Source organism: Ovis canadensis, chromosome 8, assembly GCF_042477335.2.
Source record: "Ovis canadensis isolate MfBH-ARS-UI-01 breed Bighorn chromosome 8, ARS-UI_OviCan_v2, whole genome shotgun sequence".
In the NCBI taxonomy this organism is placed as follows: domain Eukaryota; kingdom Metazoa; phylum Chordata; class Mammalia; order Artiodactyla; family Bovidae; genus Ovis; species Ovis canadensis.
In genome coordinates, this window is record NC_091252.1 from 94,569,033 (window position 1) to 94,820,000 (window position 250,968).

The 250,968-nt window shown below is 45.7% G+C and overlaps 3 protein-coding genes and 1 pseudogene across 3 annotated transcripts in view; 1 reads left to right on the plus strand and 3 right to left on the minus strand.

The window, feature by feature from the left end:
- Positions 1 to 30,380: 30,380 nt before the first annotated feature.
- Positions 30,381 to 44,381, minus strand: RSPH3 (radial spoke head 3). The gene is made up of 8 exons (XM_069598842.1): positions 43,370 to 44,381; positions 40,703 to 40,790; positions 37,882 to 38,023; positions 35,588 to 35,733; positions 34,329 to 34,532; positions 32,180 to 32,342; positions 31,398 to 31,484; positions 30,381 to 30,875 (listed from the first exon to the last, which is right to left on the minus strand). Exons 1-8 carry the CDS (start codon positions 43,864 to 43,866, stop codon positions 30,562 to 30,564), a joined length of 1,641 nt encoding a protein of 546 aa, XP_069454943.1. The 5' UTR covers positions 43,867 to 44,381; the 3' UTR covers positions 30,381 to 30,561.
- Positions 44,382 to 58,766: 14,385 nt separating this feature from the next.
- Positions 58,767 to 63,705, minus strand: LOC138445043 (sperm-associated antigen 7 pseudogene; annotated as a pseudogene).
- Positions 63,706 to 70,959: 7,254 nt separating this feature from the next.
- TAGAP (T cell activation RhoGTPase activating protein) lies at positions 70,960 to 157,471 on the minus strand. The gene is made up of 14 exons (XM_069598843.1): positions 157,355 to 157,471; positions 143,730 to 143,812; positions 134,898 to 135,056; positions 107,924 to 108,094; positions 80,352 to 80,393; positions 79,682 to 79,766; positions 79,540 to 79,593; positions 79,184 to 79,250; positions 77,750 to 77,913; positions 76,933 to 77,094; positions 76,366 to 76,475; positions 74,768 to 74,963; positions 73,920 to 74,034; positions 70,960 to 73,017 (listed from the first exon to the last, which is right to left on the minus strand). Exons 1-14 carry the CDS (start codon positions 157,424 to 157,426, stop codon positions 71,753 to 71,755), a joined length of 2,745 nt encoding a protein of 914 aa, XP_069454944.1. The 5' UTR covers positions 157,427 to 157,471; the 3' UTR covers positions 70,960 to 71,752.
- Positions 157,472 to 185,346: 27,875 nt separating this feature from the next.
- FNDC1 (fibronectin type III domain containing 1) overlaps positions 185,347 to 250,968 on the plus strand; it is a 114,802-nt gene continuing 49,180 nt past the window's right edge. Inside the window, exons 1-9 of the mRNA XM_069598844.1 lie at positions 185,347 to 185,560; positions 213,715 to 213,909; positions 216,119 to 216,205; positions 216,635 to 216,703; positions 234,870 to 235,076; positions 243,131 to 243,229; positions 244,700 to 244,817; positions 248,673 to 248,860; positions 249,575 to 249,682. Of these exons, the coding sequence (XP_069454945.1) occupies positions 185,449 to 185,560; positions 213,715 to 213,909; positions 216,119 to 216,205; positions 216,635 to 216,703; positions 234,870 to 235,076; positions 243,131 to 243,229; positions 244,700 to 244,817; positions 248,673 to 248,860; positions 249,575 to 249,682 (1,183 nt within the window). The 5' untranslated portion in view covers positions 185,347 to 185,448. The remainder of the gene's footprint in view (positions 185,561 to 213,714; positions 213,910 to 216,118; positions 216,206 to 216,634; positions 216,704 to 234,869; positions 235,077 to 243,130; positions 243,230 to 244,699; positions 244,818 to 248,672; positions 248,861 to 249,574; positions 249,683 to 250,968) is intronic.

Below are 250,968 nucleotides of genomic sequence, written 5' to 3' on the forward strand. Positions count from 1 at the left end.
GTATTTCCAATGAATATTCAGGGTGGATTTCCTTTAGGATTGACTGGTTTGACCTCTTTGCAGTCCAAATGACTCTCAAGAGTCTTCTCTAGCATCATAAGATGAATGGATTAAGAAAATGTGATTCACACATATGCATATACACCATGGAATATTATCAATATTTAGCCATAAAAAACTTTGCCATTTGAAACAACATGGATGGACCTAAGAATAATGCTAAGTGAAATAACTCAGGCAAAGTCAAATACCTTATGAGTTATATGTGGAGTCTAAAAACAAAACAAAAATAAAAACCAAGCTCATACATAGACAAAAGTTTAGTGGTTTCTACGTGCAGGTGGGAGGGAGGTGTTGGACAAAATGGATGAAGGGCATCAAACGTTACAAACTTCCAGTTATGAAATAATTAATGGGGATGTAATAAACAATCTGGCCACTATAGTGAACAATATTATATTGTATAATTGAAGGTTGCAGAGTGTCCTGTGTGCTTAGTCGTGTCCAGCTCTTTGCAACCTCATGGACTGCGGCCCGCCAGGTTCCTCTGTCCATGGAATTCTCCAGGCAAGAATATTGGAGTGGGTTGCCATTTCCTCCTCCAGGGGGCCTTCCCGACCCAGGGAACAAACCCACATTTCTTGCATCTCCTGCATTGGCAGGCAGATTCTTTACCACTCCACCACCTGAGAAGCCTGGCTGCCAAGACCTTCAAAGTTATCAATACAAGAAAAAAATTCTATAAGTATGTTCGGTAAGACATTGACTAGACTTACTGTGATGATCATTCCTCAATATATATAATTATCAAATCATGTTGTGCAGGTGAAACTAATATAATGTCATGTGTCAATTATACCTCAATAAAAAAAGAAATTTAACACTGATACAGTTTTGTCTAAAGTACAAAAATCTATATTCCAATTTTCCTATTGATGTCCTTTGCTTGAATCTTTTCTATTTTTCCCTTATCTCAGATCCATCCAAGGTCACATTTTGCATTTCATTGTTACATCTCTTTCAGTTTTCATTATTTTGAAATGTTGCCTCCACTTTCGTTTTCATAACATTGACAAATTTTGACTAGTATGAGTCACTTGTACAGGTTTCTCAATTTGAGTTTGACTGATTAGAATAAGGTTACGTTTATTTGGCAGAAATACTGGAGAACTAACTGATGTCATGTCCTTCTCAGGGCATCGCTAAGGAGGCACAAAATTTCAAAGTCACACTTTCAGTGATGTTTCTTTTGGTCCTGTGGTTCGAGCAGAGCTGGCCAGATTTTTCCTGTGCTCTGTGAATGAGCGCCAGACATTATGCATAAAAGTTTGGGTGAAAACTGGAGATGCTGTTCTGATGTTATTTTCAGAGAAGATTTGCTTTTGCTTTCGGCCAACAGCTGGGCTGGGGGTACATCACTGGATTCTTGTTAGAGTTTGAGAAGGCTTCCCACTTTTTTCACATCTTAGCTCTAAAGGAACCCACTGCCTTGGGAGAGCTCCAATGACTTCAAACCTACTTTTATGTTTTGTTCAGGTTTTCTAATTGTCCTTGGTAGGAGTGCTGGTCCAAAAACAATCCAGTTTTGTTAAAAACAATTATCGATCTCACCTAAATTACATTGGCTGCCTGGGAAATCCAAGGTAAGTTCACCTTATGTAAAGAATGCACTTAAAAAAAGTAATGGTGCATCAGACACAATGAAAAACCAGAGGACATATGAAAACTGAGCTTCTGAAACTTAAAATTTAAGTGAAATATTCTTCAGGGGATGCAAATTCATTTTATTTGACCTTTTATACACCTTTATTAATTTATTTGACTGCTACTACCTAATTAATAAAGATACATAAATCAAGGATTTTGTCTGCACACTGGAATTGCATTACATAAGTGTGGACTGTTGTTTTACTTTTCTCATGAAGCAGAAAACCCACAATTACTTTTTTTGTTAATCCGATGAGAGTATTTCTTGTTCTAAGCTTTAGCAGCATTAAATTAACTGTGAGTCAGGAGAGAGAGAAAAAAATAGCCCTCGTTTTTTCGTGTGTCCTGTTAAAAGCTCAGTGCCTCTATAGTATAAAATTCATAAAAGTTTAGATTTCCCTGTATAGTAAAACCATTGGATTTTCCAGGAAAATCCCCTTTAAAAATACTATGTCATATTGTCTGACCACCCAGTGGAGAATGCGATCATGGAAGGTACGTAATCTTTTTTTTTTTCCTCCATGTATTATAGCTGATTATAGTCAATAGCATTTTGCATTAACAATTCAGAAGGACAAAATGTGATTTTCCATTAGTATTCAGAGTCCTCCACTGACATCATTGCCCAAGAATGTGCTCTGCCACTAATGACAGGAGAAGGACAGGCAATTGGAAGTGTTCAAACCTCAAGTCTAAAGAATGGACTGAAAACCTCATTTATATTTCTGCACTTCACTTTTGGTTTCAGTTACGAATACAAAAGCAGCAACCTTCTTTACCAAAAGTCTATTGACTATTTTTATTCCTTACCAGAAACAGCAAGAACTCAAACTTTTTTCTTTAATGGTACATTTATAAAATTCCTGTAAAACAAAGTCAAGGATTAGATTGTCTTATTGGTAGGTCCATAAAATTGATTCTATTATTTTTTAAATCTGGAGAGGCTCAAGTATTTATCAGAGCTTTATTACATCATTTCAGAACCCTTGGTCTCAAGGATTCGATGCTGGCAGCAGTAAGGCTCAGTTATCTGCGTTCCTTAAGCTGCCACGCCCTGGGACCCTTTGTCTAACATCCTAGGTCCTCTGACTAGGATCTCTGTGAAGCGGGTAACTTATACTAGTTCTTTTGTTAACCTTGCTCTGTACACGAAATTGAATTCAACTGAATAATCCATCTGAGGCTTCCTTCTCAGAATCTCGGAGGCTCTGCTAATGGGTTCAGGGCTGAACAGTTTATGGCGTCAGCCTAGCTGCTCTGCTTCCGGACACTGTTGGGTCCACCGGAGGCAGTCTCTTGGGTCTGAAAGAGCTAATGTGTCGATCTTAGCACCCTGTTCCCAGGGAGTGTTTGCTGCAGTCTTAAGTGACTTTCAGAACATTTTAGCAGGCAGTTTATAGCATCTCTTAACACTGGTTTTTGAGTCAGTGAACCCACTGAAACTGATGAACATGGGTGAAATACGATGTCTCCTCTCACTAAACTCCAGGGAGTATCGGGTTGTGGTTAATGCCATCAACATCCACAATATTTCTAAACACCATAAAGAATGCTTTCCTACATCTGCTTATCTCCTAAACAGCACAGTGCCTCAAAGAACCAACCTCCTCTCCCTTTCTAAGTGCCATTCAGTTCAGTTCCGATCAGTTAGTTTCAGCTATTTAAACAGTGTAGTTTCAATTTTATACTCTTTCCATTTGTTTGACCCCAGATGGACAATACTGCCAAATTAAAACTCTCTCCATTGTTACTTCATTTCTCCAGGCCAGACATTGGCTAAATCCCTGTCTGGACCCTGTTTCTGGTGTTGCTGGGCACACTGGCATACTCGCTTCTGCAGGAAAACAAAACTGAAGCAGTCTAAGCTCAGGAACGGAAGGGAGGGACCGTCTGTCTTGTTCATCCTTGTACCTCACAAACCCAGGAGGGTGATAAATGTCTGCTGATGGAATGAATGAATGAATGAGGAAGAGGTATTGGTGTTCTCTGACAAATCCTAACAGATTCTAGAGGTTTTTATTGACTCATATTCTCCCTTTTGCTCACCCAGGCAGCAACTTAAAATGTAAACTCAGTTTTGCGTCATTTGGAAGCTCTTGGAGTGTAGGGACTCTATTTTTATTTAAAAATTTTCCCCCGTTCTTTGGTTGCATGAAGCATGTGGAATTCTAGTTCCTCAACCAGAGACCAAGCCCTTGCCCCTTGCGGTAGAAACATGATGTCCCAACCACGAGACTGCCAGGGAAGTCCCAAGATTCTATTTTTAAAAGTACTGTATGGGCTTCCCTCATTGCTCAGTTGGTAAAGAATCTGCTTGCAATGGAGGAGACCCTGGTTCGATCCCTGGGTCTGGAAGATCGGCTGGAGAAGGGATAGGATACCCACTCCAGTATTCTTGGGCTTCCCTTGTGGCTTACCTGGTAAAGAATCTGCCTGCAGTGTGGGAGACCTGGATTTGATCCCTGGGTTTGGAAGATCCCCTGGAGAAGGGAAGGGTACCCACTCCAGTACTCTGGCCTGGAGAATTCCATGGACCAGATAGTCCATGGGGTCCCAAAGAGCTGGACACGACTCTGTGACTTTCATTTCACTTCACATGCTGCGTGGAGTATGTCCTGGGGCTTATGGATCAGCTTTAAGAGAACATGATAAGAAGTTTTCAGTCAGTAAGTTACACGTCAGGATTTTGAGACCACACTACGCTTACTGTGAAGCTTTCCCACCCTTCGAGGTTTATCACAGTTTACGGTATATCATCAACCTAAACCATAAGCCACCGTTAATTAAATTATATTGTCAACCAAAGATAGTTACAGGACATGAAAGCAATGTAAGAATTATATGTATATGTGTGTGTGTGTGTGTAATCACACCAAGTAACTGATCAATTAAAACAGATAACCCTGATTTAAACTTGAAATGTTACTACTTCATTGATTTTTATTATGTAATGCTATTTTAATATTGTAGTATTCACTCTGGCCAGTAGTCCCTGAACATAAATCCCTATGTTCTTTAAACCTAGATACCAGATGCCTAGATACTGCCTAAATTTCTGAGTAAAAGGCAATAGATGGTTTTTACATAATTTTATAAGTTGCTTTTGCCACTCACCAAAGTAAGCAGGATACAATTTGGTCATGCTCATTTAATTATAAGACAGACAGATTTTTGGCATTTGCCCCCAGCGGGCCTGGACTCTCACCCACGCTTCTAACCGAACTATATACCAGGTGGCTCAGGAGGGCGGCTGGGGTCAGTGATAGCTGTATCCCGGCAGCACTGTGATTATGGCCCACACCCCTCGCCCCCCCTCATGTGCTGTTCCTGGGGGCTGACAGGCTGGCCGGCATGGTGGGGGTCTAGTCATGCCATAATTCACTGGCTCCAACTCTACTTTTTCTGGAACATTGGGAAGTATATTCTGGGTCAAATGAGACTAAAGAAACCACCGCTGAGGCAAGAACCCAGGGAAGAAACAATGGGGAGAGGTTTTCAACTTTTCAGCAGGGCATGTGGCTATACATCTCACTAACTTTGGGGAGCTTTAAAAAAAAATGATACCCAGGCCCCACCCAGACAAGCTGAATCACAATGTACATTCACTGAAGAAAGTGCTGTTTGAAAACGTGCTTTGAGGTGTATCTCAGAATGATCATAGTGGGGCTGGTGGCGTTGCTGATAGAGGCGGGGGTTGGCGGGGCGTGGACAGATTTTTCCAGGAGATTCAAGAGTTGGGGTAGCCACTTTCTGTGATTGCTCACCATTGTGTTCCTCATCACAAAGAAAGAGCCTGATACACAGTAGGGACTGGATAAATATTTGCTGAATAAATAAATGACACAGTAGAAAGATTAACTCTGTTTTCTCCCCGTGGTACAGCTGTGCACGCTCAATTCTTCCTTCAAATGTGCAGCTGAATCTTCTCTGATCATTCTACAAATAGGCTGTCATCTGTCTGACAGGCCATACTTATGCCTTTTCTTATTGAATCCTATCTTTTTATGTTGGCTTTTTGTTTACAGGGGAAAGGAGTAGACAGTGGTTTCTGTTTTTTTTTCTGACTCACTAGAGAAAACAACAGTGTTAAGAAAAGGGTTTTATGAATAATTTATATTGAAAAGATGAACCAACCACAAAATAGAAATGCTCATATTTTCATTTATCCCTTCTTCCTCCATCCAAAAAATGAAAACAGATGATTCAAAATGTTGTGGCCAAAATCTTGATGCAAAGGATGAAGAGTGATCTTGGATAAAGATCTGTGAAATTACATACACATATTACATACAAATACATAAAAATCACACTTAATATAAGATAGTTCTCTCATTGAAAAAACCCAGAACCCTCGTCCAACAATATGATTTTCCATGGGACCCATTTTTTTCAGGAGAAGGAAGCATGACCCAAATGACAGAGTCCAGAGGAGACTGTTAGCTGACACGGCCCCCGACAGAAAGCAATGCATGATGCTTTAAGAATTTACATGAACGTTATTAAAGGAAAGACCAACACTTTATACATGAATAACGCTGAAGCATCTATAACACTGTAATCTCTAGATCTACTGAAATTATCTTATAATTTATGTAGCTATACCACCTAAACATATTTCACTTACTTTGACTTTGTTAGGAATCATTTTAGCATGCACACAACACAAGAAAGAAAAAGTATTAGAAAAGAACAAACGTGTGTATTTATAAGTCCTCTGTGTAGTCTGTTCTTAAGGTGCCTTAGACAGCTTTTGTTTGCCATTAAACTTTTTACAATTTTCCTAAATAGAAGAAGTAAGATTTTTGAAAAACTGACTAGAAGTAAGATGAGTCATTTCATTTCAGGGATATTTTGTTGTCCGTAGTAACTGAAGAAGGGGAGCCTGAACCTTAAAAAAAAATGAAACAATAACTTTTCATTAGAATTGGGGGCATGTTTGTTCACAAATATCTCTAGGGAAAAAAACCCCATGCATAGCAACTTACCGGACGCTCCAAAAAGGAAAAGAAAAGCAGCAGCACACACAGTAACTGTTCCCTCCTGACTTCTCGGAAGACTACGCTATTTCAGTGGCATGTAAACTGTTACTCCATTGTCTTCGTTTACGTGGAACTAGCTCTGTCATTAAGTAAATCCTGTGTGCAATGTGAAGACAGTCACTTTTTTAAAGTGATGCAAACTTTTTGAGCTTCTATATGGTCTAAATATGGCCAGAAAAGTAGCACTGGATTAATCTGAAGATGCAGCTGCTAATGTACCTTTTTTTTCAAAAAGCAACATCAGGTCTCTCTGGAAAGTCAGCGCGTAAACTGAGGTTCTAGAGGTAGCCTCCTATTTGCTAATTCACTTACACGGTTAACTGTGGAGCTGGAACTGCCCAGCCTAGTGGAGGCAGTGTGGGGGAGGGGGCCTTTGGAGCCAGCTGGCTGGGTGTGAGTCCCGGCCAAATTCCTCAGCATCAGTGGTCTTCCCCCTGGATCAAGGGAACAATGACAGGGCTCACTGGGTCTGGGGCAGCGGGGGGTTGCAGCTCCATGCTCAGTGCGGGGAGCTCAGCGTGGCTCTGAGTCTTACCCACCAGCTCTTAGTCTCCGTGCTGACAAAGCCTCACATGCTCTTGGCTGTCTTTTTCTCGAAGCACTTGGCGCCCTTAAATGTCTGTTACAAATGTCTATGACTGCCGCAGCCAGAAGTCGACTGTGAAGAAAGCTGAGGCCGAAGAATTGATGCTTTTGAACCGTGGTGTTGGAGAAGACTCTTGAGAGTCCCTTGGACTGCAGGGAGATCCAACCAGTCCATCCTAAAGGAGATCAGCCCTGAATATTCATTGAAAGGACTGATGCTGAAGCTGAAACTCCAATACTTGGCCACCTCATGCAAAGAGCTGACTCACTGGAAAAGACTCTGATGCTGGGAGGGATTGGGGGCAGGAGGTGAAGGGGATGACAGAGGATGAGATGGTTGGATGGCATCTCTGACTCGATGGACATGAGTTTGGGTGAACTCCGGGAGTTGGTGATGGACAGGGAGGCCTGGCGTGCTGTGATTCATGGGGTCGCAGAGTCGGACATGACTGAGCGACTGAACTGAACTGAACTGATGCTGTGGCTGGAGCCCTGCTGCACAGCTCGTCCAATCCTTCCAGAAAAGGCTCCTTGGAGAATGTTCAGGAGGCTCCACGGAGATGACATTTGTACTGACTTTAAATGTGGGTGCTGGCGGGAGGATCATGATGAAAGTGGTGGAGGATTTTTGAGATAGTTCTTTTCCACCCACCACTGCCTATGAGGAGTAAATGAGATGTGACGTAAGTAAGTGAGTGTGATGCTGGCATTTCACAGTCATCAGCAATTCAGAAGAGGCTTTGATAGATCGTCCAGCCAAAGCCCCTGGTAGACAGATGAAGAGAGTGAGATGAGAGACCTGAAGGGCTTTCCCCTTTCACGGCCACCAAGCAGGGGCCCGGACAAGAGCCAGTGCTCCTGATGGGGCCTCGTACTGCTCGTTTATTCAACGGATACCTACTGAGCACCCACTCACTGCCTGCAAGGCTGTCTGGACGACTTGGGATGGCCCAGGGAGCAACCACTGACCTGGTGCTTGCTGGCATCCAGCATTTTCTACATTATAATGGGTCAAGTTCTTCCATAGTGATTGAATGTGGCAAAAGAAAAGGCATCCTATGAATCTGACAAAATGCGAAAAATAAAAAAAGTGTCATAAGTGCACAAAATTCTCCTGGAGAGGACTTGATGGTGGCCAGCATTATGCCATCACTGACAGCAGGACAGCAGGCATGTCGATTACCAGTGCACTCCGGAGCACAGGTCTGTCTTGGCTTTTAGACAGTTTACTCAAGCCACCTCTGCAGTGTGAGGAATTCTGAAAATTTGCTCATCTGACTGCTCTTCCACTAACGACATTTATTGAGTGTATTTGCTTCCTATTGCTGCCGTAACAGATGACCACGTAGCAACTCCAGAACAGCACACGTTATCTCAGTTCTGAGGCATCGGCAGGGCTGGTTCCTACTGGAGGCTCCACAGAAGCAATTTTTTTGTCCCAGCTTTTAGAGGCTGTCCACATTCCTTGGCTTGTGGCCACTCATCACTACTTCCATTGCCACATCACTTCTCTGACTCTGCTCAATACTGCTAATTACTAGAGAAATGCAAATTGAAACTACAGTGAGGCACCCCCTCGCACCACTCAGGATGGCCGTCACTAAAAAGTCTACAAACAATAAATGCTGGGGAGATTGTGGAGAAAAGGGAACCCTCCTATCCTATTGGTGGGAATGTCAATCGGTAGATAACAGTATGAAGTTGTTTCAAAAAACTAAAAATAGAATTGCCATATGATTTAGCAATCCCACTCCTGGGCATATATTCGGAAAAAACTATAATTCGAAAAGATATGTGCACCTCTATTTTGCACTAATTATGAAAGCCAAGACATGGAGACAACCTAGATGTCCATCGACAGATGAGTGGATAGAGAAGTGGAACATATACACAACGGAACATTCAGCTCAGTTCAGTTCAGTCGCTCAGTCGTGTCCGACTCTCTGAAACCCCATGAATCGGAGCATGCTGGGCCTCCCTGTCCATCACCAACTCCTGGAGTTCACTCGACTCACATCCATCGAGCCCATGATGCCATCCAGCCATCTCATCCTCAGTCGTCCCCTTCTCCTCCTGCCCCCAATCCCTCCCAGCATCAGAGTCTTTTCCAATGAGTCAACTCTTCGCATGAGGTGGCCAAAGTATTGGAGTTTCAGCTTTGGCATCATTCCCTCCAAAGAAATCCCAGGGCTAATCTCCTTCAGAATGGACTGGTTGGATCTCCTCGTAGTCCAAGGGACTCTCAAGAATCTTCTCCAGCACCACAGTTCAAAAGCATCAATTCTTCGGTGCTCAGTCTTCTTCATAGTCCAACTCTCACATCCATACATGACCACTGGGAAAACCATAGCCTTGACTAGATGGAACTTAGTCGGCAAAGTAATGTCTCTGCTTTTGAATATGCTATCTAGGTTGCTCATAACTTTTCTTCCAAGGAGTAAGCGTCTTTTAATTTCATGGCTGCAGTCACCATCTGCAGTGATTTTGGAGCCCCCCAAAATAAAGTCTCTCACTGTTTCCACTGTTTCCCCATCTATTTGCCATGAAGTGATGGGACTGGATGCTATGATCTTCGTTTTCTGAATTTTCATCAAGAGGCTTTTTAGTTCCTCTTCACTTTCTGCCATAAGGGTGGTGTCATCTGCATATCTGAGGTGATTGATATTTCTCCTGGCAATCTTGATTCCAGCTTCTGTTTCTTCCAGTCCAGTGTTTCTCATGATGTACTCTGCATATAAGTTAAATAAGCAGGGTGACAATATACAACTTTGACGTACTCCTTTTCCGATGTGGAACCAGTCTGCTGTTCCATGTCCAGTTCTAACTGTTGCTTTCTGACCTGCATACTCAGCCACAAAAACAATGAAAGAATGCCATTTGTGGCTACATGGATAGACCTAGAAATTATCATATAAGTGCAGTAAGTCAGAGAGAAACACAAGTCTCATCTGATATGACTCCTATGGAAATCTAAAATGTGTCACAAATGAACCTGTCTATGAAGCGGAAGCAGACTCATAGAACAAACTTGTGGTCGCCAAAGGAGATGGGCAAAGATAAATCAGGAGTTTGGGATTAAAATATACACACTACTATATATAAAACAGATAACCAACAAGGACCTACTGTACAGAACAGGGAACTACACTCAATATCTTGCAATTAGCTATAATGGAGGAGAACGTAATAAAAGAACATATGTATATATGCATAACTTAATCATTTTGTTGACACCTGAAACACAACATAGTAAATCAAGTATATTTCAAAAAAATTTTTTTAAACTCCATTTAAATTTTCTGATAGACTTAAAAAAAACCACAGGTAACTGGATATATCTCTTTGAAGATAAATATCAAGAGCTTTTTTGAGCTCTCAAAACAGTTGATTCAGTTCAGCATTGTGCAACATGGTATGGATTCTGTCATTACAAAAAAACTTTTAAAAGAACTCTTCCTAAAGGAATCAGAATAAAAGATGTGAAGTCACTACCTGATACCTTCTACTGATTAGTGGCTTCCCTTACAATTCAGGCACCTGCCGAAACCCTGCAGGCAGGGTAAACCCTTGGTAAACGACCCAATTTACCAAGGCAAGATGGCAACCTGGTTTACGTCTGCTTAGAAACGCGATCGGCTATAAACGTGTGTGTTTGCATTCCCTTTGTATTACGTTTAGAGAAAGATAAATGATTGTGAAATAGAACAAAAGAATCTATACAGGGTGGCAGTGTCTGAGAAGTTGACCTTCATAGCAGGTAATGAATACCTTCTACTCCTACACAGTGTAAGCGGATTATTGAGCAAGCTGGTCTCGAGGCGGGGCAGGCAGAACACAAGCTCATTCTCCTTCCACTGGCTGGTTAAGCCCACGCTGTGGACTCTTGTGTGAAAAGCTTCTTGGATGAAATCTTAGGCACATTTTAGACCTTTTCTGGTCACTCTTAATATACTTAAACCTCCAGAATAATTAACAATTGGGACTTCCCAAGGGCTTCCCTGATAGCTCAGTTCTGGTTTGATTCCTGGGTTAAGGAAGCTCCCCTGGAGAAGAGATAGGCTACCCACTCCAGGATTCCCTTATGGCTCAGCTGGTGAAGAATCCACCTGCACTGTGGAGCCCTGGGTTTGATCCCTGGGTTGGGAAGATCCCGTGGAGAAGGGAAAGAGTACCCACTCTAGCATTCTGGCCTGGAGAATTCCATGGACTCTACAGGCCATGGGGTGGCAGAGAGTCCAACATGACTGAGTGACTTTCACTTTGGTGGTACAGAGGTGAAGATTCCAAGCTCCCAATGCAGGGGGCCTGGGTTCAAACCCTGGTCAGGGAACTAAGATCCTACATGTCACAACTAAGTCCTGGTGCAGCAAAAAAAAAAAAAAAAAATCTAAGAAATAAAAGTTTAAGAAAGTTTAATAATTGAGTCTTGCTGTTGTTCAACGCTAAGTTGTGTCCAACTCTCATCTGGGAGGAAGCTCTTTCCCTTCTGAGACTCAGCCAGCTTTAGGTTTGGTATTCTGCGGTGGGGTGGCAGAGGGCTGGGGCTGGTGTGCCAGCCTCTTCCTCTCTTTTCCCAATTTCCCCAACTTGCCGTGAATGCCTGTTTCTGACCCCTCAGAGCTGGGTCAGGGCAAGGGCGGCCCTGCCAAGGCAGGCAGCTGCCATAAGGGGGCCCCTGGACCATGAGTGTAAGACCATGGCTCTTTCTTTCAAAAAGAGCTTTTGGGAGTTCCTCAAAGACCCCAAGAGGGAGGTGGCTGTGGTTCCTGTGACCTACACACTGATGAAAAATTGTGTGCGCTGACCTCAGCCACCAGGGATGGTAGGGAAGTGCCACCTGAGGTGCCGGCTGGCACTTTCACCCACTGGATGCTCAAGTCACTGGGCTGTTGATAAGTAGGGCGGATGGGCACAAGGGGCAGGTAGGTCCTGCCCTGAAATGTCCTGAAGGGACTCTGAACGCACCTGTCATTTCTGACAGGCTGTGTAAATCCATTCTTTATTATTTGGTGACACTTCTTTAAAGTCTGCTACAAACTCTTCAGCTCAGTTCAGTCGCTCAGTCATGTCCAACTCTTTGCAACCCCATGGAGGGGTAGCACACCAGGCTTCCCTGTCCATCACCAACTCCTGAAGCTTGCTGAAACTCATGCCCATCCAGTCGGTGATGCCATCCAACCATCTCATCCGCTGTCATCCCCTTCTCCTCCCACCTTCAGTCTTTCCCAGCATCAGGGACTTTTCCAGTGAGTCAGTTCTTCCCATCAGGTGGCCAGAGTATTGGAGCTTCAGCTTCAGCGTCAGTCCTTCCAATGAATTATATTCAGGGTTGATTTCCTTTAGGATGGACTGGTTGGATCTCCTTGCAGTCCAAGGGACTCTCAAGAGTCTTCTGCAACACCACAGTTCAAAAGCACCACAGTTCATAAACGCTTCAGAGGCAATTAACTCCAGCTCTGGGGATCACACTCCTACGTGGTTCCCTGGGAGTGTCTTTACTGCCTAGACACCGCACAGTGCACCAGTCGCCCCCACAGGAGCCTCCCTCTGAGGTACTTGGCTCCCTGCAACCTTGAAGGGCGGTGGCAGCCCCTCTGAGCCCTGCACTGGGCGCCTCCTGCCTCGTCCTCAGTGGCCTCAGCTGAACCGCTGAGAAAGGACCCTGTTCTCCATCCTGCGGGGTGACTGTATTACAGAGAACACAGACACCCAACCATGTGGATGCTTCAGTTTACCTTTAAAGCACTGAACTCCTTAGTTTTATCCAACAAGGTAACTGACAAAAATGAGGTGCTTAATTAACTTAACCACCAAACTTACTTCTGAAATGAGTTTTTGAGGTGATGTTAGTAACAGCAACTGAAATAGTACATTTTAATGATTCATCTTATTTAAAAAAGGGATCAGATATTAGAAATTTAGGGGAAAAAAACCAAAGTCATGGGAGGCATGAAAACTAGGTTGATAACAAAAATATCACTAGCTACATGGAAAAGCAAACAAGGCACGGGTTATTCGGGCAAGCACTGTTTGTACACTGCAAGCATGATGGCTGCGTGGAGGTGAACTATAAGAGTAGCTACTGGCAAACCAGGGGGTCAGAAAACCACAGAAAACAATGAAATGAACTGAGCTTGATGTAATAGCTTTGTTTAAGTTTAAGCCAGACGAATGCTGGCTTGGCTTTGTTCACACGGTGGACACTGGTTAATGCCAAGGTGGACAATGAAAATTCAAACACAAAGCACATCTCGGTCCTCCGGCAGCTCAGTCTGGTGGTAGAAACTGGCTGATGAACAGGGGTAATGCTGTGTAACTGGGGCTAGGTCTGAGGTAGGACTACCACCAGCAACGGACCTTATTTCCTGGGGCTGAGCAGGCCAGGCTCCATCTGCCAGGAAGACAGTGGTGCCACGGAGGGTACTGGAGAGCAATGCTGCCGACCGTGGTGTCTGTCCTCACGGCATCGCTGTGATCGCTGCTGGGGAAAGCGGCCCCTGACCGACTGACCCCCGGGACCACACGTGGCATCGTCCAGACTGTCATTCTTCAGCTCCAGGGTGAGTGAGCTATCTTCCTGGGATGCCGGAATAGGCTGGAGGGAGCTCGGAGACACAATTTCTCAAGTGGCTTCATTCTTGGCTGGGGGTAACTGAACCGACAATGATACCGGTCTGTCAGCTGTGTTTGGTGAAAGAGCCAGTGAGATTTCCCAAGGCACAGAGATTCAGCAGACTGGCCTGCCTCCTTGGCCAGGGGGGATCTAGATAAGAGGACCATGCCTGACTTTCTGCTGGCTCGCCAGTACATCGTGTTGTATGTGGTTCAACACGGATGGTGAGTTAGAAGAGTCAGTCTCTCATATGCACGGATGAGAAGGATGGTTGTTTACAATGATAGGCCTGGCAACATCAATTTGTGGGCTTGCGCAAAATAAAACTGTGAGGTCCTTGTTCAAAAATTATTAAAAATTTCAAGATGGTGACTATAGGACATTAAATCAAGCTTGAGCCACATAAAAGCTGTAGGACACAGGGCCACACCCATGATGCTGGCTCTGATCCTGTGACCTCTTTTCCCTGGATCGGATCTGACGGCCGCTAGTCTGTTCTGCAATGCCTCTTCAGAGCCCGTCAAGGACTGGCCTCTTGGTCCTTATGGGTGAAAAGTGAAAGTGAAGGTTGCTCAGTCGTGTCTGACTCTTTGAGACCCCATGGACTATACAGTTCGAGGAATTTTCCAGGCCAGAATACTGGAGTGGGTAGCCTTTCCCTTCTCCAGGGGGATCTTCCTGACTCAGGGATTGAACCCAGGTCTCCCACATTGCATGCAGATTCTCTACCAGCTGAGCCACAAGGGAAGCCCAAGAATACTGGAGTGGGTAGCCTATCCCTTTTCCAGCGGATCTTCCTGACCCGGGGATCAAACAGGGGTCTCCTGCATTGCAGACAGATTCTTTACCAACTGAGCTACGAGGGAAGCCCCCATCGGAGAAAGGGTATGAGATGGAACAGGGCTTCCCAGGTAGCTTAGCAGTAAAGAATCTTCTGCCAATGCGGGAGATGTGGGTCCGATCCCTGGGTTGGGAGGATCCCCTGGAGCAGGAAATGACAACCCACTCCAGCATTCTTGCCTGGAAAAATCCCATGGACAGAGGAGCCTGGCAGGCTACAGTCCATGGAGTTGCAAAGAACCAGACACGACTGAGCACGCACGCACTGCTCACTTACTGCCTACTGACGGAACAAGGAGCGGGACAGCCTTTGGATGAAGGAAGGTGGACCGTGAAGTAGGGGTCAACATGCCTAGGGCACCTCGGCAGCACTGGCCTTTCAGAGCTGGAGCTGCCTTTCCATGGAACGGGACCACTGGGGCCTTCCATCTGCTGTAAGGAAATGGATCATCGCCGAGTGCTTAAGGCTGTGTAGTCAGGCCTGATGGAATGCTGAGTGGCAGATCAGAGCTGGAAATCACAGGTCCCCTACGTTACTCAGCTGCCATTACCAAGCCTGCTTCCTAGACCCTGACCATGCTAGAGGAGGGCCTGGGACTCACCCTGTTGTGCAGCTGATCATTGGCACATCATGACACAGGGCTGAGGCTTCTCTCCTGGAGTCAAATACTCTGCTCAGCCCCAGTCAGCGACCCCCGCCCAACCCCACTGTGATGGGGAATGGGGAAGTGGCTCGTCCCTGCTCCTAAGGTTTCCTCCCATGAGTACTATTCAGGCCTGGTACGTGCGCTACCACTGGCATCCCAAGGAAGGCCAAGTGGGAACATTTTAGCTGAGAATTGAAGGATGAGAAGTTTGCTGAACACAAATGGTGTGTCTGTGTATGTGTGGTGCAGTGGTTGGAGGAGGTTCATAGGCAAGACGAACAACAGGTGCAAAAGCAGAGAAGCCAACCAGAGGAAATAAAAATCAGGAAACCGTTAGTAATTCGGTTTGGTGAGAACAAAGGGTACGTGTACGAGAGTCACAGGAAACGTGCCTGGACAGTCAGGGGCAGATCACAGAGAGCCTTCACCTCTGTTAAGGAGTCTGGACTTCACACTTTGTACACAGTGGTAAGAAAATGAAGGATTTTCAGGAGGAAAGTGATACAATCTGATCTAAAGTTCTGATGGACTGCCAGAGAAAAGTGAGAGGACGGTAAGACTGGAGGCAGGAGGTTGCAATGGTCTAGAAGATGACAGAACAGGAAACCTTGCTGAATCGAAGGACTTCATGTATGATTAAGCCAAGGAGACCCTGAACCCACAGGATCACGGGGCCGCAAGACAGGAACAGCCTGGATATATATTTTTTTTTGCTAGGGAGCTTCTCAGGAGAGTCACCATCCCAGGAACATCTGAACTGGGTTTTACATGAGCGTAACATAAAGTTTTGTTGTGCTTAAGCCATCGAGATTTTTGCATTTCTTTTACAAGTATTTTTTTCAGCTTTAAGCCCATATTGACGCATGGAAGTCAGGAAATCAATGGTGGGTAGCACTATTAATTCAATATAGTGAAGACAGAAAGGAAACAGTTCAGAAAATGATGATGGATTTGTTTAACGATGTCTCGAATTTGAGACGCCAGTGTGATAGCAAAATGAAACGTGAAACAACTCTCCAAGGGTTTCTGCCCATCTTGACAGCAAGGCATGAACTGCCCTTTGTCTCATACTTTCTTTTCAGGGATGTTTGTATAGCAAACAGTCTTTGACGAAAACCTGAATAATCTCTGAAGAAAAAGACAGTGTCTCCCTCTGGAGCCAAGAGCAGGCATGCTTGCTGCCCACTACGAAAGACTGGAGCTCTCTGAGCTCAGGGTTCCTCTCCCCTACGGCCACTCACAGCATGGGCAAGTTCTGTCTGGTCTTCACTTTGCCTTGACGCAACAAGGGCTCCAGAACCAGCACAAAAATGCTGATATTCTGGGTACTGCTACCGCGGTGAGTTACACATAACCCCATGTCTCTGACTCAGGAGTCTTACGTCAAAATTTACCGGCACTCATGAATCTCTGGAGGCTAACTTAACTTGGAAGTAGATAAAATCTGAGGCTCTTCATAGTTCTGGACAGAGCGGTCCAGAGATGATTAGAGATAACAGATTTAGAGCCCAGGGCTGAGTCTCACCAGAGTGTGGGGGCGTTGAGTAGTGGGCAATGATGAGATGACCACGGGGTGGGGGGTGCGGTTTCCGAGCACTAAGTGAGAGACGAGAAAGATGAGGAAGAAGAGGACCTGACTACTAAGGGAGAACGCTGACTACCAGCAGAGAAAGTAAGGAAGAAGAGCACACGGGACAGACCAAGACACAGACAGCTTTGGAGAGACGGCTTCGGCTTCACCCAGGAGGGCTGAGGAATGTTAATTACTACGAAAGTCAGTGAGATAAGCAGGTCTGGATCTGAAACTTGAGAAGTCACTGGAGACTTTTGAATGACCAGTTTCAGGGGAGTGATGAAGACAAAATCCAGACTACCAAGCAAGGGTTTGAAAACAGTAGGAGGTTTAAGAATGGAAGGGCAATGCAGTCCATGTGTCAAGAAGTAGGTGTGAAGGGGACTTCTCTGGTGACTCAGGGTTGTAAAGAATCTGACTGCTGATGCAGGGACATGGGTTCGATCCCTGATCTGGGAAGATCCCATATGCTGAGGAGTGACTTTAAGTCTGTGCGCCACAACTACTGAGCCTGTGCTCTGGAGCCTGGGGGCTGAAACCACCGAAGCCCATGTGCCCTAGAGCCTGCGTTCCCCAAGAAAAGCTGCAGCGATGAGAAGCCTGAGCACCACAACTAGAGTAGCCCCCACTCACCGCAACTAGACAAAAGCCTCTGCGGCAATGAAGACCCACCACGGCCAAAAACAAATACATAAAATTATTTTTACAAAGTCATGCCCACCACCCTAGATAGCCACATCCCATTAAAGAAAAAGGAGAGAAGTGTGAAGGAGAGAGGATTATACTAGGGAGGTGTCTAAGGTTTTAAAAAATGTCTCTGATATGATTTTATACGTACATATAATACACACACACACGACTATACCTTAATCCTGCTAAAGCTAAGCTTTTCCATCCTTTTAAAGTGTACAAATCAGTGCAACGATGACCACTACTTAAATTTTAGAACATTTTCATTACTTAATACCCATTAGCAGGTATTTCAGTTACACCCTCTTCAGCCTCTGGCACCTGGACATTTCATGTAAATAAACTGACGTAATGTGATTTATGACTGGGTTCTTTCCATAGTATAATTTATTTTCAAGGTTCATCCATGTCATAGCACATAAATAGCACTTCATTCTTTTTATTGCCAAATTATATTGCATTGTTAGGATAGACTAGTTTTTATTTATTCTTTGATGGGTATTTAGATTCTTCCTATTTTTTGGCTTTTGTGAATAATGTTGCTATGAACATTCATGCACGCATTTCTGTATGGATGTGTTTTTATTTCTCTTGGGTGGAGACATGGAATACCTAGGAGTGGAACTGTGGGATAAACATGTAATTAATTGTATTCTTGCTGGGACAATCCCATGGACAGAGGAGCCTGGTGTGCTAGTCCATAGGGTCTCACAGAGTTGGAAATAACTGAAGTGACTTATGTAACTGTATGTTTAACATTTTAAGAAACTGCTGAACTGTTTTCCAAAGTGGCTGTACCATCTTACAATCCCGTCAGTAGTGGATGAGATTTCTCTTTCCAACTTCTCTTTATCCTCATCATCTTTTGCTACTGTCTGACTTTGATGTCAACCATCTTAGTAGTGGGTATGAAGCAGTGTAATAATGTTGACTTTGATTTGTATTTCCTTGTTGACTAATAATGTGGAACACATTTCATGTGCTCATTGGCCATTTGTTTAAAAAAATGTCTATTCAAATCCTTTGCTGATTTTAAAATTGGGTTGTTGTTTTATTGTTGTTTGGGAAAAACCTGAATAAACTTTCTGGCCAACTCACTATTTACGCCTTTATTTCATCAGTTTTGTTGCTGTCATCATGTAGGTTCTGTACCTCTCTGATCGTTAGTACTTAAGTATTTTATCCAGCCAGTCCATCCTAAAGGAGATCAGTCCTGGGTGTTCACTGGAAGGACTGATGTTGAAGCTGAAACTCCAATACTTTGGCCACCTGATTCGAAGAGCTGACTGATTTGAAAAGACTCTGATGCTGGGAAAGATTGAGGGCAGAAGGCGACAACAGAAGATGAGATAGTTGGATGGCATCACCGACTCAATGGACATGGGTTTGGGCGGACTCTGGGAGCTGGTGATGGACCGGGAGGCCTGGCGTGCTGCGGTTCATGGAGTTGCAAAGAGTCAGACATGACTGAGCAACTGAACTGAACTAAGTATTTTATCCCTTTTGGTGCTATTATAAATAAAATTACTTTAATTCCCTTTCAGACTGTTAACGGTTAATATGTATAAATATAATTGACTTTTGCATACTATTGATTTTATAGGCTGAAAACTTGTTGAACTCTGTTAATTCTAGTATTCTTTTTGTCAATTTTAAAGTTTCTAGGTGGCACCATGGTGAAGAATCAACCTGCCAAGACACGTAGGAGATTCAGGTTTGATCCCTGGGTTGGGAAGATCCCCTGGAGGAGGAAATGCCAATCCACTCTGATAGTCATGCCTGGGAAATCCCATGGACAGAGGAGCCTGGAAGGCTACAGTCTGCGGGGTCTCAAAGAGTCAGACACGACTGAGGACGCATGAATGAATACACAAGACACTGTCTTCTGCAGTTGAGAGTTTTACTTTTCCTTTCCAATCCGGATGTTAGACGCATTTATTTTTCCTGCCAAATCGCCATTGCCAGAACTTCCAGTACAATGTTGAATAGAAGTGGCAACAATAGATATTTTTGTTTTGTTTCTGATCTTAGGGGGAAAAAGCATTTTTCACATTAGGCTATGATGTTAGCTGTGGGGTTTTCCTAAATGCCTTTTATAGGGCTGAGGGAGGTCTCTGCTGTTCCCAGTGTGGTTGGCTTGCTGCTGCTGTTTAGTCGCTCAGTCATATCCGACTCTTTGAGACCCCATGAACTACAGCACGCCAGGCCTCCCTGTCCATTACCACCTTCCAGAGCTCGCTCAAACTCATGTCCATCAAGTTGGTGATGCCAACCATCTCATCCTCTGTTGTCCCTTTCTCCTCCTGCCTTCTATCTTTCCCAGCATCAGGGTCTTTTCCAATGAGTCGGCTCTTCACATCAGGTGGCCAAAGTATCAGAGTTTCAGCCTCAGCATCAGTCCTTCCAATGAACACCCAGGACTGATTTCCTTTAGGATCGACTGGTTTGATCTCCTTGCTGTCAAGGGACTCTGAAGAGTCTTGTCCAGCACCACTGTTCAAAAGCATCAGTTCTTTGGTGCTCAGCCTTCTTTATGGTCCAATCCTTGCAAAATACCCACTTTGTTTTGACCCTTCAATATTGTGTTGGCTCTTCTGGGTCTTTTGCCTCTCCACATCATCAGTTTGTTGACATCTGTAAGCTCATTAGCTGGGATTTTGATTGGGATTGCATTGAATCTATAGATCAAGTTGGGAAGAACTGACATTTTGACAATCTTGAGTCCCCCTATTCATCAACATGAAATGTTTCTCCACTGTTTGATTTCTTTAATCAGTTTTGTAGTTTTCCTCATATAAATCTTACACACATTTTGTTAGACTTATAACTAAGTTATTTCATTTTGGGGAGGTTCTAATGTTAGTGATTTTCATTTTAAATTCCTCTGTCAATTGCTGGTATATATAGGAAGTGGTAGATTTTTATATTAATCTTCCATTCTGCCACCTTACTATTAGCTTCAGGAATCTTTTTGGTGATTCTTTGGGATTTTCTACAGCGACAAGCACATCATCTGCAAACAAATAGTTTTATTTCTTCATTGTCATTCTATATACTTGTTATTTCCTTGTTTTATTGCATTACCTGGGACTCAGTATATTGAAAAGGAATGGTCAGAGAGGACATCCTTGCTTTATAACTGATCCTAGTGGGAAAGCTTCTAGTTTGTCACCATGGTGTTAGCCCTAACATGTCTTTTTTTTTTTTTTGGTAGCTATTCCTTATAAAATTACCCTCATTTCTACTTACTAAGGGATTTTTCTTTTTCCAAATCATGAATGGGTGTTGAATTTTGTCAAATGCTATTCCTGCATCTATTGATATGATCATGTGGTATTTCTTTTTAAGCCTGTTTCTGTGATGGATTACATTAATTGAATTTGAAATGTTAAACCAATCTGGCATTCCTGGGATAAATCTACTAAGTCATGGTATATACTTTCTATTATACATCGTTGAATTCAATATCCTAGTATTTTGCTGTAGATTTTTCCAACTAGGTCCACGAGAGATACTGGTCTATAATTTTCTTGCAACGTCTAATTTTGATATTTAATGTTGGTCTTATAGAGTAGGTTAGGAAGTATTCCTTCTATTTTTATCATGTGAAGGAAACTGTAGAGAACGGGTATAATTTGTTAAATGGTGTTCGGTAGAATTCACCAGAGAACTCATGTGGACCTGGTGTTTTCTGTTTTGTAAGGTTATTAATTCAATATATTTAATAAAGGCTACAGATGGTGATTGCAGCCATGAAATTAAAAGATGCTTACTCCTTGGAAGGAAAGTTATGACCAACCTAGACAGCATATTGAAAAGCAGAGATATTACTTTGCCAACAAAGGTCTGTCTAGTCAAGGCTATGGTTTTTCCAGTGGTCATGTATGGATGTGAGAGTTGGACTGTGAAGAAAGCTGAGTGCCGAAGAATTGATGCTTTTGAACTGTGGTGTTGGAGAAGACTCTTGAGAGTCCCTTGGACTGCAAGGAGATCCAACCAGTCCATCCTAAAGGAGATCAGTCCTGGGTGTTCATTGGAAGGACTGATGCTGAGGCTGAAACTCTGATACTTTGGCCACCTCATAGGAAGAGTTGGCTCACTGGAAAAGACCCTGATGCTGGGAGGGATTGGGGGCAGGAGGAGAAGGGGACGACAGAGGATGAGATGGCTGGATGGCATCACCGACTCGATGGACATGAGTTTGAGAGAACTCTGGGAGTTGGTGATGGACAGGGAGGCCTGGCGTGCTGTGATTCATGGGGTTGCAAAGAGTTGGACACGACTGAGTGACTGAACTGAACTGAACTGAACAGATATAGGCTTATTCAGATTGCCTACTTCCTCCTGCATTTTTAAGAACAGTTTTGTTGGATATAAAATTCCTGAATAGCATCTTTTTCTTTTAGCACTTTTGAGTATATCATTTCATTGCCTTCTGACCTCTATGGTGTCTGAATAAAAATAAGTTGCTAATATTGAGGGGTCTTTGTATATGATGAGCTATTTTTGTCTTACTGCTGTCGAGGCCCAAGGCATGCTGCACCCAAATATGCCTTACTGGCATACTGATGATTTTGAATTAAGGTTACTTGAGAAACAGTCAGTTGAAAAAAAAACCCACTGTGCCCCCAACTCCTTACTTCTTAAGAGTGGGAAATAAATCTCCCATATGAAGAAGGTACCCTACACTAGGAGGGTAGAAAGCATCCTTAACAACACAGTTAGGGATTCAAAGCTAAGCTGTGCGAAGAAATACTGTTACTTCATTTCTTTGCTGCTCTAAGCACAAGCCCCTTTGTTTTGTTAACATTTACAAATAATTATTTGTAATAATTGTCTAAAAATGATATTCAAACAATTTGTTTTGGTGACTTTGGGGGTCCTATTTCTATGAGACCTCTGTGCATACAAATTCAATTGATTTTTTTTTCCTCCTGTTAATCTGTCCTGTGGCAATTTAATGATTAGACCAGCCAGAAGAACTCAAGATGGGTGGGGCAGAATATCCCCCTCCCCAACACTATCTCAGAACTGTCATTGTCCCTTAGGAGTTGTGGATCTCTTTGAGTTTATTATACATGAAATTCACTGAACTTCTTGGGTGTAAATATTAACTTTTTTTTTTTTTTGCATCCCATTGACGTTTTCAGCCATGGTTTCTTCAGATGTTCTTTTTGTTCTTTTTTTCCCCTCCTTCTGGGATTTGTACTGTGTGCCTATTGGTATTCTTATAGTGTCTCACCGGTCTCTGAGGCTCTTTTCATTTTTCTTCATTTCAGAGTGGATAATCTCAGTTTGATTTAACTTCATGGCTTCTTTCTTCTAACAGTTCACACCTGAGACCCTCTGGTTAATTGTTCATTTCAGTTATATTTTTCAACACCAGAATTTCTATCTGGTTCCTTTTTATGATTTCTATCTCTTGATGTTTACTTTTTGGTGAGAATCATTCTCATACTTTATTTATACATGGTTTCCTTTAGTTCTTTGTACATATTTACAATTGCTAATTAATGTCTGTCAAGTAGGTTCAAAATTTGAACTTTCTCAGGGACAGTTTCTATTAACTGTTTTTTTTTTCTTCTGCACAGGCCATATTTTATTTTTTGCATGTCTTGTATTTTTTTGGCTGAAACCCAGACATTTCAGAGAGTCAAAATGTGGTGACTCTGGATATCAAATCCTTGCTCTACCTCTTCAGCTTGGGTTTTTTGTTGGTGTCTGTCTGTTTGATGGCCTTCATGAACAAATTCTGTAAAGCCTGTATTCTTTGCGCTGCCACTGAAGTCTGCTCAGCTAGCTCAGCGGGTAGCTAATGATTAAAGAGCTTTCTTAAATGTCCTGAATCAGTAAGTCTTACACTTTGCCCTGAGGGGTTCTCTGTGTGTTAAGCCATGGCTCCAATATTTTAGCAGTTTACAACTCTGACTTTGCTCTCAGCTCCTGCTTGTGCAGATCCTCGATGTCAGCCTGAGATGAGAGGTGAGGGTCTTCCCAGGTCTTTTCTGGGCTGTAAACAGAGTACCCTACAGAGTACCCTCTACTTACAGATTCCCGGGAATATGTTGAAACTTTTCAAAACCCCCTACGGACCTCTCATGCCTCAGATTTCCTTTTCAAGTATTCTGGTCAGCCTCCTGTTTGCTTCAACTCGCATTTCCACCCCGGGTAGACTATTGCTGCTGATTGCTGATTTTCTATTTTTAAACAAATGCCCTGCTGCTGGGACTTTCCTCACCGAGCAAGCTCTGAGTCAGGTCAAATAAAGATAAGCCCTTAAAAGAACTTATCCAGGGAGCTGCCAGACAGGTCACATACTGACAGTTTTCTGGGGATGTGGCTTTTCTGGGGAGCTCTAGGCATGTTTTAGTCCCTCCAGTGGCTGACAGGCTGCTGGTTTTCTCAGTTACCATGGTTTTGAGTCTGTTGGTTTTCAAGGTTATTGTGGAGCTGGGAAGAATGGGGTGGGAATAGGGCAAATTAAAATGCCACAAAGCTGACTCTTTGGAGATTCAGCCACTTTTCTTGAATAAATGCTCTTCACTGTTCCAAGTCTTTGGTTAATTTCCCGAATTTTAAAAATGTTATTTTTTGACAGGTTTTTTTTTGGCCTGTGTTCTTGTTGCTTTTATGGAGGAGCTGATTTTCAGAGGTCCCTACTCTACCAATTCCAGAGTCCGTCTTCCATAAACACTAATTTCTGTCCTGTGTTGTAAAGTAATCATGTACTCAAGACCTGCTGAGGGATATTCAACTTTGGTCTCAGACTGCTATGCCTTTTGAGCTATCTATTTTCCCCTGCTTTTCCATGTACCTTTTTTCCCTAATAAGTTTTAGCCTACAGTCTTCCCATAGTGGTCCCCATCTCCTTGTTAATATTCTCCTTCTAATACACTGTGGGGCTACAAAACAGCCAAATTGGGTAGTGATGTTGGAATAGCCTTGGATGGTCCATGGCAAAATGGCAACTCAGAAGTCACTTTGGCCTTCTCTCTCTTACGCTCTAAAAATGAGGTTTCTAGACACCTGAATTTAGAGGAAGTGAGTTGGTAATATCCAAATCAGGGGAGACAACGTTTCACAATACTCCTTGCTAAGTTTGATTGTATCTATAGTAGTATATCTAATTCTGGGAAACATGTTTTAAGATGACTTTGACCAAACAGAAATTTCAAGGTAATAGTAACCAGGATGGAGAGTGGGAAAGTTCTGAAACTATTCTCTATGAGGAATAATTGGGATGAGTGGTGGTACTTCATTGGGAGAAAGAAAAATCTGGGGAAAAAAACCCCCAAAAAACTACTGGAGTATAGGATAGGGCTGGTATGTAAATGAAATCATTCTGTCTCTCTCCACCATAATCATGCCAGTTGGTTATAGGTTATAAACCAAAAGGCATAGGTTATAATGGAACAGGGGCTTCCCAGGTGGCACTTTTCCAGGTGGCAGGAGGTAAAGAACCCTCCTGCCAATGCAGGGGACATAAGAGATGTGGGTTTGATCCCTGGGCTGGGAAGATCCCCTGGAGGAGGAAGGGTATGGCGATCCACTCTAGTATTCTTGCCCGGAGGATCCTATGGACAGAGGAGGCTGGTGGGCTACAGTCCGTAAGGTTGCAAACAGTCGGATATGATTGAGGGGATTTACCATGCATAACGGGACAGATTTTGACTCAGTGTAAAAGAAATTTCTAATAATGAGAATTGTGCAACAATGTACTTGAGTTAAGTATTTACCATGTCTTGAGCCTGGGGAGACAAAACTATGTGAGAATTGCTGTTCTAGGGCAGCTTATAAAGGGAAAGCCCCATCCTCAGTGACTAAACAAAGACCAAGTGACCACCTGTTAAGGATACTGTACTGGACAGGAGGCTGGACTATATGATAGCTAAAGTCTATGCTGACACTACCATTTTAAGGGTCTGCGATACAGGGTGCAGTCCACTGCCACCCCTATAGAGCTGGCAGATAACTTGGGGGCAAGATAAAATACTCAGTGTGAGCCTAGCTTCTCCAAGAAGTACAATATAGTTTTGAATTCTTTTCTCTACCAAGGTCTCTTTATGGTCATTAAATTATGTTTGAAGTTGGAAGCAGGTTAATTTTGCTTCAGGGATTTACTGACACCTAGTGGTAAAAAATAGGTATCAATATAATCTAAAACGTTAGAAGACCATCATATATAATCATTATCAAAAATAATATATAATATATAACTTATGTTATCAATGCATATTATAATAAAAATGTATTAGTATTTCAAATTTTATTTTCAAAAAGAATTTAAAATTCTTTAAATGTTATATTTTTATACTGAAATTTCAACATCTTGACTGACTTTGTTTATAAGCAAAACTATAACCATGACTGTATCTTTTGTGTGTGCCTGTGCACGCAGCCGTATCTGACTCTTTGCAGCCTCACAGACTGTAGCCTGGCAGGCTCTTCTCTCCATGGAATTTTCTAGGCAAGAAAATTGGAGCAGGTGGCCATTTCCTCCTCCAGGGGATCTTCCAGACCCAGGGATTGAATCCACATCTCTGTCTCCTGATTGGCAGGTGGATTCTTTACCATTAGCTGCCACCTGGGAAGCCAGTAATACCATATCTTTTAAGTCACATATTTCATTAATTATATTTTTAAGATTTAAGAAAACAAAAAGTATCATCTAAACTATCAGTTTATTAAATTTTAATTTGTAAGTTGAAAGCACTGAAACAAAAAGGTAAATATGGGCCAATTCAAAGGGAGAATTATAGACATCAATCCAATAGCATTAACAGCAGTTGTTCATGATAGTGACATCTGATCTGTAACATTTTTTTTGGGTTTCTGACTGTAAACAAACTTGGAAAAGGTTGGTTCTGGTTAGATCTTGGAGCTATGGCAAAAAAACAACAGGTACTAATTGGTCTATGGGGCAATTAAATGCATATTTGGGCTTTTTCAGAATGCCTTTATTTAAAAAAAATTTTTTTTTTTGGCCACACTGTGTGCCATATGGGATCTTAGTTCTCCAACCAGGGATGCAACCTATGGCCCTGCACTGGGAGCTTGGACCCTTAACCACTGGACTGCAAGGCAAGGCCCCAGAATGCTTCTATACTAAATAAACTGAGATAAATGGCTATGGCTATTGAGCTCTAGAATACATTAAAAATTATAAAAATTTATAGCAATTTATAAAAATTGCTGATTCAAAAAAAAAATTGCTGTGATTCACCTACAAGCAAAAGGGAAAAGCAGAATGTATCAGATTTTGCATAGTAAATAAAGCATATGAAAGCTATATCTAAAAGTTGTAGATTAAAAATTTAGCTGATATGATTGCTACGTTTTAACAACATTGACAAGTAAATGAAAGTTTTAAGGTGAGAAGAAACGAGCACGATTAACCTTCTGACGATTATGATACCATGGCATTTTACTACGCTATGCCACTCCTCCCACACCGGTTACGAGTTTTAGAGGAATTATCATCTCCAAATACGACTTCTTTCTGCAAGACCTCCGCTCTCTCATCTGCTTTCAAAATAAACCAGTTCTTTTCCCTAACTAAAGGGGCAACCTCCTTGCATGTGGTGAACTCAAGACCAGCCGGTCTGGCTCTGGTGTCTGCTGTTGACCACACTGCACTGCTGAGTGACTTCCAGGTCACGCCAGCGTTCCTCAGCTCAGCCTAAGTCAGAATGGCTTACACACCACTAGGCCTGCACTGGAGGAAATGACTCTACCTGTCTTGTCTAGTTCAGTGATCTGGGAACTGATGTTGGGGGAGGACAATCTCTAGAAATTTATCACATATTATCCATTTTATTACTATTCGGCTTCTCTTAGCCTAGTGTTAGCTGAAAACAGAAAAGACCAGAACTCCTAAGAAGAGCATGAGCAAATGTGAGCACAGATAATTCAGTTTCCACTCAATATTTTTCTTTTTCTACAGATAATGTATCACCAGCTTCTCCACGTTTTTTCACAGGGACAGTGTCCTAACCTCTTGATTATTTGTTTCTCTCTAGGATGGAATAGGCAGTTAAGCTTAACCAGCTTCAGTATGGGGTCTACAGACTTAGGTTTCTTTAATAAACTGAATCAGCTTATGGAATTATGGCACTCAGAATGAGAAGTTTAGTGAAGTATCTGCAAAGTGTTACTGTGAAGGAGGATTAGAATTGTAGAAGATAATCAACCTTCACTCCATTTTGAAAGCATTCTTAAAATTAAAAAAAAAAAATTCCTGGTCTTATCACCAAAATTAGTATCTTGTAAATTTCAGGATGATCATTGAGGCTTCCCTGGTAGCTTAGCGGTAAAGAATCCACCTGCCAATGCAGGAGATGCGGATTGGATCCCTGGACTGGGAAGATCCCCTGGAGGAGGGCATGGCAACTCACTCCAGTATTCTTGCCTGGGAAATCCCATGGACAGAGGAGCCTGGCGGGCTCCAGTCCAAAGAGTTGGACACGACTGAGCAACTGAACAACAGCAGCAACAAATTCTAGGATAATCACAGACTGTTTAAGAAGACGGAACTAACTCAGCAATCAAAGGGGACAGACTTCATTTTTTTAAATGCTGTTGATTCAATAACTTATTCATTCTTCGTACCTCCCCAAAAGTGCAAGGCTGTTGAGAAGAAAAGGATAGCAGATTGGAAGGAAGGGGATCTGGGCTCCAGCTTTCATCCCATTACTTGCTAGGCTAGTCACTTCACCGAAAATCCCTTAGAATCCCTGAGCTGTGGTTTCTTCTCTCACCACTGCTTCGTTCAGCTCCACTGGGAGGCTGTAACTGCAGCCTCCTCGTGGTGCTCAACACACAGCAGGCACTCAGTTAACACTCGCTGACTGAACAGACCAATGACTGATTGAGAATGAAAATAAAAACGTCGTCACATCTACCCCAGAAGGGCTGCTCTGACGTTAAAATGATGTACGGATATAAAATGTGCGAAATTAGTTTGAGAGTCGTGAAAAGTGCTACCGAGACATACAGCGCAGTTCTTTTTACAAATGGAGAAAGATGTTCTTATGTATTTTTAACGCCATGTTTAAAAAGAAACTAAGGTAAATGTGTTAATAACTGCAAGCTATTTCAAACCACTGACAGCTTATATATTTATAAATATTCTGAGAAAAATAGACTATATCTATCTGAAGCCTCAGAAGACATCACTGATTAGAGATTAATATAACTTTGTTTAGTTCAGTTGCTCAGTCGTGTCTGACTCTTTGTGACCCCATGGACTGCAGCATGCCAGGCCTCCCTGTCCATCACCACCTCCCAGAACTTGCTCAAACACATGTCCATTGAGTTGGTGATGCCATCCAACCATCTCATCCTCTGTCGTTGCCCCCCCTTCTCCTCCTGCCTTCAATCTTTCCCAGCATCAGGGTCTTTTCCAATGAGGCAGTTCTTTGCATCAGGTGGCCAAAGTATCGGAGCTTCAGCTTCAGCATCAGTCCTTTCAATGAATATTCAGGACTGATTTCCTTTAGGATTGACTAGTTGGATCTCCTTGCAGTCCAAGGGATGCTCAAGAGTCTTCTCCACCAACACAGTTCAAAAGCATCAATTCTTCAGCACTCAGCTTTCTTTACCGTCCAACTCTCACATCCTTATGTGACTAATGGAAAAACCAGAGCTTTGACTAGACAGACCTTTGTTGGCAAAGTAATGTCTCTGCTTTTTAATACACCATCTAGGTTGGTCATAGCTTGTCTTCCAAGGAGCAAGTGTCTGTTAATTTCCTGGCTGCAGTCACCATCTGCAGTGATTTTGGAGCCCAAGAAAATAAAGTCTGTCACTGTTTCCATTGTTTCCCCATCTATTTGCCATGAAGTGATGGGATCGGATGCCATGATCTTAGTTTTTTGAATGTTGAGTTTTAAGCCAGAGTTTTATATCTCTAATATAACTTTAGAGGTAAAAAATATCTATGATTTTCAATTCACCAAACAAGTTCAGATTAAAAAGTCAAATGGCAATTACCTATAATACAGTTGTATCTGACCACATTAAAAAAAAAATTTATATGTACTGATGTTGAAAAGTCTAAGATAAACTGTTAGGTGAAAATGCAAGTACTATAACCCATATTTTGCCAGATGTTCAAATGTTTATCTACAGAAATATATCAGAAAAGGCCTGGCTGGTACATAGAATGGACAGATACATGACACAGGCTATCTGAGGAGGGACCTTTAGCTTCATTGGTATTGCCTGAAATTTTTTAATAGCAAGAATGTGAACAAATAGATGAGAACTCTACTTGAAGATGAAACGGGTAACTGCTTAACTTTATACAGACAAGGGTGTATTTCTTGGTATTTGGAAGGAGAGAGCCCTGTGGCTTTCAGGAACCCAAACTTGAGGGATTCCTGCTTGGGGTAAATTAAACAGTTTTTCTACAGAGAAGAAAAGCTAACAGAACTGGTATCTAACATTAAATATCATACTTACTAAAAAAAGAGAGAGAAACTACAAAACTAAAGAAAAATGCATTAGCGATATGTAGTGGTCATGGGACAAATAAGGAAAAATATATTGGTTATATGGCGGTGATGGAAGGAGTAAGGAAACAAATATTAGTTATATATACTGGTAATAGGAAGCTTGAAATTAGACATAGTTCTCATTCAAGTTATAGTATAGCTCCTAAAGAGTCTACTATTAAATAAATAAGGTTTCATTTAAAAAATTAGTTTTATTGTTTCAACATATTTGATTTGCCCAGTCCATGAGACAAAAAGACACGCTGACTAAACACGACATAATTTCCATGAGTTGAGGGGACTCACCCACCGTGGCCTGACTGGTGGCAGTGCTGACTGGCTGCTGACTGGCTCCACGGCGCTGAGGCTCCCCCTACTGCAACAGCTCTTCCCTCTTGGAGGACTTCCTCATTTCTGTCAGTTCATCATCTTCTTCAGCGAGCCTCCTTTCCCGGGACGACACTCTCTCCAGGTACCTTGGGTCGTATGGCGTTCTCTGTAGGGAGTCTCTGTCTGGAAGGGGTCTCTGGGCCTGGGATGCACCCTGATCCCAGGATTCAAAACCCACCAGGGGCTCTCTCGTTCCTCCGGGGCCGCCGAGTCCATCCTCAGGCCTCACAGGGGCGTGCCTGCCCTCCTTCTGCTCATAGAGGTTCAGTCTTCTCTCAACCACCTCACGGATCAACACTGAAAATTGCATGTACAGAAATCACTACGACTTTTCACATTTTAGTAGTTATAACGCTCACTTATAGATGAGTATAAAACATTCACTAGGCCTTGTGCCTTCCCTGTATCATGACCAAAGCAATACATACCTTTTGTGCCACTTAATGTGAATTCTATTCAATGCCTGTTTTAACAGAATATGATTTATAAAGTAATGACAGAAGATGTTAATTCTGATCAAATTATACAAGAACCAAAAATAATACTGAAGGTAAAAATAGGTACCTTTGTTAAATGGCAACCCACTCCAGTACCCTTGCCTGGAAAATCCCACCCACCAGGATGGAGGAGCCTGGTATGCTACAGTCCATGGGGTCGCAAAGAGTCGGACACGACTGAGCGACTTCAGTTCACTTTGTGAATAGAACTGATATACTGAAAATTTAAGAACCAAAACTGTAAAATTAACATCCTTTTTCTCTATGTTCTTTTTACCGAAAAATTTCAGAGATGACTTTTCAATAACATCAAAGAACTTACTGTCAAGCACTGTTCTTCCCACCATGCTGTACTCCATGGTTTTGTCAACTTCATTCATTAGCCATGGGAGGAATCCTATCTCAATATCTGTAATTTAAAAAGTTAATTTCATTAAGTGATTTTTATGAATCATTACAAACTGGAAGAACCTGTGCTTTTTCCCCTAATGTTACAGATATATCAGCCTTGTTTTCTTATTATAAAATGTCCAACAGACTCGTATAGTCTCACTTTTGCTGTATAGTACTCTCTCTATGTGGTCTGCTCCATTACCTTCCTATTGAAGTATAAATGGTATTTGCAAAATTATGAGGCCTTCCCTGGAGTCAAAGCCTTCAGAACTGACTTTATAGGCACTATGTGAGATGAAACAAGGAGCTGGGGTTATGGGGGACATCCAGTCCATATTTCTTTCTACTCTCCAATGTTGTTTCTCAGTAAACATTCTAAAATCTTTGTAACACACCTCTTATTAGTGACGGTACTTTCTTAAAACAACTATAACTGATTTTAAAATTTGGCCCAGAGATAGAAAGATTCCCTGATAGCTCAACTGGGAAAGAATCTGCCCGCGAAGCAGGAGATCCTAGTTTGATTGCTGGCTCGGGAAGTTCTGCTGGGAGAAGGGATAGGCTACCCACTCCAGTATTCTTGGGCTTCCTGTTTGGCTCAGCTGGTAAAGATAGATTCCAATTCAAAACAAAAATGGGCACAACATGAACTCAAACCATTAGCAGGATGCTTATTGTAACAGTTATTCTAACAAAAGACCTCCAACAAACCTCTTTCAATGGGATCATAAAAGTAGCCACCATCCCGAAGGCTGTCAAAAACTGACGGGAGGAGGTCGGCCAGGTAACGCTGTGCAAACGCTCGAGCCGCGATCTTCTGCGAAGTCTCGTTATGCTTGTGAACCACCTGCCATTGCTGCTGCTTCCGACGTTCCTGCCCAGAGGAAAACACCATCACAGGTGGCTATTCTGCTATCATGTCTTCCCCCGAAACCGACTCTCATGAGTGTGAGAATTTGTACTTATATTTGTGTCCAAAAAAGGACAGCAAGGTGTCTATGATCAGTTCGTATTTTTCACTACGATTTTAATGAATTTCAACAGCTAAGTAGGTACTGAATTCAGAGGAGATGATGCTTAAGGTAAAATTCATTTCCTGATCCATTTTCAAGTAAAGTAATTTCAGGATATACATGTCTGACTGAAATCAAAGAATAATAATAGTTACCTATATTTTTAATTAGTATTATAAAGTATTGCTGATATGAAAATTATAGTTGCTTAGACATCTTTGATTAAAAAACTCGGGCCAATAAATTGTCTCGTTTATAATGACTCTTTGAATTTGTAAAGTTCTGAAAATTATAAAACCTTTTTGTTGCTGTTGCTATTTATAGATCATATGAAATCTGTGAAGCTTATGAACTACCTTCTCTATTCCCATGCAGAAATGGGAACATTAATATATTTTCTAATTAGTCTATTTTCAAAGTTGAAGTAAATATAAATCTATATGACTTGTATTCTTTGTTTTTTCATATTTCCTAATAGTAAATAATATATATTATAAAAAATGAAGAATACAAGTCAACCAGATTTATATTTGCTTAAAATTCGAAAACATTTCCTAATAGTAAATAAGGGCGTCCCAGGTGGCTCAATGGTAAAGAATCTAACTGCTCGGCAGGAGACGTGGGTTCATTTCCTGGGTCAGGAAGGTCCCCTGGAGGAGGAAATGGCAACCCACTCCAGTACTCTTGCCTGAGATATTCCATGGACAAAGAACCCTGACAGGCTGCAGTCCAAGTCAGACACGGCTGAGCATGCACACACCACCAAACAGTAAACAAACAAATTTAACTCTTCTTTGATAAAAGCTTCACCAATTATTTCAACAAAGCTGACTGTTAGGATTCATCTTATACTTGTGAACATATAATCGTGCATTTGCGCAATCCTTATCAACAGACCTGTGCTCTTTACAAAGTTACTCATTCTGGAGGAAAACTGAAAGTCCATCTGACTAGGTTTGGAGTAGAATGTTCCAACAACTGAGCTATTCCTGTGGGAAGCTAGACTCTGAGCCCTTTCAGGTGTTTGGAAACTCTTTATCATTTATCCATCCAGTGTTTAACTCACCTTAAACTGTACTGAGCCTAGTGCTTCCTAACTAGAGGTCTGTGGCGTATTTAATGATCGGATTCTACAACTTTTCTTATTAAAGGGTCTAAAAACCTTATAATCTGAAGAAATATTCTGTAAAGACTCGGATAGTAGGTGTATCTGTAAGGGTGTGAAGCAGAGGTAGTCACTGAGAAAAAGACCCAGAATTCTTTCCAGATCCTCTTTCTTACTCCGCATCTACCCAAATACACTCCACTTTTTCCTGCCACCTTTTCTGCCATTGATTTTTGGCAAACTGATGTTATTTCTTCTCTAGGACTCTTGATATTTAAGAGTGCCTTTCACTGGGACATATGTAATTTAAATTGTGACCTGCAGGAATTTTGGGGAACTCTATTTAGGTTGTTGGTGTTATTTAGTCCGACTCTTTGCAACCCCATAGACTGTAGCCTGCCAGGCCTCCTCTCTCCATGGGATTTCCCAGGGAAGAATATTGGAGTGGGCTGCCATTTCCTTCTCCAGGAATAGAACCTGGGTTGCCTATACTGGCAGGCAGATTCTTTACTGTTGAGCCACCTGGGAAGTCCATCTCTATTTAGGTACATCTATGTAAACTGGAATTTTAAAAATGTAATTGTTCATGAAAGATCGGTGATCTGTAGGAGAGACCTGAACAACAAATACTACAGGTCTTTTCTAACATGTTTGCCAAGACCTGTTAGCTCTACATGGGATTTTGAACATAATCGGTTAAGTAACCGAAATCTGTCTGAGAGAGAAAACGAAAATTCTCTACTTTTTCCTCCCGGTGTCGCCTCTCCTGCTCTTCAAGTCGCTGGACTTCAGCAAGCTCGACATTGCGAAGCTCTTCATACGCGTACTGACTGGCCCGCAGGTTCGCCAACTCTTCCTCTTCCATCACTTCCAGAAGAGACTGCTCGATGGTCTTTCCCACCAAAACTTCTAACATTGGTTTAACTTCAAGATCAAAGTCAAACAGCTTAAACACACAAAACAAATTTAAAATTTTAATCATGGACCAAAGGCTCAGTGAAAAAAAATCCATGAAAGCAGCAATAAATAACAGGATCCTACTTATTGAGGGTCTTCTGTGTGCCAGACACTGAGCTGGTAATTTACTGTTTCTAATCTTCAAAACAGCCCAAAAGGCACAAGGGGCTCTTTATAGGCAAAAACTGGTAAGAGTCAAAGTTACAAAAAGATCTATTCAATCATCAGAATAAACCTTCATTCTCAATAATTTTCCAATAAAACTCTAAAACCCAAGGGAAATGTCTTTGTCTGTCTTGTTCTCCATCTTTTCTGCTTGATTTTTATTGGTCGTTTTGATAACAGTTTGAAGAACAAAGGAACAAGAATAATGGATACTTTGGTGATTCATCTCTAGGATTTAGAGGCAAGTATAGTCTTCTGTATACATTATGAAGACTTATTTTATTTCCTAATTCAATGACAATATTTTCAAATTCCTTCGAGTTTTAAATCTCACTAAAGTCATTATGTGCACTGCCTTCTCTTCTTCAGTTTCAGAAACTGGCCTGTATTTGTATATTCCACACTGATATAAAAATTAATTATTTTAGGACTTTTTTCCTAGTACAGAGAATTATCTTCATAAAACTTATATAATCAACCAGCAACTAGCAGTGGAACCTTTCATACCAGAGATATTATTTTTCCTCATTTGGTACAAATCTACCTTATATTCATCCATTAAGCAAGTATGCAAACACACAAAAATTAAATATGTAAATATTCTAAACACATTTCTAAAATTTTTTATTTCTGATCAGCAGAGGGGGAAAATCAGATCATGGCATTTAAATTTTTTTTTTAAAGACTAAAAAGTAAAAGATCATGATATTTAAAAACATTTCTGGGTAGCTCAGGATAAAACCATACACCATTTGGAAGGAAATGCAGTAAGTATTTAGAACCTTCCTGACTGTGAGGTGGTTTGCACTTATGTTGAGGTTTTAATTAAATCTAACTCTTTATAAAGAAGACAGAGGGAAGTCTAATAATGTACTATACCTCTCCTTCTAGAATTTCGGTGGCCACATCTTTGCCAGTTTTGGCAGGAATAAAAAGTGGTGTTGGTGGTTTGTCCAAAAACGCATCTGTCTGGCACTCCATATCAACTTCTATTATGCGGTCAGCAATTTCTTCAAGGTATAATTCTAAGAGAACACCATATACATTGAGTTTGAAATTCTGGTCTTTTTCAAGAATTTGAAACTACAGCCCCTTCAAAACAGAAATGAATGGATCAGAATATAAATCTTGAAATAAAGGTGCTCAAATGTGGGGTTCAATCCACATAGTGTACTAAGCATTTTTATATATTTGGAAGACCACAGAGTCAGTCAGGCTAGAATATTTACTAAATGTTGAGAGATCACTGAGCTTTATATTTAAAATGGGCTTCCCTTGTGGCTCAGCTGGTGAAGAATCTGCCTGCAATGCGGGAGACCTGGGTTCGATCCCTGGGTTGGAAAGATCCCCTGGAGAAGGGAAAGGCTACCCACTCCAGTATTCTGGCCTGGAAAATTCCATGGACAGCCCATGGGGTCGCAAAGAGTCAGACATGACTGAGCGACTTTAACTCTGTATTTGAAAACAGAACTAAAGAACATGAACCTATAGATGTATATAAGACACAAAATATAACACGGGATGGAAAGTTAATGATCCACCCATGTAACAAAGTCTTAAGACAGTCGATGTCCAAAGGTTTGAAAATTCCTGGACATGTAAAAAAAACTATGCATCACATCATTGTGTTATGGACGTTCTCTCTAGCCTACACATCATAAACAGATAGATGAAAACAAATTTCACCTTAGGAATAATTTACATGAGGCCAGGGCAGTATGGCATCATGTAAACGACATGAGAACCGGAGTCAGGTGTTGAACAGAGGACCTGGCAATTACATCCTCTTTGGGTCTTAGTTTCTTTACCTGCAGGAGGGATTATGGCTATCAGCCCCCTGCAGTCTTCATAATGATAAAGGAGACACAGGTAAAGGACCTGGTACCGTCTCTGAGACACAGGAAGTACTCAACAAGAAGTGGCTGCTATTCTATCACTTCATATTCTGATGGGATAAGTAAAGACTAAAATTTATCTCTTATAGAATTACAACTATATTGGCTAATCACAGACATATACTTATTCTAGACTTGGTCTCACGGTAGGAAACAGCTTGGAATGGTCCTCAACCTTTTGTCCTTACTATCCAGAAATATCTCTGGTGAATCCACTCACCATCTCGGCAGGGTGAATCTTAGGTAGTTACATTTTATGTCCAAGGAAAACATCAAGTATTGCTTGACTACCAAGATTCTGTCAACAACACGGCTGGACCCCATGGGTCCAGGTAAACCCCCACAGCTGACAACAGTCAGATAAGTAGGAAAAGCCTGGCACTAGCCTAGGAGAGCCTGTGTGGCCCCGGGGAGGATGCAAGGGAATGGAGAGCAAAAGGAGCTAGAAGAGGCCACGGTGAGAGAGGTGGGGGACTCAGATCTAAACAGGCTTGTGCTGTGCTGGGCTTAGTCGCTCAGTCGTGTCCGACTCTTTGTGACCGTGGACTGTAGCCCTCCAGGCTCCTCTGTCCATGGGGATTCTCCAGGCAGGAATGCTGGAGTGGGTTGCCATGCCCTCCTCCAGGGGATCTTCCCAACCCAGGTATCAAACACAGGTCTCCCATGTTGCAGGTGGATTTCTTTACCACCTGACCCACCAGCAAAGCCCAAGAATACTGGAGTGGGTAGCCTATTCCCTCTCCAGGGGAACTTCCAGATCCAGGAATCGAACTGGAGTCTCCTGCTTTGCAGGCGGATTCTTTACCAGCTGAGCTACCCAGGAAGCCCCGGGATTAGTAAAGCCTGGACTAATAACTCACATTTTCAGATATGCAGTTTTCAGATATTCAGTAAATGGGTTTACTTCTCTCAAAAGACAAAATACCAAAATAAAACTATACTGATCTCCACCTTCCACGAGTCCAAGAGTGATTCATCCTGGGCTACAAAAAGCAGGAAATACTCCCAGTTGGAGAACAGCATACGCGAAAAGGGCTGAGAGAATTATTTTGGTCCTTATATTCTTTTTCAAAAAAATCTCCATGTCACATTTTCAGCCATATTCAATATAATAACAATATTCAGTCTATGAGTTTGTTTACTGAACGGACTTCTTCTACCACGTGACAGGGAAATACTAGATGGCATGACAGATACGTTAATATGAAAGTCAAACAAAATGAACTGACTCAGAAAACCATACACTCTCAGGAGCCACCAAGCCGTGGGCCCACATACCAGTCTGCACATCCACGTGTTTTCTGCCTTCCACGGGTTCAGGTGTACGAGGTCTGAGCTGTTCTTGGGCTCGTTTTCTGGCAAAAGCCCTCCTCCTAACCTGCTGCTGTCTCTGAATCTCTACAGGATCGGGCTGCCCAGGCTGAATGACAGAAAAGGCTTATAAAATTTGGAAAATATCTCTCAAAGTGTATAGGAGTGCTGCTCCAAAGCAATTCCTGGGTGGCATAAAAGCATCTGTCATAGAATACCTCCTGCTTATCAGTGAGTTGGTGATTAAAAATTTATCTGAAATTTGTCAGGCAATTACAAAGGTATCTGTTAAAACACAAAAAAGTTACTTCAAAGTATGACTGTTAACCAGAATAAAATGGGTACAGAATCCCAAATAATAAACTGTTTTTCCTCATTCAAGGATTTTTTACCATGAACTCCTCTGATGCCTAGTAAACTGAGGAAACCATTCAGCCTCAATAGATTTTAATGTGTAGTTAAGAAATTGAAAACCACTTGAACTTTTTTTTAGCCTAATTTCATGACAGAATTTCCATAAAAAATACATTAGCTCACAAAGAAAACAACTTCAGTCGAAACAAAGCCTGTTCAAGTACACAAACAATAGATGACTAAGGGATTAAGGAGGCAAAAGGCAAAGGAGAAAAGGAAAGATATAGCCACTGGAATGCAGAGTTCCAAAGAACAGCAAGGAGAGATAAGAAAGCCTTCCTCGGTGATCAATGCAAAGAAACAGAGGAAAACAACAGAATGGGAAAGGCAGAGATCTCTTCAAGAAATTGGAGATACCAACAGAACATTTCATGCAAAGATGGGCACAATAAAGGGCAGAAAAGGTATGGACCTAAATAGAAGCAGAATATATTAAGAAGAGGGGGCAAGAATACACAGAACTACTATACAAAAAAGATTTTCATGACCCAGATAACCACGATGGTGTGATCACTCACCTAGAGCCAGACATGTTGGAATGCAAAGTCAAGTGGACCTCAGGAAGCATCACTACAATCAAAGCTAGTGGAGGCGATGGAATTCCAGTTGAGCTAATTCAAATCCTAAAAGATGATGCTGTGAAAGTGCTGCACTCAATATGCCAGCAAATTTGGAAAACTCAGCAGCAGCCACAGGACTGGAAAAGGTCAGTTTTCATTGCAATTCCAAAGAAAGGCAATGCCAAAGAACGTTCAAACTACTGCACAATTACACTTATCTCACGCTAGCAAATGCTCAAAATTCTCCAAGCCAGGCTTCAAAAGTACATGAACCATGAAATTCCAGATGTTCAAGTTGGATTTAGAAAAGGCAGAGGAATCAGAGATCAAATTGCCAACATCCACTGGATCATCAAAAAAGCAAGAGAGTTCCAGAAAAACATCTACTTCTGCTTTACTGACTATGCCAAAGCCTTTGACTGTGTGGATCACAATAAACTACGGAAAATTCTTAAAGAGGTGAGAATACCAGACCACCTTACCTGACTCCTGAGAAATCTGTATGCAGGTCAAGAAGCAACATTTAGAACTGGACATGGAAAAATAGACTGGTTCCAAATTGGGAAAGGAGTACGTCAAAGTTGTATATTGTCACCCTGCTAATTTAACTTATATGCAAAGTACATCATGAGAAATACCAGGCTGGATGAAACACAAGCTGGAATCAAGGCTTCCGGGAGAAATATCAATAACCTCAGATATGCAGATGATACTACCCTTATGGCAGAAAGTGAAGATGAACTAAAGAGCCTTTTGATGAAAGTGAAAGAGGAGAGTGAAAAAGTTTGCTTAAAACTCAACATTCAGAAAACTAAGATCATGGCATCCAGTCCCATCACTTCATGGCAAATAGATGGGGAACAATGGAAACAATGATAGATTTTATTTTCCTGGGCTCTAAAATCACTGCAGATGGTGACTGCAGCCATGAAATTAAGACACTTGCTCCTTGGAAGAAAAGCTATGACCAACCTAGACAGTATATTAAAAAGCAGAGACATTACTTTGCCAAAAAAGGTCCATCTAGTCAAAGCTATGGTTTTTCCAGTAGTCATGTGTATGGATGTGAAAGTTGGACTATAAAGAAAGCTGAGCAAAAAGAATTGATACTTTTGAACTGTGGTGCTGGAGAAGACTCTTGAGAGTCCCAAGGAGATCCAACCAACCTTTAGGATTGACTAATCCTAAAGGAAATCAGTCCTGAATATTCACTGGAAGGGCTGATGCTGGAGCTGAAGCTCCAATACTTTGGCCACCTAATGCAAAGAACTGACTTATTGGAAAAGACCCTGATGATGGGAAAGACTGAAGGCGGGAGGAGAAGGGGACGACAGAGGATGAGATGGTTGGATGGCATCACCAACTCTGTGGACACGAGTTTGAGTAAGCTCCGGGATTTGGTGATGGATAGGTAAGCCCGGCGTGGTGCAGTCCATGCGATTGCAATGAGTTGGATATGACTGAGTGACTGAATCGAACCAAACAATTTTTCAGTGCACAGCTCAGGGGCATTAAGTACATTCACAATGTGCAACCACTACCACTGTTCATCTCTACAACTTTTTTCACTCTGTGAAACTGAAACTCCGTACTCATTAAATAACACTTCTCTATTCCCCCATTCCCTGCCAACCACTATCTGGCTTATATTTTGCATACATTTTTTTTCCCTTTCATTTTTCTAGCAATCCATCCTTATTTCATAAATGTTTTAGTCTGTAACAGATTAGAAATTTAAAGACAGAAACAAAAGTTGGTCCTTCACCACAGGTAGTTTGGAGTACTCTGTGTCAGACAATTCAAACTGTACTTACCAGTGGTACTGACTGTAGAGCGTAAGTGTTGCCTCGGATCACCCTTCTGTCATACATTATGTTTCCGTAATGCACAGGTTCTTCAGGTCTATAAAAAAGTAGATTCTCAATTATGAGTGTAATAGAGCATTGGTATCTAAAATATGTCAATTTTTCATTTTCAAAAATTAAAGTATATTTGATTTACAACATTGAGTTGGTTTCAGGTATACAGCAAAGTATATCAATTATACATATATATATTTTTCAGTATAAGTCATTATAAGATACTAAAAGTATCTGTGCTATATACTAGGTCCTTGCTATCTATCTATTTTATATATAGTAGTGTCAATGGCAACCCACTCCAGTACTCTTGCCTGGAAAATCCCATGGATGGAGCCTGGTAGGGTGCAGTCCATGGGGTCGCTAGGAGTCAGACACGACTGAGCAACTTCACTTTCACTTTTCACTTTCATGCATTGGAGAAGGAAATGGCAACCCACTCCAGTGTTCTTGCCTGAAGAATCCCAGGGACGGGGGAGCTTAGTGGGCTGCCGTCTCTGGGGTCGCACAGAGTCGGACACGACTGAAGTGACTTAGCAGCAGCAGTGTGTATCTGTTAACCTCAAATTTTCACTTTATTCCTCATCCCCTTTCTTCTTTGGTAACCATAAGTTACTATGTCTGTGAATCTATTTCCATTTTGTAAATAAATTCAATTCTATCACTTTTGTAGATTCCACATGTAAGTGATATCATATGATATTTGTCTTTGAGGTCAACTCATTTTTAATAGGATTTAGAGTAAGGTGAAAATATTTTAAGAAAATAATTTTTTTTATAGCACTGTTGATTAAGGAAGTTCCAGAATTAGGTGAGAGAAGGAAGATGTTGAGAATGATGTATGCTACATTGTTATCAAGTACACAAAGGCCATATAGATGTGTATCTGTATGTATATATTTGTATTCATACATGTGCACATAAACATGAGTGTCTGGAGAAAAGTACCAAAGTATTCATTCAAAGTCATTAATGTGGTTTGGAGGCAGGAGAGGGACAGCAGGTTTGCAAGAGAAGGGGCTAGAGAATAAGGCTGTACTAAGAATGCCCACAGGCATGAACGAGTACATATATTAAAAAAGTAAATCTGTGTGTGCATGTATACAGAAAGAAATTTGGGGAAAAAAAGGAATTAGAGTTTATAAAAACGTGGAGGAGAAAAAAAGTAGAGGGAGCCAAGTGCAGATTAATATGTGTAGAATGATTCCATTTTGGAAATAAAACCTTCCATATACACGTACATATGCTCCTCTTTGTGTGCACAAGCAAGGTGTGGAAGAGTAAGACTGTTTAAGTTTGCTTACAACAGGGAAGTGGGAGTAGAGATGGGTGAGAGAGAATTAACTTTGCCTTTATTACTCCTTATTTGTAATTTCCATTTGCTTCACAAGAATGTATTACTTTTATAAATCTGTAAACTGAAAAATCAAAAAGACACATCTAAAAGAACTTCTCTCAAAGGCTTGATTCAGATTGCTTCAATATACCCATCAACTAATTCTATAAAAAGAGAAATTGTTTCTAAGGAACCACCAATGATTCTTATTTCATCTCTTGGTGTGATTTAATAGGAAGGATTTGTAAGCAACCACTTCAAGGCACTAGGAAATATTTCTCCAAGGAGTCCCTTTTAAAACTGAATCTTTTTATAATTTAAATGTTCTTATTTTGGTTTTCTTAAAGTGATAGACATTTCTTATTAACAAATGTCTTTATTGTCAGAATAAGATAATGATGATTTTAGACTCTGCTTGAAATAAGCATCAAGAACTCATGTTCAGTCTTTAATTCAACAATCTGTGTTGAGTGCTAACTATCTCAGGCAGATCTTTAGTGAACAGAAGTCATAAAGGGTCTTGCTTCCATGGAGCCTGCATTCTTGGAAAGTTCTGCTGATTCCAAAAATTGAAGCATACAGAAAGAACTTAAAGAGAACCATAATATTTAACGCCTTTCCAAATATGGATACCTGAATATTTGCAATACCGATGAAGTAAAAGTACAATTTGCAGTCCAACATGGAAGGAGAACCTGATTCCTGTGAAAAGAGATTTATGTGGCCCCCATTATGGACACGCTATTGTGAGGTACACCTTTGTATCCCAGTTTGTTTATATGCATAATACATAATATAAAACCAACTTCACAGCACTGAAGACTAGGTAAGAAAATGTATGTTGGTGCTCCTAGAAGGTGCCTGCTTGGCACACAGTCGGCCAATAAACATCTGTTGACTCAATAAGTCGTTTCCCTGCACATGTTATCAATCATGCCAGCATCATGATCACTAAAAAGTTAACTAACTCCCTTTATTGCTTCAGTCCTCCACAACACAGGAGAGCTTTTTGCTGCTGCTGCTAAGTCGTTTCAGTTGTGTCCGACTCTGTGCGACCCCCCTAGACGGCAGCCCACCAGGCTCCTCTGTCCCTGGGATCCTCCAGGCAAGAATACTGGAGTGGGCTGCCATTTCCTTCTCCAGTAGAATTCCTTAGGGAGGGAATTTATTTCTCAGAGAGCAGGGAAGGGAAAGCAGCATAGGCAGGTTCTGCCAGGGCGAAAGGGCCAAGATCCCGCGGCCCCAGGATGGGGAGACACCCCACAGGGGCCGGTTTGCTCACTCACTGCTGCATCAGGTCTTCCCGGTAACGGCGGCGCTGGCAGGGCAGGGCCCGGGGCCGGCTGGTGTAGGTGTAGGTGGCCATGGCTGGAGAGGCGCGCTCAGCCAACGTGGTGGTCGCGCCCGGGGTCGGCCCGCTTCCCTTTCGATGAAGCTTGGCTTCGAAGCAAGTGGGCACTAGAGTGTCGTGGGAGCCGGAGAGGTGCACGTAGTGCCAAGGGCAGGGATTCCGTGATGCGAGGAGGGGCGGCAAGAAGGGAAGCGGGCGGGCCGGGAGGTTGCCAGGGCACGAAGTAGGAGCTACACAGGGACAGCTCTGGGCACCACCGAACCCTCCCGAGGCGCCCGCGCCGGTTGCCCAGCAACCCAGCGTTCCGTCGAGGGGCGGGGCCTCAGGGCTGTTCCGGCTGGCGGGCTTCCGGGGAAGGTTGCCGGTGCGCCCGGGCACTTCCGGTTCTTGACTCGGCCCACCCGCGTCTTCCTGGTCAACGAGCCTGCGCATGAAGGAGGCGGGCCCGGCGGCCCCAGCAGAGGCCTGAGGACGGCGGCGACGGTCCGCGGCCCCACTCTCGAGGGGCGCTCGGCGGCGCCTGGGTTGGCGCCGTTCACTCAGAGCCCGCTCCTTGGGGACCGCCCTTGGCCGTTTCTCCCGCGCCTGCCGCCGCGCCTCTGATCCGGGCCATCCACCTACGACCGCACACGCATGGCGCCCAGCCTCCTATCTCTTGTTACGTGCCAGTGCCGGGCCGGGGGGCTTCCCCGTTGTCTCCGAGCACTGCCACCTCTCCCGCCCCAGAGTCCGCCTGCGTAGCTGGTCTGCCCTTTTCTGCTTTCCTTCCCTGCTTACCGCTCTGTTGCTAGTCCTTCAGGGGGCGGTCTTTGGGCGTGGAGGGCCGCCCCACAGACATCTCATTTTTGGGAAAGGGTGCGCGTCTTCTTGAGTCTTTTAGGCCCTCCTCTTGCCCTAAAAATGAAGCGTCAAGGGACGGGTCTGTCCTTAGAAACAGCAAATGCACTGGTTTTAGTGTTGGCGATGTGAAAGGATTGGGTTTGTGTAAGTGAAGGTTATGCTTCCCTGCGTGAACTGTGGTATTGCAGAAGACTCTTGAGAGTCCCTTGGATTGTAAGGAGATCCAACCATTCCATCCTAAAGGAAATCAGTCCTGAATATTAAATGGAAGGACTGATGCTGAAGCTGAAACTCCAATACTTTGGCCACCTGATGCAAAGAACTGACTTAGAAAAGACCCTGATGCTGGGAAAGATTGAAGGCCGGAAGAGAAGGGGAATGACAGAGGATGGGATGGTTGGATGGCATCACCGATGCAATGGGCATGAGTTTGAGTTAACTCCGGGAGTTGGTGATGGACAGGGAGGCCTGGCATGCTGCAGTCCATGGGGTTGCAAAGAGTCGGACACGATTGAGTAACTGAACTGAGTGATAACAGTTGTTTGCCTTTGCGTTTGCATTCAGTTAAGTGCTGTGTGGATTTAAATCCGGGTTCTGCACTGTACTAGCCCCATAGCTTCCGGCGAAGTAATGTTTTTGTGTTTCGTATTGCAGATCTGCAAAATGGGGGTAACAGTCATTTAATGTCATTTACTGAGATGCAGCCGACTGGGTAGAAGTTCTTGTGGGCATTTTTCATTCTGAAATGCTTGGAGTATCAAATGGACACGTGTCACACGTGTGTCTGGAGTTGGGTGGAAAGGTTGGAGCTAGAGATAAGAATTTGGTACTGGTGAGAGTTCAGAGGGCTTTAGAGACATTAAAAGTAAAAAAGGAAAGAGTGTGGTCTTGGTGAAACCAAAAGTTTCAGAAGAGGTGGAGTCAGCCTGGTTATTATGTAAGAAGTTACGTAAGATGAGAACTGAGAAGTAACCATTGGGTTTGCCAGCATGGAAGTTGTCTGTGAACTTCACAAAAATAGCAGTTTCTGTGAAGTGGTGGGAACTGAGCCCAAGTGGAACAAAGGGAGGACAGTTTTAGTTGTGAGATGCAGAGTCTGTAACCACAGATTATTCTTTCCAGATGTTTTGCTATTGTTTTAACTACTTAGTGAAGTGCATGAGGCCTTTGGATGGTAGAATTAATAAGTTTTTGCCACAAGGTGTCACTAATTCATTAGCTTCTTCTGGCAGATAGAATAGTTGGAACACAAGCATACCTGTATTAAGGAAATACTATTTTTTTTAAAAATCACATTTTAAAAATAGACCTACTAGAAGGTAATTGTTTACATTGTAGAAAGTTTTCTGTTTAAGTTCTCTCTAGAATATTTGAATAACTGACTCATTGGAAAAGACCCTGATGCTGGGAAAGATTGAAGGCAGGAAGAGAAGGGGACAACAGAATGAGATGGCTGGATGGCATCACAGACTGGATGAACATGAGTTTGAGCAGGCGAGCTTCAGGAGTTGGTGATGGACAGGGAAGCCTGGTGTGCTGCAGTCCTGGGGTCGCAAAGAGTTGGACACAACTGAGCAACTAACTGAACCAAGAATATTTGACATCTGTGCACAGGCCTAAAAGGACATATTGAACGCAGGGCTGGGAATCAGTAGGCTAGGGTTCTGGATTTAGAGCTCTGGATTGGGCGTTAGAAGACTGGGGTTCAACTCCAGTTTTACAGTCACTAGCTGTGTGACCTCAGGCAAAATTTAAGTGATTCTTCATCTTACTGATTTTTAAAAATCTTTCATTATTATTTTAAAGTAACAGTAAATGCCGCTTTACTCATCTCACTCAATTATTTTTACATGTCAAAACAGATGTGTATAACAGAGATGTTTAGAAAATGGTGAAGTGTGATATAAATACAGGATTTAAAACAACTTTATAAAAATCACTTATGCCCAAGTTTGTAGCAGTATAGATATAATATTAAGCAGCTGTATTAGTGAAGATTATCATTTGCAATTGTAAGAATCCTGTTTCTTGCTTGGCTAGAGGGCATGTTTTGAAGTTTATAAGGGGAGTTCAGGTGACTTCAGGAATGGCAGTGCTACAGGATAGAAGGGCTGTGATTCAGATTTGATTCAGATCCCTCAGGGATTTGAATGACAGCAAAGTGGGCACCCCTACTTCCCTCTGTTGTTCCATCTGATGTCTTTATCTCTTTGGTTCCAACTTGCTTTCTCCACCTAATAGGGAACACTGTGATATTATGAAGGTTGTAGGACATCCACAATACAGCATCCTGTAGCTTGAGAAGGTGAGAAGGTGGAGCTGAAGAAGAAGATGCTATGATTACCTTGATTTTGGTGAGGAGAATATGAATTTCAAATTGATGAAAGCCATTGTCAACTAATACTGACTTTCAAATTAAAGAAAAAATAAAAAGCAAATGTTCTGGAGCAGTCTAATATTTGGCTCTGCATGTCTTTATTAAAAAAAATTAGTCTTGCATTATTATTTTATCCTCAATAAGTTCACATTTTAAAGAGTTAAGATAGTGGGATCAATGTACCTAATTTAAAGAAATTGAAAAAAAATTTTTTTTAATTACCAAAAAAAGAGATGGGTATAATTTTTAAAAAGAAATCTTCATTTTAAACATTTCAGAATGGTATTCTTTTAAAAAGCCATTCTGATCTGGAATGAAATTAAAAGACGCTTTACTCCTTGCAAGGAAAGTTATGACCAACCTAGACAGCATATTAAAAAGCAGAGACATTACTTTGCCGACAAAGGTCCGTCTAGTCAAGGCTATGGTTTTTCCAGTGGTCATGTGTGGATGTGAGAGTTGGACTATAAAGAAAGCAGAGCACCGAAGAATTGATGCTTTTGAATTGTGTTGTTGGAGAAGACTCTTGAGAGTCCCTTGGACTGCAAGGAGATCCAAGGAGATCAGTCCTGGGTGTGCATTGGAGGGTCTGATGTTGAAGCTGAAACCCCAATACTTTGGCCACCTGATGGGAAGAGTTGACTCATTTGAAAAGACCCTGATGCTGGGAAAGATTGAGGGCAGTTGGAGGAGGGGGTGACAGAGGATGAGATGGTTGGATGGCATCACTGACTCAATGGACATGAGTTTGGGTGGGCTCCGGGAGTTGATGTTGGACAGGGAGGCCTGGTGTGCTGCAGTTCATGGGGTAGCAAAGAGTTGGACATGACTGAGTGACTGAACTGAACTGATCTGGAATATGTATTAATTAAAACCTAGTTTTACTTAACTCTTCAGGAACATGTGTATCAATATTATTAGGTGCATTTGCTAGTCATATAATATTTAATTTCTTTTAACCCCCCCAAAATAAGTGAACTGGTTTTAAACCAAAAAATCTTGAATCATTAATGAAGTTTTCCTTGCACATGTATTCATTATCAGAAGTCTCTTTAATTATCTGTGAGACTTGATCTGAAAAAAATTATCCTGACCTGAATTCTCTTAGAACCAGAAGCAAGTTTTATAAACTTTCCTATATAAAATGGATGGAATTTTATATATAATCTTTATATATAGTCTGTTTAGAAGAGCACAGTAGATGTCAGTGAGGGGAGTGGGGCGAAAGTTGTGCAAAACAGTCTCTTTCAGCTTGAGAAGGGGATTTAAAATGCACCCAGGAGTGAGGCTGGGGGCAGTTATGACGTCGTTGGTCAGCAGACACCCAGTCTTAATTCTCTTATTTGAAGAGGAGCAGGAGGAGGAAAAGGAGAAAGCTAAAGCCTCTGGAAAAAGTGCTGTCAAACAAGGGAAAGAAATTATGCCTTCATTTTTCCCTTTTTAAAATGTTTCTTTTTTATTTTTTAAATTATGAAAGTATGATAACGAATTTACAGGAGTCTTGGAAAATATGGAACAAAGTTACATATAGTTCTGTATATTGCAATTATTTTTAAAGTAGATAAATTATAATTTTTAGTTGGAGTTTCAATATCAAACTCTCAAAAATTAATAGGATGACCATATGGAGAAGTATAAGGATATCTCACATAGTTCCAATGTGATCTGGAAAAACCCAAGTCTTTCCACAGTTATTATAGGAACTGGATTGCTCCCAAGTTAACAATTTATGCCTTATAGATCATGAAATTTTTGCACCTTATGACCCTGGATATGTTCCAGCATCTCCCAGTTTACAGTCTATAGGAACTTGAACAGAATTTGTATCCTACTATTGTGTGAAAACTGTATAAATCTTAATTATGTTGAATTGGTTCATAGTGCTTCAACATAATTAAGATTTATACAGTTTTCATACAATAGTAGGATTCAAATTCTATTCAAGTTCCTATAGACTGTAAACTGGGAGATGCTGGAACATATCCAGGGTCATAAGGTGCAAAAATTTCATGATCTATAAGGCATAAATTGTTAACTTGGGAGCAATCCAGTTCCTATAATAACTGTGGAAAGACTTGGGTTTTTCCACATCGCATTGGAACTATGTGAGAACTCACAGTGGGTGAGAAAATGTGTATCTGAGGTTTGAGGAGGCCATCAGTATACATGTAGCTCGCAACAAACAGGAGAACTTGGAGAGGGAACCCGTAACCTGGTATTTAATGTCAGAATGACTGTAGTACCACCTTGTACCTTCTGGGCACAAGAACAAGTTCATCCTGGAGGATCTCTGTAAATTTCATGACTCGACAAACCTTTTCTGGTCTGATTGTATCCCTCATGAGATAAATCACACTAAAGAGAAAAATCTATGAAATAAAGACCATGGGGAAGCCAGTAACAGGTTGGCAAGCTATAGCCAGCTGTCTTGCAGAAGGCAATGGCAACCCACTCCAGTACTCTTGCCTGGAAAATCCCATGGACAGAGGAGCCTGGTAGGCTGCAGTCCATGGGGTCTCAAAGAGTTGGACACAACTGAGTGACTTCACTTTCACTTTTCACTTTCATGCATTGGAGAAGGCAATGGCAACCCACTCCTGTGTTCTTACCTGGAGAATCCCAGGGACGGGGGAGCCTGGTGGCCTACAATCTATGGGGTTGCACAGAGTTGGACACGACTGAAGCGACTCAGCAGCAGCAGCCACAAAGGTATTGAAATCACAGAGTCTGTTCTCTTATCACTGTGGAATTATGTTAGAAATCAATATCAAAAAATATTTGAAAATAACACATATTTTCAAGTGCAATGTGACATTTACTAGGATCTTTGACTTAACCATTGAAAGCCTCAATAAAGTTAGGAGACTGAAAAAACCCCTAGGGCGATTGCAGAGAAGAAAGCATTTAAGTGGAAAGTAATACCAAAATAAGAAAATGAAAGATACTTTTAAACATCCCATGTATTTGGAAATTAAATGCCCATTTTAAAATGATGGGTATATCTAAGGAGCCATAACAGGGAAGATTAGAAAATGTAATAGAATAAAAATGGAAAGAGAATTTACCAGAATTTGTTGCTTGCAGCTGAAGCTGCTCAATGGAATTAAATACAATTTGGAGTCTTGAATAAGACATGAAATCAAATAATGGACACGAGCGTAAAATTTTGTGAAATTTGAACAAAATCTGTATTACATTAATTTCCTGGTTTTTTTTTTTTGAAGTATAGTATTTATGTTATTATATGCCTTTGAACTATGCCTTTGTATAGTCAGAGGAAGCTGAATCTCTAGAAGTGAGACTGTTTGGCATCCCTAAAAACACTGGCACCACCTATGAATAAGACAGAAAACCACAAGAAAAAGAATACTTGAAAGACAGCTAGATGCGATTGAAAGGGAGTGATGTAATAGGCAAAAATGCCTTCTGAGTGCCAGTGATTGTGCTGGGGTGCTGAGAAAAAGACGATGAATAGGACTGTCCTCACGGGTCTAGTGGGGTAACCATATTGTGTGAGATGTGTGATAACAGGGTGGGACAGAGTGCTGTAGGAGCACAGGGACACGTCATCCACGCTGGGGGTCATGGCAAGCTTCCTGCGTGAAAGGACACTGGAGATCAGGTCATATGAATTTGCAGGAGTTTGCTGGACGAAATGAGGGGGGAAAGAATACAATGGGTGAAGCCCAAGAGGTGAGAGAATGCCTAGAACTTTGAGGCTCTGAGAGCTTGCTGTGTCTGAATCAACATGAAGTAGGGGTTATTAAGAAATACCCCCTACTTCGTGAGTCCTCATGACAGTCAAAGATTGATGATGCAATAACAATTCAAATCCACATTATGGAGAAGGTTGTTGAGTATCACTTCAGTGATTTAGAGAACCATCCTGAGAAATCCCAGAACTAGAGGAAAGGATTAAAAATATTGACCCTATTGGGGGCGTCCCAGATGGCTCAGACAGTAAAGAATCAATCTGCAATGCAGGAGACCTGGGTTTGATCCTGGGTCTTGAGGATCCCCTGGAGAAGGGAGTGGCTAGCCACTCCAGTATTCTTACCTGGGGTAATCCCATGGACAGAGAAGCCTGGTGGGCTATGGTCTGTGGAATCACAACTGAGTGACTACCACACACACATTGAGACAGATGGTTGGTATATAGCAGAGCAGATAATTCAACCTAAGACTGCTATTCCTATGGTGCAATAGAAGGAACAACAAGACTTAATTTAACAACTATTTCCTGAGCTAAGTATTAGTACTTGAATACACAGATCAAGAGGGTTCTCCACAATCCAAGAAAAACAAATGGCAATGTTTTTACATTACAGGGATATAGAGGACAGATCTTATGAAAATTCAGGCAAAAAGAAGCAAATCCCCTTGCGAGAATGAAAATCCCACTGACCTTAGGCTTTTCTGCAACACTCAAGAAGACAATTAAACAACATCTATTAGAGTTTTCAGGGAAAATGTTGGGAACAACCTCACACTCAAAAAGTCCATTATTTTTCAAGGCAATGGCATTTACTTTCAGATCTGCAGCCTTGCACCAGACATTCCTGAAAGACGTGAAAGTGAAAGTTGCTCAGTCGTGCCTGACTCTTTGCCACCCCATGGACTATACAGTCCATGGAATTCTCTAGGCCAGAATACTGGAGTGGGTAACCTTTCCCTTCTCCAGGGGATCTTCCCAACCCAGGGATCAAACCCAGGTCTCCCGTACTGCAGGTGGATTCTTTACCAACTGAGCTATCAGGTAAGCCCATTGACCATCCTGTCCCTCATTAAAAAAAACAAAAACAAAAAAAACCTCACAAAAACAGTAACAAAAGAGAAGTCAAAATGAGAGCTCAGTAATGAGGGAACCATGATTCAGAAGGACTCATGAGACCAGCCTTGCTTTGGACCACAATGTAGCTACTTGGTTGACCTCCGTGTGGTCTGGTCAGTTCTGGGGGCTGAGAGTGAAACTTGGCCTGCAAAGCTTCCCTGAACTGTTCCTCCTGAGTTAACTGCCATTTCCCAGGAAATGTATTTCTCTTCCCACATGCTTTACCCGTTGTTTCAGAAGGAATATCAAGTTCGATGACTGCTGAAAACTGATTTGGTTTCCAACATCTGGTAATATTGTCTTAGCTACTTACCTGGTTAAGATACAGTGTTGAGAGGAACTGAACACTCCTTTTCTCAGAACAGATCTGAACGCAGCGTACTGATCAGTTTCATGTCCAAGAGCCTCTCGTGCTTTCTGCATCTTTCAAACTTGGATGCTTGCCTGGCTTGTGGTACTCTGAATTGGGCAAGACGAGCAAACCGTGTATTAGCAGCCATCGCAGCCTGAAGCTTTGCTTGATCTCATCTGGGACTTGTGAATGTCCCCTTGTTACCTGTGGTTGGAACCAGCACATTCATTGTATACATATGATGCTGATGTTTAGAAATGTAGCTTATCTCTTTTTCTATTTCTTAAAGAAAATCTCAGAAGCAGATACACAATTTATCATTTCCTTTTCATCAAGGAAGTTAGTGACTCAGTTCAGCAGGAGCGATATTCATAAAGGAACAGGAAAAAGGCTGAGATCATAACATTTCTAGTTACTATTGCTGTGTAACCAGTTCCCCCAGAAACAAGTGGCTTCAGTAATAATCATTTTCTCAGGCTCCACATCCTTTGGGCTAGGAATTGGAACAGGGTGCCGTGGGGGTGGTTTGTGTTTATCCTGTGAAGCCTGGAGCCTCAGTTGGTAAGACTCATATTGGGGATGATTTGATAGTTAGAGGCTGGAAACTTCTGGAAGTTCTTCCACTCTCCTGTCTGGTGCCTGAGTTGTGATGACTTGAGAATTAGGGCCACTGCTCAAAGCAGTTGCTAACTTGCCCAGACTCAAGGAAAGGGGCCATAGATCCCACTTTCAGTAGGAGAAATGTCAAAAAAATTTGTGGTTGTATTTTAGAAACTGCTAAACTGCTTCCCTTGGAGAAGGCGATGGCACCCTACTCCAGTACTCTCACCTGGAAAATCCCATGGATGGAGGAGCCTGGTAGGCTGCAGCCCATGGGGTCGTGAAGAGTCAGATACGATTGAGCGACTTCCTTTTCAATTTCACTTTCATCCATTGGAGAAGGAAATGGCAACCCACTCCAGTGTTCTTGCCTGGAGAATTCCAGGGACAGGGGAGCCTGGTGGGCTACCATCTATGGGTCGCACAGAGTCGGACACGACTGAAGCGACGCAGCAGCAGCAGCAGCAAACTGCTTCCCTGGTGGCTCAGACATCTGCCTGCAGTGCGGGAGACCCAGGTTCGTTCCCTGGGTCAGGAAGATCCTCTAGAGAAGGCAATGGCAACCCACTCCAGTACTCTTGCCTGGAAAATCCCATGGATGGAGGAGCCTGGTAGGCTATAGTCCATGGGGTCACAAAAAGTCAGACATGATTGAGAGACTTCACTTCAAACTGTAACATTGATTTTCTTTGGCTCATGGAATGATGTTATGGATTGAATTTTCTCCCCCCGCCCCCAAATTCATGTTAAAGTCCTAACCTTCAGAACCTTGGAGATAAGGTCTTTGCAGGTAGAGTTAGTTGAATTAGAACTATGTCGTATTGGAATATAGTGGACTCCTAGTCCAGTATGATTGGTGTCATTTTAAGAAGGGGAATTTGGGCACAGACCCCCACAGGTAGGAAGCCCCATGAAGATAAAGACAGTGGTGTGGTGTTTCTGCAAGCCAGGGGAGCTACCAGAAGCTAGGGGAGAAGCCAGGAGAGACTTCCTTACTGCCTCAGAAGGACCCAGCCTGAGGTCACACCGTGATCTTGTACTTCTAGATCCCATAGCTAGGAGACCATCAATTCCTGGTGTGTAAGCCACCCGCTTCGTTATAGCAGTCCTAGAAAACTAATATAGATGTGCTTTAGTTTGTTTATAATTTTTAATATTTTTCATATTTTTGACAAGGAATATATGTTTCTTTAAAAATGGGGGAAATACATTTATTTAATATAAAAATTTCAATTTCTAGGTTCCATAAAACATGGAAATATACCAAAATCTTAACTATGGTTGTATCTGTGTAATACAAGTATTGTTGTTGTTCAGTCGCTCAGTCGTGTCCAACTCTTTGCAACCACGTGGACTGCAGCCCACCAGCCTTCCCTGTCTGTCACTGTCTCCCAGAGTTGCTCAAACTCATGTCCATTAAGTCAGTGATGCTATCCAACCATCTCATCCTCTGCCGCCCTCTGCTTTTGCCTTCAATCTTTCCCGGCATCAGGGTCTTTTCCAATGAGCTGCGTCTTCGCATCATGTAGCCAAAGTACTGGAGCTTCAGCTTCAGCATCAGTCCTTCCAATGAATATTCATGGTTGATTTCCTTTAGGATTGATGGATTCGATCTCTCTGAAGTCCAAGGAACTCTCAAGAGTCTTCTCTAGCAACACAGTTCAAAAGCATCAGTTCTTCAGGACTCAGCCTTCTTTATGGCCCAGCTCTCACATCCATATGTGACTACTGGAAAAATCATAGCTTGGACTGCGTGGACCTTTGTCAGCAAAATGATGTCTCTGCTTTTTAATACACTGACTAGGTTTGTCATAGCTTTTCTTCCAAGGAGCAAGCGTCTTTTAATTTCATTGCTTCAGTCACTGTAATTACAGTATAGGTATTTACAATTATAAACCATTACAAGTATAGGTAATTTAAAAAATTCCTTCTATTTCTCTGTGCTGAAAATGTTTTCTGTTTTAAGTGTGTGTCATTTTGTTATGGGAGGGAAAAGAGACCTCAGGAAGCAGCCATTATGGTAGAAAGAGTAAGGGCTTCAGGGAGCTGGCCCTGGGTCCTGCTCTGCTACTTAGTAATTCTGAGCCTGCTTCCTTATCTGAACATGGGAGGAATATTTCTGTGTTGCTGTGATGTGTCAATGAATGAACATACCTGAAGCCCCTAACGTGGTGCCTTATGAGCTCAGCCTTCACTCTCTATAACTTAACTGATAACTTCTGTGACTGTGATTATGGGCTGGGTGCAAGACGGAAGTAATTTAAGAGCCATGAATGATTTTCCTCAGTCTTTTCTTAGCGAAAAGCTAGGACACAGAGGGGTGGCCCTTACTGAAAACAAAGGACGTTTGAGCTAAGAGCCTCTACTTACCCAGGTTCCCCCTAAGGTTTCAGGAAGGGTCAGGGGCAAAAATGTATCAATGGTCATGTGGCTTTGAAAAAATTTGCAAAAGATATTTTATTTTATTTTAAAATGTAAATTTATTTAATTGGAGGTTAATTACTTTACAATATTGTATTGGTTTTGCCATACATCAACATGAATCCACCACAGGTATACACGTGTTCCCCATCCTGAACCCCCCTCCCTCCTCCCTCCCCGTACCATCCCTTTGCACCAGTGCACCAGCCCCAAGCATCCAGTATCATGCACTGAACCTGGGTTGGTGACTCATTTTATGTATGATATTATACATGTTTCCATGCCATTCTCCCAAATCAACCCACCCTCTCCCTCTCCCACAGAGTCCAAAAGACTGTTCTATACATCTGTGTCTCGCAAAAGACATTTAAAAATGTAATCAGTTAAGACTGCTGTCTCCTTCCACTCTGACCCCCACAACCACCCTGCCCTTGGATGGCTGTGGAGTGGCCATGGGGCTTTGGGGGTTGGGATATGGGAAAGTTGACTTATGGATGCATTTACTTCGGGTTCAGTGAGATGTATTTATACAAGGTGCTGTCACCTTTTTGAATAGATAAGCCATTGATAGCTGATCTGGGGTACTAGGGCCTTGCAGAGAAATTCCCACTGACCACTATGCCTTCTCGCCCAGCTTGAGATGAATAAGAATACATATAAGAACAGTTTAAAAAATTGTTTGTTTGAGTTTTGGCTATGCTGGGTCTTCGTCCTTTTGCGCGGGCTTTCTCTAGTTATGGCGCGGAGGGCTACTCTTGGTTGCGGCGCTCGGCCTTCCCACTGCGGTGGCTTGTGTTGCTGCGGAACACAGGCTCTAGGCACTCGGGTTCAGTAGTGGGGGCTCGCAGGCTGTAGAGCGTGGGCTCACTGGTTGTGGTGAACAGGCTTAGTTGCTCTGTGGCTTCTGGAATCTTCCTGGACCAGGCATTGAACCCGTGTCCCCTGCATTGGCAGGCAGAGTCTTATCCACTGAGCGATCAGGGAAGTCCCTGTAAGAACGCTTTTTACAGGGCCTTGTGGTGACAGTATGTGGGTCCCTGAGGAGAAAAAAGGTTTGAAATATATGGAGCCAGAAAGGGTCTATGGAAAGATTTTCCAGATTTTCCAGCTTCTATATGAAAGAAATAATGGAAATCTCTCTAAATTTGACAAAAATCTTAAAAATGTACTCGACATGACTGATAATGAGTTGAGAAGCTGAAAGAAAGTATTCTAAACTATTAATGTTGATGAGAACACCATTTTAATTAAGCTAAAAAAAACCAGATATAACTTTTATTCTTTCTGCAGAAGGTTTATTTATTTTATATAAATGTTTATTTATTTTACAAAATCTTTATAGGAAGAAGCAATTTAAAAGGGTGTGTAGACAAAATCTTATTAAAAAGTGATTTAAAAGGGTATGCAGAAAAAGGAACATTAATGAAATGTGTCTAGAGGTTATTAATCAAAATATTATGCAATTTTGAGAGGGGGATTTTGTTTGTTGTCAAACAAACCACTGCTTCATTCAATTGATAACTTATCTAATGTGAACATTGAATTTATAATTCGTGATTTGTTTCTCTACATAGTTTTGTTTGCTTTTAAGTTTGTGTTTGTGAGCTTGCATCCTTGTTCTCCAAAATGACGGAAGGCCCCTCAATACCTGGGTCTGATTTAAGAGAGCCCAGCTTTCAGATTAATCCTTGTTCTTCTCAGAAGTTGTTGTTGAATCTGATGCTAATACTGAGTATTGTAGCTTCTGCTTTTCCATCTCCTACAGAAGAACTGAAAATTGGAGCAGCTATTTACCGATCATTTCCTTTTGATCTGGAAGGTTTCAGTGGGTCTGTCTAGTAAGACCTTGAGGATGCTGTTCACCTAGTCAGAGTAAAACCATGACTCAGAGTGTGAGAAAATGGCTCTCAGTTTCCTAGGAAGTTTTAAATATAAAAACATGCTGTGCTTTTGAATAAAAAGTACAATTTAAAGCCAGTGGATGGAAATTTCCTATAAAAAGATATCAAAACCCCCCTCACTCTTCCTATTCTTAAAAATAAAAGTTGTTTTTGTCAGAGGATCTGAGACCCAAATACATTTTTTGAAATGAATTTGGCAGACTATGATAAGGCCCATGAGTCCAAATTTCTTGCCTTGGGGCAGCCCCTCCACCACGCTCCTGTACCCACTGTGCTTGGGTGTCTTACAGTTTCAAAACACAGGGAAAAAATAGACTTGCATGACAAAATTGCTTTTACATATATGTGATTTTAATTTGAATCCAGGAATTACTCTGTGGTTCTAAAAGTATTTCAAGTCTGTGAAGCTCTACTACAGATTATTTATAGCAGGTTTATTACAGAAAGAACCAATGAGTCAGTATCTAACTTAGAGTTTTTACTCCTCACCGCCTCACCACCCCCACCGTCCACCCCATGCTGGTATGAAGAAAAAGAGCATGTCTTCAGAATATCTGTGTTCAAATGCCAACTTCATTCTTCGGCAAATTACTTAACTATCTTATCTATAAAATATAGATGCTGATATTCACCATGAACTTTCCCAATGGCTCAGCAGGTAATGAACCCAACCCCAGTGCAGGAGATGCACGAGGTGTAGGTTCAATCCCTGGGTCAGGAAGATCCCCTGGAGGAGGGCATGGCAACCCACTCCAGTATTCTCGCCTGGAGAATCCCCATGGACAGAGGAGCCTGGCGGGCTACAGTCCATGGGGTCTTAAAGAGTATTGCATAAGACTTAAGGACTAAGCAATTTGAAAATTTAGCTCTCCAGGGCCAGTATCATGCTTTGCTCCACCCTAAATGCCTTCTGGGTGTATCTTTGGGGGTGGCTCCAGTGGCTGCTGGCTTAGTGGCCGCAATATCCTTTTTTGAATGATATGGCAAGCAACGTTTTTTCATCCACAGAGGCAAGGGTATTAAATAAGATGACATTTTTAAAGCCTGGGCATTTGATAATATGAGCAGGGGCCAGCAGATGGTAGTTTAAATTTTGCCTATTTTCTGACTCTTTAATCTCTGGGAATGGCCAGAAATTTTGAAAAATTACTATCTCGCCTATGGGGTTGCATAGTCAGACATAAACGTTCATAAATTACACCAACATTCACAAATTAGATTCGAAACAGGACTCAAACAATTTGTTTAAATGCCAATGTAACAAGAGGAATTGTATGCATGCAAATGAACACCTGTGAAAATTCTTAGGCAAGAGCTGTTAAGTTTAGCAACATTGGTTTAGCAATTTGAGAGCGGGAATTTCTTTTGAGGCCAGATGTCCAATTTTGAAAGCTGCACTGTGTTGGGCACTAGGGAAACAAAGAATCCTCCTGACTGCTTCTCCTATGAGGACAAGAACCCAAAGCAGCGAGCAGTGGCCTAAAGCAGGTCAGGGTCCCTTTGCCTGTGGCTTGTGTGTTTGTGCATGGTCAGTTGTGTCTGACTCTTTTCCACCCCATGGACTGTAGCCCATCAGGCTCCTTTGTCCTTGGGATTTTCTAGGCAAGATTATTGGAGTGGGTTGCCATTTTCTCCTCCAGGGCATCTTCCCAACGCAGGGATCGAACCTGTATCTCCTGCATTGGCAGGTGGATTCTTTACCACTGAGTCACCTGGCAAGACCAGTTTTACAGATTGCTTTATTGCTTGGCTCTGATGGAATGTTTGTTGAACAGACAAACAATTCCTATCTTTAAAGGAGTTATTGAACTTTATAATTAAAAATCCCAGAAGGAATACATTAAGGTCGTGTGCATCTCAGTGTGCTTTGAGGACTGTGGATGTTCGCTGTAACTTTCAGGATTTAGACATTTAAATCTTGCCATAGAAAATGTTTCTGAGCAATTAAATGCATGCTATCCAAGTGTCGTATCACCTACAATTCTGCCAGAAACCAAGCTACGCTTTTTCTCTTTTTTTTTTTTTTTTGGGTCAAATGATATTTATTGAATGTAAAGTAATCCCAGCCCCATGGGGAAGAAACTTCCAGGACGAACAGAATAATACAGATTAAATACCCACCTGAGCATTCACACTTTCACATACTAACACACACACACACACACACACACACCACATAAATATCCGAGCTCGAACAGTGACAAACACTGTGCCTGAGTGACAGCTGTTAGAAGGTGGGGCTCCAGGATGGGTTCTAATAGCAGCAGCCTCGTCCCTCCCTGCCCCCTGCCCTGCCCCAGGAGCTGGGGTGCCTAGGAGGTAGATGGCAACTCTTCCCCGCTCTGCCGCAGACGCTTCTTGGCCCGGATCTCATTCATGGCCTCTTCAATGGAGCGTGTGTCCCTCTTGTTGGCCACGGGCACACAGCCGTAGGTCTTGTTGGCCTGTAGCATGTGAGCTGCATCCTTGGCTGCCCCCTTGCCAATAAGGTGGCTGTATTTGTCTTTGTAATCGCTGGCTGGGCTCACCACCACAGGTCCCTGCTGGGCCGCTTCCTCCTCCTGTTGCTGGACCAGCTCCTTCAGCCTCCGTTTCTCCTCAGCCTTCTGGGGGTCCCACTCCTCGCCACGCCGGTAGGAGTCCAGCTCTTCATCTGAGGGTGCAAACTCCTTTTTGAAGATCATGACGTAGCGACACTCATCATCTTCCCCGAAAGAGAAGGATGTCAGGCCAGCCACTTCCACCACATCATGTAGTATGCTCCTCTCTATCTTATTCATCGGCTGAAACTTTTTCTTGATCTGCCCACTGTCTTGGATGAAATCTGACACCTCTTTCTCCATCCTTTTACGAAATTCTACTTTCTGTTGTTTCTCTTGCTCCTGTAGTTTCTTCAGGCGGGCTGCCTGCTCTCGGGCCTTGCGCCGAGTCTCCTGATCACCGAGGCTGGGTGGCTTCTCCATGGAGCTCAGGATGGAGCCCAGTAGGTCCGCCATCTTGGGAGTGACTCTACGCTTTTTCTCATTTCCAATTACAATGAAAACTGTCACTTTTTGCGAAAATAAAAGGGAATACCTATATCCGCTAGGTGAGGACCTCCAGTTGTTTCTGGTTCCTTAAGACATTAATATATTTTTCATAATGTTTGTTTGGGCTGCATTGCCTTTTTACAGGCTGCTCAATTTTTACGTGTGTAAATGCCTCCTTATACTTTAAATATGGAACATGCCGAAAGAGCATATCTTATTCCTTCAATAAGCCTACTGGGGAGTGTGGGGGGAGGTTGTCAGGGACATCAGCCTGAGAGTTCTTTATTAGGTGTTGCACACACATTGGAGAAGACACATGCCCAGTGGTATGGCGGAGTGGGCACTGAATAGACCAACCCCCCCCACCCCCGCCCCAGCACATTGCAACTATAAACTCCAGACAATCCACAAAGATCAACAAAGGGATATGGAGAGTGAACAAAGGGATATGCAGGCAGAGGGGCGTTGAACGTCAGAGGAAGGTGTATATTTCCTGGCATCAGCTCTGACCGGAGGATGGGACATGGTCAAAAAGGGTGGGTGACTGGCTGAAACTCCAATGGAAGATCTATCATGTTCTGGCCCAAGGAAGAAGAGGGTGGAGCCTGGGGCAGTCAGAGCAATGAGAAAGTGAGGGATTGCCCAGAAGAGAGGTGACCTGAATTCTGTGTTTGAACACTGCACAAGGCAGGGTTTGGAGTACAGCTGGTTATCTGCGGGTTATACCCCGAGAACAGGAGGCTCAACTAAGAGTTGTGAGCATCCAGGGGTCTTGATGGAGGAGCTGGGGATTCCAGAGTCAATCCCCCAAAGATCCTCAGGGACAGCATAACTGAGATCTGCATTGCCACCCACCCCAGGTGAGACAGAGCTTGCCATTTCAATTGAATCAAGTCAGCTGCCTGTTAAGACAAAGTATCAACAATGTTGGGATGAATGCAGCAGAACTCAGTCTTGACTACAAAGCATTCACAATGCCTGGGTCACGATCCCAAACTGGCCAAGACAAGAAGAGCCAGGAGAAAGTGGCCTGCCACCAAGAGAGAAGACGAGGAAGTGGGGGAGAAGGAAGGAAGAGAGGAGAAGGAAGGGGAGATGGAGAAAGAATAAAAACATTCCAGAGAGCCCTCAGGGATGTGTAGGACAACATCAAAAAGACTAACATATAGATAGTTGAAGTTCCAGAAGAAGAGGATAAAGAGAACGAGATGGAAAATATCTGAAGGAATAACAACAGAAAAGTTAATGGAATCTCAAGTTTAATGGAATATTGAAGTTATGGATTCAGTAGGCTTATGGGAAATCATATGAGAATTTGGAGAGAATTTCCTGGTTGTTCAGTGGTTAGGACTCTGCGCTTCCACTGCAGGGGGGCATGAGTTTGATCCCTGGTTGGGGAAACTTGATACACTGTGGGGCTCCTGGGCACGGAGCCTTTTTGTCCCCCCCATTTCTTTGATTATAGGAAACAGCCTTCATTCAGACTCCATGACCTTCCCTCAGTTCCAGTGAGCAGATTCAGTGAAAGTGTTAGTCAGTTGGCCATGTCTGACTCTTTGTGATCCCATGGACTGTAGCCCACCAGGCTCCTCTGTCCATGGGGATTCTGCAGGCAAGGATACCTGCCATTTTCTCCTCCAGGGGATCTTCCCAACCCAGGGATAAGGCAGATACATGCAGTTGTAAATTAAGGAAGGGAGGGGACGTGAGACCTGGGGGAAACTGTCAAGAGCAGGCTTGGGGCAAGGTCCTGTTTCTCCATCAGCAGATGCAACAGTATCTTTGAGCTGTTTTGCAAATACTGAAACCCCCTCCAGGTGGGAGAAGTTAATGATGATAGGCTACCCACAAGCATGTAGACCCCAGACCAGTTGGATCTGAAGGTTAATGATGCTGACTCCTATCTACCTCACCACCAACCCATCAGAAGAATGTCCACAAGCTGATCATGCCCTCTTTGAAAAGTTACTATAAAACTTCTCTCTATCTTCCCCAAGTTGGGACACATGATTTGAGGGCATGAACCTGGTTTGCCCACTTTGCCTGGCAAAGCAATAAAGCTATCCTTTTCTGCTTCACCCAGAACTCTGTCTCTGAGATTCGATTCCGCACCTGTGGACAAGAGAAGCTGAGCTTTCCACAACAAACCAAGGTCCTGATGCCAGTGTTGTTGTTGTTGTCCAGTGGCTAAGTCTTTGTCTGACTCTTTGCGACCCCATGGACTGCAGCACACCAGCCTTCCCTGTCCTTCACTATCTCCCAGAATTTGCTCAAACTCATGTCCATTGAGTCAATGATGCCATCCAACCATCTCATCCTCCATTACTCCCTTCTCCTCTTGCTCCCAATCTTTCTCTGCATCAGAGTCTTTACAGTAAGTTGGCTTTTCAAATGGTGGCCAAAGTATTGGAGCTTCAGCTTCAGCATCAGTCCTTCCAATGAATATTCAGGACTGATCTCCTTGCTGTCCAAGGGACTCTAAAGAGTCTTCTCCAACACCACAGCTTGAAAGCATCAATTGTTTGGTGCTCAGCCTTCTTTATGGTCCAACTCTCACATCCATGTGGTGTGGTTCCCCCTACCCCACCCAACTCGCCACCCCCCCAAACTAGTTTATTATTAGTCATCAAAAGTTTTTTAAAAAGTAGTCTTTCCATATGGAAAAAAATTACATTGATTTTTTTTCCTCACATAATACACAGAGATTAACTTATAATGGATCATAGAATTAAATGCATTAATAAAATCTATATTTTTACATTTAGATCTATAAATGTAGACTCTTAAAAAGGTATAAAACTTCTAGCAGATAACAGAATAAAAGATCTTTGTGACTTGGAGAGGAAAAAATTTATTAAACAGAACATTGAAAGCACAAAGAAGTATTCAAATGGACTGTCAATAAAATATATAAAGTATGCTGAAAACTTAGTACTTAAACACTCAATTAAAAAAAATAGACATAGACTGAGTACTTCACAAATGGCCAATAAACATATGAAGAGATGTTCAACACTGGTAGTCGATGGAAAATACAAATTAAAGCCACAGTGAGATACTACCACATACCCAATAGAATTGGTAAAACAAAATGAACAAATATGACAATACCAGTATTACCAATTCATTTCATATTTTGATGGTGGTGGTTTCATGAGTATACATATCAGGCAAAATTGATCAAACTGAACATTTTTGAGTGAATGCAGTTTACAATATGTGAATTAAACCTCAATGCAGCTGATTTTTAAAGAGGCCTCTGGAAGAATAAAATTGTTTATTATCCTGATGAAGAACCAAAGATACAAAGATGCTCAGGCACTTGCTCAAGATGGTATTCATGTAGTAAGTGTAGCTAGGATCAGACTTTCATCCAGATTATTTTCTCTTCCATTTAGATCATGCTGCTGTGCATCGAATTTAGGAACGAAGAAGAGGGAAAAACAAGAAGAGAAACAAGTGTCCTGAGAATCGATCTGTTGTAACTCAGACCCTTAGTCTTGTCCCAACTGGTGACGTCAAAACACTTCCCTACTGCAGTTAAGTCACGTCTTGTTTTCACCTGTGAAAAGTTTCAAACTTTCAAAATAGCTTCCTTGTCTTCCTTTCTCTTCCCTAATTGTAACAGGCTCGATTTGAATCATATGCATTGAAATAGAAAGTTCAAGTGACCTACACCGTATACCGTTGGGACACGTGAACGAGGAACTCTGGGGCATGCTTTTGATTAGTTTCTGAGATCACCAGTAAACATCCTTTGGAAACTGCTTAAGTTATGTAGATGCATCAAAAATGTGTAAAGGGGGCTTCCCAGGTGGCTTAGTGGTAAGGAATCCGCCTATAGGAGACATGGGTTCCACCCCTGATCTGACAAGATCCCGCATGCCTTGGAGTGGCTAAGCTCGTGCGCCACATCTATTGAGTCTGTGCGCTAGATCCCAGGGAGCTCCAAACACTGAGCCCATGGGCTGCAGCTATGGAAGCCCGCGCTCTAGAGCCTGAGCCCCACAGCAAGAGAAGGCGCCACAACGAGACGCCCCGGCAACTCAACTAGAGAAAACCTAGCACAGCCCAAAATAAAAATAGGTAAATAGTTTTAAAAAAAAGTGTGTAAAGAATTTAGGAAGAATCAGAAAGTGCAGAGAATGTGTTGAGTTAATGCTGTTTAGAATTAGTATGTCAAGTTTGTTATTATTTTTTGCTTATTATTAAATTAATATATTACAATATATTTAATTTTATTAAATGTAATATCTTACTTTTCTTCTACATTTTTCTTGGGCTTAAGAAGAAGTTCACTGTGTGGTATTGTGATTTATGAGAAATATATTTGGACACTCAGATGACCAACATAATACTTTTCTACCTATTTGGTTTTCATCTACAGTTTCTGGCTCATAGCTCTTAAAACCCTCAGAATTTCCTAAGTGTTGAAGTGATAAGTGTGTCTTTTGTTATGCTAATGAGGTGAATTTTGGATCCCACCTAAGGACAGTGGTTTGTTGGGAGGAGAACATGCCAGGTGATTGGAAGGAGGATGTGAAAAATAGAAAGTGTTAGTTGCTCAGTCGTGTCCGACTGTTTGCGACCCCATACACTGTAGCCCACCAGGCTCTTCTGTCCATGGAATTCTCCAGGCAAGAATACTGGAGTGGATAGCCCTTCCTTTCTCCTGGGGATTTTCTTGACCCAGGGATTGAACCCGGGTTTCCGGCATTGCAGGCAGATTCTATACCATTTGAGCAACCAGATTAGAGAGAGGGCTGGAGGTCAAATCAGTTGTCAATGGCTAATGATTTATTGATAATTAATCATGGCTGTGTAATGAACCCTCATGAAAACCCAAAGGGAGAGGCTTCAGAGAGCCTCTAGGTGGGCAACCACATGGAGATGCTGGAAGGGTGGCCTTTGAAGAGGACATGGGACGGTGGGGTCTTGTAGAACTGAACCCTTAAAATATGGAATCTAGGTTATCTCCAGGTAAATAGTGTCAGAATTGAGTTGAGTCATAGGACACTCAGCTGGTGTTCTAAGACTTGCTAGTTGGTGTGGGGAAGCCTCTACCATACACAGGTTGGAATTGGGCCTAGGAACCCTTTTAACTGAAATTTGATAGTGTTCCCCAAAAGGGCAGTTTTGTCATCTTGAACTTGCTGATGTCCTAAATGATTGTTGCACTAAGTTTGACATTAATGTTAAAATTTCACGATAAGAGAAATGAAGCTGCTGATTCAAAGGAAGAAGAAAGTATTGGTTGCTCAGTCATGTCTTTTGTGACCCTCTGGACTGTAGCCTACCGGGCTCCTCGGTCCATGGGATTTTTCAGGCAAGAATACTGGAGTGGGTTGCCATTCCCTTCTCCAAGGGATCTTCCCGATCCAGGGATTGAACCCAGGTCTCTTGCATTGCAGGCGGATTCTTTACCATCTAAGCCACAGTTCAAAGGAAGAGCCCTTACTTATGCTTGAGTTCACAGGTGTTGATTTTCTAAGCAAAGTTAAATGATCACCTTTCATGATTTCTGATACTTAACTATGTACACGAAAGGCTGAACTGCATAGTTCAAACTACATTTCTAAAAAGCGTTTGTTATCCAAACAGCAAAATAACCACATTGTTTCAGAAGTCTAAAAAATTTCCCTGTGAATCTGAAGTTATATAGGGTTCTTTATCTGAGTTTATGGGAAACAACATAACAAATGAGTTTATGGGAAATATTGGACAGAGGAGCCTGGTGGGCTACAGCCCATGGGGTCACAGAGTTGGACACGACTAAGAGACTGACGCACACACAATCTACCTTTTCTGTTCCCAGAGAAAACTAGCTGAGCACCAGATGAGCTTCCTAGTTGGTGCTGGTGGTAAAGAACCTGCCTGCCAATGCGGGACTTAAGAGGTTCAGGTTTGATTCCTGGGTTGGGAAGATCCCCTGGAGATGGGAATGGTGACCCACTCCAGTATTCTTGCCTGGAGAATCTCATGAACAGAGGAGCCTGGTGGGCTACAGTCCTTGGGGTCACAAAGAGTCAGACACAACTGAGCAACTTAGCAGCAGCAGCAGCAGCATTATTTTCTATTTAATATTTGAATAAGTAATGGAGTTATATCATTCAAACACCAAAGATTTGGAAATATATTATCGAAATGTCTTCTGCTTATTTCTGGCTCCATCATCTCAGTTCCCATTCCCCACCCCAATGTGTAAGCTACTATTATTAATTCCTTCTTTTAAAGATAAATTATAGCATAGCGTACACATCAGCCTGCTACATGTTGTTTTTTTCTACTGGATATATCTTGGAGATGGTTTTGTATCAGTAGGTGGAAGAAATTTTTATAGCTGTATGGATGTGCCATAAATTAATTATTCATAACTTATTCTCTAACCAAACATTTATATCATTATAAACAATGCTAAAAATATTCACATATAATTTTGCATGCCTAAGAACTTATTTATGAAGTGTATCCCTAGAAGCAGAACCGATCAGAAAAATGATTTATGCACTTTTAATTTTAATACTTACTGCCAAACTGTGCTCCGTAGGGGTCATATCAGTTTTCACTTCCAACAAGAATGCATGAATCACCAGTTCCCCTACAACCTCACTAACACACTATGTCATTAAACTTTTAGAGTTTTGCCTACCCGATGGGAGAAACAGTGTCTTAGTGTAACTTTTTAAAAGAGAGTGAGATTGAGCATCTTTTCAAATGTTTAAAGGCCATTTGTTATTCTTTTTCTATGATCATATCACTTTCACATTTAAAAACTGAATTTCAAATGTGTGCCATTTGCAGATGTGGATGGACCTGGAGACTGTCAAACAGGGTGAAGGAAGTTAGAAAGAGAAAAACAAGTATATATTAACACATACATGTGGAATCTAGAACAATGGTATAGATGAACTTATTTGCAAGTTAGAAATAGAGACAGAGCTATAGAGAACAAACACATGGCCACCAAGGGGGAAGGGAGTGTGGGATGAATTTCGAGATGGGGACTGGCACGTGTACAGTACTCTGTATAAAGTAGAGAACTAATGAAAACCTGCTACACAGCACAAGGAGCTCTACTCAGAGCTCTTCCTTCAATGGGAAGGAAATCCAAGGAAAAGGGGTGTGTATTTACATACATACACGTGTGGCTGATTGACTTAGCTGTACAGTAGAAACTGACCCAACACTGTACGGCAGCTATACTCCAATAAAAGAGAATTCGATTTTGTTTCTTTTTCTTATCAAACTATAGGAACTGTATCTATTATGGAAATTAGTTCTTTTTCCCTTATATAAGATGCAACTATTTTTCCAAGTTTCTCCTTTTCTTTTGATTTTGTTTATGGTGTTTTAGTCACATAGACAGTTTTTATCTTGACCGTGTTGACTTGTCACGTTCTTTTACACCTTCTGGATGCTAAGCTGTGTTATACAGAGCGCTCCTGCGTTGTGATGTGGGTTTGCTGTGAGGTGCACTCCGAGACTGCTGCAGTGCTACGACTATCTTCATTTTACAGGTGGAGAAACCGACGCTCAGATAGTTTGGAAACTGATCCATGGTGGCCCATTTGGGCTGTGGACTCAGGCCCTGTGAATCTGGCTCACATATTCTTGTGCCAACACAATTGTCTTTCTTTTCCTAGAGATACGATCATTTTGTGTTTCCTTTTTCTGGTGAGCTGTTGGATTCTTCAGGTTTGCTAGTCTCACCTGGGCTCTCTTTGAAGCCTGTAATAGGAAGAGGGTAACTCTTCATCCCATTGGTGGTTCCTCATTCACATTTCATTTGTCCGGAGGACATGATGCAGACATTTAAAATACCATGCCAAAAAGTGATTTACTTTTGCCTCTAGCAAAGTGTTTATACTCTGATTCCTCCGTAATTCTCCCTTTGTAAATAAAGCGTTACGATCTTACATAAGTCAATTAAAAAAGAAACTCAAAACATGTGAGATCTCATCTGATGTGGCTTTCCATCACTTCTAGCACTTGACCCTTCGGAGGAAAGCATGTACTGGCGGTCCTTCCTGTGAGATCACAATCAGGAAACTTCAGCTAGAATGTATTCTTTTAATAGTGCATTAGGGTAAACAGTGCTGACCACCCTTTCGATGTTTTCATGCTCAGCCATGGGCAGCACTGTGGTCAATAACTGTTGTCAGCTTTATTAGCATACAAGCCACTTCACCGCTCTAAGACCCCGGGTGACACGTTATTTTTGCTGAATTTGAGCTGGCAGGTGATTGTGTGTTTGCTCAGTTCCAGGGCCAGCCCCCAGCTTGGTTAACAATCACAGGTTCTGGACCAAGTCCTGGGTGGCGCTGGGCACAGGGCATGATGGCAGGTAATTGGTGTACCATGCATTCGGAAATTCAATCAGATGCATTCAGAAGCCCACCTGTCCCCTTCTTTCTAGGAGGAGAGAAAATCTCCTACCTTCCCCAAGAGGAAGAAATTCTGTCTTTTCAGCCAGATTCCAAGGCATATAATGCCAGTGTCTACCAATAGGCACATGAAATATACGCGCTTCCCCACTTCTTCCTTTGGTAAGAGGGTCAGGATCCCTCCCAAGCTGACCCACGCAGGGTTACCCTGGGTGATGGAGAGGTCCAGTGGCTCAGAAGTGGGTGTCAGACCTGGATTTAGGTTGAAAGCCCCTACGTAGGCCATGGCTTCCAACCTGCTTTTACCATTCACCTTGCATTAGAGTGTCAAACCCATGTATGACTGTGTGGCTCTTACAGGGTCCATGGAGGACAGCACTGTGCTGTTCTGGGGTCCTTGTCTATTGTATCATTTTTTAATATCACCCAAATCTCAATGCAAGCACAAGCCCTCTGTTGACACCTTGATTTCAGGTCTAGGCTCTAGAACTGTGAGACTGTACACTTCTGTTGTGTCAGCTACTCATTTGTGATACTTGGTTATGTCAGCCCTAACCTACGACCATGCCTGGAGACCAGGTTGGGCTCTCCTATTCTAAAAAGTAAGTGGACTTCATGGTTAGAATTGAGAATACCACACGGTGCATTGGGTGGCTCGGTAAAGAATCTGCCTGCAGTGCGGGAGACCCAGGTTTGATCCCTGGGTTGGGAAGATCTTCTGGAGGAGGAGGTGACAACCCACTCCAGTATTCTTGCCTGGAGAATTCCATGGACAGAGGAGCCTGGCGGGATATAGTCCATGGGATCACAAAGAGTCAGACACGACTGAGTGACTAACACACATCATACCTTCTTCTCCATTATGCAAATACAGTAGCTTTTTGACTACAAGAAGCTCATCAGTGTTTGTCAATAAACTAGACTGCTTGCATGCAATAGAAGACTTTCAGTCTTACTCCTGCTTTGGTAAAATAAGGAAACTGGGGTAGAGTTTTCGTGATCTGAGTTGGGTCATGTGGAGGTCAGGTCAATGGTAACACAGAATAGATAGATAGGAGCTAACCTAGCTTATCATGTTAGTCATCTATTGATGAAAACTCTCTGATTCTCAATGAGAAGTTGCTAAAAACACAATGGAGGATTTTTCTTTCAATCCTGAAATATTTAGCACTGAACTGAAAGGTGCTGAAAACTGCCTTTACTGTCTGAGCCACCAGGCAAGTCCCAACTACCACTGTGGAGTGTCCAATTATGGGAAAGGGATTGCTCTTCTTAAGTCAGCAGTTAAAGGGGGAATGTCTACCGGTTGAAATTTATGCATGATCGGTGGTGCTTAATAAGGTATTTAAATGACATTAATAAATCTGAACATGATTAACAGATCTGAGCAGTCTGGATAAGAACATTGTAAACTGTCTATCACGTTACTAATAAATCACTTCTCAAAAGACTAGGTCTTTACCACCTGGTAGCTAGCCAACACAAAATCCCTTCTTTAACATATCAAAAACATGCAGTGTTTTATGAAAAACTGATGAAGTAAGGAATATCAAAGTCCAGTATCAAAGATACCAGATAAATATCTTAATCATTGAGCATGAATGTCCTAATGTATGATGTTTTACCACTGGGTTTGCTAACAATCAAGCAAACTGAGCATCATAAAAATATGATTTTTGAAAGTACTGAAAACTTGAAGTCACTAAAACCAGGAAATACTGATATTTGTACACCAAATCTTCTAGCCTCTGAGTGACCGTTTGCCCAAAAATGGCTTAAAGAAGGTACATTTTTATGGTTTTGCAAATTTGTAGAGAGAACAGGGCTTGTCTCTTTTTCTTAAACATGAGATCCACGTCTTGCTCTGCCTAGAATAATGGCATTGTTGTTCAGTTGCCCAGTCATGTCTGACCTTGCAACCCCAGGGACTGTAGCACACCAGGTCTCTCTGCCCCTCACCATCTCCCAAAGTTTGCCCAATTTCATGTCCATTGAGTCGGTGATGCCATCCAACCATCTCATCTTCTGTCTCTGCCTTCTCCTCCTGCCTTCAATCTTTCCCAGCATCAGGGTCTTCTCCTATGAGTCAGCTCTTTACATCAAGTGGCCAAAGTATTGGAGCTTCAGCTTCAGCATCAGTCCTTCCCATCAATGTTCAGTGTTGATTTCCTTTAGCATTGACTGGTTTGGTCTCCTTGTCTCATTATTCAAGGAGAATAATGTAGTCAATAAATGCTTGTTTCTTTACAGTTTATTTATACTCATGGTTACGCACGTGGGCCTTCTCTGCTTTCGGAGAGTGGGGACCATCTCCAGCTGCTGTGTGTGGGCTCCTCACCGCGGTGGCTTCTCTTGGTGCAGAGCACGGGCTCCAGAGCGCAGGCTCAGTAGTTGTGGTGCATGGGCTTAGTTGCTCCAAAACACGTGGGATCTTCCCAGACCAGGGATCGAACTTGTGTCCCCTGCATTGGCAGGTGGACTCTTATCCGCTGTACCACCAGGGTGGAAGTGAAAGTGAAGTCGTTCAGTCGTGTCTGACTCTCTGCGACCCTGTGGACTATAGTCTACCAGGCTCCTCCGTCGACAGGATTTTCCAGGCAAGAGTACTGGAGTGGGTTGCCATTTCCTTCTCCAGGGGATCTTTCCAACCCTGGGGTCGAACCCAGGTCTCCTGCATTTTGGGCAGACGTAATAAATGCTGGTTGAGTGAACCAATGTGTGAATGATTTTTCTGGTGGGTTTCTATGAACTGAGGGAGAGGAGGCAACATATCAGTAAAGAATGAACATGTTTACTTTGAAATAAGGAAGGCAATTTATTGTAGTGAGATAATATTGAAGTTTTACATACGACCGCCCCAAAGCGTATGAAGTAATTTCCTCCATACTATCGGAGAAGATACCATTGAACTACAAAGAAACTCAAAGTGCTTGACATCAGTTAATGATGCATAATATAATGCATTTTCACTAACTTACCCAAATTTCAAATTAGACAGTTAAGGGACACATAGAAGTATTTTTCATGCATTGTTAACAACAACCTTTTTTTTTTTTTTTTAACTGGAGTTTATAATGCCCTTTGATAACTCCAAACACTGAACTCTATTCCTTGCAGTCTGTTCCTTCCATCCTACTGAGGTGATTAGTTATCACAAAGCGGCTTATTAGAGGAAACTCCTAACAGAGACAGACGTTTTCTCCTAAATGGAGTTTGTGGAAAATAAGAAACTTGTCGTGCTGTTTGAGGCAATGCCAAAAACAGAAAACATTATTTTTAGACACTAACCACTTAAAAAAAAAACAAAACCCTCCAGGAGGCCAAGAACAGCAATGCAGTTTGGCGCAAGCTCACAAACAAATATATACACATGCATCTGCGTACGTGTACCCAATGCCTTGTCTAGAATGCGTTTTTTACATGTGCTACACGTTGTACAAATCAGGCGCACAGAGTGCTGGTGTGCAGTTGTGTGGCTGTCCTCCCGGAGGAGGTCTCAAACACAACTTGCCAGAGGAGCTTATTCACGACTTTCGAAAACAAGAGTCTAAAGGCAGTTCCCATTGTGTACAGAGGGGCCGCGCTAGATGTAGGATTCCTTAGCGAACCGGAGCTGCTCGGCGTCAAACACGGGCTGGCTACACCGCCGGGCCAGGACGGCCTGCCTGCCCTTCTGCTGCGACTCGGACGCGGTTCTCAGCCGCTGCAGCTCGGATGTCCTGGGGACCGTCACCTGTCCTGCCGCGTCCCTAGGAGCGCAGTCGGGCAGGCTCTGCCTCCAGGTCTCGGTCCCTGGCCCCCGTCGGAGCCCGTCCAGGGGCTCCGGCCCGCGGATGTTTCTCGAGTCCCCGTGGGGGTGGGCAGGGAGGGGAGGCAGCAGCCCCGCGTCCAGGCTCAGCACGCGGGCCCTCAGGCTGCCCACCGTCTGGCCCCCGCGGGAGGCGAGCTCCAGCGCCTGGAGCCGCACGGCCTCCTCGTAAGAGGGGGGGCGGCCGGGGTGCCTCTGATCCACCAGCCGGAACACATCCTCCACCGAGAGGGTGTAGGCTCCCGAGTTAAAGCCCAGCGCGGCTTGGCCGAGGGCGTCCGATAGGCTTTCCTGGACGATCCGGCCGGCGAGCTGGCTTTCTTTCCTGGAACCTTGCTTCTCCTGGTCTTGGGGGCAGCCCTTGGACTTCGCGGCTCCAAAGCTGCGCGTTTTGGTCAGCACTCTTTGGTGAGAGGCGAAGGAGAATGACATGGAGTGTTTTTTAATTTCTCTGTTGGGCTTGCTTTTCTCAGCCTTGGTGAAAGACTGGTGTCTGGTGAAGAAGTTTCTTTGGGGGCTGGAAGGAGAGGCCAGGGGCGAGCTGTCGGAGAAAGCGTCCAGGGAGCCACTGGAGGCGGCTTTGGGGACCCGTGCGCACGGTGACACTGAGCCCTGAGTCGGGCTCTGCTCCCCCAGGTCCCGGGGCCTCTGGGCCCGGCCTTCGGCTGCAGGAAACACCTCCTCGGGAAACGGGTCCTCGGCTTCCTCGCCGGCAAAGCGGGAGGCTGCCTGGGCCACGGCGGTGAAGTCGTCCTGGCTTCGCGTGAGTTTCGGGTTTGCTCTTCTGCCCTCGAGGCACTCCGGGGAGGATGCAGCGCTGGGGTCCGAGTACCTCCGCTCAGGTTGCCCGAGGAAGCCCTTCAGCCTGGCCGTGGTGCTGACCACGGGCTCCCAAGGGCGCAGCGGGGCTTTGGGTTCCACGCCGCCAGCAGCCACTTCTGGGGGCCCTGGGGGCTGCGCGATCGGGGAGCCCGCAGGCTCCACGTCGTGGTCAGGGTCGTTGCTGTCGTAGGCTGAGTCGTTCTGCAGGGTCGACATGTCTGGGGGAAGGTAAGGGACAGCTGAGGTTTTGTTCAGTTCCTTCTAGAAATTCACTTTAGCACCGTCCACCCTACTAACATCAAGTATGGCACTAGGGAATTCGGTGAAGCTAAGCTGATTTGGGGCTTGTTATGAAAGACAACTGGCCACATTCAAGTCTTGTTTCTTTCCATGTCTACTATTTTGAGGTGGAGAAGATAAGTAGGAAAATGAAGAGAGAGAGGTTGAGAGAGAGAGCAAAAAAATGAGAAAAGAGAGAAAACAGCGCTCCTCTGAAAATTTATTGATCTTAGATTTAAAAGCTGATCCTCTGGATGGCTCTTTTCATTGGATCCATCCCCATTTTGGTGGTTCAGACTGTAAAGAACCTGTCTGCAAGGCAGGAGAACTGGGTTCGATTCCTGGGTTGGGAAGATCCCCTGGAGAAGGGAATGGTTACCCACTCCAGTATTCTTGCCTGGAGAATTCCATGAACAGAGGAGCCTGGCAGGCTACAGTCAATGGGGTTGCAAAGAGTTGGACAGGACTGAGCAATTAACACTTTCACTTTCATCTCTATTTAAACAGACCCACATTAGACCCATATTCCATTGTGTGGAAACAAAAGTTTCTTACCCCAATCCTCTAGCCAAAGATTCCTCTGTAAAAGGAGCAGTTCTTCATGATTTAGACTAAGAAGGGGAAGGCGCCAGGCTGCAGCCTGAGGAAATAGTGCAGGAAAATTCAAGAGAAAAGTTTCCCTGCTTGATGACTTCCCTACAGACCTGTGTCTACTCTGATCTGGTGATGTGTGTTGCTAACTTCTTCAGATACCAGGGGTGCTGTACGTTACTGGGCTGGATTTGTAGCCAGGCATGAACTTGACCCCACAGTCAGAGTCAACTGAGAACACATTCCATACCTGAACTGTCCGTGTGTTCCAGGGAGTCATCAGAAGCAATTCTGGAATGTGCTGGAAAGTCTTCCCCAAATATTTCAAAGCAGTTATCGATGAGGAATTCCACCAGTGTCTTAACCTGTGAGGAGAAGTTAATTGCTTGTCAGCTTAATGACATCTTTATTTATTTTTAATGGAAGAAGTTTACCAAGGGGGACACAGGGAGGGTCAGCAGTTAGGGAGGTGCCAAAATGGGCTTCCCTGGTGGCTCAGGTGGTAAGGAATCTGCCTGCAATGCAGGAGACCTGGGTTCGATCCCTGGGTTGGGAACATCCCCTGGAGAAGAGAATGGCTACCCACTCCAGTGTTCTTGCCTGGAGAATTCCATGGACAGAGGAGCCTGGTGGGCTAGTCCATGGGGTCAAAAAGAGGCAGACACGACTGAGCAACCAACATTTTCACTTTCAAAATCAACATACCAGATGTTTACTGGGTCTGAAAGGAGCATTCAGAAAATTGGTAACAATCACCTTTGTGAAAATCATTTTTAAGATTATGCCTTTTAACTTTGTCAATTTAAAAAATGTATTACTTTAAAGTAACCAAAATGTTCATTAAAGGAGTTGCCCTGATTGGTAGCTGAACTGATAGAGTGTGATGCACAAAAAGAGCAAAGTGAAAGGGCCTTTCCGTTCTGGAAACCGCGGTGGAGACGGGCATCACTGTCCCCTGTCTCGTAGGATGATGACCTGGCTTTACTGGGTCTCATCCAGTGGATGCACCTGAGAGGGTGGACCTGGGGCCACAGCAGACCTCACTGCTTGGCTCTGACAAGCAGATGTCGAGTTTCTCAGAAATAGCCGGGCACAAACCTTATCGTTCAGGTCTCTCCGGGCTTCCAGCGATAGACTGTGCTCGTTTTCCGGGCTCAGCACGTTGGGCCCAATGCAGATGGCGAGATTGCTGGCGTCCATCCGGTTGACCTCGGAGTTCTTGCTGATCACGTGCAGCACGGAGACCAGGTGCTTGAGCAGCAGGTGGTTGGGCCGCGGGAGCTTATCTGCAACCCTGGGATGGAGGTGGGGAAAGCTGGTTTTAGGGGAGGTTCATGGCCTATCTGGCTTGAGGGGAGCAAGTTGAAAGTTGCTGCCTGACCCAGGCTTCCTTTAAAATGAGGAAGGTCTGTTTTCACAAGAAATATTGTGAAACGCTCATTCAGTTACTTGCAGTGGCAACTGACAAGGAATGAATCAGTGAATCACAAGAGCTTGAAGCCCTATAAAACTGGCCTCTATGATCCTGACACCAGTAACACAGCCATTTACTCTACACAGATCTTAGATGATGAATCATTAACTCCTGCAGTAAACTTTAATACATTTTGAAAATCATTTTGTTGAGAAACCATTTAGCCATATAGAACGTCTTCCTGCTTCTAATACCACAAGACTGGTTTTTCTAAAGAATACAATCATTTGCCTTTTTTTGAACTGTGTTCATCAAATGAAGAAGACACATTTTTTATACCATTCTGAGAAAGCTTTATGAAGAATAAATCAGTTTAGAAGAGCGTGTTCATAAAAATAATGAGGACAGCACTAAAAGGGCAACATTGGTACAATGACTAATAAATTAGAATTGTAAAGCCTCATATTTTCAAAAAAAGAAATGGTGGTTCTAACATAAGGATCATTTGTTTCTCATAAGATACTGTTAAGAAAGACCTTTGTGTCTATAAGCAGAAGTTTATTGTGGTAATCTCAGGATTCTTATTTTGGGACAGACACACTAATGCCTTCAGTTCAATAAATATGTCATTGATAATACTTAGCCATGTGAGACAATTATCATATATAGACACACTTTCATAGGATTTGGCAAAAGCGCTGATATTGTGAAGTTAGGTGTGTAACATTTTCTAGGCACTAACAGGTCACACTTTCATTTCTATATGGTATTGTTTCTGCTGCTGTTGGAATTTATTTTTATAGAGTTTTCATTTTGGTTGATTATAAGAATATGAAATAAATACACTATGGAATTTTGTCAACAAACAAGCCCTTGCAGACTGTTTACTAAGGGATGTTTTATGGGAGAATTGTTGCTTTGCATGAAATCAGTGTGGACAGGTGAAGAAGATCCCAAGTTCCTACATGTGGCTGGTTAGCCTGCTCCGAGGCTTTCATCTGTGAGTTTATTTCATACCTTCTTGAACTACTTGTATTTTTAGACTCCCCACCTGTTGGGATTTGTGAGTACTGAAGTTCACTTTCTACCTTTTGACAGAGGTGCCTCCTTTCATTTGGCTAAAAAAACAACTACTTTTTAAACATTTCCAGGATACCTTTAGATTTGTATTCTAGGAGTAGGTGAGTGATTCCACTCGAATTCCTTCAATGTTGCAACATACATGAAACACTCTGACAGTTGGATGAGGAACCCCTGGGCGGAGACTGCATGGGTGACTTACTGTTTCAGGGCCTCTATCCGGTCCTCCTCGCTCTGCTTGGCCAGGGCTCCCATCCACTCTTCAAACAGGTCACAGGACAGGAGCTTCAGCGGAATACTTCTGAGGAAGTCCTGGAGGGAGGAAGGGGACCGTTCATGTTACATAACACACTGCCATCCTAACTTCCGTCTCATTGGTCCCCTCTCAGGAGTCTGTGCCCTTCCTGCCTGCATCCAATGAGCCTGAAGTCTCCCCCCAGCTTGTCTCTCAGCAACTTTCCTAACAACGGGCATGGTTAAGGCCACCAGCCAAGGGGCCACCAGACTCAGGGGAACAGACTTGGCTGTGGGACAGTCCAAGTGCCTGTTCTCAGATAAATTTGGGAAGAAGTACAACACTTCTTGGTTGGAATCTGGGATCACAGAAACAGAGATGCTGATACAAATAAATGAAGGCTTCACTAAAACAGTTCAACTCCATGATCAGTTGCCTTTGCTGTGTGGGGCGAAGAGCCCGTTTCTCATTCCCTGAGAGTCAGTGTGTCAGAGCCCATCAGCTTGTTGTTTGGCACAGGTGCTGGGGACCCACCTTGAGGACCACCGCCAGGAGGTGCACAGGGAGGCTTCTCAGGTCTACCACGTTTCCGGAGCTGAGCTCCTCCTTCAGCTCTTTGCGGGCTTTCTCATTGGCTGCTTTCCTGAATATTCCTTCAGTGGAAGGGCCTTTCAGGCATAGAATAGTGAGAATATCCTAAAGGGAAGGGGTATAGAAATAGGAAATTGTTACCCGTGGTTTGAAGACACACGTTGCTGCTACCAATAGAGGAAAAATCTGTATTTCGGTAGGAGAAAGAATTTAAATAGTGGACATGAACAGTAGCTAACTTTACCTGCTATACAATACCCTCTCCATAAAAGTTAGTTCTCCAGGATACTAAGACAGTCTTAACAAGAGTTTCCTTTCAGTCTAGTTGCTTTCAACCATCTCTTGACCCTGCTGTTTTTCTAAGAGCAGGTACATTGGGAGAGCTGGAATTTGCACAGCCTAAAATGATTTTGGGCCTTCCTCCTCTCAAGTCATTCCATGTAAACACTGGATGTCTGATCACAAACTCCATGAATCTGTTGGTTTTTCAGAAGCTACACATTTTCAGCCTTCTTCACTCCATTAAGTCAGAAGGATGGAGGGACCATTGACCTGAGCTCATTGGCAAATACAACTAATTTCTATAATGTAAGCCATCATGTGTCCTCCTGACTGCATTCTTAGGTGGGAACACCATTTCCAAACGTGGAGAAAAAACTGAAAACCCCACCCCAACAAGTTTAGCATGAGAAAGCCACTCAGGTTTCCCGAGGACTTTTCACAGAAAACTGAAGTAGGTTCTGGGTGAACGTGTGCCTACCTGAATGGGTCCCGGGAGCGTGTTGTCACTGCAGATGGCTGACAAGGGCTGATCGAAAAGGGATGTCTTCAATTCTGGCTCTGAAGCTGCAGAAACATCTGATGAAGAAGAAAGCCTTCTCATGAGAAAGAGCCAGTTAGACACCTTCTTTCTCTTCTTGATTTCTATGGCCAAGCAAACAAGGCAAGGAGAAATTAGATTAACATACTGATAAGCAAGGAAGGATCCACCTAAGACAACAGATACTGTCATTTATGGTTTGCCATGTGGGAGAAACAGTTTCGAAAAACTCAGGAAGCAAAGGGTGTGAACCTTAATCTAGAAAAATCAACCCAGAAAACAACCACATTGTTACCAGGGCAACCAGCCCCTCAACAGCAACACCAAGGTTCCTCAAAGTCTCCACCTTTCCTGTTTTTACTCTTTACCAGCTGTTTGCTATAGAAAATGAGCAAAGCTTAACTAGGCAGGTCATAAACAACCATCTTAACATATTGACCTTAATAACCACGGTGGCTAGTTGGTGGCTATTTCTGATGTGAAAGAGATTATTTTAATTCCTTCCCTGACTAGTGAAGAAAACGAAACTTACAGGAAGTGACTTGCTCAAAACCATTTTGAAGGCTCTAGGCTGGGCGGGCTGTTAAACCTCAGCGGTCGCGCTAGCACCCACCACTAGAGGGAGCTAGTCCGCCTGCAGTCAGCTGCAGGGTTTTCCCTGTGGACGTGTTAGGCAAGAGCAGGGAGGTTAGAACCTAGACCTGGCAATTGGAAATGCTCAGGAAAAAATTTCCAGGATAATCTGTCCTTGCAAAATCCTGAAGATGTCTGCACAATGGGTATAACCACTCATGAGTTTACTTCTTTCTCTGTTTTCCTCTCTCTCCTTTTTTTTCCTAATTAAAAAAAAAAAAGCTATACTTTCTAAATGCATTAGCACATGGTTCTATACTTTTCATACAGGCCAGTGAAGAGGATGGATAGAGAATTGGCTTGTCCTTACAGTTCAAGAGAACTGGGTCAGGGTTACATTACTACCCAATGAATTGTAGGAAAAATTGACTGAACGGCGGATTCTTTGGGATTTAAGACAGCAACAGTTGCTTTGTGTGCTCTTAGAAATCATTCTCCATTAGAGGAGGGTGAGAGTGGAAACGTATGCACACTTTAATTGTCAGAACAGAGTGGCCAGGAGATCTGTAACCCCACGAAGACCCCTCTGGATGGGGAGACGTTGACTTGGGGAGGATCTTTTCCTCAGAGCACTTGCTGTCTAGTGAGCTGGAGCCTTCCTGCCATGCAAGGGTTAATGTTCTGTGGTCTTTAAGAGAATACTTAGAAAAAAAAATTCCTAGTAAAGCACTGTGGTTTGGCAAACCAAGAACACTGGTTGTTAGCATTTACATAAAAGATCAGTGTGTTTTCAAAACTCACCAATTAGCTGGCAGATATTATCTTCACTCTCACATGATGCCAACAGAGGATGTTCCTTGATATTACCCTAAAAATATATTTAATTAAAATTAATGATTGAAGAAATCTGCCTAGTCTTTCCCCACAAAATATATTCACCAATTTATTCATATCAACAGTAGTCCATTAATTTTTTTCAGAGTCAATATTACTATCTTGCTTATCATGACGCAAGATCTCAATTAATATTAGTGTTTACTACAACTTATCATGTTGATTTTCTATTCTGATAACTAAACAACATGCATGATATTCAATTAAAACAAAGTTTTCTATCTCACAGTGCAGATAAAAAGTTTGAAAAACAGCTTTCTTACCTCTGATTGACATTCAATTAATGTCTCCATATCACAGGCATTTAGTGTTTTTGACTACAAGAGAAAAGAAGTCGAATTAGGTAAACATCTTTGACCCTCGCCGTGAGAAAGTCCGAGGCAGCAGTGTAAGAGGGGCACATACGGCATGACAGCTGCTTGTCAGCTTCATTGGAGTTCGGGCTGACGGTCCGGTGATGAATTTTGCTCCTGGGTGGCCTTGGCTTTGTCTACGAAAAATCATTCGGGAAAGAGTGAGGAGGAAATACGGAACGCAATGGCCAGTTTCAGCCCCACTCTGCCAAAACACAAAGTCTGAAACTACTAGTTAGAAAAGTGTTCATTTAAAGTCAGTTATGTGTTACCAGATGTCTTAAAACATGCTGTGCTATTAAACACAGCATCTGAACACACTACTTTCTAAAAGCTTTAAGCCTGACATCTTCATCACGCCAAACTTTGCTTCTCATTTATTAAGTTCCCATCAGGAGATAATCTGAGTAACAGCTAGCATGACATTTTGGGAGGAGAGTTCACTATGTGCCAGGGCACTGTGTTAAGGGCTCTGCACAGATTGTCTCATGTAACCTGAAAAGGGAAAACAATGGATCCCCAGGACGCTGCTTATGGCAGACATAAAACAAAGATAATGTACAGAATTCCTAGAGCCCCCGAAGTGCTGGCTTCCCATGAAAGCAAAGCTGTCTGAGTTTACTCTTCATAACACTATGTGAAACCCATTTTTGTTGGATACGATCTCAAAGCCCAGTGACCCCGCCAGGCAGCTGCGTGTCAGGCCGATTTATGGTACTTACCCTCGGAGGGCCTCCAGCCAGACTTCTTTTACCTCCCGTGAACTGTGGAAAATTGGAAAAATAACATGACACTCTGCTCCTACTAATCCAGTGTGAGCGAGGAGACTGAATGGCTCTAACTTCACGTGTTCTGCATTATAAGGGAGAAGGGGCGGGCAGGTGGAAATGTTACTGAGACCGGAAAGAGCATCATGGGCTGTGGCCTGGGCCAGACACTGCAGAGCTCTCACTTCCTCATTTCTTTTAGGGCAGCTCTGGTTCTTTTTTTTTCTTCTTCAACTTCAAAGTCCAACATCTGTAAACCACTGAGAGTGGAAAAGATGACATACGGCCATAGGTGAAGGCTCTGATTCATCTCACAGGTGGGATGTGTGAATAAGAAATTGTGTTATTCTGTACGTAAACATCGTCATATTTTCTAAAGTGATCATTTCAGGTGCCCTTTATTTTGGTATCCTGTTTGGGTGTGGTCTCCCCACCCATCCATGGTCTCCTCTGTACATTGATAAGCACCCTCTAGCTGTGGGATGTGGTCCCTCCAAGAAAGTCAAGACATGCTGCCTCTTTTGAAACGCAGTCATCATCCAAAGTCAGGTCAGTTTCCTTTAGGATTATGACGAGTCCACCAGAGCAGGCTGTCTACATGTTAACCTCTTCCTTAACTCAGTACTTAAGTCATAGTCAGATCAGCTCTAATCCTGATGTGGGAGGAAAATGATCTCCTTTGATTGGACATTTGAAAGTAGAAAGGAGATGGTGAATTTCATTTGTGGATCCGACCTTCTGGATGAAAGAGAATCTCTGGTCTTTCCTGTGGCTTAGGCTATATATGAAGTGACTCAAATACCCTGGCAACAGAATGGATACATACAGTGTGACGCATTTTCACACAGTGGAGTCCTACAGAGTCCTGAGAATGAATAGTCGACAACTACGCTCAATGACATGACTGGGTTTCAGAAAATAATGTTGAGTGAAAGAGGCCAGACGCAAAAGAGTGTGCCTTGCACGCAGAGCCCCAGAATAGCAAAAGTAATCTGTGTCATTAGAAGCCAGCATGGCATTTCTGTAGGGCTGGGTAGTGACTCTGAGCGGGTCAGAGAGGGTCCATCTCTTGACTCCAAGGAGGGTTCCACCCCTTGATCTGGTTGTTGTGGTTGTTCAGTTGCTAAGCCATGTCTGACTCTTTGCAACGCTATGGACTGTAGCCCACCAGGCTCCTCTGACCTGGAAATTCTGGCAATAAGAGTGGAATGGGTTGCCATGCCCTCCTCTAAGAGATCTTCCTGATTGAGGGATTGAACCCGTGTCTCTTACGTCTCCTGCATTGTCAGGAAGGTTCTTTACCACTAGCACCACCTGCTGCTGCTGCTAAATCGATTCAGTCGTGTCCGACTCTTAGGGATCCCATGGACTGTAGCCCCCCAGGCTCCTCTGTTCATGGAATTTCCCAGGCAAGAATACTGGAGTGGGTTGCCATTTCCTTCTCCAGGGGTTCTTCCCAACTTAAGGATCAAACCTGCGTCTCTTATGTCTCCTGCATTGGCAGGGGGGTCCTTTACCACTAGTGACCCCTGGGGCACACCCGGGAAGCCCCGATCTCCAGGAGTTTGCTCAAATTCTATTAAGTCAGTGATGCTATCTAACCATCTCATCCTCTGTTGCCCCCTTCTCCTCCTGCCCTCAATCTTCCCCAGCATCAGGGTCTTATTTCCAATGAGCTGGCTCTTCGCATCAGGTGGCCGAGGTATTAGAGTGTCAGCTTCAGCATCAGTCCTTCCAATTCAAGACTGATTTCTTTTAGGATTGACTGGTTTGGTCTCTCTGCAGTCCAAGGGACTCTCAAGAGTCTTCTCCAACACCACAGCTCAAAAGAATAAATTCTCTGGTGCTCATTCTTCTTTACGGGCCAACTCTCACATGTACATGTCTACTGGGAAAATTGTACCTTTGACTATACAGACAAAGTGATGTCTCTGCTTTTAAAGATGCTGTCTAGGTTGGTCATAGCTTTCCTTCCAAGGAGCAAGCATCTTTTAATTTCATGGCTGCAGTCAGGATCCGCAGTGATTTTGGAGCCAAGAAAATAAAATCTGTCACTGCATCCACTTTCCCCCCTTCTATTTGCCATGAACGGGATGCCATGATCTTAGTTTTTTGAATACTGAGTTTTTAGCCAGCTTTTCACTCTCTTTCACCCTCATCAAGAGACTCTTCAGTTCCTCTTCATTTTCTGCCATTAGACTGGTATCACCTGCATTGTCTGAGGTTCTTGATATTTTTCGTGGCAATCTTGATTCCAGCCAGTGATTCATTCAGCCTGGCATTTTGCATTATGTACTTTGAGTATAAGTTAAGAAGGGTGAAAATATACAGCCTTGATGTAATCCTTTCCCAATTTTGAACCAGGCAGTCACTTGTTTCAAGTCTGGATCTAACTGTTGCTTCTTGACCTGCATACAGGTTTCTCAGCAGACAGGTAAGGTGGTCTGGTATTCCCAGCTCTTTAAGAATTTTCCACAATTTGTTGTGATCTATACAGTCAAAGCTTTAGGCTAGTCAATGAAGCAGAAACAGATGTTTTTCGACAACTTCTCATTTCTCCATGATCCAATGAAAGTTGGGAATTTGATCTCTGGTTCCTCTGCCTTTTCGAAACCCAGCTTGTGCATCTCGAAGTTCTTGGTTCACATACTACTGAAGCCTAACTTGAAGGATTTTGAGCATAACCTTGCTAACATGTGAAATAAGCACAATTGTATGGTATTTGTAACATTCTTTGGCATTGCCCTTCTTTGGGATTAGAATGAAAACTGATGTTCTCCAGTCCTGTGGCCACTGCTGAGTTTTCCAAATTTGCTGGCATGTTGAGCGCCGCACTTTAACAGCATCATCTTTTAGGACTGAAGCTGGTGCTGCTAGTCTTAAGTGTACATTTCTGTATGTTTGTTACTCTTCAACAAAAAGTTGACAAATACCTAAACTTAATTCATTATTAGCACCTGAAATTCTCAGCCTTTTTCATATGGATAGTACTATTGTCTTTATACTGAAAGGAGGTCATGACGAGGCACACTTTGAGAAGCTGAAGCACAGAGCTGTTAAAATTTGCCCCCTAACTCGGTGTCTCGGGGGGTGACCTCAGGATGGAGTTGGTGTCTAGGTTTCCAGCTGGAGGCACCCTCTCTTAAAACTGCCAGGGTTCGCGCAGCACTCCTACCATGACTGCAGATGCTACTGTTCTCTCAGCCTCCCTTTCCCCTTAGAAAACTCTGGAATGAACTCACTGATTTCAATTTACTGCTACGAAAAAGGGCATTATGGTGGCTCCGTGGTAAAGAATCTGCCTGCCAAAAAGAAAAAAAAAGAATCTGCCTGCCAATGCAGGAGATACAACAGTCATGGGTCTGAACCCTGGGTCGGGAAGATCTCCTGGAGGAGGAGGAAATGACAATCCACTCCGGTATTCTTGCCTGGAAAATTCCATGGACAGAGGAGCCTGGTGGGGGGGCTACGGTCCATGGGGTCACAAGGAGTCCGACACAATGAAGCACAGCACAGGATGCTATCCTATCCTCGAGTCAGGAAGTGGCAGGTACTCAATTAATAATTTCTGTATAAATACATTTACTTTTGAAGTAGTCACATAGAGTATTACTACTATATATATGTGTGTGTTTTATGAATTTTTCATTGGATACTTTTTAAAGTTATTCTAAGAAACTTCATGTTGGCACTGCTCTTACAACCAAACCATCCAGCCTCAACTGACATATTTCCTTTTTTTAAAAAAAAATGAAGACCATATTTTTTTCCTCATCTTTACAGCTGTTATGTTATGCCCTATGCCCCACATTCTACCAGTGATTTAAAACCTTTTTTTTTCCTCTTGCCATGGGATTATATATATATATATATTTTTGGCTGCACTGCACAGCACGTGGGATTTTAGTTCCTTGACCAGGGATCAAATGCAGGTCCTCAGCAGTGGAAGCGCAGATTCTTAACCATTAGACCACCAGGGAAGTCCTCATATTCAAAAGCAGATGAATCTAGAATCCAGATATATAAAATTTAAAAAAAAAGCATTTTTAAAGTTGGTTGCTCTAGTGAGAGATGGGTGAGGGAATCGTGGACCCACATTTTGCCTTTTCTGACAAGCCCAAGCTGGGGCTCAAAAACTTATGTTATTAGAGGTTCTCAAAGTGTGTTCAGGGACCCCTGGAGCCCTTTCAGCAGAGTCCACAAAGTCAAACTATTTTGTAACAGTGATATGGGATGTTTTGATAGCTATGGGAATGCCGGCTTGCATTTTCCTGTGTTTTAAATTTTTCTCAGTTTTCATTTCTCCTAAGATACGTATGGGTAGATATAACTTACATAAATCAGAGAGCTTTAGAGTTGTCAATAATTTTGTAAAGTTTTCCTGAGACCAACAGAGTTTGAGAACAGCCAATATCCATCATATCTTTCCATGTGAGAAAATTCCACATACGTGTCTTGTTTCCCTGTTATCCTCACTCTGCTGCTGCTAAGTCGCTTCAGTCGTGTCCGACTCTGTGTGACCCCATAGCCGGCAGCCCACCAGGCTCCCCCATCTCTGGGATTCTCCAGGCAAGAACACTGGAGTGGGCTGCCATTTCCTTCTCCAATGCATGAAAGTGAAAAGTGAAAGTGAAGTCGCTTAGTCGTGTCACCAGGCTCCTCCTCCATGGGATTTTCCAGGCAAGAGTGCTGCAGTGGGGTGCCATTGCCTTCTCCATAGCCATTTTCAAACGCAAATCCTTGCCAAGGTGCGCTGTCCGATGGTCCATCGCTCCTCATTGCGTGTTTTCTGTTAGCGGCTCGACAAGTCTTGGAGGGAGGACGGGATTCTCTCCTGCTCGCTTTCATCCGCAGCACTGTGATTCCCCACGTTTCCCACGATGCCTCTGTGTTGGCAGCTGCTCCAGGGTGGTCCTCACCCCTTCCCTCCACTTCCGAGTCTTGTGTCCCTTATGGTGGTCACTTCACTACACTTACTCGCAGTTCTCCTAATGACACAAATGTCCTATAGATAAACTCTAAACTCAGCCATCGACATATGAAAAATGAGGAAGCTGGATGTAAGAGAAGTGCTGTTTCTCTTTGGATGTGTCATTTAAAACTTTGTGAATTTTTAAATGAAATTTGATTGTTGCTGGGGGGTTATATGTATGTTTTCATGTAGAGGATCATGTCTTTAAATTTATTATGAATTAGCGAATCTATTAGTATAAGAAACACATATGAGCATGTCCATTACGTGTTTCAGTAACAACTCTTTTGAAAAAACAGAATGTGTTTGTTAATTATGTTGTGATAACTTTGGGCCTTTTTAAAAGGAAGAAAATGCTTAAAATGCAAATACTATAAATTATATTCAATTCTGTTTTCTCCTTCTTCTCCAGTTTTTTCCTCTTCTTTTGGAGACTGAATTATGGGACTAGACACGGATATTTACTGACCCTGAATCAGAGTTTTAAGTGAGCAATGAATTTAACGTTCTGCTCATATCCCGATGTTTTTATGTTTGTAGAACCCCCTCCAAATTGCCTCTTTGACACTGTTCTTGAGGTCTTCTCTTTCTGAGGGCATTCCTACTCCTGAGGAAGCCATTCCCTGATTCAGCAGAAGGCTCCTGGCTATGTCAGAGTGAAACCTGTCCCCTCTCCTGTAAACCTTCCCTGTTTTAAATCCCATTCTCTCCTGGGATATAGGGGCTTCCAGCTTCTTCTATTCAACCCTTGCTGCCCCCACGCCTCCCACCCCCAAAACAGACCAAGACCCTTCTCAGTAGGCAACGTTCTTGCATGACATCCATCATCAGCTCTGCATTCTAACAGTTCAAGGCTAAAGGGAGGGCTGGTGAGATGCTTACTGAACACCTACTACGTTCACTGTATTGTCCCAGGCATTTTCAGACACTTCATCTGACATCATCTTTAGAACAACACCGAGCAGTCACCCCCCCCATCTTACAGCTGAGTCACTTGGGGCTCCTTGTGTCAGTTCATTTACCCAAGTTCACTCTGTTGAACCTGGGTCTCTGGATACTAAGGCCAGTAGTCTTTCCATGATTTCCCTTAAGGACAATCCTTCAAGGGCTTCATTTATCAGTGGAAACGAGATGCCTAGACCCAGTATACCGATATAGACCAGACGCATCCAGGTGCATCCCTATGGGGAGCTCTTACCTAGCAGACAGAGTCAGATTTAGGATGTTGTCCTGAAACTTCAAAATCTCCTTCCGTCAGTTTCATTAGTAATAATCAATTGAATACAACTTGAGGGGCTTCCCTCATAGCTCAGTTGGTAAATAACCTGCCTTCAATGCAGGAGACCTAGGTTTGATTCCTGGATTGGGAAGACCCCTTGGAGAAGGAAATGACAACCCACTCCAGTATTCTTGCCTGGAAAATCCCATGGACAGAGGAGCCTGGCAGGCTACAGTCCATGGGATCGAAAGAGTCGGACACAACTTAGCGGCTAAACCACCAGAATACAGCTTACATCATCTTAAAAAAAATGCATAGCACCAAAGGCTCAGTGACCTACAGAGACAGTTCCATAGACAGATTAGCATTTTTCATTTGTCTATAATTCTTCCATCAGCCAACAACATCCTATTTTAGTGAAGTTAGTAGTAAGTATGTCAAAAGAAGGGGCTTCCCAAGTGGCGCAGTGGTAAGGAATCCATCTGCCAATTCAGGAGATGCAAGAGATGCAGGTTTGATTCCTGAATCAGGAAAATTCCCTGGAGTAGGAAATGGCAATCTGCTCCCGTATTCTTGTCTGGAGAATCCCATGGACAGAGGAGCCTGGTGGACTACAGTCCATGGGGTTGCAAAGAGTCGGACACCACTGAGCACACACACTCCCACATGTCAAAAGAAGAGAGAGTTAGAGCCCTGGCAATTGCAAGTAGTAATATCTTTTGGCTCTTCTTATGGACTGGACGGTTGATGGAGAGCCAAGTGGGAAGGGCCATTTTCCATGCCCTTGGAAGAGTCTGACGGTCATCATCCAAACAACAGGTAAGTTTTGTAACTGATGGAAAGCTGCATCAGCAGGTGGTCCTGGTGGTGACGGAGGAGATGACCACCTCACCCACTGTGAGTGCTGCCCCTCTCGACACGTGGCTCCCACTGTGGAAACCAAGTAGGAAGGGCCAGGTCCTACACCACTGATTCTGAAAATCTCAGAGTACGTTTGACTGCGGCTTCTCTGGACAAGAGTTGAAACATCTGTGAATACACTGTGAAATTTGGAAGGGCTTCCCTTGTGGCTCAGCTGGTAAAGAATCCACCTGCAATGTGGGAGACCTGAGTTTGATCCCTGGGTTGGGAAGATCCCCTGTAGGAGGAAAAGGCTACCCACGCTCGTATTCTGGCCTGGAGAATACCATGGACTGTATAGTCCATGGAGTAGCAAAGAGTTGGACACCACTGAGCGACTTTCACTTCACTGTCAAAAAACAACCAAAAGAGAAAAGATCATTTTCACTCTCTCCATAGTCTTATAATTTCTTTCAGAAAGCGTGTTCTTACCCTGCATGGCAAGAGTTGGAAAGGAACTTAACACGGAACATGTTAAGTCAGAACATGGAAGGAACTTAAACGGCTTTTGCTAGCAAGCAGAAATAGACAGGGAGGCCTGGCGTGCTGCAGTCCATGGGGTCGCAGAGTCAGATATGACTGAGTGACTGAACAACAACGAGAAATAGGCAAGACAGGCAGGCAGGTTGAAGAAACACATAAAGATGATCCTCTTATTAGGATGTTTATTGCTTAGCTCATGGTCACAAACGATTTTTTTCTCCCAAGAACTTGTTCTGTTTTTACTGGGCCAAGTGTCTAAAGGCAATACACTTCGTGATGGAGTCAAGCTGAGTGCGTATTTTTGGGTGTTACCGAGAGCACTCAGGTTTCTTCCTGCTGCTCCAGGCTGACTCTTGATACCCTTTCATAAAGGCTGTTACTACTCCCGTCCTGACAGCTGTGACCAAGACTTACGAGTCATTCACCCCATATTTTCCAGAGGGGCTGGGCAGTGTTACCCATCTTGCCATGGAAACGACCACTTGAGAACCAGTCTTTCCATTCTAAGCTCCCCAACCTGTCATGTTTTAGCCACAGAATCTTGTTATTCCCTAGAAAGTACACTACACTTTTAGTCCCTTGGACAGCAAGGAGATCAACTCTGAATGTTCATTGGAAGGACTGATGTGGAAGCTGAAGCTCCAATACTTTGGCCACTTACGACTTATTGGAAAAGATCCTGATGCTGGAAAAGACCGAAGGCAAAAGGAGAAGGGGGCGGCAGAGGATGAGATGGTTGGATGGCATCACCGACTCAACGGGCATGAGTTTGAGCAAACTCCAGGAGACAGTGAAGCACAGGGAAGCCTGGCGTGCTGCAGTCCGTGGGGTCGCAGAGTCGGACACGACTGAACGGCTGAACAGCAGCAACGGTGCGGTCCTCCTGCCCCTCTGAGGTGAAGCTTTCCCCTCCCTGGAAGGCTGCTCACCACAGCCTAGTGGAAGCCTCTCGTTCCCTTCCTCTGAGTCCAGCTCAAGCCCCGTCTCCCTAAGATGCATCCCACAGACCCTTGCAGAAGGGATCAAGCTTCCTTCCCTGGTTCTGCAGGTGATCACCCTGCATCTCCAGAAACCAGGGGCCAACCTCAGCCTTCTGTCAAGTGCCCTGAACAGTGCATGGTACAGAGCAGGCGTTTATACACTTCTATTACCTCCCACAACAAAATTCTGTTACTACATGAAAGCAATTAAATCTTGCTCTATGTTTATTGGGGTTGAAAGGTGTTACTCGGCCTCTTTCTCCTCTGTTGTGAAGCGACAGTGACAGGGCAGTGCTTAATGCTTAAGACCTTAAGGATGTCTGCTCCTGGCAGGTCTGGCCGTCATGACTGGCAGGCTGACGTTGACACCGGCTCTTTAGAATTAGGCCGGCAGACTTTCTGGTTTTGGCTGAGGTAAGGAGGCCTCACCTGAGACAGGTTTGAGACAGCAGGGCTCAGCGCCTGGGTGAGTTCACTGTGTCGGTGAACTTGGAGGGCACAGTCACGACTGTCTCATCACCTCCCACCCTCCACCGACCGAAGCCTCACTTCTCTGGGGGCAGGAAATCCTGCGATGTTTCCTCTCAGATCCTCTGACTTCCCCTGCCCCGGAGCCATCTAGTCAAGGCTATGGTTTTTCCAGGAGTCATGTATGGATGTGAGAGTTGAACTATAAAGAAAGCTGAGCGCCAAAGAATTGATGCTTTTGAACTGTGGTGTTGGAGAAGACTCTTGAGAGTCCCTTGGACTGCAAGGAGATCCAACCAGTCCATCCTAAAGGAGATCAGTCTTGAATATTCATTGGAAGGACTCATGCTGAAGCTGAAACTCCAATACTTTGACCATCTGATGTGCAGAACTGACCCACTGGAAAAGACCCTGATGCTGGGAAGGATTAAAGGCGGGAGGAGAAGGGGACGACAGAGGATGAGATGGCTGGATGGCATCACTGACTCAATGAACGTGAGTTTGAGTGAACTCCGGGAGTTGGTGATGGACAGGGAGGCCGGGCATGCTGCAGTCCATGGGGTCGCAAAGAGTCGGACACGACTGAGCAACTGAACTGAACTGGCCCTGGGGATCAGGTTCCATTCTGTGCAGCTGAGGAGGACCAGAGCGCGGTGGAGTCAGCCATGGTCCAAGACTTTTCCTCTCTCTGCTGTGAACTCTCCACTGTCCTGAGTCCTCCAGCCAGCCTGGGCTCAGGTCTCACCTTTAAGTGAGGGCATGGGATTCTCTGACCTGCAGAGCACTCGGCTATGCTAAATTCCTTTTTCGTTAGATGACTGTGGTTGTAGTGAACTAACAGTAAAACTCCTTGCCTGCCTCTCCTCTAAGAAACATCCATGGATGTCTGTCAGTGCATGGATGGGGTGGGGAGAGACGTCCCACCCTCTCCCAGCCCAGGGCTCATGGAGGGTGCTCCGGACCGAGGCTAGGTGGGGGTTTAGGCTGGGGCAGAGGAAATCCAGCCCACATCCTTTAGGGTCATTCTTCTTCCTGGTAGGAAAAGGGCTGTCCTCCAGCCAAACTTTAACTTTCCTACGGCTCGACAGTTACCTGAACATCCCCGAGGTTTGCTGGGCCACAGCGTCCCTAACATTGCAGGTGTCATTGTTTCTTGCAGAATGATTTGCTGTGTCCACAAAACGCCTGCATTTTTGTGGTGGAAACATATATATTTTAAATCTGCCTCCCAGATCTTTGTGATAATATATCTTTGTATTGGAATACAAAATTGTCTCAGCATAAAATAACATTTGAGGAACTCAGTGTTTTCAGAAAGCTGGCTTGAAAAATAGAAAGGCTAGGACAAAATGTTCTTTTTAAACTGCCTTCCCCACTTATTGAGGTCACGATAAAGAATTAGAAATAAACTATCTTGAGATTAGGAGATTAGAATCTGTGAATTGCTGATGATATAACCACCTCCATGCCATAGGCAATGCAACACTCCAACTTACTTGCATAGATCAGTTTAAGAACTAAAGAAGCCTCCATGATTGTATTTTGGCCCCCAAAACTGCACAAAGAAAACACGATGTCAAAAAAGGATAAGTCGGGAACTCTGAGCATCTTTTAACTACAGCGTAATTCAGCAGATTTTTTGAAGAAAAACAGAGAAAATTATGACAGTTGAGGTTCTTTGTTAGCAGTCTACAAAATTCATGTGCAGCATTTGTTAAAAAAAAAAAATCCGAACTAAAAAAGTAGTAACTGTGGAAAAATGTTTAGTTAGCCTGTTTCCAAAATACTTTTTAAAGAGATATTTCTTCTAATTTTCTTTGATTTTTTTTTTAAAAAACTCAATGCTTTTTTTCATTTGTCATGTGAAAAAAATTATCCAGGGTTTTTACCTCCTTGCTTAAATTTTTAAAAAGAAAAGTATTTGTCACTTTGAATCTGTGTGGTCCTTTTCTCAGACACTATGCCTTATTTGGTGTCTCCTGAGAAAGTCTCCTGGGAAAGGCCTCTGAAGGTGGTGTCAGCTCCCGGGGCTGGGGGTTCAGGATGCTGTGGCCGTAGGTAGGGCAGTGTGGTCGAAGCTCCCACAAGAGGCAGGGGTTTCTATGTGAGCCCCAACCTAGCCTGAGCAGGGCTGTCAGTGACGAGGGCTCTGTGATTGAAGGATGGCTTGGTCTCCCCGTTTCCAGGTTCAGCCACCGACCACCCGTTAGTGGCCATGACCATGAGTGCCTTTTTTCCCTGGGTGATGGGAGCCTCTCGGATGCTCCTGTCCAGACTGGTTCTGATTTAGCTCTCGGGATGTTGCTCAGATGGAGTAGGAAATGGGAATGCACTCCAGTATTCTTGCCTGGGAAATCCCAAGGACAGAGAAGCCTGGTGGGCTACAGTCTGTGGGGTCACAAAGAGTCGGACACGATTCAGTGACTAAACAGCGAGAGCCTTTGGGCAGAGGGGTCAAGATGAATCCATGATGATTCTGGTAAGCCTGATAACCTTCCTTAGAGGAAGGGGGATAAGAAAATGGATCGAAAGAATAAGAACAAATTTATACTAAGCCATGGGAGAGTGTGTGGTCACCAGTACATACCACTGATATTCTTAATTGCTTAGCTCTCCCCTTCCGGGAGTGGATAAACTGAACCAGGGCCCTGCTGTGTTCTTTGTAGCCCGTGACTCCTGGGTTTTTCCTACAGATAAAAGAATCACAAGGTTTTGCCTCCTGCCTTTGGGCCATAAAACATACAGAATGTTAATAACCACATATTTTTAAAAAACTGTTCTTGTGTCTGTCCTAAATTTTATATATGTTGATGGCAAAACTGAGCCCAAATGCCATTTCTCTGAGATGTATCTTTTGTGAGAAGTTCAGTAAATCTCAAAAAGCAACGTTTTCCGCCCCCCAAAATTTGCCAAATAGTGTTGCTCAAATTTGAGCACTTATCAGCATCACCTGGTGTGTGTTAGTCAGTCATGTCTGACTCTTTGTGATCCCATGGACTGTAGCCTGCCAGGAATTCTCCAGGCAAGAATACTGTAATGGATTGCCATTTCCTTCTCCGTGGGTTGCCACGGCCTGGTCTGGAGGTTCTTCCCAGCCCAGGGATCAAACCCAGGTCTCCCGCATTGCAGGCTGATTCTTTACTGTCTGAGCCACCAGGGAAGCCCAAGAATACTGGAGTGGGTAGCCTATTCCTTCTCCAGGGGATCCTCCTGACCCAGGAATCAAACCAGGGTCTCCTGCATTGCAGGCAGATTCTTTATCAGCTGAGATACCAGGGAAGCCCAGCATCACCTGGAGGACACATTAAAACCCTGACTGTGGGCCTTGAACCTAGCTCCTCTGACTCAGCAGCTCTGGGGAAAGGCCCAGGAACTATACATCCCCCAGCAGTCCCAGACTGGGCTGCAGACCATTCTTGGGAAGCCTCCGAGAGAAGTGTCAGAAAAAGTAGATGTATTTACTCCTGCATCCTGGGCACTGGGGTGGTTTACGTAGCGACATCTTTATAATCACTGGGCTATTCCACAATCCCAGCACTTTGCTGGCTTGCAAGCATTTGTCTTGCCCCTGAAATGAGCCTGCAGGTCCTTACAGGAGAGAAATTCATTCTGATACCCTGAGACAGTCCCCAGGGGGCCCAGTAGGAAGTTCACAAATGTTCATCTGTAAGAATGAGAAAAATGACAGCTTCCCCAGTCAGAAGTGACACTTCTGCTTTATCAGATAGCGAATGCATCTCAGATCCTGGTTGCTATGCTCGATGCTGTTTTTCCAGAATAGACTTTGGGACAGGGGCTACTCCAAAGGAACTGTGCAACCTCTCGTGTCCAGAATAATCCCAAGAACCTTTAATAGACCGCCAGAGAGATAACAACCACTCTTGATTCACTTAGAGGCCTAAAATCAAATGAAACAGAAGCTTTGCTGATTTTACTTTTTTTTTTTTTTTCCACAAAAATGTGGTAATCCACCTGTTGGTGACTCACTTCCAGTGGCCCTGGGTTAAGGAAACCAAATGGACCACAAGTTACATTGGCTCGTTCTGAACCGTGAAGTCGGCTGTTTGCCCACAGGGTGTCTGTTCCTCATTAGGAGGGCTGGGCTATCTACAGACGCCCTTCTGCAAATTCCTAAACACTTGAAGGAGAGCTTCCTTTACTGCTATCTACCAGAACATGCTGTGTGTGCGTGTGTGTGTGTGTGTGTGTGTGTGTGTGTGTAAAACATTGTCCTTTCTCTTACACATCACAAATGACCAGGTAGATAGAATACATAAATGTTGAGTCTTTCTTGCCATACAAGAAAAGCTAGTTTCAAGTTTAAGCAGCAGTCCTTTGTACACTTAGCTGCACACTAGAATCCCTTGGGGGAGCTTTTAAAAATCCCCAATACCAAAGCCATTTCTTATACCAACCAGTGAAACTGTCATTTCTGAAGATGGGATCCAGACATCGGTATTAAAAAAAAAAAAATTCTACAGAGAATTGCAATAGGCCGCCAAACTTGAGGTCCAGAGATCTTAGCAACAGCTTTCGGGGTAAACTGATCTGTTAATTCTACACCTGGATCCTTTTCCGCAATTCCAGCCCTGGACGAGCTTCGAAGCAGCAGGTGTGCTCCTGGGCAGGGTGGGAGGCTGGGTCCGTTTCCCGTCTCAGAAGAACACCAGTCCCGGAGAACCACTGTCCTGACCCACTCTCTTCTGCTCACAGAGGGAGGGAGCTGGGGTGACTTAGGATCTGCTGCAATCTTGCGGTTGATCAAAGGTGGCCACGAATTCTGTACAGCTGCTCCCAGCAAGCGATGGCATCTACTTCCCCACCCCCTGAAGCTGAGCTGCTCTCACGACTTGCTCTGCCCTGTAGGGTGTGACAAAAGGGATGTCATGTGCATTCTGAAGCCTGGGTCTGCAGTTGCCCAGAAGCTCCAGCTTCTGGTCTCCTGTATGCAGCTCTGAGATGGCCGTGTGGGCAGCCACACTCGCTTTCTGGAGGATGAAAGGCTGCGTGGAGGAGCGGCCAGGCGCCCTGCCCAGCCAGCACCCACTCGCAGACCGCAGGGACTCTCCGGCTGAAGGGTGTCATCTGAGTGAGGACACGTGAAACCAGCAGAGGAGCTCCAGCCAATAGTCAGGAAAATCAGAAACTGCTGTTGTGTAAGAGACTGTGTTTTGGGGTGGTTGTTACTCAGGAATAGAAGACTGAGACCAAAAGGGACTCCAGGAACTGTACTCGTGATTTCTGCACAAGGGCCACGAGGCCAGCTCTGCGTTGCACTGCAAGTGCTGATTTTAAAAAGCACTGATTTAACCTCTTTCTCAGTGGGAGTCTTCATTTGAAAGCAGCTTCATGACCTATTGGGACTTATTTGGCAGCTCCTGCAATGCAGGCGATGCAAGGAGACACGGGTTCAATCCCTGGGTCGGGAAGATCCCCTGGAGAAGGAAATGGCAACCCACTCCAATATTCTTGCCTGGAGAATCCCATGGACAGAGGAGCCTGGCAGGCTACAGTCCATGGGGATGCCAAAGAGTCGACATGACTTAGTGACTACATAACAACGATGTACACGAACTATTGATATGGTATTTCTCACACTGAGTGTGATGCATTTTTCATGATGACAACATTTAAAGCAGACTGTAGAGATGTAAAATAAAAATCAACTAGTGAAGGATGCTAAAAAAAAAACAAACCAGTATCCACGGATGCAAATTATATATCAGGAAGCTTTCAGATGCAAAACTGAAAGCTAAAGTAGCCAGAACTTTGAATAATATACTGAAACAAATTCCAGAAAAGAACGATTGTCTCTGAGGGCTCCGGGAATTGAACTACTTCTGTAAATTTACTTCTGATACTATTTACAGTCAGTCAGTGGGCAAAGTGCTTAACTGGGTGTTGAAAAATCTGGGAAAAGGACATGGTTCCCAGGCTCAAGGAGCATGTATTGTGTTCCATTCCCATCACTTTGGTTTTCCAAGTCAGTAGCTGCTGACGGCATTCGTAATCTCGGTTCTGATGGTAGGAACTCAAACCTAGCTCTTGTGGAGACAGTCTGTGGTTCTTCAGTGGAAGGAGGGGAGCCCCAGCTCCACTAGGGTTTTGTGGACAGGCAGGCAGAGCCGGGGCGGGGGTGGGGAATGGGGCTTCTCACGCCACAGTCTCGAAAGGGCCTCTACTGGTCAACATGCTTGTGTGATTCAGCATCTAGGAGTAATTAAACCAGAAGGCTGTGCCTCGCAACTAACCACTCAGATTTTACCTCCTCATATTACACTCATGCGCCTGCGTGTGCATGCACACACACACACACACACACACACACACACACACTGGTTTGCTAGGGCTGCCACGACAAAATACCACAGACTGGGTGGCTTAAACAATTGAAATGTATTTTTCACAGTTCTAGAGGCTGGAACTTGCCTGGTAGCTCAGACGGTAAAGAATCCGCCTGCAATTTGGGAAACCTGGGTTCGATCCCTGGGTCAGGAAGATCCCCTGGAGGAGGAAATGGCAACCCACTCCAGTATTCTTGCCTGCAGAATCCCAAGGACAGAGGAGTGTGGCGGGCTACACGGGGTCGCAAAGAGACACAACTGAGCGGCTAAGCACAGAGCGTAGCAGGCCAAGATGGAGGTGTCTGCGGGTTTGGGTTCTCCTGAGGCCTCGCTCCTTGGCTTGCAGAACGGCCGCCTTCCCGCGGTGCCCCCACAGGGCCTGTCCTCTGTGGTGCACGTCCCTGGGGTCTCTCTGGGTGTCCTAACCTCCTCTTCTCATAACGACACTGGCTCTGACCGCGTCACAGAGCATCCCGCATCCCAACAGCCTCATTTTAGCTGCATCACCTCACACCAGGCCTCTCGAGACACCGTCATGTCCTAAGGCACTTCATTCGAGTTAAGGATTTGGCATATGGGTTTGTGTGTGTGTGTGTGTGTGTAAATCCATAGACATATATTTCACTGACAGGAAGTATGTCTGCATTTGTTTCCCTGTCAAGGGGTTCGCGTCGGCTCTCTGCCTGATGTTAAAGTCTACAGATGACGACAAAGCGGAGAGGAAAGCAAGCGGCTCTGAAGCAGCAGACGCTCAAGCCTGAGGCACTGGAGGAGCCCGGGGCGGGGGCGTAAGCCGCTCTGGCTCTCCAGAGGGGCGTCAGTTAACTGGGGTGAAAACCCCACCTTCTTGAGTGAGGTTGCTCAAGTTCTTATTCAGAAATAATGGCCCAAGAGGAAATTTTGGCGGTTCTTCTCTTCCTTCTCCTTCTCAAACTCTCCTAAATGTGATCAGGCAGATGGGACTTCCTTAAACAAAAGTCACTCAGTTCCCATTTTCTCTAATTGAAAGCATTTCACAGAAAAAGCCAGGCTACCAGATAAATATGTGAGACATTTCTCAACTGAGGGGGGGAATTCTGTGGATAACCAGGGACTCTGAGAGCAGGATAGAGGATGTTTGCCTAAATCCAACAACGGGAATTAATTCACAAATTCAACGGACTGTGCTATGGAATCTATTCAACACTCGAGTCTGCGGGAACGTCTCCCAGATTTGTCTAGCGGATCTTTCCTCATCCTCTACAGCGGAGTGCTTCTGGAGCCAGCCAGAGGGGCCCATGGCCTTCTCCCCGCTCCCGAGAGGGGCTGGCGCCATCGCTGCAGGAGGTGCTACCTTCCTGCTGGCCGTGGAGGGAGGGGCAGACAGGGTTTCAAAACGAAAACATGCAGAGTCCACCCAGGAACAGACAGTGGGACAACGTGACATGGAAATCCTGAAACTGGAACTGTCAGAGAGAATGGCCAAAGATGGAAGACATCGACCCCTGCAGACAAGAGTCCTCCAGGCAGACGTCGGCACGAGCAGCCCGGGTGCAGGCCGCCGGTGTCCTTCCAGTCCTAAGCGGGATACCTCCCTTCCTGTGGGTTTTGATTTTGTGGTTCGTTTGCCTTCCTGCATTACTTTTGCTTGTTTGGTTGGTTTTAGTCACGATGGGTTGAAAGATGTTAAGGAAGGAAGGGAGCTTCTACGGTATCTCAGCAATCATCTCTGGACATGGAGATTACAAATTTTGCTCAAAATTCACTCTATGAGTTAAACATATAAATATTTCCTGTACTGCTTTTTTTTTTTCTCAAGAAAGGGATTTACTTCTTCCCCTGAAAAAGAAGCCAAATCTGGGACCCAGAGTCACACGGGAGCCCAAGTCTCCCCTGAGGAACATGGGGACCCGTGTGGCATGGCTGTGACCGTCAAACCGCCGAGGGTCCCCCACTGTCTTCCTGGGGAGCCTGCCTGGTGTCTCTCAACGGGTCTCCAGGGGTCTGTGGCTCAACAGATGAATGGTGGTCATTTCCCGTTACACAGACTTTAAGTGAATGATAACTTGTTTTAAGTTGTTCCTCCATATTTATTGGGTTTCCCAGGTGGCCCAGTGGTAAAGAGACTGCCTGCCAATGCAGGAGCCACAGGAGGCATGGGTTTGATGCCTGGGTCAGGAAACTCCCCTGGAGGAGGAAATGGCAACCCACTCCAGTGTTCTTGCCTGGGAAATCCTGTGAACAGAGGAGCCTGGTGGGCTGCAGTCTGTGGGGTTGTTGCAAGGAGCTGGACACAACTGAGTGACTGAACACATGTGTAGCCATATTTATTGGGAATCTGTCACCAACACTTGTCTATATTGTTAATCTACTTTTTGACTTGGCACAAAATTATAGTTATTCTCAAGTCAGCATGTTAACACTTCACGGTGATCAAAACCCCTCCTTAGGACTTTTAGGTGACTGCTGCTCAAGCAAGGCTGATAGGGAGGCCCTGGGGGACAGCGTAGGCAGAGCTTTGCTTCTATCTCTGTCAGGGCAGGGGCTGTGTCTCATTACAAAAGCAATACTCTCTCCACACTGCCTGGCATGTAGGGGCATCCAGTTAAGGCTGGTGGAAGAAATGAATTCCTCTAGGGGACATCTGTGAGTATAGAGCACGCGGGACCTTGACTCTGCAGCCGAAGCTGATGGAGGTCCTCAAGTGGTGGCAGAATCACTAGCTGGGTTCATCCAAGTGTTGGCTTGGAGTCAGGAGGGAGGAGGAGGAAGCGGGGTCATGTTCCCGCCTGGGGGCCTTTATAGGAAGGGAGAAGGTACTTCCTACACAATACTGAGTCTGGTTTTCTCTGCGGTCTGCCTTGAAAGTCCCACTAATAGTGTGACCAGTGGAGAGAAGTCTATTTTGGCTGCCCCAGTAGACAGACTCTATGGAAAATATTTACAAGAGCTTAGGCAAAGGCCCTGAACACAGGGAGGAGAGGTGGCCACAGGGCCAGGAAGCCTTTTGGCTGGTCCTCTGGAGCCCCTCTCTCATCCACTGGTGCCCATAAGCCCGGAGAGAAATACCTTGTCTGAAGCTGCTCGGGGGATTCCTCACTGCTAGTTTTAGTGAATGAGCCCGTCTTCCCCCAACCAACAGGAAGTGGGGTGCCATGCCCGTGGTCATTAGTGATGCTATGGGGGAAAAGAAAGGCTTTCATTCCTTCACGTCTTCCTCAGAGCTGCATGTTTCACACAGTGTAACTAGTTTTTTCTTAACAGGAAGAAAACTACTCTGAGTGAGAACTGGTCCTCCCTTCTGGAATCTGCAGACCACTACATCCTTTTTCGAGGTTGCCTGTCAGGGTGGCTGTGTCTTAGAACAGCGCTGCTCAAGGCTGCCTGGACATCAGAGCCACCTAGGGGCCTCGGAATGATCCCAGGGCACCAGCTGGACCCAGGTCCACTTCTCCGGAATCTTTGGACTCAGGTATCCATATCTTTAAAAGCCCCTCAAGGAGTTCCAAGCTGAAGCCAGCGTTGCGAACCACTGCTTAGAGTCTAATAGCAGTCCTCACCGGTAAAAGCTTTGATTGAAGAAAAAGTCCAAAGATTTCTTTTAATTGGAAAAAGTAAAATTTTCATAATCTTATAACTCAAAAGCTACTGAAGGGATTTCCCCTCACCCCTCGAACTTTCCATTAATGAAAAACAAAACAAATTTGTACTGAAAACAATAATGAGAAGATTCAGCCCAAAGTAGAATTTTCCAGAAAGTTATAGGCAGTGAAAAAAACTAAAGACTATCACTGAAAAAAAAAAAAAAAAAAAAGCTTTTACAGGAATTTCCTTTTAAATTTGCTTGCAATGAGTGTCTCCTTTCAAAGGTGAATAAACAGCATTTGCCAAAAAGCCCCACCCCTGGCTGTTGCTAAGAAGCTCAGTGTCAAGGGATGGAAATGCCCCGGGCAGAGTTAACTCAATCTGACTCAATGTGGGGTTTTTTCTTTTTACAAGTCTTTTTTTTTTTTTTTAAATTAAGAAATTAACAAATTTTTAACAGTAAGAGCGCAAGTGGGTTACAAAATGACTAGCAGCTAAATGACTGGTTGAAAAGGATTCTCTTGACAGCCAGGATGGATGGCTCATCTCGCAAACACAACTTTCTAAAGACTATATCAACCCAGTCTTATGCTGGCAAAAGAAATGTGTCTCCAGTTAGTTAGAGAATAACATTCTGGATAGTCCTGAATTACCCTGAAGGGAGCAGAAAAAGAAGTATGCGACCTAACACTCACTGAGCCTGCCCCAGAGCATCAGACAATTGTTAACCCTTTGCTTTGTTTTCAGTTCAGTTCAGTTCAGTTCAGTCGCTCAGTTGTGTCCCACTCTGCGACCCCATGAATCACAGCACACCAGGCCTCCCTGTCCATCACCAGCTCCTGGAGTTCACCCAAACCCATGTCCATTGAGTTGGTGATGCCATCCAGCCATCTCATCCTCTGTCGTCCCCTTCTCCTCCTGCCCCCAATCCCTCCCAGCATCAGGGTCTTTTCCAATGAGTCAACTCTTCCTATGAGGTGGCCAAAGAATTGGAGTTTTAGCTTCAGTATCAGTCCTTTCAATGAACACCCAGGACTGATCTCCTTTAGGATGGACTGGTTGGATCTCCTTGCAGTCCAAGGGACTCTCAAGAATCTTCTCCAACACCACAGTTCAAAAGCATCAGTTCTTCGGTGCTCAGCTTTCTTCACAGTCCAACTCTCACATCCATACATGACCACAGGAAAAACCATAGCCTTGACTAGATGGACCTTTGTTGGCAAAGTAATGTCTCTGCTTTTGATTATGCTATCTAGGTTGGTCATAACCTTCCTTCCAAGGAGTAAGCATCTTTTAATTTCATGGATGCAATCACCATCTGCAGTGATTTTGGAGCCCAAAAAATAAAGTCTCTTACTGTTTCCACTGTTTCCCCATCTATCTGCCATGAAGTGATGGGACTGGATGCCATGATCTTAGTTTTCTGAATGTTGAGCTTTAAGCCAACTTTTTCACTCTCCTCTTTTCACTTTCATCAAGAGGCTTTTTAGTTCCTCTTCACTTTCTGCCATAAGGGTGGTGTCATCTGCATGTCTGAGGTGATTGATATTTCTCCTGGCAATCTTGATTTCAGCTTGTGCTTCTTCCAGCCCAGTGTTTCTCATGATGTACTCTGCATATAAGTTAAATAAACAGGGTGACAATATACAGCCTTGATGTACTCCTTTTCCTATCTGGAACCAGTCTGTTGTTCCATGTCCAGTTCTAACTGTTGCTTCCTGACCTGCATATAGGTTTCTGCATATAGGTCAGGTGGTCTGGTATTCCCATCTCTTTCAGAATTTTTCAGTTTATTGTGATCCACACAGTCAAAGGCTTTGGCACAGTCAATAAAGCAGAAGTAGATCTTTTTCTGGAATTCTCTTGCTTTTTCGATGATCCAGCAGATGTTGGCAATTTGATCTCTGGTTTCTCTGTCTTTTCTAAAACCAGCTTGAACATCTGGAAGTTCATGGTTCACATACTGCTGAAGCCTGGCTTGGAGAATTTTGAGCATTACTTTACTAGCGTGTGAGATGAGTGCAATTGTGTGGTAGTTTCAGCATTCTTTGGCATTGCCTTTCTTTGGGATTGGAATGAAAACTGACCTTTTCCAGTCCTGTGGCCACTGCTGAGTTTTCCAAATTTGCTGGCATATTGAGTGTAGCACTTTCACAGCATCATCTTTCAGGATTTGAAATAGCTCAACTGGAATTCCATCACCTCCACTAGCTTTGTTTGTAGTGATGCTTTCTAAGGCCCACTTGACTTCACATTCCAGGATGTCTGGCTCTAGGTGAATGATCACACCATCGTGATTAGCCAGGTCGTGAAGCTCTTTTTTGTACAGTTCTTCTATGTATTCTTGCCACCTCTTCTTAATATCTTCTGCTTCTGTTAGGTCCATGCCATTTCTGTCCTTTATTGAGCCCATCTTTGCATGAAACATTCCCTTAGTATCTCTTAATTTTCTTGAAAAGATCTCTAGTCTTTCCCATTCTGTTGTTTTAATCTAGCACAAAACATTGACCTCGCTGATGGTTAAGGACTAGCTTTCCCTTGGGCTTCCCCTAAGGCTCACTGGGTGAAGACTCTGCCTAGCAATGCAGGAAACACAGGAGACACATTATTCAATCCCTGGGTCGGGAAGATCCCTTGGAGGAGGAAATGGCAACCTGCTCCAGTATTCTTGCCTAGAAAAACCCCATGGACAGAGGAGCCTGGAGGGCTACAGTCCAAAGGGTTGCCAAGAGTTGGACATGACTAAGCATGTAGGCAGCTTTCCCTTGCTGCTGCTGCTAAATTGCTTCAGTCGTGTCTGACTCTGTGCGACCCCATAGACGGCAGCCCACCAGGCTCCTCTGTCCACAGGATTCTCTAGACAAGAATACTGGAGTGGGCGGCCGTTTCCTTCTCCAGAGCTCCCCCTTAGCTGGAGGATAAAGCAACGATCCCTCAGGCTGACAGCTGAGCCCTTTCATAGTGAGGTCACATGGTGCCTTTCCACCCAATGCGCTCCACTCTGCCTCCTACGGGGCCAGTGTCCCTAAAGCCTTTCTAGTGAACAGACTCAATAGCAAGTGAGAGCCCAAGACAGTCTTTCAGACTCTGCTGGTGGTTGCTTTCCTGCCGCTGCCAGGGTCTTCCTACGGGCTAGATGTTTTGCAGACTAGCCAATAAAAGCCTTGCCACAGTCACCAGGTGGGAATCGTTACCCTCTTTCCCTTAAAATCTCTTGGAGCTTTTGTAGTCTCCTCCTTCAGATACCAAGGTTTATTTTTCTCAATACAAATAACACCTTTTCACTATCGAAGTACCTCGTCAAGTTGGGGTGCCGGGAGATACTTATTCTGTGGGTCACCCAGGTTTCTCTGGATACTCGTGACTGAGCACAAACGTTTGTGGGGGACCTGGAGCAGAGTGGTCCAGGGCCAGGCCAGGCGGGCACTGCCCCGTGGGGACGGGGGAGGGGGCATTCCTCGTTGATACCTCCGCCACGTGGCTGAGCTCAGTGTCGGGTTGCTGCAGTGGCCGTGGCTGTGATGGAGGGAACTTACAAAACAGCACGAAAGACAGCGCAGGACCCAGTTCTCCCCTCCTCTGCTGTGGCTGCTGCTCTGTACAGGACGGTGCTCTGTCCCTGAGTCCTCACTTCTCTTCCCCCTGTTGAAACTGCCTTCCCTCCTCTCGAAGGTCCAATCTGCCTCTCCCTGCAGGGCTCAGGTCAGATGCTACTGGCCCCCCAACCCAAATCCTCCCCGTTTCCACGGAGCTCTGCTCAATGTATGTGACAGCCTGGGTGGGAGGCGAGTTTGCGGGAGAATGGATACCTGTACAGGTGTGGCTGAGTCCCTTTGCTGTTCACCTGAAACTATCACAATGCTGTGTGTTAACTGTCTATATCCCAATAAATAAAAGGTTAAAAAAAAGCAACAGGAAAGCAAATCCTACCCCCCTTCTCTGGACTTGAGGTTAATTGCCTGCAGTGGGTTGAATTGTGGCCCCTCTCCCAGCAGTCTAAGTCCTAACCCCCTGTACCTGTGCAGGTGACCTCGTACGGAAAACAGTCTCTGCAAATGTAACTCAGGTAAGGGTTTTGGAGGTGAGATCACCCCAGAGTAGGGTGGGCCCTAAATCCAGTGAAGGGCGTCCTCATAAGAGAGGCCATGTGAGGACGGAGGCAGAGGCTGAACTCATGCCTGGAGCACCAAGGACTGCCCGCATCCCCAGAGTCAGGAGGGCAGCTGGAGTGGCTCTTCCTAAGTTTGCAGATGCTATCCACCCCGCCGACGCTGCAGCTTTGGACTCTGGCCTCCAGAACAGCGAGAAGATAACTATCTGTTGTTTCAAGCCACCGGGTCTGTGCTGATCTGTAACTGCAGCCTCTGGACACCAAGACGCGCCCACCATCCCACCTGATGCTTTCTTTGTTGTTGTTTAGTCACTAAGTCATGTCCGACTCTTTGCGACTCCATGGACTGCGGCACGCCAGGCTTCCTTGTCCTTCACTATCTCCTGGAATTTGCTCAAACTCATGTCCATTGAATTGGTGATGCCGTCCAACCGTCTCATCCTCTGTCGTCCCCTTCTCCTCTTGCCCTCAATCTTTCCTAGCATCAGGGTCTTTTCCAGTGAGTCAGCTCTTTGCATCAGGTGGCTAAAGTATTGGAGCTGCAGCATTAGTCCTTCCAATGAATATTCAGGACTGATCTCCTTTAGGATGGACTGGCTGGATCTCCTTGCAGTCCAAGGGACCCTCAAGTGTCTTCTCCAATACCACAGTTCAAAACCATCAATTCTTCAGCACTCAGCTTTCTTTATGGCCCAACTCTCACATCCATACATGACTACTGGAAAAACCATAGCTTTGACTAGACGGACCTTTGTTGACCAAGTGATGTTTCTGCTTTTTAATTCGCTGTCTAGGTTTTCTAGGATTCCTTCTTGAGACCCATCAGTTTGCCTCCATGTTTCACATCTCACATCCAGCTTGATTATCCCTGGGTGTCCAGGTGTACCTCCTGCAGAGCTGGGACAGTGCATGTGAGGATGTGAGCACAGAGCAGCACACACTCCTGAAGGGGCCAGCATGGCTTGCAGCAAAGCCTGGCCTCCGTGGCTGCTCGTCTCCCCCAAGGCAAGGGGACAGCCCGATTCTGGCGCAGGCTGAGGATTCTGTTGCTTCAGGACTTTGGGGTGTCCTCACTCTGTCTCTCTGGTCCATGCCAGGCAGGCACTGGGTGAGAAGCTCCTTCCTGGTGCTCCCTGTCATCCTCACTGTCAACTCGACCCACCACTCGGGTGATCTCATCAGGGCCTGACTTCACCAGGCTTACAGCTTTTTGGGGTCAGAGGTCATCCCTTATCTGCCTGTGAATTTCCTTAGCCTGGTGCTGATGACATATATACTCATAGTCGCTGAGTATCTTCTAACGCCCTTAAGGGATTGGCCTCTGGTCATTTTGTCTTATCTGTTTGTTTGGCCTGCCCTGCCCCCCATCAACTCTCCCACTGCAGACCCTCAGCCCTCAGACGGAGCCACCCTGCTAACACCTTGATCTTGACCTTCAAGCCTCCAGAACTGTGCAACAGTAACTCTCTGTTGTTTGAGCCCTGCAGTCTGGGGCACTTTGTTACGCAGCCGGAGCTGACCAGTACCTCCTCGTAGTTCTCCTATCACTCAGCCTCTCCCTTTGCATACGCTGTTTCCTTTGGCTGGAATGTCCCCCTATATTACTGCTGTGAAATTCTTGACTTTCATTGAGCACAGCTATGTGGCAGGCTCTGGGCTAGGAGGCTTCCATGTATTTCCTCATTTAATTTTCATAACAACATGATATCTGGAAACTTCCTTTTCATAAAAAGAAGCATTGCATATGCAGGTCGACCCATAGGGGTATTACATCAATAAATAGAGTTCTTCTGGGCAAACGAAAGAGAGCAGTGTAAGATTCCATAATATCCCGGCGACCACGCTGCAGGAGCTGGTCAAAGGGCACGTCCATCCTCGGGCACCTCGTCCAGCATGACACAGACTGCCTCGTGGTCACCTGATAGAGGATGGCATGGGACTTCCAACGTTAGTAAGAGAAACGGTTTTGTGTATGACTTAGAGGAAGCTATTCTGGAAAAAGAAAATCCGTTTGTGAGGCCCGGTTTGAAAGACTCTTACCTCATCTGAGACTCGGGCTTGGGTGTCAGAAGGGAAGTGGGTGATTTATTGTATGTCAAGTGATTACAACAGAGCTGGGTGAGTAGTGAGTGCTAAGTAACTGCTGGCTGTAAGTATTCTTCGAAGACTCCTCCCAAGGCTGTGTGCCAGAAACATTAACTTTGGCTCCTACCTTATACGTGTGAGCTGCTCCTGTAAAGTTTATAGGACCACAGTTACCTCCTGCAAGGATAAAACCTAGACCACTTTTCTAGAGGACTGTAGCAAGTAAAGGAGGTTGATGTAACACCAGCCATTTCCTGCCCAAGCCCCAAGCCTCTGGCTACAAAGTTGGCAGGATCCAGTTCCCTTACAGAGATGCCCAGTGGACGTCTCTGTCCTTACGTGCCCGTACTTCTTGGGTGTAAACAGGCCCTTCCATGGCTGCAAAGGGAACCCTCTTCTTGACCCTTTTGCAGGTGTGTGCCTGCTCTATATCACACAACCGGACTCCATACTGGGCTACTAAGTGGTTTGCCAGAACAAGCTGAAACAAGTAGAGAGGTTTGTTAGAAAGTTTCTGAAGTCACCCCTGAGTGGCTGAGATCAGATGCTTTGAGGGATGATTCCAATCTTATCAACCATCCTGGTAACGAAGCCCATATTCCCTGACTCAGATTTTCCCCACCGAGAAAAAACAATGAGAGGCTGGTATAGGTATCCACGCGCCTGCCGAGTGTGCAGGCTGTCATCTGAGCGGCCTCATTTCTCAATCCTCCAAACTCCGTGTGTAGCAACCCCTTCCCCTTCCTCACAATTCCGTCCAGCAGCTAAGGTCACCTCCTGTCCAGGTGAGGGAACCAAGGCTGGGGAATGTGGGAGGATCTGCCACAGGAAATAGGCAGGAAAAGACAAGCTCGGGATTCTAACCTAGGTGTCCTTGGCTTTGGATTCCAGCCATTTCCAAGTCCCCACAGAGCTTGGGCTTCCCAGGCGATGCGAGTGGTAAAGTACCTGCCTGCCCATGCAGGAGACGTTAACAGACGCAGGTTTGATCCCTGGGTCGGGAAGATCCCCTGGAGGAGGAAATGGCAACCCGCTCCAGTACTCTTGCCCAGAGAATCCCCATGGACACAGCATCCTGGTGGGCTACCGTCCATGGGGTCGCAGAGTCGGACACCACTGAGCACACGCGCAGGCTTCTCAGGCAGGCGAACCTGAGCCGGAACCTGAGCCGGAACCTGAGTTGGAACCTGAGCTGGAACCTGAGTCAGGCACCGTCCAGAGAAGGAAGGACAAGACTGCTGATGAGCACCGAGGGCCCCACACACAAGCTCCCTCCAGGTGTCCGGAGTTCCTTATTCGAAATCTGGTTTTGGTGAAGGTGTGTATAAAGCCTGAGACTTTACTTACCCCACAGGCCCTGAGCGCCGTTCACCTGGGTCTCTAAGTCAGATGGCTCCTGCCAGCCAACCGAGGGCGCAGCTGAGTTGGGATGGTGAGCGCAGATGAAGATGGTGTAGAGGAATCCCCGGGGAAGAGCAGGACAATCCAATTCACCTCAACACTAGTTTTTTGAGTGCTATCATGTGCCAGGCTCAGGGGCCAAGAGCAAACCGTGGGCTGGGCTTCCGGATTCCATGCTGGGTGGCGATTCAAGGACCCCAGCACTGCGTGTGGATTGTGAGGGTCGACGGGGCAAAGCACGTGGGGGACAGAGTGGACCTTTTCCAGGTTACCTTCTAGGCCCACGGGAAGGAACGAGTCTTGCGCTTCCTGAGGCTTCAGTCTCTTGGACACAGCTGACGTGGACACTCATTCCCAATGCCAAGAAGGAGCAGTGATAATAATGCTTATGCTTGTATCATCACCCTTGCAGCACTTTGATAGATGTGAGAATCCCGTGACGCATAAAGGCATTTGGAGAGGATGGTGTGTAATAAGGAAATTAACACCCTCATCAACCCTGCTGTGAGCAGAAAACTAAGGCTGTTCTGAGTCTTCTCATGAAAGACTGGGACAGCAAACGGCTTTTGTTCCCTCACTGAATCTCCTATGTGATACACTTACTCATGGGGTTCCTGGCTCAAAAACGTGCTTTAAGGAAAAGAAGTACTATTATTTGTGTAATAAATCTTTTCAAGGGAAATAAACCTAACTGGTAGCCTGAGCCCTCGAATCGGTAGTGAATGACCAGCACTCAGCTGTCTCTCTTCCTTTCTCATCTTTGCTCACAACCTGCTTATTTCTTTAAAAGCAACTGATTTGGATGAAATGCAGGAAAGAGCCAAAACAGACTCTGAGGCAGCCCTCTGCTAATAATAATACAGATCCCCCCCAGTTGCTCCTGGAGGGGACAAATTTTTGCGTTCTGATTTGCTGTAACAGCTGTGAGTTGATTAAAGGACCAGGGGCTTCCTGTGGATCTTAGGGTTGAAAACCTGCTGCTGAATTTGGTGGCACTTACGGAAACTCGGTGACACAAGGCTTCGAGGCCATCGTAAAGAAGATGGTGTTTCCTCCCCTGGGGGTGAGGCGGCCAGCCTCATCTTTGTCCAGCTCTTCCTCGCTGTCACAGGAGACCACCCCCAACTCAGAGAGCGGCAGCTTCTGTTCGAATCTGTAGCTCGTGGAAGACCTGGAAAAAAGCAAGTGAGAATCTGATTTGTCTTCTCTGTTTGAGTCAGGAGTGCTACTGTGGACGTACTCCAGGTTAAGCCAGCGGCCTTGTAAGACCTGAGCAGCCCCAGTTCAGAGGCGGGGTCCTCTTGCCTTCTTTGCTATTCATCTCTGTCATTTGGTTAGCTGTCCATCCAGTGTCCAGACAGTACTCAGAAAGAAAGATTGAGCACTAGCAAAACTTTCCGTGGATCATTTCTGAGGAAGCAGCTATCAGTGGGTCTGATTTGACAAGGCACCCACTGGCACAAATGCCTTGAGATTCCCCCAGGTCCCCAGTTCCAAGTGGAGACTAGGTCTGCATTGGAGGTTTGGCACAGAACTAGAGATACAGCATCTTTGGTAGAGTTGAGTGGGTGCCATCCCTATGTCAGTCCCCAACTCATACAAGGAAATTCTCAGTGGCCAAGGGTTTTGATAATAAAAGCCATGATAACAGATGGGGATTTCTGTCTTCATAGCTTTCTGTGGCAAGCGCCAGAAGTCAGCAGGACGTGTCAAAGGACATTTCTTCCTGCCTCATTTTAAGAGATTCCCAGCTTTGTTGTTAGAAAAAATAAAAAGCACCATACGGTAGATCAAAAGAAAAGCTTAAGGCCAGGCAGATAGTAGGCACTTAATAATGAAAAGAAAAAAATCACAAAAAGAATCGGAATTTAGCAGGCACTTTGAAGGCTGAGTAAAGTGCGGCATAGTGTTGAGACATTCCCTCTTGACAAGAACAAGCTTGAAAGTCTCCCTTTCAATCTCAGTGGGCACTCCATGTACCACAATATAATTATTGTAAGGCGTGGGGGAAAACACATTCTGGACATGCAGGACACATTCACCCTAAAAGCAAGATATGTCTGGCCTTCTGGACCCTTATCAAGCTCTGTTTTTCTATGAAGCTCCTAGCTGCAATTCACCAGGAGAACTGGGGGCAGAAAAGAACCATGGCTTTGGCAGGGAGGGGTGAAGTTGAGAGCCAAGGGTAGGCAGTGGTCCTCACCATCCCTGATTTAGGAGAGGAGGACCACTTTATCTGGATGTAGCTCTCAACTGAATAATAAGAATAATAGCCAGTGCAAAACACAGACCCATAAATATCACTTAACCTCAGCATATTTTCAAAACATTTCAAGCATCTCAGAGGCACATGGCATTGCTAACACAGAACAGCAAACTTTGATGATAGCAGGTGCAGGGAGGGCTTCTGGTTGGCGGGGAGGGAGAGGTGGAGGGCAGGAGAGAGGGCAGGGACAAGGTCACAGTAGCAGTTCTCTCATTTGCCCAGCGATTAACATAAGGCCTTGTGCTGGCCACCCGGACAAAGTCCAGTTACTCTGTAGGGCAGGCTGACCTGTCAGTCCTAAATATATATATTTGCAACAACAATTTTCTGCTTGAAATAATAAACAAGAACTATGGCTGCATTCAGTTCCCATCTCTCACATTGCCACCAGGGTACCTCTGGTTATCTGCATGCAGAGATTCAGGGCAGGAGGCTGGCAGCACCCTCAGGTCCCAAGGAAGATGATGCCCTGCATTTTTCTGTGATTTTTTTTTTATCATCGTGTAAATTCATCCTCCATAAAGATGTCACCCTCATTGGGAGATCACAGACTGCTCTTGGAGAGAAAACAGACATTGGCGTCTTCCTCCTAAACCTATTTTTGTGAGAGCCGAAGCACACGAAGGACCAGACTTTGATATAATGGCTGTCTTCAGCATCTTCTCCCCCAGCACGTTTTTGTTGCCAAGGAAGACTGTCTCGGCATGCTCTTTGCAAGAAGCACAGGACTTCCCCGGTGGCACTAGTGGTAAAGAACCTGCCTGCCAGTGCAGGAGATGTAAAAAGATGCGGGTTCGGTCTCTGGGTCTGGAAGATCCCCTGGAGGAGGGCATGGCAACCCACTGCAGTACTCTTGCCTGGAGAATCTCGTGGACAGAGGAGCCTGGTGGGCTACAGTCCACGGGGTCGCAGAGAGTCAGACACAACTGAAGTGACTTAGCACGCACTGCAAGAAGCGCATCTCTGGCCTGTGAACAAGACATACTGAGATGGCACTCATACTCCAGAGACAGCCTGATTCCTCTACGACTTGAAACTTTAAAAGATATGCTCCTGACACCTGCTCTCCCAGCTCCTGCTTTACCCCCTGCCAACACCAGCCCACGTTTCCCCATCTCCTCATGATGGAGGCAGCCTGGCTTTGTGTTTGTTTGCCTCGTCTTGGCTTCCCTGTAGGTGACTATGCAAACTACAAGCCAAATATATGACTTCTCCCTTTTCTACGAACTCAGTTGATGGCGGGGCACAAGGACACTTCAGCCCAGCAAGATGTTACATTTTCTGCTCACACGAAGGAAAATGCGAATCAAGAAATGGTCAATGTTTTTTTCTCCTGGGAGACACAGTAGGGTGTTTAATGCCCACCAAATCAGCCCTTGGATTTTTTGGGGGCTTTGTTTCTATTTTTGCCGAGACAGGAGTTGAAAACATAAATTGTGAAATATGATTACAAAGTAGTGACATGGGTGTCAGAAGTGACCTAGGAGACTACCATCTTGTTTGCAGCTACACTTGCTATGTGGTTGTTAAAGCAACGGAGTCCAATCGGAGGAGCACAAGGGCAGGGCCTTTCCGGGAGGGGCCTGTGCATGCCGGGTGGTGCGGCCAAGCTCTCTGAAGTGCCCGAGGTCTTGTCTCACTCCGAGGGTGATGAGACCGGGTAGAGTGGACTCAATATGTTGAGCTGTGTCTTCAACTGATGGGCAGCTCGGAGCCCTGGAAGAGCTGCTTCCCCCAACTCCTGGAAGGACAGCCCTGGTACTCTGAGGACAAGCTTCTGTATCCTCAGAGTAGGGGACTGTGCCATGAGAGGTCCTCTCTCTGCCAAGACGAGCTGGTAGCCTGGATGGCTACACTGTCTGGTGAGAGGCTGAGAAATTCAGAGAGGTCAAAGCTCCCAGTCCCTCAGGCTAGGGAGATATAATTAAAAATGTGGATCATTAGGTGAGGCTGGTGAAACAACGTGGGGAATGCCTCTGTAGCTGGGGAGAAAAGCAGACCCAAGGGAACTGGATTCACTTTCTCAGTTAATGGACGTGACTGTGCCAGTCCACTGGTTTCTTCAAGCCACGCCGTTTCTGCCTTAGCCAGTACCCATGGGCCAGGAATCTCAAGACTACATCAGATTACACGTCTAGACTCTCTTGCTTCTTCCTCTTGCCCCAAAACTTAAGGTCTTCTAGGAGATTGTGTTATAAGGGAGGAATGTGTCCCGAGGGGACCGGCTGAATTGGCACTTGAGATGGCCGTCTGACCAGAGAGGGTGCCAGGTGCCACAGAGCCGAAAGGAAAAGACTCGTTGAAAATCCGTCTCTAGGTCTCTGCTCCCAGTTCCTGGCACAGCTCCTGACATCTTTGTAATTTCTTAAGTGCTAAGAGCATTTAGGAGACTATTTTAACTTTCAGTCTTTGATCCTGGCTCCCTACACAGTTCCTTGGAATTTCTTGGGTGATAAGAGTGTCTTTTGTTCTCAAGAAGTCACTCTGGGTGGACTCCAGGATAGCTTCTGGGGCTACTGGGCACCAGAAAGACTAAGCCATAATCAGAAACATGGAGATTTCGGGCTCACGCTTTCATCCTCTGAGAAGGGGAGGAAGATGGAGCTTGAGTTAGTGACTGATCATGCCTATGTGATGAAGCCTCCACAGAACCCTCAAAAATATGGTGTCTGGAAAGTTTGCAGGTTGGTGAGCACACCTACAAGCTGGGAGGATGGTGCATCCCAACCCCACAGAGATACAAGCTTCTGTGTTCAGGACTCGTCTGGATCTGCTCCCGTGCCCCTCCTCATCTGTGCATGTGAGTGCGTAGTTGTGTCTGACTCTTTGCAACCCAGGCTCCTCTGTCCATGGGATTCTCCAGGCAAGAATACTGGAGTGGGTCATTTCCTTCTTCAGGGGATCTTCCTGACCAAGGGATCAAACCTGGGTCTTCTGCATTGCAAGCAGAGATTCTTTACTGACTGAGCTTCAGTCTGCCCTAATTCCAGTTATTGTCAGGATTGATGTGAACTGTAGGTACCCAGCTGGTGGAAAAACTCCACACAGCTGATGTCACAAGTATCATGTGGTAGCCCCATTACCCCTGCCAGGCTGGGCTGGGTCAGTCACTGAGAGGCAATTTGTTTGCTCAACACCACAGGGGTGGAGAGGAGCTCTATTTGGAACCCAGAGCATTTGGAGTTGTTCTTTAGTACTTCCATGTCCAGTGGAAAACTATAGCAACTTAAAAAAAAAAAAAAAAAAGAGAGGCAGTGAGAATCCAGACCCCTCTGGAATGAGGGGCTGAGTCACTGCACCAGACAGAGAACTTGAACCAGCTGAAGCCTGAAGGAAGCCTGGCTGAGGCTGAAGGAAGCACAAAATGAGCTGTGGGGGAAGGAAGTTATATGTCTCAACCAGTTAGAGGGAGAGGGGGCTGTTGGAACCATGTCTATTTTTAATGTGCTCCTTCTGTGTGCATGTGTGTGCATATGCTAACATATTTCTTCTTCTCTGTCCTTCTCTTTGAGACTTTGAACAGTGTTATTGGAAACCAACTTTACAATTCAGTCTTTCAGTTCAGTTCAGTTCAGTCGCTCAGTCGCGTCTGACTCTTTGCGACCCCATGAATCGCAGCACGCCAGGCCTCCCTGTCCATCACCATCTGCCGGAGTTCACTCAGACTCGCGTCCATTAGGTTACATGATATTTGGGCAGGACTGAGACTGAATTTGAGGAATAACTACAGCTCCTGTCTGCATCTTATCGCTCTGCTTCTTTTGCTCCCCCTTTCTTGTCTGATACTGAATGGATCAGATTTTCTTTACTTCCTTACTTCCCTGTATAATTGTTTGGAAAGCATACGTTAAAAAATTATTTTAGCCATCATCCACTACCTCTTAAAATTTAAACTTGACCTTATGTTTTTCTAACAAAATCTAGAGATGATTGGTATGTCTATTCTTTTCTTGAACAAGTAAAAAGTGACTTAACATCTGAGCTTCTCTTCCATCTTTTATGATATTATCATCTATTATACGGAGTCCATCTTGACTTTAGTTTCACACCCTCAGTTAGCTATTATAATTATCTGTACAGCCGGTAACTATTTAGACTCGACAGTGCATTTGATGGATTTCTTTGGCCACTAATGTGTTTTGGGAGCTCCATCTTTCCTCTTGGATTCAATATCCCTCTTGCTGAAGTATACCTTTCAGTAATTTGTCAGCAAGACTCTGTGGGGGCTCAACTGTTAGACTTTATACGTCTGAAATTATCTGTATTTAACTTCTAACTTTGAATGGTAGTTTAGCTAGAAATAAGATTCCTGTGACTATAACTGTTTTTCCCTGAGTATTTATTATAAAAGGTATCATTTATGGTCCTGGCATCTATTATTGCTTCTTAGAAATCCACTGTCAGTTTAATTATTCCTTTGTAACTTGTCTGTTTTCTTTTAAAATAACTTTCTGATTTTTCTCTTTGCCTTTGATATTCTGCAGTTTTCCTACCATACACTATCCTAGATTCAGCTGACTCATACAACTTGAAGACTCATATTTTTTCTCTCTTCTGGAAAAATTTCAGACACTTATTGGCTGACTACAGTCTCTAATTTTTTCTTTTATCTTCTTGTTCTAGAACTCTAATTAGGCACGTTAGCCCCTCTCATTCTACCCTTGTACCTTTTATACTTCACATTTTCTTTCTCAACCACATTCTAAGTGATTTCCTTAGTTTTATATTGTAATTCATTAATCTTTCTTTCAACTGTATGTAACTTTCTATTAAGCCTACCTTTTGAGGCTTCATATCCATTATTTTTGTTTTCACTTGTATAAACTTAGATACTTGTATAAACTGAATTTTTAACGTATGTTTTCCCTTTGTACCCTTTCCTTGTATTTTAAATATGTTTAGATTGTTTAATGCCCTCCAGTTTTTGATGTGAAAATATTGTTTATATTTATTAACTGCCCCTTTTGGTAACTTGTTTTCTATTGTGGTTTGTATTCTGAATATAGTTTTAGAAAAGGTTGTTTGCCATGGATGATACTGCTTATGGGAATATCCCTATGGAGCCATTTGGTGTTTTCTAGAAGCTCCTGGTAAAGCATCTCGAGGTGTCTTTAACCAGATGCCTCATCTCATAAAGCAAAATGGAGTCACATGCCTGTAATGTCTATCCTAGGGCCAGTCACTCACAAAAAAGAGAGAAAGGCTTTAGACTGGTCAAGTCCACCCCAGTCAAACTGAGGGTGGTTCAGCTTCCTCTTAGACATGTGGGCTTGGAACTCCCCTGGCAGTCCAGTGGTTAAGACTGTGCTTCCAATACAAGGGGCATGAGTTTGATCCCTGGTCGGCGAACCAAGATCCTGCATGTGGTGTGGTGCAGCCGACAATAAACAAACAGCTAAGTTTTTTTTTTTTTTTTTTAAAGAAACATGGGCTTAGTGGGTGGAGCAGATTCCTGAACAAAATCAAAGTTCTAGTAGGAAGCAGGAAATGAGATATGTACACCTAAAACTGTAATACTACCGAAGATTTCAAATTTGCAAAGACTCAGGAGTTAAGAATCCAGTACAGAAATTCCTCAAGGGTTGTGGAAGGGAAGAGAGAGAAAGGGTAATTAAAAACAAAACCAAACATGGTAAAGGGTGAATTTTGGTGAGACATATTTTGATGGAGCATCATTTATTATCTTCTCCAGAACTGTCTCACATTTTCACAAACGGCAAATTCTGTTTTTGTTGCCAGGTATGAGGCAGCTCTAACATTCCACAAAGTGCTTTTCTGTTGCTTTTTCCTTCTTTTCACAAGAGAAAAAAAAAAAGGAATAAAAGCAATTCAACTAAGAAAATGTAAATAAAATGATGTCTAAATTTAGATGATAAAAATTTAGTGCTAACAGTAATTTTAATTAATCTGTGAGTACATCGTGATCCTTTGAAGGGATCAAAGTCATCTGAAGAAAGGAAAAGCTACATCCACATTATTGATGCAGGGCTGTGCTTGGCCCCTGGTCACACACGTGGTAGTTAAGTGACATGAGAGGACCAGGGTGGCTGTCACCAGCTGCTCAACTTTGGCATCGACTCTGCTGCGATTTCTCATGAAGCTAGGAAAGGAATAGCAGAAGCACCTGACTGGGGCCAAAGTGCCACAGTGTTTTGCTAAAACAAGGAGATCCAACCAGTCCATCCTAAAGGAGATCAGTTCTGAGCATTCATTAGAAGGACTGATGTTGAAGCTGAAACTCCAATACTTTGGCCACCTGATGCGAAGAGCTGACTCACTGGAAAAGACCCTGATTCTGGGAAAGATTGAAGGCAGGAGGAGAAGGGGACGACAGAGGATGAGATGGTTGGATGGCATTACCGACTCAATGGACATGAGTTTGGGTAAATTCCGGGAGTTGGTGATGGGCAGGGAGGCCTGGTGTGCTGCAGTCCATGGGTTGCAAAGAGTCGGACATGACTGAGTGACTGAACTGAACTGAACTGAACTGAACTTCCTCTGTTTAGTCAATTTTTTATAAGTGCCAGCCACATGTCAGGAACGATACCAAGTGTTGATGTGTCAGGGAATAAACAAAACCTCTACCTTCACTGGAGCTCACTGGAGATGAAAACACTGCATCGGACTTTTTTTTTCTTCAATCTATGGGTATTTGAATTCTTCATTATTTATGAAGATATTTGACACTTTGTTAAAAAGTAACAGCAATGCTGATCACAGTCGTAGGTGCTAAACTACCTGAAATTCAGCATCCTAGACCCCAGGATCTCCATCTGCTTACGAAACTTTTTCCTGCCATTTACTCATTCATTTAGTCAAGTGACGTCGGGTAAAGTGGTAGAGGAAACATCTGTGCAAAAGAGACAATTCAGAGAACTGAAGACTTTAGCGGGGGAATGAGGGTATTGTTACGTGAGGGGAGTGACTGGCTGAGGTTAGAAGAATGTCCCAGAGAAAGGGAGAAGCAAATGCAAAGAAACTGAGATGGCAAAGATCTAATTGGGTTGAGGAACCACGGTTCCCTTCCTGCATGAAGCCGTCGGGTACCCCAGCCTCCACATCCCTCACTTCTTCTAGCTCCCCATCCTCTGCTCGGAGAGGCTGGATTTCTCCCTGGCCGCTCTCCCGCCTACTGCCCTTCCCTCGCATCTTTTTGTAGGCTTCCCAGGTGGTGCTAGTGGCAAAGGACCCACTTGCCAATGCAGGAGACATAAGGGATGATCCCTGGGTTGGGGAGATTCCCTGGAGGAGGGCATGGGAACCCACTCCAGTATTCTTGCCTGGAGAATCCCAAAGACAGAGGACCCCAGCGGGCTACAGTCCATGGGGTCACAAAGAGTCAGATGCAACCACGTATGCATCCTTTCTCTTGTCCCTCTGTCTCACATCCTTCCTTTTTTTTTAATCATTTCCACATTTTTCCTATCTTCTTATAATTTCCTCCTTGAATTTTGACTGCCCAGAATTTGGTTGTTTGGGTTGGAATGTTATTGTTCAACCTTGAAATCTACCGAGTCTGTGAACATGCTTGGAAGCATTGCCAGCTTTCCTATAAAACAACTTTTAAACATGGCTCTGTAAAGTTTTAACGACCTCATGTGTAAACCCTATGAAAGGATCAGCCTGTGTTGAAGCTGGGTTTGCAAGGCACACTTTGCACACATTGTCTCATTTAACTCCAGCTCTGATTCACCGAGGAGGTGCTCTCATGAGGAAACCAAGGGTGCAAGGACTTTGCTAAAACCTGACGGCTAATACACAGGAGAGCTGAGACGGAAACCCAGGTCTTCTGATGCCAAATCGATCTTTTGCCTTCTGCACAGACAATACCATCTCCCTGAATAAACACCACAGTTTCAATTTCAACAACTACAGGACACCTTTCAAAGCTTACACTGAATAGGATTCTGAGTCCAGCTGATTTTTGAGTCCTGAACTCTTGTTATTTATTTAGATCAATTGCCCTTCCAGATGGAGTGGACAGAGAGCACCCAGGGACCAGCATAGCATCTGACACAGGGTTAAGTTTAACAAAAGCTTGTTGATAATAAAAAACATTAATCCATTCCCAGCGCCTCCAAGCCCATCCATGAGAATGAGTCATTAATTTATTTGCGATAGCAACTTCTTGCTTCGGGAATCAAATTAACCACTTTATGCCTCCAGCTCAAGTCAAATAAGGTCCTGTCTGGTCCGTGGAACTACCACTGATCTCCATGGGAGCTTCCTTTTGGGCCAGCACTCAAGAGGCAGAGAGGGGTGTGAAGAGCTGATTCCAGAAGAGCCAAGGAAGGGAAACGGACAGGATTCTAACGCTGAAACCTTCAGGGATCACTGCGCACAGAGATGCAGTTTATGGTCTGTGCTTAAAGGAGACATTTCCCAGATCTACGGCGCTTAGGGCACCTTTGGCGTTTTTCAAAGTAGGACCATAGTTCCTTTGAAGATGTGGTTATTACAGGGGAATGAGGCTGCCATGGGGGCTTTTTTTTTTTTCTTTTCTCAAAAGCAATTGGAGGCGAGATTCCTGGACTCAGAAGAGAAGGGAGTGGTGTTGGCGGACACAGAAAATGTCCTGGCCTCTGCTGGGGCCTCATGGCCCCCGTCAGAAGTGCTGGCCTTGTGGGTTCTGCTGCCTGCGAGCGCTGAGGGAAGTGGTCCCTGAGCAATAGCAGCTCGGCCCACTCTGTAGCGAGTGGGAGGACAGGAAAAGCCAAACCGCAGAGTGGGCTTCTCGCCGCGGGCGCCCGGGGCCTCTGTCCTTTCACTCGAGGGGGCCCCGGAGGAGGAAGGGAGGGCGGGTGTTAATCTAAAGCCCTGTCATGGTTTCCGTGGTGAACCATGGGTTTTCCAGGCCTTCAGAATCCAGAGCCCACCGCCCCGTGGCCGCCCACCCCCCGACCCTCCAGACCGGATGCCAGTCTCTCTGTCATTAAGCCTGTTCCCCTAGCGAAGTGGACATCTGGCTCCTTCCCAGGGAAGAGGGGAGGCACATCTCAAGCTGGATTTTGATTTGAGAGAGATTAAGGGGAAATAAAGAAATAAAATGAGAGCCACATGGATCCAGGTGTTTTCCCCACTGTTCTGGCACTGCTGTCTCTTCTAACCTTCCTGCCACTCTGTGCTGTGGTTCTGTTACTCCCCACACTTTGCCAAGGAGCTCCCTGGGCAGAGTTGGGGCTGAACTCGGGTCCTACTTCTGCCCTTGACCATGATGCTGCCCTTGATCATGGCACTGCCCTGTACTGCTATTCTAAAATGTTCTGGCTGAAAAGAGACTTTATGGGATAGGGACTTCCCTGTAGCTCAGAAGGTAAAGAATCTGTCTGCCATGTAGAAGACCTGGGTTTGATTCCTGGGTGGGAAAGATCCTCTGGAGAAGGGAATCGCAACCCACTCCAGTATTCTTGCCTGGGAAATCCCATGGACAGAGGAGCCTGGTGGGCTACAGTCCATGGGGTCGCAAAGAGTTGGACACGACTGAGAGACTGACACTCCCAAATCCTCCTCCTGGGTGGGCACTTCTCCATTTATCTGGGAGGGGGGGGAGCTTCTGCCAAGCTCCTGCTCTGTGGGGCTCCAGGATGACTAAGGCTCACCCCACCCAGCAGGTGCCTGTGGTCCAGCAACAATTATAGGAAGACGAGGAGACTTGTGGTGGAGCAGTCAGCAAGGATAAAGGCCCAGGAATGGGAGTCTCGGGGTGTTTTGGAAACTGAAAGTATCCTGGCACAGTGGGCGGACAGGCAAAGGCCGTCAGACCGGAGAGCAGAGTGCCCTCAAGGCCACACGGAGGTGCTGGGTTTTCGGCAGGAGTGGTGTGATGTGATTGGTGGTTTAATTAGCTCAGATGTCTGACACTGAGGTTTGGAAATGATGGGAGAGAGGTGAGTGGGGAGCTGTGTTGGGATCAGTCTTCAAGGTCTAGAGGATGAGATGGGGCTGGGCAGGCAAGGGAGACCAGGCAGGGGTTGGTTTCATGGTTTGGAGCATTGAATGGATTTGGGGGGAAGGAAGTGAAGAAGGGGGCATTCCAGGAGGCTCAGGGGTAAAGAATCTGCCTGCGATGCAGGAGATGTGGGTTCGATCCCTGGGTGGGGAAAATCCCTTGAAGGAGGAAATGGCAACCCACTCTAGTATTCTTGCCTGGAGAATCCCATGGACAGAGGAGCCTGGTGGGCTACAGTTCGTGGGGCTGCAAGAGTCAGACACAACTGAGTGACTGAGCACACTCACGCACACACACACATTCACAGAGGAAAGCAGGACATTTTGCTCTTGTCTGAGCCCACCGTTCAGCCCCTCCCTAAAGAGGAGCCTCTGTCTTGACTTTGTGTGTATTGCTGCTTAGTCAGTAGGTCGTGGGGGACTCTTCTGCGACCCCGTGGGCTGTAGCCCGCCAGGCTCCTCTATCCACGGGATTCTCTAGGCACGAATACTGGAGTGGGTGGCCATTTCCTTCTCCAGGGGATCTTTCCAACTCAGGGATTGGACTCGAGTCTCCGGCATCGGCAGGTGGATTCTTTACCGCTGAGTCAGTGCACATGCCCTAAATGAATGTCCTGGAGAGGCACGATCTAAGTGGAGGATGAAGAGTTTCAAGTTCCTCTATTATTTCATTTGCTCACTTCTATTATTTGTCAGCCTGGTATAAATTTGCAAGTCAAACTCGCTCCAGTGAGTACTGGTGGAGGAAGCTGAAGTTCTTGCAGAGACAACGGGATTTAACCGGCAAAGATGGCATGGCCCTCGCTTTGCCTTTCCCCTCTTCCTGGCCTTGCTCTGGGTCTTCCCCGGGGTTACAGAGTACAGCATTCTGAGGCTCGTAGTCTGGCAGAAAATAAAAATACTTGGCACTTAGTAAAAATAAACAAAGACCTGCAATGAGTAAATTTTAACCTGGGAGAATTAAAAGATGGATTCTCTTCCAAGACCTTTGAATTGCCAAGAATTCAATGATGCTACTAGAGAACATGTGGGCTCTAGAATGAGAAGGAGGGGAAGGCAAGTTTAGATGACCTCTGTAGCCAGATTCCCCTGGTAAAACTGGGTTATAGCCTCCTGTGACCAAGTGTTCATAGTTTTCCCGTAAATTTTGTTTTGCAATTTTTTTCGCTAGTATATCAAGAAAGCCTAGACTAACTAGTGACAACACACCTGGGCCCAGACCTATGCAGCCCCCACGGAGCCGTTCAAAGCACAGGCTTGGTTGTGAGCAAACCCCGCTTCAAATCTGCACTTCACTGCTTCCCCGAGCTGTCGTTCCAGGCAAGGAAGTCAGCCACCCGAGCATCAGCTACCCCACTTTCAAAGTGAGAATAAACGTACCAGCGGCGGGCTGCTACGTGGATCAAATTACGTAAATAATATAAAAAATGTTAGTCCAGTGCCCGGCAGAGAATCAAAACAGTAGAATGTTAGCTCTTATTGCATCCTTCAATCCACAGTGAGCGAACTCAGGGACAGTGGCATCTGGGCACTGAAGGCACGTGGAAGGTTTTGTGGCCCAGCAGAGATTTCTCTCTGTGGAAGGAGTTTGTGCGTTTTAGTTTTTTTCTGGAGGTGGAGGTGGGCAGCGAGTGTCCCCTGGGTCAAGAGAACAGGGGCTGGACCAGGGTCAATGCAGCACAGGGCTGGACACCTGACAGAGGCTGTTCAGGTCACGCTTTACCGGTACGTACGGGACACACCAAGCCCGCAAGACACTTTAAATAGCCTGTCTCCCTTCCCACCCTGCCCCCACTCCATCTCAACCCAGGGCCCGTCCCACCCTGTGCATCACGGGAGGTGGTCCCTCTGTGACCCTGGGCTACGTAACTGCCCACATCCGCCAGTGGCAAGGTGGCCTGCCCAGGGGACTGGTCACGGGGGAGTCCCCTCTCACCAAGTGCTGCGGTGAACACACACAAAGGAAGAGACCTTCTGATCTTCTCATCTGGCTCAAATGATTAGCTTAATGGTCTACATTGAAAAGGAAGAAACACTCTTAAGGGTCTTGTTTTTTTTCCTTTCCTTTTAAAAAACATAACACTCAGGCCTCATTCCTCTTGCCAATAGTATCACAGAGACTCGAGAAAGAGGGAAGGGGAGTGGGGGGCCCTCAGCACTGACCCCCCGGGGCTGCTCTCCCGGTCCCCACTCTGTGATGGGGGTGTCCACCCTTCAGCTTTCCCTTATCCTTACATTCAGAAGTGAAGGGAAGTAAAAGTCGCTCAGTCTTGTTTGACTCTTTGCAACCCCATGGACTATATAGTCCATGGAATTCTCCAGGCCAGAGTACTGGAGTGGGTAGCCTTTCCCTTCCTCAAGGAATCTTCCCAACCCAGGGATCAAACCCAGGTCTCCTGCATCGGCAGACTCTTTATCCAGCTGAGCCGCCAGGGAAGCCCAAGAATACTGGAGTGGGTAGCCTATCCCTTCTCCAGGGGATCTTCCCGGCCCAGGGATCAAAATGGGGTTTCCTGCGTTGCAGGTGGATTCTTTACCAACTGAACTATGAGGGAAGCCCATATTACATTCGCAAATTCCTGTGAAAAATAGACCTGGGACAAGGGACTCCATGACTTAAGAAAAAACAAACAAACCAAACTTACAAGCTTTCAGAAGTACTCATACTTAATCCTCTGCACACTATTCTACAGATTCATTCCACTTTTTATCATTTTATTTATCTAAGTGTGGCTGTACTGGGCTTTTCGCTAGCTGTGGTACGTGGGTTTCTCATGCTGGTGGCCTCTCCTGTTTGGAGCCTGGGCTCTAGGGCACGAGGGCTCATAGCTGTGGCCCCTGGGCCTCAGAGCACAGACTCAATCGTTGTGGCTCAACAGCTTAGTTGCTCCGCAATACGTGGGATCTTCCCCGACCAGGGATCGAACTCATGTCCCCTGCACTGGCAGTCAGATTCTTTACCACTGAGCCACCAGGGAAGTCCCATTTTTCCAGCAATAGTTAAGGAAGAAAACTAGTATCTGTTGAGCACCAAGGAGGTGACATAGTGGCATCACATCTTTAGTAAGAGTCTACCAGGGAGCTTGATTATGTCATCTTGCAGGTGAGGGAACCCGGGATGACAGAGCCCAGAAATAACCCGAGAGGGACTGAAACTGTCTCCAGAGCCAACACTCGCTTCAGAACTCCACGCCGCCCACCACCAAACTCAGCAGCCTCACCCAAAGGAGGCAAGCCCGCCCTGCTGGCTCAGCACTCATCTCCCAAGAAAAGAGGACAAAGTGAATTATGTTGGATAATGACCTCCAAGCACCAGACTGGAACATGACGGGGCTCCTGCAAAGAATGTCACTGCACAGCGGCAGGAAAAGAAATAGCCTGTTTTATTTTATTTTATTATTATTATTTTTTTTACCGTACTAGCTATACACTTTACAGAAAGGGGTTTGACATTCCACGTAACATTAGAAAACAAAAATTTTTAAGGATGGATTTTTAGTAAAGTGGATTTCAACTGGACTCATTGTTAACTAGCACAGTTGAGGAAAATTTTATTTCTGTGAAAATGAGAAAGCTGGAAACTACTGATAGTAAATTTATACACACGTATCAGCATCGGGCACGATGGTCTGTGACAATGCAAAGCATTGCTAGGTAACTTGCAGAGACGGAAGCTTAGTGCCCAGATGGAGAAGGCACACTCAGCTTGCTGAATCATATCACCACGTGGTCCCCATCAGAGTTGATCCAGGGCCCACATTTCTAAGCATGTGTCCCATCATCCGAAGTGTCCCCAGCTCTGCTCCCACCTCCGCTTTGCTCCTGCAGTAACGGGTGTACTGCAGTAACTTTCTCTTGAGCATTTTTCTTAGATTTACTTCTATATTGAAATGCTTTTGTTTTCTATTGCAAACCAGATATTTTCTTACCTTTATTTTGACATTTAAAAATTTCTATTTATTTCCAACTCAACTTTCTAATCCTTCTACTTATTTAGATGTTTTTAAAATTTGCTTTTCTACATTTTGATTGATGTATTGTGAGCATTATTTTCTAATAATCACATTTAAGACGTAAAGGGGCTTCCCTGGTGGCTCAGACAGTAAAGAATCTGCCTGCAATGCAGGAGACTGGGGTTCGACCCCTGGGTTGGGAAGATCCCCTGGAGAAGGGAATGGCAACCCGATCCAATATTCTTGCCTGGAGAATTCCATGGGCAGAGGAGCCTGGTGGGCTATAGTCCATGGGGTCACAAACAGTCGGACAAGACTGAAGCGACTAAAACACACACACAAGATATAAAATATTATATCACATGAACTAGTTAAAATTTTTTCTATCTAATAATGAAACAAGAAACCTCATTTTTAAATAGCAAATTTATCTTAATAATATGGTTGGAAATTTTACTACAGTTGTATTTAAAGATTTTGAAAACAAAGACAAAATGAGTACATGCAGTGATCTGCAGCTGGGCAGAATTAAGGTAGGTGTTTCACAATGAACGAGAGGCATGCGCACCAACTGTGCAACGGCATCAGTCATGAGTACCCCTGTTTCCATGAAAGCAGCAGTGTTGCATCAGCTCTATACGAAGGAATTACAACTGGATCTATTTTGGGGTTAAAACAGGATCGTCATTTCTCCTTTGATGGTACTTTCTTTGAATCACTGTTTCATAATCTAATGGCCTCTTATGATTTGGTCAGAAATAAGAAGGCAATTGATAAAAGAACACAACTGACTGTATTTCACTGAAACTCTAAGAAATATTGCCCCAAATTGGAACCACTTTGCTATAACAGAAAACCAAAATGTTAAAAAGTTTAGATGGAAAAAACTCCTCTCACCAATCTTTATACTTACCTTGTTCTTGTTATAAGCAGGTATTAAACATTAAAAAATAAGCTACCTTGAATTTATTACTTTCTAACCCAACTTGTTGTTGTCGAGTCACTAAGTCATGTCTCTGACTCTTTGCAACCCCCTTGGACTGTAGCCCCCCAGGCTCCTCTCTCCATGAGATTTCCCAGGCAAGAATACTGGAGTGGGCTGCCATTTCCTACTCCAGGGGAGCTTCCCGACCCAGAGATTGAACCCACATCTTCTGTATGAATCTCCTGCATTGCAGGTGGATTCTTCACTACTGAGCCACCAGGGATAAACACAGTTATTAAACATTAAAAAATAAGCTATATTGAATTTATCATTTTCTGACCCAATACATACAATAGTTGGTTACAACAGTAGAAAATAGCTTTTAAAATAACTGAAATTTATGCCTATCTTAGACATGGCTATAAGATAGATTTTTAGCTTCTGATCAAAATTCTTGAAGTTTAAATTCGCTTTTTGGAAAAGGAAAAAATTTTGGAATTTGATGAACATATATATGTATATACATATATACATATATATATATACATAAAAATAAATTCAAACATATCCAAAGTGCAACAGAAAAACTCCCCATGAACCAATTCTTAAGCACTGGAAGATACTACAGTTATATTTTTAAACTTTTATTTATCTATCAACCTGTTTGTTTATAAAGCGGCGTTTTGTTTTACTCATTACATACCATTTTAAATGAGAGAAAAATTTAAGGAGATACAGCTACTGGAATTATGAAATGATCTGGGGAGTATCTTCCTTATTTGGGGATAAAGTGTGCCAATTTGTGATTCCACCCCCTGGCCTAGAGACACCTCTACAAACAAGCCTGTGGGAAGCGATCTGTACAGGTGGATACAAGACGGGCACAGGCAGGAGTCCTCTTAGGCTGATCCTAGCCTGCTCCTTCCCCTGGACTTTCCCACTCTGTGTCTGACCTTTAATGTGTCCTTCCTGGCCCACAGGAGTGTCTGCCTGGTCCCCTTTGAGCTGTCCTGAATAACTGTGGGCTCTGGGGTTTGTCTGCTTGGATTTAAATGTCAGCGTCTCCACTTAACATTAGCGGGCCACTGGGCAAGCCTTCCGCCCTCTCCTGGCATATCCTCATCCCTAAGATGACTGTAACAATAGCACTCATGCTGGATTTGGTTACTGGTCCCAGTCTTCATGCTGCCACAGTAGTGCTACACATCCACACTCCTGACGTGGCCTCCTGGGGGGAGAGCGTCTTGTCCCTGAGCCTTGACTTTGGCCTTGGCCATTGGACTTGTTGGGACAGGTGGTTAGTGTACAAGAGGCAAGCAAAGGCCTTGAAGCATGCCTGTGAGGTTGGGTGTGCCCTCTTGCATCTCCGCACTACCGTTAGAAGCACAGGCCCTGAGTGTCCCGGAAGCAGAAACACTGCGGAACGCATGAACTTAACCTGTGGTGGGCACCCACTCCCAGCTGAGCCTGGCTGCACCCGTCAGATGCAAGGTGACTTACAGCTGTATGAGCAAGAAGCAAACACTTGTTTCTGTAAGCTACTGCAGATGATCTGTTCTGTGTCATTTCTGTGACATTAGTTGACTAATATAGCTCCAGATGTACAGGGTGACTGTAAAGATAAAATTAGGCACTCCATGTAAAGGCGGGAGAATTCATCTCACAGTAACTTCTCAGCCAGGTTTGGGTTTTTGGTCTATTTCCAACCCTCTGGGTCATGCCCTGCCACCCTAACTGCCTCTTCCCAGTGGGCTGAGTTTTTTTCAGCTTGGGACTGACCCTCTTGTGAAAAGAAACCCAGACACCCTGTACTGGTCATGAACCCTGGTCAGTTCCTCAGACAGAGCCCCCCAGTCAGAGATGGAGACTATCTGGTAGGACCCTTTATGGAAACAATCATGTCAGAGTTTCTGATAGTTAAAATGAGAACGCTACTCATATCAGAAACACTTAGAAAGTTTTTATAAACAATTTTCCTTTCTAACATTTTTTTTTTCCCCCTCACGAGGGGTCACTTAAGCCATGAGGATCATTTCCTCTTCTTATGGATGGAAATCTCTTTTTCAGTGAAGCCGAAGACCCCAAGAAAAAAATGATCTGAGACCAAATAAGTAAAATGAAACTTGATGGCAGCTTTCCTTTTTGGAAACATGCCAGAAATAAGCCAGTGTTTATTTTTCAACAAGGTTAATAAGAGTCACCTTTCACTTGACAAACAGTCCCTGTGAGGTAGTATTTGAGCCCTGTGACCCGAGCAGGTCTGAACGTGCAGGCATGGACCACACACACACACACACACACACAGCTGTGGCAGGTGACTAATCACACCAAGAAGTGCAAAGTGATGGGCAGGTAAATGCCAGAGGCTGGTTAAATTTGACACAGGCTGAGTGGAGATGGGTGCGATAGGGGGACGAGGGTCATCTCTTCCGAAGTAGCCAGCAGGGAAGCTGAGAGCTGGGGCAACCGGGAGAGTCAGGGAACAAGCCTTGCTTAGTCGCTTCAGTCGTGTTTCACTCTTGCGACCCCGAGGACTGTAGCCTGCCAGGCTCCTTTGTTCTGGAGTGGGTTGCCATTTCCCTCCTCCAGGAGATCTTCCTGACCCAGGGATTGAACGTGAGTTTCGTCTCCTGCACTGGCAAGTGGATTCTTCACTGCTGAGCCGTAACTATAGCGTTTATGCACTCACGCATGCTCAGTCACTCAGTTGCGTCCAACTCTTTGCAACCCCACAGAGGACAATCCTCTGTCCATGGGATTCTCCAGGCAAGAATACTGGAGTGGGTTGCCATTCCCTTCTCCAGGGGATCTTCCCAACCCAGGGATCAAACCCGAGTCTCCTGCTTGGCAGGCAGGTTCTTTACCACTGTGCCACCTGGGAAGCCCCATAGCCTTTATGTGTGTGCTGGGTCACTCTTTGCAACCCCATGGACTATGGCCCTCCAGGCTCCTCTGTGCATGGAATTCTCCAGGCAAGAATACTAGAGTGGGTTGCCATGCCCTCCTCCAGGGATCTTCCCAATCCAGGGGTCAAACCCAGGTCTCCCACATTGCAGGCAGATTCTTTACCATCTGAGCCACCAGGGAAGTCCAAGGATACTGGGGTGGGTAGCCTATCCCTTCTCCAGGGGATCTTCCCAACCCAGGAATTAAACCGGGGTCTCCTGAATTGCAGGGAGATTCTATACAAGCTGAGCTACCAGGGAAGCCCCCATAGCCTTTACGCATTTTATCAAATGAAAAGCATTTCATGAATAAACACAAATCCCGGGGTGTCTGTTTCTACTTTATCTACTTGTATTGCATTGAAGAGGCTCTTTTTTGCCAGTTGGTCAAATTCTTTCACTTCAACAACAAGAAGAACCTATTAATTCTGTAGCATTGTTAATAGTCACAATTTTTCAAAAGCTGACTCAAACTTCAATGTAACTGTTGATTACAACAAATAATGGCTGAGAAGAGTTAAAATTTAGTGAACTAACTGCATTTGTGGTTTTTCAAATCTTATAACATGAAATAATGTACCAAATTTATGTTAATCCTGTTAATAGTTAATATTTTGCTTGGCTCTTTAATAACTCAAATAGTATTTATTTTTATTTATTTATTTGGCTGTGCTGAGTCTTACTTGTGGCACGTCAGATCTTTGATCTTCATTGTGGCCTGTGGGATCTGTTAATAGTCCCCTGACCAAGGATTGAGGGCTCCCTGAATTGGGAGCATGGAGTCTTAGCCACTGGACCACGAGGAAAGTCCCATTAATAACTTCTAATAGAAAAGTACTTTGAATGAAAAGGATGCTGATATACGCATCACAGTAAACCACTAATCAGATCGTCTCCCCTAGTTACCAGTGATCTCTGCACTTTCGGATCCAATTCACAAATCTCACAGTTTATGTAACTTGACTTCTGTTTGGGATGTGCACATAATTCATCGCTAAACTGGGCTGCTTTTAAGAGTGAATGGTGGTCGGGGGAGGGGGGAGACTATTATTAGTAATGAGGTCAGGATAAAAGCAGGCGTGAGCTGGGCCTGTCCTGGGCTGGGAGGGTGACCCTGCCGACGGCCACATTTGACAGAGCTGACCAGTCTCCTCCTCGATGCACTTTCTTCATTTAGCTCCAAAGCACCACGCTCTCTTGGTTTTCTTCCCATTTCACAAATTTCTCATTCCGGACCTCCTCAGGTAGTCTTCATCTTCCCCTCAACCTTTTAATGTTGATACATCCTGGGGTTCAGCCCTTGGTCCCCCTTTCTTTTCCTGGTGATCTCATCCAATCTCATGCTGTTAAATATAACCTGCGTGTCGATGTGATGGTTTTAAAAACATGACCCCGCAGCTTTCTGTACACCTTTCTTCAGGAGGTGAAGCTTAATTTCACTCCCTCTGAGTGTGATCTGAACTTCCTGACTGGCTTCTACTGAACAGATTATGGCAGAAGAACTCGAATGCCGTTTCTGAGATTAGGTTACAAACAGGCTGCGGCTTCCATACGGGGCAATCCCTCACTCCCCTGGATCACGCATCCCCAGGTGAGTGATGTTGGGTTGTGAGGCAACCCTTCTCTCTGCCCTGGCTTCTGCCCTGACGCCAGGCCATTTCCCACAAAGCAGCCAGTGCAATCCTGCTCCATCCCTTCCGGGGCTCCCTTCTCACCCCACAAAGTAAAAACGCCAGAGTCCTGCCTCCTGCGAGCCCACTGGGGTGTCTGATCGGGCACTCGTTGCCTGCTGCCACGCCTCCCATCCTCCTGCCCTTGTTCCTTCTGCTCTGCCCGCCCTGGCCACCGTGTTGCCCTTCATCATGCCAGGCATACGCCAGCCTCTGGCCTTTGCTCTTGATGTTTTCTGGGCCAGGAATACTGATATCCACTCTGCTAACTTTGATTTCTTTCATGTTTGCTCAAAACTCCCCTTTGCAATGAGGACCCTTCTTTTGCTATAAATTGCTGATTCTTTTACCCAATTCTAATTTTTTCCCCATAACACATACCACTTTCCAACATACTGAAAGTGAAGGTGCTCAGTTATGTCCAACTCTTTGTGACCCTATGGACTGTAGCCCACCAGGCTCCTCCAGCCATGGGCTTTTCCAGGCAAGAATACTGGAGTGGGTTGCCATTTCCTTCTCTAGGGGATCTTCTCAACCCAGGGATTGAACCTGGGTCTCTCGCATTGCACGCAGACTCTTTACTGTCTGAGCCACCGGGGAACCTCTAGACTGTTTATTATGTTTCCTGCCTACTCTCTGTCTCCTCTTGCTAGAATATAAGCCCCACAAGAGCAGGGCTTTTTGTCTATTTTACCCTAAGTGCCTGGAACGGTGTCTGATATAGAGAGATGCTCAGCAAAGAAACGTGTCAACCAGTGAGTGGTTCCATGACGGGCACCATCATCTGGTGCCAGGCACATCAAGGCCAAGAACCCAAGAAGAAATGATAATTTTCATGGATATCATAACACCAGGCCAAATGGCAAATATCAGCTTACAGATCTCCATTCGTCTGTTCATTTACTGAACTTGGGCCTTTGTAGTTTTCCTTCAGGGCAGCCGAGCAGTGGAGAGTGCAGGCTCTGAAACCCGAGTGCCTGGGGCCTGGGTCCAGCTCCACTACCCATGGACTTGGTGACCTTGGGAAATGCCTGGCTTCCTAGCTAGAGAGCAGAAAAGGAACCTTTGCATGTTGTAGCATTGCAGGGCTCAGTCCTAGGTCCCCTTCTCTTTTTTTCTGGACACTCACTATTATGGTGATTTTAACCAAGCTCATGGTTTTAAACACAATCTATCTATCAATCTATCTATATACATTTGTTTTAAATATTTACTTACTTGGCTGTGTCAAGTCTTAGTTGTGGCATGTGGGATCTTCGATGTGGCACGTGGGCTCAGTTGCCCAGAAGCCTGTGGGATCTTAGTTACCTAGATAGGGATCGAACTCACATCCCCTGTTTTGCAAGGTGGTCCTTAACCACTGGCCAGCAAGGAAGTCCTCGCAGCCTGCATGTTGATATGACGCCCATGAACACGTTTGTGAGTCCTTTAGCATATCCTCCTCCAAACGGTGAAGTTTAATTTTTCTCCTTTCATGTGCAGGCTGGACTTGTCGATTCCCTTCTAGGAACAGACAATGATGAGTGACAAGATGTCATTTCCTATCTGATAGGAATTTTCTGAGAATGAAGTCAGTCACTAGAAGTGAAGGGTTTAGTACAATGACTGGCAGGAAGTGAAAGTCGCTCAGTCGTGTCTGACTCTTTGCAACCCCATGGACTATATAGTCCATGGAATTCTCCAGGCCAGAATACTGGAGTGGGGAGCCTTTCATTTCTCCAGGGGATCTTCCCAACCCAGGAATCAAGCCCATTGCAGGCAGATTCTTTACCAGCTGAGCCACAAGGGAAGCCCAAAAGCAAGCACATGCTGTGTTTGCAGTACTCAGCACATTGGGTACTTGTGTGCTAAGTCGCTTCAGTCGTGTCTGACTCTTTGCGACCCCATGGACTGTAGCCCACCAGGCTGCTCTATCCATGGGATTCTCCAGGCAAGAAGACTGGAGTGGGCTGCCATAACCTTCTCCAGAGGATCTTCCCAACCCAGGGATCGAACCCTGGTCTCCTGCATTGCAGGCAGATTCTTTACCGTTTGAGCTACAGGGAAATCCTGTTAAGTATTGGTAAATGCTTGTAAATATGTCAAGTACAGGCCTTGAGCTTGGAAGCTCCTTAAGTGTGTTAATACATTAATGTCAATATTAAAATACATCAACTCCATAAGGGGGACAGCCAGAGCCAGCCCCATGACAAACATGTGGCCTGTGCAGTGACCCCGTGCTCAGAAGACCCCTGTGCTGGGTTGCATTTTCTGCTCTTTGAACCGAGCACCCCACATTTTCTTTTCACCCCAGGCTCTGCAGCCAGTCCTGGGGGTGGTTATTACCAATCGTGAACTGCTATTGCTCTGGGTTAAGGATATTTCAAAACAACTGGGCATGTTATGAAATACACTTAACTTCTTTGTGTCTCACACTATTTATAGTAAAATGCAACTGAAAACATTTCCCTTTGGCTGTGGAGGCAAAGGGCGTGTTCTTGCCAATATGCTGCTGAGACTGTCATAGATTTTCACTCACTGATGCTAATCACACCGATCAGCTCAGTAACCATGTGGCTCACGGTTCTAATACGGCTCACGGTTCTAATAATCAGATATCAAACCCTGTAAAAATATAGCAAAATTTCTTTAAAACAGCTCATTATGCATAGTTGAACAGTAGAACATTCTACTCTAAACTAAATTAGATAAATTGACTACACTTTCCAAACATAGAGGAGTTGCACTCTTTGAATTAAAACCAACAATCCAAACTAAAGCAGACTCAGGAATCAGTCATCATTCCTTCCCTTCTGTCCACCCTACCTCTCCTATCAGATTATAAAGAGCCTGAGAGCTTGGACTCTATCACCACCAGACACAGCAGAATGACTCAGGCAGAGCACACCCTCTACAATGCCAGTAGTGACTAGTTAGTTAATTATTAACAATTAACTTCCAGGCTAGTGAGGGCTATGAGCTTTCTTCTCTGCTCTCTCTGGGCCAAAGGTGGGGCCTCAGAGTCCTTCCTGGGAAGTACCTGAGAAAGTGACTGTTCTTCATAGCAAATGCTTTACACAGGGGTCCCCATCCCCTGGGTCATGGACCACTACCGGTCCATGGCCACAGGGCAGGAGGTGAGTGGCGGGCGACTAAAGCTGTATTTGTATTTACAGCTGCTCCCCATTGCTTGCATGAACGCCTGAGCCCCGCCTCCTGTCAAATCAGCGGGGGCATTAGATTCTCAAAGGAGTGCAAACCCTACTGTGAACTGAGCTTACGAGCGATCCAGGTTGTGTCCGCTCCTTATGAGAATCATCCTGAAACCATTCCCCATTCTCTAGCCTGTGGGAAAACTGTCTTCCACAAAATCAGCCCCTGATGCCAAAAAGATTGGGGACTCCTGGCTTAACATGAGTGCCAGGCCCATTCTAAGCTCTGTACAGGTAGCCACCCTTTTCATCCCCACCCCAAGCCACTCTATGAGGGAGGTGCTATTTTTATACCCACTTTACAGATGAGAAAACTGAGGCATATAGAACAGTGCAGTTCCAGAGCCTGTGCTTTGATTGTGCACTGAGCTGTGTCCCTAAGCCTGGGTTAGAGCTGGCCACGGGAAGAGGGGTGCAGCCTCCCAGGTGGCAGGAACAGCCAGGACAGAAGCACAAGGTCCATTAGAGGACACACAGTGCGTTCGAGGGCTGGGCCGTGGGAGTGTGTGGACATCTGACCCACCTACTCAGCAAGTGCTGTCAGCATGGCTCCTTTGGGAGGAGGAAGAGGGTTCCTGTGTTATCCTTTCTAAGTGGTGTGTGAAGGCTCAGGTCTGGGCATGGTTGCAACCCTGCAGCCGGGGAGGCCACGTGGTCAGGTTTGGCAAGGTCGCTGGGATGCTGTGACCAGGTGCCTGCAGCCGATCCACAGCGCCCCTCTTGGTGCAGAGGCCGTGTGGCGGACTGTCCTTGTGAACAGATGCCCACACCCTGGGCGCATCTTCAGGGTTTCTCCCCTGGCTGCGGGCAGGAGCGAGCCTTTTGAGGAAGGACTCGGGGTGTTTGTTTGAATGAAAGCGAGGAATGATTCAGCAGCCTGCACAGCGCTCTGTGCGGACCAGGCAGGAAGGGGCCACTTCACTTTCTCGGGATGTGCTGGGCAGGACTTCCCCAGCTGCTGTTTGTGCCTCAGGGGATTTCTCGGGGCTCTGAAAACAACACTTCCCTGGCTGGGAGGAATATGAGGGGAGGATGCCAGATACGTTTTGAATTCTTTGAAATCTCTAAGCATCTAAGAAAATTAATCATGGTGGGTAGGTGTGAGAAGCTCTTTAAGACGGGCACGTTTTCCCCCAAAGCTTAAAATAGAGCTTTTCAAGGGAAATTAAATGAAAAGTATAAAAAACTTGCAAATGCTTTCCTTCCTATAAGACAGAAGTAGAACGCCCCTACCCCCCACCCCTAGTCATCATCCACGCAAAGGAGGGTCTTTCCCCCCACTGCTGCACAGACGACCCTGGGTCTCTCAAATCTTTTCCACGGCTCTGGCCTGCACTTTGCATGAAGACCCTGAGCTGACTGTGGACATCAGAACTTCCCCCAGAGGCCCACGCTTTCCCTGAAGGATTGATCCCACAAGTCCCTAAGGTCTATGTTTAGCACCTCCACCCCAGCTTTCCTTTGCCAGTGCGGAACTTGTGGAAGGCTGTCACACATCCCCCGCACCCTTTTCTTTCTGAAAAATCCGTGGAATCCTATTTGATGTGCATGTGGCCCTGGGAAGTGCAGCTCAAGTCAGAGAGCTTCCCTCCAGGATCCGGGTGCTGCCCTTTGAGAAACGGGGTGCAAGTGTTAGGCTTGCTTCCGCTACTTTCGACAAGCACTCAGCCTCTCTGAGCTTTACCTTCCTCATCTGTGAAATGGGTTGGGAGGATTAAGCCAGCTGACACACGTGATGTGCCTGGCAGGTGCTCAGTTCCGAAAGTGAGGTGGGTATGCCCCGGGCGCTCAGGCCCAGTGACACACTTGAGTCTCGTGCTCTCTGAATCCTGCTGTGGCAATAAAGGACGCAGAAGCCGGCAGGCACAGCTCATTTCCAGAAGGCAGACCCGACCAGGCTCCGAGGTGACTTTCCTCCAGGTAGTCACTGCCCTGGGATTGAACTGGAGCTCAGGTGCGTTCATGGTCAAGGGGTCACACCCCGGGTGCCCTGGGTCCCGTCCTCAGGGCCGCTGTGTCCCTCATTCAGAATCAGACATCCTCTTGCAGCCAAAGCCAACTGGTGGCCTGGCCAGGCGGCTCCTGCCACCACTCCTTGTTTGGGCTGCCAACTTGGAAACTGCTCAAGGCCAGGGCCCCCCTTCTCCCTACCCAGGAAAGGTTGTTTTTTATTCCCTTCAAGCTTTGTGGGCCATCTGGAAGGAGGAGAGGAACCCCCTCAAAACAAAGGACAGGAGGGTAGGGCAAGGGAGGTGGCAAGGTGGGGCAGGGTGCTGCCCACTGGGTGGTTTATCCCCGCTGGTCCAGGTCATCTTCCTGGCACTGCCAGGGGTATTCTTCACCCACTGCCAGCCTCTTGGGCACCCTCCTCCCCCTTCCCAGAGGAGATGAAGAGAGTTACTTAGTTGCTGGGTGACCATTGGTCCCATTTCTCACTTGGGAGCAGCTAATCTATCAGACACTGGCGGGGGGAGGAGAGAAGGGACAGGCTCCATGTGAGGAGTGGAGTAGAGAGACTTGGTCTTTCTCCTTCCCTCTCTGCCCAGAGCAGATTGAGGCAAAGGAGCATAAAGGTACATGTTCCTTCTGGGGAATGGGAAAGAAATCAAGAGACACTGCTGATACACAGTAGGCCTACAAGTCAGAAAATTAATACTGCACTTCTTTTGATGTAGCCTCTCCTGATCTAACACAAATGTTGAAGACATATAATTGCATATTTTCCCCCAAAGAGAAAAATGATTATCATGGTAATTAACATTAACTTAATTACTGAGTTTCTAAATTTCTGATTTCAAATTTGTTGCTGTGAACACTTTAAGCGCTTCTTGGCAACCCAACAGATCAAGTTCACTAAGAGTTCTTTTTAAATGATGGCTCTCCTATACCCTAACCGCCCTACTAGCTTTCTGCCTGATACACCTGTGATGTTGTCTGAGGCAAGCAGCCCCTCCAGCCTCATGGTCTTATTTGTCAAATGAAGGGGGAGCTCTCTTTGAGATGCCTCAGGCAGTGGGGACTCGGAAAGAAAGTGCCTTTTCACAGACAGGAAGACAGTGCCAGTCGTGTGACTTACCTCTGCTTGGCGACGACCAGCCAGTCCCTGAAGAGGAAGAGGTGCCTCTCCTTGGTCTTGGGGCCCTGAGTCAGCACCACGGGGCACTGGAGGATAGACTCTCTCTGCTGGGTGGGCAGGTCCAGCTTCTGGAGGGACACTGCAGACGCCATACCTTTCCTGGGTGGAAGAGAGTGGGAATGAGTCTCTAAGGGATAGTGGTCGGTAGGATGTGAGGAGACACAGCTCAGAGGAGCAAGTCACCAGGAGTCTGGCTTAACTGGGGTGGAAATTAGGAGGGAAAACAGTGAAGAGGCTAACTGCAAGTTGTTGTTGTTTGTTTTTTTCTTCAAAACTGGTTTTACAATAAAGCATCATCAGTCAAGAAACGTTGGTCCTGTGTCAGTGAATAGCGAATATATGCTTATAATCTAAGTGTTGAGAATTTCTGCGAGAATTTTAACCCAAGGCAACGCTTCCCAAACCTTTTCGTGTCACCAGGAGGTGAACTGAGGCTGCAAATAGGCTGGCTGGGCCCCCAGGTGCGGGGGAGCAGAGTGGAGCAGTGAGGCGGCATCGCTGTCACTCATTTGCAGCACACGGGTGGGAAGCTCGGACTGCCTTACTTAGGAAAAGTTTTCCCTAAGGGTTGTAGTGGTCAGGTTTAGCCTGCAGTGAAATCTAAACTTATGATTCCAAATCGGTGGTTTTCCTGCACAGCATGATTCTGCAGCGTGGGGAGTAAACACCAGCTGCAAGGTGCAGGCCGTGGAAACTCATGACTTGATTCCAGCATCTTATTCTTGTGATTCTTAGGAAGTTGGGACCACTCAGTTCCTGTTGGTTGTTCACTTCCGGGTCATTCAGTCAGTTTCCGGCAGGCATGGATGACCTCAGTGTGTGTGCGCGTGCGTGCGTGTGCATACGTGCCTATGTGCGTGCATACGTGCTTATGTGCGTGCATACGTGCCTACGTGCGTGCTTGGAAGGCGAGAAGGCGAGGTGAGCAACTCTTCTGTGTGACTCTGAAATTAGCCTACCAAGATGGCTGCCTGCTTGGCCTGTTCTCCAGTCGCTTTAACTTTTTGCCTCACATTCCTTCCATCCTAAAGGCGGCACTACTGACTCTTGGAGGCAGAACTTTTATACAGAGAACCTTCTGTTTAATTCAGATGTGTTGTCTGAATCAAGCTGTGCTGGGGCTTAAGGACACATTTCTGTTATTTAAAGCAAATGTGAACATTTTCAATACTCTGTATTCTCCAGAAATCAATGCTATGTGGCACACCAATCTTTGACAGAGAGCCCTGATGAAGAGTTCCCGCTGGTTAGCACCACTGTGCCTCCTGACCTTTCCACCCACCCCACACCTCCCACTGCCTTCACTTAGTTACTCTCAGCACAAGCTCCGGTCCAGAAATGATGGGGGCCCGGGTGAAGCCTGGGTGTGTGTGCGGTAGAGCCTTTCCAGCTCTTGGTTGATGGTTACTTAACCATTCAGGGAGGGAACCAGGGTAGAGAAGTGTTAGTCACTTAGTCTGTCTGTGTCGGACTCTTTGGCACCTATAGATTATAGCCCGGCAGGCTTCTCTGTCCATGGAATTCTCCAGGCAAGAATACTGGAGTGGGTAGCCATTCCCTTCTTCAGGGGATCTTTCCCAGCCAGGGACATCGAACTGATGTCTCTTGCATTGTAGGTGGATTCTCTACCATCTGAGCCACTGGCGAAGCCCCTAAATAGAGAGCCCTTGGAAGCTCAAGGGTAGAGAAATTGGGACTCAAACCACAGGACCCGGGAACTAGAACTCCCTTGTATGTTTATTAACTGACACATACCACTTTATATATGGAGAAGGAAATGGCAACCCACTCCAGTACTCTTGCCTGGAAAATCCCATGAAAGGAGGAGCCTAGTAAGCTACAGTCCATGGGGCTGCAAAGAGTTGGACACGATTGAGCGACTTCACTTTCTTTCACTTTCACCACTTTATATAAAACAAATAACAAGGATTTACTGTATCACATAGGGTACTATATTCAGTATCTTGTAATAACCTATAATGGAAAAGAATCTGAAACTGTATATCTGAAACTAGCACAACACTGTAAATCAACTATGGTTAAATAAATTTTAAAAAACCCACATCGTTTAAAAATAGATAAATAAACGTCTTTTGGTTGCCTCTGAGTTTGTTTGGAAATGCCTCATTATTTTCATATGTTGGAGGGACAAAAGCTCACTAGTACAGAGGACAACTTTGGCTACACCCAGCAGAGCCTGCCTCACTGCCTGACCCAGAGGCTGCACCCTCAAATGCCTGAGGGGCCAGGTGGGAAAAGTGAATGGTTGTGGTGTGTAATAGGGAGTAGTGGAGTCTGTGGAAAAATGGCAAAAGTCTTGCTGTGTCCAAAGGGGTGGTCCACCAGCACCATACAGGAATGTGGGCCCAGTGTCCCTGCCAGCTATTTAAAAAGCCAGAAAGCCAACATCTTATTAATGTCAAGTGATTTTAAGCATTTATTTAAACACAGGAGGGCAATGCTCTGACTGCTGGCCTCATTTCAGCCTTAGTCACCTGCAGCTTTAGAGCACATAAAAGCATTAATACAGAGCCTCTGATGATTTGAGAAAAATATTTGAATATTTAAAATCTGATGTTACAAGCTATATTGAGAGTAACAGATCTAAACCTGTCAGATAATTATTCATTTCAGCTTTAAAAACTATGGACACATAGATAAGCCATGACCAGCAAGAGGAAGTAGGTAAGGTTTCTTTTTTTAGAATGCTGCCCCCGCCAAGTGCTTTTCCACATTTTGATCTTGGTCTAAACACTGTTTTTTTCTTTCCCCTCACATTTCACTGCTCTTCCCCTTAACCATCCCTTCCCTCTTCTCTGCATTTCTTTGACATCCCAGAGGACTGTACAGTCACAGAGGCGTTAGTTTTCCTATATACAGAGACCTACTCTGAGTGACATCATGAAAAAAAAAGCACCTTGTGTTAACCATATTTCACAACAAAGGCGCCTCAGCACTCTCCCCTGAGGGGAAATTTTTTAAACGTGCTGAAATAGGAAACCAGTGATGTAGCAAATACATGGGGAATGGAAATAACGAGGCCCTTTGCCTTTCCACGTAATGATGAATTTCCAGCCAAGTGGGGCCGGATGGCGGCTTCTCACAGTGAAAGTGCTGGCTGCCTGCGCTTTTTGAGACCTGAGCCGCTGCCCTAGACCCTGAGCTGGGGACTTATATAGTATATTGAGGGCCCCCGCTGGACTCAGAGTCAGCTCCCGGCCTGAGCAAGCTTGTGAGCATGCTTCAAGTCAGTCAGTTCAGTTGTGTCCGACTCTGCGACCCCATGGACTGCAGCATGCCAGGCCTCCCTGTCCATCACCAACTCCCAGAGCTTGCCCAAACTCATGTCCATCGAGTCAGTGATGCCATCCAACCATCTCATCCTCTGTCGTCCCCTTCTCCTCCCGCCTTTAATCCTTCCCAGCATCAGGGTCTTTTCCAACGAGTCAGTTCTTTGCATCAGGTGGCCAAAGTATTGGAGTTTCAGCTTCAGCATCAGTCCTTCCAATGAATATTCAGGACTGATTTCCTTTAGGATTGACTGCTTTGATCTCCTTGCAGTCTAAGGGACACTCAAAAGTCTGCTCCAGCATCACTTTGCTTCAAGTAAGGGAAGAAAGAAGTTTCTCATGGACGCAGAGTGAGTATGCTCAAAGGGACACTCACTGGAAGGGCCAGGTACCCGTACTCTAGTCCAACTCTCTGACCTGAACTCCATCTCTCTCTAGATCTGACATAAGGAATGGAGAACGATGAAGCATTTAGGGGTTCTCCGAGTGACTGGCGGTTTTTCAAAAGGAACAAAGTTCTTTTAAACTGATTTCAGCAGTAGAAAGCCTGAGCTTGAGGTCATGAGTGGCAGGGGGCTGGGGTTTAGAGGCAGCCGAGATGTGGGCCTTCTACTCCCCAGGGCCCTGGGGTGGCCTGCTTTAGGAGCCGCCCTGAGTAAACACACAGACACACCTCTCTCTCTCTAGGCACTCTGTTTCAGGGTGTTTTCCCCTGAAGTCTGGGCGTAAGGCTTGTCCTGCATAACTCAATAGTTTCTCCTGGTTTCCTTGTCTCAGACCTGAATTCCCCTGACTCTCTGAACCCCTCCATCCTCCACATAACTCTCTGGGGATTTTTTTAAGTGTATGAGCTTGATCTAGTCCCAGACTTAAAATCCCACAGAGCTGCCACTGCCTTTGAGAGTCTCAGGGCTTTGTGGTCTGAGCCTCTTTTCCTCCTGTGATGTTATCATTGTGTGAAAGTGTGAAAGTCGCTCAGTCATGTCCCACTCTTTGCAACCCCTTTGGAACTCTCCCGGCCATAATAATGGAGAGGGTAGCCTTTCCCTTCTCCAGGGGATCTTCCCAACCCAGGGATCAAACCCAGGTCTCCCACATTGCAGGCAGATTCTTTACCAGCTGAGCGGCCAGGGAAGTCCTTGTGTTATCATTAAATATCACTGTGTTATCATTAGTTCTCTAATATTTTCTCTAAAATTCATACATGGCTTTCAGAAGGTTTAGAATTTAGACTACTCTTTACCTACATGGCCTTGCTTTAATTCTCATCTATCTTATGAGTCAAGCAAGAATCCGTGAGCCCTATTTACAGATGGGCAACCCAAGGCTCAGAGCTGTGAGGAACAGAAGGTAAATGTTGAAAGAGGAGGAGATAAAGCCAGGTCTCCAGACTCTAAATAACGTACAGGAGGATTTTCTAAACAGGAGTCCAAGGGTGGCTTCGTGGGGGCTGGGGACATCAATTAAGAAAATCAGACTCTCAAAGGACTTTATGTCTCCTAACTAGGATTCACCATTCCATAGGAATTTCATGAGTGTATAAATGACACACTACTACTGGTCCTTTAGGACATGTCACTGCGTACCTGCAGTGGCCCCTTCCGGCCTGGCCAATTCCCTCTTGTCTATCAGAATCCATTCCCCATCCAACTGAAACCAGCTCTGGCTCTTCGGCACAAGGGGGTGCCTCCTTGGAGTCTGCCAGCACCTTGCTCTGTCTCTAACACCTGTCTTGCTCTCCTGCGGTTACTTGTTCACCTGTCACTATGTCGGGAACTTTGTTTTATCCATCGCGGCCTCCCTAGTGTCCAGCTCTGTGTCAGGTACACAGACGGTGCTCAGTAAATCTGTCGTTTGATTGACAGCCTGGAAGCTAGGCTATTAAGATTAGACACCAAAACCAGTTCCGAGCTAAATCAGGTCAGAAGATGTGGTTAGCCTGATTCACACAGGACTTGGTAAATGTCATATGAACATTGTCACTTGCATTTGAATGGTGCGGTCACCCTGATAAATAGGGCGGATATTTCAGCCACTTACGGATCTCCTACTGTATGCAAAGCGCTCTACTGTGTTCCCTGCTGAGAGGATGGGTAAATTCTGTTTGATTTGGCCACGCTCTTATCAAATTTGGAGAAGGCAATGGCAACCCACTCCAGTACTCTTGCCTGGAAAATCCCATGGACAGAGGAGCCTGGTAGGCTGCAGTCCATGGGGTCGCTAGGAGTCGTATACACGACTGAGCGACTTCACTTTCACTTTTCACTTTCATGCATCGGAGAAGGAAATGGCAACCCACTCCAGTACTCTTGCCTGGAGAATCCCAGGGACGGGGAAGCCTGGCGGGCTGCCGTCTATGGGTCGCACAGAGTCGGACACGACTGAAGCGACTTAGCAGCATATCAAGTCTGAGGTCTGAAGGTGGTTCCACAGCCAGACCATCCAGCGTGCTCGTGCTTAGATACTCTTAGAGGTACCTGCACCTCCTAAACCTAAACATCTGGTCCCAGGGGTCAACTGGCAAGATAGCCTGGAAGCCATAATAGTTACAATTAATTGCTATTGTTATCTGTGTTGAGGTTTGAGCAAACAGTATAGCTATAGGAGTGGCCTTCCCTGGTGGCTCAGATGGTAAAGAATCTGCCTGCAGTGCAGGAGACCAGGTTTGATCCCTGAGTCAGGAAGATCCCCTGGAGAAGGGAATGGCTGCCCACTCCAGCATTCTTGCCTGGAGAATCCCGGGGACAAGGGAACCTGGCAGGCTATAGTTCAAGGGGTCGCAAAGAGTCAGACGTGACTGGGCAACTAACACTTTCAGGTGCTGCCCTCTGTGATCACTAAACAACCCAACTCATTAGTCAAATCACACTGCTTCCAGTGACTTACCAAAGAAACGTGGTTATCTTGCCCTGCGACCAGATGTTTAGCTTTAAGAGACACAGGTACCTCTAAGTGTATCTAAGCAGAAGCACGCTGGGTGGTCTGGCTATGGGACCACCTCCATACCTCAAGCTTGATATGAGCTTGGCTGAGTCAAACAGAATTTATCCATCCTCTCAGCAGGAAAAGCAGTAGAGTGCCTTGCGTGTCATAGATGATCCTAAGGGGAGGAAAGAAACTGCTCTCTTTCCTGAAAGCAGCATGCGAAAGCGCTGGGTGAAACAGGTGCTGATGTGGCGGGAAAGGTACGTAACCTGTCTGCATTAGTGAAGTCAGACTCGCTTTACTTTCACTTATCCTCTGGAATACGCTTAACCATGCGAGAGTTTTACTCAGCACCCACCATCATTGTCTCTTCTCTTAACCAGATTTTCAGTCCTGATTTTTCTCATCCTTCCCTGTGTGGATATTACCTTATGAGAGACCATTACAGTCCCTATGTTCTTTGAAATCTTCATGCCAAGTTTTAACCACTAAAGATGATGATTAAAACCATAGTATATGGATTCAAATATTTTGTACCCAGCTAGCAGATTTTAACCATCTCCAGCCACAGTCTCAAAGGGCCTCTGCTGACCTCCCTCCACCCTGTGAGGTTTGGGCATCTTCTCCCAAGTGGAGGGCTGAGGAGTGGCCTTCCCAGGCAACGCATGCTGTGTGGGATGCTGTGGTCTGCCTCCCCCGGCCCCCAGGCACCCTTGCCCTCCTGCAGGCCAAGTGCATCACCTAGATTTCAGTCCACTCTCCCCCATGTTTGGAGAGCCTGGGAAAGCCATCTTCATGTGCCTGATGGAGACAATGAGTTCCCATAACTTTACCAGAGAATCTGCCATCACCTGTGGTGTCTTTGTGGAAAAGACTCTGATGATGGGAAACACTGAAGGCAGAAAGAGAAGAGGGTGACAGAGGATGAGGTGGTTGGACGGCATCACCGATTCAATGGACGTGAACTTGGGCAAACTCTGGGAGATGGTGAGGGACAAAGAAGCCTGGCATGCTGCAGTCCATGGGGTCGGGAAGAGCTGGACATGACTTGGCGACTGAACAATGACTACGTGGTATCTCATCAGTGAGCCCACATGTTTGTGACTCAGGGTTGCTGACCCAGCTCGGCGACCCTCAGGCAAGCCCCCTAAGTGTTCTGCTCTGCTCCCAGACCCTTCTGGGCAGCCTCCCCTCCCCTCCTGGGATTCTGATCACGCCGGACACACCCGGCTCTGTTGCCAGGGCAACCTTCTGAGATCAGCACTTCCTCCAGGTGATGCTGAGTGGATAGAGGCGAGGCTGTGTCTGCCGTGTTCCCTCAGGCCTCTCCTGCCCTCTGATCCCTGGCCCCCAGCCATCCTTTCACAAAAGTCATGATATCAAACCTAACGACTCAAAGGTTCCCATTAGGATGGCAGCTGTATGACCTTCATTCTTAAAGGTGATAGTGAAGGATTTTAGAAACAGATGGAAAATTTTATCTTCCATCAAGTGCTATGGGTTCTGCCCAAAAGCTTCCAGGAGATGTGTGAAAGCAGTAATTACCTGTCTGCAAGAACTAAGCTTTCACATTCAGGGAGGCTTTGAGGAAGGGAGGGAGCACTCTACAGGGGTCCCGGGGGCTCTCAAGTGCAGCCTGTTCCCCAGCACGAGTTGGGAACCTTCTCCATGTGTTTCTGTAGGTGTGGGTTGTGTCCATGGCATCCTGGAATGGGGGCTCTGTGCCCAAGCGTGGGGTCTGGGGATAAAGGAGGGGCCTCTGTGGAATCACAGGGTGGCTTCCTTTCTCCGAGAGTGCTCTGGCCTTGCCACGTGCCGTCCACTGCCTGGGGCGGGCTCTGTTTGGTCATCTTCCCAGGGTCCTGCCATGCTGCTTCAGGTCCCTGTAAAGTCACTCTGTGCAGAGAGTTTTAGGGAAGCCCTGAGACTCTGGCGTCACTCAGATCTGAACCGGGCTCCCAGCCTTTGTCATCCTGTGACGAGTTACTCAACCTCCTCCACTTTTGTTGGGATAAAAATTGGATCCATTCCCAAGGTGAACTGGAGGGTAAATGGTGCAAAGCGGTGATGGGGAGCAGCATCGTATGGGAAACCCCTCAGAACAGGAGTTCTTCCTTGCTGCTGTTCTGCCCCGGTTACCTCCTGGGGTGAGTGAGATCCCGGGAGGGACATGGGCACTCATCCAACTTGGACCAGTTCAGCAAAGCAAAGATTGAATTTAAACATCAGTCTCAGCTCCACCTTTCACTTGGTGAGCTGTTTCTTTCCTGCACTTTGGTCTTTCTTGGAGGGTACCCCAGGGGTGAGCCAGTGAGCAGCCCAACGACACTCTGCCCCTGTGGTGCCTGGTGCCTGGGGGTAAACTGAGGCCTTTGCTTGGTCCACCTTCATGTGGACCAGCATGACCCGTTCTGTTGTGGGAGGGATGGTGCCCTGGAGACAGAGACCCCCTAGTGACGGGCCATGACATAAGAGAACCAGGCGGCACCTCTGCTCAGAGAGGCTCCCCACCTGACTGCTCTGCTTCCCTGCGGGGTGTGGGGAGGTCTTCACTTACCTGGTGGGTAGCCATGTCTTGCTGAACATCTTGCCCAGTCCGGTTGCTGGCACTGAGGGGCAGCGCTGGGTCAGGCTTCCAAGCTGCAGAAACAAAGCAGAGTGGGGTTGTCTTTTAATTTTTTTCAATTATATTTTTCACTTGTATTCATTTTAATTTCCACATGCTGTTGCATGGTGGAGATTACACCAACATAATGCTTAACCCTAACCCTTGGAAGGAAAGCTATAACAAACCTAGACAGCATATTAAAACGCAGAGACTTCACTTTGCTGACAAAGCTCCATATAGTCATATGGTTTTTTCAGTAGTCATGGGATGTGAGAGTTGGACCATAAAGAAGGCTGAGTGCTGAAGAATTGATACTTTCAAATTGTAGTGATGGAGAAGATCCTTGAGAGTCCCTTGGACAGCAAGGAGATCAAACCAGTCAATCCTAAAGGAAATCAACCCTGAATATTCCTTAGAAGGACTGATGCTGAAGTTCCAATACTTTGGCCACCTGATGCAAAGAGCTGACTCACTTGAAAAGACCCTGATGCTGGGAAAGACTGAGGGCAGGAGGAGAAGGGGACTACAGAGGATGGGACGGTTGGATGGCATCACCAACTCAGTGGACATGAATTTGAGCAAACTCTGGGAGGACAGAGGACCCTGGTGTGCTACAGTCCATGGGGTTGCAGAGTTGGATGCAACTTAGCAACAACAACAACAACAACTCTTTCTTTACTCTTAATAGCTCTACATTAGTAGCCACATGTTCCTCTAATTTCTCAGCCACTGTGTTGCTAGACGAGTCCTTGAGATCAGTTTTGCCAAACAGCGTGTGACTGGAAGTCCTGCATTGCTCATCTGAATGACCAAATCTACATGTCACAAATCACAATATCATAATCAGAACTTCCACCTGTACAAATATACTCGAGAGAAGGGAAAACAGGCATCCACAAAGTCTTCTTGCAAAAGATGTCCATAGAAATATCTTTTATTAAAGCCAAAATGTGCAAAGAACCTAAAGAAAGGGGGCTGCCCTGGTCTGCCCCTTCGTAAGGAAAGCACCACCCTCAGGAAACACCAAGTCCTCTGGGAGCAGGGAGGTGGGGAGGCCGGACCTCCACACCCGGACCGTCGGGGGGGAGCTGGCCTGAGCACCCTCTCCTGAGGCACAGCAGGTGCAGGGGGCTTCTCACCAGTCCCCGCCAGCCCCGCCCCACCACCCACTCTGTGCAGTCAGGCGCGGTCTCCGAGTCCCTGCCTAGGCTCTGCCCACAACGCCCCCTCCAGAGGTCTTCTGCCCATTTGGTACAGTCAAGAGATTTGATTCCTGGGCCTAATTTAGCGACTCTGATGCTGAAGTTGTATACGCAGCCCCTTTGAGATGTGGCAATTCAACAACCCGTAAGCAGCACTTTGGTTTCATTTCTGCAAAATACTGATTCCCAGTGTTTTCTCAACGATACCCAGCTATGTGTGTGTGAAGGAGTCTTGCTTTGCACTTTATTGAGAAAGGCCACAGATTTCTGCCACACTGTCACCGTTGTTCAGTCCCTAAGTTGTGTCCAACTCTTTTCGACCCATGATCTGTGGTACACCAGGCTTCTCTGTTCTTCACCATCTCCATCTTAAGCTAAACCCGCTCTATTCTTCTCGTGTGGAAAACCCCATGGACAGAGGAGCCTGGCAGGGGACAGTCCAGAAGGGTTGCAAAGAGTTGGACACGCACGCATGTCCACGGAGTTGGTGATGCCATTCAACCATCTCCTGTTGACTCCTTCTGTGAATTTTCCAGTTTGTTGTGATTCACACAGTTAAAGACTTTAGCCACATTTCAGCTTTAATGAGGGGGGGCTTCTATTCCGATCTATTGTGCTTTATAGACATCTCACACCCTCTGTTGAGGGCTTCCCAGACAGCGCTAGTGGGAAAGAACCCACCTGCCAGTGCAGGAGATGTGGGTTTGATCCCTGGGTCAGGAAGGTCCCCTGGAGGAGGAAATGGCAACCCACTCGAGTGTTCTTCCCTGGAGAATCCCATGGACAGAGGAGCCTGGCAGGCTATAGCCCATGGGGTCGCAAAGAGTCGGACATGACTGAAGTGACGATAGGCACACACACACACACACACACACTTTGTCTCCTCCCACTCTGTAGGCGCTGAAGGATCTCTGGCAGGGAAGGATCTCTGCCCATTCCCAGACTGCAGCTGGCTAGTGCAGGAGCAGAGGGGACTGCATGTCTTCCTGGTGCCCAGTGACCAGGCCTTCCTGGTCTAGGCTCAGCATTTAGTGATGTGGTTCTTTCTAGGCACGTCATGAGATCTCACTGCAGGTAGAAATCCTACTATTGGACCCACTCTGATAATCACGTGCAAAACTCATTCCAAGGTCAGACAGAAAAGTTCATGGTCATCCACCACGCTGACCCTGCAGGGTAGAGAGATGGGGGTAGGGGATGGCTTTCTGGCTTTGGGTGAACTTACAGGGACGATGAGGAGTTTGGATGTGTATGAACGAAGGGAGGCAGATGGCAAAATCGAGGCGAATGGTCCCCAGGAAGATATGCTGGTGGGCTGGGCCATCTCTCCCTGGAGTACCACGCGGCAGGTATGTGAAGAACCTTCTGACTGAACTGGAACAAGGACAAAGGAAGTGGCTTCTAACCTGCCTGGTGTTTGGAGTGAAGAGGGGGCTCTCTTCTCTGAAGTACCTGTTCTGTGTCCCAAATCTGCCTAAAAGCCACCCCTGTAGAGTCATTCCCGTCCAAAAAGTTTTCTGCCCCCCTGGTAAAAGACAACATTACAAGACACTCGTACTCATTTAAACCTCCAGGCTGTGATTTGTTCTTTTCCTAAAAGCAGGTTTTCCTAAGAGGGGAAGTAGGGTGAATCTGAAGATGCTGGAAACCTGCTCTGCAAACCAAGAAGGTCCGACCTCACATCTCTGTCTGCTCTGTCCAGCTCTGGGGGTCACGCAAGGGCTGTTTGGAAGATTCCTCAAAATCTTGTCATTGTTTTCATGGTGCCCTTTCCAGAAAGGCAAAGTAATTGCAGAGGGAAACCCAGCCTCATTAGGGAAGCTGTGAGCATGAGAAACACACTCACGCTTGGCCTGGTGGGACCTACGGAGGCCGGTGGGAAGCTCTTGGACCATCCCGGGCACTCCCTGGGCCGGGTACTGTCTGGGCCAGGCACATTCCACACCGGCCTCTCTCCATGCCACTGCGGGGCCAGCCACTGCCCTCGGTGGGCGGGTCGCCGTCTGAGTCCTCAGCCAGAGGGAGGTCACGTTCTTTGTTTCCCTTGCACCGCTGTCCTGAAGCGTGGGCTGAGCTCCCTGGCTCCAGACATGGTGGTTCTGTGGCTTCCAGCAGGTTCTGCAGGAGTAGGGGTTGGCGCTGCACACCGGCCCGGGGGCTGGCTGGGCCCTGGGAGCCTATGTGGAGGTGGCCTCACACCAGTTTTCCATCTCAGCCTCTCTCCACCTGGCTTCATGACAGTTGATCCTGCTGGGATCCCCTGAGGCAGCAGAGGGCCCCAAATACCCTGTAACTCGGGCCCTGAGTTGGCACGGAGAAGGAAGTGAAGACCAGGAGAGAGGGATGTCTGAACTCAGGAGGTCTGGGCTGGAGTGCTGCCACCTGCCCTGTGAGCCAAGCCACGCTGCTGAGCCTTCTGTATGGAGCCTCAGTCTCCTGATCTGTAAAATGGGCACGCCCTGGGTTCTCTCCTGCTTTTCCTTACTCCTCCATCAGGAATAAGATATTCGTTTGTCAGTTTTCTAAGCCTGATTTCTTGTGAAATGAAATGCTTTATTTTCTTATGAAAGGAAAAGAAAATATGAGACAGCAGGTAGGAGATTTGGGAGGTGGAGGTAGGCGTAAAGGGTTACTAATTCCCTCAACACATTTCTACAACTTTGCTGTTTATGTTTTAAAATTTTATTTACTGACTTGTTTTTTGCTGTGCCACCACACAGCTTGTGGGACCTTGGTTCCCTAAACAGGGACTGAATCTGGGCCATGGCAGTGAAAGCCTGGAATCCTAAGCACTAGGCCACTAGGGAACGGTCCCTACTCCACGCTTCGGAGTGTTCTTGTCTCAGAACAGTATCAAATAAAGTCTGTTATTTGAGCCCTTCATCAGATCCTCTGAGAAGCTGATGACCTGAGTGCCTGGAACCTGGTTTAACTGTGTCCCCATCAGATAGCATGTCCCCAAGATGGAGACAGTGTCCTCTTACTCCGATTCCTTCCCCCAGAGTCTTGCAGCCCAGGGCCAGGTGTATATAAGTGCAAGACAACGTTGTTGTGTGACCCCGGTGGGCTGGGCACATCTGCTCCCCTCCCCGTCTTCCTAGCACAAGGCTGACAGCAATGTGGAGGCCAGCAATCTAACATCTAGTGAGCTTACTCACCAAACGCTAAATGCATAAAGCCAACCACAAGTGAACAAAGCATCAGTGCATACTGACAGTGCGGGAGAGGGAGAAGGCGATGGCACCCCACTCCAGTACCCTTGCCTGGAAAACGCCATGGACGGAGGGGCCTGTAGCTGCAGTCCATGGGGCCGCAAAGAGTCGGACACGACTGAGCGACTTCACTTCCACTTTCATGCATTGGAGAAGGAAATGGCTACCCACTCCAACCCATTCCAGTGTTCTTGCCTGGAGAATCCCAGGGACGGGGGATCCTGGTGGGCTGCCGTCTATGGGGTCGCACAGAGTTGGACATGACTGAAGCGACTTAGCAGCAGCAGCAGCAGCAGTGTGGAATTGAGCAGGTAATGTACCATACCTACATAAGACATAACTGTAGTGGCTTTCGTGTGTCATATTTTGACTACAGAGTTGGAGGAAATGGTGTTTTTTTCTCTGTTTATGGTGCAGATTAAGGAGCCATCCTTTTGTTCTCACACCTGCAAGACACCTGGCCCTTCTCCAGTTGTTCCAGCTGTCGAGCTCCATGCAAGATCCTGCACTGACTACTGGCAGGGCACATACGAGGCATGTCCTGTCCTCAGGTAGCTCTGTGGACAGGGACGCTTCTGACAGGCAGCACTGGGGATAGTATCTGACTGCGTGGAAATGCCAATGGCAGATGCTCAGCAGAGGAGGAGTTTGTAGAATTACAGCTGTCAGAGCAGGCCTCCTGGAGGAGGTGGCTTATGAGCTGGACCTAAAAATACCAGCAGGATTGGGGCAGGTCAGGCAGAAGAATTGATGCTTTCCAACTGTGGTGCTGGAGAAGACTCTTGAGAGTCCCCTGGATTGCAAGGAGATCAAACCAGTCCATCCTAATGGAAATCAACCCTGAATATTCATCGGAAAGACTGATGCTGAAGCTCCAATACTCTGGCCATGTGGTGCAGACAGCCAACTCATTGGAAAAGACCCTGATGCTGGGAAAGACTGAAGGTCAGAGGAGAAGGGGGTTAGCAGAGGATGAGATGGTTGGATGGCACCGCCAACTCGAAGGACGTGAACCTGGGCAAACTCCGGCAGGAGAAACTGAAGGACAGGGAAGCTTGGCGTGCTGCAGTCCATGGGGTCGCAAAGAGTCGGACAGGACTTAGCTGCTGAACGATAAAAATGGGCACGTGGGACTTGGGAGTGGGCAGGGATGCTCAGGCCCAGGGAACAGACGAACAGTCTGGAGGAGGAAACGGGGGAACTAGAGGACAGGAAAGAGATTTCACATGGCCCGTTGTATCCCACGTTCAGGAGGTGACCATACGAACGAGGCTGGATGGATCCACTTTAGCTAATGCTGGAAGAAATCATGATCTGAAAACCAGTATATGTGTCCCCAGCTTCAGACCAAGCTTCTTCCTCGCGAGTCCCTGGGCTCACACCTCAGCACCACTGCCCTTTCTAAACAGGTGGTGGGTGGAGATGGAGGCGCAGTGGGACTTGCCAAACGCCCTTGTGGTGACCTTTAAAACCCGACGTTTTCTTGATATTTCTAAACACGCCTCTACCCGCCACCCCCAGACGGAATTCTCTATTGCGGGGCTCCAGCTGGACGCTAAATGATTACAGCTCTGGAGGCTGGGCGCCTCCTTCTGGTCAGAGTTGGTAACTGCGGCACCTAAAGGGCCATTTTCCAGACTTCTCTAGGCAGAGTCCGGTGGAAATTACCCTTGGGGTGAGTAACAGTTAATAGTTACTGAAGACTTCTTGCAAGTCAGGCACCTTCCCAGGGGATTGTGTAGACAGTCCCATTTGTTTTCCTCCTAGCAACTCTCAGAGGTTGGTAGTTATTATTCCCATCTTTACCAAAAGGACATCGAAACACCGAGAATTCAGAATGTGCCCAAGTTTACATAACCAGCAATCAACCAAGGTATGCCTGCTGACATGAGCTGACTTTTAACAACAGAATGCAGGACTTACAGTTCTTATTTTTACAGATTTGTAGCATAGTGATACTTGTTATTTAAGGACATACTATGAAAACCCCATTGTTTTGAAGGGTACAAATTGTTCAACTTAAAAAACTTTAATCTACTATCTGCAAGGCCCCAGCAATGCTACATCATGAAGGACAGTGTTACAATAACAAACTCACAGTGTGGTAACAAAGACATGTATTCAAAATAATCACAACACAGAGAGAATGTTCTAGAAGAATGCTGTGACTGCTATGGGAACACAAGGAGGAAACATGATTTCTGGCATGGAGCTGGGGCTGGTGGGAGCAGATCTGATAGAACCTGCTGGAAGGGTGACCTTTGATCTGGCCTGGTGTTGGGGTGGATGATGCAGATGGTGGCAGGCGTGGGTGGGGAGAGGCATGTGTTGGTAGGGGGAGAAGTTCTAGCAAAGGCAGTGGGGCAGGAAATCGGAGGGTGTCCAGGAGTCAGTGGGTGAGTGAGAACGTAGGTAAGAATGGAAAGTAAGGATGGCCAGATCGCTAAGGGGTCAACGATTCCAATTATATTATTACACATGGAAAGTTCTGGATCAGGAGACTGATGGAAGCAAGAAATATGTTAGTGCAACAAAATCGTGAGCAAGACCAGTTTTAGGGAAAGGCAGAAGGTACCTCAACTGCACTAATACTTGCAAAGATCCTCAAAGGGCGCTATAAACAAACCATCCCCTGCTGCGCTGGCCCTCACACCCTTAGCCCTCTTCAGTTCTTGCGGCTGGACTAACGGTAAAATTGATACAGGACAGTTTAACAGGAGAAAATAAAAACCCATTTAAATTCACAGGCATGGAGGTCCCACAGAAATGAGAGCAGGTTTAGTTTTTATACTTTCTAGACCAAGAAGCAATGCATTTGTGAGGAGTTGGCAGGACAAAGAAACACAGGGTTGGCTCTCTGCCTTGCACTGTCCATTTCTTAAGTAACTTTAATTCAAAATAACCGATATGTCATTGAGGCACATTCTGGGGCTGCCTGCCCTGATTCCCAGCACCAGCATGCAGGTTGGTTCATGTGAATGGCCACCCTGCCTGACATGGACTGTGGGGATAATAGCTCAGGAACCTCGAAATGCACTGTTTATAAACACTTTTATGTATAGATCCTGGTTTGTCTACACAACTGAGAGGCAAATGTGTTTTCAAAGACATTTAACTTACAAAACAACATTAACAGTAAAGACAGAACAAAACAACTGCCTGAAATTCAGAGGGGTCACGTGCTCGGCCTGAGGTCCTGCGGCTGCAAGCGGTGGGATGGCTGTGGGCAGTCACCGACATACTATGAGTTAACAGGTTCTTCTAAATTTCCCATTTTAAATATTACATTCTGTCATCCTATGATCCAGCAATTCTGCTCCTACGTATCTACCCAAGGGAAACGAAAATCTATGTCCCCACAAAAACTTGTACGTGAATGTACATAGCAGCATTATTCCTAATCACCAAATAAAAAAAAAAAGGGAACAACCTAATGTCCATCAGCTGATGAGTGGATAAACAAAATGTGGTCTATTCCTACAATGAAATAATCTTCAGCCATAAAAGGGAACAAAGTACTGATGGTAGCTACAACATGCATGGGAAACACTATGCTAAGAGAAAGAAGCCAGTCACAAAAGACCACGTATTATATGATCCCATTTATAGAAAGTGTCTGTGAAGTGAAGTCACTCAGTCGTGTCCGACTCTTTGCGATCCCGTGGACTGTAGCCTACCAGGCTCCTCCATCCATGAGATTCTCCAGGCAAGAGTACTGGAGTGGGGTGCCACTGCCTTCTCCAATAGGAAGTGTCTAGAATAGACAAATCTCTAGAGGCAGGAAGTAGATTAATGCTTGCCAGGAGGTGGGAAGAATGGGATGGGGGGTTTCCTGCTAATGTCCGGGGATTCTGATTTGGGTGATGGAAATGTTCTGGAGTTAGTGGCGATGGCTGAACAACTGAGTATGTGAATGATAACTCAATTAAAATACTTGTTTTAACATGATGTTCCAAGTTGAATTCTTTATTCTGTTTTCCACATAGCCTGTATTTCTGCTCATCAGAGAAGCTCCTCTTTAAAAAGGCAAATGCTTTACCAAAGCCTTCGGTCAGTTGTGCCTTAGAGAGATTCTTCTAACCTCCCACAGAGGTCAACACTGAGAGCACGGCTGTTTGGAAAAGGAGTCAGGGCCCAGAAAAGGAACTCTGCTGTGGGAGGTGTGGATTTGGCTGATGGGAGAGCCTCGAGGCGGGCTGGGGCCTGGGAGGCTGGGGTCAGGTCTGTGAGGTGGGACGGAGGACCCTTACTGCAGGACCCGTGGGGGTCACTCCAGAGAACACTGGTTGAGACGTTTTGAGCTGCCTCTGTTTTTCCTCTGCTAAGTCACAAAGTAATTAATAATAGAGGACTTCTTCTGTTATTTTCCATTAAAAGAGGACGAGGATTGTAGAGCAGAGCCTGTGCTTTAATGGGTTCATATCCAGCTCTCCACGGACTAGCCATGACCTTGTTACTTCACCTCCACGCCTCTCTCTCTCATTTGTAAAATGGCAATAGTGACAATTATTATTGAATTATGAAGTGATTCACATGTAAAGATAAAATGAGATAATAACTATCCCCGCAGCATTATTATGGGTATTGCATTAGTTTTTTTTTTTTTCCCCTCTACACCTGAGTCATATCTTGGGCTTCCCAGGTGGCAGTAGTGATAAAGAACCTGCCAATGCAGAAGACAGGAGACAGGAGACGCAGCTTCCATCCCTGGCTCAGGAAGATCCCCTGGAGGAGGGCACGGCAACCCACTCCAGTATTCTTGCCTGGAGAATGCCACAGAGAGAGGAGCCCAGCACGCTATAGTCCATGGGGTCAGAAAGAGTTGGACATGACTGGAGGGACTTGGCACACATACATGAGGCATCTCTTAGTTCCCTGACCAGGGAGTGAATGCATGCCCCCTGCACTGGGAGCTCAGAGTCTTAACCACGGGACCACCAGGGATCCTGGATGAACTTTTTTTAGCCAGAGTGCTTAGAACAGTGCAGGGCACTTACTGAGGGCTCGGCTGTATATGTGCTTGAGATTTCATAAAGGCTCTGGACAGCAGGCGCACCTTTTTGAAAAGCTTACTGAGGCAAAGAAGGACATTCTGTTTTCTTTCAGGTTGCTTATTCCACATGTCCCCCATGTTTGTCTGTTAGGAAGAGCCTGGAGCATGTTTGTTACAAGTTAACAAAAGGACGGTTACACTTTGAATATTATCTTAATTCTGTGCCCCACTGGAAATAAAGTTTCCAAATGGGCAAAAATTTTGTAATTTTAAATACATCTGAAGGAAATGGGTTGCCTGGGTGGAGGGTACAGAGATGTGATTTTGCTGAGCAAGGCTGCCTTTCTCACATAGCCTGTTTCTATGAAGTGACAGTTTGGGCGTGAGAACCAGGCCGACCCTTAGATTTGAGCAGATAGTTCAGAATCCATGAATATGCGCCAGCTCCCTACAGAGGAGGCGGAAGTGTGGGTGGTTTGGGCGGCTCAGCAGGACTTCAGGCCCGGATGCGTCACTACCTTTGTAGGACTGTAACTGTGTAAGGGCATGTCTTGTGCTTTCTGGGGGGCTCAGTGGTAAAGAATCCGCCTGCCAATGCAGGAGACCTGGGTTTGATCCCTGGGTTGGGAAGATCCCCTGGAGAAGGAAATGGCAATCCACTCCAGTATTCTTGCCTGGGAATTCCCATGGACAGAGGAGCCTGGTGGGCTACAGTCTGTGGGCTTGCAAAGAACCAGGCGCGTCTGAGGGACTGAACAACAAAGGGCATGTCCCACACCCACGAGGGCCTGCCGGTTGAAGTCCACCCTACCAGGAATCCCAGGGCTCTCTGTGTTTGGAGGATTGGCAAGGAGAAGGGAGCAGAGAGATTCCTGCAGGTCACTCAGCAACACCTCTTTGAAGGCACGTGGCTTTGCTATGAAATCAGTTTTAGGATCACAAGTTAAAAAGTCTTTGACAAAATACGGCTTCTTTTCTAAGACACAGCCTGAGGGCTCTTCCCTTTCCGGATTTGCAGAGTGATCCATCTGAAGCACCATAGCCTGACTCTGAGTTCCCACCAGCCATACCTGGATGTCAGACAAACCGCCCAGCAACAGTGCTCATTGGGATCTCAGGCCTTCACTCATACGGAAGTGATGTTTCAGAGGCTGTGATGTGTGCTAACAGGAAGTCAGGTCCTGGCAGGACCACCACCATGCGTCTGTAGGTGATCGTCACCGACAATATGGAATCTGGGGTCACGGGGTGAACAGCGAGCCACCAAATGTCGGAGGAGGTGAGGCAGGTGCTGGATCTGGGTGTTCCCAAGGGACTACAAACTCCGGCTCACAGGAGCCAGTTCCCAGAGTCAAGTCAACGGGGCGGCTGCAAGAAGCAGAGACAGATGGCTGATATCAGGCCCTCCTTGGTGGAATGTTGGCTGATGAAGCTGGAAATGGGATCAAGGACCAGGTGCAACCCCAGACCCAGCGTTGGGATGGTGGCCTTCACTTGTGGTGGAGCCTAACGGGTGTATCACAGCCTGATCCAAAGTGGTTGGCTACAACCAGCGGGGGCACCAGGTGGCACTGGGAGGGCAGCTCACTCTCCCTGGGAGGGCCCCAGCCCGGGGTGATGACAGAGAATCAGACCTTTTACTTGGTGGCTTCTACTTGGCTTTCCCTGTGGCCATCGTGGCCTTTGTTTTTAATAAAGGCTACACACAATGGAAAGAAACTAGGCAATAAAGAGAAAAGCCAGAGTTTATCATTACAGAGAAACAGCAGAAGGGGCAAGGCTCTCCCCTCCACCCCACGCCAGCCCCCAGGCAGTGGTGAACGGAGGGTGGAGGGTGAAGGCTGGGCTGGGTACACGAGCCGCTGCTGCAGGTTGGTAACCTGAATGAGCTCTTTCAAATCAAATAGGCTTCCACGTGTCCCCGGTGTCCCTCTATCTTTTCTTCCAGAATCTGATACTGTTGCAATTTTGAGGTCATTATCCTCAGCAAGGAACACCACCGTTTAGAGACGAAGAAGGAAAAGCAAAAATTTAGCTCGCTTTTGCTTCCACTCAAATGCTGGGACTACAGCGTCCAGAAGGTTCTTAAAAGAAGCCTGTCTGAACTAATGCTCCTGAAATTCTAGGCCCTAGACTACTTTTGTTCTATGATTTAAAAAGTTGAACTCTAACTAGTCTTTCTTCTCTTGCAAATGAGAAGTTTTGTTATTAACTAATAGTCAATTTTTCAACCTTTCCCCCTCAAAAGCTTTGTGCATGTACGCTGGCCCATTTCCCACATCCACTCCTCCTCACGTGACAGTGAGCCCTGTTGACTTCTTCCTCCAGAATGTCCCACAAAGCGCCTCATCCTCTGGGCTCCCACCCAGGCCCTCGTCTTTCTTGCTCCTCTTTTTGCAGGAACATCAAGACCAGGAGGTGTCCTGCCATTGCTCTCCATCCCCTCCAACTCACACTCTCTATTGTTGCCAGATTGTCACTTAAAAAAAATTTTTTTTAAAAAATGTGGACCATTTTTAAGGTCTGTATTGGATTTTTTTAATAATATCTTTTCTGTTTCCTGTTTTGGTTTTTCGGCTGAGAGAGGCAGGTAGGATCCTAGATCCCGGACCAAGGATGGAACTCACACCCCTTGCATTGGAAGGCGAAGTCCTGACCACTGGACTGCAGGGAAATCCCCCAGGTTGTCACTTAAACCGCAGATCTGAACATGTCACTTTCCTGCAGGAGAGCTGTGAGTCCCACCTGGAGCACAGGCCCTGCATCCCAACAGCACATCCTGGACACACCTTCCATCCAGGTCTGTGGCCAGATGTTCCCCTGCCTGCAAGTCCCTTCTCTGCCTGGCAAACTCCTATGCTTCCTGCAAGACCTGGCCCAGGTCTTCTTCTTCTAGAAGCCCCCTGTTTCCCCAGGGGAAGGCCTCCACTCTGTACTCCCCGGACACCTGCGACCTCACTGCACCGTCCAGAGTCTGTGCTGGGCTTCTCCCAGCCATGGGCTCCTCTGTTTGGTCAGCCCAAGGTCCTCCACGTGCCTGCATTTGATCCATGCTTGCCACCTGCACAAGTGTCTACGTGGAGGGCAGTTGTTAAGTGCAGTTACAAAGAAGAAACAATCCCTAAAGCTTCGTTTCCAAGAACACCGGCCAGCTGAGATGGAAGATTCCCGATGGGTCTACTTCAGACAGAGTCACGCTCTTGCTGTCCCAAGAGGTGACACAAATCCTTAGCCTTGTCTCTTCTGGGGTGGTTGAGTTTTTTCCTAACGACTTCTGGCCTGAATCTGGGCCAAGGTCAAGTGCTCCTGCGGCCCCTTTAAATCTGGCTGAGGTGGTCTAAATTTAAACCTCTTATCCCTTCTCCTTCCCTTTGCTCCAAGATATATCATTTCATGTGAACACGACAGAATCATCTTTAAGAAAGAAATCCACTCCTTAAATAAACAGAAGTTTCATTTCACTTAACAAGTGTTAAATTGATCTAGCATCAACAAGCAACTGTTCATTTCAATTTAACATCATTTGTAAATGAATTAACAAATCACAATCATTTAACATCATGCCTACCGCCTGGGCTGGTGCTCTGTACGCAGAATTACGACTGTTCTTGACTGTAAGCTCAATTCAGAGATTTATGTTCCTGAAAATGTGAAGACTTGCTTTTTCTCTTCTATGCTAAATGTTTCTTTTAAAGTGAATTTAAAAAATCACTTTGAGAACCCTTTATCACAGTATCTAGTGCGACCTACCCCCAGTACTTAGAGGAAGAGCTAAAAACAATAAACAGCAAAGGGCAGAAGACACCAACAACGTAGGGAGGAAAGGTGTAGATTCGGGGGTTAGGATATACAATGCTCACTGTAGAAAAACAGAAAATATGGGTAATACATAAACAGTGAAAATGCACAATCGACAAAAATTCTTACATGTAAACTAACCATGGTTAACATTCCAGTAGAGATTATTTCAGATCTTCATATTAATATATTCTTTTAGATAGCTACATAAATCAATTTTGGGTCAACCAATATATACTGTTCTGAATAATGACCTTTAAGTTGGAGTCTATTTTTAGCCCCCTTTGGCGGGGGTAAGACTTGCTATATTCGACTCCCCTTAGTATCTGAGTGCCCAGTGGACCTTCAGGCTTAAGCCTCCCTACTCACCATGCTTTTTGCAGCGGGGACCCCATCACGGCTTTTCCCTGGGGGTGCTTTCGGAGCCTGGGGACCAGGCATGCTGGGGCAGCTCCAGAAGAGCCAGGAGCTGAGCTCAGAGTCTCACGACCACACTGGACCTGAGCAGCCCGGACCCACGCTGGTCTTTCCGGGCGGCGGTGCGGTCAGAAGCGCTGTTCCCAGCCGAGGGCTCAGGCGCTTCAACGCATGCGCCTGCCCTCTGTCTCAGGGACTCGCTCTATCTGCCAACTGGCTAGAAAGTTGCGAGTTCTCGCTCCTTCATTCTCTCTCTCTGTCTCTTTCACCCTGCTCTTGGTCTGACCTGCCGAATTCTAAAGAACTTCATGCCACAAGGGTCTGTTTTCAGCAAATGTGACTTGCCCAAAACGGGTCGCCCAGCATCTCTCATTGCAGAAGATTCCATCAACTGTTGGCCACTCTTACCCAAAAGAACGGTGCAGACCAGTGAATGGAAAGCAGTCCCCTGAGTGTCCAGTAGGAAGTGGCTCCAGAGCGATTGCTTTTTATAGCGCGCACAGGTGGCCGGTACAAGCCCCTCGCGTGAAGGCGGAGGGCTGGGCTCCCCGCCTCTGCAGAGAGAAACATTTTCAAAGAGAACAGAAGCGCGAACCAATGACTTGCTTACTTCTGGGAAGTTGAAAGAGTTAATTAACAATTTTTTTTTTCTTGGTGAAGATCCCCTTTTTGGCTGAATCCATTCATATTGGTAATCAACAGAGCGCACGGATTTCTAAAGAAATACTTTTCTATCAGTAACTGTGACAGTCATTCAGAAGATCCTTCAGAATTTAAGGTTTAGTGGCATCCTGAAAGATACCTGGTCCCAATTCCCAATTTTCTAAATAAAGAAACTAAGGTTCAAAATCAATAATTTCTTCAAGTTCTCCAAGCAGCCTGATTTGGTTTTGGATGCTACCATTTACCCGGATGTTGTATCATACTCTCTGCTGTTGCAAGCATCAGTGGGATTTAGTACAAACGGGGCATCTCATGCCAGTGTAGTTTGTGTGCCGCACACAAGGATGGGCATGAAGCAAGGGCAGACACCACTATGCTTATCTTTGCAGAGATTTACACCCATTATCAGAGAAAGCAATGGCACCCCACTCCAGTCCTCTTGCCTGGAAAATCCCATGGATGGAGGAGCCTGGTGGGCTACAGTCCATGGGGTCGCGAAGAGTCAGACACGACCGAGCGACTTCACTTTCACTTTTCACTTTCATGCATTGGAGAAGGAAATGGCAACCCACTCCAGTGTCCTTGCCTGGAGAATCCCAGGGATAGGGGAGCCTGGTGGGCTGCTGTCTGTGGGGTCGCACAGAGTCGGACACGACTGAAGCGACTTAGCAGCAGCAGCAGTACACTCATTATGGTAGTTTCAGAATACAGAGGATCTGTTAAATATTTAAAATAAAGCCCCTGTCTTAAGGTTGCATATTAAAAGCATCATGCCTCATCCATCTGAAAGTGAAAGTCGCTCAATCGTGTCTGACTCTTTGCGACCCCATGAACTATACAGTCCCTGGAATTCTCCAGGCCAGAATACTGGAGTGGGTAGCCTTTCCCTTCTCCAGGGGATCTCCCCAACCCAAGGATGGAACCCAGGTCTCTCGCATTGCAGGCCGATTCTTTACCAGCTGAGTCACAAGGGAAGCCCAAGAATAATGGAGTGGGTAGCCTATCCTTTCTAACTTTATTGAAATAATATGGGAGGAACAGAGCAATGTCAGTGCGGGAAAAGAGAAACTGAAGTGAACTAGGATAGGTTCTCAGTTCTGAGAGTTAAACAGCTTCTCTTCCAGCTTTTTCCGCACAGCAGTATTAATGAGATTATCAATTGAAAGGTGAGATCATCTGAAATAAATGTAGCCTCTGGCCAATTAGTCTGCGTCGGCATCTATTCTGGGATAGCATTTCCACCCCGTTCTTTGGGGCTCGTCCCCCAGGTTGGGGGGGAGCAGCTGTTCTCTGACCTGGCTGCTGCTGTGGCTGGTCGGGTCTGGCTGGGCCAAGAGTTTTTCCACACGGCTCCTGGCCACAGTCAATTCTCGCTCCAGGAATAACCACCAGACCCAAAATAGGACCAAGTTGTTTCCCAGGAAATTTGCAAATGGTCTGGGGAGAAGAAAGCACCTCGTGGGCATAGGGACTGTGAGAGGGAAAATTGGGGGTGTTTCAAGGGACCACTGACCCCCATGTATTCTGGGGAAGAGGAGGGAGCCAGTCTGCAAAGGGGAAAGCAGAGTGAGGCGGACAGAGAGGGCGGGCAGGAGGTGGGGGACCCTCACGGCAGTGGCTGGTCCCGGGGCCACGTGTTTTCTGATTTGGGGTTTTGAGAGTCTCTCCAGAATCCTCCCAGCAAACTGACATCTCTAACTCCCATAAATCATCATAGAAGTAGAGGGGTTAGGGCTGATTTATACAAAATTATCTAGTTTGTACAAAGAATTCTCTGCTGAAGGAGATGTGGAAGACAAATCAAAAAGTTTTCTTTGTGAGTTTAAACAACAACCAAAAAAAAAAAAAAAGCATAACCTACAGATGGCATTTACTCAGACAGCGGTCAATTACTTTTTACAGCCTTTTTCTAAGGGAGAAAGCGGCCACCTACACCCCAAGGAGAGAGGTCGTTGTGAGAAAGCAAGAAGACACCTTGATCTTGGACTTCGAGCCTCTGGAGTCAAGAGAAAACAAACATCTGTTGTCTGGGGGTAGTCTGTTGCGGTAGCTGAGTGGATTAACCCACCATCCAATCTGCTCTGCTTCCTGGGCCATCTTTCTGCAGGCGAGCCAGGCTGTCAGCTTTGCGGGTTCTTGAACACGCTTTGCTTATCCCTGGGCCTGATTTATGAGCTGGGTCTTTGTTATTTATATCACCCGTTCTTTGGCATGTTTTGTCATTTGGTTAGGCATGCCTTTCCCCCCTTCCCCTGACTGCTAAACAGAGATGCAGGAGGTTTGACAAGCAGCCCCTGGCCCCTTCCTCTTGGTCCCTGCTGGGTTTCCTCGGGCACCACAGCTGTTAGTCACAACTCACGTGTGTGGGGTCCTTCGGTCTATTGTCTGTCCTTAAATGTTTCTTATCCTCAGGGTGCTGTCTCCATTTTTTAGCGGTCCCTGCATGCATACTTAGTGGCCCAGTCTTGTCTGACTCTTTTGTGACCCCAAGGATAGGAGCCTGGCGGGCTACAGCCCATGGGGTTGCAAAGAGTCGGACATGACTGAGCGACTAACACACCTCACTGCCTCCATGACCCGCTGCATTTTCCAGGACAGGGACCATGCTGTATTTCTCTCTGTAGGTCCAGGCTCAGCAAGGTGCTTGGCATTTTGTAAATACACAATTTTTTGTTTCTTTTTGAAAGAATGGGTGGATGTATAGTCATAAGAGAATTGAAATTTCAAGTTTATAGAAGTAAAACCATCATTTCTGACAATTTAAACATTACCAAATTTTCCTACCCAAAGGGGAGGATTTCTCTCCTGATGCAAAACTTTGTGTGTAAACTAGATCTGCCATCACTCTTGGAGCAGGCGAGCTCTACACACTGATTCCGATTCTTCACCCTGGTCTCTCTGCCTGGCTCCTCTCACAGGGCACACACTCCTGTCAAAGTCAGAGTCATTTACAGAATCTGGGATCAGCCATCTTCCCAAGGGTCACACAGAAGAACAAGCTACTGCCTGACTCCTCGTGTGCTAAAAAGGAGATGAGGTTTTCTTCCGTGGCTGGAGAGAGGCGAGAGGGTCTGTGTGGAGAGAGGAGGCAGGCAGCAGGATTTCTGTGGGGATTCTTCTAGAGACAGAGGCTGCAGGGTGATGCTGGCGGGTCAGTGGTGCCGCTTCCTGTGACCTGCAGCCCGGGTGATGTGCCTTTTGGGGGCACAGAAGCTCAATCCCGCAAAGAATTAGGGGACCATCCCCTTCCCCACCTACCCCATGCTCAGCTCAGCAGCAGGAAGCCCAAGGCATAGGATGTGGGAGGTGGAGAGGCCATCACATACTTGTGGGCAGAACAGACTGGGGTGAGAGGCAGGGAGGTGGTCCTGAAGCCTGGGTCCCAGTGCCTTTGAGCCTCACTCTTCAGCCAAGCGAGGCCCTGGGACACTTCCTTTCCACAGAGGATATAATTTTTTTGTTTTTCAGGAAGGTCAAATAGTCTTAGAGATACATCTGATAAGGCCACATCACTTCACACCATCTTGAGCTGCCTGCATTTCAGGTATGACTGCCCGTTTCTCCTTTCCTCCTGCACCTCCTCCAAGGGTCCCGTCTCTCATAATTAACAATAGTGTCTTTCCCTTCCTTCCGACTCTTATTTCATTGATTTCCCCACCCCTCAATTTCGTCCTTGTTTCTCTCTCGTCTTGCATATTAGTTTCATTTACTCCTCTAGGTTATAAGGGGGTCTTGAGGATGGGGACCCAGTTTCACTTTCTTTGCAATACCAAAAACATCTAGCACATTCTGAGTGCATGCGGGCTCAGCTGCTCAGTCATGTCCGATTCTTGGCGACCCCATGGACTGTGGGCTGCCAGCACACAGCTTGATGTTCCAAACTGTCTGCTCCCTGAGTGAATGGCTGGAGACAGTGATTTTCTACAGAGATGGGCCCTGTGGGCAGGAAGCAGAGCGTTTCCTTCTGAGTACAGCCACCCGTGGTACTCTTTGCTGTTCAGGCGCTAAGTCCTGTCTGATTCTTTGCGACCCATGGACTGCAGCGTGCCTGGCTTCCCTGTTCTTCACCATCTCCTGGAGTTTTCTCAAACTCAGGTCATTGAGTCGATGATGCCAGTGGTGGTACTTTGTTATTTTCAAACAAGGCATCGTTTTCTCCTTCTACTGTTCACTCTGTATGTTATGGTCTTCACTTGAAGACCATAACTAATGAATTTTGCAGAAAGAATCTCTGAGAGCTATCAACCTAGCTTATGCTGGAAGTGTATTTAGAGTTCTGTGAATAACTTTTTCTTCTCACATATCTTTTTCTTGCACATAGTAGGCATCTGACGGAAGTTTGTCCAATAGATGCCAATAAATAGAAACTAATAAAAAGAGAAGACTCTTATTTGAGTAAAAGAACGAACTCGTATTATTTGAGCCCCTATCATGCTCAGTTGGGTTGAACTACCCTATCTTTGGGACCCACGGGAAGAGAAGGAGGAGCAGTTGCCAACCAGCTCTTTGCTCCCACAAGCGGAGGAGGAGGCGGCTTGCCGGCTGCCTAGTCTTTACCGGGATGGCTCTGTACTTCCCTCTGGTGGCAAGTCTGTGTACTGCAACGGATGTTTCTGAGGTCCAGGGAGGTTAGATTTGAATGGAAGGGACTTTAAAATCTTGAAGTATTTTTAGAGGTTTTTGATTCCAGTATTTCTCCAGCTAGCGTTTACGACAGATTTTGGAAAATCTCTGAATTCTCTATCAGATTAAAACTTCGTTTTGACTTCAGTGGCAATCTAAAAAGGAGCATGGTCTGTATCACATGGCTGGCCCCCTTCTAAGCACTCCCTGGCTGTAGGGTTTTCTCGTTTGTGTTTGCGCTTCTGGTCAGGCTGGTGCCAGGTATTACTGCAAGGCCAAAGGAGACCCAGTGAGACTCAGGCTCCCTGCACCCATACAGGTTTTGCACTCAGCTACTGGTAGCTCAGCGGTAAAGAATCCACCCGCCAATGCAAGAGACCCGGGTTCGATCCTTGGTTGGGGAAACATTCCCTGGAGAAGGAATGGAAACCTACTCCAATATTCTTGCCTGGGAAATCCCATGCACAGTCCGAGCCTGGCAGGCTACAGTTCACTAGGTTGTAAAAAAGTAGGACACGACCCAGCGACTAACAACAGCAACTACAGTAGCAGCAAGCGGATATAAAAGCCTTGCACTGTCAACACTGCCCTTGGTGAGAGGCAGTGTTGTTCAGAAATACAACATCTTCTCTCACGTCAGTTTTCTCATTTGAGTTCTACTGACTTGGGGTGTTGCTACAGTTTATTTTTTAAATGTTTTAAATGTGTGTTTGCAAGCCTGGTGTGCTGCAGCCCATGGGGTCCCAAGGACACAGACACAACTTAGCGACTGAACAACAACATGTGCTTTGTGTGTGTTAGTCACTCGGTCGTGTCTGACTCTTTGCGACCCCAGGGAGTGTAACCACCAGGCCCCTCCGTCCATGGGATTTCCCGGACAAGGATACTGGAGTAGGTTGCCATTCCCTTCTCCAGGGGATCCTCCTGACCTAGGGATTGAACCCAGGTCTCCTGCATTGCAGATAGATTCTTTACCATCTGAGCCATCAGGAAAGTCTTAAATGATTTACACTGTGTCTTACCATTGTGTATATTTATGTGTTATTCCAGAAAATGAAGCAATCCACTGTGGGTGGTGGTGGGGAGCAAATTCTCCTTTTAAAAGTGGCCCCAATATTGTGCACGTTGAGATAACCCAGCTGGGGCCTGGGTGACAGAGTCATTCTCCCAGCAGCCAGCAGTTAGTCGGGGGCAAAGCCATAAACACCCAGAAGGTATTTGACTTTCAGACTCAGCTCTGTGTGCTCCCCACAGCAGGCTTGAATCCCCTGGATTTTAAAAACCTACTTTGCTATAGAGAAACTTTGCTTTCTGCTTCACCTTGTCAGTGGAGACCTGATCTCTAATCATTTTAAAATAATAGATATTGGGGTATGTTCCTCCTTTTCATGTTAATTCAAGTCAAAATGTATTTTACATTGCTCATAGCACTTTCCTTAGTGCTTTAAAAAGTGTAACATGTGATTCTTGCCCAAGAACAGTTTAAAACTAAACTGTAGGGAAAGACATACGTGGGATTTTAAAATAATTAATGCAGTGCAGCAAAGCAAGACAGTCAAGGAGCAGACACCGTCCCCTTGGTCCCACCTGCGAGGTGGCCCTCAACACTGCTTTCCTTCCCTGCATCCCAACAGTGACCTTTCTGCTAAGACTCCTGGGAAGCTAAGAATGAAACCTCCGCCCGCCTTGGTACCTCAGGTGCATCAGTCCAGGGCTCTGGAACCTCACTCTTGTCATCTGGAAGTGGCCCGGTAGTGGTCCTCAGGTCCATTGGCCTCCAGGGGGAGCTCAGTGTCTGGTAAATCCACTGCTCACCAGGTCTGATGGCATGCCAGGCTCCTCCGGAAGAACCCAGGCCCCTGGATTTGATAGGATGAGTCTCCTATCAGCAGCGCCTCTGCCATCACATGGCCCAGTCCGCCCGGCTAAGAAATCTGCGGCTCCCCCAGACTGGCTCATGGCCGTCGTCATCAGTGTGTACAGGTGCAGGAAGGTACCCACAGGCAGACTTGTGGGAGGTGGTAACCAGCTGACGGGAGGCGTGGCCGGCTTGTAGGGTGTGGCCAGTGCTTGGGAGGTGTGGCCGGCTCTTGAGAGGCCTGGCCTGCTTGTGGGGGTGTGGCCGGCTCGCGGGAGGCGTGGCCTGCGCCTGGCCACCTTGGGGGGTAGCGCCCGCACCTGGTTAGAGGTTGGGTTTTTCAGGCCCTGAGAAAGACTCCATCAGGGACCCTGAGTTCCGAATGGGGTATTCCTAACTCCAGAAGTGTTGTGACTCCAACCCGAATACCCAAACACAGGTGTGTGGTGTTTCCTAATTCCAAATTAGTTAGCTGTAAAGTCAGTAAGTGACTTTTAAAAGTATGGCGCCATCTCATCAGGGCCTACAGACATGGATCCTGTATCTATAACTTATGGAAGGGTATAAGTAGAGATTTAAAATTGGGAAAGGAGTGTGACAAGGCTGTATATTGTCACCCTGTTTATTTGATTTATGTGCAGTGTACATCATGTGAAATGCCAGGCTGGATGAATCACAAGCTGGAATCAAGAGTGCCAGGAGAAATATCAACAACGTCAGATATGCAGATGATACCACTCTATTGGCAGAAAGTGAAGAACTAAAGAGCCTCTGAATGAGGTTGCGAGAGAAGAGTGAAAAAGCTGGTTTAAAACTCAACATTCAAAAAACTAAGATCATGGTATCTGATCCCATAACTTTATGGCAAATAGAGAGAGAGAAAGTGGAAGTGGTGACAGATTTTTCTTTTCCTGGGCTCTAAAGTCACTGCAGATGGTGACTGAAGCCATGAAATTAAAAGATGCTTCCTTCTTGGAAGGATAGCTATGACAAACCTAGACAGTATTAAAAAGTAGAGACATCACTTTGCCAACAAAGGTCCATCTAGTCAAAGCTATGGTTTTTCCAGTAGTCATGTACAGATGTGAGAGTTGGACCGTAAAGAAGGCTGAACACCAAAAAATTGATTTTTTTGAACACTAGTTCTGGAGAAAACTCTTGAGAGTCCCTTGGACTACAAGATCAAACCAGTTCATCCTAAAGAAAACCAACCCTGAGCATTCATTGGAAGGACTGATGTTGAAGCTGAAGCTCCAGTACTTTGTCCACCTGATGTGAAGAGCTGAATTATTGGAAAAGACTCTGATCCTGGGAAAGATGGAAGACAGAAGGAGAAGGGGGCAACGGGATGAGGTGGTGTTGGATGGCATCACTGACTCAATGGACATGAGTTTGAGCAAATTCTGGGAGATTGTGAATGACAGAGAAGTCTGGCAAGCTGCAGTCCATGGGATCACAAAGAGACACAACTGAGTGACTGAACAACAGCAAGCAGAGGTTACAAAGTGTATGATAACTAGGACAGTCCCTGTTCCTTTCATGTGTAAATTAGCCACTGGTGTCCATACATGGACATTTTATGATCCCTCACCTCCTCCCGCTGGTCTAGGGTAGATTCCCTCCTGAGCCACCCATTAGATGCTATCATATGTTGTCCTCTGCCAGACCAGCCTGGGCTCCTTCTGCTGATGTCCGATTGGCCCAGACGCATGGCATGGCCAAGCCTAGCGTCAAGAGCGTGGTGAGTAGACTCCACCTGGCCGGGCAGGAAGCAACTGCAAACTCACAGCGTGAAGGGGTGTGAGTCCAGGGCTTGAGGACTCTGGGGGAAAGTCTCCCCCACATCCGAAAAGCAAGGACAGAGACACTGGCCCCATCTTCACAGGACTCAGGGTCTGAGTCGGGGGACAGGTAGGAGTCAGCATCATTCAGTGTCAGAGTTGAATAAACCCAGCAGTGACCCACCTTGAGCCCCCCTGCGGTGGGCGGAGGCGCCAGCAGGTAGCCCCGGAAAGGTGATCTGCGAGGCGGAGACAGTGGCAGCTGAGCGGGGCGGGGGTCTCCAGGACCAGCAGCTGCACAATGAGGGGTCTGGGGTTGGGGGGGGGCTGCCCAGGGGGAGCCTGGTGGGTATCAAGAAGGAGAGGTGGCAGGTGAAGCCACCAGCTACAGCCGATTGACGTCACTGCAGACAGGGTGGGAGCATAGTAATAGTATTTTTAGTCACTTTCACATGCTTGCTCAGGTAACTCTTGACATTTTACTTATAACAGCCCCAGCAAGTTTACTGGGAAGCTGTGCAGTTGGCAGTTTAGTGGTACAAGTGACACAATAGAATGGGAAATATGTGGACGAATGTGTATCACTGGCCTATGGATAATTCATTTAATTTTTTTTTTCAATTTCAGAGGCATGTTTATATTCCCATGGGTGTTACCTTTCTTATCCCAATTATGTGGTCAAAGGGAAAACACATTTACGGCTGAGGAGATTGCAACTTCAGCTTTTCAGGTTAAGTTCAGCTCCAGGACACTGCCAATATCAGGCGCTGAAATTACTGGAGATGTATTTATGATGGCCTGCAGCCACGGCAGCAGAAATGGAATTTTGTTTGAGGTTGTAAAGAAAAAATGCTGGAGGGTTTATGGAAGCACACATTGCCCGGGTATCTATGTAAAATGTGTATAGTGGATGCTCCAGGGATGAGGGCGCCAGGTGGCAACTTTACTTTGCTCTGCACCTGAGGACCCAAGCCTGTGAAAGGTTCCCACCTCTTTTTCCACCCCCCTTTATGCTCTGCTCCTCTCCTCTCTTCAGTTTCCCTCTGTTCCTTTTCCTCTCCCTGGCTTTACCCTAAAAGGGGACGTAGCTCTTTCTGCCCCCTTGTGAGTCCTGTCCGTAAACTCTGAACAGAAATGGACAGGATCAGTTGCGGTTCCGTTCAGGAAAAATTATGGGCTGCTTTTCCAGAGAGGCAGGCAAGATTTTTCCACAGGAGGTAAAAAAGAAAATACAAGGGGATGGATCAAAAGCTAGAGTTCTTAATATAATCTTTGGAACAAGTGCTTTTAATACAATCTTTTTTTATTTTTGTGTTCCCCTCCTGCCCATGTTCCTGGCATGTATTCTGGGGTTTGGCATAGAGTGAGTAAGACAGGGAGAAAGCCGAGGAGGCAAGACAGTTTCCTCATTTTTAAAGCTTCTGTTTGAGAGAGGCAGAAAGAGAGGGAGAAAGGAGATTGCGAAATATCTACTCAACTAATTGCAGAAAAAATCTAGCATAAGGATGCTTCCTGACACACTGTTCGAAACTGGGGAATGGGGACTTCCCTCGTGGTCCAGTGGCTGAGACTCCGAACTTCTAATGCTGGGGGCCTGGGTTCTGATCCCTGGTCAGGGAACTAGATCCCACATGCTGCAACTCAGAGCCTGCAGACTGCAACTAAAGACCCCTCAGGCCGCAATGAAGATGCAGCCAAATAAATATTTTTTTAAAATAGTGAAATGTTGGAAGCAGCTTATGTATCCAATACTAAGTATGTGTGTGCGTGCTCTGTCACTCTTTGTGACCCCATGGATTGTAACCTGCCAGGCTCCTCTGTCCACGGAATTTTCCAGGCAAGAATACTGGGGTGGGTTGCCATTTCCTCCTTGAGAGGATCTTCCCAACCCAGGGATCGAACCTGCGTTTCTTGGGTCTCCTGCATTGGCAGGCAGATTCTTTACCACTGTGCCAACTGGGAAGCCCAATAATAAGGCAGTGGGGTAAACTTATGGTGGGGGTGACAGCTCCCCCTACAGGCCTTCCCAGCCCTCAGCATTTATGACTGTAGGTCGGGGCTTCCCTGGTGGCTCAGAGGGTAAAGAATCTGCCTGCAATGCAGGAGACCTGGATTCAATCCCTGAGTTGGGAAGATCCCCTGGAGAAGGGAAAGGCTACTCATGCCTGCATTCTGGCCTGGAGAATCCCAAGGACTGACTGAGAGACTTTCACTTTTCAGGTCTGGGGTGGGGCCTGAGAACCTTCATTTCTAACAGGCTTTTGGGTGACCTGTTGCTGCTGACCTGGAATCAACCTGATATCACTTTGAGAACCATTGTTCTAAATTAGGAAAAAGGTGTTTGAAAGTTAGGAGTAATAGTCTCCTCTCCAACTTTTCCAAGTTATCTAGAATAAGTGCTCCTTTAAAATATTAGAGATAAAATATTGTAAAAGAATTTTGGAATTTTTTATGAGACCAGTTTTTTTTCTTAAACTTTGTAGCATATCTGCTTGAATAAGTATTATTTACATACTATCAATATTTCCAAATACCTGTAAATTGAATTTCAGATAAACTTCATTCTCTATTTTGTGTCCTAGCACTTGCCAGCTGACATTTGTGTGTGTTGACAACCATAATTTGCATTATGTGACATTTTGCAGTTTTAGTTGATAAACTCTTGACTCAAAGCCATGGCTCAAAAAGTCACAATACTGCTGATGTGATACGTGAAAAGATCTCAGTGAACCGGAGGGGTGCACACCCTTGTCTGAAGTGTTTCAGGCAGTTTCTTCTCTTCCCTCTGTTTGTCTTGCATTCACAGCCACTGAGTCGTGGAGCGCTTCAGTGTCGGTACTTGGCTTCAGAAGTTTTCGCTCCCCGTGTCAGGCCAGTGGGGGGCGCTACGCTGGTCAGTGCCCAGGCTCTGCTCACATCCTCTTGGGTCCTTTCCCTCCATGCCTGTGGGCTTCCCAACACTTTTTAAAGGATTGCCCTTGGCTATGGGAGCAGGTTAGCCCTGATACTCACAGACCCAGCTCCCTGGCTCCTGTGGGACCACCCTGAGGTGTAATTTATCCTCCGAGGCTCCTCTGAGGGATCAGGCTGCAGCGACCCTCTGTGTGTGACGGCTTGAGACTGAGCCTTTGCTGGCCCACCCCTCCCCCACCCCATCTTGCCTTCCACACTTCCCAGTTGGCCCTGCGAGCACTACTTTCACAATCAGCACATTTCTTGCACATGAGTCTTCACTATGGGGTCCACATCTGGAGTATTCTGCTGGTCACAGGTCCCTGCATGGTGAAAGCATCAGTCATACCTAAGTATATGTAATCTACACAGGATTGTGGTCAAAGTTAAAAATATATTGGTTGGTACTCTGCTGACCAGTAAGGACATGTAGAGTTATAAGGCACAGCTGATGGCCTGGAGGGAATCAAAATCTTGTTTGGGACTTGTAAAGCACGGGCTTCCCAAGTGGCACAGTGGGTAAAGGATCCATCTGCAAATGCAGGAGATGCAAGAGATATGGGTTCGCTCCCTGGGTCAGTAAGATCCCCTGGAGCAGGAAATGGCAACCCACTGCAGTATTTCTGCCTGGAAAATTCTATGGGCCACAGAGAGTCAGATACAACTGAGCATGCGTACACACACACACACACACACACACACACACACACGCAGAGCATACAGAATAAAATTCCATAAGACTTGGGGGCAGGATATAATTTAGGATGCATTTGCCCATCTTTTGCTTTCATCTCCAGTCATTGTTTGCCATCTGCCCCTACTGAAAGCGTGCAGTCCAGATTGGGAGTTGAACTACCGGCTTTTAATTGAGCTCTCTCACACCTGGCGTCTGGACTTAAGCTCAGGTTCTTGATGTCACAGAAGGAATTCAATGAGAGGCAAAGTGATAGGTAAGAAGTAGATTTATTTAGCAAGAAATACACTTCACCGACAGAGCGTGGGCCATCTCAGGTGAGAGAGCCCAAAGCATGGCGTGGTTAGTTTTTGTGGGCTGGGTAATTTTATAGGCTACTGAGTGGGAAAATGATTCCAACTCTCTTGGGAAAGGAGCTGGGATTTCCAGTAAGGGACCACGGCCCACTTTTTGGTTACTATGTATGTGTCAGCTGCTCAGTCATGTCCGACTCTGCGACCCCATGGACTGTAGCCCACCGGGCTCCTTTGTCCAAGGGCTTCTCCAGGCAAGAGTACCGAAGTGGGGTGCCATTTCCTTCTCCATTGGCCTACTATAGTCAGCCTCAGAACTGTCGTGGCACTGGGGGTGGGGGGAGAGTGTCATTTAGCTAATGTATTACAATAAGGCTCAACGTCTACTAGAAGTCAAATCTTCTGCCATCTTGGACCTAGTTAGTTCTAGCCAATTTTTGTCATGTCCTACAGCTATGTCATTCTGTTTTAAGGCTGTGGCCTGCCCACTTCCCTCCTGTTTCACTCCCACCTGTGGAGTGCTGGAGGAGCCAAGTGGTCCCTGTGTCCAAAGCGTGGTGCAGAACTCACAGGAAGACCCACTAGTATGAACGATGGTGTGTCAGGGATGTGAGACATCTCAGTGGGCCCTCGTGTGGTTAGATGAAACAGCCAGGTGGCTTCTTCCCATAGATGGTGCAGCCTCTGAACTTCCTAAGCTTCGGGAAATGAGGGGAGTTAACTGAGATTATGACCCTTCATCTTGATAGGAGGAGGCGTCAAAACAGAAATCCAGGTGACCTACAGAAAAGAACTGAGATCCGTATGCATCACCAACATGGGGCAACCGCCCGATCGATGATGCAGAGGGCAGTGGCTACGCTGAGCATATGACACTTCTTTGGTTGCAAGGAGGCTCTGCAATGTGTGTGTATTCTAGAAAGTCTATCTTTCTATCTATAGATACCTCTATAAAGATATCTGACGTCTATCTTTAACGTCAGGGACATTAAAGAGTTGGTTAAACCAACAAGTAGAAAAAAATCCTGTGCAAAAATCACACCCTCGAGGTGTGCTTTGCTTGGACTTGCTCCACTTTTCAGCTTGTCCAAGACCAGGTAATCCCCAATTCAAGCCTGGTTAGAACTAATCACAAGAGTTTTGTCTAACAAAGCAGAGGGAGGTCAGCCCTTTCACAGCAAAATATTCAAAGGATTTAGTTCTTAGGCACATAAAGGCATCCTACTTACTGGGTTCCTGATCTGTCCCAGAGCTGTGATGGCCCTGTGACCTCTTCAAGGTCAAAAAGGGTGAGGGACCCGTTTGCCCAGATAGTTATTCCTCCTTGTCTTTCCTTCATGGATGAAAGGTGGGTGTGTCAGACACTGGTTCCTTAAGGGACTTCTGTTATGAAGTTCTTTTCCTACTGGTAGTATAAGGTGGATGTTATTTGCCTTGCTAATTATCAAGAATAGGAATAGATGAATCTTTTTAAGGACTTTGGCTAATATAGAGCACAACCTGAGAAAACCAAGGCTTTTATGATGGATAATGTCAACAGTGATATTGACAATGACCTGTTGACAAGCCCTTTGTGTCAGTTAGGGTTTGAGCAGAGAAGCAGAACCACTAGGGGAGATAACTATATCTCCCTGTCTGTCTGTCTAGCATCTGTCTGTATGCTTATGGGCGCCTATCTATAGATATAAAAGTACACATTTGTACAGATAGGTAGAGTAATAGATGCATAGATACATACATTGTAAGGGCTCAGTTATAGGGATTGGACCTTTGACCACAGGCAGTCCTGCGAGCTACTGCAATGATCTTTCTGGGACCTGTTGCCTATGTGTGATGCTAGAGCTTGAAATCTGAAAGGCAGGCAGCAGGGAACTTAAGATGGGTATAAAACCTTGGAAACCAAGAGCAAGTTGGAAGCCAAGGACGCAACACTGGAAGCTGTATCCATTTTCAGGGCTTCAGACCTTGAGGGTATGGGGCCCTGCAGGGTCTGGGCCTTTTGTCCCTCAGCTAGCCACTCTGGCCCGGGGGTCAGAGAAGCTGGAAGGGGGTCTGAGGATCAGGGTTTTGGCAGAGGTCCACTCTGGAAGCTCAGTGGAATGGTCTTTCTCAGTCTCTAGAGGCTGTGCTCATTCCCTGCTTTGCGGTCGCATCACTCTGATCTCTGCTTCCCCTGCCAGGCGTCGTTCTTTGACTCTCTGCCTCCTTTTCCCATTTTTAAGGACCTCTTAGTCATATTGGGCCCAAGTAACTAATCCAAAATATTTCCCGCATTGCAAGATTCTTAGTTAATCACACTGGCAGGATCTGTTTTCTCTTGGCAAGGTGTCACTTTCACTGGTTCAGGAGATGAGGACATCTTTGGGGGTCATTGTTCTGCTACAGCAGGGGGTGGGTTTCAGCTGTCTCTGCCACACTCCCATGTAGAGCTCTGAATGGCCTATGCTTAGCTCTACATGTCACTGAGATTTACTTAGCTCTAAATGCTGGTGAGCACGTACTGAATAATGTAGGGCAGCCATCCCTAACCTTTTCAGCACCAGGGACCAGCTTCATGGAAGACAGTTTTTTCATGGACTGGGCGAGGGAGGGATGGGATCAGGATGATTCAAGTACATTCCATTTATTGTGCACTTGACTTCTATTATTATTATGTCAGCTCTACCTCAGGCACTAGACCCTGGAGGTGGGGACCATTGCTTTACTCTCCAGCCTTTGATTGGAGGCACCAGGAGGAGCCTGGAGGGTGGGAAGTGCTGATGGCATGGTTTTTACTCCTCCCTGTTTCCTCCCTGTTGGGTCACTGTGGGTTGGTTGGATCTCCACCAAATGCCAGAATTTGAATTCCCCAAAAGCCATCTTCTCCAGGTTCCTGGGACTCCATGATTCCCTGCTCTTGTTGGTCCTGCGTTAAACCCCATTCTTTCCCAAAATTCTTCCCTCTCTTTTATAAGTAGTCTGTTCAGACAAGTTCTCTTCTAATGCCAGGCCCCTGGTGGATACAGACTGTGTCCTTCCACATTGTTTTAAACAACTTTATTTATAGACATGGGCTTTTCAGGTGGCTCAGTGGTAAAGAATCTGCTGGCCAGTGCAGAAGCTACGGGAGAGGTGGGTTTGATCCCTGGGTCAGGAAGATCCCTGGAGGGGTATTCTGGTTGGGAAATCCCATGGACAGAGGAGCCTGGCAGGCTACAGTTCATGAGGTCACAAAGAGTCGGACACGACTGAGAGACTGTGTGTGCAGGTATACCTGTGCACGCAGGCATACATATACGTACATAAGCTTTGATTAGGGTGTGTGTATATGTGTGTGGGCTTCCCTGGTGGCTCAGACGGTAACGCGTCTGCCTACAAGGCGGGAGACCTGGGTTTGATCCCTGGGTCGGAAGATCCCCTGGAGAAGGAAATGTCAACCCACTCTAGTAGTCTTGCCTGGAAAATCTCATGGACGGAGGAGCCTGGTGGGCTACAGTCCATGGGGTCACGAAGAGTTGGACACGACTGAGACACTTCACTCACTCGTGTGTGTGTGTGTGTGTGTGTGTGTGTGTGTGTGAGAGAGAGAGAGAGAGAGAGAAAGACGCACAGAGAGACGGACAGACAGGCACACACTCAGAGGCAGGGACTGAGAGTTCATGGAAGTCATAACCCTGCCTGAGCTTTCCCTCTGAGACAGAAGAAGACCTGATCTCACTGCAGACATTTTAAAGAAACAGTGGAAGACAAAAATAAAGTCATTTTCTTATCAAATCTTGTGAGACTTCCCTGTTCCATATACATCTTAGCATTTTTTTTTACATCACCATTATTATACTTTCCATACTCTTCTGAAATATCCTCTATCACTTACCAGCATGTATGAGACATCACTCTGTGTCAGTCTTGTTTCAATCCATTGATTGTCTTTGCTGCCTAGAATTCTGGGGTCTGGATTTACAATCTTGAACCAGTCTCTATTCCTATTATTTGTATTAATTACTATTAAGAATAGTATTACAAAAATATTGTTTACCACGTCTGTGACACCTACGAATAGATTCTCTGGACGGATGACTGACATGGAGCTGCTGTCACAGAACAGGGGTTGATCTCGTGTGTTTTAATCTTCTGACCCTACATTTACTGAAGGCGAGAGAAGGGGACGACAGAGGATGAGATGGCTGGATGGCATCACCGATGCGATGGACATGAGTTTGAGTAAGCTCTGGGAGTTGGTGATGGACAGGGAGGCCTGGCATGCTGCAGTCCATGGGGTTGCAAAGAGTCGGACATGACTGACTGGGCAACTGAACTGAACTGAAGCCTTCATTCTCTTTCTTTCTGATAATAGCACCCCTGTTTTCCTTTGGGGAAATGGAGACGTATTAAGAAAACACCTCAAATGTTTGTCTTCTGCTGTTATTTAAAAGCAAATACAGTGGGGGCTGTGCCTGCCCTGTCTGGGGAAGAAGCTTGGCATCCTGTCCTCTTGTGGGGAGGTGGAGTCATGTGACCCAACCAAGCCAATCAGGTGCTGCCTCCTGGGAAACACAAAAAATGGAAAATGGTTGGGGATGATCTGTGCCCAAAGGGGTACCTTAAAGAATCTAGCTAAATGTTTCTGCCCTAAGGCTCTACTGTCCCATTTTTGTTGTTTTCCAGTCCCTCAGTCATGTCCGACTCTTTGTGACCCCATAGACTGGGGCACGCCAGGCTTCCCTGTCCACCACCAACTCCCAGAGCTTGCTCAAACTCGTATCCACTGAGTCGGTGATACCATCCAACCATCGCATCCTCTGCCATCCCCTTCTCCTCCTGCCCTCAGTCCTGCCCAGCATCAGGGTCTTTTCCAATGAGTCGTCTCTTCACATCAGGTGACCAAAGTATTGGAGTTTCAGCTTCAGCATCAGTCTTTCTAATGACTATTCAGGGTTGATTTCCTTTAGGATTGATTGGGTGGATCTCCTTGCAGTCCAAGGGACTCTCAAGAGTCTTTTCCAGCACCACCGTTCAAAAGTGAGAACTTGTTATTAATCCTATTCTCCTAATGCTATATTTTATTGTTCTTCCTTCAAATCTAGCCTGAGCGTGTCTTTCTTGTTTGTCAATAATAGAAAGAATATGTGTATTTAATATTTTGACAAATGCCTCTGGTTGCTCTCTAAGCTGAAGGAACAGTTTAAACTTCCACCAACAGTTGGAGGCTTTGGGGCTTTATTTTGATTTTCTTTGAACAGTTGTGTGGTGTTACTCAGTTTTTCTGACACAATGCCACTTTGATTTCCTGATAGAGTGATTTTATTTCCAAATGAGTAAGTGACATGTCACTTTCTCCAGTGGGTTGGCCAATAAATAACTTATTAATTATTTCTAGAACGCGACAGGCTTGTATTATCTTGCCAGAAGTATAGCTGATGAAATGGCCCAGGGTCAAATTAATTTTATTTATAAGTGGAGTGATTCACAAAGGATATGAACTGCAAACTTGGACGTGAAGTATTCCAAAACTGAATATTCTCAAATGGTCACCTTAGCAACTATAAACAATGACATAATCGTCAAGTGTCAGCAAAAAGAACAGGCAAGTATTGTACAAAAAGTTCCTCTAATTCACATCATGTTTGCCAATTACTTTATTCTTATTTTAAATGTATATTAAGAAAACTGTCTGTAGAAGCAGAAGGCATATGAATTTGAAGGCATTTGAGAAAAAACCAGATCCTCCATGTGGGCAAATACCATCACTAAAAGCAATACACATGGGGTTCATTGCCCCAGGTGATTTATGGATAATGGGAACCATAAATAAAATTGAACAATATTGAGAACTTAACTACCAGGAATTGGATGTACCAGGGAGAGTATGGAGAAATTGAAATTATGCCCACCATCAACTTCTTGAAACATTCTGCAGCGTGAATAGGGGAAAAGCACATTTGACTTTATCTCCTCTCCTCTCTCCACCTACTTTTGTTGAAATTTAGAGAATAATGGAAAATGTCCAGAGGAGAGAGAATTATAATGCTGGCACAGGGGCTTTGCAAGGTCTTGCATAGGAGCTGGAGTACTATTCAAAATATTTGACAGCCAATATGGTAACTGTATGTGAATGTACAAAGCAAAATTAAATTGATGACCACTGTGTGTTATATAGGATCTTAGAAAGGAGGACGACCTGGGCGATGAAGTTGTGTTGTCTTGTTACTAAGATACGGGGAGAAGACTGCCTTCCACACGACAAGCAGTACAACTGACAGTGGAGGAATTGCCAAGTGCCTGAAATAGATAAAGGTTAGTTGCCAAGTCTGCCCGTATAGAGAGCTTATGAGATGGAAACCCCATGCTTCTCATATTTCATAATCAAGGAAGGTGTTTGCTGTGTGGAGTTTTTCAGTTTTTTTTTAAACAAGAGGAAATCAGGCAAAATTTTAATTGCATGTATTTGTGGGAGAGACCCAGGAAAACTGAGTAAATCCGAGAGGATCTTTATAGATACTGTTCATCAGTTTATGGACTCTGCCTTGTGTTTTGAGTTTCTTAAGACTTTTTAATGCATGAAGGGGTATTAAGTTTTATCTAATACTTTTTTTCTGAGTCAGATAAGAAGAGCATATGTTCTTTCTCCTCTAATTTAGTAATGCGATAGATTGTATTTATCTGGAAGATAGTGAAGGATGGAGGAGCCTGGTGGGCTGCATGGGGATGGAAAGAGTCGGACACGACATAGCAACTGAACAACAATAACATTTATCCTAATGTTAAACCTCCCCCAAATCCCTGGGATGGAGCATATTTGGACAAGATATATTTTTGTTTTTATGCTTGACCGGATTTGGTATTTAATATTTCTTAGGATTTTTGTATCAATGTTTATCAATTATAATGTCTTTAATTTTCTCTTATCATGTCATTTTTGTCTAGTTTTGGCATTAAGGTTATATTAACCTCATGGAATTCTCCTGGAGGAGCAGCTCATTTTATATCTAGAAGATAGGAACAATTTTTCCTTGAAAGTTATGTAGAATTTGCTCATAAAATTGGCTGACCTTGCTATTTTCTTTACAGGAAGATTTTAAACAACTGGTTGAAATTCCTCTAATAATTGTTTCAGTAGGACCATTTGGACCTTCTCTTTCTTCTTGAGTCAAATTTAGTAAGATGGTTTTCCAGGAATCTATTTCATGTAAGTTTTCAAATGTATTACCATTATATTTATGAGCAGATCAAGTAATTATGATGAACAGATATAATTCATAATATTTTCTTTTGCTTTTAATATTTGCTGTTTATGCCATGGTGTCTTCTTTTTCTAACTATTTACTCTTTACTTGTGCCTTCTTTCCTTTTTATTTGTCTGAAAATGCCTTTATTTGATTTGATTCTTGAAAGATAATTTTGCTAGGCACACAGTTCTAGACTGGAGGTCATTTTCTCTCAAAGTCTAGAGATATTATTCCCCCATCTTCGGGCTCCTGTTGTTAAGATTGCTCCTCAGCTTAGTCCTTTGTAGCATGCTCTTTCTTAATATGCTCCCTCTCTTTGTATCAATGAGCTGCAATCTTGGTAACTTCTCCTGACCAATCTTCTAGTTCTCTAATTGTCTCTTCTCCTATTTCTAATCTGCTCTTTCACGATCCACTCAGCTTTTATTATCCATGGTAGCATCTTTCACTTATGAGTTGTTTTGGCTATTGATCGCATCATTATTTATTATTTTATTCTTACTTCTTTAAATATATCATGTATAATCACTTAGCATTTTGGATCTAATAATCTAATATCTAAAGTACTAGGGAGCCTAAATCTTGTTTCTGCTGACTCTTCTCAGGGTGTTTGGGGTGCACTTTTGTGTGGAGACATTTTGTGTTTGTTTTGTAGAGATGGAAGATATCTCTAACTATAGGCTGCTGTAGTGGTTGGGGGCACTTGGATTTAATCTCTGCCTTTCGGTAAGCCCAAAGATTAATCTTGAGGCCCCATAAAAGCTTCTTATCCACCACCCCTAGACCGCACACTGTTAATTCTCACAGTATCCTCGTATGCATTTACCTCTTTCCTGAAACCCTCATCCAGGCCCTTATGCTTTCTCTCCTGGATTATGTCAGTAGCCTCCTCGCTGCCACTCTGCCTTGAGTCCCTCCCCATCCAATCCGTTTGCCCGATTCATCTTTCTAGTGTGCAATTCTGATTTAATAGTGTGAACCCCTCAGGATTGTATTGCTTGCCACGGTTTTGACCGTGCCACCCCTGGGTTATCTCTCTTGTGCCGCACAGTGACTGTGTGAGGATCAGCTGGTGCACTTTCTGCCTAGCGCCTTCCTCTGGCCTTCAGAGCAAATCCGAATGTGCCGGTGCTGCCTTTACATCCTTCTGTTACCACCCGTGTCCTGCCTTTGAAACTGTATCACTTAATCCCTTACACACATCACAGTCTAAACAACTTGACATTTTCAGTGTTGAATGGATAATTCAGGCTTGAATGGATGAATGAGCCCTGGTCTGGTAGCAGCATCCACATCTAGCAGGTATCAGAGCCAAGACAGGGGGTAGATCATGAGGGCTGTGGCTCCTCAGTCCACCTGCCAGAGGACATGTTCGCCCCACCAAGCTGCTTCCAGATTCCTGACCCATGATATAGGTCTGTTGGCTTGTCTATCATGCCAATAGAAACATTCTCAATTAGAATATTTAACAGTTTCTATGCTAGGCCAGATATCTGATGTCTTAATCCTTAATGTTTCACGAAGTTCCAGGATATCTGTACAAAGGAGAACTTGCATAGACACTGCCTGGCAGGGGGAACAAGTCAGAAATTCTGTGCAGAGGAAGCGAGCTTCAGGGATTGATGGATTCACAACGGTCTGTTTAAGGAGCACCTTCCAAACCCCGGAAAATGGATGACGTAGCAGTCAGGTCAGTCAGACACTATGAAGAACACTCTGTGAGTGTTGCTTTAAGCCACTAGCATTTGGAATAAATGGAATGCAATCTTTCTGAAAAATAGACCAAAAAAAAAAAAAAAGCAGAAATACAAAATACCAAGCCTGGAATATCTTTGGGTAACCGTTCAGACATGGATATGAGGTGGGGTCAGGCAAAGGCAAGTGGAAGGTGGCCAGATATGTGTTTTCTTAGCACATGGCCTGGGCCAACTTCTGAAACTGCCAACTTCAACTTGAAGACCATACTTTTTGAGCCCTTGTTTCACCCCAATTTATTAACACCTCCCCACAACCGGGCTCCTTCAATCACACAGAATTAGAGTGGATGCACCCGATGTCTGCCTATGGAATGCACACACAGGGTTTAAGGCATTGGGGAGAAAAGAAAGTAAGGTAAGGGTACAGAGAGGCAGGGCTCTCCTGGTGGCTCAGACAGTAAAGAATCCGCCTGCAATGTGGGAGACCTGGGTTCAACCCCTGGATCGGGAAGATCCCCTGGAGGAGGGCATAGCAACCCACTCCAGTATTCTTGCCTGGAGAATCCCATGGACAGAGGAGCCTGGCAGGGTACAGTCCATGGGATCACAAAGGGTCGAACATGACTGAGCGAATAAGCACAGCACAGAGGCAACACTGAGAACGACTCCTGTGAGCTTCGTGGTCTAAGATCACGGGCCTCTGGATTGTAACTTGTCTCTGGCCTGGAGCATAAGCTCTTTGAGGCAAGGGCTGCCTGAGTCTCAGCCACATTTGTATCCCCAGACCCTAACACATCACTCGACACAAAAATATCTGTTCAATAAAAGTCCTATAAAGGAATACCCATCGAAGAACTGATGCTTATGAACTGTGGTGCTAGAGAAGACTCTTGAGAGTCCCTTGGACTGCAAGGAGATCCAACCAGTCAATCCTAAAGGAAATCAACCCTGAATAGTCATTGGAAGGACTGAGGCTGCAGCTGAAGCTCCAATACTTCGGCCACTTGACACTAAGAGCCGACTAACTGGAAAAGACCGTGATGCTGGTGAAGACTGATGGCACAAGGAGAAGGGGGTGGCAGAGGATGAGATGGTTGGATGGCATCACCAGCTCAATGGACATGAATCTGAGCAAACTCTGGGAGAGAGTGAAGGACAGGGGAGCCTGGTGTGCTGCAGTCCATGGGGTCCCAAAGAGTTGGACACGTCTTAGTGACTGAACAACAACGACAGCAAAAGAATACATTAATGAACGATTTCCCTTAATATAGCCCAAGCCCTAAGCCCATTGACAAGAGATAGAGGACAGAATGGGAATATCTAGTTGCTTCCATTGTAGTAGGCGTGACTTGCAACCCCATGATATAGGTCTGTTGGCTTGTCTATCATGCCAATAGAAACATTCTCAATTAGAATATTTAACAGTTTCTATGCTAGGCCAGATATCTGATGTCTTAATCCTTAATGTTTCATGAAATTCTGGGATATCTGTACGAAGGAGAACTTGCATAGACACTGCCTGGCAGGGGGAACAAGTCAGAAATTCTGTGCAGAGGAAGCGAGCTTCAGGCATTGATGGATTCACAACAGCATATTTAAGGAGCACCTTCCAAACCCCGGAAGATGGATGACGTAGTATTCAGGTCTTGGTACACGCTGGCTCAGAAGGATCGCTCACCTTTTGCACGATAAGGAGGTGTGTCTGATAAATGTAGTGGACATGGGGCAGGCAAATGTATTTTTATTTGCACTCTCTGCCTGCTGAGAATCTGGTCCTGACTGGTCCTGATGAGAATCTGATGGATGTCATGGAGATGCCACAGTGATGCCTTGATGCCACGGCAAAGATGTTCACTTGGGGTTAGATGTGTGGGCTGGACTCTCACCATCATGGGTCACTAGTCGGGTGGACAAGACACACGCCCTCTCAGGGCCTCGATTTTCTCTCTGTAAAATCGGAGTTGTGCCTCTGAGGTTATTGTGGGATGTGGAACAAAATGGTCACTGCTCCAGAAAACTGGGGAAAGCATTATTTTACTTTGCTTTTCTCCTTCCCCTTTTCCCCTTTGTTTGTGGAAACCAAGAGGCTGATATTTTCCTCCAGGTCTGTTGTGCCTGAATGAATGCTGTCCCCGCATCACCCCAGGTAGGCATGAGTACTCCTTTGCCTTCATTCTATTCCTGTATCGAGTCTTTTAAACATCGTGTGCACGTCGCCATTGTGTAATGGGTATTGTACAATGTCACAGTGAAGATACACACTCAAATGTATGGCTTAAAAAGGAACAAAAGAGCCACGAGCCAGCCGAAGCCAGAACAAGATTTGATGTCGGACAACAGTCTGAGACACATGCTGTCAACACCTTCCTGGAGTTGGCCCTGGATGGCATTTGAACTTGGTTTCTATTTCTCCACACGAAACAGAAGAGCATTTTAATCTACTTTGCTGCATAAGAATGCCATGACAATGTGTATGGAGAGAGCTGAACTCTTTGAATGCATGGTTATTTAAAAAACTAACTAGAACCAGAGATGGTGTGTGTGGACACAGACTGATTTGCATAACTAGGCATGAACCATAGAAATAACTTGGAGGCAGGCTAGTAAGGGATCATAATTAAATAGCTGATGATCTGCTTAGCCCAGGAGTGACATCGCTTTGTTTTGCTTTGATAAACAAAATAGAGCAACAACTAGGAGCTTAAGAAATTATGTGAAAAAATAATAAAGTCCTTCAGGACAATTGCAACAATAAAATGAACAAAGAAATGAACAGAAGGAAGGACACTTCAGACAGCTTATAGTTTTGAGATGATCACATTCAGGATAGGTGACCATGGTTTTTAGGTCAGGTGTTTTGAGGTCTTTTAAAAGGTTTTAAGGAGATCAAACCAGTCAACCTAAAGCAAATCAACCCTGAAGATTCACTGGAAGGACTGATGCTGAGGCTTCAAAACTTTGGCCACCTTATATGAAGAACCGACTCATTGGAAAAGACCCTGATGCTGAGAAAGATTGAGGGCAGGAAGAGAAGGGGGCAACAGAGGATAAGGTGGTTGGATGGCATCACCAATTTCATGGACGTGAATGTGAGCAAACTCCGAGAGATAGTGAAGGACAAGAAAGCCTGGTGTGCTGCAGTTCATGGGGTTGCAAAGAGTCAGACACAACTTAGCGAAAGAACAAAAGGCTTGAGAAAGCTTTGAAGTTTCTTTTATGATTAAACACATTCTCAAGTTTGTAATCGAATCAGGATTCAGACTCATAAAAGTTAGTTATTTCATTTACTATTGAACAGTCCATGGCCAGTTGTTCTGATCTAAAATGGAAAGTTGTCATCAAAATGGAAAGTTGGAGGTGATTTTGCATCAGACTTTACTCTGAAATGTCCCCAGAAGAAAGTGACTCAAATAAACTGGGGAGACAGGTGAATGCATGTGTATTTCATGAGGAAGGAAGGAGGAAGGAAGAGAGGAAAACTACCCTTTGGTGAGCCTTCCCTGTGAGCTTCTGCTTCTCCTGGTTTTAATCATTTTATTAAAACCAAATCCAAAAGTGAAATCCTGAAATAACAAAACATCCTAGTGGAGAATTAATGACTAGGGTAAGACCAGTATGACTTTGGCTATTACCAGTTCTCTTTTTTTTCTCTAGTCCCTCTCATCCAGTTAGTCAGAAAATCATCCGACCTGTATCTTCAAGCTGTTCCCAGAGTCTCACTGGTTCTCATCCCCTTCATGGTTGTCCTTTCGGTCCAAGCACCATCTTTCCTCACCTGGATCATCAGAGCCTCCTTACTGGTCTTTCTGCTTCTATGTAAATCTTGTAGTCACTCTTATGATGAGAGTTCTCCAGTGCACCACTTCCCAGAATAAAAGCCCAAGCCCTTACTGTAGCCTGCCACACCCTTACTATGATGCTCCTTATCTTTTAAAACTCATCTCCTGCTAACTTGTAATCACTGCTGTTTTTAGTGTTTTAGAACTGCAGTGCCTGGAGCAGTGTCAGGCATGAAGAAGATACACAATAAATATTGATTGAATGGACAAAATGAGTGGCAACTGATCAATCAGCATTTCCTGGAAATTAGTCTAGTCAAAGCTATGGTTTTTCCAGTAGTCATGTATGGATGTGAGAGTTGGACTATAAAGAAAGCTGAGTGCCAAAGAATTAATGCTTTTGAATTGTGGTGTTGGAGAAGACTCTTGAGAGTCCCTTGGACAGCAAGGAGATCCAACCAGCCAATCCTAAAGGAAAAAAGTCCTGAATATTCATTGGAAGGACTGAGGCTGAAGCTGAAAATCCAATACTTCGGCCACCTGATGAGAAGAACTGACTCAATGGAAAAGACCCCGATTCGGGGAAAGATTGAAGGCAGGAGGAAAAGGGGATGACAGAGGATGATATGGTTGGATGGCATCACCAACTCAATGGACATGAGTTTGAGTAAACTCCCGGAGTCAGTGAGGACAGGGAAGCCTGGTGTGCTGTGGTTCATGAGTCGGACATGACTGAGTGACTGAACTGAACTGAACTCTGTGCTTGGTACTGTGATGACCTTTTTGGGTGGCAGACAGGATATAAATGTAAATCTTTATTCTCATACTCCTACAAATGGGGGCAGGTACTGGTCAGGACTCATAGGTTATGTGGGATAGACACCCCACTCCAACTTAGCCAAAGGAAAATTTGTCTCCCAGAAGCAATCTTCAGGAAGTGCAGGGCAGAGGTTGGAGCCCAGGACTTGCCTACCTGCGCAATTCTTTCTCCCTAATTGGTTGTCCTCCACGTCTTCATGTTTGAGGAAGGGCATATTTCAGCCTACCTCAGACTTTTTCACCAAGTCCAATGAGAAAAGTCCTGATTTGACTGACCTGGCTTGAGCCACCGGCGATCCTTGGATCAAGTTGGGTGGGAAAGAAGGTGGTTAAGAGGGGAGCTCCACCGGAGCCCCTTGGAGTGGAGGAAGGGGTTACTGTTCCTGAAATAAAAGCAGAGAGGAGGGAGGGCTGCGGAAAACCAAGGCTCCATGAATCGGTGGGGAAAGATTTCAAAACCAGGGAGTAATTAAACATCAAAATGATTGCAAATTACAAGAGCTCTGGGAGCTCACAGACCTTGCGGGATAAAGGAAGAACGAATCCTCACGGGGACCCAGGAAAAAGTTTTCCAGAAAGGCAAACCGTGGGATCCTGCCTTTGCTGGGTGCTCACGGGGGCAAGAGGTACCTGCCGGGGCTTAATGGCTTGGATGCGTTTCCTTTCCGAAAAGAGACGCTTCGTTTCACTTTTTTCATCAGTCTAGAATTCGTCTGACAACCTTTCCCTCTCTGCAGAAGGACACAGGTCTAGGGGCCGTCACAGAGGAGGGCTACCTCGACCTCAGCTTGTGAGCAGCAGCCCCATCAGGATGGCCTCAGGAGGCTGCTGGCGACCCGGCGCCTGGGCGCAGAGCGCGGACCGGCGGGCTGCAGGCGTCCGGGTCGCCTCCAGGGGCGCTCCCAGTCCGCTTCCAGGCGGGGAGCTGACCACAGAGAGACAGGTGGAAATCTGGATGGGGAACCCTAAACTGTGTTATCATCGTAGAGATCGGAGTCTTCGAGAATAGGCAAGCGCTCCGCCTTTCTTTGCGCGTTTACAGAACACTTCCTTTGAACCCAGTTCACCGGCTCCGCACAAGACAGCCGGGAGCAGCAGTGTCCAAGGACACGAAACGCCCTCTCTAACGCGGGGTGAGCCGCAGGGGCGACCGCCGCGTGCTGATCGAGGTGAAGGAGCCTGGCCAGGGTCCCCACCGCGGACGCCAGAGGTCTTTATTTAAGGTGACAGAGGGCACACCTAGGCTTGGCGACGACTGGACGTGATGGGCCTTTTCCTGAGCCAGCAAGCCAGAGGAGGTTAGACACCCGGGGCGCCCCCCAATCCTTGCGTTTTCAAACCCTCCCAGCGGTTTTCCGCCTCTCTCAGGCACCCGGAGCCCCGGCCCCGCGCCCCGCCCGCCTCGGGCCGCCACCCCCGCCGCCCTCGCGCCGGCAGGGGGAGCCCGCGCGCGGCTAAAAGGCGCGGCCGGCGGCCGGCGGCCTCAGTGCGGAGCGCGGCGGCCGGGGCGCGGGGCCGGGAGCTCTCGGCGCAGGGCCAGGGGCGCGCGGGCGCGGCGCAGAGCGCTCAGAAGCACACCGACGGCGGGGACCCGACGGCAGCCCCTCCGCACTCCCGGACTCTCGCCCAGCGCCCGCCCGCCCGCCGCCCGGCCCAGTCGGCCGCGCACCCCGGGGCTCGCGATGGTCCCCAAGGTCGGGGCGTCCCATCGCGCGCGGAGCCCGCTGCCCTGGGCGGCGCTGCTGCTCCTAGCTGCGCTGCTGCCCGTCGTCTCCCCGGCGGGGGCTGCTCCAGGTACGCGCAGTCCCGCGCTCGGCCGCCGGGCTCTTCGCGCCCCTCTGTCCACTTTCCATGCGCCCCTCGACCGCCTGTCGCTCCGGGCACCGCAGCCCTCCCTGCTCGGTACTGGCTGCATGTCGGGTCCCTAACCTGTGCGTCCTCATCTCTTGCGAGTCCCGGCGTGGAGGGGCGACTGGGGATGAGGGGGTCCCGGTATTCGGTGCCTCGCGAGCGGGAGGCGAGCGCAGGGACACGGTTAGCCGCAGGGGACCTCAGCTTCCTCGGTTTCAATTTTGCCGTCGAATGCCCGGAATCGGACATCCCAGGAACATTCAGGCAAAGAAAAGCCTGAAAAATAAAAAAAAGTGGGGGGCGCGGGAGGAAAAGAAAAGTGACCTTTCGGCGCTGCGGTAGGACTGAGGGCGATGCTTTCCTTCGCCCAGAATTTTCCCCCCGGGGCATCCTCCTTTTCCTCCTGTTCACCTGCCTCGAGGCACGGATGCCTGATGTGTGGTGGACGGTTCCCAGGCAGGCAGGACACGTCCACGAGCGCGCGGGGAGAGCCCTGAGCCGCCTCCGGGCGGTCGGGTACCTCGGTGCCCAAGGAGAAGCCCGGCTCTTAGGGAGCATCTCGGTGGGAATTTGGAGCTGGGAGAGGACTTCTGTCTCGGGAGGAGAGAGGGGAAGCCAGGAGTCGGTTCGGGAGGACCTCACCCTTCCCCTAAGGCCGAGGCTGGGCACGGGGTGGATGCTTTCCTCGGGGGCTGAAACGTGAACAACTGCTTTTCCGAAAATGCCAGCGCGCTGTGTTCACATTTCTCATAGGTTTCCCGCAGAGAGAGAGACAAGGGTTTTCATCTTCAAGCCGTTGGTGGCCTTTGTTTCCACCTCCTGTACAGGCATTTTCACACGACACTGTGTGGATTTTATTTATGTCATCGGTTTGTAGGAATCCAAGAAATGGACATTTTTGTTGATACTATTCACTCCCAGCTGGGTTATAAAAAATTCAGACGCGATTCCAAGGAGGGCTACTTGCTTGGTGAGACTATTTCGTGTCTCGATTGCTCTCTTACTACAAGTGAAAGGGGAAAAGGGCCACACTGCTTGGTGACTCTTTTTGGTGGGTGCCTCATGTGTGACGCTTGCTTCAGGATTATGCCAAGTGCTGAGATGCTACTTGTTCATAAAAGGCAGTTCCAGCTGTGGGGTTTTTCCTCTCTGTTAGCTACTTCTAGGAAAGCATTGTCTGAATATTTTTTAATAGTATTTTTTATCAATAATAAGACTATTTTAAAACCTTTCAACCCCACCCCCCAACCTACAACCCATGGCTTTTTTTCCCCCCTCTAAATTAAAATTCTCTGAATGTTGAAAGAGTTTTAGTATCAGAAAGCAGACTGAAACTGGAGCCGGTGCCATGCGGGCATTTTACAGCCTTGGACCTGCTAGACTGCTCTGCCACCTGCTTGATGGGTTACGTTTGAGTGGGTCTGAGGTCGGGGTGGCTTGTGATTGCTCCCGGGACCCAGCTGTGTTCTCTCGCCTCCTGCTCTGTAAATCACTGAGCTGTGGAATGTTGGAGCTGGAACGCTTGCTGGCACTTCTCTCTACTGTGTTGACGTGGGATTTGCAAGAAAATGATGACCAGACTAGAAGCAGACAAAGGAGGACAAGCGTATTTTGAAATGCACATCCACTGCCTTTAAATTATAGAAGGAAAGGAACAGACGGAACCTGCTGAGAGCTCCCCTGTGCTGGGGAAGACATCGGGGTCACAGAATGTATTTCATCTGCTTCTCCAGAAGGCTTCCTGTCTGTCTTGCTGTAATAGCTACAGTCACTGCCCCAGACTTGTACTCTGGGTTATAGCAGGGCTGTGGGCACACTGCTTCCTCTCTGGCTCATCTGGCTTAGCAAGCTTCTTGAGTCAGAGCCTCTCCTAGTCCCCAGACCTTTGGGACCAGAATCTCTGTAATGAAATCCCCCAGAGACAGATTCCTAGTGGTGGACCCACCACAGCTCAGAGGAATTTTCTTTAAAGCAGAGATGATTTGCAGGGCATGCTGAAGACCTAAATAAACCCTTCATCTTGATGGTCAATTAAAATGTAAAACGAAATAAGCAAGTGATGCCTTTCACCCCCTCCACCCTCCCTACAATAAAATACAACACAACCATTAAGATTATGATATATATATGACAGTTTCCTAGAAATCATATAAGAACACACACACACTGTCATGTATTTGTAATGGTTATCTTAGTGTGGTTTGGGGTGATTTATTTTTCTTTAAAGCTTGAAGACTCTTTTAGGGAATCCTCAAGGTCAAAGCGATTTTCAAAGTAATACTAAGATACTATTTGCCTTTTTCCACAGTGTTGGTAACTGTGGAGACGGTACAAAAGTTTAGTGGGAAAACTGGTGGTGCTTTAGGGTGAATCTTGGCATTGGTGCCCTCATGAACTCAGGGTCATTGCATCTTTCAGACATGCTAGTTTCAATGAAGAATGTCCTTGGTGCAAGAGTGAAAGTGAGAGATTTTACCAAATCTCCTCCCTTGTATGCATGCCTTTTTAATATGCTGTGTGGAGAAATGGGAAAGGCATGATTAATACTTCTGACAGCCCATGTTCATCAGTGAAGTGGAAGTGTTAGTTGCTCAGTCATGTCTGACTCTTTTTGAGCCCTCCAGGCTCCTCTGCCCATGGGTTTTCTAGGCAAGAATACTGGAGTGGGTTGCCATTCCCTTCTCCAGGGGTTCTTCCTGACCAGGGATCGCACCCATATCTCCTGCACTACAGGCGGATTCTTTACTCTCTGAGCCACCAGGGAAGTTCTTTGGTAATTGTGCAGGAAAGCAGTTGTGATAGTGTGAGGTGTGAACTGAACTAGCTGCTCTTTTTTTATGGAACATCACCTTAAATAATGGGCTGTGAACAAACCCATTATTTTGACTTGGGTCTTTGGCAGACATCTCAAAAAATGAACAAAGGTGGGCTGCTGCTTCTGGTAAAATAACTGCTCATATGTCTTGCCAGTGAGAAAATTTGAGCTGTCAAGTGAAAATTAGAATTTTGCCAAGTCACCGCTAACATCCTAAGCTTGAATGTGTCCCACTATTTTGACAATTTTCTAACAAGATAGCTGGTGATATAAATGATTTTGAAATACTGTGTTATAAAGTGTATCAATGTTTAGATGCTCTGCACAGACAAGGTAAATCCAGGTGACTGATGCACAGTGTTACAAAAACTTGCCTGGGTAAAAGATCCATTGAAGTTCAAAATAGCCCAGTGGATTTTCAGTGTAACAAAATGTGAGAAATTCTTTATATGGTTTCAGATTGTACACTGCAGCTAACCTTTAAGGAACTACTACTTGATGAGTTTTGGTGTAGTATCAAAAACTTTCCAAAATTATCCATAAGGCTATTGAAATACTTTTCCAATATCTGTATGAGGCCTGATGTGTTTGGGGGACTCCAGTGAAAACAATATACTGCAATAGGTTGCAATTGGATAGGAGATCCCACTGTCCTCCAGTAAAGAGATTTGCCAAAATGCCCCAAATGCCATTCTTCTCATTATTTCTTTTTTATTTTGGAAAACAGTTTATTATAAAATCCAGTTGTTATGATGGCTTGTAATGGTTTACTATTGCTATTTCAACATGAATTAATAGGTATGTAGATTAACCTCTTCCAGGATTTAATTTCTAGTAAGTAGACATAAATATAACCTCTGTGAGATCCTCATTAATTTAAGCATAGAAAGGAATCTGAGAACAGGAAGTTTGATGACAACTGGTGTATAGAAAGGAAGTAGGCTCAAATCAAGGTGCGTGGGGGTGTCTCCATGCTGTCGCCCTTCACCTGCCCTGTGACCTCAGGCCAGTTAGTCAGTCCCCATTCAGTTCAGTTCAGTTCAGTTCAGTCGCTCAGTCGGGTCCGACCCTTTGCAACTCCATGAATCGCAGCAGGCCAGGCCTCCCTGTCCATCACCAACTCCCGGGGTTCACGCAGACCCAGTCCCCATTAGACCGAGTAAATGGAAAGATTCCTTCTGCCCCTAGAAGCCCTCATAGGCTCTCCTGTGGCCCAGGCTCCATGCAGCTCTTAGAGTTTCCCTCCTCCTTCTGTCCTCTGAAAGGAGGGGTGAGCTCCCCCTCTCTTTTTATCTTGTGCATTGCACTCCCTCCCCTCAGATGAAAAACTTTGTGTTTTTTTTTTGTCAACTGAGCACAGAATTCATTAGTAGTGTTTAGAGGTTGTGATAGAATTGCCGAGCGGTAACTTGTGTCCCTGGAAAGTTATCACCGGTCAGTTCCAGGGTACCATCTTACCAAGACTGTCCCTAGCTCTGTTTAGACCCTTAACAGGGTCTAACAGTTTTGGGGCTTGTTCCCCCAAAACTGGCCTGGTTGGAGATGAGGAGTGGAAGGGTGTATTAGTTTCCTTTTGCTGTTGTAGCAAGTTACCGCAAATGTAGTAGCTTTAAATAACACACATTTGTTATAGTTATGGAGGTTAGAAGTCTGAAATGGGCCTCACTGGGATACAGTCAGGGGTCGTGTTGCTTCTCTGGGCTTGAGGGAGAATCCAGTTCTCCTCACCCTCTCCAGCTTCTAGAGGTGCTGAGATCCTCGGTGGCCTCTCCAGCGATGACCTCACTCTGCTTGCATCCACGCGTCACCTTCTCTGACCTTCATTCTCCCTCTTTTGCTCATAGAGACCCTTGGGATTACATTGGATGGTCCTTAACTTAATCACATGTGCAAAGTTGATTTTGCTGTGTGAGGTCATGCATTCACAGGTTCTGGGGATTTGGATATGCACGTTTTTGGGGGGGCATTATTCTGCTACTGCATGGAGTGAGAGTGGGAGGAGGTGATTAGATGCAGAGATTTCAGGAAAGTCTCCATGACTTTGTTGATAAGAAGCAGATCCTTTTTATTGGTCCCTTTAGAATTTAGGAGTTTCTTGAGTTACAATAAAACTTCTTATCAGAAGTTTTCGTTTCAGTTAGAAAATATGGGGGTCAATATTTAAATATATGAAGGAAGAGAAAAGAATATATATGTATATGTAATCAGATGTTTAGCCATAGAATATATATGTTAGGATACACCTGAAATTGCAAACTTGGCTGCCTTTGGGGAGGACTGGGTAACTGGGGGGTGGGGATGGATATTTCATTATTTTAGTAGACAACGTTAGAGCATTTGGAATCAGGGAGATACTGGTTAAACACATGGAAAACATCCTTTTTTCCTTCTAAGATGTTATACTTATCTTTTCCTTTTTAAAAATCTTTTATTTTTAATATATATTTTTAATTTTTTCTCTCTCTCTCTCTATGTATATATATATATTTATCCTTGTCTTAGTTACAAAGAAGATGGATTTAATTTAATTTGGGGGAATTGTGTTACTATTATCATCTTATTAAGGAAAGTTCTCCAGTATGGATCAGATGGTTAAAACTTAGAAATTTTGAATAAGTAAGTTTTGTGGCCCTGAGTATTAGGTGACGTCATGTGGAAGACATTTTTTTTCTCCCAGTTTCTTCCCTTTTCGGCTCCCGGCCTGGCGCACGGCAGTGTTTGCGGCCCACGGCCCTTAGAGGGCGCTCCGGGCCTTCCCGCCGCGCGGCGCTGCCCGCGGGCCCCTCGCTTTGCGGCCCCAGTGGTTGGGGGGCTTTATAGAACACACGTTCAGTTTACCTGCTTTGGTTTTCCCTTAGTGTTTTGCATTTTTTTTTTTCATTTCTGCTACTCACTGGAGCTTCCTTCAGATATTAACCTAGGAAGGACACATCACTCCTTGTGATGCCTGCAAGTTAGCAATTTTCACCTGACTGCTGGTGAGAAAGAACCAGGGGCCGTGGTTCCAGCAGCTGGAGGATGGGTGAGAACCCTGGACCCCTCGGGGTGGTGCTTGCCTTCTGGGTGCTGGAAGTCATTTTTGAGTGAGCTTTAGTGAAACTGTCTCTCAATATCCATCCCCCTCCATGCTCTGTGGATTCTTTTTGTATTCAGGGACACTGATGCAAATCCTAAGATGGGTTTAATAAGTGCACCGAAATAGTTCAGTTCAGTTCAGTCGCTCAGTCGTGTCGGACTCTTTGCCATCCCATGGACCACAGCACGCCAGGCCTGCCTGTCCATCATCAACTCCCGGAGTTCACTCAGACTCATGTCCATTGAGTCAGTGATGCCATCCAGCCATCTCATCCTCTGTTGTCCCCTTCTCCTCCTGCCTTCCGTCTTTCACAGCATCGGGTCTTTTCCAATGAGTCGATTCTTTGCATCAGGTGGCCAAAGTATTGGAATTTCAGCTTCAGCATCAGTCCTTCCAATGAATATTCAGGACTGATTTCCTTTAGGATTGACTGGTTGGATCTCCTTGCATTCCGAGGGACTCTCAAGAGTCTTCTCCAACACCATAGTTCAAAAGCATCAATTCTTTGGCACTCAGCTTTCTTTATAGTCCAACTCTCACATCCATACATGACTACTGGAAACACCATAGCTTTCACTAGACGGACCTTTGTTGGCAAAGTAATGTCTCTGCTTTTAAAGATACATTTCAGGGTTAGAAGGTCGTTTTACGTGGCCAGATGGTTGGTCCAAGCCAGCAAACGTGGGTTGCGGATGCACCTGTGTGGCTTGTGGGAAAAGGGTGGACAGTGGGTCCCTGCGCCCCCCATGCCGTGGCTGGAACCAGTTAGCATCATGATAAGCAATCTGAGCAGCTGTGCAACCACAGCTCCTAATTTGAGATGACTCTACGTTTGTTTGCCTGTGCACCCACCAACACTCACCACGGCTGGACTTCCCAGGGCTGGGCAGGGCCAAAGAGGCCGGAGAGCTGAGGGGGTACGTGTGGTCTCCTGGGAGCTCAGAGGAACAACCTCAGCCCAGGCCAGGTCAGGCGAGGGCGGCCGGGGCGCATGGGCCCCGTGAGCTGCTGTCTGAACCCGGCCAGGGTGCCTGTTAACACTGACGGGTTCTCTGGGGCAACAGAGGGGAAAGCGGCCAGCACCATCACCTGAGGGCAGTACCACCTCATCCTCGTAGAGTTTGATACAAATAAAATCCTCTGCTGAGAAGGCTCAGCCTGTCTGCTCTGGCGATGGCCTGGCTGTGTGGTTGTCGCCTGCGGCTCCCTCCTAGCACGTGGAGAGTGGAGGTGAGGCTGTCCCACTGAAGCTGGGGTGGGGGTGGGCGGGTGCAGGGTAGGGGTATAGGGGTGAAGGGGGTGGAGGGGCTTATTGTGCTCCCTGTGGGTCAGTTTAAAGAAAGCATTATGGGATTGTTGCCCTAGACAAAACTGTCAGGGCTGAATGGGACTGTACCTGGTGTCACCAATGGGTGGTCGATTTAGGGGGTGACTGTCAGTTCAGAGTTTGCGTGTTCATACCCAGTGACTTTCCATCCTTATCTGTCTGTAAGTGCTACTCTTATCTTGTTCGTATGTTCATCTGCGTCGTGTTTTAAAGGGAAATAACCTATTATTCTTAATGAATCTTATGAAGTCACATTTTTCTCACAATCTACTTCTTGTTCACTCATACTGTATGATTAAAACAAGCTGTGAGTTTCACCTATATTTCATAAACTCGTATCTTACAGGCATCTATGCTTAATGCTTCATTCTGTTTATTTTCCTTGTGCTTTATGGCAGATTACAATAAGGCTTTGGACGACATTATAGTGTAAAAGATTCTTTTTTTTTTTAATGGTTTTTAGAAGTTTTTATTTTCAGGGAGTTGTAGATTTCCTTTGCAACTGTAAAAAGTGATGCAGAGAGCCAGTGACCGTCCCCTGGTTTCTCCCCCAGGTAACATCTTGCAAGGCCACAGCGCACTGCCCTAGGTGGGCAGCTGACGTTGGTGCCATATGTCAACTCTATCCAGCGTGCACTAGCGTCATGTGCTTTTGTGTGTGTGTGTGTGTAATTTCACCAGACATGTAGCCTGTGCGATCACCACAGTCGAGATACAGAACCGTTCCATCAGAAAGACCCCCTCCCACTCCTCTTTGGCAGCCACACCCACCTCCCTTCTTCCCCCCTTCTTGGCAACCACCAATCCATTCTCTGTCTTTGTAATTTTGCCATTTCAAGAATGTCATATCAGGGACTTTCCTGATAGTCAAGTGATGAAGGCTCCATGTTTCCACTGCAGGGAGTTCCGGAGGGGGTCTAATCCCTTGTTAGGGAACTAAGATCCCTAATTGTGTGCGTACTGTGTGGCATGACCAAAAAAATAAAAGGCACATCATATCAATGGACTTGTATTTATAACCTTTTGAGATTGGCAAAAGCCTGTTTTTAAAAAGTATATGTGTTAGCTCTTTCTGCTTGAGATCACAGCAGTTAGTTTGCCCATACTTTCTGTGTGTACTTGGATACTCGGTGAGGAATCTGGCGTGGCAGGGAGGGGCCACGCCCACCCTGGTCCACGCCATCGTACCCGGATTACTGCAGTAACCTTCTCACTGGTTCCCCTGCTCCTGCCCTCTCCCCTTACACTCCGTTTTCAACCCCCACCCCCCAGCACAGTGGTTCTCATGATGCATGAAGTCACATAACCTTCTGTCTCTCTCAGATAGAAAACCAATTCCGAGCAAGTGTTCGAGGCTACACATAATCATCTTCCGCACCAGGCCCTCCCTCACCTTCAGCATCCATCCCCGAGCTTCCTTGCTGGTTCCTTGTGTGCTAGGTACCCCCCCAGCCCCAGGGCCTTTGCACTTGCTGTTCCATTGGCCTGAACAACTGTCCATAAACACGTATGGGATATCCCTCATTGTCTTCAGGTTCTTTATGGGATATCATCTCACGAGGTCTCACCTGACCATGCCCCACCATTTAACAGTATAATCTTACCCCTATCCTGCACCGCTTCTTATCCCAGCTTTATTTTTCTCCATAACCTCTGTCTCTACCTGAGAGTGTGTGTATTTCACGTGTGTGGTGGTAATTCCCTGTCTTCCTCCTCTGGAACCAAAGCTCCGTGATCATATGAGGTTAGGTCAGTTTTGTTCACTGAAGTCTCCCCATTGCCTGGAATGCTGTCTGGAAATAGGGGGTGCTTAGTGAATATTCACTGAATGATCGGATATGCTTTCTTTGGTAGTAATTACATATGGCATTTTTTGTTTGTTGTTCAGCCGCTCAGTCATGTCCGACTCTGCGACCCCATGGACTGCAGCACATCTGGCTTCCCTGTCCTTCACCATCTCCCGTACTTTGCTCAAACTCATGTCCATTGAGCTGGTGATGCCATCCAACCATCTCATCCTCTGTTGTGCCCTTCTCCTCCTGCCTTCAATCTTTCCCAGCATCAGGATCTTTTACATGGTCGGTATACTCATTTACTAGTCCAAATGGCAACCCACTCGAGTACTCTTGCCTGGAGAATCCCATGGACTGAGGAGCCTGGTAGGCTACAGTCCATGGGGTCGCAAAGAGTCGGACACGACTGAGTGACTTCACTTCACTTCACTTCACTTCACTTCACTTCCAGTGAATATTCAGGATTGATTTCCTTTAGGATAGACTGGTTTGATCTCCTTGCCATCTAAGGGACTCTGAGGAGTCTTCTCTAGCACCACAGTCTGAAAGCACCCGTTCTTCAGTGCTCAGCCTTCTTTATGGTCCAGCTCTCACATCCACACGGCATTACTGGGAAAACCACGGCTTTGACTCTATGGACCTTTGCCAGCAAAGTGATGTCTCTGCTGTTTAATATGCTGTCCAGGTTGGTCATACTTTTCTTCCAAGGAGCAAGCGTCTTTGAATTCCGTGGCTGCACTCACCATCTGCAGTGATTTTGGGGCCCAAGAAAATGAAGTCTGTCACTGCTTCTGCCTTTTGTGTGTGTTGACCTGACGCCAGCTCGGTGTGTAGGCTGGTGGGTGTGGGGCGGGTGCGTGCGTCCCTCTCACCTGAACCAGTGGGTTTTGAGGAGTGCTCGCTTGTGTTGGAAGCCCCACCTGTGGTGAGAGTGAAGAACTTTATTTGGTTGTTGTTTAGTCACTAAGTGGTGCCCAATTCTTTGCAACCTCATGGACTGCAGCACACCAGGCCTCCCTGTCTTTCACTATCTCCTGGAGCTTGCTCAAACGCATGTCTATTGATTTTGTGATGGCATCCAACCATCTCATCCTCTGTCGTCCCCTTCTCCTCCTGCCTTCAATCATTCCCCTCATCAGGATCTTTTACATGGTAGATACACTCATTTCCTAGGGCTGCCAGGACAAGGGGCCACAATCTGCATGGCCCTTTAAACAACAGAAGTTTATTCTTCCATAGGTCTGGAGACTAGAAGTCTGAAATCTGCAGGGCAAGGTGGTACTCTTTCTGAAGGCTCTAGGGAAGAATCCTTCCTTTCCTTAGCTTCAGGAGATTTCCAGAATCCTTGGTGTTTCCTGGCTTGTGGACGCATCACTCCATTGGTCTCCCTTGTCACGTGGTATTCTCCCTGTGTGTCGTCTTATGAGGATATTGGTCATATGGAATCAAGGCCAACCCTAGTCAAGCATGATTCCATCTTAATGTGATTATATTTGCAAAAACCTGTTTCTAAATCCCATCCACAGGTCCTGGGTGTTAGGACCCAACATATCTTTCTGGAGAATACAGTTCAACCCACGACATGTGGTATGCCTACATACCAACATGATTCCTTTTCAGTAGGTGAAAGAATTCACACAGCCTCCGACACTGGCCTGGAGCTGAGATGTGGGCAGACACGAGTCACTGTGTTGCATTGTGTGCTGAACTGTGAACCCAGAGCTTCAAACACCCACACACATTCAGTGAGCCGCATTCATAGATCCAGCCTGGCTACAGCCTTCATTCATAAAGTCAGTGATTAAACAGTTAACTCAGGGAAGTCCCCTGAGATGGAAATGGCAACCCACTCCAGTGTTCTTGCCTGGAGAATTCCATGGACAGAGGATCCTGGTGGGCTACAGTCCATGGGGTCACAAAGAATTGGACACGACTGAGTGACTTTCACTCCCTCACTCAGGTCTCCTATGGACAAGTAACTCTGCTCGGCTCTAAGGCACAGGCTATAAAGACTTATTAAAGGAGCTGGAATTGCTGTAACAATAAATAATGGCATCCAATGTGATCAGTAGCAATATAAGATCATCTAGTACTTTCTAACGACTTCCACCTGCCAGAGAGTGTTAAGGTCTGAATGTTTTTACACTGATGTGCCTAGAATTGCAAGATTGACAAGTGAGTGAAGTCACTTAGTTGTGTCAGACTCTTTGCGACCTCATGGACTGTAGCCTACCAGGCTCCTCTGTCCATAGGATTTTCCAGCCAAGGGTACTGTAGTGGGTTGCCATTTCCTTCTCCAGGGGATCTTCCCAACCCAGGTATCAAACCTGGGTATCCCACATTGCCGGCAGATGCTTTACCATCTGAGCCACCAGGGAAGGTTGACAAGGGGAACCACCAAATTTGTCCGAGGACTTGGCCTGGTGGCTGCACTTCGAAGTTGATGCAGTCCACGTTATTTTCCTGTGTAGTAAATGTTGGGATGTGTGACTGTCTTTTATCTGGGTTGTGTTCCCTAGTGGAGATGTTTAGGTGGCAGCCTGGCTTTCCCAGCATGTCTGACTCCCTGACACTCTTTGTGTCACGGAAAGCCACCACGTTATCTTTCTAACCATCCCTCGGCCCTGCTGCTTTTAATACCATTTTCTATGTGCTTCCCTGGTGGCTCAGCTGGTAAAGACTCGGCCTGCAATGTGGGAGACCTGGGTTCGATCCCTGGGTTGGGAAGATCCCCTGGAGAAGGGAAAGGCTACCCATTCCAGTATGCTGGCCTGGAGAATTCCACGGACTGTATAGTCCATGGGGTTGAAAAGAGCTGGACACAACTGAGCGACTTTGACTTCACTTCACTAGCCTACCCGACAATTTCTTTTGATTATTTTCTAATAGACTGGGAGGGTTGAAGCATCATCTTATGTTGAATAACTCTCAGAATCCACAAACGTACCTACGGATATCGACGCAAACCACAGTGAAGGGGAAGAGAAAAGAGGGACAGAGAATATGATGCCCCCTGCCTGAGACCTGGGCCGATCCTGTCTTAGAGTTGTCATGACGACGCTTGGACTCTAACACCCAGGAAGGAAGACCTCTGGGAGACGAGACATGGCTAATGTCTGAGCGTGTTGTGTGTCTCTCTTTTGTCTCAGAGATCCCATGAGAGGTCTCTGGGGTGAGTTCCACAGGGTCCACTGATGCTCTGAAGTAGTAATGAGTTTTCGTTTCACGGAACAATTCAGGAACATTCTGAGGGATAAAGGGCAGACTGGATGAGAGTTTTAAGAGATTCGGTTCAGTTCAGTCACTCAGTCGTGTCCGACTCTTTGTGACCCCATGGACTGCAGGATGCCAGGCCTCCCTGTCCATTGCCAACTCCCAGAGTTAACTCAAATGCAATGTCCATTGAGTCGGTGATGCCATCCAACCATCTCATCCTCTGTAGTCCCCTTTTCCTCCTGCCCTCAATCTTTCCCAGCATCGGGGTATTTTCAAATGAGTCAGTTCTTCACATCAGGTGGGCAAACATTTAAGAGATTAAATGTCCTCTTAGAATTCAAGCTGTGGAGAGCAGTGGCCAGTGCTCCACTCATGGGAACCCTGAGGCCACACTTTGTTCTCCAGTCATCCCAGCCCGGGGAGGATTTTCTGACCCTTGATAATGTATATTGTTAGTTGCACTCAACTGGTGTTCCACGTCGGACGCCTTTGTTCCTCTTCTCAGATGCCCGCAGGGTGCTGCCCTCAGGAGGCTGAACGCCTCTGCCTTTCATGCATCTCTGTGATTGCCCCTCTTGTATCCCAGGGCAGTGCCTTGCTTAGCAATCCCATGTCACCCAGTCGACACAGTCGTAGCTGTTTACCTTTGAAGGTGGGCTTCCCAGTTGGCTCAGTGGTAAAAAAATTTGCCTGCCAGTGCCGGAGATGTGGGTTTGATCGCCGGGTCGGGAAGTTCCCCTGGAGGACGAAATGGCAACCCGCTCCAGTGTTCTTGCCTGGAGAATCCCATGGTCCATAGGGTCACAAAGAGTCAGACATGACTGAGCAACTGAGCATGCAAGCACCTTTGAAGGTGGGGGAATCTGTTGGGGTTTGACTGGGGAGAACCATCTAGTCATGGGAGGGACTGAAGACTGTTGTAGACACATCAGTGATAGGCAGACTGAATAGGGGAGATGGGATTAGATGACCCAACTCTCCAGATTTAAAAATTCTAGTAAGTACATTCTGTGAATTAATTCCCAAGAATGAGGAAGGTGAAAACCCAAGGTCCAGTGATGCTCTCTGAGGAGGGAGCATTGGCCCAGAGCCCAGGTACTGGGAATCCTGCTGGGTCATTTTCTTTTGGGTTGAAATTGGTGACATCAATCCTGTGGCTCTTCTTCCTGTATCTCATATTGTTGAGTGCGTTATGATTTTCTTTCACATTTTATTCTCACATCAATCCTTTGAGGGTAGCCGTAACAAGGGAAGAAATTAAGTTTAATATTTTCAGAGTGAAACCTCAGTGGTATATTTGCTTGATTTGGGGCTTTGAATAGGGAATATATATAGTTGTGTTCAGTCATGTCTGACTCTTTGCAGCCTCATGGACTGTAGCCTGCTAGGCTCCTCTGCCTATGGAATTTTCCAGGCAAGAATACTGGAGTGGGTTGCCATTTCCTACTCCAGGGGATCTTCCTAACCCAGGGATTGAACCTGCATCTCTTGCATCTCCTACACTGGCAGGTGGATTCTTTACCACTAGCACCACCTGGAAAGCGCTTGAATAGGGTGGGCGTGTCCTATTTACAAGTGGAGAAAAATGGGCTCTTCTCTGCCTTTACTTGACACTGATGGATATTCACTTCTTCTTGAAAATCTCTCTACCCATGTTTGCCACGATACAACCTGAATCCTGGTTCTCTATTTTATCACTAATATTTCAGATTTAAAACAACTTTGAGTCATCTTTTAGACATCAGTGTTCTTTGGGTTCCATCAGAGATGCTAAGCAGATGGTTGAATAACCCTGGTGCTCAGAGGAGAAGCCATTTGGGAACCATCAGCACATGAATGGGGTTTTCAATCCTGGGACTGGATGTGCTAACTTAGAGAAGGGCCCAGAAGTGCATGCAGAGAAGAGAGTGGTCCAGAGCGGGCCTTGAAAGCACTTGAACGTTTGAGTCCTGGCAAAGAGGGAGGAGTTGAGAAGGGAGACCAGCGATGGGGAAGAGAAACCAGGGAGCAGGGTGCCCTAGAAGGCGGGAGACTGTGGGGCTGGAGGACAGGAGAGGTGCTTTCAGGAGGAGCATTATTCATGTGGTTGGAAGTAGGGTAAGTCCGGGACCAGGAACGAGGGTTCAGCAGCGTGAGGTCCTCCTGATGCTGACAAGCTTGCTCAGTGCAACGAGCTCTCATGTCTCCGTGAATTCAGCGTCCACTGATGACTTTCAGTCTCATACCTTCGGCTCTGACTTCTCTCCTGGGCTCCATTTATTCCTTGCAGCCACAGTCAGGGCTGAGAGGCAACCAGACGCAGTAGGCAGAGCGTGGTCTGTGGTTTCAGATACGCCTGGCTGTGACCACCGTCACTTCATAGCTGCGTGCCCTCGGCAAGTCACTCAACTCTCTAAGACTCAGTTCTTTTGTTTTTGTTTTTGGTGGCGCTGGGTCTTTGTTGTGGCATGGTGGGCTTTCTCCAGTTGCATCATGCGGCTCCCCAGGTGGCTCAGTGGGGAAGAATCCATCTGCCAAGCAGGAGACACGGGCTCGATCCCTGAGTCGGGATCGAGGGGGAGGAAATGACAACCCACTCCAGTGTTCTTGCCTGGGAGATGCCAAGGACAGAGGAGCCTGGTGGGTTACAGTCCACTGGGTTGCAAAGACTCTGACATGACTTAAGCAACTTAGCCTGCCTGTATGAACTCTTTTTAGCCACCTGTGGATCCCCAGTACAGAGCTCAGAATCTGACTCCTAGTAGGTACTCAGTAAATATCTGTTGCAGAAGTAAATGCAATGGCTGGCCTTAGCGGGCATGTAACCTGTGTTCCTTCCCTTTCTCCTCCTTTATTGCTGACTCTAATTTTCCCTTTTCACCAATGGTCCTGCTGCAGTACTTGAACTGTTTGCTTATTGGCTGTGTTGTGAATGTTTTCATCTCCACTGCTAGTTTATTTCCCTCTAAACCCATTCATAACCAGTAAGCTTATCTGAAATATTAAAAGATTTTAAATGTGAAAATATATTTTAAAAAGTGATTATCCTCAGCCATCGGTTGTCACTGGATCTGTGTGGCTGGCTTCTGGTCCTGTCAGCTTCAGTCACCCTGTTTTATACCTTCCTCTCCATAGCGTTTTCTTGGCCTCTCTTCTAAGGCTATTTTTTAGGGAGCTCTGAGTAAGATGATGGTGATTTCAGCGACAGTAATGCCCAAGTATTTAACATAGTTAGACAATGACTTTCACATTTTGGGACAAGGAATGAATTTTCAAGGAGTTTTTTTTGGCTGGTGTGTCAAGCAGTTTGTAGTAGGCTGAATTTAAGCTGGACCAGCAAACAATGATTATTCTTTAAGAAACTATTTCTCAGCCGCGAACTGAATTTGAAGAATGTGCAAAAGATCCCACAAAAACCTGAGAAGGACTGGCTTCTGGGTTTCTGCTGCTGGTCAAGAGCAGGCAGGAGTCCTGTATTCCCTTCTCTTACTTAGGCATTTTCTTTTCAGGGTGCTTTGTTTTCTTACAGTTGTCATAAATAAGTGTATCTATGGAATTCCTCCCATTTCTTTTCCCTAAACCATTCTGGGGGCTTCCCTGGTGGCTCAGCAGTAAAGAATCCACCACCAGTGCAGAGGACACTAGTTCCAGAGGTCAGTTTGATCCCTGGTCAGGAAGATCCCCTAGAGAAGGAAATGGCAACTCACTCCAGTATTCTTGCTTGGGAAATACCATGGTCAAAGGAGCCTGGCGGGCTACAGTCCACAGGGTCGCAGAGTCGGATACGACTGAGCGACTAAACTTTTACTTTTATTACACATATGGCATTGTCCCTGTAAGGGGACATGACTGAGCAACCAAACTACCACCATCAAACCATTCTGGAAAGTTGGTGGTTTCGATGGGAAAATTCTTGTTTTTGTCTTGAAACAGTAGCTTTTGCTTACATTGCTTCCTGAATAAAATGGCCAAGGGCTGTAAAACCTTAACTACTAATGATCAAGTTCTGCCAGCTCTGCTGGTTCAGTTCACTCTAATTTCTGGCTGCCTCAGTGTCCTTACTCAAGTCCGTGGCATACTGACAAATAAAGCACTGACATTGTCAAAATCAAATTCCTGGAGTGGACCCCTTAAAAACAACAAACAGGAAGAAATTAAAGTTAAAACAAAGAAGCTTTCATTTAGAAATTAAGAGAAAAAAGTGATTTGTTTTTATGGACCCAGATAGGATGTTATCAAGGAGCAATGAATCAGGTTGCTAATGACATGATATCTGGTGAGCAGTGGCTAAACAGGTTAAGGAATCGTTTATCTTACTCACCAATAAACTCAGGAGCAGAGAGGCTCACAGGGACCCAGTAGTTTCACTCTGCCACTGCAGGCCAGGTCGTCATTCTCAGACTTGTCGCTTGATTGATGCCGCAAGATGGCTGTGGCATCTCCAGGTATCGTATCGACATCCCGAGGCGGGATTAATGGAGGAAGATACAGAAGGAAAAAGCACGTAACAGCAGGTCTTGACCTTTTTTTTTTTTTTTTTAATTGCTTTCCTGGAAGTGGCAGCAGTAACTTCCTCTTAAGTGTCATCGGCTTGAATTGACCACATGGCCACCCCTACCTACGAGGGAAGCTGAAGGGTCATGAATATTTTGTATTCTCGCCTCTGCTGTAGAAGATGGTGAGAGAGGAAGAAGAAGCTGGGCATGGCTCCTTAGTACCCAACCCGCAATGTCTGCGCAGCAGCTTCTGAATTCAGTGCAGACTGCTAAGCTGTTCTTAATTAGCTGGGAAACTTGGCTTGCCTGGGACTAGTAAAAAATTCAACTTAAAACATCTCAGAAAACATCTTGAGGGCAAAGGCAGATTCGTTTTAAGAGTGCCCTTTGGGCTTGAGTATTTGACTTTAGCTTTGCCACTTGCTGTTTGTCTTGAAGCAGAATTCTTTGCTGCTTCACTTTTTGTGTGCTTTTCTGCTCTGTTGGTATTCCCCAAGGTGGCAGTGGGGCGAGGGGAGGGGAAGAAAGAAAGAAGATGATGGAGAGGAATAAAATGAGGTTAAACTAGATTAGCAAAATATTCTCACTTTCTCTCGTCACCCGTTTTCCTCCAAATACAAACAACCAAGAATCTACAACATTCTAAGCAAACTTTGTTCACTGGGAGCTGTTAACCGTTGAGGTGATGAGAGAGTGCTTGAATGACACGCCTTGTTTACCAGCATCAGAGGACTGTGGCTGTGTCAAGGGTGCAAGTGGCCTTGGGTGGGAGGTTGGGGACCAAGGAGAAAGCCCTGCCAATGTGACATCAGGCTCTTCCCCTGAGAAGTCCTCAAGTGCCCACAGGAGTGCCTGGCAGCCTCGAGCACAACCAGCTTGCATTCAGCCCCCAAGGGGAATAGTTTCCCAAAGTCGAGTGTGAGGATCTGCTCTGTCCATGACACAAGGCCTCCTGAAGCTGGTCCAGCGTGGAGGACGTTTGCACAGGGATGGATGCCCTTGGCACTGACAGTCCAAAGGGGATGGGAAAGGACATAGACAAACTCTTACTTAAGGATCAGCCAGTGACTTGAATTTTGAGATTTGGAGGCTTCACTGTTTGGCTTCTTTGAGCTGAGGGAGGAAAAATGTGATTGGCAATTGTCTGCAGTGACCATCTCGTGCCCTTATAAGCACAGTGGCATGTGTGCATGTGAGTTTAGCTTTTTCATCTGAATAAAATGATGCATTGTTGTTATCAAAATACTAGAAGATGCCCAAAGGGGCTGGGGTCTCAAGTTTAGCAGAGGCCATGGGTGAGATGAGTAGCAGGAAGCGGCTGGCCCCTCTGGTCATTAGGAAACCCGGCCAGGGGCTTCAGACACACATAAGAGTTGTCTGGGCCATTTGGAATCTCCTAGCTTCTCCGTTTACACCCTCACCAGGTAACTATGACGGGACATATTTGCCATATTTGAGGGCATGGGGTGGAATCCAGTAAGTCACCGTGACCTGGAGAAGTCGACTGGGTTTTGAAGACCATGAACCGAGGTTAAAGTCTGGAGATCCTCGGTCGCCCTTGATTTCCTGAGGAACTTGGGACATCTGCTTGCCTTGGTGTTTCTCTCTGCAGGAGGCCGGCATTGTGTGGTTCCCGAGGGGCCATCAGAGGTTCTGTTGGCAGAGCTCTTTCAGCTCCCTGGAGTGTTTTTAAGTTTAAAGACTCCAATGACCTAGAGTTTGGTTTCACTTTTTATTGCAGCTCTCCCTCGAGAACCATGCCAACTGTGGGGGACACTTTAATGGAACCCCATGCCTAGCGTGAAATGTCAGAAGAGGAGCCAGGCCATTATTTTAATACCCAGCCTCTGTCTACCCAGCCCCAGCTTTCCAGGTGGAAAGCTCAATCAACCATCTGTCAATTTTACTAGCATTGGTCTTACTTCCCACAGTTGCAAAACACCATGTACACCCCGCTCCTCTTTCTTTTTTTTTTTTGAAGGGAAGGTTCCTAACTATTTGACGAATAGAATTCCAATATTCATTTGAAAAATTATTTAAAACTCAGTCATTTTGGTGTTTGCCCACACATTGCCAACCATCTGGATATTTCTGCATTTCTGGGTGGATATTCCTGTGCTGTTTGGGATCTTATGGATGATTGTTGGATTTTTCCAATCTTCCTCAGAATCATAGTCAGATTTGTAGATCATGTTGCTTCTTCCCCCAAGCTACACTGCACTTCAGTACATCATAACCTTTCTTGGCATATCGATGGGATTTTTGGTCAAACATTCGTGGTTACACTGAGATTTGTGTTTTCTTCATTTCAGAGTCTGGGAACTATTTGGCGGTTTCCAGTGGAAAGTCAGAATTGAATTTCAAACAAAGAAGCAGTAGGGAGACTTACATAAACATGAAGGTTTTAGTGCATTAAAGAGCAATCCTTGGTATATTTAAGAAATAATTTTACCATTTTGGGGTTTTTAGGGACCGGTTTATTTCACAAGCTCTTAACATTCTTTTGGGGGTTTTCTCCATAACCAGGGTTGTCCCCTCCTACTCCTCCGCCTCCCCTGCCGGACTGGGTGGGCTGCAGGGAGCTCTTAGCTGAGAATGGCAGCCATTCCTGGCTGGTATTTGCCTTCATGTCTTTGGGCGTGTCTCCACTGGCAGCCTTTTGTGACTAAATGTACTGGCTGCCAGGGTAGCTTCAGAAAGTTATTTTTGACTTCCATAGAAGATTTTGATTAATAGGCTCTTAATCCATTAGGTTCTGACTGCAAGTGGTGAAAGCCCAACTTGAACTAATTTAAATCCCAGAATCCATTGGCTTGTGAAACTGCACATTGGGAGGGGCAGTGGCTGAGCTGGTCTGAGGGAGCCCTAGACTCTTTCTCTCTATCTCTGGTCTCTTCTCCGTGGGACAGTAAGAGCTGGTCACCCACAGTTCCAGCCAGAGGCTAAGGCAGTGGCCAGGGTCTGGTTCCAATGAGAACATTTCCTGTGAAGACTTTGGGGCTGGCTGGGATAACAGGGACAGAGGTCTGTTACCAGAAGAATTGGGGGAAGCTTCACTGGGTAGAAAAAATAATGTGTCCTTCACACAGTGCATTTTGGGTTCCCTGCTGTGCAGAGATTTTTTTTTGTTTGTTTGTTTGTTTGTTTTTAGGGTCTTGGAACTCTACACAAATGTAGTCGCTCTAGAGAGATTTTGGATTCAATTATTTTTACTCCAAGGAATCCTGAAGTGCTGCACATGTGTGTTCAGTCACTGAGCCATGTCCAACTCTTTGAGACAGTGTGGACTGTGGCCCACCAGGCTCCTCTGTCCATGGGATTTCCCAGGCAAGAATACTGGAGTGGGTAGCCATTTCCTTCTCCAGGGGATCATCCCGACCGAAGGATCGAACCCACATCTTCTGTGTCTCCTGCACTGCAGATGGATTCTTTACCCACTGAACTACCTAATTGCCACCAATTTCAGTGAAAGATGGCAGAGATGGTAGTTGAGAGAACCTTGACTCCCTCTGGGCATTTGAATGAATCTCTTTGGGCTGAGGCTAAACAGGATGAGAAGAAAGGGAGGAGAGCAGTGTGGATTTCAACTCTTTCCATCTCATTTAAGCCACGAGGCTGAGAAGCCTTCACTCTTGGACTTTATACTTTCCCCAGGCCTTTTGTGATAGAAGGCACTTACATTGAAACTTGGTATTATATCTTCATCTTCAGAGTATCTCCATGCTGTTGTTTCGTCTCATTGTTTAAATCCTGTGGGCTATTTTGGATCCTATGAGCTTGGACAAAATTTGAGATTGAAATAGAAAAGGCCAGAAGTGGATTTTCAGGCCAGAGGTCAACTTGGCTTTGGGGTTGGTTGAAGAATGAGGCTTCCTCTTTTCAGAGCTTTCTGGTGGGGGGTGCGCTGAGGGGGCTCCCCACCTATGACCTCAGGAGGGTACATGGTGGGAGAGTGGTTAGTACTGGTGGAGGCTCTGAATGAGGGGGAAGTGGCCTGGACCCTCATTCTGAAAAGGCAGCCACACTTGACCTCAGATTGATGGTCATGTCCAATGGGATGAGGGAACAAGCCCCTGGGGATGCTTGGGAACTTCCACTGTCCCCTCCCCATGCTCCTCATCCTGTGCTTGCTCCCCTGCTGGACATAAGCTGATTGGAGGGGTGAGTGGTGACAGCCCGGCCTCCACGGTTCTACTTTCTCCACATGGAGGCGTTTATGGATTAGCAGAGACAGTCACATCGGTCTCCTCTTGGAGTTCATCTTGCAGGAAGGCTGCTTCCACTTTCACTCCTGCCTGCCCGTGGTGGTGGAGGGGGTGTGCTGGGTGGAGGCCAGGGTTATTGCCCTCGCCCTGCTGTGAGGCAGTGATCCTGAGCTGATCTACTCTGCAGGCTCAGTGGTGTCCACCTGAGGGTTTAGAACTGGAGAGGGAGGGGATACAGAAAGCTCCACGGTAGTCACACCCTAGATCCACCTTCTCCAGGGCAACCTCAGTGATAATAAACCTGAGAGTTTGATTTTCTGACTCCTGGCTTCCCTGGTGGCTCAGTGGTAAAGAATCCACCTGCCAATGCGGGAGACATGGATTTGATCCCAGGGGTTGGAAAGATCCCCTGAAGAAGGAAATGGCAACCCACTCCAGTATTCTTGGCTGGGAAATCTCATGGACATAGGAGCCTGGTGGGCTATGGTCTATGGGGTCGCAAAGAGTCAAATACTACTTAATAACTAAACAACAACATCTACTTTCTTAAATTGATTGAACTCAGATGTTCATAAGGACCACTTTTGTCCCTCATGCTTCAAATCCAGGGAAAGCTCCTGCATACAGTTAATCAGATGTGATAAAAATTATGTGTGATTTGTAATTTATCAGCTGAAGAGAAACATATAGGTCCTTTTTCATCACTGTCCAATCATTGATATTTTCATCATTGTCCTCTGTGGCTATTTAACATCGATTTATAAATTGTGTAGTATGTATCGTGAATTTTGAGAACCAAATAGATTTTTCAGATTTGATTTTCAAGTCAAGCCAAACTGCTATTGTCTGAGTCATTTCTCTCAGTAAGTATTACTGCCTCAGAACATACTGGGTTCTACCTATTCAACGTTTTACCAGTTGGATTTTCCACCTCGGCTGTGAGGTATAGCCTCATTGTTGATGATGATTCTGTGAGTGGCAGCTCCATCCAGTGCTGTCACAGAAATGAAAGAATTTGAGCATGCTTGTCAGCTACTGTTTTGTTTATAGATGGCAGGTTGGCTGTAAATCTAGCTTAGAGTTTTCATTTATTCCTCTGATGTTTGTTGAACTCTGTGCATCAACACTTTGGTGTAGCAGATTTGGCTAAAGTCTATCAAGTTGGGAAGCTATATCAGTGGGGGGCTTCACAACTTCTTTGCTTCTGCCATCTGTCTACCTTCCTTTCTCTTTTTGCTTGTCTGGAGAATATAATCAAGTAATTGTATGGTATTTTTTTAAGGGAAAACAAACAAACAAACAAACAAACAAAAACAACACTTTAGATCCAGAAAGATTCACTTACTATTCTGAATCATAGTCTTAAGCATTTCTCCATGAATTGTGCCATTTTTGGGTCAGTCTTACCCTTTATTCATTGTAGTAATGGATTCTGAGCTTTCCTTCACTTATTCTGAGAAATTGCCCTTGGTAGAGCTCTCTTTCTAGAAACATATTTATTTTCAGCCCTGTGGATAGGCCTGTACCCTGAAGGGTGGGTGGTGTGTCTGAACCAAGAATCTTGAGTGTGTTCAGTTTGGAATTCACATGCACCTCTCAAATAGGCAGTGGGGACTAGGTCTGGGATGGTTAGTTGGGAGCTGAGCATGTGGAAGACATTGGTTGTACGAGTAACTGAAGCCTAGGGAACACCTTACCCTCCCCTCCCCAGATCCAGATGGATATTCTCTACTTCTCTGGAGCACAGGCCAGTTTTTTCACAGCCACTGGGTCTCTTGGGGGAGAGAGGGAATTTTGGAGGTGGGAGATGAGTCCTTGAGCAGATCTGTACCTTAAGCCTTCAGGGTCTGGGTTAGTCCTGGTTCTTCTCCAGACTTTAGCCTTCATCTTGACCCAGAGCTCTTTTGGATGGACCCAGACTCCCACGGGAGTCTCATAATTGAAACAGGACATTGGGAAGTTGTCAGGATCAGCAAACAAATGGTTGCTCCCGGAGTTAAGGTAGAAGCCATCAACTGGCAGGCAATGGGCTGAGTTTGGCCAGCTGGGGTGTGTGTGTGTGTGTGTGTGTGTGTGTGTGTGTGTGTGTGGGTGGGTGTGTGTGTGTGTGTGTGGGTGTGTATGTGCTTCTTCACATAGTGGTTTTTTTTTTTTTTTACACTTAACTGAGCTAGTATAAAATGGAGACATTTCACATAAAATCCAGGATTTCTCGCTTCTTAGAAAAACCTCCAGAATATTGGACCACCTGGATCCTGAATTCGCTCTTGTCGGCGGGTGCCAGGAGCTAAATCGTGCCTTCGTGTAGCGTGTACACTCCTTCATGTGTCTCCACTTACTTGCTTCATCTCCCTGGCCCTCAGGGGGACTCCTGGCTGACCTCAGTAGTCTAACCTTAGCGTCTTTTTGTCAATCCCTCAGTCATTTACGTGAGTACTGAGTATGTGGTCAGTGTCTGATGCCCAGATACGTGCCAGAGTGGGGAGGTGGGGGTGGCGCCCTGTCCACTGTGATAAATGAGCCCTGCACGTGGAAGGACCAAGTTGGCCCCGGGGACCTAGCTCTGAACTCAGCCTTCTTGAGGGCTTTTGTCAGCCCTGGAGAATCCTTTGAAGCCGCTCTGTGGACTCTCCAAAGATTGACATGGAGGAGCCGTTGGAATCTTGGAACCATCCTTGAACAGATGCGGATCCATACTTTGGCCCTTCAACCGAATTGGCCTCCAGGGCCCTCTTGAATGAGAGCCTAGACCAAAAGAGAGAACTCTGGGCGCCAACAGTCCCTTATTTTTCATTCTCAAACAGACCAGCAGGGGCCTCGGGGAGCCATAGCACTGAAATGTCTAGCTTGGCAATGACCAGGTACCTGAAATGTCATCAGAATACCATTTTGCCACCTAGTACCTGGTAAAATATTCTTGACTCTGGATGGGGTTTGCTGGTATGAGCTGTGGAATGAGTCCGCTGCGGTATGCGATTGCTTGAGTCATAGCAGACACTGCTGGCTGCTGCTTCTGTCTTGAGCACCTTACCATCTGTCTCCCTTCAAAGACAGCCTTGACTGGGGGGAGATGGGGAAGGACACGGACAGGAAATTCTTTGTACTTAATCTAAAATCCTGGCGGCTGCAGCTTGAACTCACTTCCACATTTTGCTTTCTACGGAGATGAGAAAACAGCTTGTCACGGCCCTCGTGTGTCATGCACGTCTTGTGAGGTCACCTCCCAGCGTCCCCTCTATTGAGCCATGTAATTCCTATCGTGTTGACTTTGGGCTTGTCCTTTTTTTCTTTGGAGGAGCAGTTCATGGGATACATGGCTTTAAAGAGTATACCCCTCCTTACCTTAATCAGATGAGAATCCTGAAAACTGTTCCAAGAGGGTTCTGTGCTTCATTTATCTAGAAGTGAGGATGGTCTATGAACACTTACAAATAAGTAAGAAATCACTCTGTCATGTCTCTACCTTATGCTTCCAGAATGGTGTTCCTGAAACACAGAACCCAGAATGCAGTCTGCAGACCCTGAAACCTGCTTCATACTTCCTACATTTCATTTAAGGAATGAAGTCATGAGACCTACCAAGTGATGATCAGGAATAGCTTCTGTCGAGTAGCCCAGGTTCATGCATGTTGACCTGCACCTGCCTAGAGCCGTCCTTCCTTAATTAGAGGCTGCTTTGATGGATTCACGCAGAGCTAAGGCACGTGGTGAGGAGGGGACCTGGAGTGACCTCAGATTCCCTCTCACCCGTCCTTCCTGTTCTTTTTTTCGTCCAAACTTTTCTGAGTGAGGCATGGGTGCTGTTGACCAGGCAGCATCAGCAATGACATCAATTTTAAAGGTCAAAGTTGATGAGAATCCAGGGAATGATAATGTCCCTTAATTAAGTCACCGTAGTATTGTGTGTAATTGGCCTGATTCGCATGTGTTGGGAGTGGTGTGGGGGAGGGGTTTTGGCCTTAGGTGTTTGGAGAACCTTAAATTCAAGACTGAGTTTATAAGGCAGTTGACCCTAAGGGATGATTTCAGGATCCCCTAAAGGCTTTTGTGTTTTAGAAACAACCTTCATTAGGTAACTCTCTAAGTCCTGAAATGTCACTATTAGAAAGTTGTCACTTTGGCCCAAGGGCTTCCCTGGTGGTTCAGGTGGTTAAGAGTCTGCCTATAATGCAGGAGACCAGAGTTCAGTCCCTCAGTTGGGAAGATCCCTTAGAGAAGGAAATGGCAACCCATCCCAGTATTCTTGCCTGGAGAATTCCAGGGACAGAGGAGCCTGGTGGGCTGCAGTCCATGGGGTCGCAAAGAGACACGACTGAGTGACTAACACTTCCACTTCACTACTTTGGCCCAAGATTTTGTTATACAAATGTGAATATCATTCACTTACTCCATTCCTTCCGTAGAGAGGAGCCTACTAGGGCAGACAGCAGGAGGTGAAGTGACTGTGGGTGAAGGCAGAGTGCCCCTCCGAGGGGAAAAATGGCACGGGAAGGTGGGGTAGGTGGTGGAAGAAAGGGTAAACCCAGCTGGAGCCCTCACGATTGGTTTTAGGATACTAGTGGCTTCCTAAGTCAGTTTTTCATGGATGTGGTCATTGATCATTTATGAGCAGGGACAGAGTCCCAGATCTGTGAGCTGTGGGAAGAGTCGGGCATTGCAGTTGGACACAGCAGGATTTGCATTTGGTTCTACCCGTGTACAGCTATGTGGCTCTGGACAGTTCTCCTAACCTCTCTGTTCCAGGCCTTGCTTGCTGTCTTCATCTGCCATATGGAGGTGGTAAACGGCACCTCCTGCGTTGTGTGTGTCAAGAACATCTCATGCAGTGCGAGTTTCAGGCAGAGGGTGGTGGGTGGTGGGCACTCAACAAGCCCCCTTTTCTTGTCCATTTCCCTCTCCCATTTTTATACTTTAGAGTTGGTTTACACCAGATGGTGTTTTTTTTTTTTTTTTTTCTGGTGTACAAATGCTGGCAGTTATTGTGTTGAGACACACTGATGGTACTTGATCACTGGCAGGAGGAGAACAAACTCTTGCACGGACACACTTGGAAACTGAGGGGGTAAGCGGAATGCAGTGATGTGCATTTGGTTTTGACGACCCAGGGGGATTTGCCTCTTGTTCTTCTTTACTTTCCTCATCTTATTGGAGCTCCTTGAGGTTCTCAATGCCCCTCTTACCCTGGGCAGATGCACCATTTCACCGCGATTCTCATGTGGCTTAGAAATGATTCCATGCTGTGTTCAAGGACAGAGGTGAGGCAGAGCAGGAAAGAACAGCGAGCGTATTTATGGATTGTTCCTCCTCTCGGATGTCAGTAATGAACGGAAATCATCTTCAGACTGAGGTCATTGTGTGTGGATTGAATCACTCGTGCACAGCGGAAAGCGTGATGGTGTTAGGGCTTTTCAGATCTCACATTAGAGACTGTCTGTCCAGGATCGACCTTTCCTGAAGGGAGGGTTAGAACTGAACTGTAAAGACAAGCGTTGCTCATTTGTTTTGTTTTCCTCCTTAGGAGAGTCACCCCACCATTTCGAGGTGTTGGGGTCCTCGCTTTGTTTCCATGATATTTTGGTCAGGGTGAAGAACAGGATTCTTGGGAGTGATTTCTGCTATGGCAGGAAATGGGGACTGCAGCCACAGAAGGCCAAACCCATGGCAGAAAAGGGGGGTAGGTGTTCAAAGTGAAGCCTTGGAAGAAATTAAGGAAACGGAGGAAAGGGAGCCCCTGTCCTCCAGCCAAGAAAATCCTGCAAAGTTCCTTGTAGGCGAGGAAGGGTTCATGAGAATTAAGGCAGAGTCGCCATGACTGCTAATTTTAAATATCCAGATGCTCGCTAGTGGGCTGTCTTTACTGTCTCCTCAACTCAGAATTTCCCTGATGGCATTAGGCTTTTTGTCCGTGATTTCTCCCTTCTCACATTTACAGGACCCTCACTTCTGATGTTGGGGGAGAAATGCTTTCTGGAGGTTGCTCTGTGCCTGTCCTCTGACATTGTGTTTTTGTCTCCAAAGTGGACACTCTTTCTCAGTGCCTCAAAAATTATGATATTCATACTATATTTTTTTCATTCCTTGAATTTCTTTAGTGGGATCCCAGAAGTTCTCTCCTTTTCTTATCATTTTCCTCCTAAGGCAGTGGGGTAATTTTGGGAAGAATAAGTGATGTATGTTAGCATCAGCTATACTTACTTTGTTCAGAATCTTCATTAGTGAAATCACATACTAACCAATCTATGTGTTGTCATGAAACACTCCCCTTTCCCTCGTTTCTATGAGAGTCTAAATTCATTTTTTAAAGTGTTCTGAAGTTTAAATGTTTCTGGGTTTTTTAGGTTACCTTTTTTGCCAGCTGAGAATGCCTTGCATTGGTGAATAATCAGTTTCAGATCCAGGTTTGCCCCTACGTTGACTGTTGTGTAAAATTTACCATCTATTTATACACATTGCATTGTGATATCAGTTATATTATGAGCTGAGAGATTGTGTTTGACAAAACATTATGTTTCATTTTGGTTAGTTTGGAAAACCAAGAGCACTGGTTTGGAACTTCATCAATGAAGATAAAAATGTTGTGCTTCTTGATAATTTTTCTGTCTTCTTCTGGGACGAAATATGAAAACATTTAAATTAGTGACCTGCAGCTAAAACCAGAGGTTTGCCTGTCTTTTAAGATGTTGATCTTGATTTGTTTTCTTTGTGGAAATGACTGATTCTCTTATCCCCCTTTAGATACAGTGGATATTCTTCCTGATCATGAGAGTTTTATGTTGTTCTTCTCAGGGTGGCTTTAAAGATCGTCCAGCTGTACCATGCCAAATCCTGAGAATTTATTTAATATATGAATGCTTCTGGAGAATATGTCAGATTATTATTTTGTTAATCTTGTCGTAGCAAGGCAACACAATCAAGCTGGAGAATGCCTAGCATTTATTTTGATTTGTTTCACTTTGGGTTTAAATTCGCCACTCACAGTTTCCTGAAATACACAAAAGGTTGCGGGCTTGGTATGTTTGCTTTGCAGTCACACTATAATGATGTCCAAACATGACCGTACTTAAAGTCTTTAGGATCAGACAGATGGAAAGTTGTTTGCTCTTTCACTAACCATGTCAGAGAACATTGGAAAAAAATTCGTTTTCCCAGTCTGCCCTTCTTGTAAGTTGATAGTTGCGCTGTTTGCATAGCTGACCACCCACTGAAGCCAAGGCACGTGAAACTGCTGTCCACTAAAATGGGCCTGAAAGTCACGTGGGACCCACCCAAAGATGCTACCAGTAGATCCGTGGAGCATTACAACATTGCCTATGGGAAGTCACTGAAAAGTCTTAAATACATCAAGGTGAATGCGGAGACGCACTCCTTCCTTATTGAGGATGTGGGTAAGTGACCCTCCTGTCTTGTTCCCGGTCAGAACTAACTGTCCACTTCCATTCTCCTTCCATTCTCAGGCTGACTATTTGGGAGACAAAAATGGTACCCAGTGGTTCTTTGGTTCTTGGGTAGCCAAGGTTAAGAGCCTGTTAAACAACAGCCTTCATCTTGCTCATGGGCTTCCCCTCCTGCATTTGAATTCCTGGATCTTTCTCCAAATTGATGTAGGAAACAATTCTTAGTTTCTGGATGTGCTTTTGGAATATACGTTGATTCTTTTTTAACTCATAGAGACTGGACTACTGGACAAGTTTGTAGTCTGACCTTGAGATTTCTAATTTATAAACCAGTTTATAATTAGGGTTAGTTAAACAATGTGTCCCTGTAGGGGTGTATGGTGTATCTTGCTTTGCCACATCTGATTCAGAGATATAACATTTCTCCCCGTTAAATTTGCTTCTGGAAGTTTGGAGTATTTAACATTTTGGCTAAATATATTGTTGTATCAGTGCAGGTGTAGGTGGTTTTGAACTTAAACTTTGAGCTACCTCCAGGGGATCCTCTGTATTCCCCTTTCTCAGTCCCTCTGGCCTGAGACCCCATTTATTCTACAGTCATCCCGTGGTCCAACCTTAAGATGGATCCTACAGAAGTCATAGAAGTCAACACCTGTGGTAACCAGGTCCCCCTGGCCACGTTAGCATTCTGCTGCTTTCCCTCAGTGGATCAAAACCAACTCATTGCTCTTTCCCATCTTCATGGCTCCAGCTAAACGTACATTTCTCTGAATCTCCTCTGTATCACTAGGGCCCCAGAATCCAACTGTGATGTTAAATGGAGATTCTATCTCACAAAGGCACGAGCAGGGTCCCAGTTTCTTACTCAACTCTTGGGTTGTGAGGTTGACTGCAGAGAAGAAAATCATGCAAAAATAAAGCCCTAGAACTCACTGAAAACCAAGAATATCCCCACCCCTCCCCTGCACCCTGCCCCTGGCAACTTCCTGATGAAAATCAGAAGTTTTCTGAAGCGAAACAGAGGCATTTGGATGAAATTTCTTTGAAATAGGAATAAGCTCAGAATGAAGAGAGAAAGTGCTGGCGAGGCCTGGTTTTGCTTTTTGTCCAAACCTACAGCATTTCCCAGTTGGTCCAGCAGGTCGTGCCAAACCTTAAACGCCACCAGGTCCCAGCACGCTCAGATAGAAGGCAGACCAGTCTTGAGCCCAGTAGGGGTCCCAGATGTGTCACTGGTCCTGCACCCCTGGCTTGAGAACTGAAGCTTTGTGAAAGGAATGTTGCTCACTGGGAGAAATGCAACGATCATTACTGCCTTTGACAGAGCTCATACCTCTCCAGCCCTTTATCCCCTCAAATGCCCACAAACTTTCATCTCTTAAAGGGATTGGCACCTTTGCTTATCTTTCACATGATAATAATTCGTTTTGAGGAAAACCAGCACTACCAGGGTTTGCTTTTCAAAACTGTAGGTTCAAGGTACCCTTGCTTTGTAACATGGTGTCTGGGTTTTCTTTTGCATCCCAGCAATTTCAGGATATCAGCTAGAGACATTCATTATGTAACCTTGATCCCTAGGTGCAAAAAGTGTAGTCTAGTTATTTCAGGCGTAGCATTTCCAAGGTCTCAGGAAATGGTTTTTCTAGATCTTTTGACTATTTTTGTTGAAATAGTCAAAGAAAACTTGCACACATAGTAAGGAAAATATTTTATTGTGAAAAGAAAATTTCATGAGGTTCTACTTAATACAGTGTAGATTTCCCATGTGCTAAATTTCTTGATTACATGGAAATGTTTTCACAGTTTTTTTGGAGGTTCCCATTGGGAAGTTTTCTTTGTCGTTACTAACACTGTAGGTTAAAACATTTAGTGGACAGTGTGTGTCTGTTTCCTACATTGATTTCATGTTAAAAAGAAACTCAAAAGCTTATTTTTGTTGACTGCTCATGAATCCAGGTTTATTACACATGTCATGTGCTTTGTACTAAATCAGTTTTGTGTTCTTTTGGTCAGATGTGCTTCAATTGCCTGAGACCAATGTTAGTGATTTTGATTAAAGAAAAGAGAGAAGGCTATAGTTAGACTGGTCTCCTAATTCGGATTTTTATATTTGGTTATAATTGGTATGAGGAAGACAGTGACTTAAACTGTCGTTCTTGGAGATTTGAAATGGTGGCTTGACATGAACCGTATGTTTCAGAACCGGGGGTAGTGTACTTTGTGCTGGTTACTGCAGAAAACAGCAATGGAGTGAGCCGTCCTGTTTACAGAGCGGAGAGCCTGCCTGGTAAGTCTTTACCTTAGAATTGGAGGCTGTGATTTTTTGTGACTTAGACTGGGAAGTTCTTTGCTTCTTCAGGTCAATGCAAATTTAGAAATCATTAAGGAGTTCCCAAACAAGAAATTTTTAGACTTGTATAGCAAGCTGAAAGATTGAAAACTAGGAGAGATTTATCCCTTCTTCTAAAGTACTTTTGATATAGGTTACTAGCGCTTTGTCTTAAGTTGGGGGTACTCACTACAGTTAACCACGTATAAAAGACCAAAAATATGTGTTGTCCATACAGTTTAGGGGGCAGGTCACTTGCATGGCCCGAGCAGATCCTTTGGAAGATTGTTGAGGAGACCATTGAAATGTACATTGAGGGATGCAGTGAAGTGTGGAAAATCCAGTAGTCCTCCTTTCTAACGATCAAGTTGCGTTTTCCTAATTTAGGAGGTGAATGGATCAAGATTGATGGTTTTCCCATTAAGGGTCCAGGACCATTTAATGAAACCGTCACAGGTACTACTTGCTCACCCGGTTCATGTCTTCACTGAAGCACCATCTCGAAAGAGGGCTGTGCTTCTGTCACACACATGCGCTCACAAACCTTCATTTAGTTCCCATCGCTAAACTAACACACACGCCGCACCGTTTTGGTCGATCTGCACTGCACTGGATGGACCAGACTGCAGCCAGTATTGCTCATTCCTCACCGCTGTTTCATGTTCTGGTGTAGGGGGTACGTCCTTGTCTACATCCGGGGATGCTGTTGCTCTGTTAACAGGCAAATATGGTGGTTGAGATGGCAGTCCTGGCCCGATGAGGATATTTACAGCTCTTCTGTGTGTGGATGCAGAAATGAATGGAGCCCACCAAACAGTGGCTTTACTGGGCAGTATGCTGCATCCAGGCTTTCTCTCCTTTCTGATGCACAGGATACTTTGCGATCCGTTCGATAACCTGCCTCCCATCTCTGCTCCATATTTGTATTCATGTGTGTCTTCTCATTTGGATGTGGATGTTGTCTGACCGTATCGTTTTACTTGTTGAGAGAAGTGTTGACATTTCTTGTCGTGTCTCTTGAATATGTTTAATTAATGGTTAAGCAGTAATGCAAAACGAAAGCAGTTATTTCAGAGTGTGGTTGAGTAAATATCCTAAAGGCAGTGTGGCAAGGCATGGTGTTTTCAAATACACCAATCTGGTATTATTGTTGAGAGGAAGGTGAGTATGTTGAAACCAGTGACCATAATCTGCCTCTCAAGTCAGATCTGATGGGTGTAGGCAGTTTCCAAAGACCATTTTATAAAAATAGGGAATGGAAGAACAAAACAGCCTGAAAAGGAAACTGAATTTTGGGAAAGGTGATGTGTTCTTGTTCAGATATGCTGGACTTAATGTAATGGACCTGTCTTATAGGTGATTGGTGATGAGGGCAAGAGAGAGGCCTGGGTTAGGAGCCATGCTGAAGAATGACAGTTGGAGTAGGAAGAGTGAGGAGAGGCTGAGAATTAGGAGAGGCAAGAGTAAAGCCAAGGATCAAACTCTGGAAGACACGAACAGTGAAAGAGTCCAGAAGGTAGTACACCTAGAAAGTGTGTACAATAGGAAGGGTGTTTATTTCAGAGGTTGTCTACTCCTACAGACACACATGTAAACATTCACACCTTTGACCGACAGATATACTGTGCCTTTGAGCCTTATACTTTGTCTTTTAAAGAACCATTTTATTTTCAATCATCTTCCTGATAAAGTTTTTGAATGGCAGTTTTAGAATGCATATTATTTTTTCTTAAGTAGTTCATTTCTTATGCCGTCCTTAATAAAAACAGGCTTGTGTGTGTGTGTGTGTCCTTTCTGAGTAAGCATGTGGTATAGAAACCCTGGGAATTGAGAATCACAGCCCAGTTCACTACTGGATTTATGACTGTGAGATCCTTTAACCTCTCTCTGTAGGAGCCTCTGTGGGTTCTTGATGTCAAAGAATGCTCTGCCATAATATATAACACTGTATTTGTCATACATGGTGCTAAGAAAGATCCTGGAAGAAATTTTGCAGTGTATGATGTACAGCAGAACTTTGATAAAATGCATATCCAGAATAAATAGATTTAGCTCCAGAAAAAAAAGACATTTCATTGTTAATGAAAATAATAAAAATAATTTATGAGAAATTATCATAAGTGACCAACTTTGTATCTATACCTTTTGAAATAAGGCCTGGTAAATATGCTATGCTATTGAGGAATGGTTAATATATGATAATCCCATTAAACAAAAGAACTATTTTTGATTTGCACATCAAACATGGTAGAATGAATAGTGTCTTGCACTTATATACAATGCTTTTTCCCTCAAATGCATGTACAGTCTATTTTGATTTAATAAAATACAGTCTTTAAATTCAAAAATAAAAAAACAAACACCCAAGAAACCCAACAACAACAAAGGAAGGGATTTGTCCTAGAAATGCAGATATTATCATCTGCATCTGGTGTGAGGCCCCAAGGGTTGGCTTTCATGCTTTGATCTGTAATACCTCACGTTCTTCCAGTGTTTATTTGAAACTAGAGGAAAATCCATTCTTTTATTCTGCTGGAAACCATGGCTTCCGTTCAGATTTCAGAAGGCCTCTTTGCTGGCTGGAAATCTATCTTGACCTCATTGTCTTTACTTAGAAATGGGACTTTAGTTATGTAAGTAATTCATTCAGTGCCTGTGGTTTTCCAGGCACAATTCTGGGTGCTAAAGATATAATAGTGAATAAGATTGACAAGGGTTTGCCTTAAGACTATATTCTAGTGGGAAAGAAAGACAGTAATTGTTGTTGTTAAGTTGCTAAGTCATGTCTGACTCTTTGCCACCCTATGGACTGCAGCACTCTAGGCTCCTCTGGCCTTTACTATATCCCAGAGTTTGCTCAGATGGACATGAATAGAATGGTTAGTGATGTTATTTAACCATCTCATCCTCTGCTGCCCCTTTCTCTTTTTACCTTCAACTTTTCCCAACTTCAGAGTCTTTTCCAATTCATTGGCTCTTTGCATCAGGTAGCCAGGGTATTGGAGCTTCAGCTTTAGCTTCGGTCCTTCTGATGAATATTCAGGGTTAATTTCCTTTAGCATTGACTGATTTGATCCCCTCGCTGTCCAGGGGACTCTCAAAAGTCTGCTCCAACACCACAACTCAAAAGCATCAGTTCTTCAGTGCTCAAGCCTTCTTTATGGTCCAACTCTCACATCTGTACATGACTACTGGAAAAACCATAGCTTTGACTATACGAATCTTTGTCGACAAAGTGATGTCAACGGCTTAGCTTTTTAACATGCAGTCTAGGTTTGTTATAGCTTTCCTTCCAAGGAGCAAGCGTCTTTTAATTAGTGAATGGCTGCATTCATTGTCCACAGTGATTTTGGAGCCCAAGAAAAGAAAATCTGTCACTGCTTCCATTTTCCCCCCCATCTATTTTCCATGAAGTGATGGGACCAGATGCCATGGTCTTAGTTTTTTGAATGTAGAGTTTCAAGCCAGCTTTTTGACTCTCTTCTTTCACCCTCCTCAAGAGGTTCTTTTGTTTCTTTTCACTATCTGCCATTAGAGTGGGAAAGAAAGACAATAAGCAATGTAAGCAGAGAGTCAGGCATATAATCCGTATGAGTTTGGTAGGGATGCCATAACAAAATATCAGAGACTGGTTATCTTAAACAGTAGATATTTATTTCCTCACAGTTCTAGCAGCTCGAAGTCCAAGATGAAGGTGTAAGCAGGTTTGATTTCTCCCCAGGTCTTTTTCTCTGCCTTACCTTTCCTCTGTGGCCATGAACCCTTGGCTTCTCTGTGTCCAGATTTCTGCTTCTTTTGAGGACACCAGTCAGATGGGATTAGGGCCACCTTTGTAGCCCTAATTTTAACTTAGTCACCTCCTAAGGCCCACGCTCCAAACGCAGTCCCATTCTGAGGTAATTTGGTTTAGATCTTAAACATAAAAATTTGAAAGAGGAGGGAGACAAAGTTTATCCTGTAACATGATCATAAATTCCTTGAAACATGAGCAGCGCTGTGATACAGAACAAGGTGGCAGCACCAGGCTGAGACCCTCTGGGACTGTCTGGGGGGATGGAGAGTGTGTGGTGAGTCCTGGAGGTGGTCAGGACCTGAGTGATTTTCAGATGGTCACTCATACAAATGTGGATGCTCTTATGGGGCTAAGCAAAAATGCAACTCTAGAGCAGAAGTTTTGGCTTCCTCTGGTCACTCATCACATATCTTTTTGTTAGAAAGTGGTCTTGGTATTTAAATGTAAACTCTCTCCAGTTGAGATGTAAACCCATATCCCTTTGTTTTGTCCTTGGGGAAGAGATGTCACAAGTCCCTTCGCATATTGGAATCCTGTTATTCAGCTTTCCTGCAGACTTTTCTGAAGTTGTTTTAGCTTTTTTTCTGTGACTGGATCTGGGTAATCTGCTCTGTGCAGAGCCGGGCACTGGGGGTCAGGATGAGAACCGCGGTCCATCTCTGCTTCCAGCCAGACCATGGGCTCGGAGGGCAGTTCATGGGCTTTCACCGAGTTGTTCATCTGGGAAATTTTAGCTCTCAATAGGCTCATAAGTATTTTTAGTAATGCTGTGGTTTTCTAAAAATCGAATCCTTTGTGCTTTCCTCAAGCAATGGAGCCCACACTAGACCCAGAACTGAGATAAAAGTTTGATTTATACTTCGTATTTTCTTTCCATTCTATTTTAGTTCATGAAACTTACTAATTTTTTTCTTTTGACAGTTAAATTACAGCTCAGACTCAAGTTTAGCGTAGAGTTCACAATTCTCTTAGGCCATTAACAATTATTTATTTCTGGCCGTACTGGGTCTTCTGTTGTGCGGGCTATTCTCTAGTCGTTGTGCTCGGGCTTATCATTGTGGTGGCTTGTCTTGCTGTGGAGCGTGGGCTCTAGGCTGCTCAGGCTTCGGTAACTGTGTGATGTGGGCTCAGGCATTGAGCTCCTGAGCTCTAGAGCCGCGGCTCCATAGTTGGGGCACACGGGCTTAGCTGCTCCTTGGCACGTGGGATCTTGGGTTAGAACCTGTGTCTGCTGCATCTGCAGGTGATTCTTTACCACTGAGCCACCAGGGATGCTCCCTCTTAGGCCATTTTCACCAGCATGATTCCCGTGGTCCAGCCATCCCCTTCCTTATCTCGGTCACTGCGACCTCCAGGCTGCTCCCCGAATCCAAACAGCTTGAAGGCACATGGTTCATTATGTGCATATCCACACTTGCGTCCCGGACTGCACAACTTCGGTGCTGACAATCCATTAGACAGTCTCCACTCTTGTCCCCTAGGATGGAGCTGCTCCCCTCCAAAACCTGGAATCATGAAATGCCCCATCATCTCGCTTCTTTAGCGCCGTCATGTCATTAGATTGTCCGGGCTTTGGGTCTGTAGACACTTCCCGTTGCCAGACTCCAGAAACTGTCTCCTGGCTCATTTCTGGCTTGTTTTATCTTGGTGCCGGCATTTCACCACACTCATGTCAGCACGGCCATGCCAGCCGCCCCCTCTCCCTGGCTGTCTGGTTTTCCCTCCTGAGTGCTAATTGCTGAGCCCGCGGGAGAAATGAGAACTAAGCTCATCCACCGTGTGACAGCTTCCTGTAGCTGGTTTTCTAAGTTCGTCTGGACCTTGGGTTTTGCTTGGAGATTATTCTGTTTGTCCTTTCTTGGTTTCCTTTCTTTCTCTCCAAAACTTGGCCGTTTTCTTCAAGTTCCTTCTTCCACCTGCCTTCCCCTCCTGACCTGCCCTCCCACCTGACCTTGCTTCCGTCTCCCTGGGAAATAAAGTTCATCAGGGTGACATCTCTTGTCTCCCCTGCCTTGACTTCTAAGCCCTCGTGGCTTCCTTTCCTTCTCCTGGCTCTGAGGAAAGGTTGCTATTACCACTTCTCTCTCAGGCTCACTTCATATACAGAGAGCTTCTTTGCATGCATGGTTAGGACCCAAGGGCTGTTCTGGATTCATCTTTGGAGCCCTCCGCTCCCCTGTAGGACCTGGCTCAAAAGCTAATTTGGGCAGGTGTCTAATTATTTGACAGTGAAACTGTGAGACCTGAAAACCGAAGCTTGGCCTCTTTCACTTCTTCCTTGGCACTCCTTTCATAGGACGTATCTGTGGATGTGCCAGGAAAGACGTCCAAGCATGTGTTTTGGTCTTTTCTATCAGTAGTTCATCAAAACGAGCACCCATCTTCAGGTGCGTTTTCTTGCTAGTTTGTTTATGTAGATGTGAAGTGAAGTGAAGTCACTCAGTCGTGCCCGATTCTTTGCAGCCTCATGGACTGCAGCCCACCAGGCTCCTCTGTCCATGGGATTTTCCAGGCAAGAGGACTGGAGTGGGGTGCCGTTTCTTCTCCAGAGGATTTTCCTGACCCAGGGATCGAACCTGGGTCTCCTGCCTTGTAGGCAGACACTTTACCGTCTGAGCCACCAGGGAAGTCCCTATGTAGATGTGACTGATGTGGAATTTGAAAACTCTAACCCCACTGTTTTGAGATTGCCTCCTTCCCTAATCTGTTGGTTTAACAGCATAATGAATCCATCTAACCATAACCATCTCCACTGCTGACTCTGACTGCTACACCCCAGATTCACACTCAATCAACAGTGAGACCCTTCAGACATCTCAGCCATACAATGATGGGGCTCCCCCAAAAGGCTCCAGGGTCCTTTCTAAGAACCCTCTCAGATTCTAAACTTCCTTCTAAAGTTCTAGGGTTCCTTTCAGCTCTAGCATTTCATGAATTAACAACACTAAGGCACTCTGAATGAGTGATCCTAAGCTTGGCAAGCTGTTGGGAACCATTGTGGAGAAATGACTGTTTGCCTTGGTCTCCACCTTACTTGGAATGTTTTAGGCCAGCAAATCCCGAACTCATCTCGGCCAAGGAAGAAACACTGAATTATAGATTCTGGGTGTTGAGGTTGTGAGTGAATACACAGAGGTGCCCAGGATAAAGTATCACCTCCAGTGATACACTGGAAGTGCTGCCTTCCTTCTCTGGGTGCAAATGGTAGGCTTTCTGCCAAATGAGCCAAGGAGATGCCATGTTAACTCACTTAAACTGACCCATGTCAGTTTGACTGGGTAAGAGGAGCCACTGCAGTGCAGTTATAAGCAAACCAATCCTCCCTTGCTTCTGCCCTGGGGGCACTACCGTGTAATCTGGAGCCAGGTCCTGGCTGCCGTGGGCCGGACTTGAGCGTTAAGTATTCCCTGCTCCACAGTTTTAAAATTAATTATGAATCAAAGACCGTCCTCTTTTCATATACTAGTTTCAATTTAAAAAGTCTCTGGCCCACAGGGAATTAATAATGTCTATGACATTAGTTTTCTCAGTAGCTCTCTCACGGAATTATTAGATTTTTTAAAGTATGCAGTTTGGAGGGCAGACCTGGTTTCTGACTCCTGACCTGGGTGGGTGAGCTCCTTGAGGGCAGGGCAACAATGATTTACTCATTTTTGTATCTCCAGAGCCTGGGCAGAGCACAAAACAGGTGCTCAAGGAATGTTTACTGGGTGAAATGCTTTTAGAGGCTGCTTCTGCTCCACACCCGTGCCCAGGAAGTTGGACTGTGTGTCAGTAGCTTGGGCACCTCCATCTCATTCAGCCACTGACTGTGGGGGTGGCCCCGGCAGGCCACTTGGTCACCCTAGAATAGTGCTGTCACTAGTCAGCGGTCCTGGTTCTTGCCCACTGTTTCTGTGGAGGGGCCTGGGTGAAGGATGGTGTTGAATGCATTTGGAGGCTGGAGTTCCTCAGGGCTGGTTGCTCTGTGGAGTCAGGTCCACCTGCTGTGAGCTCACCTCCCTCCATATTCAGATCTTTATCCTTCCATGGCTCAGATCTCTTTATCTGGGTGCTGGTTTCCAAGCCACCTCTCACATTAGAATGTGGTCAGTTCAGTTCAGTTCAGTTGCTCAGTTGTGTCCGACTCTTTGTGACCCCGTGGACTGCAGCATGCCAGGCCTTCCTGTCCATCACCAACTCATGGAGTCCACCCAAACTCATGTCCATTGAGTCGGTGATGCCATCCAACCATCTCATCCTCTGTTGTCCCCTTCTCCTCCCACCTTCAATCTTTCCCAGCATCAGGGCCTTTACAAATGACTCAGGTCTGCATCAGGTGGTCAAAGGATTGGAGTTTCAGCTTCAGCATCAGTCCTTCCAATGAATATTTAGGACTGATTTCCTTTAGGATGGACTGGTTGGATCTCCTTGACTCTCAAGAGTCTTCTCCAACACCACAGTTCAAAAGCATCAATTTTTCGTGTGGTTAGAATGTGGTTAGACTTCATCAGCCTCAGAGTCCGTTCTTTCACCCTAAAAAGTAGGCAAGAGAGGCTTGCGTACAGATGTTCTTGGGCGAGACTCCTGAGTTCCATCCCAGACAAGGATGCTGTGGGAAGGACTCAGCACAGGCCACCTGCCTGGAGGAGGCAGAAGTGGTGAGAAGCCTTCTCGGACACCACGACTGAAACCCACATTTTGCGTTTTCATCTCCCTGTCTACACTGATGAATGAGAATATCTGTGCATAGCTTTTCCTTTCAGTGAATCCTTAAGACACAGATGATGGGGAGCGAGGCCCTTCCCTCCAACGGATAGGCGCTTGTTTCAGAGGCTGAGGAGTGGCTGCTTTGACGGGGTGGGCGGGGGCTGTGGGCAGCTGGGAAGATGAACTGTCCCCACTGTCCTCGTGTGTGGGCCTTGAGTGCAACATTGGCTGACCTTGCCTTGCCTCCTGGAGGAACCTGCAGTAGTTAACAAACCCAGCGTCCCGGTGGAGCCAGCATCTTGGGGGCTGGGTGCCATTTTCTGAGCATCTGTCACTGGCTTTTCTTTTGGTGTCTGAGGTCAGAGGATGGCAGGGTGGAGCAGTGGGTGATGCCCCTGAAGAGGGATGCAGCTTCTTATAAAGAATCTCTGGGCGGGTAGACGTCTTTCCCGAAAGAAACCACTTTCTTTGCTCAGTTGTCAACCTATTCAGGTATTGTAACTGGACCTTTCATTTGCAGGTGATATGTTGGATAGCACTGAAAACTGAGCTAATCAATAGCCGTTTAGCAGAAAAGGGGCTCTCATTTCTAGAAGACAACTGCGTCGCCGTTGGCTCCCAAATGAAACAAATGCAGAAGAGCTTTAGACAAAACAAACCAAGCCACAAAAACCTGGGAAAATTTTTCCTTAGGACCTCTAACACCCTTTTCTCTTAGCTTACTTCAACCAGGAGGCTGTCTCTGCGTCCGCAGTGAGGTGAGGAAATGCCAGAGGTCCGCATTTCAGCCATTGAGGAGCTCAGAAAAGGAGGCTCGCTTCCTTTGCTTTCTGGGTTCCTCCAGGGTGCTCAGGAAGCACAGCTGAAAACTGAAGCATCAGCAGATGGGTCCAGATCAGAGGCTCCAATGATGCCTTTTTTCATCATGTAAAGTTTCACAGAGGAACCTTTACAGCTGGTCCCCCTCTTGCCTTCCACGCTAAGTCAGTGGGGGCTGGGCCAGGGATGGGGAGCAAGGGAGCTGAGCCCAGGCCAGGGCTCACCCCTGGTGCAGGTGGCTGAGAACCTTGGCAACTGATATTGCTGTTCCAGGCTTATCGCTGAGCCACTGCCCTGAGTAAGATGCGGGGACCTTAGCCAGTTCTGCCTGTGCAGCAGCGGGGAGACTGCTGACCTAACGAACAGAGAGTCCCCTCAAAGGTCTTATGATCTGTGAGACTGAGGGGCGTGTCCATGCAGACGGTTGTAGGACCATTGAATTCCTGTGTAGAGTTTGCCCGCATTGTTAATGTCTTGCTGGCCACCATCTGGGGGTGACGCAGCCTCTGCCGCCTTGGTCCTGTGCAGTGACATTGATGGTGCAGTCTTCACTGATATTCATGTCACCGCTGAGATTATAGGACCTTTGGGCTTCCCTGGTGGCTCAGACGGTAAAGAATCCACCTGCAACACAGGAGACCCGGGTTCGATCCCTGGGTTGGGAAGATCCCCTGGAGGAGGGCATGGAAACCCACTCCAGTATCCTTGCCTAGAGAATCCCTATGGACAAAGGAGCCTGGCTGACTACAGTCCATTGGGTCGCAAAGAATCAGACAGGACTGAGTGACTTTCACTCACTGGGATCAAGGTCAGTAACTGTTGACCTTTTTGGATGACATCCTGGAGCTGCTGATATCCCGGTCATTCTTTGAAGCTTCTCAAACTGTGTCCTCAGAACTTGGGAGAACATCACACTGCCAGGAGAGCATGATGGGAACTATTTTCTTGGCAGAGACAACGGGAAGTGTTTTCTTGGTGCCCGGTCATTTAAAATGTTATTTTTGACTTTGAAGACAAACCAGAATATTATAGGGTAGTCTATAAAATTCAAATGCAATTTTGAGATAAAACCGAGCTTGTGGATCAGTTACCAATGCTCCAGGCTTGTGGGGGCCGAGTTTGTTTTCTTTGTTGTTACATGAACCTCGGTGAAGAGCGTGAGGGGCTCTGTTCAGCGGTAAAGTGATCCAGCACTTTAGTGAAACAAACAGCCGAGTCAAACAAGATGGCTGGAGTGGAGTGGTCCCAGGGCGGCTGGAGCATCTGCTTTGTTTCTGAGATGGTCCTGCTGGAGTTTTGAGGACCACGTTTGTGGCTCAGATGCTGGCAGCCCTATGCCAGCCTGTGGGGTTGGCCTCTGACTACACTGTCCCTGGGTTTCCTGTGGCTTCCTCATTTGGTGACAGCCAGGGTGTCCCCACATGACCCTAGGAAGCAGGGAAGAGGAATCTGTGAAGAACTGGGCAGGGGGTGGCAGAACCTTAAACTGATGGCTGTGAGGTTTGGTGGCAGAACCTTAAACTGTTGGCTGTGAGGTTTGTTTGCTTTGAAAGTTAGCTTTACATGCTTCATAAAGGGCTTCCACAGCCCAAACATTACCAACATCATTAGTAATTGGCATTGATTCGCTTGGGGGCGATCAAGGTTCTTTCTCTTTCAAGACCTTCTCTTTTCTCCCCATCCCTGAAAAAGCAGCAAGAATGGACCAACTCTGGTTGATGGCTTGGGGCGCTGTGCTAGCGTCTCTGAAGGATGCTGAGATACGTGCCTGTCACTCTGATTCTCCCCTTGGTGTCCACTCTGCTTCCCTGGCAGGTGGCCAGGCCCCTGGAGACTAAAACATGGGTAAATGTAAGGGGAATGGTGTGATGGATGGCTTCTGATGGGACGAATGGACTCACATTCCCTGGAGGGCAGCCAGGCCCTTGGGAACTTAGCCAGCATGTTCTGAATGCAGGGATGCTCATGACATGGCAGTCCTAGGTAGACGGTGATGCCTGGCTCTGCAGACCAGTCCTTTCCCAGGGGGGTACCCAGGGGGACGCTCTCCCAGATGGGCACTGTGTGTATGCCACAGTGTGGCTGCGGGTGACCCCAGCTCTGCAACCACTGTGAGCTTCTAAATAGGGGTGGAGAGAACCAGGGATGCAGCCCCAAAAGCCCTGGGTTCCAATGCCAGCTGAGTGCCTGGTGCTGTCTGGCTTGGAGAGTCTCCCTTACTCTCTTGGAGCCTCACTTCCATTGTCTGTAAATGGGGTGTTTATTGGGTTCTCATGGGGATGCTTGTCCAGTGCCTTACCTGGCAGGGATCCAGTCAATGATGAAGGTTGGTGATGCTCTGATAGACACTGTTTTGAAGTGAAGGCATGAGATTTCCTTTCCCCCTCTTGGGCTTCCTTGGTGGCTCAGATGATAAAGAATCTGCCTGCAATGCGAGAGACACAGATTCAATCCTTGGGTCAGGAAGATCCCCAGGAGAAGGGAATGGCAACTCAGTCCAGCATTCTTACCTGGAGAATCTGGTGGGCAGAGGAGCCTGGTGGGCTACAGTCCATGGGGTCTCAAAGAGTCCGACATGACTATCTAACACTCTCTTGTTAAATAGCTGGGCTTGTCCAAATAAACCGCAGTTCAGTGCATCATTAAATGTACGGAGGGCTTTGATTGGAGAGGAGAGTGGGGCATTAAAGGGAGACTTTAGAGTAAGGGTTGCACATCTGGTTGTGGGGGAGAAGAGCTCTGGGAGCCTTTCAGAGCTGTTTCAGGGGGACTAGGTGTGGGAATTCACCCAGGAAGAAGGAGCCCATGGCAGACCAAGGCTGTCAGGTGTTGCCAACCTGCCCGTACTCTGGCCTCGGCCAGCATTGGTGGGGAGGGCACCCAGACTCAGCGTGCGGGCAGCGGGTGTGCATCTGGTTCCTCTGGTTGAGACAGCTGGTGTCATCCCCACCCCGCCTCCCCGCACCCCAGTGCAACTTCCCTCCATCCCCGTCACCTCTTCCTAATCAGGCTGTTTCATCTCAAGTGCACCGAAGCTCCCAAATCTCACCTGTCCTGGATACAGGTGGGAGGGGGTGCCCCCGCCCCCTGCCAAGGTGTTCTGATGCACAGTGCAGTGTGAGGACCGTGGTCCAGCCTCGTGGGCTGGATTCTCGCCCGTCCTCAAACCAGCGTCCCTGGTGGCCTTGAGGTCTGATGCCTGGGAAGGGTGGGGAGGCCGCCTGGGGCTGAGGCTGGGCAAGGGGAAGGGCGGCTCTTACTGCCCTGTCTGTGTGAAGCTTGGAGGCCAGCGCAGTGGATGTCAGGTAGGTCAGTGGGACAAACCACTTGCTCTCTGAAGCTCTAGACTGAGGGATCCCTCACGTTCTCCTGGAAACAAGAATGTCCTGCTAGTTGAGACCAAGCCAGGGAAAGTGGTCACCAGACAGCCAGGGCCATGGACTTTCATGCCAGTGAAGAGGAGGGGCTGGCTCAGAGTGGTGTGTGACTGTGAGATGCTGACAAGGACGAGGAATGATGCTTTCCACTTATGGTGCAAACAAAGCCACCTGGGTGTTGGCAGCCTCCTGTATGAGAAGGCTTTCAGAATAGAGTCTTTGGCAAGAAGTCCACTTTTTTTGCTCCTGTCTGGTTCTTTGAAAGTGAAAGTCGCTCAGTCGTGTCCGACTCTGCAACCCCGTGGACTATACAGTCCATGGAATTCTCCAGGCCAGCATACTGGAGTGGGTAGCCTTTCCCTTCTCTAGGGGATCTTCCCAACCCAGGGATTGAACCCAGGTCTCCCTCATTGCAGGTGGATTCTTTACCAGGTTCTTTGAAACGCATTTTTTTTTTTTTAGTGTCCACAGAAAACTCTGTGATGCAACCACAGCTCACCTTCTGAAAGGAGCCTCCTGCCCACCATGAATCTGATAAAAGAGGGTTTTTATCATGACCGATCACAAACACAATGAGCACTTAATGTGTCCTTGATAGATGTCAGGACAGTGTGAATTACAAAACCCAGTGAGAGAGACACTGCTTGACCAAGGAGGAAGCTGAAGTTCAAAAGGCAGTGAGATGTAGACTCAAGATTCAGACCCTGGCTTTCGAGCCCATGGAAGCCCAATTCAGAAGCTACACGTTTAATGGCGCTGAATTGTAAATGGGCAAAGAAAGCATCATGTTGAATTTTGGATTTTTTTTTTGTGTGTGAAAAGAACAGATTTTTTTGACTCCCCATGATTTCAGAATACTTGCCAATTTGCATAGCTGGCGATACATATCAGGGGAGATGTTCTAATTCTGCCTGGCTTTCAGATGTTTGTTGTAGTTTACATGGGAATCGTTTCACCTCACTGACGTGCTTAGTGGACAGTGTGTGATTAATCGCTGTAGGTCTTCTAAGATCAATTCATTTTGAGCAACATCTACCTGGTTGAATGGTCTCCAGAACAAAGAAGGTAGTGTGTCCTGCCAGGTTCAAAATATACTTAGCACTGGTGGATGTGAACATCATTCCTCTTGGCAATGGTGATTTCCTGTTTTCAAGAGAAAAGGCTTACAGGGATTTATTAGAAAATTTTCAGAAGGCTTCTGTGAGGCTATCACACACAGCTTAGAGAAAACACTTAGGAAATCTCATGACAAGTGAACTTGAACCATATGAACAGATTTTCTTCATGTGTACATCAGCTTAAAAAAGGCTCCCAGACGATCTATAAAAGATCTATAAAAGCTAATTGACAGTGTGTTTCATCCAGAACATTAAAGAAAGGAACTTTTCAAAATACTTGAAAAAATTGGGGTTGGCTTTAGGGCTGTGTACAGCGGAATGACATCGTTACCTCACTCTGGTTTCTAGAGTCGATGGCCTTCTCTGGTTGCTAAGGGCAACCTGCTGAGTAGCTTCTCTGGTTCCTTAGTTATACTGTCTGATCCACTGAAAAAAAATGTATACATGCTGGCTGAGTCCCTTCTATGTTCACCTGACTCTATCCCAACATTGTTCACCGGCTATACCCCAGCACAAAACTGTTCTTGTTGTACAGCTGCTAAGTTGTGTCCAACTCTTTATGGCCCCATGGACTGTAGCATGCTAGGCTCCCCTGCCCTTCACCATCTCCCAGAACTTGCTCAGAATCATGTCCATTGAGTCCGTGATGCCATCCAACCATCTCATCCTCTGTCATCCCCTTCTCCTCCTGCCTTTCAGTCTTTCCCAGCATTAGGGTCTTTTCCAATAAGTCAGCTCTTTGCACCAGGAGGCCAGAGTATTAGAGCTTCAGCCTCAGCATCAGTCCCTCCAGTTCAGGGTTATTTCCTTTAGGATGGATTGGTTGGATCTCCTTGCTATCCAAGGAGTTAAAAAAACAAAACAAAACACATACCTGCAAATGTGAGGCCTACTATGCAAGGCATTATGCTCACACTTGGAAGGGGGCCTGTCCAGCTTAGAACCCATGTTTCACGTTTATTAGCAGAAGAGGTTGGGTGGCTGATGGGATGGCATGAGTGGATGGGGTCTCGGTGGATGAGTGGGGAGACTGGCATCAGGGTGGCTGCATTCAGCTCGCTGTTTGGCACTTAGTCATGTGGCCTTGGGTCAGGTACTTCATCTCTTGATCCTCAGTTTTCTTGTGGGGATTATGACGTCTGACTTCCTTGCCTGGGAGATGTTGGAAGGACAGTTAAAATGAACCATGTGAGCGCTTGTAACCAAGTGTGAGGTTCTCTGTAGAAGAGGCAGCGTGGTTGGTCGTAGGGCTGGCCTCAGCCCTGTTGCCAAAGCTTGCTCAGCAGGCCTGGCTTTGTTCCGGAACCCTGGTGTGGAGGGTTGGATGGCAGCCCAGAGCCTGGGGTTGGGGAGCCCATACAGTCTGAGGGGGCAGCTGCTGTCCCTGCCACTGGGCAGTGTGGCTGAGATTTAGTGGGCCTGGCCTGGGTCAGGATCTCAGGCCAAAACCTGTTTCATCTGGGACGGAGTCCCTTGTTCTTGGAACCTCCCCCATTCTTCTTCCTCAGGGACCCCGGCACTTCAGGACACGCCAGTGGTCTTTTTCCTTCTTTCTGTTTGTTCAAAATTTTGCTCTTGAGTGTCAAGGGTTATTTGTTCTGGAGCATAGGCCCACCGCTCTCCCCAAATGAAGAAGACGTGTTAGTTGCTCAGTCATGTCCTACTTTGCAACCCTCTGTCCACGGAATTCCCCAGGTAAGAATACTGGAGTGGGTAGCCATCTCCTTCTCCAGCGGATCTTCCCGACCCAGGGACTGAATCCGGGTCTCCTTCACTGTTGGTGGATACTTCACCGTCTGAGCCACCAGGGAAGCCCCAAGGCCCCGAGGCGAGGCCTGCTCTCCGCCGATGCTGGTTCCACTGTAAAGTAGATGAGCTGGCTGGGTCTCAGGGTGAGGGCCAGGCCACAGAGCCGGGATGCCATCTCTGTTCAGTGATTTACTTCTTAGCTAAATCTTGTTAGACCCATGCATGTGTTTTCGGTCAAGTTGCCCATTTTGCTGGAGATCACCCCAGAAGTCCCAGACGGATGGGCGGCTCTCTGCAGTGGTGGGGAGAGTGGTTGTGTCACTCGGGGCTTTAGGACAAGAGTGAGTGGAGAGGGCAACCCTGAGGCTGGGCACATCGGTGACAGCACCGTGATACCCACCACATTTACCACTGCCCTGAGGAGATAGCCTGTGGCCGCCGTGGGGGCAGAGGGGAGCCTGCCAGTCCTGCTGGGAAGAGCAGCGCAAATGGCCTGTGGCAGCTCGAGCAGGCATCATTTCTCACATCCACATCCCCGAGGGTCCCTTGAGGAGGTATAAGTTTTTCTTAAGAGTAAAATGAATACCATGTATTATTGGCAGACAGAATTTTTAAATAATTTATTTTTAATTGAAGGATAGCTGCTTTTCAATATTGGTTTGATTTGTGCCATACATGAATTAGCCTTAGGTGTATATATGTCCCCTCACTCCTGAACCTCTCTCCCACCTGCAGCCCGTTCCCACCCCTCTAGTTGTTACAAAGCCCCGGTTTGAGTTCCCTGAGTCATATAGCGAATTTCCATTGACTGTCTATTTTATATACGGTAGTATATGCATCCGGGCTACTCTCCCCATTCATCTTACCCTCTCCTTCCTCCCCACTGCCCTGTTCATAAGTCACTTCTCTAGGCAGACATCATTTTCACATTATAGACTTCTTAAAAAGAAAAAGCCCTGATGCCTGCCCAAAGCTGGACACTCTGGAACCAAACGCCAGCCTCAGGGGGTTTACCTGGAAGAGGCTGTGGCCTCGCTCATCAGAGGGGCTTCTGTTAAAACAGAGTGTTGTAGGTGGTGATAGTTTGTGTTGGAGGCTCACAGAGTACAACTTGACTCGGAAGATGTAAAGAGAATGAAGCCAAGTTTTCTGCTTCCTTTAAAATTTCCTCTCTTGACCTCTGTTCCCCTGCCTATGGCTCACGTCAAGTTTCTTTCATGACTTTGCATAAAGCTGAAAATGATGCAAACACTATTCCTGAAAAGGTAAACTTGGTGGTGTATTTTGTTCTGATGCATGTCATCCAAAAATGTGCTGACTTCAAAAGCCAAACCAAAGTTTCATCAAGACTAGGCATGCCACCCCTTGTCCAGATTTTGAGTCTCGTGAGGCGTTTTTACCAGATATTTTCACTACTGGCTTTTAAAAAACGATTCCTACCCTAGCCCCGCATGGACAAGGTCTGTTCAGCAGTGACACATGCTGATGAGGAAAATCCACAGTCACCCACAGATAATGCAAGCGCTTAAAGAGATTCGACAGTCTGGATCTTTCTAGAAACATTGAGCGTCCCCATTGGGACTCATAAGAAAAATCAACTCATAGGATTAATGTAGGAATTCATTCAGTGAGTCAGTACTGTGCTGTTAATGAATTGGACTATTTGTACTAAACACTTGAGACAAATTTGCTTTTCAATTATAGAGATGCGCATATTTGTCATTTCCATATTCCTTGGTGGTCCCTAATTTTTATAGAGGCTAGATTCTTGAAATGGAGAGCCCATCTATGAACTTGGAATAAAGCTGAGTTCAGTTCACATCACCAAGGTGCAAGACAAAATTTTATATAGTTAGTTCATTGACATTGCTATTGGATTAAAACCAAAAAAATCTCAATAATCACTACTTTGTGTATTGGGGAAAATACCATGATATGATATTCTCTTAGCAGCCTTTAGGAATGAGGGTGCCCAGTGACTAATTAGGTAGCTCCAGCTAATATACAAAAGGATATTTCTTTTGGTTCAAAGACAAGTCAGGTGATTGACTTCTTAGCATAACCATCTCTAATGGCTATTATTGTGCAGTTGAAACTCACACTAACTCATGGTATTTTTTGTTTGTTTGTTTTGTTTTAGTTAGCGTTAAAATATTCACTTAGGTGGGAATTTTCCAGTCTAATAAAGTTAGAATTGGTGATGGGGGTGATGTACATAGTGGAGGAACGATGCTTGGGAAATATACCTGGCTTACATAGTCAGAGAGACATTCACTGGGTCACTGGATCCCCCAAAAGGGCTAGAACGTGGCCCGCCGTCAGAAACAGGCAGTGTAGTCATCACGTAGTCTGTCGCCCTTGCTCCCAAACGTATCATCAGCTCTTAATCGATGTAAAAACAAAACTTCGAACACTAAGTATTGGCCTTGCTTTGAGAATGTTAACTATGAGAGCGACTCCTGAGACTCATCAGCTTAGTAAGAGTGCTGGAAATGGATTCATTTAGCAGCAAGGCAACAGCAGACATGGGGCACAGCAGCAGGGTTTGTCTGAAGGGGCACGACTTGGACACGCCAGAGAAATTAAAATCAAAACCAGAAAGCAGGATTGAGCTCTTAGCGAGTCACCATAAAGACAAGGAAAGCCCAGTTTTTCTTCAAACTTATAGTGGAAAAGCTTCCAGGAAGACAGTTAAAAATAGCATGAAATTGTGTTTGCTATATTTTATGCTGACCCTTTGCTTTCACCAGAGGATATATAGTTTTTGGCTTTAAGGGGGCAAGAGGAAATAGATGAAAAGGAACACTGTAAAGCATCCAGGATTTCTGGCTGGCAGTCTCATACATGGTATGTTTTCACTTTAAATCCTTGAGACCTCTTGGCCTCCTGTGTGGGGTGGACACCAACTGTCGATACCCTTGGGGGAAGAATGTTCTTACTAGAACTGGTTACCCAAAGTGGATGTTTTAAGCCCAGCTGCTGATTGTCGTGGCTCCATCTTTGGGCACGCTTTTCCCTCCTCTGTCGGGAGCTCTGGGGTTTGCTGTTTAACGGTCTTGTGTCGTGTCCTCTTTAAGAAAAGGACGTGCCCAACAAGCCCTTGCGGGTCCGAGTCCGCTCCTCCGACGACCGGCTGTCCGTGGCGTGGAAGGCACCGCGCCTGTCTGGAGCCAAGAGTCCACGCCGATCCCGGGGCTTCCTTCTGGGCTACGGAGAAAGTGGCCGGAAGATGAATTACGTCCCACTGACGAGAGATGAGCGAACGCATGAAATCAAAAAGCTAGGTGAGTTTCATGTTCATTGCCGTTCGATGTCTTAATGATCTTGGCGATCATTTTTAGATCTTGATGCTCCTTTGAACAGAACGTTGTCTTTCAGCTGTGATGTTCATTTTCCAGGTGTTTCAGTTATTCGGAAATTCACTGTTTGTTCTGCCCTCCCTCCACGCCTCTGTCCTTTTCACCTTCCATTAGCGGTGGGACAAGGCCGCCCAAGAAGTGTCCATCAGTGGCTTCCTGACCGGGGTCACACTGATGCCATGATGTGGGTCGGTTTTCTGGATGTGCTGCGGTTGGAGGGCGGTTGGTGGTGGTGAGCCTAAACGCTTTTCCCATCTTGGCTCCACTTTCATCGTGTTTAGCTTTTTTAAAAATATAATTTCATTTGTTTATTTTGGGCTGTGCTGGGTCATCATCACTGTGCGGGCTTTTCTCTAGTTGTGGCGAGTGGGGGCTCCTCTAGCTGCGGTGCACAGGCTTCTCGTTGCAGTGTCTCCTCTCGTTGCGGAGCACAGGCTCTAGAGTGTGTGGGCTTCCGTAGTTGTGGCTGTGGACTCTAGAGCGCAACCTTAATAGTTATGGCCTACAGGCTTATTGCTCTGAGGCCTGTGGGATCTTCCCAGAGATCAGGGATCGAACCCATGTCTCCTCCATTGGCAAGCAGATTCTTTACCACTGAGTCACCAGGGAAGCCCCGTCGTTTAGCTTTTTAAGCTTCATCTTAGATCCTGGGGCACTGGACCTTGGGTCCCATCGAGTGTGGTGGCAGCTGATGGAGCCTGTGGCCCAAGCCTGCCCTCCTTCCTCTTTGCAAACTCTCACTGGATGAAGGAGGCATCGGATCATCGGCCATGGAGGCTGAAGGAACATTTGCTGGGAGAGGTTATGAGCTTGGTTGCCTGGTTCGAGGCCTGGAGAGTGGACACGGGCCACGCTCCAAGGTGGGGCAGTGATGATCCCTTGCTCCTGGCATTCCTCGGGGGTGCCCTGCAGCACTGCTTTTCTTCCTTCCTTTACGCTCCCTTATCTACATGATGAGTTTGGTAGGAGGCGCCGGACAAGCATGGCTGTGCGCCTTCCTTCCGCATCCTGTAGGGGAAGCTGGGCTGCAGAGCACACAGTCTGTTCTGCTCCTCTGTGGCCGAGTCATGGAGGGCCCAGGTTTGCTGGGGCCATGAGGTCTGTCTGCCTCTGGGGTTTGGTCTGACCTGCCGCAAGTCCTCCAGCTTGGTGTGCACCAGCAAGAGGTCCTGTGCCCTCCCCCGCTGCTTAGTCTTGTTCCCCTCCTAACTGAATCAGTGCTCAGGCGAGGAAGAGGGTGTGATTCTACTGGGTCCTGCTGAGACTCCATGGGGATGTGGGGGTCTCATCACGATGCAGTTGTGGCCCAGCTCCCAGCACACACGATGAGGGGCTGGAGACTGACCAGGGCAGGTTTGAGCTGCTGGAGGTGCTGAGCTGGGCTGGATTTCCCCTCTGAAAGATCCTCAGAAGTTACCTTACTTCTCTGCTCAGATACCCGCTGTTGGAAAAGTCTGTCGGGCATTCCTAGGGCAGGATCGGCCTGGCATCCTGTGGGCTTTATGAGGTCGCCACGTGGTTGCACAGGCAGCCATGAGCTGGGCATGGCATCGAAGCCTCAAAATAGATGCCAGGCTTTTTCCAGCCAGAAGAGACTACCTATCTGTCTACTCCAAAGCCACATAAAGCCACTACGGATTGCGGGAGAGACTGGAGAAATCTGAGTGGTCCATGTTTTGTGAAGGCTGGCTTCAGTATTATCAGCAAGGCCCAGAGCTAGAGGCTTGACACCTCATTCATTCATCCATCCATTCCGGGGCCTACCCCTAGCCCTGAGTGGTTGCGCTGTGCAGGTTACGTGGTGGTTTCGGGGAGTCAGGCCAAATTCTACCCAGAGCATCAGCAGGAGAGCCGAGTCCCCGCCTTTGCGTCTCTGACACGGCAGGTGAGCACTGTGCAAGTGGGGAGTTCTCACTGCCCGGAGCTCTTTCCTAGACACCACACACTGAAGTGTCCTTTGGTGTTGACGAGTTTTTCATCTGACTGGTTCTGTTAACTTTTTGTTTCCTTAGTAGTGAAGCCCTGGCTCACTTGGGCATAGCAGAAGGATTTTTTTTTTTTTTTGGCTTCCTGAACTTGAGCAAATGTTGGCACTGAGGTCAGGGGTAGGCCCCAGTCCTAGCCTGAATGGACAGCTCAGGACTCCACCCGCTAGTTTTGGAATGTTCACCAAATAAAAAGTGCTGGATTCACCATCGTGAAGATCCACGTGATCACTTAGGAGGTCTCACTGGACACTAGCTCATCCTGGCGGGGGGGATGGGGCGACGTGACTTCCTGGGGATGCTGGAGTGGCCTGTTGTGTTTGAGGACGCTGGTCTCCTTACTTTATCCTGAGTAGGATTTTAATTCCACTGGTAATGGAGATGCCATGGAAAGCATGGTACTGCAGGGAATGGCCAAACCTTAAGGAAACCTGGAGAAAAATGGGCCTGTGGTTCTGTCAGCAGAAACCCTGCCCTCAGAGTCATTCATCAAACACATCCCCTTGGGCATCTTCTAAGTCAGGCACCATCCTGGCATGGCGCCCCCCGCAGTCCCGTACAGGAGCAGACGGTCCCCAGAGTGAGTAGAGCTCACTGTTGTGAAAGTGGCTGCAGGGGACAGAGAAGCATCAGGGGCAGGCGGCTCTCTGGCCTCCAGGAGGGGCCACCAGTGTTGAATCTTGTAGTCAGAGGAGTGCCCCAGGGGGTGGTTGTATACGGAGGGGGAGGAGGTGGCCAGCCCAGCGGAGGTGGGACAGTAAAGAGGAACGAGACTTTGGAGTCCTTCAGGACATTTCCGTGGATCTTCGGGAGTCAGTTTCTGCCACATCACACTGAGGTCAGGAAGTGAGCGGAATCGGTGGCTCTGATGAGCAGGGGTGGGACCTGGGGTCCCAGGGGTCCCTTGGATGGTGATGCTGTGCTCATTTTGGAAATTTTGTTTCTACTCTATTCAATGATAAAGGAGAGCAGGAAGAAGTGTGCTTTTATACCACTGGGTCTCTATGATATTTCTATGAAAAAGTGGTGAACTGTGGCATGCCCAGCTCTCAGGCGCTTTCTCGGCCCAGGGTCAGTACCCCGTGGGCTCTGGGCTCTCTGCCCCTTCTCACCTATGTTAGTAAGAGCCCAGGGCTTGTCTGAGACCAGCCTAGCATTTGGGCCATGTCCTTGGGGTCATCTCACCCCACTGAGCTGGCTCCTCATCCATGAAATGGAGATGATGAGACTGGCTTCCTCGTGGGGCTTGTTGGGACTAAGCGAGGAACTGAGATAAAATGCTTAACCTGACACAGAGACTAGACCCGGCACACTCGAGCCGGTGTTGTAGTTTACTGCAGTGCAGCCTGTTCCCTGGAGATCGTCTCAGGCCACACTGACCTGGAGAGTACAGCAAGTCAAGAATCTGGGGATTCAGCAAATCAACTTTAAGGATTATATTGCAGACATGCAGGAGAGTCCGTCGTGGGAAACTGGTCTTTTCTTGGTGGTTCCTGATAAACAATGAGCCACCGCTTTTCACAGTTAGTTCTTTACACACATTCCTGGATTGTGAAATTGAACAGTAAAAATTTTCTTTGTGGACATTTGATGTGCTTGTCAGTAGCACCAAGAGATTAACAGATCTGAAGGGACTCCAATGTTGAGACATTTAATGTTCTGGGAATTCAAGTGTTACAAGCTTGATTCTTCCTTTTTGTAAAACGTAACATTTCACAATTTTCTGAGAGAATAAGATGTGACAGCCTCAGCCTAATAATGTACTCTGGTCACAGTGTGAGTTTCATCTGCCTTATGTATGTATGTATTTATGACTCAATGACATGAGTTTGAGTAAACTCTGGGAGTTGGTGATGGACAGGGAGGCCGGGTGTGCTGCAGTCCATGGGGTCACAAAGAGTCAGATGTGACTGAGCGGCTGAACTGAACTGAACCGATGTATGTATAGATACATAGAGACCATGCAGCTTGTCACTTGTTACTTCTTCTGAAACCATACTCACAGGAAACTAGTCAATCTAATCACACTAGGACCACAGCCTTGTCTAACTCAATGAAACTAAGCCATGCCCGCGGGGCCACCCAAGACGGGCGGGTCATGGTCGAGAGGTCTGACAGAATGTGGTCCACTGGAGAAGGGAATGGCAAACCACTTCAGTATTCTTGCCTTGAGAACCCCATGAACAGTATGAAAAAGCAAAATAATAGGATACTGAAAGAGGAACTCCCCAGGTCAGTAGGTGTCCAATATGCTACTGGAGATCAGTGGAGAAATAACTCCAGAAAGAATGAAGGGATGGAGCCAAAGCAAAAACAATACCCAGCTGTGGATGTGACTGGTGATAGAAGCAAGGTCCAATGCTGTAAAGAGCAATATTGCATAGGAACCTGGAATGTCAGGTCCATGAATCAAGGCAAATTGGAAGTGGTCAAACAAGAGATGGCAAGAGTGAACGTCGACATTCTAGGAATCAGCGAACTAAAATGGACTGGAATGGGTGAATTTAACTCAGATGACCATTATATCTACTACTGTGGGCAGGAATCCCTTAGAAGAAATGGAGTAGCCATCATGGTCAACAGAAGAGTCTGAAATGCAGTACTTGGATGCAATCTCAAAAACGGCAGAATGATCTCTGTCTCCAAGGCAAACCATTCAATATTAGAGTTATCCAAGTCTATGCCCCAACCAGTCATGCTGAAGAAGCTGAAGTTGAATGGTTTTATGAAGACCTACAAGACCTTTTAGAACTAACACCCAAAAAAGATGTCCTTTTCATTATAGGGGACTGGAATGCAAAAGTAGGAAGTCAAGAAACACCTGGAGTAACAGGCAAATTTGGCCTTGGAGTACAGAACGAAGCAGGGCAAAGACAGAGTTTTGCCAAGAAAATGCACTGGTCATAGCAAACACCCTCTTCCAACAACACAAGAGAAGACTCTACACATGGACATCACCAGATGGTCAACACCAAAAGCAGACTGATTATATTCTTTGCAGCCAAAGATGGAGAAGCTCTATACAGTCAACAAAAACAAGAACAGGAGCTGACTGTGGCTCAGATCATGAACTCCTTATTACCAAATTCAGACTCAAATTGAAGAAAGTAGGGAAAACCGCTGGACCATTCAGATATGACCTAAATCAAATCCCTTATGATTATACAGTGGAAGTGAGAAATAGATTTAAGGGCCTAGATCTGGTAGACAGAGTGCCTGATGAACTATGGAATGAGGTTCGTGACATTGTACAGGAGACAGGGATCAAGACCATCCCCATGGAAAAGAAATGCAAAAAAGCAAAATGGCGCTCTGGGGAGGCCTTACAAATAGCTGTGAAAAGAAGAGAGTGAAAAGCAAAGGAGAAAAGGAAAGATATAAGCATCTGAATGCAGAGTTTCAGAGTATAGCAAGAAGAGATAAGAAAGCCTTCTTCAGCAATCAATGCAAAGAAATAGAGGAAAAGAACAGAATGGGAAAGACTAGAGATCTCTTCAAGAAAATTAGAGATACCAAGGGAACATTTCATGCAAAGATGGGCTTGATAAAGGACGGAAATGGTCTGGACCTAACAGAAGCAGAAGATATTAAAAAGAGGTGGCAAGAATACACAGAAGAACTGTACAAAAAAGATCTTCACGACTCAGATAATCACAATGGTGTGATCACTCATCTTGAGCCAGACATCCTGGAATGTGAAGTCAAGTGGGCCTTAGAAAGCATCACTACAAACAAAGCTAGTGGAGGTGATGTAATTCCAATTGAGCTGTTTCAAATCCTGAAAGATGATGCTGTGAAAGTGCTGCACTCAATGTGCCAGCACATTTGGAAAACTCAGCAGCGGCCACAGGACTGGAAAAGGTCAGTTTTCATTCCAATCCCAAAGAAAGGCAATGCCAAAGAATGCTCAAACTACCGCACAATTGCACTCATCTCACACGTTAGCAAAATAATGCTCAAAATTCTCCAAGCCAGGCTTCAGCAATACGTGAACCGTGAACTCCCTGATGTTCAAGCGGTTTTAGAAAAGGCAGAGGAACCAGAGATCAAATTGCCAACATCTGCTGGATAATCGGAAAGGCAAGAGAATTCCAGAAAAACATCTATTTCTGCTTTATTGACTATGCCAAAGCCTTTGATTGTGTGGATCACAGTAAACTGTGGAAAATTCTGAAAGAGATGGGAATACCAGACCACCTGACCTGCCTCTTGAGAAATCTGTATGCAGGTCAAGAAGCAACAGTTAGAACTGGACATGGGACAACAGACTGGTTCCAAATAGGAAAAGGAGTACATCAAGGCTGTATATTGTCACCCTGCTTATTTAACTTGTATGCAGAGTACATCATGAGAAATGCTGGACTGGAAGAAACACAAGCTGGAATCAAGATTGCCAGGAGAAATATCAATAACCTCAGATATGCAGATGACACCACCCTTATGGCAGAACGTGAAGAAGAACTAAAAAGCCTCTTGATGAAAGTGAAAGTGGAGAGTGAAAAAGTTGGCCTAAAGCTCAACATTCAGAAAACGAAGATCATGGCATCCAGTCCCATCACTTCATGGGAAATAGATGGGGAAACAGTGGAAACAGTGGCTGACTTTATTTTTTGGGGCTCCAAAATCACTGCAGATGGTGATTGCAGCCATGAAATTAAAAGACGCTTACTCCTTGGAAGAAAAGTTATGACCAACCTAGATAGTATATTCAAAAGCAGAGACATTACTTTGCCAACTAAGGTCTGTCTAGTCAAGGCTATGGTTTTTCCTGTGGTCATGTATGGATGTGAGAGTTGGACTGTGAAGAAGGCTGAGCACTGAAGAATTGATGCTTTTGAACTGTGGTGTTGGAGAAGACTCTTGAGAGTCCCTTGGACTGCAAGGAGATCCAACCAGTCCATTCTGAAGGAGATCAGCCCTGGGATTTCTTTGGAAGGAATGATGCTGAAGCTGAAACTCCAGTACTTTGGCCACCTCATGCGAAGAGTTGACTCATTGGAAAAGACTCTGAGGCTGGGAGGGATTGGGGGCAGGAGGAGAAGGGGACAACTGAGGATGAGATGGCTGGATGTCATCACTGACTCGATGGACTTGAGTCTGAGTGGAGTCCGGGAGTTGGTGATGGACAGGGAGGCCTGGCGTGCTGCGATTCATGGGGTCACAAAGAGTCAGACACGACTGAGCGACTGAACTGAACTGAACTGATGAGTCCTTCTTAGAGGTGTAGATTTTGGCAAGTTAACCCATTTTTGTGGTTTTATGTCCTCATTTGTAAAATAAAAAAGTTCAAATTGGAAGATAGCCAGATTGTTACCCGTCTCAGACTCAGTGATTCCATAGTATTTGAGAACTCTATGTTTTAGTTTTTGTAGTTTATTTCCAAATAATGTTTTCAAGTTTAGATTAAATTGGATATTAGTGGGCCCAGTGCACAAGTTGGGGAGTGGGAGTGGGGGTGAATGGAAGGAACAGTCTAGAAATAAAGGCTGAGTTTAGACTCCTCTGTTTGCTCTTAGCTCATCCTCAGAGACGCTGTTCTGAAGATTTTAGTTCAAAGGGCACAGCGTCCCCCTTGGGGTGAGAGCCTGGTGTACTTGCTACTCTCTGTCTCTCTCCTCTCTATTTGATGACAAATAGAAACAGAGACATTCCCTCCTATCGGGAGGTAAAAAAATATTTAGGGAATTATGTGGGAAAATACACTATTCTTTTCTTTTTTAAGCATTGTTCATCTTTCTTTGACGCTGATGCAGTAGAAACCCACTTGTTCAGGAGTTGTACGTAAAAACTGCTTCCACGTTTCCCGACATAAATTGTGTTCTTTTCGAGTTTAGTTCCTACAGTTCTCAATCTCATCTGTAGCTGTCCTGAATGAGTTAGAATGCCAATAAGATGGGAAGGGAAGGAGGTAAGGGGAGGGAGACATCGACAAGCAGGGGTGTGCTTTCCAGAGACCCAGTGGCAGAACCTCATCCCTCGCTTGTTGGTCTGCAGCCTCCGAGTCGGTGTACGTGGTCTCTCTGCAGTCCATGAACTCCCGGGGGCAGAGTCAGCCGGTCTACAGGGCTGCCCTAACAAAGCGGAAGATTTCAGGTATGTCTCCAGGGACGCATCTGGTCAAGCCGAGGTCTAGGGCTTGGCTGTTTTCCAATGATGCTGGCCAGGTAACGACGTACATGGATTTTATTGGGTATAGGGGGAAACGGGGGGGCAGACTTGGTCACATGTGGGAGGCACGAGTGTTTCTTTTCTACTCAGAGGCTAGAGTGTTCCTGTGATGCAATCTATCCCTGTGTGTATTTGAATGGCTTCAGATTTGTCTTGAAAGCCCCAAGCATTTATTCCATTTACAGGCACAGTCTGACCCACGCATAAATTGCCCTTGGTGATAGACTGGGAACAAAGAGAGAGAGGAGGGTAGGTGTGCATGGGGCAGCACACAAGATATGCCCTCACGCTTTATTTCAGCTAAAACGGCCTAAAAATGGCATTGAGAAGAGTGAGGGGAAATGTAAAGCTGGCTTGCTGGTAGCCTGACCAGCCTGTCACTTACTTAGGGATGGTTTTTTCCACATCTGTTCACAGGTGTTTTTTATGTCAGTCATGTAGTAGCAAATTACATATACCTTTTCTGGATCACGTGCCTCAATTTAAAGAGGCAACCTATGACATAATGATATTTGTGAATTCACAATTTATTTGAATAATATATTTATATGGTATACTCTTATATTGATAGTTACTGTAATTGTACATTGTATAACAAAAGTCACACATGTATGATGTTTCACTTTTAAAAAATTCTTTAATTGCTCCTCTAGAAGTCCCTGTATCACTTTTCTAAAGGCTACGTAGTTAGCTTCCCCTACTTGTAGTAAAGCCACAACCTTTTGAAACATGATCTGTGAAAGTTGAAAAGACAAAACAGATGAAAAAACCGCAAAAGTCCAAGAGACAAAGAAAAGCAAAACTGAAGGCATCTTGTGAGTTGCAGTGTTACAGACTGCACATAAACTTTGTGACTTTACTGTAGCCCATCGGAAACTGGCAAACTGAATTCTCTTTTCTATCTGAATATAACATTTAATCTGCTTTGGAATCATATATTCTAAATCGCGAGGACACTGAACTCAATGTGATTTGTGCAGATGTTGAGCTAGAATTTTTATTTCATGCCATAATCACCCAGGGAATGCTCTGAATTGAACTTTTCTTCCCCAAACTTTTGCTTCCTGTAAAAACAGTACTATTTCCCAGAAACTCAGAGTGTATACTGAGAAAGCTCTGCATGATCTGGACTATCTCTGACCAAGGCAGAGCATCTCCTTTTGCACGACTGTCCTTATGTTGATTGGGTTAGGCAGCTTAGAATGTGTTTAAGAAGAGAAAGAATGGAGATTTTTGGTTTTCTGCGTTGATCAATCAAATAATTGACTTCCTATTCATTTGATTTTATCTAAATCAAGCATAAACAATTTAATAACTAGGCTCTGGGGGCCAGTGGGACTCAGGGCAGAGCATATTGTAGGGACAGCCTCTCCACACACCCCACTGTCGTTGCAGAAGAGGATGAACTGGACGTACCTGAAGACATCAACGTCCGGGTTATGTCATCCCAGTCTGTGCTGGTAGCTTGGGTGGATCCTGTTTTGGAAAAACAGAAGAAAGTTGTTGCATCAAGGTACTTTTCCTTCTTTCTTTGTCTTTATTTCCTATATGAGAGACATGGTTTTTCTGGCCCTGAAGAGACATGTATTTATTTGAACGGTTGTATTTTCAGACATACGTGAACACTGACCTCTTTTGTAGCTGACGGGTAGACTGTTCTAGGACAATCTAGCTGATTCTGTGGGTGGTACACATTCCCACAGATTTTATGTGGGTAAGACACACAGCAGGCCCTCACATCTCACCTGTTCATAGTCTGATCTTGTGTCTGGGATTTTCCTAGATTCTGTTTCATTCTTTGCCCCAAGTTTTGCTTTGTCTCTTGAATGTTCTGTTCAGGCACAGAGGACATGGGTCCATCTTAGGAAGAAGAGCCTTACCGTCTTCCTGGTATTTCGAGATAGTGGCCACAGGAAGGGTCTTGTGTAGAGTGGTGGGCATGTGTCTAATGTCTTGTGCAAAGTGACTCCTCTTGAAATGGTCTTGAAACGCTGCATGGCTTCCTGTCCAGCTCATCTATACATATGTAACAAAATGTGCTTTATTTTGTCTTAACCCATGATGTTATGCTCTTCTGGTTTATATGGTTATTTGCAATAGTAATGGAGGAAAAACCAGTCATGAGGTTAAAATAATTTTTGTGTTAAAAAGGCCACTGTTATTGTTTGGTCCTTAAGTCATGTACAACTCTTTGTGACCACACGGACTGCAGCACACCAGGCTTCCCTGTCTATCACCATCTCCTGGAGCTTTGCTCACACTCATGTCCATTGAGTCAGTGATGCCATCCAATCATCTCATCCTCTGTCGACCCCTTCTCCTCCTGCCTTCAGTCTTTCCCAGCATCAGGGTCTTTTCTAATGAGTCGACTCTTCTCAGGTGGCCAAAGTATTGGAGCTTCAGCTTCAGCATCAGTCCTCAATTTCCATTAGGATTGACTGTTTTGATCTCCTTGCTGTCCAAGGGACTCTCAGATGTCTTCTCCAGCACCACTATTCAAAAGCATCAATTATTCAGCACTCAGCCTTCTTTATGGCCCAACTCTTACATCCCTACAGGACTACCAGAAAAACCATGGCTTTGACTATACAGACCTTTGTCAGCAAAGTGGCCACTGGTGAATGCCATTTCTAGTTAGTGGTAGACCAGTAGTCATAAAAATGTGCATTAAATGACTAACACACAGCCAAGAGAAAGCCAAAGACTTGGTGGTCTAGTCATTATATATATATTTTTTTAACCTATTTGCAACCAGGAAAAGTGAATATACTTCAGAAAATGAATGGAATATAATGCTGAGTGTATATATATATATATATATATATATATATACATATATATGGTATATAGATGTTATTCTACATTATTTATATATATATTTATATATATATATATAAATATATATATAATGTTATTTGTTCGAGCTAGAGCTTCTGTCACTGTCTGCTGGTAAAAAAAGACATCTGCTTCTTGTCAGAGACCTCAGAAGATGCATAAGTGGTTCTCTCCCAAGCCATAGGGCCTCCCCCAGCAGGAAGTGTTCCTGATCAACATGGACTTTGATTTCCAACATCCTGATGAAAACAAAAGAAGACTTGAGTTTTCTTAGTAAAACTCTAACTGCTAATTGGTGAGCTGTGTCTGCAACTGAGGGCTTCCCTGGTAGCTCAACTGGTAAAGAATCTGCCTGCAATGCGGGAGACCTGGGTTCAATCCCTGGGTTGGGAAGATCCCCAGAGGAAAAGGCTTACCCACTCCAGTATTCTGGCCTGGAGAGTTCCATGGACTGTTTAGTCCATGGGGTTGCAAAGAGTTGGACATGATAGTCTTATCATAACTAATGAAATACTATAATGAATAGCACACTGTTAAGGCATCAAATGCCATCTACTGTAATGTGGCCACAAAGAAAACTTATGAGAAAAGCGAGTCAATGGACATGAATTTGAGCAAGCTCCAGGAGACACTGAAGGACAGGGAAGCCTGGTGCTCTGTAGTCCACGGGGTTGCAAAGTGTCGGACATGACTGAGCGACTGAACAATAAACGGTGTTTGTAGCTTGTAACGTCGAGTGTTGAGGCTGTCTTCTGCTTGGGACTGTCAGATAGGACTGTGTCGGGTCACATGGCGCTCCTCTGCCTGATGATCACAGCGAGCTCCTCTCGTAACCCTCTCTCTCCTGCTGTTTGTTGTAGGTTTTTGTTCCGTCTCACAGAGATAAGCCTACTCAGAACTGCAGGTGGCCTTTCCTCACAGAACTCATAGAAAACACACCAGCTTTGGCACTTAGTCTTCTTGTCTTTCCTTTCTGGAGAGCCAAGGTGCTTTGGGCTGGATCTCATTCTTAATATTGCCCATTCCACACCAGGTACACACACACCCAGCACATACACACCCCTGCCACACACACACACACACACACACACACACACCCCACATACACATGCACAGGCAACACATACACACACACCACATACACACACACCACATACACACACACATACACACCACATATACACACAGATATCATGTATACACACACACCATGTACACACACCACGTACACACACACCATACAGAGACACACACAGTGTACACACACACCACACACACACACTCCACATACACACATACACACCATGTATACACACACACACCATGTACACACACCATGTACACACACACCATACAGAGACATACACAGTGTACACACACACCCCCCACACACACACCCCTCACATACACACACACACACCATGTATATACACACACACCATGTACACACACACCTTACAGAGACACACACAGTGTACACACACACCACACACACACCCCACATATACACACACACACCATGTACACACACCACATACACACACATACCACACAGAGACACATACAGTGTACACACACACACACCACATATACACACAGATACCATGTATACACACACACACCATGTACTCACATACCACATACACACACACCACACAGAGACACACACCGTGTACATACACACCACATACACCCCACATATACACACACACACCACGTACACACATACCATACAGAGATACACACAGTGTACACACACACCACACACACACAGACACCATGTATACACACACACACCATGTACACACACCATGTACACACACCACGTACACACACATACCACACAGAGACACACACCGTGTACACACACACACACTCCACATACACATGCACAGGCAACACATACACACACACCACATACACACACACCATGTACACACACACACACACCACATATACACACAGACACCATGTATACACACACACCATGTACACACTACCACATATACACACCCACCACACAGAGACATGCACGGTGTACACACACACCACATACACACACATACCACGTACACACACACACCACGTACACACACACATACTCGTACACACCCCCATACTCCACTCCCACACCCCACACACACATACACACATATATACACACCAACACACACATACACCACATACACCCTAATAAGGCACACCCCTAATAAGGCACTTGCCTCATAAAAAGTGTCACCCCCTTATCCCTCCCTTTTAATTTCTGCTTGATATCTTGAGCAATAAAATGTTTTGGTCTTGAAAAGACACTAAGCTCTGTCTTTCCTGGGCTACTTTAGACACACCTCCCTGGAACTTAAGTAGATTCTTTGAACTAATAACAAAATCACAAGTCTAGAACTTTCTCTTCTTGATTTCACCACTTACCTCCAGAAGTCATTGCTTATGGGGAAGGGAAAACACCAAGGACGCCAGTGCCCACCTGCAGAGAACCGGTCAGCTGGGTGTGTTGCTGCTTTGCGTTTTCTTACAGACAGTACACCGTGCGCTACCGAGAAAAGGGGGAGTCGGCGAGATGGGATTACAAGCAGGCCTCCAACAGACGCGTGCTGGTCGAGAACCTGAGTCCAGACACCATGTATGAATTTGCAGTTCGCATTTCCCAGGGTGAACGAGACGGCAGGTGGAGTACATCTGTCTTCCAGAGAACACCGGAGTCTGGTCTGTATTCAGAATGGCCTTTGGACTTGCAACTTGGGAATTACCCCTGAAAGGAGATTTAAAGACACTTCAGGGAGCCACAGTGATAATGGCCAGGAGAGGCATTTTTCAAAGTAGCATTACCCCTAAATCTCGTGAGAAGCTTCCTTGGGTCCATGCTTTATCCTTTACTGGCTATTTTCCTGAGCGTGTTTTTCTGACATGTGGAGTGCATTAAAACCACGTGGAGCCTTCATAAATCCCTGCTGTCTGTGTGAACGCCCCTGAGTAACAAACACATGGCTCCAGAATATTGGAGAGACTCTCCTTTCTTAAGACTCAAGTTGTGCTTGATTCTGGGGGAGAAATTTGTTCTATATTCAAGGCCACAATTATTTTGTTTTAAATTATGTCTGTAAAAAAACCCAAAATTTTATCCAGAGGAAGCTGGAACTGGATTGTATTCTTCTTTGTATATTTCAATATTCACCAATGAGAGAAATTCTGAATTCCTAAAAACATTTCCCCATGTGTGTCTAACCTCCTTGCTCTATGAGTTGGTAAAGCTGACATAAACCACTAAATACACAAAGAGCAAGTGGAGAATTTTCTCTCATGTATAATAAAAATTAACACAGTAGCTCTGCAATGAAATATATGTATGTAGGGACCATATGTCACTTTTAGAACAGCCATAAGGGCCTTTTCAAACCTTGGGTTCTTGTCCTTTTGTAGCTCCTACCTCAGCTCCTGAAAATTTAAACGTCTGGCCAGTCAATGGCAAGCCTACAGCTGTCACTGTAGCTTGGGATGCTCTGCCTGAGACTGACGGGAAAGTGAAAGGTAGGAACCTCATGACTGAGAGTGTAAGGCACACGTGGGAGTGAAATAGCCAAAGAGAACTGTGTGCTTTGACTCTGATAAACACGGGTTCTAATCACAGGCTTGGCAACTGCAAAAGCAACAGGGAAGCTAACATACGGATTTGGAATGCCAACCCAGTGGACAAGGATATTTCAGCAGGGTTTTTATTGTCAGTCAGGTCGGGGTCATCATGCAGATGCTTTCTATCACCCTCTGTATGCAGGGATTTTGATGCTACTATCAAGAGGGCTTTTGTTAATTGTATGGATGTGACATCATAACATTTAACCAAGCAAAGTGACACCTTGTTTTTCATTCTATGGATCTTTTCATTGTGCCAGTTAAGATCATGGCAGGTCAGGCTAAGCAGGAACCCCATGGGATCATAAATGTCTTGAATGGGTTACAGATATTTGTTGTTATTGTTCAGTCGCTCAGTCATGTCTGACTCTTTGCAGCCCCATGGACTGCAGCATGCCAGGCTTCCCCATCCTTCACCATCTCCTGAGTTTACACAAATTCATATCCATTGAGTCTGTGATAACATCCAAACATCTCCTGCTCAGTTGCCCCTTTCTCCTTGAAAATTAAAATGTTATATAGATTTTTTCCCCCTATTTGTCAACATTTTGAACAATTGAACTTTGGGGCAGGGGTGGGATTTGAAGAAAAAAAGGACCTTAAAACAGGAAAAAAATTACTGTAGATTTAAAAAAATGAAAAAAGAATAGTCACAACTAGATAAATTTTAAAATAGTCTGTTGAGAACATTAAATAAAAGCACAAATAATTTCTTTTTAATGTAAAAACATTCGGAAACCTTTTGGAAATCTACTTGGAGACATTTAAAAGAATGGTATTAAGGGTTGGGCTTCCCAGGTGGCTCAGCAGTAAAGAACCTGCCTGCCAATGCAGCAGACATGGGTTCAGTCCCTGGGTCAGGAAGATCCTCCGAAGAAGGAAGTGGCACCCCACTCTAGTATTCTTGCCTGGGAAATCCCATGGACAGGGGAGCCTGGCAGGTTACAGTCCGTGGGGTCGCGAGGAGTCAGACACGACTTAACAATTAAACGACAGTTGAGGGTTAGGGTTCGACTATACAAATGTACTCTAAGGGTACTTTTTATTGTTACTTGATTTTGGAAGAGAACTTTAATTTGCAAAGTTTGTGTAAGCTGAAGGAAATTCAGCAAATTATCACTGATCTCCTTTGAGAATTTCTTAATTACAGAAAATGGATGGTTCTCTTTTGTATTCAACCTTAA

Excerpts from the sequence above, each read along its gene's own strand:
- RSPH3 (XM_069598842.1), bottom strand. The coding sequence starts at position 43,866 with ATGCGCAGGCTCGTTGACCAGGAAGACGCGGGTGGGCCGAGTCAAGAA. Across the intron at positions 40,791-43,369 it reads CGGGAAGACCTGATGCAGCA|ACCTGAAGAACCTGTGCATT; the intron begins GTGAGTGAGCAA and ends ACTTTTTTATAG. Across the intron at positions 38,024-40,702 it reads CTCTACAGTCAGTACCACTG|CCTGGGCAGCCCGATCCTGT; the intron begins GTAAGTACAGTT and ends TCTGTCATTCAG.
- TAGAP (XM_069598843.1), bottom strand. The coding sequence starts at position 157,426 with ATGCCTGGTCCCCAGGCTCCGAAAGCACCCCCAGGGAAAAGCCGTGAT. Across the intron at positions 79,767-80,351 it reads TGGCTGGAGGCCCTCCGAGG|ACAAAGCCAAGGCCACCCAG; the intron begins GTAAGTACCATA and ends GATTTTTCGTAG. Across the intron at positions 79,251-79,539 it reads TAATTGAATGTCAATCAGAG|GGTAATATCAAGGAACATCC; the intron begins GTAAGAAAGCTG and ends ATATATTTTTAG.